The following is a 285,176-nucleotide window of genomic DNA, read 5'->3' as shown; positions in this document are numbered from 1 at the left end:
TGTCAGCTCTCCCAAGATGGATGTGGGTATATGAATTTATCAATATCATCATTATCATCATCATTATTAATATCTCACATATAAGGTATGTTTTATGTGGATGAAAGGTTCTTAATTCCCTTTTTTGTTTTTAAGATTTTATTTTTGAGTCATCTCTACACCCAATATGGGTCTCGAACCCACAACCCCGAGATCAAGAGTCAAACGTTCCACTGTCTGAGCCAACCAGGAGCCCCTGAAATGGTCTTAATTTCAAAAAGGAAATGCAGCTACCACACCTAGGCCCCCGTACTCTGGCAACTGTGAGGATGGTGTGGACTGCGGACTCAAAATGACAGGGGGGAACTGCCGTGAGGCTATTACCTCTCCAGGGTCTCATGAGTATTAAGTGAAATCACGAATGCTACCGTGCTTAACCGAATGCCCCGCCCGTGATCAGCTCTCTGTGGGTATTTGTTCTTATGGCGATGATGAGTGTGTGGCAGGGGTGATGTAGCGAGTACAGAGGGAATATATTTGTGCGATCTTTGAAGTTCAGGGTGACTGCAAAGTGGGGGTCAACAGCGATACTATGATTTCATGGCACTTATGAATGCACTTAGTATTTGCAGAAAACCGAGCAGGGACTGGCAGAAGAGAAGCATTTGGGGGCTGCGGGGGTGATGACTATTCTGGATGTACCTTTGAATCATATGGATGGTTTGGGGTTGGTTTTGGTTTTTTGTTTTTTTTTTTTGAAAGAGAGAGAAAGTGAGAGTGGGGGAGGGGCAGAGGGAGAGAGAATCCCAAGCAGACTCCAGGAGCAGCACGGAGTCCAACACGGGGCTCCATCTTATGACCCTGAGATCATGACCTGAGCCAAAATCAAGAGGAGTTGGACGCTCAACTGACTGAGCCACCCAGGCGCCCCTCAGGTTGTTTTTATTATTATTATTATTATTATTATTATTATTATTATTATTACCATTACTAGTATTATTGAGGTGTAATTGACATACACCACTATATCGGTTTCAGGTGTACAACATAATGATTCGATATTTGTATATACTGCAAAGTGATCTTGTGAATGGTCACTGTTATCAATATGTTGCGTGCACTGGACCAAAGATGGCTCAATGGGGAGCTCGTATGAAGGATGGAGAGTGGAGAATTTGCTGGAGAAGCTGTCCCCAGGCTGGTCCTGCCAGCCATGTGCAGAGTCCACAGCCGCTCCAGCCCTCAGGCAAACTCCAGAGAGTTTACCGCTCACCTCCTGGGCCCAGCACAGAACCCTTCTCTCACACGGCTTTGTCTTTACCTCTAACAACACGCAGCATCCTGTCTGGGGAGGTGAACACACTTTGTGCAGTGGTTACACTTGGAGACACTCTGTCTTTGGGGGCCTCGAGGGAACCTGACTCCTGACCTCCCTCTGAAGGCAGGATCTTCGGAGATCCACCCAGGGGCCACACTCACGGCTAACCCCAACATGGTTTCCATGGTATTCTTCTTGTCACTGGAACCTCAAATCAGTTCTGGGAGAGACTTTGGGGGTCCCTTGGGCAGTTCTCTGAAGACCAACCTGGACAGACTTACATCTCCTCCCTCTCTAAAGGTTTCCTGTGAGGAAGACACCACTGGGAACCTTTTCTCCCTTTGGACAAGAAGCTCCTCTTGAAAAACCTTCGGGCAAAGGGGACTGTCAGGAACATATTGCCCTGTTCAGTCTGCAATGGTTTCCCCTTCATGCAAAGCAACTGGGCATTGCATGCCAAGAGTTTCCAGGGGTGCCTGGCTGGCTCAGTTGGTAGAGCACGCGACTCTTATCTCAGGGTCATGAGTTCAAGCCCCACGTTGGGTGCGGAGCCTACTTAAAAAAAAAAAAAGAGCTTCCAAATCACCTTAACTGATATAATTTCCTAATAAAATTCTCCTAAATAAACAACTGGACAATTGTATAAAGAGGTGCTTAAAAGTTTGTATTTAATAAAGAAAAATTAGAAATGTGCTATGTGTCAACCATAGAGGATTTAAATATGAAATGGTAAAACCAGGAGCATAAGACAATGCATTAAAAAAAAAAAACTTGGCTTGGGAAAATTTTAATGGCATGGAAAGATATGAAGTGTAAAAAAAAGCAGATCATAAAATAGTGTGTTTAATAATAGAGTCATATTTTTAAAGCATGGGAAAATACAGGAAAGATTTGGAAACAAAGACCTTAATAATGGTTACCTTTGGGATGTAATCTTGTGGGTATTTCTCTCCCCTTCATTTTGCTGCATTTTCAGAGGGTTTGCAATGAATACATGTTTTAGTTTGAACTTTTTAATTACACCAGTAATTCACGAAAAGAGACTCATGGTGAAGCCGTCAAACAAAACGCCTAAGGCCAGCATCATCTTTAACCCCCATCGCAGGGCCCATCCCCTCCCATCAGTGACCGCTGTGAACGGTTTAATGTCATTCCTTTGAGTTCTTTTTTCTGTGCATTTTGCATGGATATGTATGTACATTTAGAAAGAGGCAGCAAGCATTCTTTAGGAGATTTTTTTCTTTTTTTACATAATTGGTCTCCTAACGTATGTGCTGTGCTAATATGTAACTTGATTTTTCACTTACCCGGTGGCCTGGGAGAGCTTGTCATAAAGATGGCTACCTCAGTCACTTTAACTGCTACGTCATGTCTACGGTATGGATGACCACAGTTTGTCTACTTGTCCACGACTGGTGACTATTTAGGGTGTTGGTTTACAATTTCTGACTAGTACAAACACCAGTGCTGTGAAGATCCCAGGCCATGCTGACACACGGGCAGGTACGTACATACTCATTCTTTTTTTTTTTTTTTTTTTTTAAAGATTTTATTTATTTATTCGACAGAGATAGAGACAGCCAGCGAGAGAGGGAACACAAGCAGGGGGAGTGGGAGAGGAAGAAGCAGGCTCACAGCGGAGGAGCCCGACGTGGGGCTCGATCCCAGAACGCCGGGATCACGCCCCGAGCCGAAGGCAGACGCTTAACCGCTGTGCCACCCAGGCGCCCCCGTACATACTCATTCTTAAGGAAGATTCTAAGAAGCTGAGTCTATGGTCATGCCTATTTTAAATGTAAATATATGACCCCAAAGTACTCTCCAAAAATAAGATTTGCCTGGTGGTTTTCCCACTGATGGTATTCGAGATACTTCTTTCTCCAAGTCCTTGCCAACAACAAGTGACATCATCAATCTTTTTACTTTTTTGTGTATTACTTCAGTGATAAGGAAGAAAAGAGGGTTATCAAAGGTCACCCCCATTTAACCCCTCCACGTGGTGCTTGACTGGGTCTATAACACCATCCAACGGTCCACCAGCCTTTCGTGCCCACCTCTAATACCCAGGAATACAGTTTTGTACCCAGGGCCCTGGGTGGTTGCTGTCATGCATCATTGCTACGTCTGAAGGCAAGGGCCTGTAGATGAGGGAAGAAGTTCCAGAAATGGAGGAATCAGCTTCCATCACCAAACACGATTCTAGCACAATCCAGTCCTACCTCTGAAAGAAATGTCCAATCTGTCTGCCTCTTCCACCTCTATCATCACCGTTCCCCACCCAGCCATCCTCATCCAGCATGTGAACCCCAAAGTTGTGGGCCATTGTCCCCCACTCCCACTCGTCCTTTCCATCCTCCAGCTTGTTCTCCACCCAACAGCTAGAGAAGTCTTTCTTGAAATGTAATTAGACCATGTGACTCCCATGCTCAGGAGCCTCCTGGAGCTTCCTGCTGGACTGGGAATCACATCCCAGCCCCTGCACCAAGGGACCCCACCTGCTCCTCAACCCCATCTCCTTTGCTGTCCCCCTTGCTCGCTGCAGCCCAGGCACCCTGGCTCCCTTCTACTCTGCATAGACCTCCCCAGCTCCTCCGTGCCTCAGGGACCTTGCCCATGTGTACCCTCTGTTAAGGACCTCCTTCTGTCTCCTTCTTCCCATGCTGGTCCCTGCTCATCTTCCAGGTCTCGGCTTACATGTCACACAATCTAAGAAGGGTCTTCCCCATCTTGCTCTACTTTTCCATTCCTTGCCTTCATAGCGTCTGTCGCAATCAAAACTCAGAAGCCAAGCTGTGTATCTGTGTCAGGCATTTCAGGTCCATCTTCCCACCAGCCTGGGAGCCCATGAAGGCAGAGACTTCAGCCCCATATCTCCAGCACAGTGCCTGGCACATCCTAGATGCTCAGTAAGGAGTGAATAAGTGAGTGAATGAATGAATGAATGAATGAACGGACATCCCTGGAAAGATGGAGGAGATACAGCCTGGGTAGCAGGGAGGAATGGGAGAGAAGTAAGGAGGTATGGAACACGGGAGGTTCCAGGGAAGCCGTGGTCAGGAAGGAGCCCTGGGAGGCAGTGGGGGCCCGGAGATGACTAAGAGGAGAAGCATCTAATGTCACTTGCCCATTGTTTGCTGTTCTGTGATGCAATTCTCTCCACGAGCCCAAATCTCAGAAAGAGCCTGTGCGGCTCAGGTGACCAACACCCTGAGAAAGAGTTAAAGGAAAATGGGCTGCTTCTGAGTCCACATGGGGGTGGAGAGAAGCAGACAAGTGCTGGAGGTGACTCAGATCCGCCCCCGGAGAATCCTTGGTGATTGGGCTGGGTGGGGACACCACAGGTCCTCATGGTGGGGACCCACTGACAGGAAGAGCGACCAACCCCATGTGGCTAGAGGAACCTGGTGACTCCATTTTTCTATCAGATTCACCATCTAAAACTTCAGAGGAAAAGAACATTAGGGAAAAAATCAGAAAGGACACCAAGCAAGGAGGCTTACTCTTCTCAGCAGGAGAGGCGGGCAGGCCGAGGAACGAATCTGAGCTTCGGACTCAGCAAAGTGTGGGGTTCGGGTCCTGGGTCGTTCTCATCATCTCCATGTCCCCATATGTACAGTGGGTATGATCGTCACCGTTCACAGCCGGATGTGGGCAGATTGCAAGAGATAACAAATCCCTAAAACACTTGGCCCTACTTGCTTCGCCTTTCAGAGAGAAGGCACGAGTCCAGCACCACCAGCAGGCACCTTGCGGGGTGCATGTGTGGGCGGTTGCCGTCCCAGACTTGGGACTTGGGACTCAGGACCTGGGCAGTCGTAGAGGACCCCCCGCTAGGGGCCCTGCACTTGGTCAACACGCGGCTTCCATGCCACCATCTTGAAATTCTTCATTTCGGAACCAGGGACCCTTGCATTTTTGTAGTGCACGGGGCTCCACAAATTAAATCATGTAGCAATCACGTGTGCGTACACGTGTGTGTGCGTGCACGTGTGTGTGTGTATGTGTGTGAGAGACAGAGAGAGAGAGAGAGCTCTCGAGCACACAATAGTGAACAGAGAGGAGGATGCTGTGGGTGCTCAGCGAGCGATGTTAACTGGTGGCAGACACTCCAACCTGTACCCACCCCGTGGTCCTGAGCCAACCCCACACACCAACAAGCTGAGGCTTCACCTAACAATAGCCCCTCTCAGTTCCAACCAAAACAACCCCTCCTAGCCTTTGGGCTGTTACCCAAACACCCCCACGCCCACAGGCCAAGGCCCAACACCCAACAGTGCCAGGTGTGGGCTCCCTGTGGATTTTCCCAAGGACTCAACCAGCCCCAGAGGCTGTTTGCTGGTGGTTTCCATTCATGAGGCACGAGATCTGCTTGTTCCCACAAGCACTTGCCCCACACCATCCTGTGCGCCCCCTAAATGATGCATTTACCACCCTGCCCCCACCAGCCAGATGGTGAGCCCGTTAAGTGCAGGAGCTGGGCCAGCCTTACCTCCACGTCCCAAGGCTGGGTGCAGTGCTTAGAACACGAGGTATTCAATAAATGCATACTGTCTGCTGATGCGTTTATGCACTCATTCCAAACACATTTATCATCCAGTAGCAGGGATGGTTATGGACAAGATTAACATAAAATAAAGGAACACTTTTTACAGTCTGAGCAAGAATTTGAGCCTCAGTAAGATTTGGACTCCCACTGCCTTAGTGCTGCTTCCTTGGTCAGTGCTCACTGACCTACTCAGAACAGGGCAGGCGTGAGGTGGAGTGGAAAGCCCCCAACAGAGTCGGAAGGCCAGACCAGGGATCTGCCCCTGGTCAGCTCAGTGACCTTGAAGGGCCACTCCCTTCCCTGGACGTCACTTCCCCCTCCGTCTGACAAACACATTGGATCAGGGCCTGCTGTTCAATATGGTAACCACTTGCTTGAAATTCCTCAAGTGGGACTTGAGGAATTGAATTTGGAATTGTATTCGTTTTTAATTAATCTGAATTTTAAAACAGATATACAAGTCTTAAGTCATGGGGAATTCTCAAGTACATTTGAAACAACGTGGGTATGGGAACCTACTTTTTTCCATTGTGAATTTGATAAAATCTACACACAGATCAAGTATTTCTGGGGAAAATTTAGATTTTGGACTAAGATGTTCTGTGAGTATAAAATACAGACTTTGAAGACTTAATAGGAAAAAGGAATATAAAATATCTCATTAATGCTTTTTATATTGATTACCTTCCAATGATAATATTTTCGATTTTGTTGGTTAATTAAAATGTATTATTAGAATTAATTTCCTCTGTTTTCTTTTCTTATTGTTTTTAATGTGGGTACTACAAGATTTAAAGTTACAGTTGTGGCTCATAGTCCACTTTTGTTGGACAGCACTGAATTAAGGAATCTCTGTAGGAATTCCCTAAGGAATCCCCCGGCCCTGTTTTTTAATATCCTGATATTCTACAAATCTATGTTCTTCTAGTGCTTGGTAATCATTAAATTCTGTGGGTTGACTTGTTTGGCATTACCCCCCACCCCACCCCCCCACACACACACCCTGCTCTCCTGTGGGCATTTTGATTTTCTAATGGGAAATTACCTCTGGTAGACCCACCTTCACATCAGCTCCAGGGATGCTCATAGGACCTAGGCCTGGCCAATCAGAAAAGAGCACCCTCCCTTCACCCACAGTGTTTGGGTCAGGGGTGACACATGACCACCAGGCAGAACCAATGAGACTTCATTTGATGGCAGGATTGGAAATACCATCGGCTTTCCCCCTGAGATTAAGGGAGTAGGATGGAAGCCTAGATTTTTTGCCTCTGAGAGAATGGCCTGCCCAACAAGGAAGCCAACACAGAGAGAAGAACTAAGAACAGTCCAAGTCTTGCACCTAAAGCCAGGATCTATCCCTGGACTTTTCAGTTACGTGAGGAAAAAAGTCAACTAGAATTGGAATTCTGTCCCCTGAATCTTGAATAACACATGGACATTTATTCCCTTAACTCCAGACCAAGAGATCACGAACAAAACCACTGGGCTGCCCTCAGCCTCTCAGCCTGTCTTACCGTTGGCCCCGGTCTCATCTCTCCTGGCTACTCTCTTACCTTCCCCTCAGCTGGAACTACTTGCCGTGACAGGAACCAGCCCCACTTGTCCTCTGGCATTGTCCCATGCTCTTCCACTGCTCAGAACATCCTTTCACTCCCCACCCCACCCTGCCCCCTACCTCACAGGATCTGACAAACTCCACCTCTTTCAAGCCTTAACTATCCTTGTCATGGTTACCAGTGACGTCTGTGTTGCCAAATCCCGTGGTCCGTTCTCTGTCCAGCTCGTACACAACTTCTTCACAACATGTAACACAAGTGACCATGCTTGCCTTCGTGAAACCTTTCTCTTTCTCTTGGCTTCTATGGTACCTGTTCTCCTTCTATTTCATTGGCCACTCCTTCTCAATCTCTTGATTCATTCGTTTATTCTGTCACGTGTTCCTTCAACCAATATTTACTAAGAACCTACTACTTGCTAAGGCCTATGCTAGACACTGGACAGTCAACAGAACAAAACCCTGCTCCGTGGAGTTTACATTCTAGGGCATTCTTTATCGATTCTCCACCTTTGCTCAACCTCTAAATGTTGTCATGTGCTGAGGCTCACCTGGGAGCCTCTTGTCTTTTCCATCTTATCCAGTCTCATGGCTTGAAATTCCATCCGTGTGTTGATGACTCCCAAATGTCTATCCCGAGCCCTGGCTCTTTCCCCTGAACTCACGATTCCAACTGCCTTCTTGATTTAAACGCTTGGATATCCACAGGCTGTCTCAAGCTTCATATGTTGAAAACAGAAGTGTTTATTCCCCCTCTCTCAGCCTAAACCTGTTTCTCCACCTGCCGTTCTCCATCTCAGTCAATGGCACCGCCATCCACCCAATGGCTCAGGCCAAAAACTTAAGAGTCATCCTGATTCCTATCTTTTCTTCTTGCCCCACATCGAATCTATCAGCAGGTTCTATCAACTATACTTCCAAGATGTACTCTGGAACTGTCTACCTTTCTCTATTTCCCCTCCTACCACCCTAGTCAAGGCTACTGTCATTCATCCTGGGACCACAACAATGACCCTCTAACGGGTTTACCCACTTTCATTCATGCCCATCGTTCCCATCTATTCTTCACACAGTAGCTAGAGTGATCTTTAAAAATGTAAATCAGAGCATGTCACTCCTCTCCGTAAAACCCCCCAGTAAACAGCGTGGGAGAAGAGCTTTGCAACATTTATAAAAGACAATGGATTAGTAACCCAAATATATAAACAACTTCCACCAATCAATTAGAAAGAGACATCCTTGTGGGAAAATGACAAGGGATATGAACAGACAATTCTCAAGAGAAGAAACTCCCAAGAGCCAATAAATACGAAATTACACGTTTCACCTCGCTGGTAATCATGGAAATGCAAATTAAAGCGAGTTACCATTTTACACCCAAAACATTGTCAAAACCTTAAAAGGCTGACAATATCAACTGTTGGCAAGGATATAAAGAAATGGAAACTTTCGGACGCTGCTAGTGGGAATCTAAATTAGTACATGAACTTAAGAGAGCCATCTGGCAGCTTCCTGTAAGGTTGAAAATGTGCACACCCTTCAACCCCACTGATCTTCCATTTTGGATTCAGTTGGAATCATGAAACAGGATACAGCCTAAAGGCCCATCAGTGTGAGAATGGATAAGTATATGGGCCACATAATTATATATAACAGATAAAGATAAATTAATTCAACAGCTATCAAGCACTGTTGGATGAAAAAAGGCAGCTGTGAAAAGAAATGTGCATGCTGCTTTCATTTATACAAATTTAAAATTCTGAACTTAAAAGAGAAACAGGGCTCCCCAGCAAAATCCTAATCCCTACCCTGGACCACAAGGCCTGTGTGATTCGGCCCTTGCTCAGCAACCTCACCCATCTCCCACCACTCACTAAGCTCCAACCACACTAGCTTTCTTTCACACATTCTTCCAGCCCTGTATTTTCACAGCCACCCCAGGACCTTTCTATCAACTGTTCCCTCTGCCTGGTACTTGCCCTAAAGCAGGCTCCTCATCACCTCTAGGCATCCCTGTGTCTGTTGATTTGTTTGCTCGTTTGTTTTTTTTGCCTTTCCCCACTAGACCATAAGTTCCAGGAGAGGAGGGACTTTCTCTTCGGTGGCATATCACCAATGGATAGCATTTCATAGGAGCTCAAGAAGTGCTCGTTGCAGTCTTTCCTGAATTCCTAGACTATGGAGCATTCCTAACTGCACTTCTACAGCCTCCTGGCTTGCCTCTCTCAGCAATTTTCCCACCATGATTGAGGAATTCTTGATCTGAAGTTCTTGAAGGGATGGCTGGAGAATCCACAAACATCCTAAAATTGTAGGCAAAATTTCATGTGCCTTCTTACATCTCCTGGGAAGAAGTTTCTTTATTTTTGTCATGTTCTTAAAGGGGTTATGCCCAAACACAAGAGAGTGTCATGGGGCTCCTAGTTGGCTCAGTTGGAAGAGCATGTGACTCGTGATCGCAGGGTCGTGGGTTCGAGCCCTACATTGGGTGTAGAGATTATGTATAATAAAATTTAAAAAAGAATTTTTTTTTAAAGAGTTGTCAAGGGGCGCCTGGGTGGCTCAGTCGTTAAGCATCTGCCTTCGGCTCAGGGCGTGATCCCAGCGTTCTGGGATCAAGCCCCACATCAGGCTCCTCCTAGGAGCCTGCTTCTTCCTCTCCCACTTCCCCTGCTTGTGTTCCCTCTCTCGCTGGCTGTCTCTGTCAAATAAATAAATAAAATCTTTTAAAAAATAAATAAAAATAAAAAGAGTTGTCATAACACTGCTGTTTCAGTTGGGTTATAATTTGACCAGGTCCCTCGGACAGCAGGCTGCTTGAGGGCAAGTCCACCACTGTTCCCCCAAATGCCAGTTCTGGAATGAATAAGTGAATGAAAGCATGGTTTTGGAGCCTGGGTACAAGGCTCATATTCACTCTTGGACTCCTTGGCAGCCCAAGACATCGGGAACTAGAACAGACTAGAACAGACAGGACACAGAACACTGGTGTCAGAGCCAGGGAGGGGCAGGACCCTGGATGGTGCTGTCCTCGTGCTTAACTGCAGCCCAGCAGTGCTGATCCGTTACAGGTTTTTGATTGAGGTCCAGCACTGGCTGCACCCTCCCCCGCCCCCTCCCCCCTCCCACACAGGAAGGTGAGCCAGGTTTGGTCCCAGGGGTGTTGCAGCTGAGATGAATGCAATCTTCAAACTCAGTTTCCCCATGGAAACCCCACAACAAAGCACCAAAACAGAGACCAAACCCTTCCTGGAAACTCAAGGGCCGAGGAGGGGTGCCTCCTTCACCGGTAACTTAGGAATCTAGAAATTCCAGTGGGGCCAACTGGGAGACAGGTGTGGGACACTCATTCCGTATAAAGGAATCCCAAGCTCCAGGACAAATCCCTCTTTGCCATGTGGCCAGAGTCGTTCTCCAAGGCACATGCTTCCCTGTGAAGTTCCTGACTGAAGGCCTCAGGTATCATGAGGAATATTTAATAATGCTACTGGCTACAACTGATTGAGGTCTTCCACGTGCCAGGCCTTGTGGTACATGATCTACCTTCTAAAAAAGTTTAACCTCACAAAGTCCCATTTAACAGAAGAGAAAACCGAGGCAGGAAAGGCCAAGTGGCTTGCCCAAGGCCCCTCAGCCCGCAAGTGGCAGAGCTGAAATTCAAACAGGTCGCCTGATTCCTATGACCTTAACCTCCACCCCATTTATGGAGCCCATCCTTGGTCACTCAGGACTACACCTGATTACATTCAGACCTCACAGCAACCCTGGCAGGGGGATCGCCATTTCTTACCCCCATTTTACAGCTGAGCTGTCAGAGACTCCGAGAGGCTAAGTAACGTGCCCAAGGCCACTCAGCGAGGAGAGTAATGGCAGAGACCCGTAGGAGTCTGACTCCAACATGCTCACTCTTAACCCCTGCCTGGAATGGTTTCCCCCAGGAGGACTGGGCTGCTGTGGCCACTCCCACCTCCCCAGCCTGTGCCGCTCCAAGTCCAGAGTGTAATGAAATCATTCTCAAGGTAGGATTGCCAAGACAAAAACCAGTGGCAAAAACAGGGACTGGCAAAATATGAAGGCATGAACAAATGAACTAAGGAATGTTGAACGAATGCATAAATGACTGAATGAATGAATAGATGGATTTCTCCTGACTACATTCTCCCCTGTCAGGAGGAGAGAGTATTTAATTCCTGCCAGGAGAGGCAGACCCAGGTGCCCACCGGACATTCTCCCCAGGGGCAGGGGACCCCCTTTGTGGTGTAGTATAGGAGACAGGCTCACATGTGTTCCTGGAGAACCAACCTTGTTATCTGCACAGTAATCCCCAACCTTTGTGCCCAGAGCATGCTTGTACACAGGTTCCCACGGATTTTTCCCCACAGCCACCGGGAGGGAGGTCCCACGCTCCCATTTTATAGGTTGAAGAGCCCACAGCTCAGAGAGGGGATGTGAGTTGTCACACAGGAACAAGTGACAGAGTGGGGGGGCGGGTCTCTCCTCTTCTGACTTATCCCTGTGGATCAGGATCTGACTGTAAGCAGGGTCAGGGACAGGATTATGGGATTGCCAGAGGTTTGTCCCAGATCCACAGGCCAAAGTTCAGGGAGGAGCATCTGGGTCCTCATTTACAGGAAAATGAAATAGATAACAAGCCATTCCAGGGGGTGTGTCCAGAGGCTCCAGTCAGACAGCACAATCAGGCCCAGAGGACTCTCAGGTGGGGTCAGGCCGGAAACCAGGCAAACCAGGGCCACCACCCAAGGCTGGCAAACAGGCACAAGAGGTGGCCCCAGGAACCAGGGTCAGAATCAGCAGTGGGCCCTGCCTGCGCTCAGCTCACCCCTCTCCGTAGTGCACAGTGTCATCCTGGATGATGGGCAGGGAGGGCAGAATGTCCCTCTAGCACGGGCACAGCGCAGCATTGCCCTGCGCCCTCACGCCAGCCCAGCCGAGCTTGGCCCAGCCGGGCCCTCACTAGCCAGCCGAGCACAAGGGCTCTCTGAGGCAGGCAAACAATTAAGCCCTTTCAGGCTGAGGGCGACCGGGCTGGCACTCGCAGTCCCTCTGTTTCTCACTGGCTCCTGCAAGTGAATCACGCAAATTAATGACCCTGGGAGCAATGAATGAGGAGGAGGTTTGAGTTCTGGAGCAGATAGGAAGCTGGGTCCCAGGCACACCAGCACCACTGCTGCTGATGGAGATCAATGAGGTGAATGCTTCAGGGTCGCAGAGCCACACAGCAGTGTCACAGAATTGTCACTGACTGCGGCCATCAGTTCTACAGAAGGTTAGGTTCACAGCATCATGGATCACTCAAGAGTTACAGATTGTTCTAATCGCAGAACCACAAAAAGCCAATGTCCCAGTGCCATCAATTATGAGCCTAGACTCAGCAGCTGAGGGAATCACAGACTTCCAGGACCATCAAGCCACCAGTTGTGAGAACCAGCTCTTTAGAGCAGGAAGAGGCATTAGAGACCAACCTGTCTGAGGCTTCATTTGCAGGTGGGGAAACAGAGTCAGCTGATTAAGGTCACATAGCTAAGGCAAGGACCCAGACCTCGTCACTCCCCATCCTTGCTCCATTTCCAGGGAAAGTGGGCAAGAGCAGCAACAGCCTGAGTCCCCGGACACTCCAGGACCTGCCCCTTGGGGAACGGTCTGGCCTCACTCTGGGAGATCATGTGACACTGTCAGGGCACCTGTGGTCAAGCCCTTCCATTATGCCAAGATCTGAGGCTTTGTGAGCTCTAATGTCATGATGATGTATTTGGCAAGTCTGGACAGGCTTGAATTCTTTCAACCAATCACTTCGTCTCCTGCCTAATAAGGGAGAATTGTGCACCCTCATGATTTTACCTGGGAGTATGCCTACCGTTGATCACATAAGGGAGACAGCCGGTCCTCCTGGGTTTCAGCTTGGGATACCCATTACCTCATCCAGGTCACTTCAGTTCACTGCCACTCAAGGAAACTCAGCCTCACTTTCCAAGGGCCTATCATGTACTAGACTCAGAGAAGCTACTAAGATAGACTCTGTGCTCACCTTCATGGCCCCTAGTCCATTGAGTCACATATGTTTGTGATTATAAGTCAAGGCAGAGTGTGATGGCATAAAACACAGAAGAGACAGAAATTAAGAACTTCATGAGAGAGGGGTAGCATTTAAAGAGCCATTAGAGAGCTTTCTTTTTTATCGATTTCTGACTTCTGCTTCTGGCTATGATAGAGTAGCAAGGATTAAATTTATCTAATCACCCCAAACTCTAGAAAATTGATGAAGATATAGGAAACAACTGTTTCCCCACAATTAAAAACAGGCATGGAAGGATGTGATCTCTAAGAGAAAAGAAACAAATGAGGAGAGCCCTTGATTTTCCTGGTTTTCTGCGTGGAGTCATATTCCAGACCACGGTTCCAGGAAAGGGATCCCAAGCAGACTACAGTAATCTTGCTGATTTGAGGATGTGGAAATTGGAGGTCAGGCACCCAGCTAGAAGCTGGGCAGCAAAGTTCTAGAGAGGAGAAAGCTGTGCCCAAAAAGAGTTCCAGAAAGCTGCATCTGGCCTCCTGAAGTTGTTGCTGAGTACTAGGGTGAAGCTCCATGATACTGGGCAAAGAAAAACTAGACAGTTGCAAGCTGAACAATTCTCAGAGCTCACACAGGACAGGAGCATTTGAGTTGCGACCAGCCAGAGTGGTGAGAAGTCACTGAAAACCTAGAACATTCAGTGAAGACTTGGTAGATGTCATGCCTTAGCTGTAAGCTAAGCTATCCCTAGAGTGAGGGCTAGTCCAGACCAGTTATAGCAAAGCTTAAAAACAGGCTTCAAAGAGAGCAAGCTGATTTGTAAGTAACCTGGTTGCCTGTTACAACAAAATCCAGCACTCTTTAAAAGAAGACAACAAAATTGAAATCCTCAACTACATAACATCCATAATGTCCAGCATCCAGTCAGAAATTACTAAATATGCCAAGAATTAGGAAAACGGGACCCATAGCCAGAAGAAAAATCAGTCAATAGAAATGGACCCAAAAGTGACAGAGATGATGAAATTAACATAGAGATGTTAAAATGGTTATTATAATTATGTTGAAGTATTTAAAGAAAAATATAAGCATAATGAGGAGAGAAATGGAAGACATAAAAAAGAATCAAGTGGAATTTCTAAAGATGAAAAATATAATATCTAAAAAAATTCGGGTGACCCTCTCAGGTCCCCTCCCTCTTTGGGAGCTTTGTACTCTCACTCAATGAACTTCACTATCACTCAATAAACTTTGCTGCTCACCAAAAAAGTAAAAATAAAAATAACTAAAATAAACTAAAATTTCATTAGATGAAGCTAACAGCAGATTAGGCACTGCAGAAGAAAAGATCATTGACCCAGGAGATACGGCAATATTATCTATCTAAACTAAAGCACAACAGGGGAAAAGACAGAAAAAATGAACAGAACTTAGTGATCTGTGATATGACATCAAGTAGTCTATCATGAGTAATTTAAAAGGGAGAGGAGGGCGTTGGTTGGAGAGAAACAGAAAATATGTTGGGAGAAAAGATATCTGAACATTTTCTAAATTTGCTGAAATGCTGAAAACTATAAACCCACAGATCCAAGAACTTCAGTAAATCCCAATTAGAATAAACATAAAAACCCTACACCAAGGTACATTGTAATCAAATTACTGAAAACCAGTAATAACAAGAAAATCTTAAAAGCAAAGAGAGAAAAAACCATGTTACTTACAGAGGAACAACGGTAAGAATTAAAAGACTTCTGGGGCAACTGGGTGACTCAGTTGTTTAAGTGTCCGACTCTTGATTTAGGCCCAGGTCATAATCTCAGGGTCATGGGATCAATGCCCATGGGATCATGACCAATATGGGTATTGGGCTCCATGCTGAGCTTGAAGTCTGCTTGAGATTCTCTATCTCCCTCTCCCTCTGCCCCTCTCCACACTTGTGCTCTCTCTAAATAGACAGAGTAGATAGATAGATGATAGATAGATAGATGATAGATAGATAGATGATAGATAGATAGATAGATAGATAGATAATTGATTGATAGATAGATAGAATCTTAAAAAAAAAAAAAGACTTCTCATCAGAAACTATGCAAGCCAAGAGACAATGGAACCTCTCTTAAGCACTGACAGAAAAAGTTCTCAACCTAAAATTTTAGGTTTCTAGCCACAATATCCTTTAAACAATGAAGAAGAAATAAAACCTTTTTCAGAAAAACAAAACCTGAGAGAATGTGTCACCAGCAGACCTTCACTATAAGAAATAGTAAAGGAAATTCTTCAGGTGAAAGGAAAATTATCCTGGATGGAAACTTGAATCTATGCAAAATAATAAACACATGAATAAATATAAAGGTCTTCTTTCACCTCATTTGTCAATTTCTTTAAAAGATAAAAAAAATATTAACAGTGTATGCTGGAGTTTACAATGTATGGAATAGCAAAATGTATGCCAACAATAGCACAAAAAGGACAGAATGGGGAATGGAAATGTACTGCTGGTACAAGTTTCTTATGTGATCTCTTGTAGTGGATTTCTCTTGGGTCAACTCAGCTAAGCTATTCTGGGAACTCTGTTTCCCAGAATTCCTCTCCCTATATAGTTCCAAGTTAGTGTGGGACACAGAAGACATTTTGTGCAACATCTGGAAGGTGGAATAAAGCAATTGCACTTGCTTTTCTTCCCCCCCCCCCACTCGAAATGTTGGTACAGGAACTTCAGGCACAGTTCACACACTCTATCACTTAACTGCTGGGTCACCATGTCATCATGAGGCAGGAGTTGGGCTGACAGCTCCTCTACCTCCTACTGGATTGTTCTTCAAGTTTCTCTGATCCCTAGACTAGGTCTGTTTAGCTAAATAAAGAAAAGCCCCAGTTTCTCCTACAGGTCATTCACATCATTGAAGTTGGTGTCTTAGAAGGGATGAGAGATGATAATATGGGTGCTGGTTTGTTCCTGCTCTCACCCACTCTTTCCCCACATTAAATCCATCTCCCCTTCCCAACTTCCTACCCTTCAGTCAGTGGTATACCAGCACCAGATACAAAGAAAATGGCCTTTTATAAACTGTTTAGCCAGCTCCCTATAATTATATAGGGATAATATAATAATAATAAATAATAAATAATAAATCCCATGTTCTAGATCATTACCAGTGGTTCTGTTTTTCTGATCAGACCCTAATATATATGTGAAGTGGCATAATATTATGCAAATATGATGTGATAAGGTAAGGAGCATTTAATTAACCCTAAGCATACACTAAAAAAAAATAGAACAAAAAGAGCACCTGGGTGGCTCAGTCAGTTAAGCGTCTGCTTCGGCTCAGGTCATGATCTCAGAATCCTGGGATGGAGCCCCGCGTCAGGCTCCCTGCTCAGTGGGGAGTCTGCTTCTCCTTCTCCCTCTGCCCCTCCTCCCCCCGCTCATGCGCTCTCTCTCTCTCTCTCTCTCAAATAAATAAAAATCCTTTTAAAAAATAGAACAAAGAGTGAAAACAAAATGGAATAATAAAAAATAATAATAAAAGAAGCCAGGCAAAGGAAAATTAAGGAATCAAAGAAGAGATGGGACAAATAGAGAGCAAGTAGCAAGGTAGTAGATTTTTTAAATAATTTATTTAATTTTATTTAGATGAGCATCCTTTTCCATCATAATTTTTTATCAGATTTTTTATTTTAATTCCAGTATAATTACTATACTGTGTTATATTAGTCTCAGGTGAACAATATAGTGATTCAACAACTCTGCATTACTCAGTGCTCATCAGGACAAGTGCACTCCTTAATCCCTATCTCTCCCATCCCCCCCACCTCCCCTCTGGCAACCATTAGTTTGTTCTCTATAGTTAAGAGTCTGTTTGCTTCTCTCTCTCTCTTTTTTCCCTTTGCTTGTTTTGTTTCTTAAATTCCACGTATGTGTGAAATCATTTGGCATTTGTCTTCTCTGACTGAACGATTTTGCTTAGCATTATAAGAAAGTAGATTTAAACCCCACCTTATTGATAATTACATTAAATGTAAACTGTCTAAACAGTCCAATTTAAAGACAGAGATGGGCAGACTGGATTTTAAAAGCAAGGCTCAATTACACGCTGCCTATGATAAATCCACTTTTAATAGAAAGAGAAGTTAAAAGTAAGAAGATGAGAAAACATATAGTCAGAAAACACTAATCGTAAGAAAACTGGCTATATTAACATCAAAGTAGACTTCAGAACAAGGGATATGACCAGAGATTAAGATGTATTAATGAGAATGGAGAAATAAATAAACCCACAGGAGAAATAAACAAACCCACAACTAGGGTTGGAAGTTTTAACACTCCCATAATTGACAGGACACGTAGGCAGAAAGTCAGCAAGGATAAAGAAAACTTGAACAACCCTGTCAACTGACTGACTTCCCTAATTGACATTTAGAGACCACCCCACCCCACCATGGAGGAGCCATTATCAAGGGCACACCGAGACACACCAGACGCTGGCCCATGAAACGAGTCTCAGTACATTTCAAAGGACTGAAATCACTACACTGATTCTGGAGGGGAAAAAAATGATAAGGGGGTGCCCAAGTGTTTTGTTTTGTTTTGTTTTGTTTTCAGCAAAAAGGTAGAGAAGAGGAACTTTCTATGTAAAACACGAGTCATCAGCTGTTGCTCACAAGTGACGGCAGTGGATTACTGCCGCGTGTCTTTAAAGGTAACTCCTTTCAAACCAGGCCATGAGTCAGGAGGGACGCCCAGGCCAGCAGAGCATGTTGTTGAACGTCTGGACAACTTTTCAAAGGGAGAGTGCTGGTCATGGTGGCTTGAGCCGAGAAACAGGGCTGTAGATAGCTGGTGGCCTGAGCTCCAGGGATCAATCCGTCTCCTCCGTTTCCTCCTGCCTGTCCCACAGGCATGTCTGTGGGTCCCAAACCAAGCCAACCGCAGATTCCCAGGCCCTCCTCTTTAGCGCTCCTTCTCAACACTGCCACCTCTCCCGAATTACCCATCTCAGTTAACAGCACCACTGAGAAACTCGCAGATAGCCCCAGTTTTGCTTTCTGAGGCTTCAGCTATCAGCAGTCAGTTGTGGTCCAGAAGCAGGTGACGCTCCTTCTGATGTTTTATCAGAAGGTCGGCAGTCGCCTAAAGCTATGTCACATGCCTACAGCGGCGCTCACCTCGTTTCATCTCATCACGCAGGCATTTTCTCATCTCACGTCATCCCAAGAAGGGTGAGGACAGCACGATCAGGTATTTTCCAGGAGACAGACCACATTCCTGTAACTTTCATTTCAGTATCTTGTTATGACTGTTCTATTTTATTATTGGCCTTGCTAATCTCTTACTCTGCCTAATTTATTTATTTTTTTTTTTTTAAAGATTTCACCCATTTATTTGACAGAGACAGCCACCGAGAGAGGGAACACAAGCAGGGGGAGCGGGAGAGGAAGAAGCAGGCCTCCGGTGGAGGAGCCTGATGTGGGGCTCGATCCCAGAACGCCGGGATCACGCCCTGAGCCGAAGGCAGACGCTTAACCAGCTGAGCCACCCAGGCGCCCCTACTCTGCCTAATTTATAAGCTCGACTTTATCATTAGTATGTATGTCTAGGAAAAAAACTTAGTATGTACAGGGTTCGGTTCTATCCCTGGATTCAGGCATCCACTGGAGGTCTTGGGACAGACTCTTTCTCTCGCACTGATCTCTCAAACGTGTTGTTTCTCCCCCTCCCCCCCACCACTGCCAATCCAAGGCCCCTTCTCATCCCTCACCTTTTTCTCCCACACCCTCTAACTTGCCCCACGACCTCTGCCTTATTCTGCTCCCGTCTGCGCTATGCCCTGCACACGAAGGGAGGCTCAACTTTCTTGTTTTGCATGTTTTAAAAATCACACAATAATACATTTCTCACAAGATAATATTTAATTCAGGCAAGCAAACCCAACATAAATCATTTAATAAACAGAAGTAAAATACCATCACCCGGTGATAACCACTGTTAATATTTTGGATAAACACTCTTCCAATGCTTTTCTAAACACTCTTTTGTATTCTTTATAAAATAGGATTGTTCTAGACTACTAGGGTGACCGGGAGCACCAGAACACCCGTTTTTGCACTGAAGGTCCTGCATCACGGGAAAGCACTCAGTCCTGGGCAAACCGAGAGAGTTGTCACCCTGCCGTTTTTTTGTTCCAAAGTTACTAATATACAGCTATTGTTCATTTCAACAACTGTGGGGATACCAGCAGGTATAAATGTCATGATGTCTTTTAAAGGTAAAAATGCACTCACTTCCGCTTACCCTCCTTTGATACACCCCAAGCTCCCAAGTGGAGGAAGGATGTATACCAGGAAATGCATGAGGAGAGCCATTGGTTCAAGGGAGAAATTGTACCAGAATTTCTATTTATATGTATTCTCCTTATCTCATGTTTTATGTTTTCCTGTTGGGAAAACTGGACAGCCACATGCAGAAAAATGAAACTGGACCACTATCTTACAGCACGCACAGAAACAAACTCCAAGTGGATTAAAGACTTGAACGTAAGACCTGAAACCATGAAACTCCTAGAAGAAAAAACAGCCAGTGAGCTCCTTCACATCAGTCTGGGTGATAATTTTGGGGGGAATTTGACACTAAAAGCAAAGGCAACAAAAGCAAAAATAAACAAGTGGGACTACATCAAACTAAAAGGCTTTTACACAGCAAAGGAAACTATCATCAAAATGAAAAGGCAACCTACTGAACGGGAGAATATATTTGCAAACCATATGTCTGATAAGGGATTAATACCCGAAATCTCATACAATTCAAGAGGGAAAAAAAAAAAGCAAAACAATCCAACTAAACGTTTCTCTCTGTGTGTATCTTACAATGTGCATGATGTATTTGCATGGTAGTACGTGTAATTTTTTTTATAAATTAATGTCCATTTAATGGAGATTTTTTTTCTTTCTTTCAAACATGATCCTTGAAGTTGGGGATACTGGCCTAACTGATAAAATATTAGCTCTTTCACAGTCCTGGAATAGTCAGCATAGTGAAGGCTCGGCTTCCTCCCCCTCCCCGCAGCTCCACCTGCCACCTAGTGCACCCCCCAGCGAGCCCTACCAAACCCCGTATGTTCCCCCCTCCAAGCCGATTCACAAGCTCTGCCCTCCGCCAGCGTTTCTAGGCGCCCCACCCCCTGCACCTCCCGGCAGAAACACATGAACCTGCGACTCCACACCCAGAACCAGTGACATCTCTACCAGGAATCCTTCCTGGACGCACACCCCCACCCAGGCCGGGCGCCCCTCCTCCTTGTTCCCATGGCACCCTGAGCTTTCCTGCACAACACTGACCACATGACCGTAATTGCCGGTTTATGCATTTGTGACCTCCTCAAGGTTGGGGATTGCCCTTCAGATCCGAACCCCCAGTCGCTGCCCAGCCCAGGGTCTGCCACAACACCTGTCTCCTCGTCAATGATGAGAAAAAAGGAACAATAGCAGCACACGTGAATATCGCACCTTGTAACCGCCCGGCACTGGTTTAAGAACTTCGTACACGTTAACACACCGAACGCGAAACCCACCCCGCAAGGCAGGTATGTGGTGTCCGTTCCACAGATGAAAAAAGAGAGGCACAGAGAAAGCAAGCAACCTGCTGCAGTCACAGACTAGTCATTGGCAGAGCCAGGGTTTGAACCCAAGCGAATCGGCTTCAGCATCCATGCTAGCGATCACCAGGCGAACCGCTCAGTGAAAGAATGAACAAGCAGAGAGAGGAAGGAAGGAACACACGAGCGAACAGGTACGCAGAGGAACGAGGAAACGAAGGGCATCAGGAGACCGTGCCCAGCCTGCTTTGCAGACACCAACCGGCTGCTCTATCTGTAAGACGCCCTTGTGATTTTTCCAAATGTTGGTTGGTGCTTAAGAAGGCGCGAAATGCTGGGCTCCTCCCTCCTCACTCTTTTCCTGGCCCCGACCAATCTTTCCTGTCCTCCGTATTTCCTCTGTAACAGGGTGAAGAGCGCCTGAACCGTAAGATCATCAAGGGTTAGAGCTATAGGTGCGGTCCAACTTTTCATTGTGTAGATGGAAAAACTGAGACCCAGAGAGGCCAAGCAACTTGACCGAGGTCACACAGCAAGCTAGGGGCAGAGTGGAGAGTGGGCCTAGCCTCCTGGTTTCTATTCTGTGTCTCTTTACTAACCGGCCTCTGTTCATTGCTTTAGACTTGTCAGGCAGCCAAGCCTGCTGGGTGTCAGGCCAGGGAAAGACAAACAGCCTGTTCTAGTCCTTTCTGCATCCCAGGAGGAGTCTGTTTACCATGATAACAGCCTTCTTATCTCAGCCAGGTCTCTGGTTTCTTGTCAGACAGTGCAGGGGCTTAAGGTCTGAGGCTGACAAGACCAGCCTCCCTGGGACCCTGGCATGCTCCCTGGAAGCCTGACTGGGGGAGGGGGGAGGCATGTGGGACGGAGGCTCCCCTGCCAGTGAAGGCCACCGCGAGACCAGGACCCCTATGCTCGACACTGGCTTTCCGTGATGCCAGGGGAGGGACTCCACGGAGGCCGGCCAGCTGCGGGAAGCGCTCAGGATAGGCCGCATCGCCTCCACCTTGCAGAAGAGGAAGCTGAGGCCCAGAGAGGGGCGTCCTTCGCTGAGGTCCCACAGCACGTAGGTGACACGGCATGTCGAGGGCAGAGCCGTGACTTCGCTTCTCCCTGCCTCCCAAGCCTGGGTGCTCTCCTCCGCGGGAGGCTGTAAAATGATGACGGTGAAGACAGACTCTGTCTTTAGTGTGTTCTGCGTGACCGGTCTCCTGTGTGTCTGGACACTTCCCTCGGCTGGTTCCTCCCCATCCTGGACACCAGCTCGTGAGCCCTCACCTGCAGTCAGCTGGCATGAGCCCTAGGCTGGTCCGGGGCTCTGTCCTGGAAGCCACGGCAGCCGGTGCTTCGAGGAGACGGGAGCTGACCCTCCAGCCCCCAAGCACTGACATGTTTGTTGATTGAACAAATAACTGAGTAAAAGTCATTACTTGCCAGATAACCTTTAGCTCTGTCTCACGCAGGTGGCATCCCGAAGGCAACAGCCCACTTTTAAGCCGTTGTCCCTGCTCCACCCACTTCCCCCAACAATCCCACTGACCTTCACCCACCACCTCACTGCTCAGATCAGCGGCATCAGGATCACCAAGAGCTGGTTAAAAATGCAGAGTGCTGGGCGCGCCTGGGTGGCTCAGTCGGTTAAGCGTCTGCCTTCAGCTCAGGTCAGGATCTCAGGGTCCTGGGATCGAGTCCTGTGTCGGGCTCCCTGCTCAGCGAGGAGTCTGCTCCTCCTCCCTGCCTGTGCTTGCTCTCTCTCTGTCTCTCTCTCTCAAACAAATAAAAAACCTTAAAAAAAAAATGCAGACTCCTGGCACTCAGCCAAGAGGCTGATAAACGTTAGGTGTCATCAAGCACTATCGTATTTGAACTTTCTACAAACCCTATTGGCGGCTGTGTCAACATCCCTCTTACTACAGAGGAAGCTGGGGTTCTGGGAGGGGGGATAACTTTCTCCAGGTTGAACAGCCAGGGAATGAGACAGGCAGGCTTCAGATCTAGGGTCTGTCTCTCTCTAGAGCTGATGAAAATGAACACAGGTGCTCTGTGCAGCGGGAGGAGGTGGACAGCCTACATTTATTGAGCACGCTCTGCGTGCGAAACCCTTGATCTGGTTCCTCTCCCGTTACCATCCTGACCCGCTTCTAAAGCAGGGGGTTTTACGTTCTCATTGTACAGGTGAGAACACAAGGCTCAGGGATTGGAGGGGACTTGCCCAAGGTCCACAGCTGGGAAACAGCAGAAATAGGATGGAATTCAGGTCTCTCTGCCTGATGTCAAAGCCACAGTCTCTTCCCGGCCCAGCTAAGAGAAGGCCGTGGACACGGCCTGTCAGGGTTTGCTGAGTCACTGCTCGGGTTCCTGCCCGTCCAATCGGCCACCGGAGAGAGTCTGTGGCCCTGGGTCATAATCCGCACTTCCTTCCCTTTCCTAACCCTCAGCCTTTGGCTTAATCATGATCCAATCCGACCAAGCAAAACAAGCAGAAACACATGCCGATCAATGGGTCACCAACATGTGACATCACTCCCCAATGATTTTTATCGGCTGGCAGGTGCCAAGAATTCCGGAGATGGCCTTGGTGCGTTCCTAACCTTCTCGCTGCAGGTCCTGCTCTCCCTGATCCCAGACACAAAGCTCTGCAGCGGGCTGGGGGCCTAGGGAACCCCTATGCCCTGTCGATGGACACAGGAAAGTGGGACCATTCCCGGGCCACCTCTGTCCCTCCGGCTGTGAGATCTTGGCAGATTTCTACCTCTCTGAGCCTCAGCTTCTCCATCTCTGAAATGGGTGGCTGATAATCCAACCTTCCAGGCTGTGGGGAGTATGAGGGGCTCTTGGAAGTGGCTGGGGTCTCCAAGTTCTCTCTGTCTGGATGCAAACACAGCCAGGGGCTGTCAGATAGGTTGGCCGGGTACGCAGGCATGGATTTGCTTGAGCGGCTGTTGGGGGGAAGAGGTCGTGTGCTGGAAAAGGAGGGACAATGGGGTCGGTGTATGTGCCCTGGGAAAAGAGGTTCCCCGGGCAGGGGCAGACCGTGCTGTTCACAGGGACCAAGGCGTGAAGGTAATAGTAAGAGCAACCCTTCCCCTCCTTCTGCCAAGAACACAGCTCCGTGGGCGCAGGGATGGGGGAGCTTTGGGAAACAGCTCTGGGCATGAATTTCCACATTCCTGCAGACAGCACTGGCCAGGCCCCTTAAGTGACTTCAAGGACAAAAGACATAGAGAGGGAGAGGAGTAGCCAAAAGAAAGGATGAATGGACAGACGGGCTACTGGTGAAGGAAGCGGGGTTGAGCACTCAGGACTCCCGGGCCCCTGGGCAGGGTTCTGCAGGGTCCAGACACCCCAAGGAGCAGCTGGCAGCCAGACCCACTGCGACCTGAGTGGGCGCTATTAACGTGAGCCCGTTTATACACCAGGCAGAAGAGACAGGTTCCAGACAGAGGAGGGAGGGACAGGCCCCTGGAGACACAGCTGGCCAAGCCGGGACTGCAGGCTGTGAGCTCTGCGCCCTGCTCTCACCCCACCTCCCCTCTCCCAGACCTGGACGCAGGGCAAAAGGCACGCCCAGGGGACCCCCAAGAAAGTCCTTATAAAGTGAAAACTTCGTATGAGTCAGCCAGAGCCCAGAAGTCCAGCTCATTCATGGCAAAGGTATTTTCTTTTCGGTTCTATTCTGCAAAGTCTCTCACTGGCCTGCGGTGAAGTCATCGCTGGTAGACACTCTGCCTTGCGGTGGATTTCCTCTGAACTTTTTATTTCTGTTTAACCCGCCAGACCTCGAGGGAAGCTGGCAGCCTACAGCAGTGCAAAGGGCACTGACTGAGTCAGAGGCCTGAGTTCAAGCCCCAGCTCTGCCGCCTTCCAGCCGCAGGACGATGACCAAGGCGAGTCCCATCTCTGGACCTCAGTTTTTCCATTTGTAAAACGAAGACACTACGACCAGGACTGTAAAGAAATTCACAGCACTACACAATCCTTCAACCAACAGATATTTATCAAGGGCTTTCTATGTGTCAAGCACTGTGCTGGGCACAATGGAGATTGTGGTAAGGACACACACATGCAGAGAGACACACATTCTCTCTTACACACACACACACAAATCAAATGATTCCATAAACGAATATTAAAATGCAGCCATGATTAGCTCCGAGCTCTATGGTGCTCCACGAGCCCGTCCTGGGGGATGAACCCAGCCTGGGAAGGGCAGGAGCAGGACAGGAAAGACTCCCCGAAGGAGTGACAACAGAGTGGAAGATGGGAGATATGCCAGGCAGGGAGAAGCTGTGAGCAAGCCCCTTGCAGAGAAGCAGAACCGCAGCCTGTCCCATGGAGAATGGCAGAGTGCCTTGAGCACAGGGGTGAGGGGTGAAGGGAATATGGACATCACGGGGCTGTAGGCGCAGGAAGGTGGGAATCAGGACGAAACTGCAGCCCCTGAGGGCAGTTTCCAGCTCCAATATTCCAGGCCAGCTGCTCCCCGGTGTCTCCGAGTGGCTTTGCAGGGAACAGTATGAAATGTCAATGGATCAAACTTAATTTGGGGCTAAATCATGCACCCGATGATGGTGTGGACAAAAGGCAGTAGGTAGGGAAAGCCTTGTAACTGAAAATACTCTCTCCCTTACTTAAATTATTTTGTGATTTGAAAGAACACTAGCATGATTTGATTTTGTGATAGAAAACCTCGGCCCAGTATATAGAACAGCAGTTTTCCACAGGAGTCCTCTAGGAGCCCAGCTAACTCAGCACCTGCCTTCCCCAGGACACAGCCTGCAAGGGGCCACCAGGAGGTGGCTAAGGAAGGGCAGAAGGATAGCCTTGGGTGGCTGCCCGAAGTAGACCACACTGGTGATGGTTCCCCTGATTTCATTCTGAGAGCATAAGAAAATTCACATCCAGGATCCTGGCAATACTTGTCTTATAAAGAATACGCTGCTTAGAAGGAAACATAAGGGGGTAAGCCCCTTGACATTGGTCTTGACAATGATTTTTTTTTTTTTTGGATTTGACACCAAAAAACAAAGGCAACAGAAAACAAGAATAAACACAGAGGACGACATCAAACTAAAAGAGTTCTGCAGAGCAAAAGAAACCACCAGGGAAATGAAAGGCAAACCCACGGAGCAGGAAAAACTATCTATCTGTAAGTCATACACCTGACAAGGGTTAATATCTAAAATGTACAAAGAACTCACACAACTGAATAGCCAAAAATCCCCAAACCATCCAATGAAAAAATGGGCAGAGGAACTGGCTTGACATTTTCCCAGAGAAGACATCCAGATAGCCAACAGGTCCATGAAAAAGTGCTTGGCGTCACTCATCATCAGGGAAATGCAAATCAAAACCACAATGAGCTACCACCTCGCACCTGTCAGGGATGGCTACTATCAAAAGGACAAGAGATAATAAGTATTGGCCAGGATGTGGAGAAAGGGACCCCTTGCACTGTGTTGGCTGGAATGCGCATTGGAGCAGCCATTATGGAAAACAGAGGGAGATTTTTCAAAACACTAGAAATAGAACTACCCTACAATCCAGCAATTCCACTTCTGGGTATTTACCCAAAGGAAATGAAAACAGGATCTCAAAGAGAGCTCTCCCATGTTCATCGCAGCCTTATTCATAGGAGCCAAGATGTGGAGACAACCCAAGGGGCCATCAACAGTTGTCTGGGGAGGGCAGGAGCAGGACAGGAAAGACTTCCCGAAGGAGTGACAACAGAGTGGAAGATGGGAGATATGCCAGGCAGGGAGAAGCTGTGAGCAAGCCCCTTGCAGAGAAGCAGAACCGCGGCCTGTCCCATGGAGAATGGCAGAGTGCCTTGAGCACAGGGGTGAGGGGTGAAGGGAATATGGACATCACGGGGCTATATACAACGAGAAAGAAGGAAAGCCCACCATTTGCAACACGGATGGACCTTGAGGGCATTATGCTACGTGAAACAAGCCAAACAAGGAAGGACAAACATTGCCTGCTATCCCTTATATGTGAAGTCTAAAAAGAAAACGTCAAGCTCAGAGAAACAGAGAGGAGAAAAGTAGTTGCCAGGTGTTCAGGGGCGAGGGAAATAGAAGGAGGTTGGTAACACGGTAGATACTCTGAGCTCTAAGATGAATGACGTGTGAAAATCTAGTGTGCAACATGGTGAATGTAATTGATGACCCCGGACCGTATAATTGAGATTCGCTAAGAGAGTAGAACTTAAATATTCTCACAACACACACACACACACACACACACACACACACACGCGCACACGCACTTAGCAACACAAGTGTTAATTAACTGGATGGGAGAAATCCTACATATATCAAACCATCACATTACACACTTTAAATATCTTATCACTTTATTTAATAAGGCTGAAAAACAATCTGCCGAATAGTGACCTCGCGTTGGGCAGGCTTTGACACCTAGTGCCTGTCGTCTTGGCCCAGGGAGGATCACCAAGAAAGCCAAGGCCATCTGCTTCCCCCTGGTATTCCCAGTCTGGCATTTAGCACAGGGAGGCCAGGGCTGAAATTACTCGATCCACTTCGTGAATATTAAATACTGAACTCTCTAGAATTTTTATGGCTGTCTTTAAGATCGCGGTGGTTTTACGGGAAGGGTGATGTCGATAACTCAGGTCTCTCTAAAAAGTGTTGAACTACAGGGGTAGAGATGAAGACATTTCTCCCTCCTCAATATATTTTCTTGAAACAAGCATGGTCATCCGATGTCATTCCTTCTAGAGGCAGAGAGATGGAGGAAGGAAAGAAAAGCAAAGCAGATGTACTCAAGCATCCCTGAGCGTCCTCACTGTGCCCAGTCCTGCGCATAGTCTGGGTTACCCAGAGAATAGCAAGTCAGGCATCCAAGTTCTGAGACAATAGTAAGATAGGACAGGTGCACACACGAGGGCTCAAAGCATGATAGAAGCAATCGAGAGTGGAGAAAGACTCTGGGCAGGGCACATGGTCCACAGATGACCATCTGGACTCAGGTGACCTGACTTCCAACCCTTGTTCTCCTGTTCTGTCCTTTGGGCAAGTTCCCACCCTGCTCTGAGCCTTAGTTTTCTTGGCTGTGAAATGGGTCACCAATAGGTGTGGGTACTGAGTGAGAGCAGGTATGCAAAGAATTCCGTCCCCAGTGCAGCCCTCAGGGGTGGAGACGTGAATGTGGGCCGTGGGCATCTGGGGAGGTTTCCACTGTGGGGTTGGCACAAGTCCTTAGAAGCAAGGGCAGGACTGAACAGGTGGAGCCTAGTGCCCACTTCGACATCCACAAGTAAGGCCGGTTCGTTGGTCCTCGGTGATGGTGGCAGAGGTGGCTACTCCCTTTGAAGAGTGATTTATTTTGAATGAGAGCTGATCATAAACTTAGCCACTTCCTGCCTCAGTTTATTCAAACTTCAGCCAAGCCCTGGTTGAAATAAAGGTCACCAGGAAATGATTTCACTCCCATTAGCTTCATGTTTCACTGAAACCCATAAAGCAATTCATGCACCATTAGGGACTGGTAAAAGCAGCTAACTAAGGCCCTCATAGCACAGCGAACATTGGCCCGAGACTGTCCTCGAACCAAGGAAGAAACTGGTGGGCAGATGCTGGGGGGAGATCCGGCCAACGCGCGCACTCAGTTGCAGCAAGAAGCAGTCAAAGGCAAAACTAAACCCGTTGCAGGGACCCCCATCGTCTTCGCCTGGTGCTTAGAATCACGGACAGCTGCTGAAAGGGGCACAGATGTTGCCGTCTGGCAGCTCTTACCAGCAACCCTCCTGTTCCAAGATGGACAGAAATTTGACAATAGTGATCAGAAGACTCCTCAAAGTTCATGCCTCTGGACCCAATCGCTTCCCCATTTGGGGGTCTTTTCCCCTAAAGAAGTCATCTGTGGTTCTAACATAGTTTAGATACAAAGATCTTGACAGGTCCATTCTTTATATTGGTAACAGCTGGAAGAAATGAAACGTCCAACAATAGAATGGTTAAACAGAACTTGGCAGAGACACAGTCTGATGTTTCTGGTTCAGAAGGTTTTCTAATCACAACATGAGGAAAAAAGAGCTGGTGGGGGGGAAAATACACCAAATTACATATTTATTATATGACTCCGAATTTGTGTTTTCAACACTTGTGCAAGGAGTTTATCTCATCCTGCCTCATGTTGCAATTAACTGGTTGTCTATCTGCCCACCCCCCCCCCCCCCAACCGTAAGCTCCCGGAGAATCACAAGAGTTAACTTGTCAGTGGATTGGAAGAAACAACAGATGGGTGCATGGACGACTGGAAAATCTGAGTGGTTCATTTAAAAATAACAGTTAATAGCTTACATTTATTGTGTACTTGCTATATGTCAAATCCTGCACAGAGCTCTTCACACATTTCTCAATTATTCCTTACAGCTTACACGGTGAAGATGATGTGGGTTAGTTAGGTCGGTGTTCCCAAATTGTGCTCCCTTGGAATCCACAGCATCAGCATCACCTAGGAATTTGCTAGAAATCCAACCTCTAGGGTTCCTACCCTGACCTCCTGATGCAGAAACTCTGGGAGGTGGGGGCCACCAATGTGTGCTCTACCAAGCGCAGTGGGTGATTTGGAAGCATGCTCAAGTTTGAGAAGGCTTGGTCCAGGGGTGACGTCCTGCCTGTGTTTCTCAAGGACAGCCTTGGAGTTGAAGCTTAAAAATTGCATCCCACGGGGCGCCTGGGTGGCACAGCGGTTAAGAGTCTGCCTTCGGCTCAGGACGTGATCCAGGCGTTCTGGGATCGAGCCCCATGTCAGGCTCCCCCACTATGAGCCTGCTTCTTCCTCTCCCACTCCCCCTGCTTGTGTTCCCTCTCTCGCTGGCTGTCTCTATCTCTGTCGAATAAATAAATAAATAAATAAAAACCTAAAAAAAAAAATTGCATCCCAGCCCAATCAAGCTAAGACCAAAAACAAGCCTTGGTCTGGCAAAGTCAGATTTATCAATCCATTGCAATGAGGGAGAACAGACACTGAAAGAACCGAACAAAAGAAAAGACAGAGTTACTATAGAACGTTGGAGAAGGGTGGAATTTAAACGAAGCGGTGTTTTTGCCTCAAAGCAAAGCAGGACTGTGTTGAAAGAGATTGGCATCAAGTCTGGACTGCACGTAGACCCAGAATCCCGTCTCCTTGGAAACGACAAGGTTAAGACAGATGTGGGGTGGTGTGTTCAGAAACCCCTTATCTGAAGCCCTATGCTTGGGTTGGAAATGAAGCTGCTCTTCTGTACCAAGTGACTTAGATCTTCAGGGCAAAGGTGGGGCGTTTTATTCTTACCTTCCATTCTCCCCCCCCCCAAATTCCTGCTGATAAAATTTCAAGCAGCAAAGTTCCAGGGAGTCTGTGATCTTAAAGAGCAGTTTCTCAGCGAGTCACGGAAAGACGTGAGTTGTCACGACATTTTACAGCTGCAGAACGTCCTACCGCAGGAGAACATCCTGTCCTGGTTCCTGGCAGCTGGCCTTCTCCCTGTCTGCCATTTCAGACGGACAAATGGCCGCAGATCTGTACTTTCTCGGTCCCAGCTAATTTCACTTTCTCAGCTACAAGGTGTTACATGAATTAACACTCTTAAAGAGCTTGAACAGTGCCTGGCAGATAATTAATATAAACTATCATTTTACATCACATAGAATAGAAGCTAATACAAATAAAATAGAATATATAAAATATGGTATGTAATCAATATGAATAGTAATTACCTAATTAAAGTAGTCAGGGTTTGGGCTAGATAGAAAAAGGAGAAAGGGTTTTTCCCTTTCCTTCAAGTGAGACTATGGAACCAGAAAGCATCTCTGGCCTCTGATTGCAGAAAGAAGAAGACCAGGTTCACAAAGACCCTGGGTTCTAGTTCCCTGCGTGCCAAGGAGAGGGAGAAGTATTTACAGAATGTCTGTTTTGTGCTGGGTTCATTGCTGCCCCCTCTGCCCTACAGACTGGATTCTGTTACGGCCATTTTCCCCGTGAAGGGAGGTTAAGGTAGTTGTGTAAATGCATCTGGCTGGTCAGTGTTGGAGCTAGCATTCAAACCCAGCCTTAGCTAGTGCATGACCATTCACAAATCACTTGCACTGTGGGACCTTTTGGTTTTCCATTTGTAAAATGGAGGAGATACATCAAAACAGTTTTCAAAGCTCCTTCTCATGCCAGCGTTCTCTGTATAATTAAAACGCAGCTCCTGGGTGGCTCAGTCGGTCAAGCGTCTGCTTTCAGCTCAGGTCATGATCTCAGGGTCCTACGATCGAGCCCTGCTTCGGGATCTCTGCTCAGCGAGGAGTCTGCTTTTCCCTCTCCCTCTGTGCTCTCTCTCTCTCTCTGTGCTCTCTCTCTCAAATAAATAAATAAAATCTTCAAAAAATTTTCAAAAAAATAAAACTCAGTGATAACTCCTCACCCCCAGAAAAAGGCCATATGTGAACAGAGAGTGGTACAAGGATAATCATTATGCATTCTTTATAATATCAACAATGGGAAATAACCAAAATGCTGAACAATAGGGTATGATTAAATAAATTATAATATATCCACACAGTGGAGTATTATGCAGCCAGTACAAATGAAATCACTGAAGTATATTATGAGCAAAAAAGATTTCATGATATACTGCTCATATATTCATAATATTTGGGGAGAAAAGATAGTTTAAAAGCAGTGTATATCATCTAAGGTTCAATGGAATCCTTATCAAAATCCCAGTAACATTTTTGCAGAACTAGAAAAATACATCCTATATATTGCATATTTGAAAGTAGCTAAGAAAAATCTAAAAAAAAAAAAAACTCACTAAAACAAAAGGCACGTGGTTGGCTCAGTTGGTTAAGCGTCTGCCTTCAGTTTGGGTCATGGTCTTGGGGTCCTGGGACTGAGTCCCAAGTTCAGCTCTCTGCTCAGCATTGAAAGTTGCTAAGAAAGTAGATCTTAAAAGTCCTCATCACAAGAAAAAAAAGTTTATGTATGGTGACAGATGTTAATTAGACTTACTGTGGTGATCATTTTGCAATATGTACAAATATGGGGTCATGTTGCGTGCCTAAAACTAATACAATGTTTTATGTCATTTATACCTTAATTTTAAAAAAAGAAAAAGAAAAATCCATGTATGCAAAATTTTAAGGGACCTGAATAGCTAAACAATCTTGAAAAAAGAAGTGCAAAGCGGGAAGTCTCACATTTCCTCATTTTAAAATGTACTGCAAAGCAATGGTAACCAAAATAGTACGATACTGGCATAAAGACTGACATATAGACCAAGGGAACAGAAAGGAGAGCCCAGAAATAAACCCTCACTTATACAGTCAAATAATTTTCAACAAAAGACCGTTCAATAGGGAAAGCACAGGCTCTTCAGCAAATGGCTTTGGGAAGTATGAACTCATACTTAACACCATATACAAAAATTAACTGAAAAATGGATCAAAGACCTAAATGGAAGAACCAAAATAATAAGACCATTAGAAGAAAACATAGGGGAAAATTTTCATGACACTGAATTTGGGAATGACTTCTTGGATGTGACACCAAACGTACAAAGCGACAAAATAAAGAATAGATTATTTGCACTTTAGCAAAATTAAAAACTTTACGCATCAAAAGACACCATCAGCAGAATGAAAAGACAATACACACAGTGGGAGAAAATACATGAAAGTTATATATTTGGTAAGGCATTAATATCCAGAATATGTAAAGAACTCCTATAACTCGACAACACAAAAACAAAACACCCGATTTAAAAATGGTCAAAATGAGCAGACATTTCTCCAAGGAAAATATTACACATGGCTAACAAGCACATGAAGAGATATTCAACAACGCTAATCATTAGGGAAATGCAATTAAAACCATATTAGATAGAGCTACATACCTATTAGGATTGCTATTATCAAAGCCCAAAACATAACAAGTGTTGGTGACGGTCGGTAAAATCGGAACCCTTGTGCATTGCTGGTGCAGCTGCTGTGGAAAATAGTGCAGTGATTCCTAAAAAAAATTACACTGAATTACCCTCTGATCCAGAAATTTTATTCTGGGGTATACCCCCAAAAGAATTGAAACAGATATATATAGGCCTGTGTTCATAGCAGCATTGTTCCCAATAGTGAAAAGGTGGGAATAACCTCAATGAGAAATGACCCAAGGTGAATATGCAAAATGTGGGTTATACATGCAATGGAATATTATTCAGACCTAATTGTGAAGTTCCACCGCATGCTACAATACGATGAAACTTGAGGACATTGTGCTCAGTGAAATATGCCAGTCACAAAAAAACAAATAATTGTATAATTCCACTAACATGAGGTACCTAGAGTAGTAAAATTCACAGAGTCAGAAAGTAGGTTGGGGTTGCCAGAGGCTGGGAGAGAGGAAAATGTTTAATGGGTACACAGGTTCATTTGGGGAAGATGGAAAAGTTCTGGAAATAGACAATGGTGATGATTGCACAGCGATGTGAATGTACTTAATGCCACAGAGCTGTATACTTAAAATGGTTAAAATGGTGAATTTTATGCCATGTGTATTTTACCATAGTAATAAAGTATACATCAACTTATCCCATTTTTTATTTTTAATGTATATGCTTAAATATATACAAAAGGATATATCTACAATGTTAACAACAATTATCTCCTGTTAGATTATGCGTGATTTGAGGTATTATCTAATTTTCTAAATATTATTTATGATGAACTTGGTTCAGTTGTATAATAAAATAAAATCCTGAAAAAATGTGATGAGCAAGATTTCTAGTAATAGCAGCGTAAGGTCTTAGCAATTCTCCTCCATAGAAAACAAGTATAAAACTGGACAAAATTATTTTGCTAACAAAGAACTGGAAATGACCCAAGGCAGGTAACAACTTGACTAGTCTTTACTCAGGAAAAACTGCTACTGAGGATAGGAGCAGTGAATCTGTGACCTCTATGCCTGGGGGTGTTCAGGCTTCTCTCATCAAGGACAGCAACAACCCACAGCTTCACTGGCCAAAGGTGGACATGGTTGAAGGGTTGCCTATTGCACAGGGAGATTTTGAAAGTGAAAGAGCCATATGTGATGGCTAATTTCTGTGTCAACTTGACTGGGCTAAGGGATGTCCAGATAACTAGTAAAACATTATTTCCAGGTGTGTCTGTGAGGGTGTTTCCGGAAGAGATTAGCATTTGAATAGGTGGACTGAGTAAAGAAGATTGTTTTCCATCACCCAATCCACTGAGAGCTTGAATAGAACGAAAAGGCAGAGGAAGGATGAATTTGCTCTTTTTGCCTGAATGGGGCATCCGTCTTCTCCTGCCCTCAGACTTCAGCACTCCTGATTCTTGAGCCTTCAGACTCAGATCAGAACTTACACCATCAGCCCCCTGATTCTGAGGCCTTTGGACTTAGATTTATACCATCAGCTCCCCTGGTTTTCAGGACTTCCGATTTGGACTGAATTGCATCACTGGCTTTCCTTGCTCTCCAACTTGCAGATGGCAGACTGTGGGACTTCTCAGCCTCCATAATTTGTTAAGCCAATTCCCATAATAAATCTTCTCTTATTTATCTATATCTTTATATCCTATGTTCTATTTCTCTGGAGAACCCTGACTAATACACCATAGACAGGCAAAGACAGCAAATTCCTCATACATCTTAGGCTGAATGCTAAGCTAAGCATAAATGTGGAGAGCCCAAAGAACTCAGAGGAAATTGAAAACCTGGGGACACTTGAACACTTTCTCCTCCTTCTTCTTAGCTTACCTGAAACTAGAACCTTTGAATGAGCTCCTCAACACACCCAGAGCTCAGATAGCCAGGGTTTAAAAGCTCATTAGCTTTTGGGCTGCCTGGGTGGCTCAGTCATTAAGCATCTGCCTTTGGCTCAGGGCATGATCCCAGAGTCCTGGGATCAAGCCCCACATCAGGCTCCCTACTCCACTGGGAGCCTGCTTCTTCCTCTCCCACTCCCCCTGTTCCCTCTCGCTGGCTGTCTCTCTCTCCATCAAATAAATAAATAAAATCTTTAAAAAATAAAATTAAATACAATTAAAATAAATCCTCATTAGCTTGAGATGGCTGAGCATAACCTTTGCCCAATCATTGGTTGACCTTAAACTATTCAGACGCAGGAGGGAACCAACTGAAAATAGAAAAAATAAAAATGTTTTATTTTACCAGAAGCATTAACAGCTTCACACTGCGGGAGACACAGTTTGCAGTTTGAGTCCAAGTAAGATTTTTTTTCTTTAAGATTTTATTTATTTATTTGACACAGAGAGACACAGCCAGAGAGAGAGGGAACACAAGCAGGGGGAGTGGGAGAGGAAGAAGCAGGCTCCAGTGGAGCAAGGAGCCTGATGCGGGGCTCCATCCCAGGACTCCAAGATCATGCCCTGAGCCGAAGGCAGACTCTTAATGACTGAGCCACCCAGGTGCCCCTGAGTCCAGGTAAGTTTTTGCTTTTGTTTTTAAAGATTTTATTTTTAAGTCATCTCTACACCCAATGTGGGGCTGAAACCTACAACCCCAAGATCAAGAGTCTTACACTCTGTGGACCAAGCCAGCCAGAGTCCAGGTAAGCTAATTGCCTAATGAAAACAAAAAATTAACAACTTCAGGAAAGCCAAATAATCTAGAATTGCACAGTGTATTATCCATAGTGTCCAGTTTTCAACCAAAATTACTGTACACACAAATAAGCAGGAAAGTGTGACCCATATCAGGGCAAAAATAAATAAATGAGTAAAAAAGTGGGGGGGGGGTAGTAGAAACTGACTCTAAGTCCAAGTGTTAAATATAGATGAAAAAACTCCAAAAAAGCTATTATAAATATGTTCAAAGAATTAAAAGAATATATATTCAAAAAATTAAGGGAAAATATACTAGGAAGGAAGTGAACAATGAGGGACTCTCAACAGAGAAATTAAAACTTAAAAAAATCAGATAGAAATTCTAGAGCTAAAAAGTACAGTATCTGAAAAAGAATGTAAATCCACAAGATGAGCTCAACAGTATATATGAGATAATAGAAGAAAGAAACAATGAACTTGAAGATAAATCAGTAGAAATTCTCCAGATCGAAAACCACAAAGATTGAGGAAAAAAATCAACAGAATCTCAGAAATCTGCAAGATAGTATCAAGCATTCCAACATATGTTTAATAGTAGCCCAAGAAGGAAAGAGAAGAAAGAAGTGGGCAAGAAATATTTGATATATAATGGCCAAAATCGTCCCAAATTTGGTGAAAAGCATTGACTCACAGATCCTTGAAACTCAACAAGAAAGCTAAACACAAAGAGAGTCAAACCCAGATGTATCACAGTCAAACTGCTGAAAGACAAAGACAAAATCTTGAAAGCAGCAAGACAAAAATGATGCATCACGTATAGAGGACTAATAATTTAAGTAGCTGGCTTCTCATCAGAAATAATGGAGACTAGAAGACATTGTAATGGCATATTCAAAGTGATGAAAGAAAAAAAACTTGTTGACAAAGAATTCTCTATACGATAAAATTTCCTTCAAAATAAGGGTGAAATGAATTCAGTTGCAGATAAATAAAAACTGAGCAAATGTGTTGTTGTCAGATCTGCATTACAATAAAATATAAAGGAAAAACCGAGTAAAAACTTTAAACAAAAGGCTCTAACCAGAGCCACAGGTTAGAATGAAGAGCACTGAAACTGGTGATTATGTGGCATATTTTTTCTTTTGTTTTCTTAATTTCATTAAAAGATATATGACTGTTGAAAGCAAAAATTATCATACTGTGTTTATAACGGACATAGATGTAATATATGACAACAATAGCTCAAAGGAAAGTGGGTACAACTATGCTAGTGCAAAGTTGGTGGAAGTTAGTTATTATTAACTTGAATTAGATTGCAATAAGGTCAGGATGCATATAGGGCAGTGCCTACAACAATCACCAAAAACCCACAAAAATATTGAAAAGAGAACTAAAATCATACGTTAGAAGAATTATTTAACACAAAAGTAGGAAGTACAGAAGAAACAGAGAAGCAACTAAGAGAGAGACAAGTAGAAAACGAACAGCAAAACTGCACACCAACTCTAGCCAGGTCAGTAATACAATAACTATAAATGGGTTAAACCTGACAGCAAAAGGCAGAGATGCTCTAGATTGGATTGAAAAGCAAGATTCAACTCTATGCTTTGCACAAGAAAGTATGATGATGGGAAAGGATGTCCCATGCACACGGAAGCATGAGAGGACTGGACTGACCATATCAATAACCAACAGAAAAGGCCTTAAGACAAGGAGTACAAGATAGGAGATAACAAAGAGATGAGCAGAAATTAATACAATAGAAAACATGAGAAAATCAATGAAATTAAAAGTTCCTTCTTAGAAAAAATCAATGAAATTGATAAACCTTCAGCTAGACTCATCAATACAAAAGAGAAAGCAGTCACAAATTACCAATGTTAATACCAACTAACGAAATTGATTTGGTAATTTAAAGTCTTCCCCCAAAGGAGAGACCAGGTCCAGATGACTTCACTAGTGAATCCTATCAAATATTTAAGGAAGAAGTACTACCAATTCTCCATAAACAGGAAATACAGGAGGAAGAAACATTTTCCAATTCATTAATGAGGCTACTATTATCCTGATAGCAAAGCCAGTCAAGGAAGTTGCGAGAAGAAAAAACCATACGTCAATATCCCCCATGAATACAGATACAAAAACCTTTAACAACTATCAACAAATCAAATGCAGCAATGTCTACAAAGGATAACACACCATGCCCAAGTGAAGTTCATCCCATCAGTGCAAGGTTGGCCTAATATCCTGAAATCAATTCATATATTACAGCATATTACGCGATAAAGGAGAAAAATCATACAATCATCTCAATAGATGCAGGAAAAGCATTTGACCAAACGTGACATTTACTCTCAATAAAAACCCCTCAGCCAACTCGGAACAGAAGGGGGCTTCCTCAACCTGACAGAGCATCTGGCAAAACCCCACAGCTCGCAGCAGATTCAGTGGCGAGAGACTGAAGCTTGCTACCTAAAATCAGGAGCAGGGCAGGGATGTCTGGTGAAGCATTTGACATCGTACTATTGCACACCCACCAGAATGGCTAAGATTGAAAACCAAACCCTACACCTGACCATACCAAGTGTGGGTGAGGATGTAAAGAAAATGGTATCCCGCGCACTGCTGGCGAGAATGCCAAATGGTATAGCCGCTTTGAAAAACAGCCTGACGGGTTTCTTTTTTTATATATACATATTTTCTTTATTTTTTTAAGTTTTATTTATTTAAGTCATCTCTACACCTAACGTGGGTTTGAACTCACAACTCTGAGATCAAGAGTTGCACGCCCCTTCCAATTCAGCCAGCCGGGTGCCCCTTGTCGGGTTTCTTTAAAAAAAAAAAAAACACTTTATCTCATGATCTAGTAATTCTAGTCCAAGTCTCTACCTCAGCAAATTGAAAACATCTATGTCCACACGGAGATTTGTATGCCAATGAGCATGGCCACATTATTCATAATTCAAAAAAAGCTGATCCACCCCAAATGTCCTTCAACAGGTGAACACTGAACAAAACGGGATCGATCTAGCCATCCGATTGGAATACTCTTTCGCAATGAAAGGGAACAGTCTAGGGATACAAGCTCCAAAACATTATACTAAACAAAGAAACCAGACACCAGGGATCACATACTGTCTGATGTCACTTATATGAAATTCTAGGAAAAGGGAATCAACAGTGACAGGAATTACATCAGCATTGATCAGTATTTGCGGTGTTTATCTGCAAAGGGGTACGAGGGAAACTGGGGTGCTGGAAGCGTTCCAAACCTTGACTATGGACGTGGATGCACGACTGTGCATATTTACCGAAATTCACTGAACCGAAATTCACACATTTTAAACAAGTGAAGTTTATGGAGTGTAAATCATAGCTCGGGAAGGCTGTCAAAGACATGGGACAAGGAGCAGCGCTCCGACCCATTCCCACGTCTGGCTGGACACGGTGCACCACACGCGGCCAACCTCCTGGGCAGGGTGGCTGGGAAGGTGAGGGCCACGAAGACAGTGGCCAGGCCAGCGGCACAGAAAGGCCCGTGACCCAGTCACTGCGAAGCAATGCAATGAGGCTTCACTGGAGTCCCCAGTGCTGTGGGCGTGCCAGGGAGGGAGCTGTCAACCACTTCCGGGCGGGGATAGGCCTCCTTGGAGCCCAGACGGTGGGGAGAGTGGGAACAGTGGGGACATAGGCCTGTTGGCTCCTCTTCCCAGCACCGTGTCCCTCCTCTGCCCACCCACCAAAGCACCAGTGTGCTGTCGTTTCTCTTTTAATTAAAGTGAATTAAAATTAATCTTGCCCGAAGAGTTTCTTGATACCTCTTGGAATAATTAGGGTCTCCCCCAGGGCATCGCAAAGACTGGATTGGGCCCCTCCATCTACTCCCTAAGGACAGCTTTGGAGATGTCTCCTGGATACTGATTTGATCCCAGTGGAGGGAGGGGAGGTAGCAAGAAGGACAGTGTTGCGGGCAGAGAGAACCACCTGTCCAAGGGCCCCGCAGGGGGACTTGGCGTGTTCGAGCAGCTGTCCCCAAGTCCGGTGCGGCCAGAGCAGAGTTAGCAATGACCTAAAGGAACCACCAAGGTCTAGGATGTAAACTGCCAGGGGCATGGGACGTTTCCAGGGGCAGAGCCGAGTCTTGTGATGTTATTCAGCTCCATTAGCATACTTAATGGTCCCGAGGGCGTTGCTCTGTCCTGTGCCACGGGCAACCCCTTGAGGGCAGAGCCTGTGCCTCACATGATTTCCTTATATGTCTGCAAAGGATGGAAGGAATGTTTATTGCAAGCCTACCGCGTACTCTATGGGCATGATAGCAGGGAGTCCTTATATGGTGAGTTATTTCATTATCCCTGCTTTAGAATAAGGAAGTTGGGGTCCAGAAAGGTGAAGTGACTTGCTCAAAGTCACACAGACTTCAGGCAGAGCTGGGATTCAAACCACGGTCTGCCTTCTCCAAGCCCCAGCACCACTTCTAGTCCTACACCGAGAGCTAAGAGCTGTTCAGAAAGCTTGGTGGCCCAAGAGCCTGGCTGGGCCTGGCCTAGGTTCTGGGCTCATTCCCTGAATCCCAGCACCCAGGAGAGGAGGCAGGTCGGCAGCCTGAGGTCAGAACCTCCCTGTCCACATGGCTCCGTGCCTCAGTTCTCCTGGGTACTAAGGAACGGCATGATCATTTCAGGCGTGACTAAGGCTTGGAAGATGTACTGAAAGTAAGATCCAGTGACTAAGAGGAAGGAAGGGGTGTCCTCGGCACCCACCCTTGCGCCACACAGCCGTTTCCCAATTCCCTCTACTGGTTTGACCGAGTTGATGGGAGAGAGGCCGGGAGGGAGGAGTGGGCCTGTAGGAGCCAGTTGCAGGAAGCTGGCTGGGCAGGAGGGGGGCAGGGTAGCTACAGCCTCCCAGCCTCCCTGCTTCCTGCCCTGCCTCGTACCCCTCAGCCCCCCATGAGGCTGCCCCTCGGAGCTCCCCTTCACGCCGGGACGAAGCCCAGCTCCTGAGCCCGGCTTCTGCTGCCCTGCTTTTCAGTTTCAGCTCCCACAGATCCCCACCTCGCAAGTTTCTGCCCTCCCAAAATACATTTCCGAGCCCCATTTCATGGGATCTGAGCTGGGCCACATCTGCTCTTGTTTCCCAGGAGTCCTTGTTCAACTCTTAAAATCCTCAAACAAGCCCCTTTGGTCACCGGACTGATCCGGGGCGCTCTGGGCCAGGCAGCTAGGGAATCACCTTGCAAAGGGCCCGTCCCAGCTCCTGGGTGCCCGTGGCAAACCGCCAGCCAAGTCCTCCTTGGAACACCCTTCGCCATCCCAGGCAAAGCCCACCCTCCCAGCCCATGACCTCCACCAGGAAGGACCCACAGACGCACTGTGGCACTCAGGCCCAGGATTCACGGTGGCTTGTCCCTGGGACTGTCTTCCTATCAGACGGTGAGCCGCTGGTGTGTGGAAGGTGCTGGGGGTCCGTCTGGACATGGAAGGGGGGCGGGGAGAGCAGGGGGAGGGATGAGTCCAGCACAGTGCCCAACCCACACGTGTGTTAGTGAAAAGAAACGGATTCTGGATGCCTCTGTTCGCTAAGGGGGAATTCGGCATTTTACTACATTTTATGAAATTTCAGGAAGGAAACACATGGCAGTTTTTTACAGCCATGAGACATGCTCATGTGTTTTTTGGGTTTTTTTTTCTAGACCCTTCCTCTGAAAAGGGCCTAAATAATTTAGGTTTCGGGGAATCACATATGTTCTCTCTCCTATAACTCTTCTGGGTTTTGTTTGTTTTTTCAACACCTTCAAGATGGAAAAGCCACTCTTAGCTCATGGGCTGTACGCAAACAGGCCACAGACAGCCCGTGGCCTGCAAGCCACGGTTTGCCAAACCCCGTCTACATAGCCGTGCAAGATACAGCCTGTAACCCTTCCTCCAGAAATCACAGCTCCCCGCGGTTTTCATCTGCTTCTCTCTGGACTCTTTCTGGCCATGCCTAGTCTATATATTTGGCAAAATAGGATTCGAGTCTACACCCCATGCAGTACCTGGATCTTTCCTTTTAACAAAATAACGTGGACGTGGCTCCACGCCACCGATGAGGGATCAAGGACACTGTTCTCACGGCCGTGTGGGTCGGCGGCATCTGAGCCCGGCCGTGGCTTTGGTGTATTTACTGAGGGCAGATGAGTTACTGCCTCTGAGTCCTCACTCACCCTATTAAGAGCCAGAAAAAGACAAGTCAAGGAATGGATCTTAGTGCCCTGCGTCCGAGGCTCCCCTCCCACGGCAGACGCGAAGATACGCTTCTGGCAGGTGGTTTTATCGCGTATTTGTTTTCACCCACTTCTTTCCTCCGGCGGCTGGGAGCAGCGGGCGGTGCTGACGAACAGAAGCAGCACAGACGGGCACCGGCTTTGATCCCAAGGCCCGGCCCCGGGAGCAGACGCGGTCAGATGGGAGCCTGGGGCCCGCGACACAGTGGCCCTTGGGCACAAGGCAGTGCAACGGTCTTTTAGGCGAGACAGCACTGGCATTTCTCCTGCACTGGGGTGGCCTCTATTTAGAAGCTCCTGGAGGGGCACCTGGGTGGCTCAGTAGGTTAAGCATCTGCCTTTGGCTAGGGTCATGATCTCAGGGTCTTGGGATCGAGTCCTGCATCGGGCGCCCTGCTCAATGGGGAGTCTGCTTCTCCCTCTCCCTCTCTCTCGGTTTCTCTCAAATAAATAAATACAATTTTTTTAAAAAATAGAAGCTTCTGGAGACGCAGGTCCTCGCTTTCTAGGTGGGCGTTAGGTGCCCTGGCAGACGTGGCCTTGGAGGTCAGGAGACGAGAGTCTTCCATATGTCCTAAAGTACTCTGGTATTTGGAGGTGGGCAAGGGGAGACAGGGGCCTTTGCTCAAGATTATAATGCACAGTCACATGTATCAACCATATCCGGGCTTCATGCCACCTCCACGGACAAGTCTCACACCGGCCCAGGGATCAGCCCACTTTGCAGGTGAGAGACCTTAAAGCACAGAGCAGTCAAGTTATTTGCCCAACATCACACAGTCGGGGACTGGGAGAGCTGGGCCCCAAACCTGGGTCTGACTCGGAAGCTGCTGCTCTCCCGCAGCGCATGAGGCCGGTATCCCATGGTGCAGATGGAAGACAGCCGTGGAAGGGGTGCTGCAGTGAAGTGGGAGGACCCCGGGTTGGGGTGTGGGGACTGGGTCTAGAGCCCACCCACCCCTGAGAAGCAGGAGAACTTAGGACGCTTCTCACCCTCAGTTGGTCTGAACCCTCATCTGTCCAATGGGTGCCTCCCACTCCCCTCCATCCTCAGGGCGACAGGGGGGAGACACAGACCAGAGGGTGGGCCTGAACGCATTGGGTCACGTGGCCTGAGCCAACTTATGCGGAACATCGTGGACAGGTGGCACAGAGGCCAGAAACAATGGAAGGGTGGTGGCCACTAGGAAAAGCACCTGCTGCTTCCAGGGACCAGGTGCCCTGAGCTCGCCAAGCCCATCCCCTCCTTCTGCCCCCTGCACTGCCTGCTCCAGAACCTCTCTCTGCCTCCCCGATGACCATGACCTCGTCTGGTGGCCAGGGTTCCCGCCACCTGTCTCCACCCACCGTCCAACTTCCCCACCCTGCCACCAGCATCGCTGCCCTAAAATCTGAACTGGGCCATGTCTCTCCCCCTCTTCGACTCCCTCTGCTGTCCCCACTGTCCCAACCTGAGCTCCTTGGTGGGACAGAGAGCCGTCCACTGTCCAGGCCCTGCCAGCTCTGGGCTCACCCTGAAAACCGCTCATGCTCCCCTAAACCTGTCTCTCGGCCTTTGTATGCCTTCCCTCTGATTGATGCTGTTCCCTCTGGTTAATATGCTCCCTCCCCTTTTCTGGAAGCCTCTGGTCCATCCTTCAAGACTCATGTCCAGCATCACCTTCCCTGACCTCCGGGCAGTCAGGTGCTGCTCCCCTCCTTCCCCAACGCGGCCAAGCACAAATGGTCCAGTGCATGGAAATCTCTGTGCGCCCACGTCCCCTGGCCCTGCAGGCAAGGGACCTTCCTCATCCTCACACCCCGGTGCCCACATCGGAGCCCAGCTCAGAGTCCACATCAGCCAGCTGACCACCTGCCCAGGGTCCAGGCCCACGCGACAGCTGGGGTGGAGCCTCCGTGCCAGTGGGAACCAGGCAGACCAGGCAAGAAGGTGCTTGTCTGAGCACCAAGCCAAGGGCTGACCTCACTGCTGACTCGGCCTCGCAAACACGAAGGTGGGGGCCGCCCTCCTAGGGAGGGGCGGCGCCCGGGACAGCTTTAACAGGCAAGGTGCATGCTTGGGGGCCAGAAAGCAAGGTGATGAGTCAGGGAAGGGGAGACGCCTTGCCCTAAAAAGGGAGCAGCTTCCCTCCCACAAGTCCCTACTGAGCATATTACACTCATTAAAAGAAAAAGAAAAGAAATAGGAGGGAAAAGGCTCAAGTCCCATAGCTGGCGCTTTTTCTCGGAGGTAATTAATGATCACTCGTAAAGAATGGATGACACCATCCCCGTTTTGAGCCAAAAAACAAGAGCCCCAGGTGTGTGCCAGGTGGCGGGCCCTGAACCCAGCCCAGGCCTCCCGTGCCAAGGACACCACCCCACCCTCTGGACTCATCCCTCGCCCCCCATCCTGTCATTCCCCAAACATCTGCCTCCCGCCCAGCTCCCGGCGGGGAGGGGGGGGTTGGGAGGTCTCTATACCTCTGAGGCAGACCGTGGCTTTCCTACCAAGATACCTGAAAACGGCGTTCACATTGCTGCCTCTCACTGAGCCCCCACAGGGTCACAGGCTCCGTTGGCTGTCTCTGAAACCGCAGGACCACGTGGCGGGCCCTGGTGACCTCATTTTGCAGGTGGAGAAACAGAGACTGGGATCGGGGGAGGGGACTCAAGGTTAGCGGCTGGTCAGTGGCCTCGCAGGAGACAAAGGTCCTCTCTTTCAGCGGCACGACACAGGCCCCATGGCAGCAGCCTTTTGGAAAAAGGGACAGCGTCACTTGCCTTTCCCAGGCAAGGGCTATTTCTGAGAGCCCCTTATAGGACCCGCCGCGAGGAGATGGAGCTGGGTGGGTGAGGGTGGGGGCGTCTAGACCCCGGGTGACAGCAGGTTATGACAGAGCCGGAGGAGGTCAGGCTCTGCATCTCCAACGAAGTCACACCAGGAGCTCTAGCCCTCTAGAGGTCTGCGGGCCACCACATCCAGAGAACCACCCCGCCTCCTTCTGAAGGTTCCAGGGGGACAGGAAATCCCTCCAAGGCAGCTTCACCTGCCCCTGGAGGGAGCTGGACACAGACAAGCGTCTCTTCATGTCCCGCAGCCGAACCAGACCAGAGGGAACCTTCCAGTAGGGCCCATGTTATGGGTTGAACTATGTCCCTCAGAAAGATTTGCTGAAGTCCTAACCCCTAGTCTCTCAGAATATGGTCTTCTCTGGAAATAGGGTCTTTATGGAGGTAATCGAGTAAAATGGGGTTGTTAGGATGGGCCCTAACCCAACATGACTGACGGCCTCCTAGAAAGAGGAAATTTGGACACAGAGGCAGACATGCTCTGAAGAAAGATGATGTGAGGGCCTTAGGGAGGAGACGGCCGGGTGCAGGCAGAGCCAGGGGGGTGGGCGGGGGGGGGGAGGCTTCTACAGGCCAAGGACGCCCAAGGCTATCAGCCACCACCAGCAGCTGGGAGAGAGCTCTGGAGCAGAGTGTCCCTCGGAGGGCTCGGAAGCAGCCCAACCTGCCGACACTTCTAGCCTCCAAAACTGTGGACATGTGTTCCTGTCATTTCAAGCCCCCTGGTTTCTGAGAGCAGCCCCAGGGATGGGCGCGCAGGCCCCACGAGTCAGGGGGAGGACCCTGCACAGGGCCTGTGCTCCAAAGGCCCCTGCTTGATATAGCGTTCTATGTTCTCCACCCTAAATTCTTAATAACGTCTGAACAAGGGGCCCACATTTTCATTTTGCGCTGGGCTCCCGGTAATTGGGCAGCCGGTCATGTTTTCAGATCTCCCTGGCAGGACCCCACCCGGCACAGATATCCACCCCCCACCCCCTCCAGTCAGGGCCCAGCTCGGCGCTGGGCTGTGAACTTGATGGGACCCAGCCAGACATGGTGGGGAGCCTGGGGGTAGGGGCCTCCTGACATCTCGTTTCCCCAAGGACCGCTTCAGGATGAGACACCTCTCTCTGGCCCTTAAATCAGGACTCCTGGGTTCTCTTGCCAAATCATCCCGGTGGGGAGCCCAAAGCAAGCCAAACGTTAGCTTTTGCAGAGCAGGTGGTCACCGGGAGCCAGGCTTGGCCACGCATCACAGCCCCCTTCCTATAGCACTGCGACCTCTTCCTGCTTTGCACTAACTGGGTCCCATCAGCTGGTCATTTCTGGACCCCTCCCCGGAGTTCAGCACAGAAGACTCGATACCTTCTGGGAGCTCGCCATCCGGTGTAAGAGTCAGTTTCTGTTTATTTCTTGTTTTAAAAGCAAACAAACCCTCCTGGGAGGCAAGTCGCCTCATGATGGAGGAGTTTTTATCAGCCACCCCTGCGGAAAGCTGAGGGCTTTGTCCCTCACACCCAGTTGAGCTGGATCCGCCCCTTTGACTGGGTGACCCCGGGGATGCCCCGGGCAGGGAGGAGGGGGGGATCCAGAAGGGAAAAGGGGACTGATTTCTCCGGGATGCCTGGGTCCCGCCTAAAGCAATATCATAGATAATCACATTAACTCCCTGCAATAAAGCCAGGAAGAGATAGACAGATAAACTAAAGCCGGCATAATTGAGGCTCCCAGATAATCCCCATAGCCGACTAGCTTTGAATTTCACCACATGGCAGCCTCCCACCGAGCGGCTGGTGAGAATTCCTTTTCTCACCTTGCCCCCACCTGGTGACCTCATACAGTGGTTCTGGGAGGAGGTGAGGGGCACGGTGGAGAGGAAGGGGAGAGGGTGACCCCAGTGGTGCTGGCAGCCCTGCCATTCCCTGGCCCAGACTGTCTTTCTCCCCTCCCTCCCCAGGTGACTCCTTTGCTGCAAGCATTGCCTCCTCCAGGCAGCCTGCCCTGATAGGGCCATCGCCCACCCCACCCTGTCTGCTTCCTTGCCTCACTCCTTCACGGAACACATTTCACCTGGATTATTCATTTACCTGTCTTTCTTCCTGATTAGATGATGCATTCTTTGAAGCCAGGGTCTTGTGGATTTAATGTTTGGCCTCCGTGCTTTGTGTGGGGCCTGGCGCAGAGGAGAAGGCATGCACTGAAGCTTCCTGGGGGAGAAGAGTCAAAGAGGACAGTAGGGGGAACGGGAAAAGCGGTGAGGAAGGCCAGGCAGGAGAGTGCAGCCAGGCGCTGACTACATGGATGAAGAAAGGAACGAAAGGTTTGGTGAAGTAGAGAAAGACCTCGGGGCCCAGTGACAACAACAGGAAGAGATCCCCACAACCACCACCACCGCCACTACCACTGGAACAGCTCAGACCAACCAGGGCAGCTGGCAGGCAGTGCCTGGAGAACGTTCCAGTGCATCTCGAGAAATTAACCCGAGGGGACAGGCAGGGCCATGGTGGGGGCCCACCAGGGCAGGTTTTGCACAGGAACGTGGACTGATGCAAGTTGGCTTCGTCCTCAAGGCCATGCTGGGAATTTGGGAAATGACAGAACAGGTCGTGGGTCCCCTACTCCCACCAAGACAATTGCCGTTCTATTGGGGTGCGTTTCCTTCCCGCTCCTTCTACGTGTGGTTTTCCGCACAAGAGAGAGCGGAGGCAAGGGATTTCCCCCCAAAGCTAGGAAGGAGGAAGCTGTCCCACCTCCCCCACCCCCACTGTTGAGCCCCACAGGATTCGTGCTGGAAAGTGCTCAGTGTCCCTGTCTGCAGATTCGTGACCCTTCCCCTGTGTGGCCTCGGGGCTCCACCTGGCCTGCCGCACGTTTTTACAAGGCCAGTGAAAGAGTCTACACCTGCACAGACCCTCTTCGGGAACTCAAGGACTCCGAGGAGAGAAGCAGGAGCGTTTTGAGGCCGTCCGGGGCAAAAAAAAAAAAAAAAAAGCAGGGAGCAGTGCCTCTCTGAGGGTCTGCCCGCAACCCGCCACCTTGCCACTCGTTCATTCACTACGTTGGTCCATCAGTCAGTCAGCAAACCTGGGGATCCGGAGAAAACTAATAGGGTCCCTGCCCATTAGGAAGTCTTGTTTGAGGGAGGGGACAAGCAACCAAAGAGACAATTACAACTGGGCGAGCTGAAGGCGCCGTGGAGCGGCCAACCCCGTGGCCAGGAGGTTCCCAGGAACAGGGACTCTGCTTCTGTCCCCTGTCCAGACACCAGAGGGCGGGGACCCGAGAAGGCCTCAGACCAAGGACTCCCTAAGGATGTTGGTCACTGGGTCTCTCCCATCTGCCCAAGGATACCAGGGAGAGGAATTCTACAGAAAGTTCCCCACTGGTGGAAGGACGACCTACTCCAGCTAGTTCCCTGGGAGCTGGGACCACGCGTCCCCCTCACTAGAACCTTCCCTTCATGAGGCTGGTGGATAGAACACAGGATGAAGCTGGGAGCCGAGACGGGCATCCCTCGGCTGAGCAGCCTCCTGAGGGCAGCAGCTGTGCCTCCCCCATCAGACCGGGAACCCCTGAGTCAGGGGCCAGGTCTCTCCCATCAGACTGGAGACTCCTGTTTCAGTTCAGTGGTCCCCGAGGGTTCTGCATCCAGGGTGTGCTTCGTGGACCCCCTCGAACCAGTTACATGGATGCCGATGGACCCCTCACCTTCAGCATTAAGGCTGAGCTGACTCAGCTGAGCACTTGCCGCTCCTTAGAAACAAAACCCAGCTGGCCTCCGCCATCGGAGAGCATTCCGTGAGCCGTGGATCAAACCACGCTCTCCATACCCCAGGAGAAATAACTTTCACTGAAACTTACTCAAAGTGTCAGTGACGCCGTAATAGGGACTCACCGTCTTGGGGTTAGAAGGAAACGGGGTGTTCTGTCCTCAAACGTGGGATCACCCGGAGAGCTGTTGCAAATACGCCTGCTCGGGCAGCCCCGCAAACCAATGAAGGATCCACGGGGGTGAGATCCAAGCATCCAGCCTTTATAAGCTCCCGGGGGATTGCGCTATGGAACCCAGCTGTAGCGGGGTTCCTTCCCAGTACGGGAATCCCGGTTGTTTATTTAGTCCACAGACGGGTACAAAGCACCTACTCTGTGCAGGAAACCAGGGTTATCCTAACCTCTTCTAGAACAACTCTGTTGGTTCTCTGGCTTTTTGGGGGGGTTATTTCTAGTAACGGGGAGCTCACTGCCTCACGTGGCACATCTTTTCCCAAGAGCTGGATTTTAGGGAGTATGGCGGGAAGGGAGATGTGTTGGGAAGGGACGACGAAGATGCCTTGGGTCCCACTATGTGCCAGCACTGGTGTGGGATGCTTCGCAAGCACCCTGTCTTTGAAGCTGGACACCCCCACCCAGTGAGGAGAGGAGTACAAGCCCGGTATCACAGAGGGGGAGCTGGAGCTCAGAGGAACCAGGGACCAATCCAAGAGCACTCAGCTGGTGTGCGGTGAAGCCACACCCACACCCCCAAGGGTCACTTCGGTGGGAGGTCGGGGCTGGCTGGCCCGGCAGTGTGGGGGCCAGGAGGGGAGGCCAGGCATTATGTCTGGGTGTCCAGGAAGAACCTTCCAGGTCTCTCACCCCCACATTCCAGGCACATTCGTGCCCCCAGTTTTCCTTCCCTCTGTCCCTCAGGGCTCGAAGAGTCTGTGCAAAGTCATGGGGACCCGAGAGCTGCTGCTCCCCGACAAGGTCTACCCACACACATAGGACTCAAGCTGGGCAGGGCAATGTTCAAGCCAAAGGAATGACTATCTCATGGTAATACTTGACCACCTCCATCCTAGACATCCAGCCTGGGCTTCCCAAATCATAGCCCGGAGGTGCTGTCCCACCCTGCCCACCCTCCCGAGCGGGCACATCTGTGCAGCAGCAGCTTCTGTCACCTGCCCCTTGGGCTCCTACTGTATGCCAGGCGCACCCCCTGCTTTCTGCCCGGTCCTTCCAAGAGCCCCAAAGGCAGGATGAGCGCGTTCGCTTTACAGACAGAAACCAGGCACAGCCAACTCGGAGTTCTTTCCCACGTAGGCCAGCGTTTTTCAATCTGCAGGTTGTTACCCATTAGCGGGCTGTGAAATCGACGGGGCAGATTACGAGCAACATTTAAACAATAGAAGCAGGTAGAAAAGAGTAAAAAAAAAAATAGTGCACATAGTAAGGGAAGGCTTGCTTCATAAACAAGGCGTGCGTGTGTTGTATGCAAGATCGTGATGAAAAATGTATTTTTTACTGTGAGTTGTGATCCAATAGAAAGCCAATACCCTACACTGTCGTCCACATGACGTTACTATAAAGTGGCTTCCGGGGATGGGGTGACAATGTGCCCTGGGCACCCAGAGGTGAGGGCTCAGGAGGCCACAGCGAGAGATGGCCCCTGTTTCGGACTTAGGGAGAGAGGGGGATCCAGTGGCCACCTTCCGGGACATGAGCAACGGCTCCCTCTGCTAGGAGCTCCCCCGTGCAGATGTTCCATGCTGTTCTTTCGTAACCCCACCCAACCCGTTCTTGAGAAAGCCCTCAGGAGCCAGCCTCAGGCGAAGAGTCCCGCGGCAGCATGAGGGGTGTGGGTTAGACACCGGGAAGCCTTTGATGAGACAGGGCTGGAGTCCGGAATGAGCAAAGTCAGAAGGGTGATAGAGCTTCCATCCGGGGACGTCTCTGGAAGCAGAGATGGGTTTTCTGTCCAGAACAGCACGGCCAGTGTTTCCCTCCAGCAGACGGGGTTGGTCGCAGGCCCTCTCAGAAATTACCGGGGCGGATGATTCTCTGACATGCTGGTCTAGGCCGTGAGCGTGGAAGTGGTACGGGCGGGGAAGGGGCAGCTGGCGAGGGGCAGACAGAGCCCCGGTGGCGTGGAGAAGACAGCTCTATGGCCAGTCTCCTTTTCACGTTGGGCAGCCCCCTCCCACCTCCCGAAGCAGCCCAGGGGCCGGACTCAGAGGGCCAGCCCCACCGAGGGAAGCCCCCAAGTTGAGCAAAGCACACCTCTGAGCGCCCCTTGCCTCATCTGTAAAATGGGATAATGGCCTAGAGGGGCACCGTCCGACGGAAATGTAACGTGAGTCATAGATGTCCTAGTGGCCATATAAAGACGTAAAAACCAACAGGTGGAATTTATTCTGACAATATGTGTCATTTAACCCACTGTATTCAAAATATGATCAGCCCAACACATAGTCGGTATCAAAAAGCAGTAAGGAGAGTTTCCATTCTTTGTTTGTACCACAACTTCCAAATCCAGTATGCATTTCGGACTTCGGGCCCAGCTCCAGGCAGACAAGCCACGTGGCGAGTGGCCACCGTACGGGACAGCGCCGATCTGGAAAACCTCTAGGGCCTCCCCTAAAGTTATATGACGGGATTTGGGGCACCTGAGTGGCTCAGTCGTTAAGCGTCTGCCTTCGGCTCAGGGCGTGATCCCAGCGTTCTGGGATCGAGCCCCACATCAGGCTCCTCCGCGGGGAGCCTGCATCTTCCTCTCCCACTCCCCCTGCTTGTGTTCCCTCTCTCGCTGGCTGTCTCTATCTCTGTCAAATAAATAAATAAAATCTTCTTAATAAGTAAATTAAGTAAGTAAGCTATGGGACAGGATTCAAGGCCAGGCTAGAGTCCCTAGACATTTGCCTCAGGTGGAACCCAGGGCCGTGGCCGGTCCCAGCTGCAGAAAACCATTCAGGTGATGTGCTGAGGTGGCAATAAACACGCACTCACGTGGCAATAAAATGGGTCATTAATTCTGGAATGACACAGACCTGGCTTGCTCAGCGGTGTGCTCTGGGCAAGGAGGTCATCGTCTCTGAACCTCGCTTTTGCCATCTGTGAAACAGGGATCCTAAGCATCGTGAACGTTGTAGAGCACGAACCCCGGGCGGCACTGCTGCTCTGAGCCCCTGGTGTATGTCCGCCCCTCCCTCATCCGCGAGCCTGTCATTGCAGCATCCCAGGGCTGCAGGAGCGCTGAGGCACAGAGAGGTGAGAGAACTTGCCCAAGGCCACACAGCTAGCATGTGGCATTGCTAGGATTCGCGCCGGGGCAGCCTGGCTCAGAGACCCTGTGCTGAACCCCAGGACGCACTGCCGCCCCCCACCCCCCACCCAGGAGATAGTGTACATTAAACCAAGGACCGCCTTGAAAGTCCCTGGCGAGGTGCCTGGCGCCCCATGGGCTGGTTATAAATTGCTGCTGTTACCCTCGATGGGGGCAGAGAGGTTTCGTGGGAAGAGCCCCTGGGGGACCTCCAGGCACCTGCGGCTCGGATGGGTCATGACCCGCTGGGAGGCAGCCCCTTCTGAGCTTTCCTGGTGCCGACTCCAGCCAGGGGCAGAGCGGGGAATTCGGCTGAGAAGGCGTCTTCCTCATAGTTCAGGAGCACAGCCTATGTGGGTGGATGATTCAGGGTCTGCAGTGCCCGGGGTTGTGGCTCTGGGGGTGGTGGGTGGGCTGAAGGGGGTGGCCTCAGTGAGAAAGGCGGCCCCACCGGTTCCAAGGGCTGGGCCAGGAGCCCCGTGTGGGTGCCTGCCCGGGTCCCACGGCATCTTCGGAGGGTGGGGGCTGAAAGCAACCGCAGGAGGCGCTCAGAGGTCAAAGGGCCAAGAGCCTGGAAGCGCCTGTTGGTCTTGGCAACATCCCAGGCCTGGGCAGGAACACGCATCCGCAGGAAGATGCTGTCACTTGAGGCCAAAAGTCTGGCAGCAGGTGAGGCTGGATACAGCTGCTCTAAGTATCACCAAGGGCCCACCTGTTCCCCGTGTTTCCGCTCCGCCCCCCCCCCAGAGCCAGCCCCACTCCTGGGGGGCTCCATCCTGCCCCCGGGGCTCCTCCCCATCACCCCAGCTCAAGTCCTGAGGTTCACTCTGATTGGTCCTGCTTTGGTCACGTGTCCACCCTTGAGCCAACCCCTGTGGCAGGGGAAATGGAGCCCACGGATTGGCTAGTTTGGATGACGCGCTCCAGCCCTGGTGCCCCACCTGTAACGCGGAGCTGGGGAGAGCCGTGCTGGTGGGAGTTTTGAGCTGTTCTCTACTCCGTCCGGCTCTGGTTGCATTTCTGCCACTGCTTGGCTGGTGACGTGGGCAATCCGTTCCCCACTCTAGGCTCAGTGGACTGGAGCAAATCTTTTAAAACCTTGTTTTAGTTTAAAGAAAAAAAAATTTTTTTTTTCAAAGTCTTATGTCAATCAGATCCAAGTGGAGATGCTGGGGTTGAAGCCAGGGACCCTCACCCTCCAGTCCCTTCCCCTCCCCACAAGGGCCCCAGGAGCCCCTACTGTTCCCTCCATCTCTGGAAGCCCAATCCACCTGAGTCAACACAGCACGGCACACGGTCCGGGTCAGTGGACCTGCCCAGGGAAGGTCCAGGGAAGGTGAAGTGGCGGTGCGGGGTCTTGGGGTACAAAGGAGAGATGGGGGATCTGTGCACCCCACTCACAGCATCACCCCCCGCCCCCCTGCACCCTCAGCACCCTTGGTCCTTCAGAAAGCCCCTGCCACCAACCATGACCTCACACTGAGGAGGAAGTGGTGAGCCTGGCAAAGCGTAGTCAGAGCCTCTATGCAGTATGGGACCAGCTTTGTCCTCCCAGTGTCCCCTGAAGGATGGCCCTCGCCCTCTTGGCCACTACTTGTTCCCCAAGAGCAGGTGAGGCCAAAGCTGAGTTGCTTCAGAGTGATCATAGAAGAGCGACAGTGTTGCCCACTGCGGTAATTCAGTTTGTAAAGCATTTCCCTGCCCTTGGTCTCATCGGATTTTCTCCACAGCTGAGAGGCGGCCGGACCCAGGCTCAGCCCTACTGTCCGAGTCAACGTCAAGTCCTTGGCCCGAGCCAGATGCTTCCCCAACACACTCACCCAGGTCACCCTCATGTAATGAGAGGAGGCAGGCACTCCTGTTATCCCTGTTCTCTAGAAGTGGCAGAGCCCGAACCTGAACCCGGGTCTGCAGCCCAACGCCATGCGAGGAGCCTCCACAGGTGCTCATCTTCCAGAAGAGTCGGCCGTGGGGCTCCCGTCGTCACATCCTTGAAGAACAGAATGGGAGACAGGGGTTGCATGGGAATCCTGAGGACAGAACAACGTCTGTCTGACACAGGGACGCTTCAGGGAAGCCGATCTCGATTGGACCCGAGACAGAACACTGTGACGCTCAGGGGGACAGAGGAAAGGGCAGCCTGGGGACGTAGGAGCGTCAGGTGCCCGGGCGTGTGCAGGCAGAGGCTGACCGGTCACTGGGCACAGGGTGACGGGCATTCTCGCACTGCTGGGGGTTGGACAAACGTGGCCTTGGTGCTGACGCTTTGAGGTTCCTCACCTGTCCCCCCCACCCCTGCCCTCTCCAGTCTCAGCCCTGCCAACCCACTCCCCACACCGCAGATCGGGTGAACTTTCCAAAGCATCCCTCCGACCCTGTTGGCTCCCTGCGTGAGTCCTGTGGCATTTTGCCATCTGTGCGGGTTACTAGAGCTGAGCAACAAAGGACCCACAACTTAGTGCCCTAAAACAACCACATGACTACGCTCAGTGTCTGTGGGTCAAGTGCCGACGGGGCACTTGGGGAATGGCTTAATTCTGCTCGGTGATGTTTGGGGCCTCGGCTGGGAAAGCTGGAAGGCTGGGGTGACTCGAGGGATGGGTCTGGGAGGCATCTGGAGGAGGCTTTGCTCACATGTCTGGCTGTTGGTTCGTGCTGGTTGCCAGCGGGACCTCCGCGGTGCTGTGGGCTGGACACCTACACATGGTCTCTCCCAAGGGGACTCGTTTGGGCTTCCTCACAGCGTGACGGCCAGGTTCAAAGGATGAGTGTCCCAAGAGAGCGAGATGGGAAGGCGTTTTTATGACCTCACCTCGGAGATCACAGAGTGCCAGACACAAACCTCCGCATATACAAAGCTCCACCCAGGTTCAAGGGAAGGGGACAGAGACCCAGCACTGGATGGGAGGAATGTCAAGGTCATGTGGAAAGACGAGCAAGAGAGATGGGAAGTAGTGTTACAAGTCACCTCTGAAAAACCAGAATCCACCATACGTCACTCTTCAGTTGGGGTCCAACCCCTCAGCATGGCCAATGAGGCCAGTTTGCATCACCAGCCTCATTGGTCTTTGCACCTGCCATTCCTTCTGACCAGAAAACCCATCTGCCCAGCCTGCTCCCATCCCCTGCACCTGGCCCACCTTCACTCACCCTTCAGGGCTCAATGGAGACATCATCTCCTCCCAGGAAGCCTGCTCTGATCCCAGCCCCACCCCAGCTGCGTTGGGGCCCCTCTTGACGGCTATCTCATTTGCCCCTCTGAGTGCACTGGCTTCTCTGCTTGTCAGCCCCCAACAGACTGAGCCTCAACAAGGGCATGGATGCCGCCCCCGTCTATCTACCATTATATCCCCAGCGTGGGGCCACATTCCAGCTGCTTTCCAGATCCTGCCAGTGGACAGGCAGCAGCCACCTCCCCCAGGAAGACACCCCAGATTGTCCTAGCCAGTGCTGGGCATCTCCCGCAGCCCCCTGAGCAGGTGTTTGGGAATGCCGGGATGAAAGGAGACAGCTCCGCCCCAGTTCCCAAGCACGAGCTTGTTATTGCGGAAAAGCAGCAAATTACCCGGGGCTCAGAGCTGTAATGATTAAAACAGGGGCATTGTTCTCCGGTGACTAATTGTATACCTGAGCAGCCCACGGCTGTTAACCCGGACCTCAGCCACAGCGCCAGACCCAGCCTGGCAGGGAGCCAAACACAGAGGTGATAGGGGCGGGGGGGGGGGGGTCTGGGAGCCAGGTGTCCCCACAGGGGTGACCGCATCCGCCTCACCTGGGGAACCTGTTGAAAATACAGATTCCCAGGCCCCACCTACAAAAATCTGTGTCTGGGGGTCCCAGGGCCCAAGAACTTGCATTCTTGGTAAGATCCAACCGTGGGGTTTCTAACTTGCCCCACCCCAAAGCCAGACAGAGCCCCACCCTCACCTGGCCCAGCTCACTCTGAGAATGTGGCAAGATCCAGAAAGTGACCCGGGGAGAGGGCAGGAGAGGGAAGGTTCCCAGGAATGTGGGTCGAATCTTCCTCGTGAGCTGAGAGACCCAGGCAAGTCCCTGCACCTCTCCGAGCGCGGCGAGACTCACCTGGGGGCCAAGGGGCGCGTGAGCTCCCAGAGCCCCCAAGGCCGGGGAGGAGCCCCCCATAATGGGCTCCCCCACTTGTGTGTTTGTATAATTTGCAAAAGCAAAATATTTTTGTATTCTTTACCTAAGCATCCCCCTCAAGTTGTGGAAGCTTTGGGGGCCCCTAAAAAATGAAGAAAGTAACTTGGGCCTCTCCAGGGTCCTGCCGTGGACCATCCCGTGGGGACGAAGCAAGCACCCGTGTGCAAAGCTGCTGGCCTGGTGCCTGACGAGGCCCTGGGGATAAAGCACAGCCTCCAGGAGCCTCCCTCCCCTCATCTGTCGAGGGGGTGTGTAACCGCAGCGGCCTCATCCCACGCGAGCGTTAAACGAGCTAATGCGGGTAAAGCGCCCGGCTCAGTGCCGGGCACGGAGCAAGGCTTCTGTCAGTGGCGGCCGGTCAGTGGCAGCTCCGTGAAGCGGTGGGTGGGGAACCGGGGGGCCAGGGAATGTGAATTCTGCACTTCGGTGGGGCGGCGAGCCTGCAGGATCACGTGCGTATGTGTGCTTTTGGAAACCCTATTTCCTGGAAATGCAGGAAAAAAAGATAAGGCCCCCTTTTGCCAAACCAATTTAAGAACGCCAGGTACACTGGGACAGGAGTGAAGGGAAGGGCCTTGACCTTGACTCGGTCTGGGAAGACATCTGCTCTGAGGAAAGGGGCAGACACCCAGTTAGAAGATGCTGGAAATTCGGTACAGGAGGAGAGCTTGGGGATGGGGGGGTTCATCCAGTCCAACCCCCTCCTGCACTTCCTGTGCCTTCAGCGATCGTGAATTAAAGCAGGAGGCAGGGCCCACGAGGGGCCAGATGACCACAGTCACTGATACACATGACATTTTCTTAAAGGACTTCCTGGAGGAGGTGACTTTTGAGCAGGGGGGGAAGGGACAGGGATGGGCAGAAAGAGACGATAAGGCCAGGAGATGCAGGAAGCTCAGCAGGCCTCAGCATAACTATGGACATGAGGCGAGCACGTACCATGTCAGGAATGGCCAGAGTGCCGCACTCAGCCCACCTCCGTTTTGGAATTCTTTTGTCGTTTATATATTTGCTTTTATACTAAGCTTCGAAAGCTTTGAAGTGCTTGCAAACCTGTAGAAAATTGGCATGTGTCATAAGAAGATTTTTCTAGAACCACTGGAGAGGAAGTCCCTGAGTAAGAGGGTAAGTTGTTCCTGAGGCCCCATCATCCGAAAGTCTTTAGCGTTTACTTTCTACAAACAAGGACATTTCCCTACACGACCACAGTAAAACCCTCAAACAGGAAGTTGGCATTGACACCTTAACTACCTTCTGCTCCACGGCCTCTTGCAAGTTCTGCCAACCATCCCAGCAGCACCCTTTTTTTTTTTTAAGATTTTATTTATTTATTTGACAGAGAGAGAGAAAGCACAAGTAGGGGGAGCAGCAGAAAGAGAGGAAGAAGAAGGCTCCCCGCTGAGCAGGGAGCCCAATGCCGGGCTCGACCCCAGGACCCTGGGATTGTGACCTGAGTCGAAGGTAGACGCTCAACCAACTGAGCCACCCAGGCGTCCCCTCAGCAACACCCTTCACAGCAAGAGCACCGAGTGCGGAATCCAGACTCATCAGGGCCTCTTGGTCCGAACTACATACTTGCACCTCCTTTTGGAGACATTCAGGTCCCTTCTTTTGTAGAATGTGGGTTCAGCTGGTGTTTCTTCATGGCTACATTATTTTGTGGTGGGACCATCCCAGGGGCCACCCACGTGGCTTTGAATTTGCTCTGTGACTGTGATGTCACGTTGGGTGGCTTGATTAAGGTGGTATCTGCCAGATTTCCTTGTTGTCAAGTTACTCTTTCTTTCCTTGGAATTCGTAAGTATTTTGTGACGACATACTCTGAAACTATGTGAAGATGCCTTTCTGCATCTGACTTTCAGCTGATTCTCTGATTGAGTTACAGCCGTATGGACTCATGGATTCGTACTGTATTCGGCAGCTTATAATCCATTATTACCATTGTTTGTGATAATAAACATAACCAGGGCCTGGGGTTGCCCCTTCAGGTGGTTCCTGCGGCATTAGGGCATGTCTCCATCATTCTCTGAGCATCTCCTTGCTTTCTGCCACAAGATACCCCAGCTGCACCCTGCACTTCCCCTTACAACCAGCCGTGTCTCCAAGGAACCCTGGTTCCTGTAGCGGCGAATGGTACATAGAAGCCAACGTCCGGGTGCTGGATGTGCTCACTGCAAGTGGGAAGTTGCTACTCCCGGGCGCTCTCAGCAGCCAGAGCAGGGGGCGGGGCAGGAAATCCATCTGTACAGCAGACACACGGGTGTGCGTGTGCATGTGTACACACATGTGTCTGCATGATGTCTACCTAATGCTCACATGTCCATCTGTATTTATCTCTCTCTCTCATACTGAAAACCGTGCATACACACAGACACCTCAAATTCCAGCTGGACAGCACAGGGCTCATTTCCCTTCTCTGATGTGAAAGTCTGGCTTCCTTCATCCTTAGTGTATTTACCAATTCGGTCGATCCCCTTATATGTAACCAGTTTCCCCACCTCACTGCCCCCCCCGGCCCCCCACACACATATGGGATGCCCTCCTTACCCTTCTCGTGCTCTGGCTTCCCCTGGGGGTCACTCCCCCACGTGGACAGCCTTTTACCCTTGGGGCTCTGGTACCCCCACCAGGCCAACCCTCCATGGGGTGGCCTTCTGCCCTTGCTGGGGCTCTGACGGTCCTCTGGGCCACTGTCACCCCCGTGGACACTCTCCTTAGCAGAGCCAGCGGATAGCAAAGCACAGATTCAAAAGCGGGTCTCTGGGCTGCAAACCCAAGAGCGCTTGACTGCTGTGTTCCCCTCCAAGTCCTAAGGAGGAGCGCGCTTCGTCTCCAAGTGCAGTCCCCCAGCTGGAAATTGGAATTGGAATTGAGGACGTGCTCAGCCTCAGCCAGGACAGGTTCTCCTGGGGAAGGAGGCCGGGCACCCCCACCTCTAGCCGGGGAGGAACTCGGCAGTTGCGAGTCATCTGCCTGCCCGTGGCAGGTCGTAAAAACAGCTCACCATATTTTCTGTGCTTCACCGCTTACAAAGTCCTCCGTGAACTTGCTGAGTCTTCACACCGGCTCTAGGAGGGCAGGCTCAGCAAACCCGTTGTGTGGTCAGTGAAACCAAGGCTCAGACTGGGAGAGAAATCTGACAGCTAGTGGGTGTGAGCCCGGGAGTCCAGCCGGCCCGACCCTTTGCTCCTCTTCTCCCCCCAGCACTCCACCTTTCCACGTCCCTCTCCGGGGCGGGGGATGGCTTGCCTCAGCCCTGAGCCCCTCCCGAGGACCCCCCAAGTGTGTGGTTCTAGTCCCAGCTGGCGGGGCTGGGCGGCTCTGTCCCTGCCCTTCAGAGCTCACCATCTGGGGCAGGCGTCACCCCATGCCCGTCCTTCCTAGAAGCCCAGCTGCCGAGTTTCTTTAACCAAACCAGCAAACTAAGGGGCGATCCGTGTGTTGTGTGGGGTTAACCCTCGCTTGGCCCATTCTCCTCCGTGAACACCCAGGACAGACATCCTCCTCAAAGAGCGGGCCCAGCCCCAACGCAGGACAAAACCTCCAAGTCAGCAGACCTGGGGCCACGGCCTGTCTGTGAGTGAGGGCAGCACCCCAGCCCAGCACCTGTGACTCTGCTCAGGCCTCGTCACAGGCAGGGGAGCCAGCAGGCGTGTGGCACACTCCAGCCCGCACGTGTCCGGGGCCCCTCGTCCCCAGGCTGCCTCGTGGGAGCCCCGGGGAGGCCACGCTCCAGCAGCCGGGGCGACTCCACGGGGGGCCTGGGAGAGGCACCTGCATGAGTCAGCCCCACGCTGAGCTCAGCACAGAGCCTCTCACCTGGCCTGCCAGGGACACCACTCCCCATGGTGGGAACAGCCTTTGTCCCCCAGATTCCACAGAAGGGGCCCTGAGTCTTGGCACGGCCCCGACTCTGTGATACTGCTAAGCAAGCCATTGAAAGCCACCCCCCACACAATCCTCCAGAAAACTGACCCCCTCCCCTCCCCAGTGCATCTAGGGGGGCCCACCCCTCCCCCCAGGGTGGAGGAGAAGGCTGTAGCCCGCCCCGGGGCCATCGGAGGCAGACTTCGGCCCTGAGGGTCCCCCTGGGGTCCCGGGCAAGGGCAGGCCACACACAAGTGCCCTCCACTGGCGGGCAGGGGGTGCGTGGTCAGCGGGGCACGGCAAGGCCAGGGGGAAGAGGCCTGTGCAGAGGTCCTTGGTGGTGCTGCCAGGGCCCATCACTCCCGCCAGGCCTCAGCTTCCCCATCTGTAAAACAGGACTGTTATTTCTGACCAGGGCTTAGTATTCTGTTCTGCATGCAGCCGTGCCCCCTTGTTGGGGGGGATGGGCATGCCAGGCAGGAAGGACCCCAGCTCCCACTGGGACAGTGTCCCCAGAGCTAGACCTCGGGCTTCTCTTCAGATACGGAGTGAGGGTGAGCTCGGGGAGGGGGGAATGGCTGTATTTAGAGTTTGGCTGGAAAAGAATAAGGGATGAAAACCCCTGACCCGGGGGAAACTCCCACAGGCCACTTCTGGCTACCTTCCCTCCTCCTTCCTACAGTTCCAGAAGATGGGGGCTGGGGACAGAAATGAGTTGAGAGCTGCCTCAGTTTCCCTGAGGTGTTCATCCTTGAAAGGCCGAACTAACCATGAGGCTGCTGATAGAAATATCCCCAGGTGTCCCCAATTCAAGGCCAAGAGTACAGAGACAACAGGCTTGCATTCCTGCCTTGGGGTCTCGGGTACCAGGGAGCTACAGTGACACCCAAGCCAGAGGGAGCTGGGACCAAGAGACAGCCAGACAGGGGCCCGCTGTTAACACACAGCCAAGCGGATCCACCCGGCAACTTCAGAATGGGACAGGTGCCACAAAGACAGTAAAGCAGGGCGTAGAGAGGATGGGGGGGCAGCCCTGGACAAGTGCCTGGGAAAGGCCCCTTTGAGGAGATGCCACGTGAACAAGCCTCGAAGGCCATGAAGGAGCCTATGAGACTCAGGAAGGAGTGTTCATCACAAGCAAAGGCCCTGGGGTTGGAAAGGGTTTGGCTTGTTGGAGGAACAGAAGGTCAGTGTGCATATAGCTGTCTCCTCACAGGCCACTGTCTTCGGGGGGCACCTGCCTGACCCCCCGAACCCCACCTGGCACTGAGGAACACGCACCCAGTGAATTCTTGGCTTCCTCCATCTCCCGACACTCAGCGGCCCTAACTCTAACCTTTGGATGCAGAGTCATAGACAAGAATTCCTGCATGGTGAAGACCAGGGTCCAGGCCATCGGGAGAGGACCATGGCCCGCACTCCCGAGACTCAAGAGACAGGGACCTCAGGATCCCGGCTGCGTGGCTGCCTCCCCGTCCCCCCGGCCTGCCTGGCTCAGGTGCCCAGACACGTGCCAGCCTCTGCCTGGCGGGGACCCCACCCTGGCAGATGAAGCTTGCCCAAGAGGAGGCCATGTCACTGCCTTCGGGCCGGGGACCTGCTCCATTGGGGGGGCCGGGCGGCCTGTCCTGGCGGTGGGGCAGGAAGAACAGGTTGCCCCCGACTCTGGAGGAAGGCAGGCTGAGGTGCGTCAGAGGCTTCTGTCACAGCTCCCAGACCTCCCACCCTTCCCAGGCCCGTCCGCAGACCGAGGGGCCGTTTCGGCGTCCACGGCCGTGTCTGCTAGGAGGCCAGCAGCCAGGAAACCCTCGGGTTTTGCCAGCGCGGCTTTCTGGAGGACGATGTGGAGAGAGGGCTGAGCTGGGGCGGAGGCAGGAGGAGCCCCTCTCTGAGCGGGTCGTTCCATGTCTGGGCTGGGAGGTGCTCTAGATAGAGACGTCACCGTGGAGACGGGGCGGAGGATTGTAGGAGGCGGCCCGTGGTTCCCACCCCGGCAGGTGGCTCCTCCGACAGCCTCTGCCTCGGGACAGGGCGGCCGGGTGTGGTGAGCAGGCACTGAGGTCTCGGGGTGCCCGGCCAGGTGCCTGCAATCCGCCCCCATAACCCCATGCTGCTTCTGACCCTCCCACCTTTGCCTCTGCCGTCGGGCCCAAACTGCCCTTCCCCTATTGCCCCTGCTGCCCGCCTACCTTGGCCTTAGTCCTACTGTTGCTGAAGACTCAGCCCAGGTGTCCCCCCCCCCGCCCCGCGTTCATCGCCCCTTCCCACCCCTCATGTCCCCTCCATCCTGGCCTCCATCCTCCACCACAAACCCTAGCCCCTGTCCACTCCTCGGCTCAGCGGACACGAAGAAGAACGTGCCTGCCTCCCGCCCACGCCCTCCGCTCCCGGCACAGAGGAAGCGCTGAGGACAGCGGGCAGTTGAGGGAGCGCAGCCCTCCAGGACCGTCGGTCAGCTGGGTCGTCCCCCCCTTGCCCGAGTGATCAACGGCATCCCTAGTGGCCGGGTCCTCGGATGTGAGGGGCTGGCAAACACAGTCCCCAGCCTCACGGGGACTTGCCGGGACGTTGAGACAAGACCCCGATGCAGCCGTTAGACCTGCCCTCCCATTTGCAGGGCATAGCGCGGTTAGAAGAACCAGCTAAATGACATTTCACGGATGCGACCAGACAAACCCAGACTGGAACGTCCTCCAAGACCACTGACTGAAAAGCCATTGCTGGAGGGGAAAGCTGCTGGGGTGGAGATCTTCTAGAATAAGTGAATAAAAAAAACAACTGAAGGCTACGTGTGAAGAAAAGAAAAAGGCCCCAGTCTCGGGAAAGCACTCGCTGAGCCCTGACCTAAAGGTCCCTCCATCACCCCAAACTGGGGCCTCAGTTTGCCTGTCTATAAAATGGGAGAATAAGGCTGCACGAGGCCATGGGAGAGCAGGCGGAGTAGCGAGAGTTGGAGGGTTCCCGAAGCAGAGGGCTGGGGCGGGAAGACCCTGGTGGCTGCCCAGGAAGGACTGGGGCATGCAGTAGAGTCGCGCAGCAGCCCCCCCAAGCTCACTCGGGTGCTGGGGACTGGGGGCCACGCCCAGCCTCCCCACAGAACCACGGGAGCCAGGACTCCACCCAAAGCTGTCTGCACCTCGCATCTCGTGGCAGCCAGCAGCTCCCAGGGAGGGTTCCTGTCTGAGCTGCGGGCGGGTGGCCCTGTCCCAGCTCACGAGGTGAGGGATCACTACGGTTTGGGGTTCAGAGGATTTTAATAGGAGGGTCCATCTCCCCCATCACACCTGATAGAGTCAGGGGCAGCCTTGTCCACTTCTGAACCCCAGGATCCGGCACCAGACAAACATTTACAGAAGAAGGGGTTGTCTGATCACTAGTGTGGTGGGACAGTCCCCACACCCCGCCCGGCCCATGACGGGGACAGGGCTGGGGGTGCCCAGGAACCTGCATTTTTTTAAATGATTTTTTATTATATTATGTTAGTCACCATACAGTACATCCCCGGTTTCCGATGTAAAGTTCGATTATTCATTAGTTGTGTATAACACCCAGTGCACCATGCAATACGTGCCCTCCTCACTACCCATCACCAGCCTATCCCATTCCCCCACCCCCTCCCCTCTGAGGCCCTCGGTTTGTTTCCCAGAGTCCAGTCTCTCATGCTTCATTCCCCCTTCTGATTACCCTCCCTTTCTTTATCCCTTTCTTCCCCTACCGATCTTCCTAGTTCTTATGTTCCATAGATGAGAGAAATCATATGATAATTGTCTTTCTCTGCTTGACTTATTTCACTTATTTCTCCTCCAGTGCCGTCCATGTTGCAGCAAATGTTGAGAATTCAGGAACCCGCATCATTGTCCAGCTCCTGTGACAGTCCTTAGGGAAGGAGGCGGAAGCCTCTGGGGGCTCCCAGGAGCAGCCGGAGGAAGGGCTGGGCTCATCCAATCCCCTTGTGCTGGAGACGGACCAGCAGGGTCCAGAGAGGGCCAGGCCCTCGCCTTCCCAGCCTCCCTCAGCCACACAGATGCCCCTGCCCGGACTCAAGCCAGAAGGTGAGGAGAAACAGGACCCTCGGGGGATCAAGTCGGGGGCCGGCGGGGATGGCCGTGGGGCACAGGCACATCCAGTGTGGACTATGGTGGCCCACATGACCGGTTCCGTTAGCAGGCGCGCAGGAGTGAGGCGCGCCGGGAGCCCCAGGACGGACTGGGGCAGGGACGGTCACTGCCCACCCGACAGCATCCTGCCCTCCCCTCGCCCAGGTTCATCTGAGCCAAGTTCCTGACCCCTGAGACCTGAGGGGAAGCCTCTGGAGGCTTCCAGCAGAGGTTTCCTGAGAAGAGGACGCAGGAATCACCACGGGCTGGTGTGATGCCTGGACCCCGCGGGCAGCCAGCCTGGGGGCAGAGCCGACAGACAAGGCCAGCAGTCTACCACCCCCAGCCTCCCGCTCTGGACGTGCTGGTGGGTGAGACAGCAGGTTCCCCCGACTGCTCGGGCCCCCTGGCACTCACGGCTGGAGACTCTCGGCCACTCCGACTCCCACAGCAACACCAACACCCCCTTCCCTGGTCACAGGCTGTGTCCCGTAGCCCCGGGCCGGAACCCGGACACCGTCTCAACGGCGGACCCACGGACAGACTGCGGAGCCAGCCCGCCGGTGTTTCTCAGCAAAACAACGCTCAGCGGTGTGACCTCGGGCACAGGGCAGCTTAGGGCGTTAGGGGCTTCGGATGTGGGGGTCAGTCCCCAGGCCGCCTCACTTCTGTGAGCCACCAGATCCCCCATCCAAACCAGGGCTCAGCCAACACGTTCTGCCAAGGGCAGTATCTGGGGCTCTGCCGGCCACGTTCGCTCTGTTACTTACTCTTGTATTTCTGCCAACCTTGTAAAAATGTGCGAACTCTTCCTACTCCCAGGCCGTACAAACGCAAGCCCGATGTGCCTCGCCCCCCAAAAACCCTTCTTGAACTGATTTGCCACGTTCGGCCTCTGGGACAGTAAGAAGTTCTTCACCACTGCCCCCCACTGTCCCGGCCCCTGGAGTCCAGACGTTTCCAAGACCGAGTCCGGTTGGGACCAGGACGGAGGTGAGGTGGCAAAGGGGGAACTGACTATGGATCGAGGCCTCAGGTGGACTTGGACTCCGATCTCTGCTCTGCCGCTTCTGATCTGATGGGGCGGCCTCAGTCTCCTTACCTGTGGAATGGGGATGACGAGAGTGCCAGCTCACGGGGTGACTGTGGGGACAAAACACCCCGTGAGCACTTCCTCCGGAACGAGGCACACGCTGGCTGGCTGTGTGAGGTGGGGAGGCGTCCCCTGGCCCCGTCCTGGTCTGGGGCCTCCTTGGAGCGGAGCCTCTGCCAGCTTTTTTTTTTTTTAAGACTATTTATTTATTTGACAGAGAGAGACAGCCAGCGAGAGAGGGAACACAAGCAGGGGGAGTGGGAGAGGAAGAAGCAGGCTCACAGCAGAGGAGCCTGATGTGGGGCTCGATCCCAGAACGCCGGGATCACGCCCTGAGCTGAAGGCAGACGCTTAACGACTGAGCCACCCAGGCTCCCCCTCTGCCAGCTTCTTGGTGAAGTCCATGCCCCACGGTGCCGGATACCCGTGAGCCTGTGCCAGTGCCACCCCTCTTGGGCCTTAGTTTCCCCAAAAGTTGCTAATCGGACAGATCTCGGTGCACCCTCCACCCTCCAGGAGTTAATAAAACAAAAGCATCCGTGCACGTGTGCGTCCCACGCCAGCAGCTCTCCCGAGGCCGGAGCGACCCGGGGCAGCACAATGCAGCATTGAGGGTGGCCTGGCCCGGCGCCCAACCTGCCCGTCGGGTTCTTGGCTGCCTCAAACCACAGAGCCCAGACTCGGGCCCTCCAAGCCTCCCGAGGGTGCTGAGGAGACCCTGGGGGTGGGCGGGCTCCCTCCTCCGACCTGCTGCCTCCCCCAGGTCCGCTTTGGACTCTGAGAACACCGTGGGCCACCGTCACCGCAGCCTCGCCCCACCCGCTGGGGGACAGCCAGAGTAACCGGGGAGGGGATGGGTGGCTCCCGGCAGGGCCCATGAAAGGCTCCTCCGAAGCCTCCGTTCCCACATCAGGGAGACGCTTCCTACAACCCATGACTCGCTGGCACCTGCTCTGCGCTGGGCCCTTGGCAAACGTGGTTGCCTTTGTCCTGGGAGGCGGCACTGCCGGCTGCCTTCACAGGGGCCGGAACTTGCCGGCTGCAGGGCGAGGCCAGCGGTTAGCCAAGGTCCCAGCGTAGAGGAGGCGGAATTAGAACCCAGCACTGACTCCAAAGCCCCTGAACTCCTCACCAGCTGCCCAGCCCTTAGAGCTGGAAATGACCTTCGACATCATCATGCCCCACGTGGCGTCTGATGCACGGCAGCTGGGGGATGCCCCCGAGGACAGGAGACTCACTCCCTCCAAACTGCTCTCGGCACTGCAGGAGCCCTGCCGGTGGCTGCGTGTCCCTCCGATGGAACCCAAACCATATCTGTGAAAGCCCCTCCCGGGCCTGAGTCATTCACGACCCCAACAAGTCACGTTTGCAGAGCCTCCCCTCTGCCAGGTACCACGCAAGCACCTTCTTGGTTCACCCGATGAGGTATGTTCATCTTATCCAGGAAGAAACTGAGGCCCAGAGAGGAGAAGGGCTTGGCTGAAGGCTGCACAGCCAGCTGAACTCAAATAAGACCCCAGAGCCAAGCAGCTTCAGGGGCCGGGGAGGGACCCGGGGCCAGCCCGTGGGGTCTCCGCAGAGTCCAGTGAAGAAAGGCCAGAGCTGAGGCTTCTCATCCCTGCCTGCCCCGCTCGCCACACTTCAGGCCCCTCTCAGGAGGAACCCCCTCACCAGCCCCTGTGCCCCCTCCCCTCCCCTCCAGGTGACCCAGGAGCTCCCCAGACACACCAGGCTCTCTCCAGCTTCCAGGCTGGGGCACCTGCCACGCCCTCAACCCCACAGTGGGGATTTGCACCTGGGACTTGTCTCTTCCACCGAAGTGGACGGGGCTCCCCCAAAACAGAGCCTGGGTTTGCTTCAATTTGTGTATTCAACAACCACTTGAGTTGCCAGGCTTAGCAAATAAAAATGCAGGCCGTGCAGTTAAATGTGAATTGCAGAGAAATAAGGACTAATTATTTTAGTGTATGTCCCAACTGTTGCATGGGATATACTTGTATTTTTAAAAAAAATGGTCCTGTGCAGTAGTTAGGAGATATTTATACTCAAAATTTTTCGTCGTTGATTGGACATTCACATTTGGCTTGGCACCCTGCATTTCCTCCGGCAATCCTTATCAGAGTGCCTATTCTGGGTGAGGCACCCCCGCCCCCAGCCTCTATTCCCTCAATTTAACAGAGCTGATACTGCCCACCTCCGTGAGTGTGCTCGTACTAGACGTGAGTGTGGGGTGCTGAGCACAGCCCCGCCCACAGCAGGCAGGAACGCAGAGAAAGGGAAAGGGAAGCCTAGTGGGCCCGGTACCTGCAGCCTGGGACCCCCGCCCGTGAGTTCACTCTTGAGGAAGCCGGAGCCCCTCTGGCTACCCGGAGCCGGGAGGGAGCGAAGGACTGGCGAAGGACTGGTGTCCTGTGCCGTGAAAAAAATCAGCCCACCGGCCACCACTTCCGGAGCCAGGAGGGGAAACAAAGTGTCATTGTCCTGCTGCGTGCAGTCACGTTCCACAGGGCTGTGACCTCGTCCCCAAGAACGAGCAGATTCCTGCCCCACGAAGAGGCCGGGGCTGAGGGCAGCCATGTGACTGGGGACCGGGCCGCGAGGCCGCTCACAGCTCCCAAGCCCGGCACTCAGGCCCCACCAAACAAAAGCTACCTCTAATTGCCCTGTTTGCCCTGGCGTTGGGGCCAATGGGGCCCACGGATCCGCCCTATCATCCCAGCCAGGAGCTCGTTCCCAGGGCCTGGCATCCCGTCTGTCCCGCCCTCTGCATGGTTCCCAGCGCATGGCCGCCCTATCAGCCTGTGGGCACTTGGCTGGGCCCCGGCTCCCGGACCTGTGCCTTGTGTGGGGAGCCAGGCGGACCTGACCAAATCCATGCCCAGACCAGACGGGGAGCAGCACCAGGTGAATGAACAGGGCTCTGGCTGGCTGGACGGCGGCAGCATCCCCCTTATGGGCTGTGCAGCCTTGGGCAAGTGAATTCACCCCTCTGAGAGAAACAGGAAGAATAGTAACCGAGGACGAGATCATGCCTGACACAGTGGTTGGCCCGGAGCAGGTGCCCAGTGAATATGAGTATGGTGGGCTCCCCAAATATCCAAATTTGTGAACAGCCTGATAGAGGAGTCCAGCAGAGTCCCCCTTTGGAGACTGAGAAGGCTGGGGGACAGTTGAGGCAGATGGGGTGACAAAGACATCAGGCAAAGGTGGCAGAGGGACCTATAAAAGTCCGAAGAGCAACCAGTGAGACCCTCGAGTCCCATCTCCTCCAGTCCTGCCCACACCCAGAGTGCCGGGCCCTGGGGTGGGAGTTCTGGGCCCGCTGGCTGAATGCCCTGTGAGCTGGTCACCCTAGGCTAACTTTGGTCCTGCCCCAGCCCCTGGCCTCGCCCAGCTGTTTTCTTGCTTGGGATGTCCCAGGCACTCATCTCTCCTGCTCCTGAGGGGCCAGGCCAAGCCCCCCACCCCACCTCAGGCGGAAGCACGGGACCTGTTTCAGATGCTGAAGTTCATGGGCTCTGTACCCCACTGACCATTTTCTCTTCCCAAAGAGAACGCCCCTTCCTCCGAGCCCATCACCGGTCCCTCTTTCTTCTTGTCAGCCAGTATGTGGAAATCATTCTTCAGGCACTCAGGGTAGTCCCTGAGCCCGAAAGCCCCAGACCCTGTTGGCCTGGGATGTGGGCCTCAGGCAAGCCCCTCTTCCTCTCTGTGCCCCACTGTCGCAGCCTAGAGTGAAGGGCTCAGGGTGTGCCCCCGAAGCCAGCAAAGGGGCACAGGTGAGAGGTCGGAGGATGCCAGCCATGTCCGATGGTGGCCGGGCACAGTCCAGGGTCCTCGGGTGTCACTGCAGGGGCAGGTGCCTCCCCTCACTGGCTGGGCCCCCTTGCTCTGCACCTGGCCAGGCCTTGCCCAGCCGCTCCAGGCTTCAGGGAGGCCACAGTGGGCGAGCTGGCAGCCCGTGACGCTCCAAGATCAGGCAACAGACAAGGACGGGCAAGAAAGGGAGCGGCGCCCGGGGCAGGGACTGCAGAGCAGAAGACGCAGAAATAACTCGGGCAGCAAACAGAGGAGTCACCCAAGCAACGGGCCCCGGTGCCGCAGGGGGACTTGTGGGCACGTGCCCACGTGTGTCTGCGTGTCCAGGCTGAACACCTGCCCTGACAGCCCCCACATGAGGCAGGCAGACTCCCCAGGGCTCCTGACCTCGGATGGTCTGCAATCCCCTATGTGAGAACACGCTAATACTGACAGTCAGCTAAGGGGACCGGTGCCTGGGCCGTGCTCAGTTCCAGGACCTTCCAAGGCATCGCTTCACTTCCCGCTCACTCTGAGAGGACACCACTAAGCGCGCAGCAGAGCTGGGCCCTCTCTGAGCCCCGGCGCTTCCCCGTGACACCACATGGCCCACAGCACAACGATGTCCAAGCTCACACGACAGACTGGTTCGGTCTTGGGAAAGGCTCTCTTTCTAGCTGCCTGTGCCAGCAAAGACCCCTGAGGGTGTCCCCTGGCCTCGGGGACAGGAGGGAGCAAGCCAGGTCCTGCCCCCTGAGCCCCCCTCTACCCCTCATCCTCCTCGGAGCCTCCCCCCAGCATTAGCGCCAGCAGCTCTCTCCAGGCCAGCAACGCTCTTTGACGAGGGATTGACCAAGGCACAGCAGGCGAAGGGCCCGGTTCTCATGGGCACTTGGGAAAGACTGGTCTTCAGACTCTTTCTTGTTCAGAGACTGCCCTGCTCCCTCCGCTGCATCTGAACCTCGATAACCAGGCTTGAGGCAGAAAGAGGGTCGAGGCGGCCTAGAGAAGCTGGAGGAGTCGGTCCTGGCCTCGTCCATCTGCCGTCCCCTCGGCACTACTGGGACGGTGAAGGACACCAAGTGCACAGCGGGGGCCAGGGTGTGCAGGGATGGGATGGGAGGCGGTGAGATAGGAGAGGCGACCACCAGCTGGGGGAGGGAGCCGAGGCTCCCCCCCAGGGGTGAACATGTGAACGGGGAGACTGAGCAAGGCAGCATCAGCCTGAACTTGCAGACTGCATGGGGTGGAAGGGGGTGACAGGGGACAGTCTGTACTTTGAAGCCAGAAAGCAGAGTGAATCTCATCTTCCTATCTGGCTGGTCCCCGGTCCCCGAAAGGGCTTGCCTGGCCAAAGCAGCAGGGACTGCCGGGAGCCAAACACAGACCCCGTGCCCCACTGGGGTCAGCCCGTTACAAGCCGGCGTGAGGATGCAGCATGGGTGGGCTAGACGGGGAAGCATGCTGATCCGATCGCCCCACGAGGGGAATGCAGGGTGGCCGCAGCCCCCACGCCCCGCGCTGCCACCTGCCCGCTCACCTTCACCCGTTCCTACCCAGCACCCCTCACGGGAACCTGGGCTCTACGAAGGACAGACATGACACACCGTCACTCGCCCCAGAAGCAAGGAGCCCAGACGACGGCTCGGGGCGAGAAGGGACGAAATGGCTTTCTGCCTGGGATCCCTCGACGCTGAGGTCAGGAGACAAGGGCTCGGGAGGCAGAATGCTCTCCCTGGACCCATTTCCGCTCCTGCGCAAGCTCTGCCTAAGGCGCCACCCTGGGACCGTCACAGGCTGCTGCGGCCACCACCCCAGCAGTCTGTCTGGGACTGCGGCAATCACCGGGAAGTGGCCCGCGTAGACACCGGGAGAGCTGTGACCCTGAAAGCAAGAGGCTGAGGCGTTTGGGCTGGAGCCAAAATTCCCCAAGGCCTCTGTAAGAAATGCAAAAATGAAGGGCAGAGAAAAATAAACCAACACCTTGCACTGAGCTTTGGTGACTCCGACTCTGCAGGCCAAAGAAACCAGACTGTGGAGAAGCTTCTGCAGGTGCCCTGTCAACACTCCCCATGCCCCGGGGGGTCACTGTGAAGGTGGCTCAGCCTCCAATGGTACCAGAACAGCAGGTCTGACATCTGGTAAGCAGGGGTCATCCCGACCGTCTGCACGGGCCCCTTCCTCCACTCTCCCTTCTGGCTTTGCGGACCCGGACGAAGCCGTTCCAATCTCTCCCCTGCTGGGATGTTACAGAATAGCAAGCCCGCACATGAGCGTGTACCTGAACGGGCCCTCAGGAGACCACCGGCCAGTGGGACACGAGGGGCGAAAGCGGGCGTGAGCTGCTGCGGTCAGGGTGAGAAGCCCATGTCCTTAAGACCAAGGTCCTTCATCCTCCTTCACTAGACACACTTGGACCTCAGCTGAGACATGGAGCTTTGCTAAAGAAAAAGGCAAAATCATGTAGACTGAAAATGAATTCATTAATAAGAGCAGCCATTTCCTTACTACGCGGCAAACAGACAAGCCCACGGACACCGGCACCACCCTCCCCCGCAGTGGCCGACGGTCCCATTTTACAGGTGAGGCTGTGGAGACACGTGAGGCTGTCGAGCTGGCATCTGAGCAGAGGAGGAGGGAGAGCCCTCCCCCCTGGAGCCCATCAGTGCCCCCGAAAGCCCCTCGGCCAGCATCAACACCGACGTGCACTTGTGCACGCGGGCACACACGCTCGCGCCTGCCGGTCCACCAGCTGGGCTCTTGCCACCCATCGCCTTTGTCTCTCTGGCGAAGCCCCAAGCAGGACACTCCCGCCTGCTTGTGGCCGTCCGCTCAGGGGCTCTGAGGGAGGGACACTGAGTGCTCCTGGACGTGCAAGTCTTCTACAGGGGCCCAGAGTGACCTCCTGTCCTGAAAGGTCCGGCCTGAGGAACGACCATGTAAGCGGGGCATCGGGAGCAAGGCAGCGGTCGTCAGAGAAGCAACTGGCAGAGCGGCTCGCAGGGAACCAAAGACGGCTGTGAGCAAGCTCTTCCTCCCCGTGAGGCCACGTCTGGCACGGCCTCGCCCTAGAATCTGGGGAGAGGCCCTTGCGGGTCTTGCTGCCTCGCTAGCCACAGGGCCGCTGCCCATGAACACGGGAAAGCGGCTGTCAAGGCCCCCAGAGGCAGCTACCCCCGTGGTACAGGACACAGCCTCAGGGCCACAGACCTGCCAGTGATGCCCGTTCCCAGGCCCTTTCCTGCAGGGCCACTGGGAAGACTGGAAGCGCACACGCACGCTCACGCACACGCACGAGCCCGGCAGAGAGCAGCTCAGGAGAGGGCGGCTACTCGCCGTTCCAGGGCTGACTGCCCCGGGCCGTCTCCTCACCCGGCAAGCCCAAAGCCCAGTCGCCCCCGGGCGAGGACTGCGCTCCTCGGCTCCACGAGTCTTTGGGTTCCAGCTCTTAAGGCCGAAACACTAAGAGGCCGAGGGCTCTGTTTTAGGAAAGCTTGGGCTCCCAGCTTGCCAGCCGAGAGCAGACAGGCTCCATCGGGTACCGATAAGAACGGCGACCCGGATACGTCAGTCTTCCCGCGCTCGCGCCAGAAAGGGCCGCATGGCCAAGGACGGCCAAGGACAGCATCTGGCCAGGGGCCCTGAGGGTGGGTTTAAGCAGCAGGCAACACCTTCTCTTTCAATATGTACTCAGTCATTCGTTTATTTCTCAAGATGCGCACACTCAAGGTCGAGGTGACCGGGACAGCTCGTGGCTCCTACATACGTACAGGTCCTTCCGTGGCTTGGGTTACGGACCACTTCACAGCTAGCGCACCACACACAAGATAGAACAGGAAGCCTAAAACCCCAAGCCACTCCAAGAAGACACGAGGTGGGGAGTGATGCCGCAGCGCCCCGTTGGGGGGGGAGTCAATGCGCAGGAGGGAAGAACACAGAAGATGGAAGGCAAGCCAGCGTCAGTCTCTGCCAGCGCAGCGTCGCGTGATGTTCAGGGGATTGAGTTCAACAGGTCCTTCAGGAAGCTCTCGGGATCGGTGACTTCTGACAACAGGCCTGGAAAACAGGGGCGGACAGAGGTCGTTAGGAACAGGCACGCACGGCCCCCGGCCCCACTGAGTCACAGCTGCCGCATCCGCGCAGAGCACGCGGTGTGCCCCGACAAGCTCCGACACGGCCGCTCCCTGGGGAGACAGTCACCGAGCAAGCACTCTCGTTCTGTCAGAGGAGTTAGCTGTGTTCCAGAACTGGGCGCCACTGTGTGTTTAAAGGCGTTAATACGGCCGAGGCCGACCCTATGGCCGCCCGGGGCAGAGGTTCCAAGCCGGGTCCGTGGACCACCGCAGGGGGGCCCCCAGCACGCTGACACGAAGTGCGAAGCGGAGGGGTCTTCTGAGGGGAGAGTCCACAGCATTCAGCCTATTCTCGGGGGGGCCAGGGCCAAGGAAAAGTTAATACCCGTGCCCCCAAGGGCTGGGAGGACGAGAGCAGGGTAGTGGGCCCCTGGGCTCAGCTGGGCTTCGTTCCAACCACTAGTCCCAGAGCCCCGAGTGAGCTGCCAACGCTCAGGAGCTCCGTTTCCACAACCATCCAATGGGGACAGTAACAAGTCCTGGTTCGGTCACTGTGAGGATTAAATGAGGCCACATATGTGAACGTGCCAGCGCACAGAAGCATAGAAGGTGCTCAGTGGCCCCTGTGGCCCCCCCACCCCTCCCTAACCAAGCAGGGAGCTCCCATTTCACAGCCGTGAGTGGTTAAGCCCGAGGCCTGGTGCCATGTGCACTGAACTCCTCTCCCCAGCATTGGAACTAGCGGAGGGAAGGCTAGCACCCATAATTCCTTGTTGGCTTCTGGAAGGTGTTTTTGCCCTTGCATTTGAGTAGGGTGTGTCTGATGTTCTGAAATTAGTCATAAAATCATGTCATAAAATCATGCTGTAAAAACCGGACCCCAGAAGTCATAAAATCATGCTGTAAAAACCAGACCCCAGAAGTGAAGCCACGGAGGCTCCCCGCCCGTCGGGTTCCCACTCTCTTCGGCTTCAGGCCAGGGGCGCTGCCACCAGCTGCAGGGTGGCTAGAAAGCCCCGAACTGACATGAACACCTTCCTCCCCCCCTGCCACCTCATCTCTCTTCCTCCGTCTCTTCTGTTCCCACTCGCAGCCTGGGTTCAGAAACCCCCAGAGCCCTGGTGACAGGCAGAGCACGGCACTGAAGACACAGTACACGGGCCACCTGCTCTTAGGCAGTGACCACTCCTGGGGAGAAGTGTCGAGGCTCACAGTTAAGACACGGAGCTGAGCAGTGCCAACGCGTGACCACCAGATCACGGGGGCAGCACCAGGCCAACAAAGGCCCATGACCGTGCTCAGCTTCCACAGAGGCCACCTCAAAGCACGGCCAACCTGGAAGCCCTAGCACACGTGGGGAACTCCGTCAGGTGGTGCAGAACTGGGAGGAAAGTAGAATTCCCAATAGGCATCACTCCGGGCCTCTGAGGGTGCAGTTCCTAGCTGACAACGACAGGGAAAATGCTAGTGGAGGCTTTCTCTTGATAGCAGGATCTAAGAAGAATTTTTTTTCTGGTTTCTTAACACTTCACAAAATTTCCACAATGAACATGAGGGAAAAGCACAACAAGCTGACACAGGAGCAAGGAAGGTCCCGTCCCCTCGGCCTTGGCTCTGGCAGCCATCTCCCAGCAGGGCCAGCGGCCACAGGGCTCTGGTGCACTGGCGCCCGCAGCCCGACAGGGCCCTAACATTTGCATCCTGCATGCGATTTCCAACCACCTCCCCAGGCGTCAGCGGGGCCTGCTGATGAGATGCGAGCAAACTTGAACATGTTTGCGAGAAGGATGACAAGTCTGTTGTACACAGCATCTGTGGCCAAGAGAGACCCAGGAACTTCCTTCTCACCAGCTACGGGATGAGGGACTGTCTAAGGGTGTCTCATAGGACAACAGTTCAAAGCGCTGCCCTGTTCTTCCAAGCAAGATGCTCTTTGCTCTGTTTTGATATTTACCACTCATTTTTAGAATCAGAGTGGAACTCCTCCCCATCTCCCCAGGGTAGCTGTGACATAAGAAGTCTCAGTCCCCAAGAGGCAGGAAAAAGGCAGGTCAGCTCCATGTGAATTCTCTGAACAGTCATAAAAAGCCAGGAATTTTAAAAAGGCTCTACCCGTTTTTCAGGTATGTCCCACAGGAAACATCTAATCTCCACAGCCTTAGTTACCCCATCTGTGAAGTGGGGGTAACCGTAGTATCCGCCTCAAACACGTGAGCAGCACAGGGCCGGGGATGCAGGAAGTCCCCCCATGTCCCAGCTGCTGCTCTTAACGACCAGGGGCCTGCTGTTTACATCTCTCTCCCAGACTCTGCTCGCGTGCCTGCTGCTGTGAAGATGAAAGCTAAGACCGGCCCCACTGAGATACACGTGGTGCTGCTGGAGAAGATCTTTGAAAGATAAAACCTTGACACTGACCAGCCGCATCGAGGAACTCCGAGAAGGTTTCCACTGGCATGAACTCCTCCTGGAAGGTCTTCAGGGCTTTGTCAGCAGCTTCGTAGATGGGCATGTCATTGTGGCGGATGTATTCCGCTAGAGAGCAGGACCAGCCTCCCTCCGTGTTACTGGTAGGCACCTTCTACAAGAAGCAACAGGAGCCAGGCCCGGGGCTGGATTACTTAATGCCTCATGTCAGCCAGGCTTTCTCAATGCCAAAAAAGCAGCCCTCCTCCATCCCCCCACATCAAACCTTCCCTGGAGGACACATTTTGCTTTTAGGAACAACAAAGTCTCATGTCATTCCTCTTGCAGCCCCCTTCTGACGCACTGTGTCATGTGACCTCCAAGCTACAAGTGACCACTCTTCCTTCCTGCACAGGTCACATCAGCATTTTCCCAGGAAAGAGCCACTCTCACCATGCTTCAACTAAGCGGTCCCATACAGACCGTAAAGGAACCACCGCCCACACCCTCGGTTTCTCTCAAGGCAGAGGGCAGTGTCCCTCCTATGAGCTAAGCTGGCGTGAGTCACACTCACACAAGGCAATGCAGGTTACCCAGACAGAGGGGATAAGAGCAAACAAGGGGTGACTTGGAGGGAAGTGGGTTTCCAGGGGGCCTGAGACCGGGTGATGGAGCGGCCCTGGACAGACGTGCATCACACACGGAAGGCTCCGAGCTGGAGTGCAGATCCCTTCCACGGGAGGCGTCTGGTTCTGGAGAGAGGCCCGTGGAAGAGCCACCAGGTCGCGGAGCAGCTCAGCGCCAGCGGCACACAACTTCACACCCTCGCAGAAACCAGGCAAGCTTCCGAGGGCTTCCCTACCTTAAACATGTTGTAAATGAGATCGACGAGGGCCCAGAAGAGAAGGGAAGAGCGGTAGGCAGAATAGTCCTTCACTGCCTTGTCTGTGAGCCTGGAAGAGAAAATCCCATTACATGCCCATGAAGACCCTGGACCGATGTACACGAGGACAGAGCAGAGCATGACGGGAGCAAGGCCAGTCACATTATTCTGTGCGCCATTCCATTCCTGCCACCTGCCTATCTTATCAGAAAAAAGCAGCTGTGGGCAAGAACCTCTGAAGCCTGGACAGTGATCCGTGAAATACTCATCCTTCGTATGGACTCTCTTCCAAATCAGGGCGAATCAGAATCGGGGGGACATAGGTGCAAAGAGCAACCCAAGACCGCTGCCTTGAAGACGTGCCATGGAGTCCTACGCATTCCTGTGTTCAACCCCCACACAAGCCCTTGGACTTAGTGGGACATCCTAAATGAAGTGGGAAACAGGGTTCTCCCTCAGTCCCGACATTCTCCCTGGAAGAACTTTCACAAGTAGTCAGCAGACCCAAGCCAGCCAAACACAAGGATTTGGCAACCACGGTCAGACAGCGAGCTGAGGGGGGGGGGTACTGGTGTTGAGTAAGAGTAATATCTAGGACGGAGGGTGCAACCGACACCTCCTAAACCCTGGGTAATCCCAGAGCTGCCACCACACCCCTCTGCCTCTGCCCAGGACCATCTCCGCTTAACCCGGTGATTCAATACAGGATGAAAGGCCAGCAGGCCCTCGGAACGCCAGGGGCGGCCTGTTGACACCGTCCCCTGCCCTCTCGGCACACACTGCTGGCGTGAGGAGCAATGACGCTAATTCACGGTGGTAAAGACACTGAAATACAGAGAGCCCAGATCCCCCTCCACACAAGCAGTGGAAGATCGGTGCTAGGATTCGGTTTCCACCACCCAAGATCTACAAGAGGTTTTGTTTGCAAACTGCCTTCACATCTGTAGTATGTACCAGATAAACCCTTGTCTCAGAAATCCTGTATCTTACAACACACTGGAACAAAGCCTGTAACTAAAGGGCCTAAAATTTAGCGTTCAAGTGTGCATATGTATGTTAAGAATCAGCAAAGTGAGACAGGCAGAGAGCTTATTTATCACAGAAGCCAAGACTATCCCGTATGGGCCTCAAGCGAAGGGACTGCTGAGCAGGGGATGGGCCATCCATGCATACATCCCCTAAATATAAATTCGTTAACAAAAGTAAAGTTAAACAACAGAGCGAGACAGTTCGGTTTGCTACAATATTCTTCCTGTTCCCTTCCTGCACCCCAATATCCTCCAAAGTACCCACTCTCTCCCTGGCCCTGAATGGGGACTTCGCAGCCCAGAGTGAAGTCTGCTACAAGGCAGGCCTGGGGTGAGGGGGACACCCACTCCTCTGTGTCTCTGCGCACAAGATACCAGATAAGGATCTGATGGATCCTAAGAAAGTCCCAGACCTGACTACTGGCAAGTTCCTGCCAGAGGAACCCTTCTTCAGTGTAAGACACGCAGAAGAGGTCAGCTTCTCTTGTGCAAATTCCTAGACTTTTGTATCGGCTACTGCCTCCATCATGGACTTAGGACAAAGCCTCCTGCCAGGGACACCGCCCAACCGCCAGGATGACGCCCTCTGATTGTCCCTCCAGCACAGTCTCTCCTCGGAGGGTGTCCCAATACGGGGCTCACGCCCAGCACCTCCCCCGCTCGGTCTCAGGGGCGCCCGCTCGGGCCTCCACCCCACGCCAGGTTTGGTGGCTGCTGTGCTGTGGTAAGCAGGAATCGTGAGTGACCTGCCCAACTTAATTATTTCAGGCTAATTAGCAAAGGTGACTAAACCACCACAGAGAAAACGGCAGCTTGGGAGCAAAGCCCACACCAGCGTTCCTGCGTAAGCTGTGGCCACAGGGGCTTCTCCTGAACTGCCTGGGACGGTAACGAATTCTGGTGTCCTCGCTGAAAGCAGAAGAGGTCCCGTGGGTTCTGATTTCACACCTGCCACTGAGAGCCAGTGTCCTGCAAACAGCCACTTTCCGTGCCATGGAGACGGGCTGAGCCTGGCTTATCAATAAACTGGTATCTCCCAGATCAAACTTTTGATTTCTAGAAGCTAGTTCAGCATGAATGCTCTGGACTCTGGGAAACACTGGAAGGTGATATGTCTGGAATGCGGGCAGGGGTGAGGTAGGAAGCTGAGAGAACTCGCCCCCTCCTCCTCTACACAAAGCAGCTGGTACTGGCCAGACTCAACAGCTGAGCCCTGACCTGGTCTTTCTGCGGGGGGAGGTGCCTGGGACTAGCAAGGCGGGCTGAATCAGAGCTGGTAGAGGTGAAAATGCCAGGTGTGCCAATCCAGGCACACGGCTGTTCCCCCTTGCTCTGTGCCCCCTTGGTCTGTCATTGTTGGGGCCTGGAAAGCTCTTCCTCTGCTGCCTTGCTGGCCTGCAAATGTGGAAAAGTTCCCTCAGATCCTAGCAAAAGCAGACCGACAAAGATCTTCCACTCCAGGGAAGCGGCAGAAGCAAGCTGACAAACCCACAGCCCACTCTGGAACGCAGGGCAGGCAGACACTGCGCAGGGCCACTACGAGCCTAGAGTGCCCGTGGAGTCCACGCAACGTGTGGAAATCCACGGTCCTCTCAAAGGGCTTCTTGTTGTTTATAGCTGTTTCTCTCAAGATGCCGCCCATCTGACCCAAATCACACCACAAGGTCATGAAAACAAAAGCACTTCCTTCCTGAAATGTCTTTCCTTCTTTGGGACATGTCCACATGAACAGGAGAAGAACAAAGGCTCGTGGAACATGGGGCACACAGGATAGGAATGTGACCAAAGAGAGATAATGAGCTTTTCGTGAGCAGAAGAGAAAATCCCCAGTGCAGCCATGCGGAAGCCTTCCCAGTTAATGGCCAGCCCAGCAGGACTGGGAAAACCCAGTTACCCGCCCTAGCTCCCTGCTGGCCCCAATTTCCTCATCAGTAGCCTCACCCTGTGCCTGGCTCCACCGCTCTACTGGCTGAATGCGAGACCCAGAGGTGGCCAGGCACCTGCCAGCCGTGGGGCCTAGCCTCTCGGCATGACAGACTGAGACTGAGAAGGGAGAGAAGGGGCTGAGTCGAGTGAGCAAGCCCTCACTTAGCACACATGCGGAATACACAAATCAGACACCAGGCAGCCCGGAAGACAGTACCTCCTGAGGCAGAGACTGACCTGGTAGCTCCCCCTGGAGCCACTGCCCGGGCCTGAGAGGTCACCAGCAGCCTCCGCAGGATTTCCACACGTGTGGCTCTCCACTTCTCGGGGGGCAGGATGTGAAGGGCCAGGACTGTGAAATAATGGGGCCCGTCCACTTCAAAGGCACTCTCCACCCACTTTTCCTTGGGCTGCTCCAGAAAGCCCTGGAGGTTTTTCTCTTCTCGGGAAGTCGCTCGGGTTCTGGAACAAAAGGGACACGATAAAACCAGGGTAGAAGCAAGCCACCAGCAGCAAGAGGGAAGGAGATTTGGTCAATTTCTCGTCTACTTTTAAGCTTCTGGAATACTTGGATCATGGAACACGGCCACCCACTCTTGACTACCCCTCCCACCCCCTCTCCAAGGGCTGCTGTTTCCCGTTCAAGCCCTTCTTGGTGTCATTTTCCTTGCCCCCCCAACCGCCCCCCCCCAATTTAGCTCTGAAACAATTCCAAACAACTTACTGACTCTTGTGCCCCCTGCATATGGCGGGCACATTCACAAACTCTCCACCATCAAAGTGTCCTAACAACTCTGCAAGGTGACAGATGGCACCTTTTTACCACGGTACCTGAAGCCCAGAGAAGTAAACTGACCTTCCCAAAGCCAGCAGGTACGTTTGGTGAGGGAGCCAATGTAAGCCCAGATTCTGACTCTGCGAGCCAGCCCGTGTTCTCACTTGGCCCACGCAGTCCTCACAGCTAGACTGTCTGCACTACGTTTGCACCGGTCCCCACTCCGGGCGCTCCATTTCCGTGTTTTCTTATGTGTCTGCGTCCCCTCCTCCATCACAACAGCTACTTCCGGGCAAGCACTGCTCCCTATTCTCCCTCTTGCCTGAAGTGTGAGGATGGCATCACGAGCCTCACCACCGCGCACCACCATGGATCAGCTCATCTCACCCTGACGATGGCCCTAGGACAGAGGTACTACACAATTCCACAGAAGGGGAAACAAGAAACAAGAGGAATTATAGAGAAGGTAGCTATTTTGCCCCAAGTCACACACTGGGGAGTGGGAGAACTGGGCTTCGAACCACAGCAGTCTGGATGCCGAGCCGAGCCTCTGCGTTCTCAATCCGTGTATGCCCCTTCCCCCCTGCTGCCACCAGCTTCAGCGAGCGGCCACCGCAACAGCACGGGGTCACCACTGAAGACTTCCTGATCACATACTCCTGACCCTATAACCTGGATGGTGCTCTCACAATAAGGGCACTTGATGCCCTATCCTCATCCTGTGGGAGGAGAAGAAAGAAAACACGACCCCAGTAGCCATGGGATGGAAGTCACCAGGCCTGCAGACAGCACTGGCAGACACCAGAGCGTGGGAACACAGGAGGGGATGGTGTAAGGACGCCCTGCCTCCTTCTGCTCCTGAAGAACGGACATGAATGGGCACAGATGGACATTCCCAACTTGACCTTCCAGAACTGGGAGTCGGAAGTTCTCTGTCACTGTCGTACCTGCCCAACTCCGCTCCGGCTCACAGTGTAACCTACCTGCCTGTGGACACAAACGTGGCACCCAGGCCCTGCTGTGACCTAGCTCACACCACAGTGAAGCGACCAGCTAGGGGAGCGGCTGGTGGCTGGGCAACAGAGCCTCTCTGGGAAGCTTCCAGCACAGCTTCTAACTGACCGAGACATCCACGACACAGCTGACTCCCTCCCTGACCAAGGGACTCGAGCACAAGTGACTAGGATCTGGCACCTGAAAAACCCTGTGTCGCTGCAGTCCCTGGCTCTCTTCTGCCGGGCAAATCGCGCCGCCTCCGTGGGGCAGTGCTTCCCCCTGGAGAGAAGCAGGCCGCTCTGCCTCACAGCTGCCAGGAGACAGGTCTCCACAAAGCCAAGGGCTCTGTCAAAGGCCCCACAAACACCGGTAATTAGCACTGCTCAGGCCTGCAGCGGTCTGGAGAGTGGGAACATCTGTGCTGTCAGTGATGTGGGTGTTGCTTCTGACAGTCCCAACAGCTTTGCGGATGATGTCACGCGCCGACAGAGACCTGCCCGTGCATCTCTTTAACAATGAGGGCTGCGGTTTGGAGGTCAGCCTTCTATCTCACCAGGAAATGGGAGGGAAGGGGAAAACAACATTGTTGAAGACAGACGACCAGAAAGGACAAGAGATGGATTGTCCTGCTGCCTCGCCCGGCCTGCAGCTGCCTCGGGCGGACTGCACATGGCCTTTCCACAGCCCAACGCAGGTGTCAGACTCTTGTGGGAACAAGGCCTAAAGCACTAAACTGTTCAAACTAAGAACTCACATATATTATCTCATTCATTTTTAAAATCTGGGCTGAAGTGAATACTGTTCTCTAGCCTAAGTGCTTCTTTACAATTACATTTAATGTCACCAGCCTAACTGCTCCATGCGGGACAGTTAAAACAGGTAAAAATACAAGCCCTCCCTCCTCCTGGCTATCAGCGGACTTTCTCACATAACTGTCAACACTCCCTGCTCCTCAACTTGCCAGAAGCACTGTTCACTGGAGAGGAAACAGGGATGGCAAGTCCAGTCTTCCATTTACGAGAAGGGTTCCTGGTTCTGCCGCAGCCCCTAGTTGTGAAACTTCCTCCTGTTACACCTTATGTGCCCTTTGACAGTGACTGTGTGCGGCTCTGACCCACGACCTCTCCCATCCAAGAGCACTGAGTCCCACGAGGAGTGGCAGCTCCATGGCAGTGGAAGCTAAGGAGGGCTTTTGGTGGTCTGGCCTCAACCAGCTCCTGCTCCGCTCTGGGCTAAGATTCGGTCGAAGGACACAGCCCTCGGCTGCCCACGGGGGGAGATGGAACTGTTCTGGAAAGGAAGTCACCTTTAGCACCTTATTCTGCGTGACTCCAAAAAGTCACAGATGAACATGCGTGCTTCAGCAAAGGCTACCTTAGGTCAGCCGTCTGTTCTGGAACTACCTCAGGCAGACAGGAGAAAGCGGAGCCCTGGTCGGGCAGAGGGGCATGGGGCGGGGGGGCTGCCCGCCGGGCCGAGATACTGACGTGTTCAGGACGTAAAGCACAGTGTGAATGATGTACGGGATCAGGTGGATGTTGCTCTCCCGGCCGCCCCCGCCGGTGTCGGCGCTGAACGACTGCTCCATGGCGAAGCGCAGGAAGAGCAGCTTCATGTCGTGGATGTTGAGCTGGTACGTGGGCTCCCGCTGGCCCGTGCATTCCTGGAGGTAAGTGTTGTGCCTGCGGAGCAGCAGAGCAGATGCCGTGAGCGAAAGCAAGGTCCCCGGGGACAGCCTGGCTTGGAAGGCGGAGCCCCCCGGGCACGGCAACAAGCAGGCACAGGAGTCGAGGGCAGAGGCAAGGGCGTGAACGGGCGCCCGCAGGCGGAGGGGAGCAGAGGACATTTCCATCTCTGCTGGGGTGGAAGGGCATGCTCTCCAAGCTCTGAGGAGAACTCGCCAATTTCGGGGGGCCCACCTTCTGATGGACAAATGTCACAGAACGTATCATGGCCAAATCTGGAAGTATATTTTGGAAGAAGAAATGTGGAAGGTATTCATTCTGACAAGGCGATCTATCCACAAGAATCTTTTCTTCAACCTCCAGATGAAAGGTATTTTCTACATCAATATATGCCACCATCAGCCTGGGCTCCGCCTAACTGTGTGACCTCAGGTGATTCACTCGACCTCTCTGTGCCTCAACTTCTTCACCCGGAGAATGTGTGTAGTAACAGCACATGACAAGCATTTCAATACATTGCCCGTCATTATTTCTCCAGGTTACTTCCTACCCCTCAGCCTTCTAATAGGACTTGGGGGTGGGGGGCTCCACTCCCCAAAGCACCGGCAATAGCAGGTACCTCACCAAAGCCTTAGCAACTCTACTCTGGGCCTGGGGACAAGGGAGGCTTGAAAGGGGCCTCATCTTCCCCATGCTACTGAGCTATCTGCATTATTTAAACCTCAAAGGCACACACTGCAGAAGAGAAATCTGGGAAATGGTGGCTTTGAGGACAAAGTCAGGGTCCCGTGTCTTATGTCTCGAGACCAACAAGGGAGAAGAGGGAGCGGGTAACCAGAAGTTCCACGTGGTGAACCAGACACTGAGGGTGCTGGTTTCTCACAGCTGAGTTCTTCCCTCTTCCAGACGCGGCTTCCCTACCAGCACGCAGAGACCAGGGGTCCCAAGGACAGTGACAGGCCTTCCGTACCGAGCTGATCACTAATCTCCCCCCTTCCCCTGGCAACCCCCTTTTTTCTGCCACGCACACCGCTCAACACTCACCTTGCCAAGCAGGTGGCAAAAGCTGATTCAGGGACGTGGGGCCCCCAGACCGGAAGGAGCCCATTGCACTTAGTGTTGGCGTTCTGAAGGGCAGCACTTTCCCACTCTTCCCGGCCACGAGCCAGCCTGGATTGGGATGAGAGCAGGGACAAGTGACCGCTGGAACTGACTTGGCAACGGGCACCTGGGCGAGTGGGGATGGAGAAGGGTCTGCTAACACTAAGGAAAGAAGTTAGCCCGTGCACCTGACTCCAGAGAGCATCAGCCCTCTGTACCACGATATAGTAAATGCCAGTTTCACTGCATCAGAGAAGTAAGGTTGCTTTCTCCGGCCTTAGGCCAAAAGCCAATGGCTTCTCCTAGTCATGTGGCATTCAGTGGCTCTTGGGCCTGTGTGGTTTAAGGCACGACACCCTACTCCTGAGACAAAACCTCACGGTCAGCACCCGACCCCCTCCTAGTACAGGGCCCTGAGCCAGCTGCCCCCCTGCCACTGAAGCACCACAGGCATGGACGGAAGCACCCGAGGAAGTGGCCTGCTGAGGAGCCCGCGCCCGGGAGCCAGGCCTACCTGACGGCAGCCAGGTGGCAATCGTAGTGCACAATGTTGAAGTGGGACACGGTGCTGTAGCCCTGCTGCTTCCGGGCCTTGTTCTCCATCTCTTCCAAGGCTACCCGCTTGGTGAAGGTATAAATGCCCAGGACTTTTGTGGGCTGCAAAGACACCAGGAAAAGGAGAAGTGAGGCGAACCCCAAGGCAGGCTTTGGGAGGAGGCGAAGCAGAGGACAGGGGACCCGAGGGCCTCCCCGCCTGGGAAGGAAAGCACCCAGAGAGGGGGTGGTGGGACAGCACCTCAGTCTCTTGGTTAAGAACTTGGCTGGGCACAGCCCCAGAGAGCTGAGGAACGTGGGGAGCAACCCAAATAAAGCAGATGCTGTGCAGATGGGAAGGCAGACACGGAAGCCTACACTGTCACTCTTTTTGATGCTTTATTTATCTGAAAAGGAAGAATAAAGTGCCTTCCAGGTAAGTCATTTGCTTTACAAAACTTCCAGGCAGCTCCCAGGAGCCTGTGCCAGAGGACTTACGAGGCTTGCAGTCCTTCAGGGGAACAAATGGGTCATTTGCTGCTCTGCTCCCTTCAGTCATAAATCTAGTTTGGTAGAGGTCCTGATCTGGTTAGAAGCAGCATGGTGTATTTTTTCTAAAGCCCCAGGTCTGGAGTCAGAGAAGCGTGGGCTAGAATCTGGCTCTACCACTGACCCCTATGTTCCCATCCATAATGTGGGGTTTCGTAGTTTTAAAGACAAAATTATCCAGAAAGCTCTGGGTACCGGGACTAGCATAGAGAGGGAATCCAGTGAGTGGTGATGTCAAGAATGGTGCTGGTGGTGGGGGTGGCAGTGGTGGTTCTGGGGGTGGTGATGATGGCGATGATGATGGTGGTGCTGGTGGTGGGTGATGGTGGTGAAGACTAATGTTCAGAGCAGTCTGCCTTCCTCCCTTTAGACAGGACAGCTGGCCCTGAGACACGCCTCGACACAGGCCCGCGTAAGAATGAGAAAGCCCGCAGGAGAAGGATGCCACCGGAGCAAGCGGCCAGGCTGCGTGTCGGGCCGAGGCCAAGCACTCTACCTGGAACTTGTACCCTTCCCTGCAGATGCAGCACGTGAGGCCTGGCTCCTCAATCAGCTCCTCCATCTGCTTCAGGAGTGCCGTCTTGGTCACGACCTGGCCCTTCTCGTTTGTCTGCAGGGGAAACCCAAGTGGCATGGCAGAAGGGGATTTCCACCCACCCCGGAACCTAGCCTGGGGATGCTCGGGAACAGGGCTGCCCTTCCACAGACACTAGAGTGAGGATGCATGGAAAGGAAACCTCTTTAGGTGGCTTCCAATGAGGGTCAAGACCCAGATTCTCCTGCTACTCTCTTACCACAGGCTGCCACGCACCACCAGAAGAGCCCCCTTTCTTTGTGCCAGCACACCCAGTCTCAGCTGCCAAGGGCTCTTGCATTAGGATTCACTTTACGGTTCCCGTGGGAGTTCTAAAGCCACTGACACCCAAGCCTACTGCTCTGGAGAAGGCACTCATAAGACTACCGCTTCTTCCAATGTGGGGCAACAAGAGCAGACCATCACGTCCACCAGATGCAGGTTCAAACTCTTGTCCAGCCCTGGTTAATCATGCACCTTGGCCTATTTCCCCTGCTTCTCAGCCTCTACTACTTCAACCAGAAAATGAGCATAGTACTATCACCTGCACAGAATCACCTGAGGGCTTAAATAAAATCCTACAAAGTGCCCAAGCAAGCGCTCACAAGTGGTAAATCCTCCGGGTGGCAAGGATTATCATCCCCATTTTTACTGTTTCCATGAACCTGTTAAGTCATTTAGCCTCGGAGTCCCATCTGTGCGGTGGGACCACAGTCACACCTATGAGGGTTGTCGGGAAGGTCACAGAAGGTAAGGCACCTGGCACACCTAGTTCCCTCCTTCTACTCACCAGCCTTCACCTCCACCGTCCCCAACCCAGCTCTGTCCCGAAGCCCAGCTATCTCCTCCTCAACAGCGTAGACAAGAGAGTGGGGACTCCCGGAGAGTGGCTTTACCGTCATGCCCAGGGTGCCCAGAGCCTTCTGCCTCATTGCCATGGCCATGCGCTTCTTTTCAGCACGGGTCTCCCTGCGGGCGGCATCGATCTTCTTGTTTACATCAGGGTGCTCCCTCAGTGCCTCCAGCAGGTTCTCTGCCAGGGTCCCAATGCCCTCATCGCTGGACACCTGCTCCAGTTTATGTAGGTTTGTGATGGAGTCTGTTCCGATCAGAACCTACCAAATAGAGACCAGAGAGATACATGCTTCAGGTCAGGTGAACAAGCATTCTATCCAGGACCTTGTAGGTTTAGAAAACTCAAAAGACTGTCCTCAATCTCATGTCATCTGTTCAGTTTCAATCAGATCCTCTGAATGTGTGCTTCAAAAGTTTCAACAAATGGAGGGTTTGGCTCTGCCACTGACCTTTGACCAGTCACTCTGCTCTTTGGCTCAAGTGCCCCATCTATAAAATGGGGATAATGTCAGGGTTGTGGTGAGGATTAAAAATTAGCCACAAATAATTAGATGTAAAACATCCAGCACAGTGAAAGAGAAAGGGGCTCGGGTAAGATTCCCTAGAGCAGCCGTACCCGATGAGGCCTAAGTGGTGGGCTCAGTGACCACACAGAGCAGCACAGACCCTGACATTCATAGGGACTATGCTAAGTTCTTCCTCCAGGAGCCCTGTCTCCACCAAACCCAGGAACACAGGATTTTCTCAACCTAGGGATATTAGAGATACGACAACAAGTGGGAGTGGGAATCAAAAAGACACTTCTTAAAATACAGATATCACCCGGGACACCTGGGTAGCTCAACTGGTTAAGTGTTGGCCTTCGGCTCAGGTCATGATCCCAGGGTCCTGGGATCGAGTCCCGCATTGGGCTCCTTGCTCAGCAGGGAGTCTGCTTCTCCCTCTCTCTGGGCCGCTCCCCCTGCTTGTGCTCTCTCTCTCTGACAAAATAAATAAAATCTTAAAAAAAAAAAAAAACAGATATCACCCAGAAACCCCTGTGCTTGAGAAGGCTGGTAGTCACTGCATGACAGCGCCACATGGGTGGGAGAACAGAACACGGAAGGCAGGGCAGGTCCGACCAAGCTCTCCAGGTGAGTGGAGAAGGAGCACAGTACCACCAAAATCCCCCCGCCCCAAGCACAAGTTTATTAAAGCTGATTACTACGGTACGGATTTGACAATAAATGGCAAACAAGAGAACCAACTTGCAATGTGAAAGTTCAGCACTCAACTAAGATCACTCACTGGCTCATAAACCTACCCTCATAGCAGGTACGCTTCCAACCTGCACCTCAGCAAAACCACAGGTCATCTCCCGTCTCCTGCTCCTAAATGCCGAGCCCCCGGTGCGACTGTCCACGGAACTACTGCACAGGTACCCCGACCTCCTCACGCTGGGCGGTAGCTGCGTGCGTGTGCATGCACACATCGGCAGGAGCTGTGCTTTGGGTGCCAGGGGGACAAAGACCCGCCCTCCTGAAGCTTGCACTCTCACTGGGTGAGCAGATGCGTGTCCGCAGTCTCCTGACTTGCTTCAAACTTCCTAGGTTCTCAAGGGCACCACCACTCCCCGGTCACCCACCCCAAAACTCAGCAGAGTTCTTGACTCTTCCAGCTTCTTTAACCCCCCTCCGTGCCATCAATCTCTAAATGCCATTCATTCTGCCTCCCAGACTGCTGCTGAACCCACCCACTGTCCACCTCACACGCTAGCTCAGCTGCCTTCACCTCTTACCTAGGTTATGATAAAAGGCAACCAACCGTCTCTCCTATCTGTCATCTCCCCTCCTTCTAGTTCATGGCCCAGGTCACAGCCCTCGGGAGAAAATGCATACTCCTCTCCTTGGAGAATGTGCCCTGGACCCATGTTGCATCGGGGTCAGCTCTCGCCACACCTCCCCCACCCCCCTGCCAACCCCCAAGTGCTTCCAACACCTTTGGCTCCTGAGCCTCAGCAGGTGCCATACTTTCTTCTAAAGTATCCTCCTTCCTTTGTCCCCTTTCACACTGCACTTATCACCGGGTACATGGCGTTATCTTCCGCCAGTGAGCTCCCACAGGAGGCTACAGGCTGTGACCACCTTGGTTGCCAATGTTGCCTCAGCCTAGCACAGCACAGGTCCACAACAAGCACTAAACAAAAATGTGTTGCTAGGAAGTGAATGGTCACAAGTGTGAATGCCGAGTTCCTCACTAAATGAAGCCTTAGTCTCAAGAAAGTAATTTGACCCAGTAACTACAAAGAAGCCTGGGAATCAGCTGACCCGAGCTCGGTCACATCACAGCCCCACTCCTGGATTCACCCGCATGTAAAACAGGTGTTACAAGAACACAGAAACTAATATATGCGAAGACTCCCATGTAAGAAAAATTACCTCCACAGAGGTGTGCTAATTATGACTATCCCCACTGAACTGAACAAAAGTATAAAACAACAGAGACTGGGTGAGACACAAGAATCCTACAGCCAAGCTACCCTACCCTACTTTTGGAATGAGCTACCAGAACCGATCACCAAATGAGAACGTGGGATTACATTCAATGCAGAACACCACAGGCAGAAAAAAACCAGCCCCGAGGACTCTCAAAACTCAACATTAAAAAAAATCCAATTAGAAAACTGGCAAAAGATATGCACAGGCAGGTCACTGAAGAAGACACGCAGAACAAGCACACGGAAAGATGTACAGCACCATTAGGGAAATACAAATTAAAATTACACTGAGACACCACCATTCACCTATCGTGGCTAGGTGCCACCAGAAGCCGGTGAGGATGTAGGGGCAGCAGCTCACTCACGCGCTGGCAGCCACTCACTCTAGAAACCAGCTTGGCAGTTTCTAATAAAACTAAACCCGCCACTGCTGTACAACCCAGCAACTCCATGCCTGGGCATTTATCCCGGAGAAGTGAAGATTTCTGCACGTACACAAAACAACGGCATGTGAATGTTTATGGCAGTTTCATTTGTAATATCCAAAAACTGGAAACAATCTAGGTGTTCCTTAACGGGTGAAAGCCGAGGCAGCCTGTGGAACCCACACCACGGAACACTACTGAGCAATAAAAAGGAAAATACTATCGATACGCATCACCGGGATGAATCCAGAGAAAACGATGCTGAGGGAAAAAAGCCAACCCCAAAAGGCTACGAGCTGTCTGGTGCCATACAGACCATTCCTGAAGTGACAAGATTATAGCCACGGAGAGCAGACCGGGAGTTGCCAGGAGTTCACGGCAGGGTGGATGAGGGTATAAAAGGGAACAAGGGGGATCTCTGTGACGACAAACTCGTGAGTCCGGACTACATCAGGGTCAATATCCCGACTATATACTGGATATGGTTTTGTACTATGTTACCATCGAGAAATGGGTACATGGGATTTCTCCCTAACAACTGCAGGTAAACCTACAATTATCTCAAAATGAAAAGTTTAATTTAGAAAAACTCCAGCCTGGCCACCTGTCTGAGCCAGTCAGGGTTTGTGAGGGGGTCCCAGATAGTCCAGCTCAGTGGAGACAGATCAGGGATAAGCGGCAGAATGAAATGGTGGGTCTCCCTGAGAACAAAGTTTCCAGCTGCCTGAAGCAGAGCAGAAAATGGTGGTGATGGTACTATATATGTCCCAAATGACTCCAATGACTACAACCAGAAATCAAAATTGTCTTACACTCTGGCCAGCTATACCTGCTCAGCTGACACATATAGCAATGAGTCGACGGAGGAAGTCACAAGTACAGCTTACTCTTCTCCACACAGAGCTGAACCAGATGACCTGAGAGTCCTCTCTACTCTAGGGGTCTTACATGCTAGGGGCAGTCACATCCTGAGGCTAACTGAGGTGGTTCTCTTTATTCAGCCACGGCAGATGAGACGAGAGTGTGTGGTTCCTTCACCAGAATCCTGCCTCCAGAGTAAGGTCCATAGGCATGCTGGCTACTCACTCACCTGGGTGGCAGGGTGCTGGACGGCCAGCCCCCGAAGAAGCCTCAAGATAAATGGCAGGGCTGGGCGAGATAAGAACTTTTTCCAGATGTCAGCATCCAGACTGCAAAGGAAAAGCAGCTGATTAGCAGGCCGGAGGAGCAAAGCCTATCTAGAAACCAGCTGTTGATTCTATTCTGGCTTGCTGAAACGTGACCCTTCAAGGGGACCACCAAGAATCACAAAGCATCACCTAGCTCAGCTGGCAGCTGGAGACAAGTGAGTACTCTGAACAGAAACCAACAAGCTGCCACCTGTTCCCGGCCCCAGAGGGCTCTGCGGTGGCTGAGTGGTCACCGTGATAGTTTCCGGAAGGGCAGAGAGACCCTAAGGAGGGCCAAAGGGGACTACGTGAAGCTTTAGGCCACAGCGATGAAGGAGAAAAGGAACCAGAAGAGGGAAGGAAAGCAGCCCCCCTGACAGAGCTGTTTCTTACTTCTTGGCGCTGGGAATATGCTTTTTCATATAGTCCAGCGCACTCTGGGTGATTCCCTTCTGGAGAATCAGATCCTTTAGCTGATGCCCATTGCTGCTGTTCTTGATGCCAGCTGCGATCTTACAGAAGCAGTCCAGGAAGACTTTATCGTCGCCACTGTGGTCTTCATCATACCTGGAGTACAGAGCAGAGCCCCAGGGTGTGAAGGAGATGACAAACGTGCATCATGTTGTTCTCTTAACGATCTTCAACAGTCTACAGGATCAAGTCTAGACTTCTTGGCATGACACGAGGAGCCTGCTGATCTTTTCCTGCCACTCCTCCTTACCTGCTACGTCCCCCAGACTCCCAACGTTCTCTCACACATGACTCTCTTCATCTTGTCATGCCTCTGTCCCATCTCCCCAGCCCCTTCACCCCCTCTGCCGACCCAATGTAACACAACATACTGACTCCCCACTTACAATGAACCCCTTAAAGGCCAGACAGGCATGTGAAAATCTAACAGAAATTGTGATTCTTCTAAGTCTCACAGAACTAGCTCAGGATATACTGGTGAGGACCCTCACGTAGCCACCTGAAACCCAAGCACATACTTGTCAAAGCTACAGTATGGCTTGAACCGCTCCACCAAGATCTGCATTTTCTCCAGCTCGCCAAAGGAAAGGTAGGGAATGATGCGAAGCAGACCCTGGAGCACGCTAGGGTTGGAGCGAACGAAGGTGCTGTTGATCTGGTCCAAGAGCATCACGAGCTGATCTTTATCACCCGTCAGGAGGAGGTTGCCCTGCAGCAGAAAGAGGACAGAAGGCTCAGTAATGGGGTAGGGACTTTGGTCAGCCGGTATCTAAACCCCAGATGTCACCCACCTCCATCAGAAGCAGCCCTAGAAAAACTGTCTCAGCACTTCCTGCAGAATAACGAACAGTGTGAGTTCCACTTGCTACTAGTTTCTAAGTCTCTGTGTGGCTCTGGTTCATAGTCTCAGGTCAGGCAGTCAAAAATGTTTACACAATCTCCCATCCCCCATGGGAATGCAGGCTGCCCGATACTCACTTGGTCACACCTGAGTACCAACAGGGACAGGAGAAGGCAAGAATGCAATCGGTGGAGAGAAACTGAACCGGGGAGTTGGAAACCCACGTTCTCGGGCTGATTCTGCAGTAGCCAACTACGGAACACTGAACAGCTCCCTTTACTTCTCTGGGCTTGGAGTTCCCTCAAGTGGACAATGAGGGGCTGGGCTAAGGCCCTGTCTATCAATTGGAACATGCCAGCATTCTATTAGTGAGCAGCTTGTGAGTGAAAGAATATCCTTAGCGGCTTTGTTTTCTCCAAATCCACAGACTTCAGGCTTCAATGCCATCATGTCACCATTAGCTGAGCTCTGTCATTTCTATGACCAGAGCACATGCGTTCAATCATTCTTGGTGGACACAGCTGGACACATAAACAAGCCTGCTGCTGGCAACGAGATACAGTATGTACTCCCCGTGTCTGCAGAGAGACTGGCCCCACGCACCTTGTCCTCGTTCAGGGGCTCAGCGTTGGATTCATCCAGAATGATCTCCATGATGCTAAGCACCTGTTCAGCCACAGCTGCACCACCACTGTCCTTGCTTTCTTGCTCAGCTACCAGGGCCTGTAGGAGGAGACCCAGTTACTGTGGGAATAAAACTACAACCACTCATTGCTGATGGGATCTGTTCCTCACCAATGTCCTTCATGGCCTTCCTGCCAGAGACACGTACGTGTGTGTGTGTGTGTGTGTGTGTGTGTGTGTGTGTGTGTGTGTTGAGAGAGAGAGAGAAGTGTGTAGACTTTTGCAGACAATGAAATCGTGATGTTCCAGATCTCTATCTTGGTTGCCCTGAGGACACTGGCATTACTTCTCCAACGCTGTGCAGTCTGGACTGTTTCATAGACTAACTTCCTCTTATCTCTGATCTGAATTCAGGAAAGGGACCGGGAAAGCTCTTGCATGTCCTGGCAGCAGCACAAAGGTGAGCCAGCAGGAAAAGAGACAATTTAAATGATCCATGCCTTGAGGCCAGTCAGTCAGAGAGAGATAAAAGGTTTTAAAAGGGCCATAAACCCATTTCATCTGAGCCCAGAGGTGACATGCCCCTCCCCACCCCAGGACTTCTGAGGTTCACTCTTTTGTCTGCGGCCCATATTCCTTACCAGGTTTAGGGTCCCCAGCATGACATTCAAGGTGTTCATTTCCAGCTTCACCAGCTGCTGTCGGTTGACTTTCACCTTCACGCAGTAACTGAACAACTTCAGGAGCACCTGCCAAGAAAAGTCAGTCAAAATCCAAGAGGCCATCAGACAGTATAAAACGCAGGGATAAGCAAGAAAGAAATGTCTGAGAGGGCTCATGTACAATCAGTAGGTACTCCTCCTGAAGTGCAGGGAACAGTAAGGAAAAGTGTTTCTTGAGGAGACATGGTAAGGTGGGGAGGATCTCTGGCCAGACCGGCATTTTAAATAGCAATGTTCTCGGGCAACAGCCCACGTGGGCTTGGCATCTCTCGACCATCTCTAAAAGTATGGCAATGGCACCAATTCCTAGTGGAACGGGTGACACTCTGTTGTCTCAGGGAAATTCCAGTACTAACTCAGACTCGAACAGTAAACAGAAAGATCCCAAAATTCATGGCCTGTGGGAGCTCAGAACCATGTAAGTTAGTTAGTTAGTTAGTTTTCAAGTAACACTTTTCCTTTATTGATATATGGGTTTTTTTTTTACATTTTTCAGATTTTAATTCTTTTAATGCTTTTTCTTTTAAATTCTTCACATAGTTCATTTAAAACATGGTTACAATAATACACGTTCTCACATCCTCTGGAGCTAAAAATAAGAGTAATACTTATAGTGCCTTGGGGATCCTCTACTCCTTAGGAGACAGATGGATGAAAACCCAAACAAGATCCTACCAAAAAAATGAAAGACCTACCTAGAAAATCAATTTAAAAAGCAACAGTAATAATAATGGACTCGAGTAAGTTTTGCAGGGAAAGACGGGCAGGCACTGGCTCCACACGCGACTGAAGAGATGTGGCCGACAGTTGCCAGTGCACTGGCTCTAGTGGGGAGAGGAGGGCCAAGAAGTGGCGGGGGGGGGGGGGTGTGCGAGGCGTTGACACACTGGACACCCTAGGGGACAGAGGGCTCGGGGAGGCTGCCAGGCCCTAGGCTGTGGCACTATGCCGCCCTCAAGGGTTCCATCGCACAGTGGCCACAAGCTTCTCTCCACAGGGGCCGCTCTCAAAGCAGAGGACTGATCCCACCTTGTTGCCCCCAACTCACAGTGAGAAGGTGGCGTCCCTGCTTGAAATCTTTGATCCCAGCCAGTCTGTTGAGCATGCACTCCAGGCCCCCACATTGCGCCATCACACCAGCCATCTTATACACTTCCTCTTCGTCTTCTTCTTCATCTGAGGGAGGAGGGAAGCCAAACAGAAATGGAAGGGAAGGGAAGGATGGAAAGAAAACAGATAATCCTCTTCCAGACTGACAGCTAGTTCCCTCTTTTGTATCTCCAAGAAAAGCACAGCAATAGAAGGGAATCAATACTGGATACTGAACTATGAGACTGAAGCCAATTACAATTATTTACTCGAATATGTGAAAATACAAGCCCCACAACCACTACCACCAAAAAAAACCCCAAATAAACAAACAAAAAAACTCAAATAAACCTAAGCTAAAAATAAATCTGAACTCAAGCTTGTTGCTAATGGCACTTTATTCCCCAAGTCTGTTGTTGTTGTTTTACTCCCAAGGGGTCTGAATCAGGCCATAGATGCCTCCACTCTTCCTCAGCTGGAGAAGTCATCTCCCGTCAATTCCGATCAGAGCTCCAGGAGAGTGTGTGTCCAGAATACTCCTACATCCCAGGACATGAACCACTCCCAACGCGCAGCAGTGTCTGTGGGAAGGGCCTACCTGTGGTGGAATCCAGGGACTCGATAAACTCCTCGGTGGCGTCGCCCAACAGCCCGCGCATGCGGTAAACAATCCTCATGGGCTCTCCCTGAGCAGAGGCAGGTGGACAAAGGTGCTTGTAAACAGGCCCAGGAAATGCAAAGGACTCAACACCTGGCCTCATTCTTCTATTTCTCTCAAGATCTTAACCACAACATCTAGAGTCCAAGTGTGCTGCAACTCACATAGGGGAAAGGAAGCTAACCTTACGTAGTGTCTCCTACATTACAGGCCAGGAGTTGTATGAAGCATTTTATAAACACAATCTCCTTTAGCTTCATTGAAAGTGTACGTTAACAACGATGATCACTACTATGTATTGAGTGTTTCACTCTGTGCTAAGTTCTATGCTAACAGAGCACTTCACATCATCCTCTTACACCAGGTTAAGCAGCTTTTCAGAGTTATCCAGTGATAAGCACTGGACAATTCCAAGCCTGTGCCTCCTTCAGGAGCACAAATTCTAACCAATGGGGACTACTTCCCAAAGAATCAGGACAAGCAAGATCAATCGGATCAAAGAGCTTTGATTTAAGACTCAGGAATCAAAAGCAAGAGCATAATCCAATCCTGAGGTCTTCGTATAACCATATAACAAGTTCTTCCAAAGTTACTGAAGTTAAAACCTCTAACTTGATGGAATGATTAGAAAGAAGTCTTTTGTAAACTTTACTAGATCGGAGGATTGTGACAGGTCATCATTATACACCAGGTACTAAGTTAGACACTCTCCCATCTACATTATTCTCACTTTGGAGGTAAGAAGCAGGGGTCTGAAGTCACCCTGTATGAAATGAAGTTGAACAGCAGGTACCACATTAATTCAAGATGCCTGCCTCTAAGCCCATGCTTAGCTTCAGGAGAGGAAACACTCGTGGGAGAGAACCTGTCAGAAAGGCCACTTGCAGAAGTATTCCCAGCTATGGGAACCCAATGGGAACTTAGAGACAGAACAGCCAGAGAACAAGGGCAGAAACAGAGACACAAAGAACAGAATGCGCTTGGGGCGTGTAATCCGACTCTTCATTTCGACTCAGGTCATGATCTCAGGGTCGTGAGATCAAGCCCCGTGTCAGGCTCCGTGCTCTCCATGGAGTATGGCTGAGATTCTGTCTCCCTCTGCCCCTCCCCCACTCACCCACTTGCTCTCCCTTGCTCTCTCTCTCTCAAATAAATAAATAAAATCTTAAAAAACAAGAAGAAAACACAACAGGCTCTACTCAGCAGCTAAGGAGACAGGCTGTTTATCAGGGAAACAGAAGGGTAGAGTAAAAAGGCAAGTCAATGAAGGCCCTGATAAAAAGGTACCATAATCTCTGGACTTTGCCAGAAGAACCCCTAGGTGGACTGAGTGCTAATGTGAAAGGCAGTGACCATCCACTTCTACCTTGCCTCGTGGTTCCAAAGGGGAGCAGCCTATGGATGCTCTTTGGGCTCCATACCACCATTTCTAAGGGTAGCCATATAAGCTCTTTGTTTTCTGTACCAGGGATCAAATCTGTACCATTCTGTTTTGATGTCAAGTGCCAAGGACAAGATCACTGGATGGGGCAATCTTCTGTGTGGACTTCTGCCACTGACAGTACCCACTGACCAGGACTCCCAGCATAGCAGGAGAACAGAAAGGAGACAAGCAAAAATATGTGACAGACTGAAGGCCAAAACATACTAGTAGACACTACCAATGCAGTGTCTTAAACTCTCCAGAATTATGTGGGACTCAATACAGAAAGTTGACTGTGCTTCAACGGCACACTGGCTCGCCATACTTCAATTACTTGTTTGACTCACTGACTAAAAATTCCCCCTAACAAAGGGATGGGAAGAAAAGGGAAGGAAGGAAAGGGAGGAAGGGGAAAGGAAGGAACGGGGCGGGGGGGGGGGGGTGGAGGCAGGGAAAGAGGAGGGAGAGGAGAAGCAGAATACCTGAGACCCTTAGGAGAGGTCAAATAGTATTGAGGGGGCCAAACGATCACAGTGCCATGTTTCCTTCACTTCCTTTTCCCCTCAAGAACTGCCTGTTTGCATCTCAATTCCCCAGCTAATAACACAGGGACCATGCTCGCTCCTTGATGCCGCCACTGGAAAATGTTCCAAGTGAGCAGGCCCCTCAAAGCAGAGAGTTCATCTCGGTCCAGAGGTGCCCGTGTATAAAGGGTACAAGACAGCAAGAACCCCCCATCACACGCTTCCTCCGACACTACCCAGCCCGGCTGCACACAGCCAGAGCACTCATTCTCCCTTGAAGCTCTTCTACCTCTGGTCAGATGCCTCAAAAGGAGGACAAGACAACTGGTTTTCTCCACGACCACGAACAGGGAAGGCCGGCTGCAGAAGCGCGGTTACCAGCTCGGTGGTGATGATGAACAACGGCTCCCTCCAGTTCAAGTATGCTAAGTCAGAAAAGTAAAACCCCACCTCCAAGCAAGAAAACAAGCACATACCTCATTCGTGGTACACCAGACCTTCTTGTAAACCTCGGCCACGGGAAGGTCCAAACTAATGATTTTATTGTTCACTAGAAGCTGAACAGCAGAGGAGATGAGGCTGTTATTCCAAATAATTATAAGACAAGTACATTTCAAGATCAAAGGGCCCTTCATGGCAGTGGTTCGTAACTCAACATTTTTGTGTTCTGGACCCATCAACTTCCCGACTCTAAAAACTGCACGTGTGTGCACAACACGCAGAATCTGGGACACAATTTCAGAAGCTACAAACACACCTTAACCCAAACCACGACTCCAGGTTAGAAACCGCTGCTGAGGACCACCTCCTACCCAAAGTCCCTCTCAGGCTCTGCCAGAAAACCATTTTCTCTATTTGCCCCAACATGCTTTCCACCCCTAGATGACAAGGCCAGACCCTGGAGGTCATCTGCTACAAGGTACCAGATACAGGGCCAGAAATCTGCACAAGGGCCGCTGTGCCAGTTTTAGGAAGCTCAATTAACTTGGAATCCCTGGGGAGTCTCTGTCGGAGCAACAAGAACAATAAACTCCTACTCCGAGGCAAGCAATAGCCACTAACCATTTGCTTACTGCATGCCAAGCATTGGGCAGAGCCCTTACAAGTAATTAACCTTAACATCAGGTAAGATACATAGGTGGGGAGCCACTGGCCCCATTTATAGAGGAGGAAGCTGAAGCAAGCTACCTGCCCAAGGTTAACCAGCTACTAAGTAGGGAGAAGCCTGGATGTGACCCCAGTCCCAGTTCTTAACCATGGCGGAAACATCCTATGCTTGTTACCTCCATCCCGCTGTCGTCCTCCAGGAGAGCCACCAAGTCACAGTCCTGGCAAATCTTGTTCTTTATATCCCTCATAAGTGGCCCAATGCCTGGCTCATTGCTGCTATATGGGTTTCCGGGCATCCTGCCCTGTAAGAAGTCTTCTTGTTGGGGGTCCTTCTCCAGGGTCACAAAAAATTCAGTGACTTCATTCTCCTCCTAAAGGACAGAGAGAAGGATGCATCGGCAGGAATGGCATAAAAACATCATAGAGGGATGGCAGAGGCCTTTCAGATTTAGACCATCTTCCTTTGTTCCATGGACACTAAGGGAAACACAAACTCATCCAGCTCCTTACACATTTTAAGATATAAACGATAGGAAACTAAGAGCTGATTCCAAATACACTTCAAATAGTGTTCAATATCAAGCATCTCCTCTGACACTCAAGGGTGGAGGAGAAGAGAGAGCCTACCACAATCAGCGCATGGGCAATGTACCAAAGCCGTGTTACTGAACCAAGGGGAGGGGGGCCTTCCTCCTGCTCGCTCAAGCAATGCTAACCCATCTGCGGCTGGACGACTCTGCCACTGATGACCCCCATGTCCAGGAGAGAGTCTTTCTATTATGTAATGCTCAGGTGTGCCTAACCCTAAAGAGCTCTCATCATTAACTGATGATGCTGGTGTTTTTCAGCCTTCATCTTTGGGCCAGACCATGCTTTCGCATAGCTAGGCAAGGGAAACACACACACACACACACACACACACACACACACACACAAACACACACACACACGTGTGTGTGCGCACACCAAATACAAGAAGGAAGAGAGTGAGCACTTCTTCTCACTCTAGCTCCATACTGCTTCTTTCATAGCATACTGAATGGCTAAGGCAACAGGATCTTAGCAATGGGAGGTCAGACCCCATTTTTAAGAAGACCGATCTAGACCTGAAATCTATAGGAAATAAGACCAAGGAAGGTCATCGGATTTCCCATCATCAGAAGCAGGAAAATTAGGAGACTGCCTCTGTGTTGTCAGGGCAGCTTTCTAAAATGTAGACTAAATGGCCCACAGCTGGTCAGACCACCCGTGACTGAGAGGCTCCCTGGCAGAACAGTGCACACAGACACCCCGGAGGCGCAGGCAGAAGCACCGCTTACGGGATAAATGATGCTGCAGAGCCTCTCGAAGATGAAGACAGGCGTGCGGTAGTCGTCCAGGCTGTAGCGCTTGGCTGTCTCAATGCACACAGCCATGAAGGCCTTGGTTTCCGATTCTGTACCTGCCAGAAATCAGTGGCCACGTCAGTTAGGAGAGAGCTTCACACACACAAACCCCGATAAGACTTTATGTGAAGCGCAGTCACCAACAGGTTCTTTCCTCCTCGCAAATTTTCAAAGGCCCTACCTGGCAGTATCAGTATTTCAGTTGGAAACTGGAAGCTGACTGATCTGATGCTCAGACCACATTCCATTTGAAAGGCCCAGCACCCAAGTCAACACGGTGCACCACGGTTAGCTGGCACACCTCCTGCTTCCTCTCGGGAGTGATCACCTCCTTAAGACAGGAACTATGCTTTATTCAAGCTAGGATGCTCCTGTCCAAGGCAAGTACTCCAGAATGTCAAATAATAATCCTAACTGTATTCCAGGCAAATCAAAGGGAACTTATAGCTTTAAGCTTCAGTCTTAAAATGATTAGCTGGACTGCCCTCTACAAGCCAAAGAGACAACTTCAAGTCACAGGAGAAGGCAGACATATGCTTCAAAAGGGTCCAACTGTGGGGCGCCTGGGTGGCTCAGTCAGTTAAGTGACTTGGTTTCAGCTCAGGTCATGATCTCAGGGTCTTGAGATCAAACCCCATGTCAGGCTCTGGCACTCAGCAGGGAGTCTGCCTCTCTCACTCTTCTCTCTGCCCCTCCCCCCTCACTCTCTCTCTCTAAAATAAAAGTAATTTTTAAAAAATCTTAAAAAAAAAAAAATAAAGCCTTGAAACATGAGTTCAGAGCTCAGAGTCAAAAATCACAAAATACGGGGCGCCTGGGTGGCGCAGTCATTAAGCGTCTGCCTTTGGCTCAGGGCGTGATCCCAGCGTTCTGGGATCGAGCCGCACATCAGGCTCCTCTGCTAGGAGCCTGCTTCTTCCTCTCCCACTCTGTCTGCTTGTGTTCCCTCTCTCGCTGGCTGTCTCTGTCAAATAAATAAATAAAATCTTTAAAAAAAAAATCACAAAATACAAAAAAATTTAAGGCACCAGAAGCAAGAGGTGGAATAACAGCAAAATCAAATGGATAAGTATTTCCAGCCTTAGAATTACCAGACACAGAAATGTTTGCTATGTTTGCAAACTATAAGAGAAATGGGAACTGTGAGTGAAAAACAAGAGACTATAAAACCTATAGAGAACCACGAAGACTCAACAGTTAGACTAAAGAGCTAACACAGTGAAGAAAAAACTAATGAACTAAATGAAAGAACTGAAGAAACCCCCAAGAGTCAGCATAAAGAGATGGTGAGATGGGCCCCATGACAGAGCAGTAAAGAGAGACAGAGGAGAGAGCGGGTTCCACAAGGATGACAGACAACTGGGGCAAAGGCAACTGACGAAATGACAGTGGAGAATTTTCCAGAACCAGCGAAAGACACCGATCTGAAGACATATACTTCCTTCTGTTTTATGAGCTTAATATAAAATGTCTAAACAGGGGGCGCCTGGGTGGCTCAGTCGGTTAAGCACCTGCCTCTTGCTCAGGTCAAGATCCCAGGGCACTGAGATAGAGCCCTGCCTCAGGCTCCCTGCTCAGTGGACAGCCTACTTCTCCCTCTCCCTCTGCCTGCCACTCTGCCTGCTTGTGCACGCGCCCCCACCCCCATCAACAAACTAATAAATAAAATGTCTAAATGGACTGAGCTCAACTCTGGAATTTTATAGTTCCAAGAACCAGAGCTTCTTGCACTCTCCCCTTGAATGTGGAAAGATGCCTGCCACCGTGCCCCAGCAGGAAGGGCGCCCCCGGCTCGGGCCGCTGGGCAGTGCTACCTGTGGTCATGTCCTCCAGCATCTCCAGCAGCATGTCCTGGGTCTCGTCGATGAGCTTAGTCCTCTGCACCACCAGCTTTCGCAAGCACAGGTACCCATTCAGCACAGTACCTACCAAGCGACTCTTAAAGTGTCTTTTGATGGACTCCACCTCGACAAAGGAGGAAAGAAGGCCTGTAGGGACAGGAAAAAGCTACTGCGAGGGCTGTGAATGAGAACGAAGGCGAGGAAGGTCCATGTCTTCCAAAGGTTATGAGCAACTCCAAAGCAACTTCCGAGCACAGAGCAGGGGCTCAAGGAAGTGAACTGGTCAACGGTGAACAGCAGCTCAAAACGATAAACCCACCCGAGAGGCACATGCAGAGCTTACATGTGTTCTGAGTCAACACAAGAGGGAACAGAGTCAACCTCCACACCCCAGGAACTAAGGTCAGCCCACAAACTAGACCCAGGGTACCTAAAGGGCCTGGCGGCTACATCTACCTGTGAGACTTTTGAGGGCGTAGCCCTGCTGCAGGTCAGTGCTCAGGGTGGCCTCCTCCAGGGCCAGCAAGCGGGCGATTTCCTACACGGGACGACAGGCACAGTTAGTGACAGCACTGCTGATGACATTGGCCCCTTCTAGGTGTGATCCAGCAGCCCGTAACAGCAAGCACTCTGCAGTCAGCATTTTATTCCATTGACCCCTTGATGCAGTCACCCCTGCATCACCCCAATTCCCATGAACCTCTGCAGAACTTCTAAGAGCCAAGGGCAGTGGCAATGACGTTAAGGAATGGCTTAAAGACTCAGAACGGCCGAAATGCCCCCAGCAGCTTGCTACCTCCTTATGATACACAGGGCCACAAAGATCAATTTTGTCAACAAATATTTCTTCTCTACAAAGAAGAGTGGCACAAGCTACATCAAGGGACTGTGGTGAGAGCAGAATGGGGGAAGGACTCTCCCGGGCAGGGGGCGGCTACCTTGGTGATGAGGTTGCCCACATAGGGCAGAACTCCCCGAGCCGCCAGATAGACTTTCCAGTGGGCTGAAGTGATGAGCTTCTGGTAGAGAGCCAAGTACTCGGCGGCACACTCGCCAGCTACGCTCAGCTCGTCCAGGTAGCTGCCCCGAGAGAGACAGGGCACCGTGAGAACGCAACTCCAGGGGCTCCAGCAGTCCCCCTCTGCTCCCCCCACCTCATGTCCTCTGCTGTCCTGGGCTCCTCCTTCCTTCTGGGCAACGTCTCCCTTGGAAACTTCCCACACGTGGGGACAACCGGCGCACCCAACAAGAGCACGGTGCAGTGAACCATACCCGTTTGGACCAACCGGCACCGAGATGCAATGGTGCTTATCTGGGCAGCGAGACGGTGGTTTTGAGCAGCTCGAGGAGAAGGCAAGTGTACCACAGAGCTCAGTAGCTGATGGCGTGGTACTGAAGGCAATGCTGCCTTCAGCGGACCAGCCCCCCAGCCGCGGCCCGTCCAGGCTGCCGTGAGGGTGAAATGAGATGGTGCGGGCCATGCGTCTACATGCTTGTCAAACCTCCATCGCGAGCTGCCGGCGCCGCTGCTCCGCTACCGCCACCAGCACGACCGCTCAGCTTCTCGGCTTCTCCTGTTTCTGTGCTCTTCTACGCGGCATGGCGTGCGTACAGAGCCCAGGTGTGCCCTCCATCACCCTGACCTACTGATTCCCCGAGGAACACGCGGAAGGCCGGTCCCAGATGAAGCCTGAGCGGTACCTGGTGAGGAGGTCAAGGACCTGCTGCTTGCGGCTGGGAATGGTGGCGAGAGCTTCCACGATGGTGCAGGCTGCCTGCCGCGCTGCCTGCGTCGCCGGGGTGAAGAGCACCTGTGGGACACAGGAGAGAAGCCCCGGCTCAGGTGACGGCAGGTCTCGCCAGGCCCCCAGCAGGGCAGTCCTCTCCCACCCTTCCAGAAGGCCTCTGGGCACCTCTCCAGGGAAAGGTTAAAGGTGAAAACCACCAGCTAATGCCAGATGCAACCGTGGCTGCTCTATTTCATGGAAAGTTTCTCCCCCAGGCAATCTGGAGAACACGCCTAAGATGACTGAGCTAGGAAACCAAGCCAGCAAGTATTTTCCTCAGCACAAATTTCTATTAACTCGAGTCTGGGGAGAGCTATAGGCTAATGCTTATACCAAACAGTGTCTTTCTCATGGACCAATGGATGCCCTTAATTACTTTAATCCTTCACAATGTTCGCTAGAATGAAGAGGGGGAGGACAGCAGGAGGTAGGGATGACAGGAGGAGAAAAAGGGAAGGTGGCACTGAGGCTTAGTTCTGGTAAGTGGCCAGGGAGAGTGGCAAGCCCACCAGCTTGATGAGGAAAGCACAGAAAAATCCTGTCTTGACCAGTTTACCGCACTGGGGGCTGCACCAACAACCTCCATCTGCTTCCCACCTGGAAGGAGGCAAAAGCAGAGCAGACACGTGGGGAGGAGCAGAAACGCAGTGCTTGGCACCTGGGGCCAGGGCAGTGGAGAGAGGGCCGAGGAGGGGGTCACTCACTTGCCGCAGCCAGTTGTTATGACCCAGTTTGAGATCCAAGGGGGGGGTCCTCTTCCCACGACGACTCAGGAACTGCTTCCACCTCCACACGTACTTCTCGGTCAAATAGAGGTGGCGGAGCTCTGACTTGCTGGGGGACTTCCCGTTGCCATCTATCCCTAGCAGGCACAGGGGTCCAGCAAGCCGTAAGGAAAAGGAAGTGACAGAAAGGGGGGACGGCAGGGCTGTCAGGACAGGGTAAGAGGGCCTGACTTCCCCAGGCTTGAAGAGACAGACACACCTCTGATCGGAAGACACTTCTTCCAGGCTTCGTAGGATGCTTTGGGGTCCCTCTTGAGCCACAGCTGAGCCTGGGCATGGATCTCATTGCAGTATGGCTTAACTGTGGTGAGGGCCTCGACAGGGACATCCTGCAGGGGGAAAGCCAAACAGGGTGGGGAGCTTCAGAGCACACCTGAGCTGGGCTCCAATACAATGGCACGGAGGCCCCAGAGGAACATACGCAAAAGCAAGATTAGAAGGATCAACATTCGTAGCAGTTAGGCCCCAATATGTGTTCCTGTTAAAACATTTTGGCCCAATTTTGCTAGCAGCAGCATCTGCACATTGGGCTTATGGTCACTGCTTTGACTCTGCAGGGTAAGATGCAGCTGGCTTCCTACAGACCATCCCATGGCCTCAAATGCCAGTTCCTATCCCAAGCCTGACTCAGTTTCCTAAATGTAAATCTTCAAGGAGTCCCTGGGCACTCTCCGGAATTTTAAGAGCCATTACTGAGCAGAACTAATGTGCACAGCAGGGAGACCCACAGAGCAGTCTAAGCCAGCCATTCTCAAGCTTTTTGGCCTCAGGACTCCTCCTCCTTTACACTCTTTAAAAAAATTACTGAGGACCCTAAATAGCTTTTGTATGTGTGGTTCTATCTATCGATATTTACCATGTTTAAAATTAAGCATGAGAAATTCTTAAAATATTTACTGATTTCATCTTAAAATAAGAATAAATCCACTATTTACCTAAATGACATTTATTAGGTTTCCAAAATAAAAATCATCTAAAGGAGTGGCACATTGGGGCGCCTGGGTGGCTCAGTCGTTAAGCGTCTGCCTTCAGCTCAGGTCATGATCCCAGGGTCCTGGGACCGAGCCCCACATAGGGCTCCCTGCTCAGCAGGGAACCTGCTTCTCCCTCTCCCACTCCCCCTGCTGGTGTTCCCTCTCTCGCTGTGTCTCTCTGTCCAATAAATAAATACAATCTTTAAAAAAATTAAAAAATAAAGGAGTGGCACTACTTCATGTTTTTGAAAATCTGCTTAATGACTGTCTTAATAAGACAGCTGGACTCCCCGACCTGCTTCTGTGTTCAAATGTTGGGAGATGTTGTTTGGGTTAAGGTCGTGAAAAACACCCAGCTGCACACAGATACATAGTTGGAAAAGAAAACAATGTTTTAACAGTCTTCTCACTTAATTGCAGGTTTCTTTCTTTGATACTTTCAGCAAGTTACTGGTGAAATCAATGGATAAACTTCTCATAGTCCATTACACTAAAACGCATCTGTTACCCATGTATGATTCTGTAGCATGTGCTGGTCACTCGGAAAATACTGGCTCACTGAGTTATGTTCATTCCTCTGGATGTGACAGGCCCGCTTCATTCATTTCTCAAGAAAATGTCTGCCAAACACCCGATTCTGCATAACCACAAGTGGCCTGGCGCGCATTCTCCCAAGCACGCAGGGGCTCTGTACGGAGAGCGTCGGGCTCAGCCTACACCTGAAACCATCACTCACGAGCTCCTCAAGACGAGCGCCACACTTTGGCATGCGACAGGAGTGCTTCTGTGTTCTTCCACACTGTCGCGCTGAGTATTCAAAATACGAGTACCCCAGAGTCAAGATTTACTAACATTCACTTTTGCTACTTCACCAAGGATGCCCTTGAGTCACAGTGCACGGCAGTGGGGAGCCCAGCTAGGAGGGTAGCTGGGAGCCACTGCCTTTCCCACTGGGGCCCTGGCAGCCTCACCCATTGGTGACCTCACCCACCGGTGACGGTGCACCATCAGCACCAAGGGCGCCAGACCGCAAGGGGCAAACAGGGTCGTAGGAGGATTATGAACCAGACCTTGACCTCACAGATTCCCCAGGAGTCTGGAAAATACCCAGGCATCTGGGAGCCCAAATCTTGAGAACTGCTGCTTTCTCTGGGCTAAAACTAAGCACAGTGCGAACACTGACCTGGGGCTCCAGTGCTCAGAAGGTAAGCAACTCTGCAAACTCTGCTGCCTCACTCAGGAAAAAGTGATGGTTATGTGCAGAGGGGGTTTCTCTTCAATCAAGGACTGATTTTACCTGCTAAGAACGAGCTCTGAGGGGAAATAAACCTCATCAAAGGGAAGGAAGAGGGGCACCCCTCAGCCCTGCCTTTGTCTAAGAAGGTGGGAGTCAAAGGAAATGTGGTCAACCCTTAGGATCCAGCTTCCTCCCTAGTGCTTACCACTCAGAAAAGCAGCCTTCCTACAATGATGGAAGACTCTGTTTCTATCAAAGGATTCCATCAGGAAATGGAGCAGGAGTCAAATGGCCCAAGGACCACAGAGGGATAAGGGACAGAGAGCCTCAGTCATGGCCGAGAGGAAGAATTATGGCTGGTGTTTTCCACAAGCCAGTAAGCAAATCAATCTGGGGCTCAGCTATGCTTATTTTAGAAAGAAAACTTGGCTTTCCTCATTCACTTAAGGGGCTCAGCTATGCTTATTTTAGAAAGAAAACTTGGCTTTCCTCATTCACTTAATGATTCACTGAGTGGCTATTACACTCTGCTCTGGACATAAAAAAATATTTCTAAACTGAGGTCCCTGGGTTCAAGGAGCTCACAGCCAGCCTAGCAGAGAACTGGATCTTCTAAGCAGCAGCTCAGAGAGGGCACACCCTACGCAGAGAAGATCGCACGCAGCCACAGTCAGCATTCATTAAGGACTAACATGAGCCAGTGTTCGGTGCATGTGATCTGGTCAATTACTGATTCTTCACAACGCTTCACTGTGGTATGGTCTCGTCTCAGAGACGGGCAAACTGAGAAGCCTGAGTTAAGAACTTGCCCAAAGTCACAAGGCAAGTAATGTGATGTGGGATGTGAAATCAAGAAGCCCACTTCAGAGCCTCGGATCTTCACCACTGCGCAATGCTACACAGGCAACAGCAAGGGGGCAGAAAAGAACACTGTGCTTTCTGGGAGCTGCGAGTCGTCTGATGTGACTGGAGAGACAACCCTCCAGTAAACCACCTTGCTCTAAGCTCTTAAATTTTCACGTTTATTTTACGCCTGACTTTCCTCTGAAAAACCTTCCTTCTCAAAAATCCCAACTCCTGTCTGCTGAACCATGGCAAAGGAGGCGCTGGTGCCCCACCATGGGCATGCGAAGTGCAGGGTACGGCAGAGACCTTTACGAGGCAGGACACTGTGCTGGCCGGGGCGGGAGGTGGCCGCCACCCTGCCTTGCCCTCTGACTCGCCGCGTACCTTGTTCTTCTTGCTGGTTGGAGCAGGTGGTTTAATTAGCTTCTGCAAGATCCGCAGGCACATGAGGGTAATGTTCTCCACAACCACAGGAGTCTTTATGTTCACAGCCATGAGGAAAAGGCTGAGAGCTAGGGATAGGAAGGACAGGCCGAGCTGTGGTCACAGAGCACCTTGCACCTGGCTCCAGAAAGGCTGCCCATGACGATTGCCCTACCCCACTAACTCTGTGGCTAGGATTGCACCCGAAGCCCCTATCCCCTCTCTGAAAAGCCCCTAACTAGATGTGGCCCAAGCTCACCACAGCGTAACCGGAGTTCCCAGCAGCTGTCCTCCTTTGAGATGGAATCTGTCAGCAACAGCATTTCATACTGAAGGCTGCTTGCCTAGAAGGCCAACAGGAGGAGACATGAGAAGAAGAGGGTCTGCAGGTGAGACCGAGGACTGGGGCTTATCCAAGCTCTGCTCAGGGAACTCGGATCGAAGATGTCTGGTACCCGGTGGCACCACCAGAAAGAGAAAGAAGTTGGGCACCTGGGTGGCTCAGTTAAGCAGACCTGACCTTCAGTTCGGGTCATGATCCCAGAGTCCTGGGATCAAGTCCTGCATCAGCCTCCCTGCTCAGTGGGGAGTCTGCGTCTCTCTTTACCCACCCTCCCCTGCTTGTGATCTCTCTCTCACTCTCTCTCAAATAAATAAAATCTCGAAAGAAAGAAAGAAAAAAAGAAAGAAAGAAAGAAAGAAAGAAAGAAAGAAAGAAAGAAAGAGGAAAGAAAGAAAGAAAGAGAGAGAGAGAGAAAGAAAGAAAGAAAGAAAGAAAGAAAGAAAGAAAGAAAGAAAGAAAGAAAGAAAGAAAAAAGGGAAAGGAAAGGGAAAAGGAAAAGGGGAAGAGGAAGAGGAAGAGAAAGGAAGGAAGGAAGGAAGGAAGGAAGGAAGGAAGGAAGGAAGGAAGGAAGGAAGGAAGAGGAAAGAAGGAAAGAGAGAAAGGACGAGTGGAGACCCCTGTCCTTCATCCGGCCAACCACACGTTTCTCTCCTCCCTCTGAGGCCAGCTCTACCTGGGACAGTCATTCCGGGTGAGAGCTCTGCAGGCTGCTGCTCCCTACCCCCAACCACCCCAGAGGCACTGGTGGAAAGAAAGTGAGGGAATGCAGAAAGAGAAAGAGAAAGGAGTCAAAGGGCGGTTGTCCTGCTCACCAGATCGGGATTGGCCCAGTGGCCCTTCAAGGCAGTGGAGACTTTGCCAATAATCAAGTCATTCATTTGCTGGGTGGCTTCTGGATTGTCTCTGGAGAAGCAAAGAAATAGGAGTCCTGTTATCCACCACTGGCTGTGTCCCTCCTTCCCACCTGAAGGAGCACAGAGAAAAGGCACTCAATGCCCAGGGCCTCCCCAGGGGCCTGACCACAAGACTGGCCCCACAAGACCCGGGTCTGTAACAGAGTGCTCATCGCAGCCGCCTTTCCCACAGCAATCACTGAGGGGAGAGCAGGACCAGCAGCCAGGAGATCTCCTGGCCCTCAGGCACTGTCCAGGACACTGAATCCTCCAACCTCTGAATCCGACGGTCCCCTGCCAGAATGGGTCACAAGACTTTCCTCATCTTCTCCATCTGCCTCCAATTTACCTCCCACAAGGTACCCACATTTCCTACTGACACCCCACTGTAATAACGTGTGTATTAATCAACTGTACCAGGTCACTTTCTCACTTTCTACCCCATTTTGAATAAAACCCCAAGTCCTTACAATGGCCTAGAAGACCGCCCGAGATCTGGCCCCCAGCAGCCCCGGTTCTCCTGCCCGTTTCCCATGTGGCCTCCTTCGCTCCACTACACAGGCCTCTGGTAGCTCCCGCACCATCCCCGGCACAGCCCTGCCTCTCGATCTTGCAGATGACGCATCCTACGCGCACAGCCACAGCTGAGACATCTGCATGGCTCGTCCCCTTACGGCACACATGCCTCCTCCAACATCACCCCTCAGACGTCTTCCCTGACCATCTTCTCCAGCAGCAATCCCTGCCGCGGTCAGGGCACCACCCCAGCTGTACCTCTCTTCACAATCGAATCTGCTGACAGACACCAGACTGTGCAAGTCTGCATGCTCCCCACCTGGACCGCAGGCCCCAGGAAGCAGCGACTCTGCTCCACTTACTACTGCACACTCAGAGTCCAAAGAGCGCCTGGCATTCAGCAGACATTCAACAAACACCCGCTGAGGAAGTGAATAATATAGCAAGGAACGGGTACCAATCACCTAACGTGTTCTGGAACTTCGGCCACACACTCAGTAAACCCAGCTCTGGTGACTCCATCAGCACATACTAAGTACTCAACAAATACGAGTTATCGCCCACAGGAATTATTCCATTTCACCCTCGCCACAAGTCTTCAAGGCATTTACTATTATCAGTGTTTTTCAGACGAGGAAAACCTCAGCTCAGAAAAGTTAACTACGCTCAAGGCACAGAACATCACACACCGATCATCTCTAGGCTCCACTGTTCCACTGGCCTCTTCCATGTGAGTCTGGAGCCCAAGTGCCGGGTCACTCCCTTCTCCTCTCTCACCAGAACCCAGACTCTGTTCAGGGAACCTCACTGGAACCAACGAAGTACAAGCCAAATATTCTATTTACAATGAAACCTGGTCTCAAATGCTCACGGAGTTCGCTTACCCAGGCCCTGGGCATCTCTCCCTCTTCCTCCCTCATAATAAGTCAGCCAGCCTGTCCAGCAGCGACAAATGCCACGTTCTACACCCCTAAGCTCCTAGTACCACTGCTACCACCAAGCCCCGAGCTAGCAGGAGTTACTGGGCCCACGGTCCCGATGCAGGCTCTGACCGAGTCAGCAGGCACATGAGCAGGCGGACCTCCTCCCGCATGGCCGCAGAGCCCCGGCGAAGATTGTAATCAAAGAGCTCCCGGATGAGCCCCTGGGAGACCAGGATGTGCCTCAGGGCCGGATTGGTGGCCAGGGCCCGGAGCAGCGTGATACAATGTTCTGTGACGGCGGAGGCGCAGCCGTAGCACTTGGTGGAGGATGTGTGGCCACAGCCCAGGACGGATAAGGCCCGGTACTGGCTGGCGGTGAAGGTGGGCTGCACGGAGGTTCGGGACGATTTGGTGGCCGCTTCCCTCTGCTGCAGGTCGTATTCCAACAACTCTTTGCGTGAAGCAAAGACTTTCTAAGAAAAAAAAAAGGATAAGAGAAAAACAAATTAGCTATTAAAATAAGAAAAAAGAGAAAGTTAACTGGAAACCAGCTTTGGTCTGAAAAACCACTTTACATGCATTATTTAAATTTAACCTTTCTGATGACCCCACCTATTAGATACTTCACTGTCATTTTACAGAAGCAGAAAGCTGAGGCTTAGGAAGGCTGGTTTGCCCAAGGCATGTGGCACAGGCAGAACTCAGCCCCTGATCACAGGCACATGTCCTGAACTCCCACGTAATGCTGTCTCATAAAGAACAAACACAACGATCAGAGATGTAAGCCCATGTAGCAAAGGCAATTCTGGGGGGCAAGGACCCAGCTTGTCTGTGGCCACCCTCCCACATCCCATGGAGATTAGGTCGGTAACACTCCACTGGCTGCCCGGCCCACCCTGGTTGACTGGCACTGGTGTGCCCTGCCCTTACCAGCCTACAAACATGGCATATCAGAAAAAAAGGGAACAGACCCGACACCCGGTTTTTTAAAACAAGCAACCCCTCAACTAAAAGATGGGTTGTGAATGGGCCAAGGAAAACAGATCTATAATCATCTGCTACCCTCGGTCTTCTGGAACAAATTCAGGTCTCTGCCAAGCACCAGAAACCACAGTGGGAGAGAAGTTATATGGTGCAGCCACCTAGACCCTGCCTTTTCAGCCAAACGGACAAGGGAAACCCAAGACTCCAACTGCTGGAGGTGGGGGGCAACAGAACTGCTCTGAAAACAGCTTGGGGAACACTCGACAGAACACTCTACAGTGGCTCCCGTTTCTCTACCTGGATGATTTTGGAGAGCTCATCGAAAGAGTTCTTGCAATCCCCACAGTACTCCTGAGCCAGCTGCAGAATGTATCGATTCACGCTGGCTGAAGTGGAGCTGATGCCCCCGGCCGTCCCCGAGTCGTCCTGCAACCCAAGAAGCATGCTGTGAGTCTCCTGCTTCTGACCCAGAGCCCCCTCCACACGCCCCTCTAGCTTGGGGTTACCTGCGGCTTTTCGGGGGCTGCCTCGTTCACTTTACAGAGCAGGTTCTCCAGCTGTGGCCGGTGTCCCATCAGCTGGTGATACACTCGGTCGGCTTTGTCCAGAAGCGTATTGATGTTGGATACAGCCTGGCAGGAAAAGACAGGGGCACGTGTGAAGGCTCTTCCTTGAGTGATCCCAACTCCCAACCATTTCCTGAAACATTTCCTACAGGTCAGGGGCTGTGTTTCATACATTCATTATTTCTATCCCTCACAATAATCCAGGTGTCGGGGTGTTATTTGTAGTAACATACAACGTACTATGTAACACAGCACACACATTAGTATACAACGCTGAGAGAAATCATTGACACTAGGTCACAGGGCACTAAAAGGCACAGCCAGAACTGGAACTTTCATCCTTCTGACTCCACAGCTAAATGTTGTCCTGCTTCCTAAGCCGCTTCTAGCAGCAATCCCAAAAGCTCCCCACTTTTGACGGTCACCTAATCCCCAGTCCCACCACACCACACAGAATGAGAACCAGCCCCTGGATAAGTGGACACTGAAGAAAGGCCAACAGCTGTAATACGAGGCATCTGTGGAACAAATGCAAGGCACTCATTTGACTTATTTCTGCCTTTCCAAATCTGAAGTCACCTAACCCCGGAGACATTTTGGTTCATTGCCAACCAACACTTCTCCGAAGTCCTATGTAAATCACAAGTTCCAAAATAGCCAATGCCATTATTTGCTCCCACCTGAGAAAGCTGGGCCCTGAAGAGTGCTGACTTGAGGAAGACTCAGGACAGAAGGAAGAGCATACTGCCCTCTACCAGCCCTGCTGCCCAAAGCTCAGAGCAAAGCCAGTGCCCTGAGTCTAGGACGGATCCAGCCTCACCTTCTTCCGGTCTTCTTCATTCTCAATGGGATCCACGGCACAGCAAGGCTTGGCATAGAGCATAAAGTCAAAGCGAGCGTATTTACAGAAACCACAGGCGTTGCAGAGGAAGGGATCCTTTTCATCATAGTTGATAGACCTGAAGAACCAGAGTGTTTGGGTCGGGGTGGGGGGCAGCAGAGGCTGGGGTGGGGGAGGGTGACCTTGAGTGCCACATGCATTCTCTGGAACTGTATCGGGATGACAAGAGGCAAGGGTGACTAACACAACCAGGTAACTAGAAAGGAAGACCTGGAACTAAACCGAGGGACGCCCCCCTACCTCCAGACAGACACCATGGGACAGGCGTGTGCGCCATTCTTTCTGTCCCCACCTTCTAGCCTTGGACTCCACAGACCCATAACCCTCCAATTATGATGAAGGCAGCAAACACTGAAACTGCCCACACTGAGAGCCCTGCAGGGGATACAAGGACATACGTGGCCCTGGCCGGGGCGCCATTCCCTCCCTCACCTGCACTTGTGACACTGGTAGACATTCTCCCCGCAGTTGCCGCAGACCCCCGGGTTGGCGGGGACGGAGGCGCTGCAGCGCGGGCACTGCAGCGTCTCTGTGGAGGCCTGGTAGTTCTCATAGAAGTCCGCGAACTCGATCATCAGGTTGGAGGCCACGATGGGCAGGGGCAGGTCGATCTTCACCTCTGTCTGCCCAGGGGTCAGCTGAACCTTCTTGGCCTTGTGCCAGCGGGCCGGCCTAGAAGAGATGGTGGCAGCTCAGAGGGGGGGACGGCCTGAGAGCCACCCACATAGCCCTCGGTGAGGGCGGTCTGAGGAAACGAAGAGCAAGACTGTCCCCGTGTGTTCTAAGGCAGTGAAGTGGTTTCTCTAAGAAAAGGAGATCTGACCAGTAACAGTAACCTAATTTTAAAAATACTCTCTATAAAAAAGGATATAACACACAGGTGCTTTAAGATGTTATATAAAATAATTTTTTCAGAGGCGCCTGGGTGGCTCAGTTGGTTAAGCAACTGCCTTTGGCTCAGTCATGATCACAGAGTCCCAGGATCCAGTCCCACACCAAGCTCTGTGCTCACCAGGGAGTGTGCTTCTCCCTCTGACTCTCCCCGCTTTCATGCTCTCTCTCTCATTCTAAGAAATAAATAAAATCTTAAAAAAAAAAATTCTTTCAGATTCTAGAAAAACAATGAAGTAGGTATCAAGGGAAGTTATTACTCTAAAAGTATGCCACCCTGAAGCCTGTAATCCCAAGAGGTGCCATGTAACATGTGACAAGCAGAGACAGAAAAAGAAAAGGCATGTAATAATTTAGAATAATTACGTTAATTACAGGTAATATTTATTGGGCACTCACTATGTGCTAAGCTCTGTTCTCAGCACTTTACATAACTAAACTCATTCTAATCCTTTAAAAACACTCTGAGAGAGGATTCATCTCCATTGTACAGTTAAAGAAAGCAAGGCTGCACAACTTCTCCCATGTCGAGAGAGAAGTGGTAGAGCCGGGGTGTGAACCCACGGTCTTGTAGCAGAGTCAGAGTTTCACCAGCTGCTGCACTGACTACACAACAGAAGATTCAATCCCCTTCCTCCTCCAGAAGGGAGTGGGATATCCCAGTGAGCAGCTTCTACTTGCAGATCACCAGTGTGAACTGCTCCTCAAGAAAACTTCCTGCAGGTGGAGCTCCGTTTGCTGTGGTAAACTCTAGCTGTACTCTGCCTCTCGGAATAATACCAGTACTTCCATTCTGTGCAGAACAGCATCTTACTATTTAAACCTCACCTCCCCACGTCCTCTGCCCAACAGCAACGCTGAGATTTCGACAAGAGCGCTGTCTCCGGAAGTCAACACTCTACCCCATGCCACTGCCTTCTCTGGCCCACATACGACCTACCCCCATTCAGACACTGGGATACACGAGCTAGAAAGCTCCAACACTGGCAGATAGAGAGGGAAGGGGCAGAAATGGAAGGACTGTGTACCAGAGAAGCTTCTTGATACTGTCTGTGCCGTGAGCAAAGAGCATCTTAACCCAAGAAATAACAACTACTTCCCAACACAGGTGTTCTATAAAACTAGAACTGCCCTCATTAACATGGGCAGGAGAAGCCTGAAGTCCCCTCACTCAGCTTCCCCTCCTGAGGCAGGCTGTTGAATTGCTTCCTTAGACCCCACAGGCTCCATCGGACAGGATTTTAGAAGAACCTTTGTCAATACCCTTAGGAACAGCGTTTCACTCTTGTCCTCAGTCATGACTCCAAGTGGGTAAGAGGACATACCAGACCTCTAGGGACGTGCTGCTTCACCCCATTCCAGCCATCAAAGCCAACAACTGGTGTTAAGCCTGATAAGCTGCCCCTCCCCAAGTCTGGAAGAGACCATACTTGTTTTTCAACTCCACGATGGCCTGCACGGTTCGGTTGTTGTAATAGAGGTTGATGGTCCGCACCATCTTTGTCCGTTTCAGATCTCCAATTTTCACGGTCACTTTGCTGATGGTGTGGCTGCCGATGAGCTTCACAACCTGCTGGGTGGTGGTGTACCGCGTGTCCACTTTAATGGAAGACAGCTTGATATACTAAACACAGGAGTACACACAAAACATTGTATCAGTTCAAGGCCACTGGCTCATCCTTTCTTCTTCAAAACTGAGCACTGTAACCCACTCTTCATCCATGGATGAAGTTTCTATTTAAGGTGGTAAGTGTGGCAGGTAAGCATTCATACCACTGGTGACCGAACACCTATGTGGCCACACTCAATCTCTGGAAACAAGAAACCCACTGGCCCTGCCAGCCTCACGATCACCCACGTTAAAGACGGCACTTACACAAAATGGCACCTCCGGATTATTACACACCAGGCAGGGATCGCTCTCCAGGTAATAGCCATCAAATTCCACTAAGCCAGACAAGGTGCTAAGGAAGAAACCAGTCTCAGCATAAGGAAGTCTTCATCTCAGAAAGCACTGAGCTTCACAAAGAAGCCACGAATGAGTGACAGCTCAACATTCCCTAAAGCGAGCCCCACCCTAGTAAGAACACAGAAGAAAGTGAGAAATCCCAACAGGGCTTAGAAGTCACAGGAAGTGAATGTCAACCAATCCACCCCAGATGCTTCCTATTTCTGAGCTAGCTGTTCTGAGATCAGAAGAATCTTAAAAAGTGACATTAAAATTTGACTCCGAGGAAAGTCACAATTAAATTTACTAAAAATCATTAAGTTGTAACTTAACATAGGTGAATTTTGTAGTATATAAATTATACCTCAATGAACTTAAGAAAAAAAAAAAAAAGAACAGTCACTATTAAACCAGGGAAATAACAACTGCTTGTTTAATAAATACTCTTGCTCAAAAGTTTTTTCTTAATATAGCCATTTCCTGTAAATTTATCTTACCTGATTTAGACTTTGACACTCAAAAATTAGAGACGTTCTCAAATGACTGCTTACTAAAAGCTAATTCAGCAGTTTATTTTGAGTACCCTATGTGTGCAAGGCCCCAGCTATGAGGGAGGGATTCAAAGACCAACTAGACAGAGGTGTATCGATTCCTATGTAAGAGCCAACCGATGCGGAGAGAGCAACTGGGACTGCTGCTGGAGCTTCAAGCAGGGAGCAAGCAGAGCAAGCTCACTTGTAAATGTTGGAGTTGGGATGGTTGGTAAGAATATGGTTTTGGGTCCGCAGAATCTCCACAGCCTTCTGTGAATATTCCTTCAACTGAAACAGAAGTCAATAAAAGACCACAGTTAAAACCCAAGGGAAAGTCTTACTGGAAAAGGCTTTTGTCTTCTGCTGTCTAGCTGATACTGCCCGAGAAGTACCAAGCTTCTCAGCCCCTAGGCAGAGTCATGCAAAGCTGGGCCTAACTCCTACAAGTTTCCAGTCTTTGTGACAGCCATCTTTTCAGACCCTGTGGATGAAGGTAATTTTTATTCCCATGGAGAAATCATAAAATAGTTATCCAACTGCAGAGACACTTCTAGGAATGTCATCAGGGCTGCCAGGAAAACCAGGGGGACACCTTCTCTCCTAAAGCAACTTTAATGGGCTGCATTGCCCTCCCCACCTGATCTCCTGCTGGCTAAGGCAAATTCAGCCTGTACTTATTTGTTAGTGTATGTTATCTGTGTGTTACACATGGTGCCTGTGCTTAACATACATCTAAAGAGATTTCACATATGCACCCCTTACGCGGGCTGGTCATACCATTCTTAACGCAAGAGGGAAAAAGGCCAAATATGGCAAGTTAGCCCCTCTGACCATACATCATTGTTACCTTCTTCTCTGTTTGTGGGGTTTTCAAGGAGAAATATCCTAGAAGGTCCACAAACTGGGCAGCCTTACGACCATAGGCTGGGAGTTCTGGCCATATGGACCACATCAGATCTAGCAGGAGTTCCTGTTGAGATTTGCTAGAGTTTCTGTAGATAAAGAACAATTCATGTTACCAAGCAGTAGAAAACCCTGAGGTTCCTTTTATTTATAAACAAGGCCCAGGTACTATTTCTGTAGATATGTCTATCCCACAAACTAGAATCATTCTGCACTTTCGACAGTAGATCCTAACAGGTGCAGCTCAGCCCTTTCCTATCTTCAGAAAGTGGCCTAAAGAGTCAAGCCCAGTCACTTTACAAACTTCTAAACATAGCCCCCTCAGAGGAAAAGCGATCATCTCTTGCTTATGACATCAGATTAATGGCTAAAGGCAGATAATCAGACATCTGTAAATCAAGAGGATCCAGGCTGATGTAAATACTGACACTGTGACCGTGAGTGTGTAACAACACAAAAGCAAGACGGAACTACATCAACCACTCGTCTCCTGGACCCATGCAGACCACTGAAACTTAGCCCGGGACCCTACCTGTAGATATGCAGGGTCAGACAGTGGGCCTGCCAGCGCACCGAGGAAGAATTGGACTCTAACAGGAAGCAACGCAGGAACTGAACCAAGGTCTCCTTATCTGCGAATTTGTTCAGCTGGTTCACCAGAGCTGTGCACAGCTGGTCTTCCTGGCTGCCTGAGCTCTCACCTGCAAGATCAGGGAAGAACTGAGGACTGGAGAACAGGACGCGTGCTCTAGGGTCTTACAGCCAGTGCCACCAGATGGAGAGGGAGGGGATTCTGTCCATTTCTAAGAGTTTCTTCAACTAAATGGTTCTAATTTGAAAACAACTGTCACTGGTTTATTGGAGAACAAAGGCCAGCCCCATACGAGACACGCGATAATAATGCTACGAAAAAAGCACAGGCTAAAGTGCCGACACAGGCCTTACACTGAGGCACTTCCCTTCAGAGGTTTGCTACCCAAAACAGCTCGCTGAATAATTAATTGGGAGAAGGTAAACCACCTCCACTGCTCCCCACCCCCGATCACCCGTCCCAGGCCTGCAAGGACCATGAAAAGCAGTGAAGTAGAAAGGCTTTTGCCTTTCTGATAGTAAGGAGTCAGCTAAAATAGCTTCCATACGGAGAGCATTTAACAGTTTACGACGCACGTTTATAAGCATCATTTGACGCTGACAACCTCCCCACATGGCAACTGTCATTTATTATTCCACAGAAATACAAACTCGGCTTACTAAAACCGTTTAGTGCACTTTGACCTTTCCTTGGTACGGGAAGCCACACATTCAAGGTGTAACTGACAATGAAACCAAAACAAGACACTGGAGGGCATCAGAGTTGTAGGTCCTAGTAAATCAGAATAAAAGCCCTTTCCAAAGAGGAGCATAAGCCATGCGATCCAAAAGAAATGAGAACACCTCGACTTGGTCACCAAGACAAGAAAGCGACACTCACCCTCTTTCTCCTTTTCCTTTTCTTCCTTCTTGCTCTTCTTCGTGGACGACTTGGACTGCGTCGGGGCCTGTCCGGAGCTGGCAGCCACAGGCGCTGTGGAGGAGGAGGTACTCGAGGAGCCGGCCGAGGCGGCCAGGGCGGCAAGGACTTTGCTGCCGCACAGGGCGCAGGAGAGCAGCTGCAGCAGCACCGGGGACACCCCCTCGTCCACCAGGAAGCTGACTTGGAGAAGGAAGTACAGGACGGCTGCAGGCAGAGGAGACGGGGCTCAGCTCAGAGACCAATGCACTAGACGGACGCGTCGCGGGAGCCGTGTCTGCACGAGGCCAGCACCGCCCCCTCCCCACCAGCCTGCATTCCGAGTCCTCTCTGCCAGATGTTGCCCAGAACTCCCGCCCTCTGCAGGAATGAACTGGCAAACGTCCTAACAATTACCTAAAGATCAGCTCACAGCCCCCACTTCTTCAACTAAGATGATTCTCTAGACGCCCCAGGCTCCTCTTCAGCTTTCCCTCCACAATCTGGAGGTCAGCGACTCCTGCTCTGTGCCCTCACAGCACCCCAAATTCTATCTATGACCCTTATCACTCTGAAGTTTTGACTTCTCTTCTCAGCTAGACCGAGTTCTATCTAGGTGTCTTGCTCAGAGCCTCATCTCTGGCATCCAGTTCATTGCTTGGCCTCAATAAACAGTCCTCAATACACAGTTCTCAAAGAGATGAATGAATGAACAACAGCCACAGAAAGTCGCTGCACTGCTTACAGTCATCTTTGATACAGAACTTCTGCCAGTTGATGGTTCGCTGGGCAGCAATCTCGGCACAAGCCTTCAGGTGCTCCATCTGAAATGGAAACCAATCACCAGAGCTGAGTACCACCACCAAGTAGCCCGCACCGTACCACACCTGCTGCCTTGAAGGGTCTGTGCAAGGCTGCTGATCCAGTGCCCTGGTGAACCTGGGACCAAGGCCCACACACTGTAGGTCTACTGAGCCTCCTCCGCTCAGCCCCTACCACACAAACGCCCTTTGTTTGCAGAGGCCCTTCACACTACTCAGTAATGCAGCCAGAAAGATAGGCCATGACGGGAAACTACAATGCAGTTTACTTTTTTCTTTTCTTTTCTTCCTCCCCTCCCAGTTTACGTTTTTTTGCTGAAAGCACAATAATAAGGACATTAGTTTAAGAGTATATAATACTAAAAAAGTTCTCATCTAGAGGCTCCCACGCATTATATTGTTTGCTCCCCCAAAGTCCAAACAATTTATCTTCAGACACATCATTTCTTTAGTATTCAAGGACAAAAATCAGAGGTTGGCAAATTCCAGGTCGATCCTATCCGTATGAGCCAATGACACAGGTTAAGAAGCCCAAGCCACTCCTCCTCATAATGGAGGAACCACTACCAGGTGGGAGAGGGAATGGTGAAGGGGAAATCACAGATCCTGAAGCCAACTACACTTAACATAGAGCATATGGATCCACCCTGAGCTCAACTGTGGCTGTGACGTTTTCTGAATATATAAAAGCCTGTACTACTCCAACCTATTGCCTACCCGGCTGAGCCTCATCACGTGCCCTCTCCCGGCCCCATCGGCCCCCTGGCCTTCGTACCAGGCTGATGAGCGTGTCATACTGCAAGGCAGAACCTGAGCTGGCTGTAACCACACTTGCCCGGAGGAATATCCCCTGTTCCTCCAGCAGCTTCTTGATCCCACGCACATGGGAGTCCAGGGTGTGCAAATCCCGGAGCTGGCGGTACTTCTCCTTTGACCCACAGATGAAGAGCAGAAGTTTGCGGACTTGACGGCGCACAAATGGAGTTTGCTGGATCATCAGGTACTTGAGAGGAAAGGCAACACAAAGCGTCAATGACTCAGGAACTGTGCCAGCAGTGGGTCCCCAGGTCTTCACGAACTATTATTAAAAACTGGTAAGAAACACAAACCAAGCTATTTCCTCCTGGCCAAGCTAGACTCTGGAGAATTCAGTACTCCTTAAGGGGCCAGGAGACAGCAAGCTGTCAAAGAGGGGAAAACAGCAATATTCCCGCTCCCCTCCTAGGAGTGCTCTGGAATCTACAGAGAAGCTGGCCTCCACTCTAGCCCGCCCAGAATGAAACGGTCAGGAAAACCTATTCAGGATCTTTCAGGTCAGAGAAGTGGGGAAGAGGCTGGGCTGTTCCATCTATACAACCTGAAATGGTCATCTGGGATTTGCTAACAGGTCATTCTTCCCACCTGAATCTCAAGCTTGCTGCGATGGCATGACGGCAGCTGATCGTAAAGCTACCGTCCCTTGGCTGCCTCCAAACCCACCCTGCCACACACTGTTCTGTAATGGCCGGCCCAGAAGTGCACTAACTTCTGCTTCTCTGCCAGCTGGCTCCCCCTCAGGTCCTGCCAGTAAGGAACAAAAAGGGACACTAGAGGGCGCGAGGAAAAAACACTGGCTCCTTCTTGTCTGCCTGCTATTCTGGCAGCAGGCCTTCACTCAGGCAGCCTCCATCAGCTCTTCAGTGTTCAAGAACAAACCAGCTACGGTTGGTTCTAATCATCAGCTTCTTTCCGTACTTCCAGAATCAACTGCATCGCATCCCCTCAGAGCTCCTGGGGTAGCAGAAGCAGCACCCTGCCTCAGGCCCACAAGGTTGACTCCTCTTCAGACACAGGGCTGCTGGCGGCTGCTGCCTGCATCTACGGTCTGTGTTACCTCAACATTCCTATTTTTCTTTTTGGTTCTTCGATGGCTGTTCAACCAATTCCTTATATTAAAATTTCTCTGTAATTTAACTAGTGTGTTTTCTGTTTTCCAGACAGAGCTCAAATTATTAAACTTGTCCCTTACCATGATATGCAGAAAGAGTCAAATGTACAGAATCAGAAACTAAAGCCACGGCTTGTGTTGACAGCCATCTTCTACAGCTTCATCATACAGTACACCCAGGGCAAGACCTCCACGGCGTGAGTGGCGCTGCTGGGGGGTGGGGAACACCTCCTGAGGGTGAAGACCGAAGGGGGCCATAAAGGCCATCAAAGCCAGGGCGCCTGGCTGGCTCAGTCAGTTAAGCATCTGCCTTTGGCTCAAGTCATGTTCCTGGGGTCCTGGGATCCAGCCCCGCATTGGGCTCCCTGCTCAGCAGAGAGTCTGCTTCTCCCTCTCCCTCTGCTCCTCACCCCCTCACTCGTGCTTGCACACGCACTCTCTCTCTCTCTCAAATAAATAAAATCTAAAAAAGAAAAAAAAAAGGAAAAAGCTGTCACAGCTGATGTGTCCTCTCCTTGAATGGCACATTGCCTGAGGCCTTCACTTACCTCTGAGAGAAAGTAAAACCACGAATGATCAAAGACAGGAGGTGGGATTCGAGAGTTGGTGTCAGCAATCTTCTTGATTTGGTAAGGAAGCCTCAGGACCATCTCTGTCAAAAGCTGGGTATAGGCCTCAAACACATCAGCAGCATGACCCTGGGGGGAGAAAATCACGTAAGAACCTGTGACGGACAGTTGTCCACAGCCACAATTAGGAAAAGGGCTGGTTTACTGCTCATTAGGCATAGCTTATATTGGAGCTGGTAAATGGTACCTTTCAAAGCTGGAGCCATCACTGCCTGACAGCTTGGTTTAAACCCAGCAAGGCCCCAGGCTCCAGTGGACACAGATCTCACTTGTCTTAAAAGTTCCAACATTTCACTCTGTGGGTTTTGCCCCTGGACTGACTGTACTCTGCTTACACAAAAATTAAACTTCTAATGGGAAAAAATGGGAAAAACAGTGGTGATGAAGGATTTCTGACTTCCTGTGAGAGATGCAGGTCTATTCCCTAGAACCAAAACCTTCTAGGATAACAAGAAACATTTAAATAAACCAAGGCAGGGCTCCTGGTTGGCTCAGTCAGTTGAGCAGCTGACTCTTGGTTTCAGCTCGGGTGATGATCTCAGGGTCTTGGGATGGAGGCCCGCCTCAGGCTCTACACTCAGTGGGGAGTCTGCTTGAAGATTCTCCCTCTCCCTCTGCCCCTCCCCTCACCCATATGCGTGCATGTGTACGTTAAGCATGTGTCTGCGCTCTCTCTCTCTCTCTCCGAAATAAATAAATCTTTTAAAAAGACAGAAACTAGGGTGGCTAGGATCACTTAACACATATCCCACAGAGGACGGGGAGCTGAGGGGTGTGAAGACAGTGGAAGCAGCAGCTATCCTACAGGCCGCATGGTCCCCCGGGAAGAGCCCGCAAGAATTTGAGGCACAACGTGTCTCACCTATCCAATCACCAGTTACTCATCAGGTCTTTCCTAGGCAACTGGGGATACAAACAAGGAGAAGACTCCACATGTGTGCACAGGGGGCTCTGGGGACCCAGGGAAAGGCCATCTCAATCTGACCTGCTAGCAGGAAGTGCATGGTGAGGAGGGTTTTCCCAGGACCCAGTGTGTGAGCTGGGTCTTGAAGGACTAGGAATTAGCTTAGAGGGGAAGGAAGCGATGCAGAGGGAGAGAAGTTCAGCAGGACAAGTAGGAAGGCAGCGTGCCACATCTGGGGCAAGGCATGGGACACAAGGCATGTGTGCTGGGGGGCAGTAGTGACACAGCTAGAGAGTTAAGTAGATAGCTGGGTCCTCAACTTTTTGGCCTAGAAGTTACAGAAAACCAGCAAAGGGTTAAGAAAAGAGAAAGACATGATGCGATTCACATTTTATGCCTGTTCTAACCCTGTCTCGGTCAAAGCAGTTGGGAGTGTGCAACGAGGAGCACGCTGGTGCCGTCGCTCAGACACAAACACACAGGAACAATAGCGATGACTGACGTGGACAGGCCCCGGCGTGCTCGGCACTGGGCTTTACCGCGTCAGGTCATTCAGTGCTCACCACGACCTCACACAGCAGACCCCATGTGGAGCCTCAGTTCCCAGGTGCGCAAACCGAAGCGCACAAAAGCCGCATGGAACTTGTCCAAGCTTCACGGCTGGTAAGTGGGAATGCTTGTTCCTGGCCAACCTGATCAGAAAGCCCATTTTCTAAACTAGCTCCCTCAAGGGCCTCTGACGACAGTAGCGGGAGTCTCTGATGCACACACGAGGACATGATCCACTTCTGATGTCAGCCTGTGCCTGCTCACCTTTTTCTAAGGAGCTTAACATGAAAGGACAGGCCTGTCTGATTTCATTCAGTTCCTCTGCTTTACACGCTGTCCGGAGTCTGAACCCGGACAGAAGAAGGATGGAAGAAGTGGTTATTCGCTAAACTGCACCGAGACCAAAGCCCCCCAGGGCACTTGGTCTGCCTCCTGCAGCTCCTGGCCCTTGGCTCCTTCAGCCCTACTCCCGGACGGCAAAGAGGAGAGTGCTCTGGAGGAGGGCAGGAGCGGTCCTTCGTCCAGGGAAAGGCCTCACCTTCACATACTGGCGGAGGAAAAATGGGCTCATGTCCGGCGGGGATGAAGTCGTGTGTGGTTTCAGCAACTGGCTGGTAGCCACGGGCTCCTCGTCGTTCTGCTGGCTCTTCCAGTACTCCAGCAGGGATTTGAGCACGTGCAGGCAGTAGTCCACAGCGCCGGAGCTCAGAAGAGCCGCTGCTGTGGCGCTGGAGATGAGGGAAGACGACTGCGGGAAACAGGGAGAGCAGAAGAGCTTGTAAGACCGCTGGGGGCAGGGTCGGAAGCCCACTGGCGGTAGTCTCAAAGTGGGCCGCTGGGGGAGGGAGCTCGACCCTTGAGTTAGAAGACCCCCAACTAAGTCATGGTAAGAACCAACCAACCCCAGGTCCCAGCTCTACTCGCCCACACACATGTGCTAGAGGCTTCTGCTAGGAGGGGCGGGTTTTCTTCTTTCCTGGGCAACTAGAAAAGCAGCCCATTTCAAGAAGGAGAGAGAAAACTTTCCTCTCTAAGCACTTTTCAGCAACGCCATGCTCCTGCCAGGCACTCCCCCCACCAAACCAGCTTCTAAAGGAGATGGGGTAAGTGATCACATGAATAAAAAAGCGGGAGAAAAGCCACGGTAAATAAAACCATTAGGAGAGCCTTGCAAATCCCAGCAAACCCCACAGCTCATAAGCTCATTAAGATTGGATGCAGTTCAGCCTCCACTTCTACCTTCTCTGCTTTGTGTTAATCTCCTTTCCACCACGCACACACTGCTTTCTCTCTGCTTTATTACCATACCTTATAGCAACGCACAGTAGGGGAATCCTCTTAGCCACCCTGCGCCTTGCAGAACGGTCCCCTCCTTTCAATAATGAAACTTCCAAACCCTGTAACCCCTCCAATGGAGGGACTGCTGGCAAAGATCAGGGCTTGGAAGGGATACTGAAAAAGGTGGTGGCTCTGCTCTTAAAGAGGTGACAGCTTAGAATCTTTCTCCTCTAGCACGACAATAGCCTATTCTAACTATCACCTCTGCCCTCGGCCCTGGCGCCAACCAGACAATCCTCTTACCTTTCCCACACCCCTGTGCTCAAAGCGACAGTACCTCACAGATGGAAGACTTGGATCCGGATTTGGTCCGGGACATGAAGACACTCAGGAGTCTCATAACTACCAGATGGACTTCATTCAGGGCGCTGCGCTCATTCTTCCTGGAGACGTCCTGACGGCAGAAGCAGAGCCCAGAAGCCCACACTTACTTTAAGCTTAAGGCATCCTCTCAACAAGGTTCCCCCCAGCCTATCAGCACTAACTGTTCCTCACATGGAATCAGAGTCAAAACAGGCACCAACGCCCCCAAGGACTACACCCGGATTACCTAGAGCCCAATACGCATAAGAGGCTGTACTAAGATACAAACAACTAATTTACTGTTTTCAGCTTAGGGAGCTACAAAAGGTCCGTGAGGGCAGAGACTTGGTCTATTCCTCATTTATGTCCAGATCCAACAGGAGGCCTGGGCCAAAGCAGGCACTGCCAACATTTTTGTTGACTCAACAGAACTGGAGCCCTCAGTGAGTGGTTGCCACAAAACTAAGTGAAGTTCCTCTAGAAGAAAGATGACAAGATGTGAACGGAACTCAGCTCCCTGTCTCTCACACGGCAGGACTCTCCAGTCTTACCTTTTTGTCCATGCCCAGTTCAGCAATTAGCTGGGAGAGCAGGTTGTCCAGGGCCCCCTTGTCTTTCTCATCTTCTCCATCCAGATCTGTAGTGAGCATCAGGATGACCTGGAAGTCAAGAGAGAGGTAAAACATGAGTGCCAGTACCCTAAAGACGACTCTAAACACAGGGGGTTCAGAAGAAATCCCAATCTTCCTGACTGCCCTGTCAATCGTAACTGTAATCCACGAAAAGGTCCTATATCCCAAGGTATCTGAAGTTTAAGTGTCCAGAGTCAGAAGAGTCAATTTTTGGTATATACCACACATTTGGCATCACAAAAAATGTTTTGCAAAGTGTTTGCAAAACGAACTGACTAAACTACATTATAAGCAACCGAAGTGGCTTAACAGAGGGCAGTGTGCTCAAGAGCAAAGAACTTTCTGCCTCAGAGGAAGGCAGCTAGCAGGAGAACAGCTACCAGACCACATTTCAACGTGGTGTTAATAAAGACTCGCTACACACTGAGAATCTCTGGGGCACACACGTGCTCCGGGCTGTCAGCAACTAGCTGGATGACTGCGGACATCTTAAATTCTCTGACCCTTGGCCTTTTCATCTAGAGGATTAAGGGCTATAACTTGCCGTTCAAAACTGCATGCCATTATTCTATGACCTAACACCAAACAAAGCCTTACAGAGCCTCTACAAGAGAGATGTGAGCATGCTGAAGGATGGTCCAACCATAATGTGACAGACCCAGGTGAACTGAGGGATACCTGCATGTACGGGATGGCCCGGACACCTCCAACATTTCGTAACTGGGGCAAGGTTTGCAGGAGTCTCTCCAACAGCATCAGACGGACCATGTGCAGCCTAAAAGGCCAAGGAAAACACATGAGATGTGAGCTAGTTCATATCTAGTTCACAAGAATATAGTTCTTTCCTCCTGCCACCAAGGTAAACAAGGAGCCTACTGCTTAGGAACAATCCTACCATTAGCAAAATATTCAGAAATGCCTAAATAGTAACACTACCAACACAGAAGGAGAAATCTCACTCTGTTAAAAGGAACAATCTAGTCCAAAATACAACTGATGGCCCTGAAAACCTGCTACAGGGTAAGCTAATATTTCTCAAGCAATCAGCCCTAGCTATTCTCCGTAGCAAAATCAAATCTTTAGTAGTGCACTCTACGGCCTTCTCCAACATGTGGTCCCATTCTGCCTCCAGCCATTATCTTCTGGGATTCCTCCATCTACAAAGTCTGCATCATCCAGTTGCACAGTGACCCAGTCCTTTCTTTTTCTTGCTTCCCAGAAGGCCTGGCACTGCTTTACCCTCTCAACTCGGCTACCATTTTTCCTAGTGGAAAATTCAATCTCAACTCTACCCTTTTCACATTGGACCCATGAGTTCTCCCATATATTCAGCTGGGTGCTAACTAAGCCTTCTCCATCAGAGGCACAGATACATGGCTGGGCTTCCCTACTAAATGTGTGCCTCTGGATCTGCAGTGAACATGTTGATTCAAGAGAGGACCAAAATGAAAAGGAATTAATTAGGGTCCTGCTGACAATCTGGTTGGCAATCTCACCTAACACACAATCTTACACAGATGAAGAGCGCACTTGCTGAATCAATTAATGGCTTCACTCTCATAGTTCATAAACTGTTCTTGCTTCATTTTACTTTACAGACTGTGTATAATAAACCACAAGTATACATATGCATAAAAAAGTGATTTTCACGTATTACATATCCTAGGAGATATGCAGAGTATTCTCAAAATATTAAAGTTTGAATCAAAGTATATGGGACCTTACTTGATTGATAAATGACCATGATTCCAAAAATAACTCAAAGGAATGCGCTAGTAACAGTCCTTCAGAATACAGTCACACGTAAAAGCTCACGCATACATCCAAAGAATAAGGCCAGCTATATGGGGACCACAAATGAGTAAGAATTGCTCAGGAATGTACAAGATACAGCAAAGAAAAATAATAGGACAGTAGAAGTTCAAATTTAGCAGTTCAGTTTACACTTGCAGGATAAAACATAGCAAGCTTTGAGATGGATGAAAATCTTCAGATTGGCAGAACATACTTGTGAATACACACGTATGAAAGAAAAAGTCAACAAAATGAGCAGCGTATGGACCCGGACCAAGATGTTGCCAGACTTCTGGCTTTTCCAACTCTTAGAATCTAACAGAAAAAGTAAACCATATACCAAAAATTACAATTTCCTTTTCTTTAGTGACTTAATGTAAAAACAAGTTAGTTATTATATTATTTAAAACAAATCATTTAACAATTGCTCAATTAACTTATCCCTGAAAAAAAAAGTTTACTTAAAACCACTTTAGGGGTGCCTGTGTGGGTCGCTTGGTTGAGCGCCTGCCTTTGGCTTGTGTCATGATTCCAAAGTCCTGGAATCAAGCCCCCCCGCCCCCGGAAGGCTCCCTGCTCCTCAGAGAGCATGCTTCTCCCCTCTCCTCCCCACTCCTACTCTCTCTCACTAGCTCTGTTGCTGTCTCTCTCTCTCTCTCAAATAAATAAACAAAATCTTTAAAAAACAAACAACACTTTAGACTTCTGTTACTAACACGCCTAGGTTACCTAAAATCGCCCTTCTAAAAACACTAAAAATCCTAAAAAGACAGAACATCATTTTAGTTGCATCTCAAGAAACTTGAAAGGATTGAAATTACACAGTACATTCCCCATAGTAAATTAAACTGTAAATTAGTAACAAAAATAATTAGAAAATCCCCAAAGGTATGGAAATTTAGCAACACACTTCTCAACAGCCTACAGGAAAGATGAAAATTACAATAGAATTTAGAAAACATTCTGAACTGAACAGGAATAAAAATATAACACATCAAAATATACGGGCCCCAGCCAAAGTAGACTTCAACGGGAATGCAGAGAGAAATTTAGCTTCAAATATATACTTAAAATGAAAGATTTAAAAATCAGTGATTTAAGCTTCCATCTTCTTAAGCTAAAAAAAGAACAAAAAATTAAACCACAAAAGATAAGGTACAATAAAAGCTTATTAGGCAGAGAAAGAAAATATTAAGAGTGGAAATAAAACAGAAAGCAGACATAAAACAGAAAAATCAAAGCCAAAAGTCAATTCCTCGTAAATAAAGTTGGTAACTCCAAGCAAAACTGACCTTTGAAAAAAGAACACACATATTAAGTTACCAACATTAAAAATGAAAAAAAGGTACATCACCACAGACCCTAAAGACATTGAAAGGATTAAAAAAAAAAAAAAAAGGTTATGGGGGCTCCTGGGTGGCTCAGTTGATTAAGCATCTGACTTTTTTTTTTTATTTTTTATATTTTTTAAAGATTTTATTTATTTATTTGACAGAGAGATAGCCAGCGAGAGAGGGAACACAAGCAGGGGGAGTCGGAGAGGAAGAAGCAGGCTCATAGTGGAAGAGCCTGATGTGGGGCTTGATCCCAGAACGCCAGGATCACGCCCTGAGCCGAAGGCAGACGCCCAACCGCTGTGCCACCCAGGCGCCCCAGCATCTGACTCTTGATTTCAGTTCAGGTCACGCTCTCAGGGTCATGAGATCGAGCCTCGCACTGGGCTCTGTGCTCAGCATTCAGTGGAGAGTCGGCTTGAGATTCTCTCTCCCACTCTCCCTCTGCCCCTCTCTCCCACCCGTGCATGCACACGTGCTCTCTCTCTAAAGTAAATAAATAATAAATCTTAAAAAAGAAAGATTATGAACTTTATGCCAATAAAGTCAACAACTTAAATAAATTCCTCGAAAAGCACAACATACCAAAACTGACACAGAAGAAACAAATAATTCCATATCATTTAAAGAATGAATCTATAATTTTAAATCTTCCCTTAAATAAAGTCTAGACCCAACTGAGTCTGCTGCTGAATTTTTACAAGAATTTATAGATGAAATAATATCAATCTCACACGAACTTTTCTATTTTCGTCTTGCTTCCAAGAGTCAGACACTTAACTGACTAAGATACCCAGGCACTCCTGTATTTGATGTTTTTTGATGCCTGCCACTCAAATAGACCTTAAGAAGCCATAAATAACTAAGCACATTTTTTTAAGAAAAAAAGATATTATGAGACATGAAAAACAGAACGTGATGCTAAAACATCTACATGAGTCCCAGGAAGAAAAATGACAGAAAATGAGGCAGAAGCAATATCTGAGAAGATTGATAAGCATTTTCTAGAATAAAAAACACTAACCCAAACATTCAAGATTCCCAAAGACCACTAAGCAAAACAGGTGGTTCTGGGTGGCTCAGTCCGTTAAGTCTCTGCCTTCAGCTCAGGTCATGATCTTGGGGTCCTGGGATCAAGACCCACGTCTGGGTCTCTGCTCAGCGTGGAGTCTCCTTCTCCCTCTCCCACTGTCCCCCCACCCCAATCGTGCGTGTGCGTGTGCTTGCTCTCTCTCCCCCTCTCTCTCAAATAAGTAAAATCTTAAAAAGAAAAAAAAGAAATCCATCCTAACTATAGCCTAAAAACAATGACAAAATAGATCTTATAAGCAGCAGTAAGGACACTATTTTCAAAGAAGCACTATTTTAGGACAGCAGGTGACGTCTCACTGGCAGTAACAGTGGATATCATTTTCAATTTGGGGGGAGAAAAACTAACAGCACAAAACTGTATACCCATCAAAAACATGTCCACAAAATGTGAACTGAATAAAGACATTTTCAGAATAAGAAAATCTGCGATTTTATAAGCGGTGGCCCTCCCCTGATGGAAAATCTAAACAACGCACTTCAAGAAGAAATGATCCCAGACAGAAGGTCTGACACACATAAGCAAATGTTGAGCACAGAAAGTGGTAAACATGTGAGTAAATCTGAACACACACTGACCACGTAAACTAAATGAAACAGCAACAACACCTTGAAAGCTTCAAAAGCCTTTTTTGAAAAAGAATTAAAACACAAAAATACAGCTTAACTTGATAAGAAGGGGCCAAGTCTTCTTAGTCTCTATATTATGCAGGAAGATGCAGCTGTGAGTTAAATTGAGTTTTGGGTAAGTTAAATGCACACGTTGAAATGATCAGGATAACCATCAAAAGACTGGAAACAGTGAACAACCTCCAAACGTGGGAGAGAGGGGCAGAAAAAAGAAAAGAAAAAGGGATGAAAACATAGCATATTGACCCAGAAGAGGACTGCAAAGACAGAAAGAAACACAGAAGCAGGCAAAACAAGTAAGCAGCAGGAAATAAATGGTAGGCATAAATTCCAATTCATCAGTAATTAATACTAATCACAAATGAACTGAACTGTTTCAATTAACAAGCAATGGCAGACTGGATTAAAAATGTTTTAAATAAATTTCAAAAAACAAAAAATCACAAACACCACATTCTCCAAACACATGGAATTAACCTAGAAATCCTGTTAAGAGAGAGAAAAAAAGATTAAGCAAAAACCCCTTTATGGCAGGATGTTAAAAAACAGACTCCATCAGAGTATCATCACTTATTGGAGCCAGAAGTCACCCTCATCGAAGAGATGTTCCAAGAACGGACGGTGAAGCACTAGGAGACTCTATGGAAGATGCTCCCTGATGTCTTCAGAAAATGCTTAGTGCCTGACAGCTTCAGGGACCTTCTATTTGGATAGAAACCATTGAGTCCAAAATGCTAGCTGATTATTTTCGCACGGCGCTAATGTGATAATCTTGGACCTCAACGAGTTTAACAAACATTAGATCACAAATGCATTTCTCCAGTCTCCCCTCACAGTTAAGACTACATTCACTCGACCAATCCAGTAGCAAACACCACCAGAACTTCTTGACAGGGATGGATTAGGATTTTATAGATTACTTTCAATTTGCCAAATGCCCTACCACTGGTATTTCTAGACATAAATCTGTATTTGCTCTGTCTTATTTCTCTGTTACCTCGTAAACACACTGAACAAGGAGCCATTTCTAGCATATATGTAATAGCTATCATTGTTGAGCCTAGAATAGTGCCACTTGTAAACAGAATGCTACAAAGTGGGTGTATGGGTAATGATGAAACAAGAAAGATCTAAGCAGGAGGATACACATTTTCATGACAATCACTTTACGGTGACTAAGGGATATCAGGGGGCCTTAAGAGAAAAACGACGTTCTATTCTCTCTGAAATTCATTTCACATAATTCTAATTAGGACAAAGAAGACAGACCTAGAATGCTTCCTAAGATCTTGAACCATTTGCTGAGTTTATTACCTGTATATTTCTAAATATATATACGTGTATGTGTGTGTAGACACACACACACACACACTATATGATCACTCCACCTCCTGCAACTGATCCATCACCTTATTCCTGAAATATTCTCCCATAGCCTCTTGACTGCAAATGACCAAGTCCTAACCTGTTGCTAGTGTGGACATCTCCTTCCCCTTCTCCTTCTCCTTCTCCCTCGGAGCCATCTCCCTCCTGGTGTCCGGTGGTGGTGCTGATGGCACCAGTGCTTGAGCTGACACTTCCTGGTCCAGCTGGGTGCCCCTCCACTGTGGCATCACCATAAGCACTGCTCCGGCCAGATACTAGAGGGAAATGGTTAAAAAAAGTGTAAATCAAATCCCCAAGCATGACAGAACCCAATGCACTCTGAAGTTAGCAATAGTTCAGAGACGACTGTTAGCTTCAGAGAATTTTTTCTTCTTTGTGAAGAAGTGAATAAATAAGGACTGAATTCAAGATTTTGGCCCCAGAGCACTATGCTACCAGACTCTCAAGGCAGCCACTTGTCTTTCTACGGTATATAAGATCCACCTACAAGAACAATCTCTACTGCTGATAAATTTCCATCTCCTAACCCAGGGGAAACGTACACTGACTTGGGAATCTAGGAATTATCAGCTACTCTTAATGCCTTCCGTAAAATATTTTCCTATCTAATTTTTAATCACAGGCTCATTTACAAGGTCAAGCCAAAATGGCATGCTTCCTCATTCCAGAGCCCCACCGTATCAGCCGGCAGACTGTGAGGGTGGCCCGCTATATTAGGAGGATTGCCAGACACAGCTTCCCCCAAAAGAGGGGACAAAAACCACAATATGATGGACTTCAAAGTCATACCATACTCCTGATTTGGGATAATGCACATCCTTGCTTTCTTCCAATAAGACACAATTAAAAGCTGCCTGTAAAATGTCCCAACATTAACCACATTGTATCTAAGCTCTTATCACTAAACATTTGAGACTCCATTGTTGAGGTCAAATGAATTCCACCAGATGTTCAGTGAGCCCTCAAAACTTCCTTTTGCTGACACCAACCCCAGGACCCAGGCAGAGATTCCTAGTGCGTTCCTGCCCCTGCCCAAAGAGATCAGGCCTGCCCAGCCACATTACCACTGTGCTCGCCGGCCACCGAGTCCACGGCGCTTCCCCCGCTCTCCGAGCCCACGCTACCACCATGGTCAGCAGGGGAGGTCCGAAGGGTAGAGCCGTCAGTTGCTGCCGTGCTGCCCTCGTCGTCCGAGGCTGGAGCTAAGAGAGTAACGAGAGCTGTTACAGGAAAAAACCCCTCCTGGGGGCGACAGCATCAAACCACATAGCGCAGAGGACACAATGCAGTTTACATATCCTGTCATCGAAGGAAAAAGGGAAAGATTTGCTTTGCTGGCTCATCACCAACAGGAACAAACACTATACACGGTGCGCTGCAAACGGTACTGAGACAGTGGGAAACCCCAGTTTGCTGGGCATTTCCTTCACTGTTTCGCTATAGTGCAAGTAGACAGTAAAGAGATCCAATGAGAATCTGTGATGTGGACGCTCAGTTTTCTAGCTAGAATGCCTCACGGCCACCATCGTCTAGGTGTTACTGACACCTGCTGAGATCAGAAACTACCCATTACCATTCAAAGCACAGGACTCTGAATTTTAATGAGATTCGTTTTGCAATCAGTTAATTTGTGCTTATGTTAGGAAATCACTCATCATGAGCTCTTGAATCAAACCTGTTGGTTTGTCTGTTTGTTTGGTCAGGTGGTCCAGAGGGGAGTACAAGGGGAAATTTCACCCCTCCTCATCATCCTCCTCAGACGCTAAGAATGAAGCAAGGAAATCCCCCAGAGACAGCCACAGCATCCAGGATCAGGGCTGAGCTGAGACAGGAGGAAAATGCTGGATGAGATACATAGGGGAGGAAAGCCAAGACAGCCACAGAGCACATGAGGAACACAATCGGCACAGCACGACAGCCACCTCCAAGCCTGAGGGGACAGCAGCTAACGAGAACTGAGAAAAACGACACACATGGCAGCAGGTTGAGAGGGGACAGCCAATGTCTCCCTTTCTCTTCTACCCAGGGTAACACTCCCAAGAGAAGAGAAAGAAAGGGAAGAAAGGAAGAAAGAAATACAGGGAAGCAGCACTCTGGAAAACTCTAAATCAACCCTTCCATTCCTCAGGAGTTATTTCCAGGGCATTATTCACGTGTTCCCTCCTCCTCTACTCGGTCCAACTCTCTACTCAGGACATTTTTTTTCCCTTTATCAGATCAGCAAAGAAACTGAGTGTAAAGACAAAATGAGGTCTGTAAGAGTTTCTACGCATTTTAACTGTCCACACACCCCTACCTCCCAAGCTCAGAGCCCCGACGGCGAGCCACGCTGACCTGAAGCAGGACTCGGCTTCTTGCAGCTTCGCTTTGATTTGTAAATAAAGAGAAAACAGTGCATGGCATGAGTTCTCTCTACTTCTCGTCTCCCTGCTTCTTTTGTCTAAAACATTCGGACTCTGGTGAAGAGCCCTGAAAGCTGTCACTGCAGCTCTACAGCCGAGCACCCTGCAAGCCGCTCTCTCAGCCTCTCCCTGGGGAACCAGCAGGAGCCAGGCAGCATGCAAAGTGTAAGGAAGCGGAGCCATGAGCGCCTTTGCCGAGCTGCAGCACTGTGCCCTCCACGCCCATATTTCTAAAGCAAAGGCAGAAGCAGGAAGTCCAGAATGGCCTGTCAAAGCAGCTGCCCGTTCCACTCTCACAGCACTGGAAACAAGGCCAGAGGGTCCTAGGGCCCTGAGCCACGTTCCTTGCTGTGGACAGTTACCTGATGCTGTGGTGTCAGAGAGGGTTCCTGCGTCCAGAGAGGAAGAGCTGGGTGCCTGGCCGGACAGCCCCAGGCTCTGCAGGCCCAGGGCACTGCTGCTGCTGCCTGGGAAACAAGTGGAGAGTGAGCACAGCATTCCCTCCAGACCCCGTCCACAGCGCTGCTTTGGTCACCTGCTGCCTTCGGGAGTCTCAACTCACCAGCATGTGACCCCCTCTGGCCTAGAGGAAGTTAATCAACAGCAACCGCTGTCTACCCAAGTTTGGTTACAGACATGGTGGGAAGCTACCTTCAGCTCAGGCACGACACGGGCCAGAGGACTCTAACGGTTTTGGGAGGAAATAATTCCAAAGACCAAACTAACGGAAATAAGGAGATGGGACTCCCAGATGGCAAATCCCACCACATCCCTCTCACTCTCCACCTGTATCTCTGAACAGCTCTCACCCAGATCAACCTCTCCCCAAATCTGGGGACAAGCTAAGTCAGCTGGATATCAGTAACTGCCAAACCCTCTCTGCTGCGCAAGGCCACCGGCGGCTCTGTTCCTGGCATTGCCGTCTACCTTGCTGGTCCTGCTGCAGGCTCAGGGCAATGGCTAGTTCAACCATGGTCTCGTCATCTGCATCAGGCGGGATGTCCAGCATGGGGGGGAAGCCCTCTGCGCCTGCCAGCAGGGCCTCCAGGGGAGAGGGGTTGCCATTGTTGACATTTTCGGCTGTCTCCAGCACCATCGACTCAGACTGCAGAGAGAAAGCTCTGTCAGTGTCCCATGGGAAATGGCAGCTTTTGCAAGTCCACAGAATGAGAGCCGGAGGAGAGTTGTGAGACTCTGCCTCCCCTCTACTGCTGCCAGAGACTCACCACCATCTCAAAATCTCCATGGTCCACCTCACTCTGTTCCTGGCTTTCCTGACGGATGTGACCACCATTCGGAATCCCTGAGGACTGCATTTTCTCGTCTGCGTCATCATCGTCATCATCATCCTTGTCTCCTGAGTCAGAGAAACCCCAGTCACCTGAAGGTGCCTATTCTTGCCTCCCTCGGCATGTGGTTCGGTAAGTCACAAAGCAACGTAAACCCAAGACAAGCTAGCAGTGAGTGCCCTGTGCTTTAGAGGGAAGCTGCAAGGTCATCCCAGGCTTGTCCTCCCGCTTCCTGGATCCAGCGGGATCTGGGAAGATGGGGTTGGCAGTGACAGCTTGCCCCCTTAGGAAAACACTTTCCTAGCTAATGACGTGACAAAAACAAAAACAACAAATAAAAAACAAAAAACAAAAACAAAAAAACAACCTTGGATTCCCAAGAGATTTCCAAAGGCAGAGAAATATAAGACCAGTAGGCCCCATGAGCTCCCACCAACTCCCAGGAGACCTTGAGCAAGACCAGGAAAATAGTACACTGGAGATGTTTATCTGTGATGTCACGGCAGCTTGGAGTATCATTTCGCTCCTGTCCAAAATAACTGGGTCAGTTTAGTTGTTTTCACACCACATAATCCTCACAAGAAGAACCAGAACTGAAATGTAAAACCATCAAATGGAAGCTGAAGGACACCACTACAGGTCCTGCCCAGGCTGGCTTCTGTGGGAAGTCAGGGTTAAACTCCTAATTGTCAGAGAGGGTGGAGCCCTCATCTTCCACTCACTGGGCTGTGCGGGTTGTGAAAGAATGCAACCGTGGCCTAAACTGGAAACATCAACTCCCCGTACTCTAGCTTCTCTCCAGAGAAAAGAGGCACACGCTGTTGTCTAACTCAAGCTTACGTCAATAAATGATATTCAGGGAAGATTATCGGAAGATCACCAAGTTGCACACATTCCTCTAGACTGGCAACTGTACCGTAAGGAAGCCCCCAGCCACATGTGGCTAGTCCAAGCGGAGATGTGGTTTCAGTGTAAACTACCCACTAGACTATGAAAACAGTGCAAAAAAAATTTGCGGAAAGGAAGATTTCTCGGGGCGCCTGAGTGACTCAGTTGGCTAAGCGTCTGCCTTTGGCTCAGGTCATGATCCTAGGGTCCTGGGATTGGGCTCCTTGCTCGGCAAAGGAGCCTGCTTCTCCCTCTCCCTCTGTCCCTGCTCATGTGCTCGCTCTCTCTCTCTCTCAAATAAACAAAATCTTTAAAAAAAAAAAAAAAAAAGGGAAGATTTCTCATTAATACTTTTTCATACTGACTACACTTAAAATTTTATTTGTTATATACCAGACGTATTTCTCTTTACTCTTTATAACGTGGCTAATGGAAAATTAAAAATTATGTATGTTACTTGTGTTGGAATTTTTGTCAAACTAAGTAACCAGAGAGTTACATAATAATGCTAACATTCAGGGGCGCCTGGGTGGCACAGCAGTTAAGCGTCTGCCTTCGGCTCAGGGCGTAATCCCGGTGCTCTGGGATCAAGCCCCACATCAGGCTCCTCCGCTATGAGCCTGCTTCTTCCTCTCCCACTCCCCCTGCTTGTGTTCCCTCTCTCGCTGGCTGTCTCTATCTCTGTCGAACAAATAAATAAAACCTTTAAAAAATAAAAAAAAAAAATGCTAACATTCAGATACTTTGTAAAACTGCTTTTACTAAAATGTTCAATGTTATGCCCTCGACTTGTGCACAAGTATATCAGGAGGGAAATCTCTTGTGATATTTGCTATCAAACTGGATTGTAGGTTAAGTCCACTGGGGCTACTACTCCTTAGGCAGCAAAGTGGACCCTTAATGAAGTTTTTTTATGCCAGGAAAAATATAGTTTTCCTCAAAAATAGCTGTTTTTTTGTCTGTGGTCATGTGATTTTTGTGACTGTTCTTATTTTTGCTATAAGCTCTTAGGACACTTTCAGCCGAACAGAAGATCCTCGCTTAGCAATAATACAAGACACACTAAAAATCTCATGAAAGAAATTTTCTGCACCCGGGGCGCCTGGGTGGCTCAGTCGGTTAAGCGTCCAACTTTTTTGATTTTGGCTTAGGTCATGATCCCAGGGTCATGAGATGGAGTCCCGCATCGGGCTCTGTGCTCAGCCGGGCAGTCTGCTTGAGATTCTCTCTCTCCCTCTTCTTCTGCCCCTCTCCCTACTCACGTGCATGCACGTACATGCTCTCTTTAAAATAAATCTTAAAAAAAAAAAAAAAGATATTTTCTGCATCCTTGGCTTGCTTTTACTGTTATATTTTATTTTCCTATGGCCTCAATTTTATTTTTTTTATTCTACTTACCATATACATTTTTAAGTGCCACCTTAAATTCTTTATGGAATAAGATAGCGTAAAACAACGGATACATAAACAAAAGCTTCCAGGACCTTGGTCCACATGAGCAATACCTCCTAAGGCTACACCTCCCTCTCCCTGGCCCCACCACGTGCACACACAAGCCTAAACCCAGACCTCACATTACCCATTGGAGTGTTGCTTCGAGGGGAGGAGGGCAAGGTCACATGTCTCCGCTTGTTCCTGGGCCTTAGGACTCGAATTAGAGCTTGTTTACAAGAGAAGCTCACAGCAGGATCCTGCGGTTGGGGAAAAACAAAAAATAACCAGCATGCTTAGGTTTTATATTATTCATGAAACTGTCTATAACGGACTCTCTTTTTTGGTCAATCACTGACACACATGTGAAGGACCTATCTATCTACTCTCACACTTGAAAGCTCGCTAACCAAGTTCAGTGTTAATCCCGTTTCCTGACGTGGCACAGGTAAGACCCATTCCCCACATCCCTGAATCTCCGTTCCTGGTAACAGACTGGCAGGTCATTTGCTCCTGAAGTCACACTGGCGCTCTACAAATGGATTTTGGCTTTTCGTCAGAAAGCAGGCTCATCCTAGCTCTGTGCTAAAATCAGTACTTCTAACGCTAAGCTTCTATGACACAGCCACTGGAAATAGATCCTGATGATGTTCATTCAGACTCATTTCAGTAACACTAACTACGTAGCAACCACCAGTATATTCCCTGGGGATTTAGTGTTGAACAAGAAAAACAAAATCCACCTCCACTTCAGACCTTTTCCTCGCATGGAATGAGTGAGATCATAAAGCTTTCATTGACATTTAAGACTCTTACTTCCCACACCTTTCTTTAAAAGTTTATTGTGTTTCATTAATTTAACAAACTTATTTAAAACAAATTTTCTAGACACTCCCAGACCAATACAAGATTATCTGGGGCTGGAGTGATACATACAGGACACAGCAGCATCTGCATGTAGATCTTGGATGCTGTATTAATACAGTCCAGCTCACACGTACAGTAGCCGTGAATGATGTCTACCAGGGCATTGACGGTAGCTTCGATATGAGTCAAGCCTACAGGAGAGGAAAACATGGTAGGAAAACTTCTAGCTACTTGAGAATCTAAAACAAAAGTGCAAATTCTTATCCCCACATGAAGGTCAAACGAAAAGATGACAAGCACACACAGCGTTTTTTAAACAGACGAACAAAACACACACAGAGAACGTAGGTTGTCAGCATTTTTTGTGATTTGCTTTATTAACAGTCTCCTCCTCTCCCAAACGGTCCTCAAAAGCCTTTCCAGATACCCTGCATCACAGAAGTAAGGAGTTGTCTGCTCTTGGATATCAAAAGACAGGGCAGAAAAGTGCAAGGAGGTGAGCAGACTACTCGTTAACCACAATCCCCAAACCTTAGGTGACGATAAACTTGGCCTCTGACCTGCCTTCTAGGCTGACCGCCCAAGCAACCTGCAAACACAAATAAGCACCAGGGCTCACTCTACTTTCCTAGACTGCTATTCGGATCATTATCTTTCCACTTAAACTTTGGAGAGTGAGAAGTCAGATGCCAAACACAGGAGTAACTTGGAAATAAAACAATTCTCAAGGTGATGCTTCGCTTTTACCTTCTGAAGTGGCTTTGCCCAAGCTTTCAAAATACTTTTAAAACAATTATTAACTACCACTGAGGATACACAGAAACACAAAAATGCCTCTTTATATGAAATATTCAACCGCACGGGAGGAGCTACAGTACAAGAAAATCCCACTTCTCAGCGACACTGCTAAACTCCTGTACCCGAAGAATGCACTGATCTTCCATTAATTCAGGAAGAGATGGATAATGAAACTAAAGGCTAAGGGTTTGACCTGTTCAAAGACAGAACTTAGATTGGGCTTCAAGTATCCCTTTAAATATGATACCTGGCAGGCAGGCAGGTGCCAAGAAGGCATTCTTGGGTTTGGATGCATGGAGTTTCCAGAAGTGGTTCACCAGCTGGGTGATGAAACTACAGCAGTCTCCTTCCAGCTGTTTCTGAGGTTCTCTCCCCTCATCCACTCCTTCTAATAGAACAGGAGAAAAAAAATGATTAACGATGGTAAATCTGACATGGAATTTAATTTGTTTTAAGGTTAACTCAGGTCAAGGAAGCTTGCCTGGGGAGGGAGTTTCAAGTGGGGCCCCAATCAATATGCCAACTATCCCTAGACTCCAGCAGGCACATCTAGGAAAAAAACAGTCTGGGAAAGGAATATCACAGAAAACATTGTATGTTAGAATTAAGTAGAAAGGGGAGCATTCAGGATCTTTACGGCAGACTCAAGGATTTCAGGTCCAACTACTCAACTTATAAAAACTAGGGGAACATCTGAGATTTTCTGGCATGATTCCCGGATAAGAATACTAGGAGGAGGAACTGGACGATGACAGCAAATGGGAGCACAGAGGTAACAGAACTGTAAGCTGTATTTGATAAAGCAAAACAAGTTAGGTACCCAGCCAACGTGCGGAGAGGAGGAAACAGAATCAAGCACTGAGAAAGCCCACTGCAAATGTTAATAAAACACTGGCAAAGACTAGCACGAAAGCAAGATTTGACCCTATTACTTTAAAGCAACCGGGACCCAAGCTTATTAGCTTTGCCCTGAAGATCCTAAAGAGGTAATTATTTCAGAGACAGATTATATCTGACATTCAGAACACTAAACAAACTCAACATTTTCCAAGGCGTAAGCACTGGAAAGAGTATTTGCTTAAATGGTACAATCTAAACATCAAAAGCCCTACAAGGTACAAAGACAAGAGTAAATCCCGTCTCAGAGCATGCAGTCAGGCGGAGGCCAGAGACAAGAAGAAGAGGGTGAGAGGGTACAGAAGATGTACCAAGCAGATTTCAGGACCACGACCACATAGGCCAAGTTCACCTGTTTCCATCGGGGGCAGCTTGGACTCCGTAAAGTGGACGAGGTTGTTAGGGCGCATGATGGCAATGGAGCGAGCTGTGATCACCAGCCTCTGGAAGACCTCAGGGTCCAAATCCTTGCCTTCTTTGCTGGATGTGTTGAGACACTGCACAGCTTTGCTCAGCAAGGCCTGATCCTATAACAAAAGGATCACAGAGGATGAAAACCAAAAGCAAGGGCTGGGTAGGGTACTAAAGCAAAGAGGAGAGGACAGCTGGCAAGTAGGTCATCAGGATGGCTACCTCCTCTTAGGTGAACAGGTTAATTACCGCCAACTACCTGGAACAAGTCTTCAAAGCAGTCCAGTACAGGTAAACTTCTTAAATCATGAAATACCAAAGGCACAAAATTCAAAAGTCATTAAGTATCGAAGCACAATAGGAAAATTTAGAACCGCTGGATTCTCTAGAAGTGCAACATCCCAGACGACTTTGCTCCAGCAGAAGAGCCCAAAGAGTCTGTTTCTAAACCTGCCATTCCTCGAGAGGTTCAGCAGGTTAGACTTACATTTCTCAAGCCTCCGGGCCGGAGGCACAAAAGCTAACCGAGGCATCTGGGCTGCTGGCTTCTTCCTAGTGGAACTGAACAGCCACCTTTCCCATCTACAGCAACTGGCGTAACTTATTACCTTCGACCGCCACACTCAGTTATAGGTGAGACCCCACCCCCCACCCCTTGTGCCCCTTTCCCTGGCCCGAGAGTCCCTCCTCAGAATCTCTCCAACAACCATTTGGCAATTTCCTCACAAGCGAGTACACCGAAGCGAGGGTTGTGCCAAGCTGGAGGAGGGATCTCAGTGATTCCCCTGCCCTCACTGTTTTCCAGAGAAGCCACACAGTCTCTCTTAGATCCTGCTGAGCCTACTAGTGACAAAAAAGTCAATGCAAACCAGGGGCCCATTAGTCGGCTTGCCCCCCGTTTTGAGGGGGAGTTGTTCATTTCTCAGGAGAGACTTTAGACAGTGTGGGTCTCATCTCAGTGACTTCACTGTGTCCTCCTCGCTTTCCGTACGAAAAGCCAACTGGCCTGATGCCCTGTCAGTACCAAAAGTTGCACTTCTACAGAATGCATCCAGGGAGGGAACGATTACCTTATGGCTGTGATAGGCCGAGCGGCTGGTGTGCAAGCTGGCCAGAAGGCTCTTGGATTGCTGCTGAACGCTGGCAGGTGCTGGCAGGGACAGCAGCAGAGTGGCCAGCTCCTGAGCTGCGTTCTTGTTTCTCTCCTGATGCGGAAGACAGCAGGGTTATCGCTGACCCCACCAAACCCACACAGAACCAACTGCGTACACTCTGCCCTTCCCCCTTGCTCTTTTCTAGACCACCAGGGCTAGGTTATGCAATGTGGACTGCTAAGAACAAAATGAAGAGTTTCAGATATTACAATCCTCCCACAATACAAGAGAGCAGGAATCAAGTCCAAGCCTACGACTCCTGGAAACACTGTTCTTTCTGCCAGCACTCATCCTAGCCTATGAAACACTCTCACAATGGATCCCCCAAAAGTAGGACAGAAGGCCTTAAGCTAGAGACTTCTCTGGAGCTTTTTTGCAAATCAAGATTATGCTATAAATATTCTTTAGTTGCAAGGCCTCAGGCCTCTGACAACTCCACTGACTTCCTGCCTCTTCAGAAAGCTCCCAAGCACTTTTAAAAAAGTCACTTGCCTTCTCGATGATTGGGCCAACAGCAAAGCAGCTTTCCAGGGCTTCTAAAGAACTCACAACCAGCCTAGGGAGACAGAAAAGCTGGCTTGAGTACAACTACCACCCTTCTCTCTGGTTGTGCTTTAGCCTGTGCGAACTATAGTCAGGGGGACCTTGGGGACAGCTAATGAATGCCAAATACAAAATCAAAGCACAATAAGACCTGCCACAGGCACCATGCATATCGTTTCCCTGTGTCACAGGCCAGAAGAAACCTGGCTCCCGCTTGGAGATCAACCTGAGGCCATGTTCATAATCCGTAACTGAAAGACGGGGCTTTTCTTCCTCAAAGCGGATAAGTGTACTTCCTTCTGCTGCCTGTGGCAGGGATCACTGAGAGGGGCTTAAGAGTCTTGATGCAATGGGACCCGAGCTCAGGTGCCCACAGATCAGGAGGCAAAAGGATACACAAAGGGAAAGGTTAAAGCCATCTTCTTATAGTGGGAAGAACGCTGTATACACATATTTTACTTACATCTCCAAGAAAATGCACAAAGGCACTTCCTGTGAGTCCCTAAGTATGAGGAGAGAACAAACTGTGTTTTCAGGAGCATGCCAATTGCCAACATTCACAGGATACAACAAAGCACCTTTAGAAAACCGAGCCACTTTCTCGTGGGAAAGGAACCGGAAACCCAGCTGTTGAAGGGCACCTAGCAACATGCTCCCCAGGGCTCACTCCTGTGAGTTTACTGGGGCATGGTAAAAAGACCAACATCCTGATGCCGAGGCTCCAGGCACAAAGGGAAAGGTATGGAGAAGGTAGCTGGAGAGAAAATGGTCAAGGGGCAGCAGAAGGCAACAAAGAGTGAGGGAAGAGGGGCCTGAGAGGTAAAATGAAGTTGGACGGAACAAGCTCTCCGCTGGCTACTCTCCCGTCATCCCACTGCCCACACCCGCCCCCGTCTCACCCACTGTGGACAGGAAACGGAGAGGGACAGGGTACAGAAAGAGTAGAGAGCTAGGAGGTTCTGGAGCGGCCAGCACCAAGTGTGCACGTACAACCGTCCACATATTCCACTCTTACACAGGATAGCTCTGCAGCCATGCAAGGACCAGAACAGAAAGAAGCAGGAGGACTCTTCCACAGAAGCAGAATCAACGCGAAGCCACACCATTGGTTACACTGCTCTCTGACACACACTCACCCGTGCAGAGAAAAGAAAGAGGGCATACTAACCGGTCCAGCTTGGTTAGGGACTCAGTTTCAGAACTTGGGGAAGAAGCAAAGGAAAAAAAAAAAGGAAAAAAATGTGAAGCTCAGAGAAACCTGGAAATACATCCTAAGCAAACAATATAAGAATAGGGGAGGGGGAAAAAAAAGAAACAGAGAGAGAGAGAGAGAGAAGGGAGGGGGCAGGCTGCTGGTGGGAGGCAGTGATTTCAAGCCAGGCTATTCTTCCGACTGACGATGTAAGAAACTCTGTCTTACATCATGAGTCGCCTCATCTACCGCGGCAAACCAGCAGCCGCCTAGCACAAAGAAGCCAAGCGCAACGCTTCAGACGGCCACTGGGGGGAGCCTGGGAGGCTCTGAACTCTGCCGCACGTGCAGCAGCCAGCCTCTGGCCCGCAGCACCACTACCACCTAAGTGGCCGCTGCAGAGAAAGAGATGATGACATCAGAATGAATGGGAAGATTCTCCCCTCTGATCTCAGCAAGACTGGACCCAAATCTCTAACGCTGGCTTAAGCATCTACTTCACAGCCTCCGGCTCCTCCAAAGGGCTCCTGAGCATTAAGAGAAGGCACAGAAGCCCCCAGGCAGACCGGAATCCCATGGCTCTGAGCACGCTGCCAGGCTCCATCTGCGCACTAAGGAGACACAGGGTGTCGGGCAGCTGGGGGACAACCTGAAACTCACAGGGTACACTTGGGGCAGTTCTGAGAGGCTCTCTCAGACAGGTTGTGCCAGGAGAGGGGGAAAATGGCAAGGACGGGAGCCGAACCCCGCCGGTGCTGGTACCTCTCCAGGACAGTTCCACTGGTGGTGGCAGGGGCCGCAGAGTCGCTGTCTCCAGTGCCATTGCTCTGGTTCAGGTTGGAAGGGCAAATGTTGCTGACAGAGGCAGAAGGGAACTCTTCCGGGGGCTCGTCAGGCCAGCCAAACTGCTCCTTCGTCTTGCCGTAAATTTTTACAGCATCGATCATGGTGACGCCAGCTGGATCCACGGAGGCCCCAACTGCAACAAGTGCGAAAAGCATCTAGGAAGCACGTTCTCTACAGGGCGAATGTGACCACCTCCAAACCGAAGACCGGACTAATAAGGGTAAAGGAGCAAATGCCACTGATTTTCGTCATGAAGGAACTTTGTCTCCTGAGACTCAAACAGCACTTGAACCCTGAGGAGACACTGACTGCATGTGAAGCAGTCCCACTGACCAAATGCCTAGGAAACCCAGCTCTCAGAAGAGCCCTAGAGCACCACGGCAGGACTCCTCTGGTGCTATCGGGGTACCGCATCCCCCAGCCTCCACCCCCCCAGGGAGCTCTAAGCACCCCCTTTGTTCAAAACACAGATCACTGTTCATCCTAACAGCAGCTATTTCTAGGAACAAGAGCATCAGACAGGCGGCCAGTAAATGGTAGAGAAAGACGCCAGGCTCGTGAAAGGCTCAGGAAGTTGTCCTCTGAGGGTCTGAAGTATTCGACGGCAAGGCCAGGCGCTGCTACACATCCCTCTCTCGGCAGCGTGTGGCTGAGGCCCTCATCTGTGCTTCACGCGCTAAGCTTGCCTCCTCTCTGCCCACCCACGTAGGCAGCCATGCCAGCAAGGCTGAGCCAGCCCCACGGAAGCGGACGCGAAGGCAGGGTGTGCCCTGTCTTCAACCCTCCCATGCTTCAGCACAGCCCTCTCCTGCCCATGCCCATCTCCAATGAAGCTCAGAGGTTCAAGATGGCAGAGACCACTGAGCAGCAGAGGGTTCTCAGAATACGGGAGAGCCACAGAGAAATGCAAAGGGCAGGCCATGCTAGGGGCTGGTGACTCACTGAAGAGGTTCAGTTTCTTGTCCGCCTGCAGGGCTTCCTCTCTGGTGAAGGGGAAGTCAAACCAGCGGGAGCGACTCAAGTTAAGTTGCATGGTCCTGCCGAAAATCTCAATGTATGACGGGGCCCGTTCAATGGCCTGCGTCCCGATCTGGATCCGCATGCCTGTCATCACCATAGTGCTGTTGTTGTTGCTGATCTCGATGGTGAAGCCGCCAGGCTAGAGGGAGGCAAAGCGCAAGTCAGACAACGAACACAAATTCTTCAGGGCAAACTTGTAACCCTTCGTCTGCTGGCGCCCAAGTGTGTGACCCCAGATAAGGCCTTTACCCTCCTAACTCCTTGGTAATGGTTTGCTTATTACTTCCAAGGACAGGAAAAGAGAGGCAGGGAGTGGGACAGTCTCCAATTCCAAGCTACTTTCCCCCCATCGCTAACCACCTCCTGCTGCTAACATTGGAACAGGAACCCTTCTGTGTGGAAGCTGAGAATAGCCATTTATTCCAGGGACCACTTAACTAGAATCCAAGGCTTAAAACAATAAGTATATATTTCAAGCTTGCATTCTAAGAGGAGTTTAGGAGTCCTTCTACGCAGGCACGGTACCCAGCCCAGCACAGTCCTCACCTTAGTATTGGCCACGTACATGCCGGTGGAGTTCAGCCGGTGCTTTATCTGCTGCGCGTTGTAGACCTGCAGGAGATCGTTACCGCCAAACTCCACATCCGTCAGCTGCTGGTTGTGTTCAAAGAAGTCGATGGGGAAGGTCACCTGGCTAGACGTGCGGGTTGCTGTGGAGAACAGGACCAGGGGACACAGAGCATCAGTAAGCGTGTCACTCCCACCTCTGCACCCATTCCATGGGGAAAGCCCCTCCCAGACTGATCCCGCACTCCGCCGCTCTAACCTCTTCCAGACAATCAGGATGTGAACATTTGTGTGATGCCTGCATGTGGCCCGTGGTCCAACAGTCAGCATTCCTAACCACACCTCGACCCAGCGGGACGAAGAACTCAGGTGTGGTACTGAGTACACTTAGTAACAACAGGTTCCCTCATGGCTGATTTATTTAAAGTAAACACCAGAGGGCCACCTGGGTGGCTTAAGTGTCTGCCTTTGGCTGAAGTCCTGGGATCGGCCCACGTCGGGCTCCCTGTTCAGCGGGGAGACTGCTCTTCCCTCTCCTGCTCGTGCTCTCTCCCTCTCTCAAATAAATAAATAAAATCTTTTAAATAAGTAGGTAAATAAAGCAAACAACAGAAACTATTTCTTTACAGGAGAATGAGCTGCATTGTTATGTCAAACATGGACTCTAAAACAAATCTCAGTCATGGGATGACCCCTGGAAAGGTCTCTGCTTAGCCAGAGCCACTCATTCCTGCATTCAAGCCTCCACACCCTGAAGAGTCCCAGGAGCAAGACTCCCAGCTCAGAGAGCCACAGTGGCTTCTTCACTACTCGGTGGGAAACTGACCAGTGGAGCAATCTATCCTCCGCTGGCTCCATCTTACACTTCACGTCAGGCAAGCCGTGTTCCCCAAACCCAGAGAAAAATCTCCCAACGTGAGATCATTCTTTCCTGGGCACCTAAGAACTGCTGACCTAAAGTGGAGAGCCAATGAGTGCTTGCCATTTGTATGACAGGTCTCTAAAGGCCACAAGAACACTGCTGGCCTCAGGAAATGTGACACCTCTACCTTTACGGAACAGGCAAGTGGGAGAGTCACCATTTCTTCACAGACACTTATCACCATCTGTTCCGAATCTCGTCTAGTTCCGAATCTCGTCTAGAAGACTCTCACTCCCGTTCCCCCACCAGTCTTTTGAGGAAGGGCCTTACTGATGGTAGCCGTCTTGCGCTTCCGAACAGGCTTCATTATGCTGATGACACTGCTGGGCTGCAGGGACGGCTGGAGCCAGTAGGAGGTGTTCTCCACGTTGGCCATGTAAATGCGCAGGCTGCCATCCTCACACAGCAGGATCATTGTGGTCCGCTGCTGCTCATTGCAGGCCGTATGCCGAATGGCAACCATGTCCTGGATCTGGCAGGAGACAAAGGAGGGTGTTACTTCTCACAACTAGAGATCAGAACCAACAGAAAGAGGCAGAGAAGCAACCAGTTCCACAGTCAGGAGGTGGAGAAGAGCGACAGGGAAAAGGCATCTAGGAGAGAACAAGTGAAGATTCTTTGACAAACCTCTTCTACTGAAAGAGGCGGGGAAGGGAGGCCATATACAAATACAGAAATATAAAATTAGGCCAGGTTCACAGCCAAGCGATGGGAGCATCTGGCACTGACCTTTGCTTTCGCAGGCAGGGTCTTAATCTCTTGGATAAGGAAAGTGTCTGGTTTCACCATCACTACCAGAGGCACACCTGTAGTTTGCTGGACACAACACACCAAGCCCGGGTGGTTCATCACCTCAGACCACTGGCAAAGGGCAGGAGACGTTTTACTGCCACCATTGGAACTGCAGACAACAAAAATGGCCACAGTCAGGGTGTCAATCACCACCTAGTCGTCCTTTTCTTGACTTAAAGGCCAAAACGACCAAACACCTGACTCCCAGAGAGACGTATGTGCCCAGGGACTTGAATTACCCACAAGTCTCAGCTTTATTCTGAGCCACGCGTATACTCTCACATTCCCACACTGTGCCCCTGGCAGAAGTCCTGGTTCAGGAATCTCCTCTGCGAGCTCCCGCTGTCTGAGGGAAGAGGTGGCCTAACGTGCCGAGAGGTCGTCCACTGCACGGAGCTGCCTAAGGCTCACGATCCCTGGTCCTATCAAGCATCTCCAAGCACATCAAGTTCCGTGTGAATGGTACCCCATTTGATTTCACCTCCAACCAGGTAACGTTTCACAACACAGAGGCCAGAGAAACAGCGCCTACAGCACTTTTATGGCTCTTCAATGGCAGACAGAAAAGACAGGAAAGAAGCCTAAGCCTCTTCTCCCTAGCTCCCTAAACAAACACTCACCTCACACACACCTCTACTATCCAGACACCCAATGCCAGTCTCTACCGCCCCCCACATTGCCCTCCCGACCATGTCCCCACTGCTGACACCACGTTCTGTGTTCTGATCAACTACCCCAGCGGGAAACTGAAAGGGCATTTCGGCCACATGAGTGTCCAGGAGCAACTTAGGTTGCCTTCTCAAACCCAGTTATCGCACTAAAGTCAGGTGTGCTGCCTTGACTAGAGCTTCCTCCTTCTGGGGAACAGTGGTCCCGAGACCTCTTAAGGTTAGGGTCTGCACGGTGGAGGACAAACCATGCAGACAGCCAACCTGCCAACACTGGGTGCCTCCTGCCTGTAAAAGGGAGAGGCCCGCTGGAGCAAAGTTAGTTTCACCAGATTCCTAACAGACGCCCGTACTGGGCCAGGGGAGTCTCCTGCTGAACTCGGGCACCGCAGAAGCTCAACGTGAAGTGCTTCTTCCCACCTTTTGATGTTGATGGAGAAGAGCTGCAACACTTCCAGAGTTGTCCTGCTCACTGTGGCTGCAAACGATTTCCCCTGACAATAGCTGAAGAACAACATCTGCAGCACATGGGAGTAGTAGACGGACACACCGCCCCCGGCCACCTGGCTGTTACTGTCCTGCCGGGGCAAAAGACACAACGCTTGCATTAATCTCGAGTATTGCCTTCGGGACCAGCATCCAGTTTCGCAGGTTATTAGTTTTAAATCATGACTGTGGGTTCTCAAAATCTAAGTCGTGTGGGTAAATCTTAGAGATACCATGAAGAGTCAAGGAACTTGACAGTGAATCAGTTTGGTCCTAAAGGACAAGAGTTTCTGCTAATAGGGGAAAAGTCAGAGACCGAAGAAAAAAGAAAAACAATGGAGGAGATACTGGAAGAGGAGGAGAAATCAACATCTGCCCGAACCTTCAGGTCCTCGTGGTTGATTTCCAGCACATTAGTGACGTAGAAGGGTCCCTGCTGGGCACTGCTGGCCTCTTCCATGAGCTGGGTATAGATGTAACCAGCTGAAGACATTATAACAATGATGTTCTTTCCCTCTTCGTTGAAGAGGAAGGTAACATCTCTTATCTTCGAGCTTGGCAGGAGAAAGTAGAAGGTCGGGCTCAAGGCATCAACAGACAGGTCATAAATCTGCAGGACAGAAGAAAAGGAGATGTAGTTCAGTCCCACCCCCAAATCATCCTGGCGAATCCAAAGACCTGCCAATGGTGAGTAATAGGTATCCATTCTCCCTCCAACAAGCATCTGCAAGTATCAGGCACAGAGCGCACAAAGATGAGTATCTTTTCACTCTCCCTCAAGGAATGACCATGGGAGAGAGACACAACTACATATTCTGTGACAAGTACAGGAAGACCCGTGCGCTTGAAAAAGCAAGGGGAAAACGAGAAACAATGTCATATTGCCTACACACAGAAAGCTCTAGCTCGGCACCATTAACAAAAGCTGACAAAATGAGGATTGCTTATTTTTAATTTCTGGGAGAAGCTGGCACATAATGGAGATCAGAGATTCTGGATTTAAAAACAAAACATTCTAAGGCCACATCATCCAAGAGCAGTAACTGTACCTTGACAAAGTCCGCAGTGACAATCGCTAATTCGGTCTGTGAACCAGGTAACCACACCGCTTTGATGATGAAGTTGCCCGTTGCCAACTGTGGGTGCAGCACCAAGTGATCCGAAACAGAGCCTGAGCTACTGAAGGTCAACACATGGCAGTCCTGGACAGGGTTTAAGAACAGACTGGTTAAAAGATGGCGGGAAGCAGATTAACTCATTTCGGCTCTCTCAAGCCTTCCCTGACATTCCCTGCCTTCGGGTAGTATGCACACTGTCTGGTAATATACTCACGTTCCAAGAACATACAAAAATCATTTCCAATACAAGAAAGATCTGCAAGAGGTGGGAGAAATTCAGAGAGAGATTTCTTTTATATTCCAAAGGCCTTTAGGTTTTAACCTTAACAATGAGTAAGAGAAAGAGGCGCTGAGAACAGGGGAGAAAAGAGCAGGATCCGCAGCACGAAGTAACCAAACCTGGATCAGATTATTACCTTCAGCCCACACACAGCCAGGTAGTCCTCTTTGCAGGGATTCCCAGTGAGGCTCAACACAGTAAAGGGGACAGGGGCAGAAGCCAGGCGGGTCAGCGTCAACTTCCTTTTGCTGGAATCTGCTTGCTTTAAGAGTGCAGAGAGCTGCAGAACGGTGATCTGCAACGGGACAGTCGCCAATTTATTCTTGTCCCTGTCCTCGCAGAGGACACAGAGCCGACAAAAGCTCCTTCAACGGGGGTACTAGTCCACAGTTAAGACTCTCAGGAAAACCCTCTCTTTCTCCCGCTGGAGAGAGATGGAAAGCCTTTCATCTCCTCCTTCCAGTGACGACAAAAGAGAGAAATAATGAAACCAGTTGCTCTTTATATACAGTTCAAGGAAATAACTGCCCACTCCCTATGTACTATCGTCCTTTCTAGCTTTCTCTACAAGCTTTTGTTTTGTTTTGAAGTATTTTACAGGAATCTTACAGACTTAGCAGATTTCTAGCTTGTTTTTCACTTAAGATAAAATTAAAACAACCTCACTAGTGATAAGCCAGAATAAAGAAAAATGTTGAGATACCTGCCACCCTTCCAACTCTTACTGGTTCTCTAAAATGACATAAGCTTCCCTGTGTCCACAGCGGACCAGGAGGGCAGGAAAGAACTAAATAAGGAACACTATGTCTTCCTATGAAGACTGTTATCTCTTGGCTTATGCCCTCCCTCCAGCATAACCAAACCACGCCAAGTCTGGGAGCCATGATGTCCTACGTAATCGCTAGTCATCACCTTTCTCTGAGGGCTTGAAGGATAGGTTTTGAGTAAGAAACTACTCATCAGAAATAGCAACTGTGTTCTAGTCACATTGCTTCTAAGTCTAATCAACAAACCCAGGGTTGGAGTAGAAAAGCTCGTTGAGCTCTGTCCCATAAAGCATTCTTGGAACCCAAAAGACTTTTTCTCAGAGGGCCAATCTGAGCATAGCCACCTGTTTTGTTTAGCACTTAAGACAAACACGACCTAAAATGAGTAGGAAAGAACTGGAAACCCACCTTCCCTTTTTCATGGCTGACAGCCAAATGTTGGCGGCGCCCATGCGGGGAAGAGAGCACACACATAGCCACCCGCCGGAGCACATGGGCGCTGATTAGCTGTCGAATAGTCTGGCCCTGGTCGCCACTGTAATTCATCCGAACATTCTCAAAGGCGCCTTCCTGGGAGCCTAAGGTGGGAACCTGGCAAAGAAGGAAGCAAAGAATAGGCAGCAATAAGCCAAAGAGATCAAGTGGATTCATCCACTATTCATACGACCAAGACACTGCACAATGCAGTCACTCAAAAGCAACAAATTCCAGTCTCTAATCCATGGACAGTTACATAAGCCTCTCAAAGTTCTTCTGTCAATCCGATAAGAACACCATAGTGAATGTTTCACAAAGCTAAATTTAATTAATACAAAGTACTGGCTTCTTGAAATGTTAAAACGCCCTTTTTTTAAGTCAAATGATGGTGATAACAGATGGAATGTTTTTCATTGATCTGACCTGGCAAAACTGAGTTGGCAACTTTATGGATCGCCAACACCACCCCCATACTTACTCGTTTCGTCTTTAATAGCTCGAAGTCTAAAAGCCACTACTGTAAAACTATGACTCATTTTTACTAAAATACCAGAATATCTGTGTGTATGTACGTGTGTGTATTTCCAAGGGAATATTTTTCCCTTAAAAACAGACTCCTTGTGAGTCTAGTCCTACACCTCGCTCACTTGTACGCTTCCCTTTCAGAAGCACAGACACTTTACGCTGGTTCCCACTATTTCACGCTGTTGCTGAACAGGACAGGCAGAACACACCAGAACTCCCTTTTCGGGGCTGAGCAGGTTTTAAAGTGGAAATGACTTACAACTTCTAAGCTATTTCTTATGAAGAACTAAAAAGAGTTGCCTGAAGGGCTATAAGCAGAGACGGCAAACATGATTTCTGCAAGCCACTGGAACCTGAGATCTTCTACTTTATATACAGAAGAAACATCTAACTAGTGTAATTGCCCCCAGATGTTGTGCCTCACATCTTGGGAGTTCATATGCTCTCCTGGACTGAAAAGGAGACTTACTGAGTTGGCCCAAATGACCTTTTTGTCTTCTTTTGAAGACACACCTCGCACGCGGATCTCCATGCCGCCTAGCTAGGGACTGGCTAGCCTAAGGAGACTCCTCAGAGCATCCAGCACACCTTGGCAGCTCAGTCAATGTGCTGCTCCTGCCACACTCACCATCAGCTGGTCTGTCATCTCAACCACCTTGTCCACTGTATGCAGCTCCCGGAGGGCTTGCTGAGCCCGGCTGCTGCTCCCCACAGCTGAAGCCTGCTGAAAGTTGGTCTGAATGGCATCCATGAGGAAATTGAGCATGTCTAACACGAGAGGAGCGAAGGAGAAATTGGCCTGAGAAAAATCCAAATACACAAGTGAAAAAAAAAAGACAAAAATAATGGGTCATACTCATCATAATCAATCTTGCCAAGAACTACCTTCACAATCTAGAATCCAGGCTCTGCACTTCCCATTTGATATTCTAGCCATAATTCTTCCTCTCAATAATACTGGATTCGTGCTACAAACTCTAGAGCAATCTTTCTAAACCAGGAGTCCCATGGAGACACCCTAATGCTAGAACACACCCATCACACAGGATTAGCTGAATTCTCTCCTGTGCATCTAGAATTGTTCTAATTACGTGCCATCCTTGAGAAAACAATCATGTAAATCACTTTCTCCATTCTGTGCTTCAGATGAGGATCCCTGGCCAAGAACAGTGTTCTAGAGTATTACGCAACTAAAATACACCCTCCCGCAAACGCCCACAGTGCTCCTCAGTCCCAAATCCCTCCCTGTGAGGCAGGGCTGACGACACATCCTATTCAGATCTATCCCGTGAAAATGAGTAAACTCAGAGAAAGGCGAAAGCAACCCTCAGCCCCACCAGGCGTGTTGCGAGGAGAGCCCCGTGCATGGCTTGCTCGGGAACCAATCGGTCCGGCTCCGCACTCCACCCAGCGTCCCGGGCACCACCGGAACCCCCACCTGGTTCTGCAGCTCCTCTCGGCAGCCCTCCACTGTGCGGCACAGGCTGCTCTTCTTGGGCTTCTCTTCATCAGCAACCTTTCCATCGCTGATGGTGACTTTGGCCTTGTCCGCTGGAGAGGTGCTGGTGTGGCGCACCAGACTCTCGGAAACCCTGGGTTCACTCTGAAAGGCTGACTCCTTCATGGTGGAGCTCATGCCACTGCTGGGAGTTCGCTTCACGAGCGCCTAGGGACAGAAAATGTCAGAAGCCCAAAGCTCGAACCACAAACACAGATGACACACTGCCTGCGATACTGGCAGGAAATCCCGACCTGAGGAGAAATTGACCAACCATTTAAATGATATCCAAACACTTGAATTCTGATATTCACAGCACCCACCTAATAGCTAATACTTCAGCACTCACAGCCACAGGTCTCAATTACAACATCTGAAACTGTGTTAGTTCTTAGAAAAACACTGCAAGATTTTTAAGGACCCTGAAAGTTCTAACATTTTAAGTGAAGTGCTCAGGCCATGATCGGTGACAGACCCAGAACTTACTCCTAGACCCGGGCCACCATGAAAGTGACATGACAATTTCCCAGTTTGGCTTCAGTATTCCCATGTCACAAACAAGTCACCCTTCCTAGCCCAGCAAATGTTCCAAACTCTCACCAAACAGCTGCCATCTTCCTTGGCTCCACAGTCACAGAAGAAGGACCCATATTTGGCATAGGAAATCTCATGATCCTTGTGGCACACCTTGGCACAAACTGTGCACACACCGACCCCATCTACCATTTTGCAGGTGTGACAGTGGTACCTACAAAGAACAAGAAGGAGTAAATGAGTCCAGCAGCGCCAACAGTTCAAGGCCCAACAAATCCTCACATGAAAGAACGAACTACTCTTACCAATGCTGATTCATGAATTCTTTCTGAGTGATTGTGAAAGTGCAGAGTTTATTGCAAAGAGAATCTTCATCCTTCAAAGATAATAGATCTTTTTAATCAGAAATATACCCTTCTACAAAGCACCCCCCAAAATACACCCTTCTACACAGGCACCCCCAAAAATATACCCTACAGAGAATAAACAGTCAATTCATTAAATAACCAGTAAAACTTACTCCTGGAAATAATCTGCAGGCTATAAACATGCTACAATTCCAGGTGAGGGCTTAAGGTTTTATGGTTAGAAAAAAAATAAATCTACGGGCGCCAGGGTGGCTCAGTCGGTTGAAAGTCTGACTCTTAGTTTTGGCTTAGGCCATGATCTCAGAGGCGTGGGGTCAAGTCCTACATCGGGCTCTGTGTTCAGCAGGGAGTCTGCCTGGAATTCTCTCTCTCTCTCTCTCTCTCTCTGCCCCTCCCCCTGCTCACATATGCTCGCCCTCCTTCTCCCTCTCTCAAATAAATAAATTTTTTAAATAAATAAATGAAAGAAATCTTATGCTTTCTCTGTAAGGGAGCTCACACCATCCCCATGATTCATCCCTAAGACTCCATTTAGGATACAAAAACTGAAGAACGGCAGAGTAAGTGACTCTGGATGGAGAAGTCATGTGTTTATTACAGTCCCTTCCCTAAGAGATCAGATCCCTACAGCTTGCTCTGAGGACCTGGAAAATCAGTCTGGTATTGGTCATGTAAGCTGGGAGAAAGCAGACAGGAGTGGGAGAATTTTGAAGCTCGCAGGAGCTAGAAAAGAGGGCCAAAGGCTTGTTAGCATGAGCTCTGAAAGTGCCAGTCGGCCGTTAATAACCTGGCATGGCTGCCTGGATGGTGACGTGGTACTTACTGAATCCTCCGCCTGGGAGTCTTCCTCTTCCACTGCCAACTCCTCCACCCAGTCTGAGTCCACCTCAATGGCCCGCTCCTCCCCATCCACCGAGAGGTGACTTGGGCCTTGACCATTACTCTGGCTCAGGGCATTGGTGACATCAGCCAAGTAAGACATGATGTGGCACGTACACTCCAGGACTATCACATGCTGGAAGAGAAGTCCACCGTCACAACACAGAAACTTCAGTTCTCTGTATTTGATTACTGGGTACTATGTTTTCTCAAGGTTTTCCCAATAAAGCTCAAGATCAGAGACAGGGTATAAAAGCAGACAAAAAACATGTTTTAATTATCTATTTCCTCAGCTCTGAGCACCGTGACCGCATATAGCCAGTGAATACACTGAACTGAATTAATGCGATTCATTCATTCTTAAGCACGAAGACAACCCTCTATAGGAGGTTGTTAAATGAGATAAAACTGAAGTCAGGAAAATAGAGTAAAACTGGAGGCAAAAACCATTCAAGAAAAGACAACTGGTACAGAGAACAGAATGGTGGTTGCCAGAGGCAGGAGTATGGGGTGCGTGGAGAATGGATGAAGGGGGTTCAAAAGATACAACCTTCCAGTTGTAAAATAAGTCACAGGGATATAATGCACAGCACGGGGACTAGAGATGGCTATATGCTGTATCGCATATTTAAAAGTCACTAAAAGAGTAGATCTTAAAAGTCCTCAGTACAAGAAAAAAACATTTGGGAACTACACATGAAGACAGATGTTGACTAGCCTTAGTGGGGTGATCACTTCACAACCTACACAAACATCGAATCATTATGCTGTACACCCGAAAATAATATAGCATTACATGTCACAGATACCCCAATTTAATAAAAAGACTAGATTAAAAGTATGAATGGGCTCTCATTGACTTTTTTCCTACCAACAGCATTTTTTTTTTAACCATTAGTTAAAGACATTTACATTACTGGGTTTTAAATTAATGCAGTAAGGGAGGAACAGCTTCAGAAATCAAGCGAAAAGTTTTCCAGCAAACCACTGCCAGTAGCTCATGTTTGCCTAAAATCCCAGGAGCCTGGCATCAAGGCCTCAGATTTCTAAGTTCCTTCCCTCTGCACTCTGACAGTTCAGAGCTGAGAGGAGAAAGACTAGCAAGAAAAGAAGGAGACATGAATAGTGCAGTGCTGGGTCTCAGAGGCCAGTTACCTACTCTTAGCCACCAATGTCAGGTTCATGGGGGGGCAAGGATGGGGGAGAAGAATGCCCGGATGCAAGATTTCTGTCAGTTTAAAACCCTTCTTCGCAGCAGCGACCTAAACCTTCAGGTACGTTAAACAATTCTAGTAAGTAAACTAGAGCCAAGAAGGCAGTCAGTGACCCCATATACCACCTACTCAGAGCACACAGTTCCAATGCAGGAGCAAGAAACAATTTTCTACAGCATACCAATGTCTAAAAAATAGCAAAAATTCACTAGGTTTTAAGAAGGATTCAGCTGGATGTTTTGTTTACCCTGTTATTTCCCCCCATCACTCCTCATGACCCAGCAGAGGCCCGCAGGCATGTAGTTCAACTTACACACTCCCAGGGCTTTGAAACTGTAGGCAGGCTGGCCAGGGCCAGAAGCCAGTCAAAAGGAAGCCTTCTATATGACCACAAAGAAAAATCATCACTCCCCCTGACTGCTGTCACGCCGCACTTTGCTTACCTTTCCATGCATTACGTTGGCATTCAGTTTTTCAACCACATTCTTCTGTGATAGGTATTTCTTGCTGTCCCAAAGGAAAAAAAAGGGGGGGGAGGGAAACAAAAATCATCTAAGGAACCAAAGAAAAGGAACAAGTTTCATGAATCCTGCATCATTCTGTGACACTGGGAAGCAAAGGCATTCTTAGAAAACACAGAGGTGTGGGGTGCTCTGCTCTTATCACTGACACTTGATATACTTTCCCTAAGACTTCTCCTAGGGATAATGAACAGGAAACCCTACTAAGAATGTGACAAAGACTGAGTCTCAAGTGAAGAGTTAGAGACTACTCCCTCAATCCCCAATAAAAAGGTAGAGACTCAAGCTCTTTTATGTGCCACGCTACAATGAAAACTCGCAATTCGTTATCTATCCCCCTTTTCTCTAAGAGCAACGCTGCACTTATAGATGGGCCCCTCCAATTTCATCATCTTACCATCTACTCAGCCAGTCTACAGCAGCATTGTGAAGCTGAAGATGGCCAGCACCTTGACCTGCACTGGCCAGGGTGGCCATCACAACCATGAGTTCGGGGAAACCAGTCCCATCACCATTGGCCAACATCTCTGTTGCCATGGGGATCAGGGTGCCCAGAAGCACAGCACACACACCTTCCCCAACTTGGCTGGTAAAAAAGAAACAGCAAATTAGCAAGTAAACACCAGGAATCTGTCTGTACTTCTAAATTTGTAAGAGTAAGGGACGTTGAAAATTAAACATTAAATACTTGACTCTCCCCCCGCCCCTTTCCTCCCCACTCCGTATATATGCACCCAGTTTTGGACTTCAGCTATTAGAGCACGAAACAGTCACCCATGTGACAACTGACAGGCCCAGTCACTGCAAAAGTTTCTCCACAGGAGAAATTAAGGAGCTCTACTACATTCCTTAAGTCTAGTGAGGGGAGCTCCAGAATCACTCCCAATGCTAAGGACCAATGCCTGAAGGAAAGAACGCAGCAAATGCCCCCAACATTCATCCGGGGCTCTTAGGGACACGTGACCCAAATGCATTTGTTCTACCTGTTTTCCCGAACAATGTACGTAGTCAACAGCTGCAACAGCTGCCGGTTCTCCTGAATCACATCCAGCTGGTCAGAGTCTTTGGGGGGCGACGCAGTCATGCGGGTGAGCCAGGCCTGGAGGCGCACGGGCTCCACACAAGCCAGCTGTGCCAGAGAGCCACAGAGATGCAGAAGGCTCGGGTTAGGGCTCTTCTCAGCTAGGGACAGACCGAGAGGCTGCGGTCAGTGAAGGAGGGGGAGGGACAGGAGGGAAGATGCTGACTAGGAGCCAGGAAAGGGGGAAGGAAAGGCTTTGAGCAAGTTTTCAACTTCCTTCCCAACTTCCTTGCAGGGATTGTCTGCACTTGTTACTCGGTAGTTATACTCGGGCAGAAGATATACACAGTATTAGCTGGACATCAAAGTTCCCATAAGAGGATTACTAAAAGCTGTCACTCACTCAGCTGGAAGAGTTTGGTGAAGAATTTCAGAACTCGGTTACAGAATTTAGCAGACAGGTTCTCATTGGCTGTTGCCATCATGATCTGCACGAGTTCTCCACTGGGAGGCAGAAGGGGGAAAAAAGGGAAAATCACATTAAACCTCACATAAAAAGGCATCCGCTTCTATTTCTTCTCAATGTCATCTCCCCTAGGGGAACTGATCACTCGTCAGTCAACGACACTAGGTGTTCACAAAGTCGACCCCTCATCAATAACCTGAAGGAGTCAGCAATTAATCTAAGTCCTCCCCATAGTACAAACACCTAAGCAGGCTGTAAGTGTTCCCTGAGAAAAAAACACCTAACGCTTTCAGGAGACATTCAAAACATGTTCACTGAGTAAAACAAAATACGGCTCACCTGTCAGAGAAAAATTCCTCCATAGCTTTACGAGCCTGGCTGCTTTCCAGTTGCTTTTCCAAATACTGGAGACATTCCTCCAAGATGGATTCATCCAGTCCACTGAGGATCAAAAAGAAAAATTAACTACCAGAAATAACGTCTTTTTCAATGTCTTCCTAATATTGATTTTTAAAAATCCTAAGTTATGACTGAACCCTAAGGGCAATATTCAATTTTTTTTTCAAAGCTTAGCATAAGGGGTGCCTAGGTGGCTCAATCGATTAAGCGCCTGCCTTCAGCTCAGGTCATGATCCCAGGGTCCTGGGATTGAGCCACGCATTGGGTTCCCTGCTCAGCGGGGAGCCTGCTTCTCCCTCTCCCTCTGCCTGCTGCTCCCCTTGCTTATGTTCTCTGTCAAATAAATAAATTTTTTTTAATTTTTTTTTTTAAGATTTTATTTATTTGCCAGAGAGACAGTGAGAGAGGGAACACAGCAGGGGGAGTGTGAGAGGAAGAAGCAGGCTCCCAGCGGAGGAGCCTGATGTGGGGCTCGATCCCAGAATGCCAGGATCACGCCCTGAGCCAAAGGCAGACACTTAATGACTGCGCCGCCCAGGTGCCCCTATAATTTTTTTTTTTTTTTTAATTTCAAAGCTTAACATAAAGCTTGGCTACACAGGAGCTCAGTACATGTTTAATACATTAAACTGTAACAGAACAAAAATGTTCCTAAAATCTTAGATAAAGGATGTAGTCAAAGGCTAAGAGTTCAAAGAATCATTGCTGCTGTTTCGAAAGAAAGAAAGAAAGAAAGAAAGAAAGAAAGAAAGAAAGAAAGAAAGAAAGAAAGAGAGAGGGAGGGAGGGAGGGGAAGGGAAGGGAGAAGGAAGGGAAGGGAAGGGAAGGGAAGGGAAGGGAAGGGAAGGGAAGGGAAGGGAAGGGAAGGGAAGGGAAGGAAGGGAAGGGGAGGGGAGAGGGGGAAGGAGGGAGGGAGGGAGGGAGGGAAAGAGAGAGGGGGAGGCAAAGAGGAAGGGAAGGGAAGAAGAAAAAAAAAAAGGAGCACCTGATGAAACACTGAAGCCAACAACAAAAAGCCAGGAATGTCTATACTGGAACCCTTTATTAGTACAGTTCTCAGCGGGACAAAGCTGTAACTTACTCTGCTGCTCTTGAGGACTCACCCACATCACTATGGCCTAGAGTACTAAAGTCAAACGATGGTGAAAGACTGTCTAATTCCCCACCACCCATGTCAGCGGCATGATTCCAAAAATATTAGAAATCCTATGAAGCTCCTTTGTACAGTTCATTACATCAAGTACGGCGCTTGATAAGCATCTGTTCAATTACTTGAAGTTTCCAAATCTGAACCATTTAAGCCTTCCACTTTCTCAACATTGATTCCTAACAATTAATCATAAAAGTGGATTCCAAATAACTTTTCGTGCATGTCCACAAGAACATAAAATGCACACAAGTACAGAACTTTCTGTTAAAAAGCACAGTAAGCCATTTATTAATGACATAAAGAAGCCAGCGCTGGTACATTCCACTACAAGCAGCAGGAGATCCTGGGCGCCTGCCGCCCCCTCAATCAGGCTCACCTATTGGGATCTGCATGGTTGGCCAGAATGTTGTAACAACCAGTGATCAGCTTCTCATACACTCGAGCCAAGAACTCCTCAGACTCTGCAGGGCCCAGGATGCGCTCCAGGGAGTTGCTACTGATCTCAGCGACGCTCTCAGTGCTCGACTCCAAAAGAAGGGGAAGAAGAGTTCGAATTACCTGCGGCGGGTTCATCTCATCGGACCAACTTCAGCAAAGAAAATGGAACCACGTTAGTGAATGTACTCCCCCAACAAAGCTGCGAAGGCGAGGATAGGGCAACTCAATCATTTACTGAGGGAGGAGGGCTTTTATTCCAGTCTTTTGTCCCTTGATAGTTATTTTTTATATAGGTGTAATCATACAACTTCATAATTTCATTTTTCATTATTACATCAGAAACAAAAATCAATTCCAGGTGAAAGGCCCATTTTAACAACTTAACATGTATTTTATAATATTCAGAAAAGAAAATTAACTAAAACCTAAGCTAGAAACCCATCGCAGACAACTCTGTAGAACTGCCAGGAATCTGGATCACTGTGAAGGCGATGTGATAGAGGACTTCACCCGGGCCCTCTGCACAGGAAGACAAAGCAGTGCCCCCGCCGGCCTACCCCGGGCCCCACAAGACAGAGGCTAACTCCCGCGAGAATTCTGGAGATGCATGATTTGAAATGTATCAGTGCCACCTTAAAACTCCAACCCAAAGCACCCCAAAATCACAACATGATTTAAAGCCTGGATGGCCTTTTCTGCAAGAGGGGAGGAGGTATTCTGCTACCTTTCACATCACATTCTAGCTCAATGCTCACACTCCACTCTGAAACAACACACTCTCCTTGCTAGAGAAGCATCCAAGAAAAGCATTATTATACGATTATAAACTTCATCTTCCTTTAGCTACGAAGGAACACAGGAACAGAGAGCACACAGGGCTCCACAGTAGGTACTCACACAATAAGATCTCCAGTCAGCCTGACCAGTGAGAGGAGGGTATGCTTCAGGGAAGCAGCCAGGGGCAGACTTTGGCCACAAAGAGTCCCCAAGTGAGCAGCCTGCACAGCACTGATGTAACTCTCAGAAGGGATGGTGTCATTAGCAAAGGCATTGCGCTGAAAGGAAGCAAAACATACACGAATGGACAGACCATCTATCTAGCCGGGATAAAATTCTCATGTGGGGGGAAAAGAACCCACTGGCACAAACTAAGACCCCACTGAGGTTTCTAGACTAATGGCTCTACTCAGTATACACTATTATTTATCCTGGGAAGGAAAGTGAGGTGGAGCGAAGGAAGCCGTTTACAAATTTTAGTTAGTACAAAAGTAACTCAAAATTTAAAAAGTTAAGGGGCGCCTGGGTGGCTCAGTTTTAAGCGCCCGACTCTTGATTTCGGCTCAGGTAATAATCTTAGGGTCATGGGCTCGAGACCCGCATCAGGTCCTTGTTCAGTGGGGAGTCAGCTTGAGATTCTTTCTCCCTCTCCCTCTGCCCCTACCCCCTTTAAAAAAAAAAAAAGCTAAAAATTTAAAATGTTAGTACTAAGTTAAGATATCCAACACCAGTTTTCAAACAATTAGAATAATTCTTTCAAACAATTAGAATATGTTCTATTTAACACTAAAACTACTATCTCTAATAATTAAGAAGGGGAGTATTTTGCAAAGCATCAGAGTCTCCATTAAAATATCTTCATTATCCTTCTGCTACAGCTCCGTGTGATTTAAACAGAGGTCACGGTTATAAAGCAGGGATAACAAGATTATAATACGTGACTTCCCCAAAGAACTGTGACAAGGGAATAATCTGTTAATAGAGGTAATCTGAGCAGAGCAGACACAAAGGTCAAGTAAACTGACAAGAGACTCCACAGTCTTCTAACAGCCTCTAGAACCTGAAAGCTACCCTACCTAGAAAACTATGACAAAAGGAGCAGGTTCCTGACATTTTTCCTAAAAGGAAAATGAAAACAGTTCACATTTACTGAGAATTCAGGGGCACCTAACATTTAATACAATTAATCTTCACATCCCGGTATGAAAAAGACAAGGAAATGGAGACTCCGAGCAATAAAACGGTTGCCCTATAACACAGTAACACAGATTTCTTAACGAAACAACCACCTGGGTACCATTTGGGTCATTCAAGCCTTTGATTATTGATTCAGCCATAGCAAATATATTGCAGCATACCAAGACCTCTTGGCAGTTAATTTCAGCCAAGGAATAAGAACAGAACACAGAATGCCTAGCGCTCCCCATCTCTATTCTGAGAACAGACACTCACCCATGATCCGATGTTGGGAAACTCATTGGTGTTGATGTTGTTCCAGGATTCACACACAGCCTGCACCCAGGATGGTAAATTCTGAACCAGAGTGGGACCTGGAGGCGACAGGAAGGAACACATCATCACAAGAGAGAAAGAATGACAAATACTATTTTAAAGCCAAGCCCAAATGCAGGAAGATACACCATTGCCCAAGCTGTCAACATAATTACTAGGATCGGTTAGATAAGTCTTTCAATAGCAGTACTACATCCAAGAACTAGCTAATTGCTTAATAGCTAACAATGTCAATTATAAGGTTTTCATTTCCCATCATATTCACTTTCTAATCTCACAAGTAAAGACGACAGCTGAGAACAGGATGCAAAGCGCGAGCGTGTCACTACAAGTCAGGCTACAATTGCTACTCAGCATCTGCTACACCTTCCACGAACAGGTAGCATGTTGATCTCTTCTCCTCCTCTCAAGACAGATCTGAGGGCAGGGATTCTTTTTCTGTTTTTGAAGATTTATTTATACATTTTAAAGAAAGAGGGAATGAGAGACAGAGATTTGGGGGGGGGGCAAAGGAGAGGGAGAAATCTCAAGCAGACTCCCCGTTGACCACGGCGCTGAGATCAGGACCTGAGCCAAAATCAAGAGTCCGACGCATAACTGATGGTGCCACCCAGGTGCCCCTGAGGACAGGGATTCTTAATGCACATCAAGAACAGCATTCCATGAAGTAGGAGAATTTAATTTCCAAAAGTGTGACTATGTGAACAACTGAAAGGGCATTTAAAGCTTGCAATTCAGGAAAATACAAATAGCTATAAATTGAGAGGGTAACTACTGCTCTTAACTCCAGTCCTGCTCAGGCCCTTTTGCTCCCCCACCCTCCATTTCTACCAGATCATTCCTAGCACAGGGAAGAGGTTTGCCCAGCACAAAGCAGCAGCTCACTAGTCTTCCTGATCTCCGTAAATGAAAAGGAGAACAACACAGGCTAATGATTTAGAAACAAATGACTTTGGTATGGAACCCAGCCTCCACATCTTGCAAGACGTAGGATTTTGGGCAAATTAACATCTCTAAGACTTAGTCTCCTACTGAGTAAAAGAGCAAAATAACACTTCATAAGGCTCCCAAGAGGACTGACAAGAGATAAACCTGTGTCAGCGTTCGATACATAGAAAGGTTCCAGCAAGTGGTAAATGTCAGGAGACAGAGGAGTGGTAAGACTAGTCCTACTAGCGGTAACAGCATTTCAAAAGCACATTCACTTACCCAGAGTGTTCGCCTTGCACCTACTAGAGCCAATAGCCAAAACAGCAGCAAAGCCATGCAATTTCTCCTGGGAAGGTTTTTCAGTGGATCCTTCTTCATTAAAGTTCTGTAGCAAATAGGCTCTGAAGAAAAAAATAAGAGATATGTGAAAGCTGAAGAATCTACTCCCATCATAATTAGAAGAAACTGCCCTAGACAAACTGGAACACCTGTACCTCGGTTTCCCAATCTATTAAATGTAGTTGACAGTACCTGCCCCTTTGTGATCTCGTAAGATTTCCAATGGGTAGCTGCTTCCCAAAGAATATCCCATCCTCTGAAATGTTCCCAAAATGCAATTCCAGGACAAATGAGCTTGGCAAACACTGAACACTATCTACCCACCTCCCCTAGCTTTGAAAGATTGGCAGTGTATATACTGAAGGCTCTGAGAAGTACAGTTCACCTCTGAACGATAGGAGTTTTAATTGCACAGGTCTACTTACACACGGATTTTTGCCAATAAGTACAATACAGTACTGTAAACATTCTGTCTTCCTTATGATTTTCCCAATAACATTTTCTTTTTCACTAGCTTAATTGTAAGAACACAGTATATGACACACATATACACAAAGCACGTGCTAATAGATCTTTATGTTATCAGTACAGCAATTCACTGCAATTCAGGAAAATACAAACAGCTATAAATTTAGAGGGTAACTACCGCCCTTAACTCATTCCTATTCAAATCCTTTACTTCCCCATCCGGTCAACAGTAGGCTATCAGTAGTTATGTTTTGGGGGGATCAAAAGTTCTAAGCACATTTTCAACTACACAGGGGGATCGGTGTTCAAAGGTCAACTTACTATACTTTTTCAAAAGCAGTTCAACCATATTTACTCAGGACTTCCCAAACTTACTTGCCAAAAACATTTATTAACAGCTTAGTGTACAAAGAGTTGGCCTAATGGGCCAGATTGGAGCCTAGAAGCTCTCAGGGGGCAGGGACTTTGTCAGCTTTGCTACTGTGATCCCCCAGCACCTAGAAAAGTACTTGACATATAGCAAGCACCCCCATTTGCTATTCATGCCTCCTGTTCATGTATCGTCAAGAACTGTGCCTCCAGCAAGAATCCCTGCTCTACTTACTGCAAGACATCCAAACTTAGGCATTAGTTAAACTTTACAACAATCTAAAGTACCTTTTAGCATAAAAGCTCCACAGAACAGGAGCTGAACGGTGAAATCCTACAGGGACCAGAGAAAGTAAACGAGCATAAAGGCACCCGGTGTGAACAGCTACACGGGGTAGCCACTCCTCAACTCCAACGTGCTAATGTCACGTGGCAAGTCAGACCCAGTTCTGCTAGTTCTTCCCATGTAAGAAAAGTCAGAAATCTTGTTATGTGAATAAACTCACCATCTTTATACACTGAAAGTAGATTCCACAGTATTTAAACATCATGCAGAACTAGTCTATAGGGCGTGCAATTTCCAACGTGTATTATTTTAGAAAGGACTGGATTTCAAAATACTCCCTGATTCATTACAAAATTTGTTTCTCTAACTTCCTACCATGAAATTTGAAGAGCATTTAAAGCTTCGTCTTAGTGAATAACAGAAATGACATGTTTGAGGAAATTTCATTATCTTTCCTAGTATCCTGTAAGTTCAATGCAATAAAATATTTAAAGATTTATAGACATCAAACTTGCTCTTGACTCTTTCTGAACTATTTGAAAATTCTCTCACAGACATTCCTTTCTTTATATTAGCGAAAAAACATTTTACCAAGAGAAAAAAAAACCCTAAGCTGACAAAAAGAAAAAAATGTAAGATTATGAGTCCATAAGGATCTGCACAGTGAACAGTACTTAGAACCACTAAGTTCAATTTGAAGAATTTTCAGGCTTCTAAAGAAAGTAAACCCAAGGATCTAAACTCCCCACTTCCGACATCTGCGGTCAGGCAGCCCATCACACCTAGTGAATGACGCATAGGTGTCAATGAGCTGTAGCGTGGCTGGAAGCAGGTTCTTGGTGATCTCAGACGACTTATGAGGATCGGTCTCGGCGGCCATCTTGGAAAAATGCTCATCCAGGGAGACCTGGACCTTCGAGATGGCAGCATCAAGGGTGTAGATGGACTGCAGACTTGGAATTTCATGGAGTTGCAAGATGGTGGTACAGTCGATGCTACAGAATGATGATATCTTTAAAAGTACCCAAGATATTAGTTAGTTGAGGCAAAAAGCTGCAGCAAAAGCTAAATCCTGGCATTATGGACCCAAAATAAACATACCTGTCGAGCAAAGTATTCCTCTACAATTTCAACGTCATATTTCACTGAGCTGCACTTGGTAGATGCCAGTTCTAGGAGAGAACCAGCATGTTCCGCCTTCATTCCTTGTTTGATAAGGTGATCCTGTTTGGACAGCAAGAAAAGGTATTCAGGAGATTAATACAGATAGAGTCTAAAGCTTTCATTACCCTTAAATTGACAAGTTCCCACAAGTACAGAGCATGGTGGCTTTGACAGCAAGCCCTGTGTGACACCGTGGTACCTTTATCCAGCTGACATAAGAGCTAATGCGGAGGCGGGAAGACCAGCGCAAGGTGTGTAAGATGTCACATTCACTCATCTCAGGTGAGTTCATGGCCAGCTGGTTCATGTAGGTCTTTGATGGTGGCAAAATCCCCAGGATCCTCCACAGTATCAAGAAGTAACACTGAAGGGCACAGGCCTCCTGGAGGAAGCAAAAAGAGCGGTCGCAGCAGTGGCACTTGGTATCATGTCACAAGCCCCCAGACAGTAAGAACTGTTCCAAATACAATGTTTAAAGCAGACTGTATGCAGTCCTGCTCTTCAGCTAAGATCTGGCTCGCAAGTCTGCTCGGCAGGTCTTTGATAGAGAATGTATCTAATAACAAAACAGAAAATAGTAAAACACACGTCGAAATAACTTGCTCCACCTGTGCACATCTCACAGGCCAAAGCCATTGCTATAAGACAACTCTGGCTTCCCAAGAATTTATCAAGTAACCAAAAGAGACCGAGCCATTCTGCCGGCAACCCCATCATCAGGTGCCCCTTTCTGTGGCCTGAACTGCTGTTACAGGTTCCAGAGGTAGAGATGCATTCATGGGACCAGAGAAAAAATGCCAGTGGGAGACTGTCACTGTCACACATCAACCACCATTCACTGAAGCGCTGATATTTAGGTGGCCATTAACTCTCAAAGTCACATAGTTCCCTCAATGTAACAAAAAGAAAGGCAAAATGGTTAAACTATCTCTAAGTGAACACAGCCACCCAAACTACATAGAAACACTGAGGTATCAGGGGCGCCTGGGTGGCTCAATCAGTTAAGCGGCTGCCTTCGGCTCAGGTCATGATCTCAGGATCCTGCGATCGAGCCTGAGCCACTCAGTGGGGAGCCTGCTTCTCATTCTACCTGTCCCGCCCCCCTCCCCGCTCGTGCTCATTCTCAACCTCTTTCTCACTCTCTAATAAATAAAATCTTTAAAAAAAAAAAAAAAGAAAGGAAGGAAGGCAGGCAGGCAGGCAGACAGACTGAAATATCAGTCAGTTCTGGAAACAGATAATTCAGTAACTGATTAGATCTCAGAAAGAAATTTCTGGTAGAACTGCTACCCAATCATCAAACACATTCCAAACTCTTTATACTCAGCCGGCGCTTCAGTGGTCTTACCAGGGCTGTTACGTTCTTGTTTTCCTTTCTCCTGACTGTATCAAGCTGGGATCCAGCCGCAAGCAGGGATGTCAGTGCAGCGTAAAGCTCATCATACTTGACAAGCTTAGAGAAAAGAACATCACATGCCTAATATTGAGGGGGGAAAAAAATTTTTTTTCTTATTTTTTTAAATATTTTGTGTGCTACCCCTACACTATCATTTAACCTCATGACTGGCAAATAGCTCATTCAAATAATAGGTAAGAATTTCTCATTGCAGCAAGATTCCCACTCAGGGACCTCTCTCGGTTTATGGGCTATGTGAGAACACAAGTGCAGGCATTAGAATGAGACAACTATTTTTGTCCATTAAAAATATCTGCACGTGAAGATACTAACAAAGACGGGAAGAAGATGCCCCTATGGCAAAAGTGAAGCCCGGCAAATAACATTTTCCTTCTAGAATAAGCTCAAATCCTAAAACAGGCCAAATTCCCTCATTACAAAAAGCAAGTCATTCCCTTTTCCCCTGATAGACTGATTTTGGTGGAAACCATCTGACCCATATGTAAGATGGGGTTTTAAAATTCCTGGTACCACAGAATCGAGTCGGTTCAAATCATCCTCTGAGGCTTCTGGGGACAGGACACAGTAGAATCTGGGTTGTGGGACAGCATCTGAAAAACAATGAGCTCGTTAAAAGAATGGTTTCATTCTCAACTCTGTTCAGCAAGCATAAAATGTAAAAACTAAGAAAACACTTCAGACACTTGAAGACACAAACAACCCTGGCACTACTGACACTCAGGGCCAGTCCTGTGCTGCAGTCCTGTGCACGACAGGATGTTTAGCACCCTTCCCCACTGTGACAACCAAACAGGTCTCCAGACATTGCCAAATGTCTCCTCTGGGGAGGGGCCCAATCATCCCTAGTTAAGAACCACTGCTCTAGAAGATAACAGAGGTGGCTCTACAATCACCAAGTTAATCATCAAAATTGGGTCCTTAGACTAACTGCATTAAACTTAAATGCTGTCTCCCCACTATCAAAGGGACTAAGTAATAAGAGATCCCAGTGATACTAAATTCATACACAGCCTTGATGAGAGTTTCCACAAAATACATTTAACAGCTAACAATCCTAAGGATGAGCAAACACACACTAAAAATAAACATAAGAGGCACTTCATCAAAAGAATGGACAACTGCTCCTAAGAATCACCATAGAGAAGGTCATGGCTCCCATTATTTTCTGAACAGTACCCCACCATGACCATAAGGAAATTCAGCCTTGTGGGCTAGTACCACTTTCCTGTGGAAAATTAAATGTAATCACTCAGAGTGGCAGGAATCCATGTACTACACTCCATGAGCAGCAGACACAAGAATTCCTAATTCTTATGTCTCAATGTTGTTTTGCTTTTTGTTTTTAAATCAATGTGGGATATGTGACAGTCTATTTCCAAAAATGTTTTGAATCCCTTGGTATTTGCCACCTATAGGAAATAGACTAAGTCTTGAGGAGTCTCTAAGCACCAAATTCAATCCCCACAATGAGAACCAGTGAGTCAGCTTCTTACGGACAATCTTCTTTCTGACCTGATGAAAAATGCTTAGACCAGTTTTCTTCTACTTCTTTGAACCCATGATAGAGAGGGGTGGTCGCCCGGCGGCTGCTGCTGTCCTGGGATCCATTTGCCCACCCAAAAGGAGGACTCAGCAAGTTATGCTGCACCTTTTAAAACACAAATACTCAAATTAAGAAAGATACATAGCGACATTCTGCATCTCACTGCAGGTGTGATAACTGATCAACGCATTTAAAGCTTGGGAAACTCACAAACCAAACTAAAGTTTTGATTTTTCTGTAACTTCTTTGGGGAGCAACTTCTTGCCAAAGTACAAGGGGAACAGGGCTCAAGCAAACATTTTAGGAAATGCTGAAAAATCCTTAACTGGCCCTCCCGTCCTGATGTTGGATCCCTACAACAAAAGAGTTTACTAATCCATAAAAGTTACTGCTCAACCATCATTCAACCACTAACAAATACTCATGGAGGGCAGATGCTCAGGGCACTGAGCTGGACACCAGGTAAAGTCAGCTAATTCAAAGGACACCTGTGAACAGAACCTATAATCCAATGTTCACAAAACCATCAAATCAAATAACCTACATTTACTGCTCCTGGCTAAATACAAAGTGTGAATGCGCACACGCAAGTCCGGTGGTCTTCCTAAAGTTAATCATAAACCTACCACAACAAATGTTTAAAACCTAAAACGAACAAGTCACTTTGCTTTGGATCATGGCAACTCGAGAAGAAAAACACTCTCAATAACAGCTGGTAAAGCAAAAACAATGTGTTCGTCTGTACCTGCTCGAACAGATACACAGGGGCTTTGGAGTACTGATGAAGCAGATAATCAAAGATCAGAAGCAGGCGAGCTAGGATGAGAGGCACGGACCGCGCCTGCGCATCCATGTTGGCGCTCAGCTCCTGGATGATCTGCACAAAAAGGGTCAGGATGGCCCGTCGGCCTTTCTCAGTGAAGTTGTGGAAAATGAGAAGGAGCAGCTGCAGGTGTTCCACATTCAAATCTTCTGTCTCGTTGGGCACCACCCCTTGCAGGGCATTCTGCTTCATTGTCGACAAAAACCTACCGCAGAGAAAAGGAGAACATGTCTGGTGGAAGAAGTCAGAATGTCCCCCAAGGGTTACAATGTCAAGTGCTGGAAGAGTTAAGCTTTTTAAACCCAGGCATCAAGATAACAAATCAAGGAAGACAAAAATATACAAAATGTAGACAAAATGAAGACTAAAACATAAAGAGAAGATTAAAAATCCAATCTTGGCTACAAAAAAGGTAAATTCGGCCACAGAATATTCCTTGTCGACTGTGGCAGTAGTGTAAACACCCACTCTGCCATTTCTGACCATGAAAAACTGTAAGCTCCCCCAAAAGGTGGCTCATGTTCTTTTTTAATTAGTAAACTTGGACAGTTTGATAAACTAGAAACAGTTCAATTACTTTTCCCTATAATTTGACTCTACAGCTTAATTCTTATTTTGAGAGTTTACACTACAGGTTAAAATCACTGCATGATAGCACTCAAAAATAACTCAATGCACTAAAAAGCAATAAAAAATAAATTATACTATTCAAAGAACTGGTCAAAAGAGCTTTTATGCAAAAGAGGAATGAATGTAGCCAACTGTTTCCATTGCCTTTGGCTATTAGGAAAGAGATTTGTGTTTTAATAAGGGTTTCCCTCACCCCATCTCCCTATACTTCCCCCTCCCCCCCTTCCCCACCTCCTGGTCTTTTTGCAAGATTCCAAAAGAAAAATACAGTGGGTCTTTGGCATTCAAGGAGGTTTATGATTTCTGAAATCCAGATTAGAGCTATTTAATCATAGTATGGGAAAGAGAAAAGCAAAGCCTTTTAGGAAAACAAACTGCTTTGAAGACTCCTAACCATGTAAACAAAAATGGCAAATATAGGTCCATCTAAAGAGGATTTAGATGATTAATCTGAGCTTCCCCCAAGTAAAAAAATTCTTTAAAAGTTGTCCAAAAAAAGACTGCAAGTCACGCTGAGTGGTTTTCATGTTGAAAGCAAAATAACCAAAGACAGAGTTGGCTTCCCTGTTCCATCTCTCAAAAAATCAGGTCAAGGTAAAATTGGTTACGTTCAGGATTCAGGTTCTGTCTCATAATCTTCCCCCAATGCCATCAGAAACAGACTCCTCCGCCCTCACCACCCTCCACCCTATCATCAGATACCACCTCAGAGCCCAAGCTAACTACAAAGAAGTCAAACAAATTTAAAAAGCACATAACCCTCTCTGCGGGGCTTCTGGAGTTCTCTTACCTGTCCCAAACTTTAAGGCATTCAGGGACATCGGGATCACCTTGAGCACCAGCTTTATGTTGCCAGATGAGTAAAAGGCGTGAAAGCACAGAGAGGCTTTGAGGGTGAATGTACAAGGGCCAAGGGCCCTCAGAGAAAGGAGCTACTCCCAGCTGCTGCAACAGCGTGTTCTGCCAGGAAAGACATACAAGAAACCATTAGGAAAAAGATGGAGAATGAGGCCAAAGGTTACCCATGAGCCCTAAATGTTACTCTTTAATGCTGGAAGAGTACTGTAAAGAGCACGCGGAAATTCAGATCTAGACGTGGTTTGGAGAAAGGTCATTTCACTCAACAAATAGCAAAACTATAAAGGGGAAATTACTAATCTAACCCCATTCACAATTCTAGTTAATTGGTGTCATAAATGGGGTCCTGAAAAAGGAGAGATGCACTGAGACAGCAGAATCTAGATGACTGTCCAAACGGGCTGACAGTTTTTCTTTCACAATCAGTTATATACTATAAGTAACACTCAAAGTGGGGAGGTCCTGCAACTCGTAGGTCCAGCCACTTGTAGTCTACAGCAGTATTAGCAGAGAAAGTCTGCCCGCTAAGATGTCAAGGCACCCCCAGTTAGTCAGGGCTGTCTTTGCCTCCAGTTGTAGCGCGTCTTTCAAATAAGCTTGACTTGCAGCTCAGTTATCTAAGCTGCAACTTATCTTCTCAAACACACACACAAACCGAGCAGGATGCCAATGAAAACCAGACAAAGGCCTGCCTTCTCACTTGGCTTCAGAAGACACAGATCATAGTTACCTCGGGATATAGGATAAATTTCTAAGTCTGTCAAATTAAATTATATTCTCATAAAACATCCCAGAGGACCCCACTCCTTGGAAATAATTATTCCGAATGTCACAGATATCAAGAGTAGTTCACACGTACTGGGCAGTTATCCCGGGCTAAGCACAGCACATACACTGTCACAGGAAATGCTCAGAGCTACAGCACCACGTGGGTACGTGCTCAGCTTGACTGATGGAGGACACAGAGCTCAGGGTGGTTTAAGAACACGACCTAAGCCACATGATTCCCAAACGCCCAAGCCAGGTTTATCTCTAAAATTTGCATTCTTAATCATTATGCTCCACACAGCCTTAAAGACTTTTCTCAATTCCTGACTCAAGGAAACAATTCAAAACAATTAACATGCCTGAGCTATACCAAAAACTTTACCTGTAGCACTCCCGGAATGAAAAACAAAAAATTTAGAAAAAAACCTAAGTGTTCAAATCAAGGAACATGAAGACATAATAGTGGCAACTATCAAGACCAAGGTAAACAATATTTGAAATAGCAAAATTTGAAAAAGCAGATAAAAGAGATGTATTGATCTTCTGATTTTAACTGCAAAACTGTGCAACTATACAGACAGGGACTAGAAAGATAACATGGAAAAATGTAAATCATGAATTTGGTGGAAGGATATAATGTTATATAACGTTATGGAAGTCATATTTTTCTAAGAGAGGGTTTTTTGTTTTGTGTCAAGTTGTTTCAGACCTCAGAGCCCTTAGAAGTGAGCGAACATTCCTAAGAACCTGGTTTTCCCCTATCCACTCCAACTCTCATTAGCCCTGAGTAAACGGAACTGACTTTCTAAGTAAAACTGAGCCACAGCCCACCCACGGAGGCCTGGCCTGAAGCATTCCCTCCAGCCCTCCAGGCACCCTGCACCCACCCTTGCTTCATGATGGCTCTCCTGGGCTTTCCGGCTCCAGCCTCCCCGTTCAGGCCATTTTTCAACGTTCTAACTGTTCTCGTTACTTCAACAACTGCCTTTTAGTGGATGATTTCTCCAACTCCATTATCAATCTTAATTTTTTTTAGCATTTTTTATTTATTTGAGAGAGACAGCAAGCACGAATAGGAGGCAGAGACAGAGGGAGAGGGAGAAGCAAACTCCTTGATGAGCAGGGAGCCCAACATGGGGCTCGATCCCAGGACCCCAAGACCATGACCTGAGCTGAAGGCAGATGCTTAACCAACTGAGCCACCCAGGCATCCCTCAATCTTAATTTTTTAAGAACTGAATTTCCGACTCACATTTCCAACTACTTTCTAGATGTCTTCATCCCACTGGCATCTCAAAATGTCATCCTATTTTAAATGATTTTTTTAATAGTAGTAGTGGTAACTATTTTAACTAAAAACACTGATAAAATGTATAATTCTTATACACAAAATTCATATATAATTCTCATATACAAAAACATACAAACAGCTTTTCTCACTGGATTGAAATCTATAAAATTCCCCATTCTGACAGGAAGCAACACAATCCCATGGTAACACCACAGCTGACTGCCTGTAGCTCACGCCCTCATGAAAAGAAAGCCTCGCACTCAAGCTCTATCACACAGCGGCTTCCAGGCTGGCTGACCACAGGGACTCCAAGTTGTGTGGGTAAGCAGGCATGGCTTGTTTTTCAGAACAAAGAGAAAATGGCACAACGAGCCTCATGTAGCTCAAGAACCCAGAGAATCATTCTGAGCAAACGTGCAATAAATAAGCCTTCATGAGTAAAAAGAACCCCCGAGCGGACTCAAACCTAGAATGAGCTCCCTGCACACTCAAGACAGCTCCATCTACCACCAAACCAACTCTCCTTGCTGACGTCCCCCTTCTGGTCTCATTTGGGTTGAAAAGGCAGGCAGTCTCTCAGACTCCTTCCTATCCATGTCCTTTATCCTTTACCCCATTCAAGTAATTTCCCATGATCTCTACCATGGGCCCTTTATCTACACTGTATCGCCCCCTTTCCTCACGATCCCACACTAATTCAAGTCCTCTGGATTTCTTCAGTGTTTACAACACTACTTGGCACATAGTAGGTGCTCAATGAATACTCAGTGAATGAATGCATGAACCTAGACCACTATGTAATATTAAGTTATTATATTCCTACACGTAGTAGTAATAAATAAGACAATAAATGCTAATAATAAATATAACATTAAATAATGATAGTAATAGTAACAAACTAATAAAATAGCAGCTAATCTTTAGTAGGCACTAGTACTATGTGCCAGGTATGTTTCTTATTTTACTTGTGATAAAATAATGTAACATAAAATTTACCACTTAAATCATTTTTAAGTGTACAGTTCCGTGGCATTAAGTACATATACACTACGCAAACATCACTACCATCCATCTCCAGTACTTTATTTTTCCCAACTGAAACTCTACTAACTCGATACTGTGATAAAAGAAGAAATACATATTTGGTCTTTGATCCATTCCTGGCACAGAGCTCCTAAAAATCTTGTCATTTCCTGACAGGGGTGAGAAGAACGTGCTTTGCTCTTCATAATAAGCCCCTTTCAACATACCTGTGTTTATGATAATGAGGCCCCTAGACAGCTTCAGGATGGGGGCTGGTTGCCAGAGGAATCAACCACATGATTAGAGGGCTGGAACTTTCAGCTCCATCCCCAACCGGGCCTAGAGTTGAGTTAATCACCAGTGGTCAATAGAGCAGAATGCCAACGGATAGCCAGACAAAGCCTGCTTTCTCATTTGGCTTCAGAAGACACAAATCATCTTAGCAGACTGCTCTATTAAACAAATTTGAAAGAAAGAACTGAGAGGCCATGCCAACCAAGCACATGGCCTTTTAGCAGAAAGTCCTCTTCCCAAGATAGTCATAAGTCACCTTCAATAAACAGGTTTTGATTTCTTCTGTAAGTAGAGAAGCCTAGTGGTCTTACTAACTCAAAATGAGTCTTTTATTACTCTAACAGGTGAGGAAAATTTTTATGAGGTAACTTACATTTGTTTTCTTTCACAGACTGAGCTCTATTTCATTAACCTCCCATAAAGGACACTGTGTATGTCTTGCACTGCAAGTCAGACACCCTGGGTAAGTAACTTTGTATGTGGGTGGCTCAGTTAAGCATCCAACTCTTGGTTTCAGCTTAGGTCATGATCTCGGGGTCATGAAATGGAGCCACGTGTTGGGCTCCACACTTTGTGTGGAGCCTGCTTAAGATTCTCTCTCTACCCCTCCCTTTGCCCCCACCCCACCCCATGCACACACACACTCTCTCAAAAAAAAAAAAAAAAAAAAAAAAGAACTTTGTACATGATTCCAGAGAATATCAATAGTAGATAGTTAAATTACGCGAACCATCCTTCACTTTCTCCCATCACAGCAATGAAATTTAAGGGAAAAATTTAAAGTCCCATGTTTGGAAATGGAATGAAGAGGGAGGTTTGATAATTTGTTCTCCATAAAGTCAGTGGTTATGGGCAGCCAAGCTGCATGTCCACACAAGGTCTGGAATTATTTTTTAAATGCTAAGAGAGCAACATCATTACAGGAATCTTAAGAACTCCTATTCTCTACAGGAAAATATTTCTTCCCCCACTATTTGGACAAGTTTAGGCAGAAAAAGGCCAAGTCTATGATCTTTGAAACTTCCCTAAATAAACTTAGATCTCAGCAAGGAGCTGATAACTTTGGCAGGACATCCTGACCCTATACAGTGTGAGAAGGTGCTGCAGGCCATATACTAGCTGAAGCACTTTCTTCTCTTCATCTTAGATAGGTCAACAACTTTACCACTCAACTTATATTCCCTTCCCTGCCAAAAAAAAATTTAAGATTTGCACGTGCGTGTGCACACACACATGCACATCAGGGAGGGGTGGAGGGAGAGGGAGAGAATTTCAAGCAAACTCCGCGCTGAGCGTGGATCCTGATGCGGCCTCAATCTCACGACCCTAAGATCATGACCTGAGCCGAAAGCAAGAGTCAGATGCTCAACTGACTGTGCCACCCAGGCGCCCCCAAAACAATTTTTTCATCTAACACTAGGTACATAAAAACAGGTTTTATGAATCATCTTTTTAAACAATGAAATAAATTTTTAAGAATTTCTCAAATAACCTGGGATGGTAAGAATCAAGTTTAACCTTTTGAAATAGCTCCTAGATTTTGTCCCTTTGGGAGCAAGTGCAAACCCCTGAATTGTGTCCTGATTCTCAGAATCCACTGAAATAACCTGAAGAATAACAAAAATTTTCTCAACAATCTTAGGGCAAACTATTGGAGAGATCTACCAAATTTAATTCTACTAGGGGAAGTGAAGGGTAGCTGCAACTAGGAATCTACATTTATTAAACAAATTCCCCAGGGATCTTTATGTACACTAAAAGAATCACTAACGCTGACCATGTTAAAAAAATTATTATCAAAACATGACACTGTCAGGGCACCTGGGTGGCTCACTCGGTTAAGTGTCCAACTCTTAATCTCAGCTCTGGTCCTGATCTCAGGGTCATGAGTTCAAGCCCCGAGCTGGGCTTGGAAAAGAAACACGCCATTGTCAAATGTTGGGAGAGAAAGTGAAGCCACAAATCTGACACACTGCTGGTAACAGTAAAACTTGGTGCAGCTACTTTTTTTTTAAGTAATCTCTACACCCAATATGGGGCTCAAACTCACAACCCCGAGATCAAGAGTCACGTGCTCTATCGACTGAGCCAGCTAGGTGCCCCACTGGTGCAGCTACTTTAGAGCGCAGTCTGGCATTACCTGCTTACAGTCGCGCACTCCATATCCTACCAATTCTACTCCCAGTTATCTACCTTGTTATCCCAGGGGACACGTACAAGATCACAGCAATACCTGGAGTAGCAACAGACTCTGACACAACCAATGGTCCATCAGTGGGAGCAGAGGGGAGATGAATAAACTGGTATAGTCACAAACACAATGGGACAGCATATAATAGTCAAAATAAGAACTACAGAATTAGCAATAGTATAGGTGAATCTTGGCAATATAATGGAAAAAAGAAAGCCTAACAAGATTATATAGAACATGGTATCATTTACTACAAAGCTAAAAGAAAATGAATAATTTGAAAATTTAAGGAATATAAATGTAAAAATAAATATATATATGAAACTAATGAAAGGGGGAATTTGAGATACAGGATTTAAGACATCACCTACTAGTGGGGAGAGAAAACCCTAATATTTTTAAAGGCCACAATCAAGATTCTAGGCTTTATTTTGGTGGTGAGTTTGCAAGTAGACGTGTATCTGAAAGCATCTACCTCCTACAATTTGAATGACTCTTTTAAAACACATATTTCCAACACAGATTTCTTAGATTACCAATGAAGTTAAGCATTTCCTAGAATTGTCAGCCATTGATATTTACCTTTTTTATAAACTGCCCTCTTGTCTATTTTGTCCACCTGTCTACTAGGACAGTCATTAGGAGCTGGTTTTGTAGTTTTTCCTTTGCTTTAAGCTTACTGAATGACTTGGGGATAAAGAACACATTTTCTCTTTCTTGAAATGATCCTGATGGGGCAGTAGGACATACTAGAATAATCTCTCCAACTCTTTCCAGGGAAGGGTTTTCCACAACAAACCATGTTCCTTTACAGTTGCAACACTACAGCCTACTGGGAGCGGGCGCAGACAGTACTTGGCCAAAGGTCCCAGTGCACACAAACCTGCAGGTTGGGTGACTGAAGGTCAGAAGTTACCAGAGAGTGGTTGAAGTGATAGAGAGCAGCAGCGAACTCTTCATCTGATGAACCTGGAAGGCAAATAAGGACACTGATTATTCAAGCAGCCCCTTGATGCATCATACCGCCCTGCCAACAGCCAAACGCCACTGGGGGAAAAAATCCACCGGGCCCCTATCCTTTCTACTGACCCTTGAGTCCATCTTTGTCCACCTCCTTAATGATGCTGGCCAGGGTGGCCATGTGGTGTTCTGAAAGAGACACACTCAGGTAGTTTCGGATAAAATTGTTCCGCGAGTTCAGCATGGAAGAAGTGATGAAGTTCAAAATGTTGGAAGCCAGACCTAAGAACTGAAAAGAACATAAAGAACCTTATGTTGGGGTCAAAAGGCCAGAATACCTCCAAATCCTGAATACAGAGAGAAATAAAACATGCCCACAGATCTGATGCAACAAATGCAATGAATAAAAGAGTCAGATTTTAAATCCCCTACAGTAGGACAAAATTTAATGATGACAATCTTTCCCACATAATTCTACCAGTTATACAAAATGGCACCCGTTGAACACAACAGACTTCAGAGAACATTGTGTGAAGGCAGAGGCTTCTAGACAGACAGACTTGTTTCTGTCATTCATTCCTCTAAGGTCCTGCATTTCTTCAGCTCAAGGACATTATTGAAATAAGGAATTCTGGAGCCTATATGTGATCATTATACACACAGAATTCCCAGCTCTTTACTTCTCTCTCAAAATAAAATTGAATTATTGTGTAAATGTTTTATGTCCACAACCTTGAGTAGACTAAGCTATATCAAAGTGTGTTCCTTATCTAACTTACCAATATAGCTTTAGAACAGTGTTGATAGATAGTACGGCATCTAGAAATGCTGCTTGAACAAATAATTAACAAGCACTTACGATGGACCACACTTATGCTAAGGGCTCGTTAATTCTTCACAACACCCCTAAAGGCAGGTACAATCACTCCCGTATGACAGAAGACAAAACCAAGGCCTGGAGAAGTTTAGATTCGCCCAAAGTCTCGGAGCCGTAGTGGTAGCAGGATTCAAACTCACTTCTAACTCCAAAGGCTATGTTATTACTAAACCTCACTCCAAGAAACAATACCAAGAGTACAAGTCATTTAATCAAACACCATCAGTACACTTAAGTCTTAAGTAAAAATATCTAAATATTACAGTTAACCCAACCTACAAAATGTTTTAGTTCAAACGCTCTGCTTTTCACACCCCTTCTCCCCATCTCTCCTTCCCCTAAACCTCAGAAATCCACTCTTACCAACTCAGGATCTTTGCGACTAGCCAAAATGTTGCCCTTCTCACCAGGGGCTTGTTTACTGGGGCTTTTAACTCGAGGAGAGCTCTCCAGCGGAGGGGGCGGGGGAGGAGGCGGAGGTGCCACTTTCTCTTTACTGGGGGAGATGGTCTCTTCAAACCATTGCCCCAAAATAGGCTCACTGTCATCATCTGAACAGAGAAAGAAAAAAGGAATAAAAATAACACATTTTTACAAAATTTTTAGTACATCTGCTTTGTGGAAGTGTCTATGTGAAAAGGAACACAGGATGTCTTGATTTCAGGTAGTAGTTACATGGTTGCATAAATTTGTCAATACTCGGGGCGCCTGGGTGGCACAGCACTTAAAGCGTCTGCCTTCGGCTCAGGGCGTGATCCCGGCATTCCGGGATCGAGCCCCACATCAGGCTCCTCCTCTATGAGCCTGCTTCTTCCTCTCCCACTCCCCCTGCTTGTGTTCCCTCTCTCACTGGCTGTCTCTATCTCTGTCAAATAAATAAATAAAATCTTTAAAAAAAAAAAAATTTGTCAATACTCATCTAAATGTACACATAAAATAGGAGCATTTTATTGCGTCTAAATTATACCTCAACAATACCGGTATTTCTTAAAGGGGCCCAATGAAGAAAAAAGAAACAACCTCACTTTATTGGCAATAAACCAAACATTCTGGAAAACAAATTTTTACTTGTCTATTTGTTGAAAAGCCTAAATTAAGAGCTGCACCTTTCACAATACCATACATTACTCCCACAAACCTAATTATAAACAACCTGAGACATTTTTCTTATTCAATCTCTCCCCAAAGTAAGACAGGAGAGAATGTTCATTTTGCCCTGTTTTCACTGCAACAGAATCTGGAATTCCTCTCCCTACACCTCCCCAAGCCACACATTGATGGCAAAGGCCAAACCAAACCCCTCTCACACAACCTCCGGAGCTTCACTGGGAAAGCTCAGAAAAGAATTTGCCAAATGGGTCCACACAAAAAGAAAGAGGAACTGAGATGTATTCTGATCTTGGAAGAGACAGGCTGAAAAGCAATCTGGGCTTTGCTGAAAGTAGTACCTGTCCTTCAGTCTCCACGGCTCAAATTACTCATAAATAACAATGTCACCTATGAGGGCACAGAAAATCAAGATCCACACTAGGCAGGTGAAGATGGCAAACAGAACACTAAAGGAAGCCACAGGGAATACTTCCGGTTGCACTCCGCCGTCTGTCTCCTGGGAGACCGAAAGAGGCCTCTCTACCTTGGCTGCTGTCCTCCTCCGTGCTGCTGAAATCATCCTCATAGTAGGTGTTTGAGTCGGTCGAGGCACTGGCGTCGCTGCTCATGGAACCCTTCCTCTGACGCTGCAGGACACAGGCCTAGGAAAGCAGCAAGCTTTTGTAACTGCTGGTCACAAAAACAGAGCCGCCCTACTTCACCTCGTTCACCACATGAGACACTCTCTCTGTATCCTTTCCTTTCCTCTAAATCCAAGAAGTCCGCCTAATAGCACCCTTCCTTCAGGGCTCTAATCACTTTATCCCACCAAGGCACGCCAAAGCCAAAGCTACGGACAAGAATTGAAACAGGAGTGTTTCCAGAGTGCCCTCTAAGTTTCTGCATCAGCATGACAACTGTCACAAAGCATCAAGCAGCCTTATGTATCACAACACTGCAATCAACAACAGATTGAAATGTGTGCCATCATTCAAGAATTCCGCTCATCTTCAAAACCATTACCACAACTTTTGAGTTTATAAAGGTCACAGTATGTAACCTTATTCATTTCGAAAGGGTTATATAAGATCTTCCCAATTCTCAGTAGTGTGACGCCACCCACCTTTCTGTAGGAGGTTGAGAGCAATGTCAACAGCAGGTTTGTCAGTGGGACAGAATCTATCAGCCTCTGGATCCTCTGGATGGAGGTGCTCTGGGCCATAATGCTCAGGACCGCAGGGGGACCATCTGACTCCCAGCCCTGAAGGGAACCGTAGCAAAAGAGAATTCATGTCCTCCAACTGAGCAGGAAGTAACAACAGGATCGGATGGCTCAAGGAAGCTTCCCCAGAAGTGAGGCCAGCAATGAAGATGCTGACCCCGAGCATGAGCCCTCACCTTGTGCAGAGCTTCCACTTGCAGGTCTTGAAAGAGAGAGCTTAACAGCTTGACAGCATGGTTTGCCAGTATTACTGACAGCACCCCAAATCCCTGGTGCCTACACAAAGAAAACGGTAAACACCATGAATTACCACCTCAAAAGCAGGGGATCTTGCCATCTGGAGCCTAGAACCCTTTCAGAATCTATGACCTTTCCCCAGAAGGAAAAAAAATGCACACACAATATCTGCATGTAATTTCAAAAGCTTCGTCTCCCGAAGCCCACCCACAGCCTGCCTCAGGATCCACAGGCTTCAGGTTAAGAACTCCAGAACCACAAGAAAGTCTCCCAAACACATGGCATTTTGGAATTCAAACTCTCAGTTCGAATCTACTGGGTGATGTGAAAGATGCTGATATTCAAAGATTGGTTGAATTTTTTCAAAGTCATTCTTTTGGGGCACGTGGGTGGCTCAGTGGGTTAATCGTTGCCTTCAGCTCAGGTCATGATCCCAGGGTCCTGAGACAGAGCCCCACATCAGGCTCCCTGCTCGGCGGGGAGCTTGCTTCTCCCTCTGCCTCTGCCTGCCACACCCCCTGCTTGCCCTCTCACTCTCTCAAATAAATAAAATCTTTTTTAAAAAATTAAAATTAAAAAAAATAACAAAAGTCATTCTTTTGCGAGAGCTTCTGGGCTGATGAACACCAGGACATGAGAGAACGGTGCGTGTCGGGAGTGCAGGGATGCGCCACGATCTTTCCCCACACCTTGCCCTAGGCCTCTCTTCCATCTGGCTGTTCAGAGTTGCAGTCTTTTGTAAGAAACTGCTCGTCAATTAAGAAAAAAAAAAAGTCATTCTTTCGAGAAGAAAAAGGGTAAAAATCGCCAACTTCTATAAAATATCTGGTTACAAACCAAAGAGAATGAAAGCAAAGTTTTACACATTAAACGTGAGTAAAACTTTTTCTTTCTGTCCAAATGACCAAATGACAAAGAATCAGTATACCTAATATACAAAGAACTCATGTCCATCAGTAAGAAAAAAGGACAAATACCAAAGAGAAAACTGCGGCAAAAGACACAGGCAGTTACAGTCGTACTAACAAAGAAATACGGGTAGGAGCAATGTAATATCATCCTTCTCCTTCAAGATTAGAAAAACATGAGGATTAATGACAGCCACTGTCAAAAAGGACCTGGAGAAATGGGCATATATGCACACAGAGCTAGTGAGAATGCAATCAGAACAGTCTAGCAAAACAGTGCAAATTTTCACGTAAGTGTGCCTTTTGTCCTAACAATCATACTTCTGGGAATCTACCCCAAGGAGATAATTAAACAAGTTCACAAAGATTTACATTTAGGAAGATTTATCAAAGCGTAGTTTATCAAAACAAGAAATTTAATATAGCCTAAATAAGTGTTTCAATAGGGTAGTTAACGGCATGTTTATATGGTGGAAAACCGCCAGCCATTAAGCACTCACAGTGAATCCGAAACAGCGCCGCTGAAAAGTTATCTACAATATTTCCTAACAGGGATCCTGTTCTGTAAATATACACGTCTTATATATCTGCACTGAAAAATGTCTGGAAGAATGTTTACCAATTTGGAAGGTAGAATTTAGGATGACTTATTTCCCCCTTTTTCATGGTTTGTAACTTACACAAGGTACAGGTTTCCTTTTTCAGTGTCAAGAAACAAACCATTTTTTAAACATAACTGCTACTCTGAAGGATAGACCTTTTGGCATCCTCCCATTTCCTGCTACAGTGCCAAGCGTGAAGACAGAAACTCATAAAATCACAAACTACTGTTCTCTCTGGAACATGCTTACTTCCCTGCTTTGCCTGATCCTACTATCTACCATTCCAATGTCTATTTCAAATTTCAGCTCACTTAACACTTCCTCAAGGAAGCCAGCCTTGATTTCTCTGACCAGGCCAAATGCCCTTATTAGAATACTCTCTAGATACAATTTGACATATCTCTTCATGTATCTTGGAAATGTGTCTTTTTTTTGTCCATCACAGCATTCCAGAACTGACACAGAGCCTGGGACAGAGAAGACACTCAGTGAATAATCTGCTGAATGAGATCCAGAATTTGACCTTCTCCTTGAACTCCAAATGCCCATACCAACTGCCGACTCAACATCTCACATAAAGAGGTTTGACAGTCATCTCGAACTCAGTATGGTGAAGACAAAATTCTGTACTTCTTCCCTTCCTGCCACCCAAGCCCTAACCCAGTGTTCTCTGTCTCCATAAATTATACGACCCAGTTGCTAATGCCAAAAAATTTTGATGTCGTATATTTCACACTCAATATCCAAGCCATCAGCAAATCCTGTCAGCTGTACCTTCCACACATGCTGCTCTGACCTCTTCTCTCTGCCTTTCCCACCAGCACCCTACTCCAAGTCCCTTCATGTCTTGTTTGGAATAATGCACTAGCCTCCCAACTATTCCCCCTCCTTCCTGCCTTATACCCTACCGTCTATTCTCCTCACAGCAGCTGGGTTCTCCGGTCACTGATAACGAATAAATCAGATCAGATCACTCCCCTGGGGAAAACCTTCCACCACTTACAGATTACACTTGGCCCTGGGAGATGTGGCCCCTGGCTACCTCTCTGACCTAACTTTCTACCACTCTTCCCTCCCCAAGGGCTCCACTCCAGCCACACTGACCTTGCTGATCCTTAAAAATGCCAATCATACCTCCACCTCCAAATCTGAACAATTCTACTCCCAAAATTTGCATGGCTCACTCTGTCACTTCACATATGTTCTCTCCATCTTGTCTTTAGAGCCCATTCCTCACCATCCTAACTAAAATAACACCCCCGTCACTATCTAGCCCCTCTCTCTGGCTTATTTTTCTTCACAACACTTATATGAGAATCTATCATGAACTTATCGGTGTATTTGTTCACTGTTGCTCCAGTTAGAAAATAAGCTCCATAAAAGCACAGACATTGCTTTGAATACCGCTACATCCTCAATGCCTGGAGAGAGCCCAGCACATGGTTGGGACCGAATGAATAAACAAAATCCAGAAATGCCTGGGCTTAGAAAATAAAACCTCGAACCACATGGAAGTCCTTTCTCGAACTCCTCTACGAGCAAGCAGAGCTTATTGTCCAGACTTCATCAGAACAGCAGCAAATGTTGTAGGAAGCAAGCCAATAGGACCTGACAGAATCTTCCTTACAGGTTAAACACTCAAGTGAGTCATTAACTGCAAGTCACACCAGCCCGTTTTACAAAACGGAAGCATTTTTTTCTGACCTGAACCTCATAAAAACCCTGAAAGATGTATTACATAGACATTTTCCCCCTCTTAGAGATAAGCAAACAAGCTCAGAAAAAATGAGTGATTTGTCCAAAATCACACGGCTATGATGTAGAGGTAGGAGACTATGATCATCACCTTAGCTGTTAAATTTCACCAGGTATAGAGACAAATTATTCTACTGATGTGAAGATGAGAGGGGTTACCCTAGCCCCCATCGATATAAAATGGCAGGGACACAAAACAAAACACGAGTAGCAATCGAACAGACACGTACCCTTTCCCAGGCCCCAGTTTAGGAGATCCCACTCCCTCTTTTGTACGAGAAAGGATGTCTCTGACTCGGAGTGCAGCCAGTGGGTCTTTCTCTTTCCCCTTATCAGCCAAGGCAGTAGGACTGAGGTTCAATATGAGGAAAAGGCTGTTTAACAAACACCAGGCACCCAGCAATTGGAAGTTCTGATAGTGCTGTTGAAAAAGCACAAAAGAAAAGTATGAACGCAGAGATCTTACGAGCTATGAGACAGGAATGCAGCAGAGACAGCCTTCTTACCTCTCCACCGGCCCGCCGGGAATTGCTGATCGCTTGTCCAATCATGTCATAGATTTCAAGCTGTCCAACATCAAACACACACAAAAATCTGAGCAAGCTGACCTACTTCACTACAAACGTTAATCCCACCCAAATTAATTTCACTTGAAGAAGTAAATATCCTCAAGGCACTTTCTAAGTGTAATTCCATCACACTTCAGCTCACGGGTCACCTTCTCAGAGATGTATCCCCCCCACACACAATCTAAAGCAACACAGCCAGGCCCCCATCGGATTGTGGTACATCACAGGGACTCGTCCTACACGCTCACCATTCTCGGAGACTATCTCAGGTACTATACAGGTCTCTGCTCAAAGTGCACTGACGCACAGCAAGCCCTCAAGTATGCATGCTGACTGAGCGACTCATCTTTCACAAGGTCCACTGCCACCACGAACACGCGGGGTCTTCCGCAGAGCCAACCATGTGAATGCCCACCTCTTAGACCTGCTACCGAGGGGAAGGGTATGGAAAGGACACTACATCCTTTCCTCTCCCGGGGAAGAGAGTGGACCTCGCACTATCTCCTCACTGAACGACAGAGGCCCCTGGGGCCAGGGGACCCGGCTTACACATTTCTGGACAATCGTAGCCGCGTCGCTCTCGTAGTCCTCTTCTTTGGAGCTCGTGGACCCCGTCCGCACCTGCTGGGCACTACCCACATGGAGGATGGCCATGCAAGTTGCCACACTCACACCTGGGGCGGGGCGGGGGAGATGCACAGATTCCAATCATGGCACAGTCCTAGGAGTCCACCAAAAACAGAAAGAGAAAACAAAACCCACCCCCAAGCCATTCCATGATTTGACAACTGAGAGTAACGTCCACAAGAGCAAGACTAGATAGTGTTATCATCCGGTCCGGCAATCACACGCTGAAGTATTTACCTGAATGAGCGGAACACTTGCATCCACATCCATAAACCTGCACACGAGCCCTTACTGTAACTTTTTCATAACTGCCAACAACTAGAAGCAACTGAGATGCTCTTCAACAGACGGATATACCACAAACTACGGCACACCGTACAAAGACTATTATTCAGCAATAAAAAAAAGGCGAGCGATCAATTCATAAAAAACCAGGGAGGAAACTGAAATGCGCACTCCAAGCAGAAGAAGCCAGTCTGAAAAGGCGACATACTATATAATTGATTTGAACTTTAGGACACTCTGGAAAAGTTAAAACCATGGAGACAGTAAAAATATCAGTGGTTTCTGGGGGTGGGGGTAGGAGAGCAGGATTATTAGGTGGAGCACAGGGGACTTCAGAGCAGTGAAACTATCTTGTGTCATAGTGATGATGAATATAGGGCATTACACATTTACCAAACCCACAGAATGTCTACACAGAGGAAACCCTGATGTAAACAATGGACTTCAGACAATAGTGTATCAAATACTGGGTTCATCAGTTGTAACAAACATACCGTAGTACTGCAATACGTGAATAATAAGGGAAACAGGGTACTGGGGAGAGAGGGTAGATGGGAACTCTGTATAACCTGCTCAACTTCTCTGTAAACCTAAACTGCTTTAAAAATAAAATCTATTAACTTTAAAACATCACAAGACGTCTTCCCATTTTTCCAAGATTATGGGGGAAAACATTCCATGTTTGGTGTTTCTCAAAGACACAAAGGCCAAATCCATGTCTTTACATCAAATCCCAGGCCATCAAATTTCAACAACCCAAATCTGGGATCTTAAATCCAACTAAAAAATTATAAGGACTCTTTACCCAATATTAACTAAGTACACACTGAGAACCATGTGATATTCAAGAAGTTCCCTAAAAATTAAATAACCCCAACTTCAAAACTGCAAAAATCAAAGGCAGAGGATAAGGAAATAAGCTCTGGAGATGAGCTGGGGGAGACCACATTTTCCCATGTATCTTCAGCTTTCTCCTCCCACTGCTGCTGCCCTAGCTCAGGCTCTCACAGTGTCTCACCTGAAGACCACAAAATCCTAACGGAGCTTCCTGCCTCCCAACTTCCCCACGCCAAAATACCTGCACGCTGCTGCCTGAATATAGCTCAGAATTCTCAGGTTTCTACTGTCTGTAGGACATGGTCCAAATGACCGAGACTGCATTTCCCAGACCTCTGTGACGGTGTCCTCCTTTCTCTCCAGCTGTACAATACCCACTAATCACATATCCTCTCCCCTCACACCCCTTCCCTCCACACACACTTATACAGTGTGTTCCCCCAAACTCTAACATATTTTGAGTCCTGCTTCTGCCTCTACCTCGGTATAGACAAGTTGCAATCCTACCTGCCCTACAGGTACGTCAACAGAACTCCTTCATCACTACTACTTTACCCAACTGAAAGTGCCTTCCTCTTTATATTCCTATTTGCATCCGGATGTTCAAAATAAAGCTACTGAAAGAATGGAGGGAGATGATCAACCTCAGTAATTTCTTGGTGCTCCCAAGGTCAGGCTGCCAAAGCTGTTCAAATCCTCACTTAAGAGAACCAAGTAAACATCAGAAATTGTTATACCTTCCAAGACATACCAGGACTACAGTATTTAAAACCAAGGATCAGTGAATTGGGTTAAAAAGTCACTGTCATAATAACTTAAAAGAGAGTAAACACCAGCTGTCAGTCCCCACTCTCAAGGCAGCATGAGCAACAGGAAGAAAGGGGATTTTGTGGGAGCATGAAGAATAACATCTGTTGTGTTTATCAATATAAACAGATACCACCTGTTCCGTGAAGGCTTCCTCAGACTTGCTCCCACAGCAACACTCCATCTCTCCCTTCTTTGTACACCCAACTACTCTACACTTCCCTTTGCCTTTATCATCTCCTATTGTATATTATTCCATGTGGTCCTAACTGTTCTCGGTGTAGGCTCCTCGACAGCACAGATTACATATTGTTTATCTCGATATCACAACAGCGCTTGGCGTTTTGCTTTTCATACAGTAGATATTTACTCTTTGCACATACTATGAAAGCAAATATGTACATACTGTGCCACCAGCTGTGGAACAATAGGGTAATTCACAAGACTCCTATGGAGGCCTCATTTCACCGAGATGAGACATCAGACGATCCCCAGGGGTAAGGACCCAAGTAAGAGGGAGAGAGCAGAGCACTCAGGAGGATCTCATGGCTTCCAGAAAGTATACCTGTGCTTCACTGAGAAAATGAGATCAGACATCATAACCTCTCACCTGCATACAGACAACTTAGGCTGAGGACTGTCACATCTTGCAGACGAGAGGGATTGAGAGGTTCCAACACGGGTAGAGAGAGGGTATCCAATGCCATGGTTACATCAATCACCAATGAATGAAAACTAGAACATGATGGAGGAGGAGGTTAACCAAAGCGTCTCTTTGAATCCCTTGCTTCTATAATCCGATAATTAAAGAAAGTTGGCATGCCATAAAAAACTACCCAGTTTCTCTCTTTTTGAGAGCAGCATTAGAAGGTAAAGCACACACTGTGGAGCACCTTACCCATTGCGAACAGCAGTGGCATCTGCTACTGTGGCCGGCATGATGAAGAAAGAATTGGCCAACACTGCATCTTGAAACCGATTGATGTAGCGCAGGAAATAGGGCAGGTTCAGACACACACGCAGTAGCTTCTCCGAGCCGCCTGCATTAATGACAAGGCTCAACCTTACGAACGGGCCTCTGACTGCTGCCTGATTCTTTTCCACTTACGGAACTTTTGAAAGCAGAGAAACCAGCTTTATGACCACAATTAAGAGTCTTACCAAGCTCTTGAAGACTAGCCACATTCTGAGCTATAAACACATTCTTGGTTTTGATAGCAGAGGCTTGATCTGTGGATGACTGCTCATCACTTTCTCCTTCAACCTAAAGAGAAACGAAGGATGTGAAAGGCCTATGATGATACTGTCACCTGCCAACTACTGCCCTGCAATTCAGAACCTAAGCGCCCAAACTAGCAGAGTTCTATAGATACTCTTCAGACTTCCCAGTTAATGAGGGGGGAATCCCTCTCTAAAGTTAGGGAAAATACAAGTTATTTTCCCAAGAGGAGGAGAAAAACATATATCTTGAACATACATATATTCTACAACTAATGGAGAGTGTGATGCTTTTTACAGAAAACTGTATGTGTTCTTTATAACTGTTTATTTGCATTGAGTAATTTTAGAAGAATGATCATCAGAACAGTATCAACAGTGGACAGAAAATTAGGAGAGGTTTTGCTTTTTTTTGTTTGTTTAAATTCTTCTCTTTCTTTCTTTCTTTTTTTTTTTTTAAGATTTTATTTGTTTATTTGACAGAGAGAGACAGCCAGCGAGAGAGAGAACACAAGCAGCGGGAGTGGAGAGGAAGAAGCAGGCCCTAGCGGAGAAGCCTGATGTGGGGCTCGATCCCAGAACGCAGGGATCACGCCCTGAGCCGAAGGCAGACGCTTAACAACTGCGCCACCCAGGCTCCCCCTCTTCTATTTCTTTCTACCCTAAGCACATACATCACTTTATATCACAAATGTTAAGATACAGTTGTTACTTTTTTCTAGTATTATCTTAAAACCCCCAAGGGATGAGGACATTTGGCTGTAGTTACTCACCGGAGTCTGTGGACCTACGGGTGGTGATGCTACAGTTCTAGGGTTGAATACCGACGTCAGCTGGTTCAAAAAATTCATCTGTACCTCCTTCTGCCTCAGCTCTGGGCTTACTGGTGAGGCCAGCTCTTTCTGATCTTCCACTGTAAATACAAAACCAAAAACAGGGATGAGCAAGCAGAATGCCACCAGAAGCCAAAGCAGGAAAAAGCTGGCCAGAGAAGCAGCCAAAGAACTAGGTCTGGCGAACAAACGCTCACCATCTGAGAGTGTCTTCACCGTTTGCGGCAGCTTGGCCGATTTCATCATTGCTGTAAACGTGATAATTTCAGTCCTGTCTAGTCGGCTACAGCCAGTGCACAGGCCCTTGATGAGGAGAATCAAGTGTTTCTGAAAAGAAAACGAATTCGAATATGTCCTTCAGAAGATACTACTCTTTTGGGACTTCTCACTAGCACAGGGCCAAATTTAGGTTCGTATCAAGAATTAAAATTAGGAAAAACACTAAAGCAGAGATCATAAGCTGATGGTCCTCGGACAATATCTGGCTTACAAATTGGTCTTATTATGCTCAAAGTGTTGTTGCTGGATTTTTTTTTTTTTTGAAGTTATAGCTAACTTTTTAAAACATGGAAGGTTCAACATACAAATCCAGATTTTTCATCTTTCTCAGTAATTCACAAGACACAGCAACGGAGTCTCCACCCCTGCGTGGCAACAATTAGCTGGAGCTACACAGTGATTGGCCCTTTATAGCTGGGTCAGGCACCCTTTTCAACTGGCACACTTCACCCATTTTATGTTACCTGCATGACTCCTGGAAACGTGGAAGTTTGCAATCCTTGCAAAAGCCTCTGCAGGCCTCTACACCAGAGGCTGGCGGACCACAGCTCCAATTCAGCCCACTGCCTGCTTTTGTAAATAAAGTTTACTGGACCACAGCTATGCTTGTTCATTTATGTATTGTCTGTGGCTGCTTTCATACTGCAAAGGCAGTGTTTAAAAGATAGAGACTAGTTGCAGCAGGGACCAAATGGTCAGCAAATTGTTCACTATCTGGTCTGTTACAGGAAAAGTTCATCAATCCCTGCTCTATGCCACCCTTCTCCGTCATTCCACTAGTCTGTCACAGTCCTACCTCAAAATAAGGGCCACAAATGAGCCCATCACTCTCACCTGGGAAACGGCACAAGCCTCATCTGGATTCTCCAGACGCAGGAGAGAAAACTCGATCAGAACTTTACAGGCTGCTGCCACCGACTGAAGCTGGTTCCGGGGAACTGAGAAAGGAATGGGCTTCACTTAACCTCAGACCGCCACAGTTCGGTCAGCCTCACGGTCAGTACATCAAACCAGACAACTCCCAAGCTCCGTGTGTCCAGCATTCCCAGCGCCACTCCATGACAACAATCATTCAGAACCAACAATCCAAGGGCCCAACACAGGCATCCTGGACCTGAAAGCCATCCACTGCTTCTAGATCAATCTATCTTACATTTACTGGAAATTCATTATAATAGGAAATACATCACAGTAAGTACCAAGCGCTTCAAATATATTAACCCACTTAATCCTTAAACCAACACTTTGAGGTAGGTATTATTGTTACCCCCTCCCCCTCCTTTTCATAACAGATAGGGAAATTACACCATAGAGAGGTTAAATGACTTGCCCAAAGTCCCAGGACTAGAATCAAATCCAGGAAGTCTGGCTCCAGAGTTCACCCTTAACTACCTCTCCTTTCCCATAGGTTCTAAATGCCTTTTACAAGAGGCTTCCTACACAAAATTTCCTTAAGCTAAAAGTGATTCCTCCACCAGTAGCCAGTGCCTATAATAAACAGCACTGCCCAAGATGGCTATCCAGCAACCTGATAGCTTCCTTTCATTTTACTTGCTTAGCAAACTATTTAAGTAAACAAATAATTAGAATTCTTCAGAACTCTGAGTCAGGATTTTTTTTAACAAGTAATAATGCAAAAATTCAAAAATAGTGGAAAATAAGGGTCAAAAAAAGTTTAAAAGATGGGGAACTGAAACTGAAATCCTTTGACATACCAGAGAATACAAAAGGAGAATTTACTTTCTCACCAAAACCAAATAAGGAATAGAGTTTTCATCTGAACCTCAGGTCAGAATCCGCCCATCCCCCTTAACCCTCAGATACTAACACACTAGTAATTACATATGCATGTATGAAACCAATAAAGTGCTTTTGATTAAGAAGGTACAGGTTCACTTAATGGGTTACAAAGCAGACGTCCAAACCAAGTACTTTTTAAATCCCTCCTGGTTGGCCTAGGTAAAGGAACTTCCAGAGCCTTATCAGACTGATAAGACTTAGCAGTCTCCACTGTTGGGTGCACAGGTTAGGAGTGTTAAAATATAGACTTCATCAACAACCTGTTCAGACACCCTACAAAGAGGAGACACAGCCACCCCCATCCCCAAACCCGCAGAAGGGAGTGAAATACTCACTGAGGCTGCAAACTGTTGTAATGTAATGTGTGGAAAGTGCAACGAAAGAGGAGTAGAAGGGCTCGTACTGCTTCTCGTGGTGCAGGATTTCGGATTCACTGCAAAAAAAGTAATTCAGCTGGCATTTATTTAGTGTTTCCTATCTGTCAAATACCCTACCCTTTTACAGACATTACCGTACTTAATCCTTATAGCAGCCCCACTTGGGAGGCACTGTTACCATCCCTATGTTCAAGAAAGTGAAGCTTAGCCAATTGAAAGTAAGCACCTTGCTCAAGGTGTCAAGCTTAGGGAGTAGCAAAAGCTAACAGGCAGGAAACATTTTCACATTCACTTAGAATTTTAAAAGTTCAAGTTAAAACATAGTAGGATGCCATTCTGTCCATATTACTGGTTGGCAAAGACCGAAAGCTAATAATGTCATGTGCTGGCCAAAAGGGAGTAGACCAGAGCACTCACAATACTGTTAGAAGGAATACAGGTCATAGTAACCCATTTTGAAGACCAAACAAGACCAGTCCATAACGCAAGAATCAACAACTCGGGGAGAAATCGCCTGATCAATGCTAAAACCCAAAATTCACCAGGTACCGGAGTTCTCCTGTCTCCTCACGCCCTCCTACCCCCAACCAGGACACAGCTAGATCACAACAAATTTGGGGATTTTAGCCATATCCCTTATCTTCAACTGAGGAAATCCTCTCTTCTGTGAAAATCTAGAGCCCAACTAAGTCTTAAAGCTATACATTTATGTCATTCTATCAAATCAGATGCTAAACCACAACCCATGAAACATGAAGACAATGAAAACAAAATAAAATAAAACAAAATGTATCATATTAAATGGAAAGAACAGAAGGCTGTGGCTAAACAGCTTCCTCAGTGAGTTAATTCTCCAACCAGAAGTATCAGCCCTGGAAGGGAAATGTACACAGTCAGGACTCTATCCACTTGCCAAATCAACACAAGAGCCAAAAAGACAAGTTCAACACTGGGGAGGTGCCAGTGTGAGTGATGAATCACCTCAAATAGCACTTAAGAGTCTGGCATTGTGAACACTCTGCTAAGTGGGGATTTATCTAGGATAAATGGGGATTTATCAAAGATCAGTTCCTTATCTCGGAATAACTGCTTCACCAAGAAAAAATATTTATGGAGCATCTATGATGTGCAAGGGTCTTCCTGCCCACCAAGGATCATTTCTATTTGTCAGATGGACAAAAAAGAAGAAACAAAAACCTTTAAACACCAAGTAACAGTTTCTGGTGGCAATCATACTGGTATAGGTCATATCCTACCCAGCAGAAAACTCCCTACTAAATCCCTGCTTCTACCTCATATACTTAGTTGTTCCTTCACTTCCATCCTCATATTTTCTTAGTCATTGTTCTAAGATTTTCCCACCCTGTAATTTGATGTATTTTACTAAGTCATTTACCTTCTCTGTTTTATTTCAAAAGTTCATATCTGCTTATCCTCATGTTTTTCAGCTGAATAGGCTTACTAGAACTAAGAGAAAAACTGCCGACCCAAAGGATGAGCTTATTCTATTGTTTTCATTTCCATTCAGATAATGAAATAAATCCAAAATACAAGAATAAACTCATTTAATTGCCTGGTTCAATGTTGCCCCTTTGTGATTCTCCTGCCCTAGAAATGCACAACTGCCTTATTCCAATAAAAAAAACAAGAATGTACTTTGAGGAAAGATGGACATTGGCATACAAAAAAATGGAGCACTCTCAAGCTCCACTTACAGTTTACTTAGGGCAACTAAGGATAAACCTGGGGAAATTAATCTGAAAAGACTTGAAGGAGGGAGGAAACGTGGACATGTGGCCCAAAGGACAATATCATATCTCTTGATTTTAAAGAAACAAGTGTGTATGAGTCACCTTCATTCCCCAAGAACTGAAAAACACCAAGATACCAGAAGACGCCAAGAAATGGAAAAAGTGGGACAAAACGCAAGAAGTTAGGTAGGAATGGGGAACAATGAAGAACTGCAGGCAAATATAACAAGAAAAAGGAAAATAAGACTTATAGGTAAAAACATAGCTCTCCTCTGGGTGGTCAAGCTATCTTCCTCAAACATCTGCTTCTTCTAACAAACATTCCAACCACAACACCACTGGGGCTGAAACACTGCTGAAAGACAGGGAATCTGAAACATTTATATCCCATACAAAATAAATGTGAGGCACAGTACAAAGGGAAACAGCAACTACGCAGCCCAGTCACAGAAATCCAATTTGACATGTAAGTAAAAAATAACTGGCTCAGTCTGGAAATATCTAGCTTTTTTTAGGAAGAGGTGGAACTCCAAGAGGACAAAATAAAAGACCACAGATTCACCTTCCTTCTCCCGCCTAGATACCATACTATTTATATCTTTTTTCTAAACTATGGAAACTCCACACACCCCTTTCCCTTCATCAGAGTCAAAACCCCCAAGAACAGAATCCACTATGCCTGTTTCATGATACAATCAGGAAACAAGTAAGCATAATCAATACAATTAAAAAATAACAGCATTAAAAAATATGTGCTTACTGAACATCTGCTGTGTGTCACAGAGTAACACACATTAAACCAAAGAACTAAAAGCTTTCAGATACCTCCTTCACTCTCGATAACCTTGAGGTGAATGTGACACTAAGACATTAACCAGCCATGAGGACTTATCTCACAATTACACTCTATCACTTGGTGGCCGGCTTTTTTTTTCCTGTAGGTCAATCATGAACTTCTCTCCTACAGCATGTAAGTTCAGAAGATTAACATTAGTGTATCCCTTTCTCCCTTTCAAGATATTTAGGAAATGACCGAACACAATCTAATAAGGATTTTGTAACAGATTCCACCTTCCGAAGTAGGTCTCTCTGGCCTAAATTTTACCAAACACCTGGGAGGCAGAGACTGAAAGAGACTTATCATTAAGGAGGCCAGAAACAGCCTAGGACTGGCTCATGGGAAAAGAGCTTATTTATTTATTTATTTATTTATTTATTTATTTATTTATTTAGGGTAATCTACAAAGAGTCAGTCAAAATATTCAATGACAATCATGGTCACCAACATATCTTACCCAGAGTTAAGAAAGGAATTCTGTATTTGACAGTACCTTAAAACATAAGGTTACATTCAGCAATTATACTAATTAATCCCAAATATGGCATGTGCTCCACTGATCTAATTCTAGCTCCATTTCTGGTCTGGAAAAGTAAGGGGAATGTAAAGATGTTCAAACCTTACTACTAAAAGACATGCTAGCAACAGGCAGTAGAAATGAAAATGAACTTCTTGTTAAGTAGACTCAGGTAGGTTTTTCTTTTAAAAATCAAGACACCTTTGAAAGTATCCTTCCCAGTTTACCCATGCTAATCTATTCCTCCTTTGTTTCTCAGTTTGGTTACAAAGTCAAACTTAATAAATAGGATCTAGACCTAGAAATTGTTATCTACCTTTTCTTCAAACCCAAAGTTCAATTCCAACTATAAAGGTATGAAAGATTAGAGATGGCCAAGCGAGGGGCGCCTGGGTGGCACAGCGGTTAAGCGTCTGCCTTCGGCTCAGGGCGTGATCCCGGCGTTATGGGATCGAGCCCCACATCAGGCTCTTCTGCTGTGAGCCTGCTTCTTCCTCTCCCACTCCCCCTGCTTGTGTTCCCTCTCTCGCTGGCTGTCTCTATCTCCGTCGAATAAATAAATAAAATCTTAAAAAAAAAAAAAATAGAGATGGCCAAGTGGAATGCTGGAGCACGGAGAAGTCTCAGGGCAAGGCATCATCCCCAATGGTCAAATAGGGAGGAATTCAATGGATGAGCAGGCTGTCAGATAGGAAGGAAGAGCTGGCAATGATGTAGCCAGGACATCTAAAAGGGATGCAGAGAGTAGTAGATTGCAACAGAAAAACAGAAGGTCTCCGGAGGCAAGAGAGAAAAACAGGCAGTCATGATAATAGAAAGGGAACCCCAGGTGGGAGCACCAACCTCAGAAGTAAAGTAGTCTAGGCACCTAAACCTCTGCTTACCTACAAAACAAAGACCACCACAGCATCCCTACAGCGCTGACTCTGATCTGATCCTGTACTCAATGGCCGTAACTCTATATTCAAGAAATACTTCCACAATTCTGGCATCCTCATTTCATTTTTTTTAAAGATTTTATTTATTGGGGCGCCTGGGTGGCTCAGTCGGTTAAGCGTCTGCCTTTGGCTCAGGTCATGGTCCCAGAGTCATGGGATCTAACCGGCCTTGGGCTCCCTGCTCAGCGGGGAGCCTGCTTTTCCCTCTCCCTCTGCTGCTCCCCCTCCTTGTGCTCTCTCACTCTCTCTGTCAAATAAATAAAATCTTTAAAAAAAAATTTTTTTTAGCAAAGACTTTATTTGTGAGTGCAAGCAGCGGGGGGGAGGGGGTAGAAGAAGAGAGATCTCAAGCAGACTCCACGCTGAGCTTGATCTTACCACCCTGAGATCATGACCTGAGTAGAAATCAAGAGTCGGACATTTAACCAACTGAGACACCAAGGCGCCCCTCATTTCTTTTTTTGAAAGGCAAAAAATTTATGAGAAACAGATTAGCAGGGTACTAATTTTTGTGATCTAAACCAGGGTCTGGCACTGTTTTTGTAATAGCCCATGTTTAAGATGGGTTTTTGCAATTTTTATATGGTTGAAAAATAATTGTTAAGACTATTTTGTGACACGTAAATATATGAAATTCACACTTTAGTACCCATAAATAAGATTTTGGAACACAGCCACACCCATTCATTTATGCATTGTGTAAGGCTGCTTTTGCTATATAATGATTGAGTTGACTAATCCACACAGAGAATGTACAGCCTGCAAATATTTACTCTCTGGCTCTTTACAAAGAAAAAGCATGCTGACCTCTGCTCTACACCACACTAAACACTAGATGATTGGTTGTTTTTTACTGTAAAGAACTTGCAAGCCAGGTATCCTGAAAACTTTTTTGGGGTCATATTCCTCTCATAGAGCCTAAAGAGGACATATAACCAGCTTCCTAAGTGAATTGGGGAACAAAACCAGAACCAAGGCTTCAGGGATCTTGCCTTACAATAAAAGTTTTTGTTACTAAACATCCATTAGTTTGGAGATCTTTTCTAAACCGTGAAGAGAGTTCTTACCAGTGTCTACAAACACAGGCAACTCTTGATCACCTTAGGGTGCAGGAGAGGGCACAGCACTGTCACTTATTCGGCAAAATTCAAACCTAGTTTGATATATTTGGTTTTGGCTCCTTCTACAAGCTGGACAGAGTTGCTAAACCATTAGTTTTAAAAAGATGGATCTGGAATACCAGATGAATGGGAGGGTGTCAACAAATGACTTTATAACCTACTCAGCTCATGTCCACAAAAACATAGAAGCAGGGGCGCCTGGCTGGCTCAGTGGGGTATGCGACTCTTGATCTTGGGTTTGAGAATTCAAGTCCCACATTGCGTGTGGAGATTACTTAAAAATAAAATCTTTGGAATAAATAAATAATGCAAATATTCTAGAGTGGAACATTGTCCATTACAAGTCACATGATGAGTATAACGCAGGAAAAATACCTCCGAACCAAATGTTTATAAAACAGTTAAAAAAAGAGGCCACATAACTTGAGAGCAGTATCTTGATACTTGCTTACATCTTTAAAACATTCCTGGCTTAATAATTAGATAGGAAAATCCATCTGTAAACTTAACAGTGAAATTACCAAACCCAGCCGTTATCTTAGTATAACTTAAAAAAAAAACAACAAAAAAAAAACTTCATCCAAAGCATCAAAAACCTAACAACAGGCACTACAATAAACAATTTGTCAAGTCATGGGCCTCCCTTGAGTAATAAACAGCAATCTCTAACCTTCTGGATAACATTAAGATATACCCTTGTTGGCAAGAAGCTAAAATGACCCAGTCAGCAACTGCAGATTGTTGAAGCAAGGTCTGACTAGTAAAATATAAGTGAGACTGCCTTCAAAAGCACGTCTACCATTAAACCAATGAAAGACTCCTCTGAGCAAGGTTAAGTCAGGAAAAGAGAGGCATTCTGATATCATGGCCTTGAATGAACACAACTGTCACGATCTAATAACTCTGGACAAAATGACAAAGCGATTTAATACCAAACCAATAAATGACCCCGTTTGTAAGAGAGTCTGAAAATATTTTATTGCGAGAGCGCGCGCGAGCGAGGGCACTGTTTCTGTGGGGAAATGACCTCAGACTAACACTGAAATGGTTTCATCAAAGACCGTTACAGTAGCAATATACATTAAGTGCGACCTGAAAAGAAAGTCCTCAGTGGTCACTAGTGGCTTCAGTCACAGAAAGAGCACGTGCCCCCACTGATTACAGCACCACAGAAAGACCGTTATTAAATTATCTGGCACATTTCCAATTTAAACCCCAGGCTCCGCTCTGGCCCAGGCTAGGGGGATGAGTGCGGGCAAGAAATGCAAACTCATCAGTGCTTTGACCTTAACACAGGGGGCAGCCCCGGGGACGTTCCCCTGTGAGCGCGAAGCTTCCCAAAGTCACTCCCAAACGGGTCCGACCACGCCCTCTCAAGAGGGCGTCCTCAAAAGTTTTCCTCGGGAGGGAAATCGAGGCACAGATAATTTACATGGACCGGCGGAAGGAACCCCGGACAAGTCCTAGTCTGCCTGGATCGGGGAGCCCTGAAGCCGCGGCTGAGGCGGGGGTGACCAAGCAGCAGAAGGCGACCTGGGAAGCGGGTCCAGACGATCCGGCACGACCTCCCCTCCCCCTCCCTGCGCCCGCCTCGCCGGGGCCGCCGCCCGGTACCTCTCGATGACTGAGGCCACCAGCTGCGGCAACTCCTTCATCTCAAAGGCGGAATAGGACGCGGACAGCAGGGGCCGCACCGCCACCTCCCAGCCCGGGGTTGTGTCCGCCCCCGTCGCCGGGGCCCCGGGCGCCGGCGTCGGCGCCGCCGCCTCTTCGCCGCCGCTAGTCGCCATCTTCCGTCGTACTACTGCGGCTCCCTTCGGGGGCTTGCCACCGGCCCAGCGCCGCCTCCCGGGAGGGGGAGGAAGTGACGCAAACTTCGCGTCAGACTGCGCGACGTAGTCGCCGGGCAAAACACGCGACACGCAGGGCGGCCTCCCTCAGCTCTCTGGAGCAGCGCGGCGCGGCGCGAAGGCGGGCCGGAGGAGCTGCGCCTGCGCACGATTTACGCCTTCGGAGGAGGGCGGGGGGGGGGTGGTAATCTCCGCGCCTGCGCGCAGGGAGTCGTGCCTGAAGGTGGTAGCTATGTGGCTTCGGGGCCTCGGGGAAAGGTGAGTTGGGGATTTGGTTGAAGTTGGCAAGGCCAGGACAGCGGAACAGGCTATGCGTCTGCAGATATGATGGCCCCGGGCCGAGACAGCTAAGGACCAGAGTCTGATCACTCACCCGCTTGCTCCCCTCCCGAGTGCCCCCCACAAGAGTGATACTACAGCGCTACGTAGTCTACAAAACTTTTTACTGCTCACCACCTCTCGCTATGATAATCACTAGTCTTACTTAATTCGGTTCAAATCCCTGTTGTGTTTTGATTACCCTCACTAGTAATGTTACCGGCGTACGTTTTACAGCACTCTCTGCAGTTTGTCCCGGCAGGTTGGGTTTTCCCCCATTTTTCTACCAGCAAAGAAGGATTGTAAGCTTTAATGACGGGCTTTTTGCCGAAATAGCGATCTAGCTTCCAGATCTAAGAGGGGAAAAGCAGTTTGACTTGACAGTTGACTTAAGGAAAGGTATGCGTGCTTCGAGGACATTCTTGGGGGGTGGAGGATGGCAAGCCCTGTGGCCCACAGTCCGCCTAAATAAAGACATCTTCGCAAGAATTGTGGACGGTTTGATAACCCTGAAGCCCTGAAATTCTTCCCCAAGTGTTGGAGGACCTCTTTTACCCGTGTAACTCAGATAAATAAATTGGTACCTGGTGATCAATTTGCACTTGTAGTAAGAAATGAGCTTATTTTACAGTAGGGATAAAATGCAGTTAAGGCTACTCTTGGAGGAAAACGTGGCTTTAATGATAACCGTAGAGATTTTCCTTTATTTTCTTAGAGAATAATAATGACAATGGCAGGTTTCTTAAACATGAAAATACAAAAAGTTGAAGACAGAGAAAGACGCCTTTCCATAACACAGTATATATTGCACTATTTCAAGATACTGAACAGAAGCCTGAAAGAGAAGGCTTAAAATTTTAGAGTGGCTCTTGGGACATTAGTTTTATTTCACCCAAAGGACAAAATTAATCTGCAGAGGTTCTCTTGGAAAGGTTTCAGGAAATAATAGAAGATCAAATGTTCCGGCTCCCCTCCTTCCCCCTTTACCTACTGCTGGAAGAGAGAGAGTAAAAAGGCAAATGCAGCCGATCACAGGGAAATTTGCTCCTGTACATAAATTCACATTACTTTTTAGTATTTCTGGCTCATAGGTTTGGAGAAAGTACTCCAGGTTAAGATCTTTCTTTATAGGGGCGCTTGGGTGGTTCAGTCGATTAAGTGTCTGCCTTCTGCTCAGGTCATGATCCCAGGGTCCTGGGATCTAGCCCCACGTCCAGCTCCCTACTCGGTGGGGAGTCTGTTTCTGTAGCCCCCCCCCCCCGATTATGCTCTCTCTCAAATAAATAAATAAAATCTTTAAAAAAAATTTTTTTTCTTTATAAATACCACATCAACTCCAATATTGGAGATTTGTTCTTGTGTTGCTACAAAGATTTGGAATGGCATCCGCATTCTAAAAAAAATTTTTTTTAAGTAAGCTGTGCACCCAGCGTGGGGCTTGAACTCAGGACCGTGGAATCAAGAGTCACATGCCCTACCAACTGAGCCAGCTGGGTGCCTCTCCACATTCTAAATTTAGATAAGAAAGGAACACAATAAATAGGGGACTAAAAAAGACTAGACAAAACACAAGTTTCTATACTCTAGTCCAGAAAATAAGATACAAACCAAAGAATAGTAATTTTTATGAATTATTAACAGAAGAATTTAAAATATTTGTTTCTGGGATGCCTGGGTGGCTCAGTTGGTTAAGCCTCTGCCTTTGGCTCAGGTCAAGATCCCAGGGTCCTGGGATTGAGTCCCACTTCGGGCTTCCTGCTCAGCGGGGAGCCTGCTTCTCCCTCTGCCTGCTCCCCCCCTTTGCTCGTATTCTCTCTCGCTATTGCTCAAATAAATAAAATCTTTTGGGGCGCCTGGGTGGCTCAGTAGTTAAGTGTCTGCCTTCGGCTCAGGGCGTGATCCCAGGGTTCTGGGATCGAGCCCCACATCGGGCTCCTCTGCTAGGAGCCTGCTTCTTCCTCTCCCCCTCCCCCTGCTTGTGTTCCCTCTCTCGATGGCTTTCTCTGTCAAATAAATAAAATCTTTAAAAAAATCTTTAAAAAATAATAATAAATAAATAAAATATTCATTTCCTTCTAATCCCAGGTGGCTGGGTAAGGAACTAAAATTTTAAAACTTATAAAAAAGAGATATGGTATGGTCATATTACAAGAAATGCAGTGAAAGAAAAAAATTAAGCAGCCATGACTGAATAGTATCAATGTGGGGATTCAGACTAGGAGGACATGTGAAGAAACCCACAGGGAAGTGAAAACATTCCGTATCTTGACAGGAGTCGTGGTTACATGGATATACACACAATATTCATTCAACTATATGCTTAGGATGTATACACCTTAGCTGTTAAAAATTATACCTCAGTCTAAAAACAAGGGGGACCTGGGTGGCTCAGTCACTTAAGCGTCCATCCAACTCTTGATTTCGGCTCAGACCATGATTCAAGCCCCTGCATCAGGCTCTGCATTCAGCGTGGAGCCTGCTTAAGATTCTCTCTGTCACTCTTCTTCCACCCCACCCCCCGTTAATAAATAAATAAAATGTTTAAAAGATCTCTTTTAAAAAAATAAAATGAAAATAACAAGAGGTCACTGTCACTCCAGGAACCTCAAAGCAGAAATATTGGCAGTTTTTATTTCAAAAACAATCCCATCTGATAGAAGAGTTGCTTGAAATAAATCCTAGTAGGTATCATGTGTTTTTCATTACATGAATAAACCACCAGTATTAACTCCCCAGGGGCCAATAGAGATCAGTCTGTTCTCGATCTTTCACAAAGTTACAAGAACCAATAGTGCATATTTTGTGAAAACTCCTAATGCAAAACAGCTACAAATGGAGAGCAGCTCCTTTTTGGTAATTCACGATGAAGGGAGTTTTGTTTTGTTCTGTTTTTTAACATCAAGACTATAAGGAAATAGGGACCCCTCGGTGGCTCAGTCGGTTGGGTGTCTGCCTTCAGCTTGGGTCATGATCCCAGGGTCCTGGGATCGAGTCTCACATCAGGCTTCTTGCTTAGCTGGGAACCTGCTTCTCCCTCTGCCTGCTGCTCCCCCTGCTTGTGTGCGCTCTCTTTCTCTCTCTCTCTGACAAATAAATAAAATCTTTTAAAACAAATAATATAAGGAAATAGATTAGAAGCCTAATTCAATTTAGTAATATGATAGTCATTTGTAATCCACAAGTATTGATTATTTTGTCATAATACTGCATTTTATATGGTATGAATTTAAAACAAAGAAGAAAATGTGCCTTGCAGCCTTCTTGCTTTAAGAAAGAAGCAATTTTGGCAATTGTGCAGGGACTAGAATAGAATGTCAGTTTTACAGAATAGCAAGAAGCAAGACTTACAGGAAACTGAGGAAGAAAAGAGTGCAATTGAAATGATTAAAATTATAATAAGGTGAAGATCCAAATTTGCAATGCTGTTCAGTAACAGCCAATGTGAATTAATTAATAAAAGCTTGACCGGCAAACTTCTACAAAATGAAACTTAGATACACTAATTCAGCTTAACCCAAATAATTTACATAAGATCACAAATATATCAGAAGAGTTTTGTTTTAGGGGCACCTGGGTGGCTCAGTTGGTTAAGCTGCCAACTCTTGATTTCAGCTCAGCTTATGATCTCAGGGTCCTGGGATTGAGCTCTGCGCTCAGCACGGAATTTGCTTGTCTTCTCTCCCTCTGCTCTTCCCTTGCTCACTCTCTTTTTTTTAAGATTGTATTTATTTGAGAGAGAGAGCAGGAGTAGAGGGAAAGGCAGAGGGAGAGGGAGAAGTAGACTCCCCACTGAGCAGGGAGCCCGATGTGGGGCTCGATCCCAGGAACCTGAGATCATGACCTGAGCCGAAGGCAGATGCTTAACCAACTGAGCCACTCAGGCACCCCAGTAAATACAATCAAGAACAAGAGTTTTATAAAATGATTTTTGTATTCTCCGACCTACCATTGCCATTGTTTAGGATTTACACTCAGCAAAATTTTGGACCATCAGATTTAGAGACAGGAGGGAGAAAGATAAAGCAAATGTGGAAAAATGTTAACATTTGGGGAATCTGAGTGAAGGGTATCTGAGAATTCTTTGTACTACTCTTAATAACACTTCTCTAGTATGAAATTTCATCAAAATAGAAAGTTTAAAAAACCAGTTTGTAAATACTTTGTGATTAGGAAAACATGATTTGAGGGGCTCCTGGGTGGCTCAGTCATTAAGCATCTGCCTTCGGCTCAGGGCGTGATCCCGGTGTTCTGGGATCGAGCCCCACGTAAGTCTCCTCTGCTGGGAGCCTGCTTCTTCCTCTCCCACTCCCCCTGCTCGTGATCCCTCTCTTGCTGGCTGTCTGTCTGTCTGTCAAATAAATAAATAAAATCTTAAAAAAAAAAAAAAAAAGGAAAACATGATTTGAGTATAATGACATAGGTGGCAGGCACTCAGCAGAAGGAAAGTAGTGTACTTAAAAGTCTAGAAAAAGTGGAGTCAAACAATTGTACTGTTAGGGGACAGGGGAAGGGAGCTGTCCTGGTCAGCAGAGGTGAACATTCTGGTCTCTTAGCAGAAGTATGTCTATCATAAAAACCATGTGTATGATATCACATCCTCTATTCTAACTAACTCCAGAATAACCAAACAAGCTTATAATAGCATTTTAACTTATTATACAGGCTTTTTTTTTTTATAGGATATGCATTCCAACTAGCAGACATAAGTATTCTCCTTTTCACAGTTACCGTCTTCATTGTCATCTATAAACCGGCATTCTGCCTTGTCAGTCTTGTAATCTAGATTATTGTATGACAGCACACAGAATATACAACATCACCAAAACTGTAAAGAATAATGGCACTTATATGAGTAAACGTGCTCATTTTAGTTTGCTTTATTGACTTTCACTCATTCCGATTGCAGGTGAGGTGATAGTAGACAAAGAGTGTGCTTCTGTATAAATCTGTGACTATTTTATAAAGACACCCTCCTAAATGTCATCAGTCTGTATACTGGGAAAGGCACCTTCTCAGTATCATGGATCAGAAATTTACATAAGCCTCAGTGCTAGTGGGAAAATGGCTTCTTGGTTGGAGGTCAGTCTCAAGGTCAGTAGTGCCTTAAGAGGAGGCAGGTGTGCACACGTCCTTTACGTTATTATAAATCCTTACTGGAATGATGGTCTAAATAATACAAGATAGACTTGCCTGAAAGAAGAGCATTCGATTGATCTCATAAAAATCTCTAATGGAATAACACTTAAGAATTTCAACCTTGTGACCATAAAAAAAAAAGTGGTTGGGAGATCCATATTGCTAATATGGAAAGCTCTCCATGATACATTAAGTGATAAAATCAAGTTGCAGACTATTATGGGATCTGGAGAGATACATGCCAAATTGCTCAGTGGTAACCTCTGGGAAATAGAGAATGGGGGAAGGTTTTGAAGGAGAGATTGATTTACTGTTTGGGGCATTTTTTTTTTCTCTTTTTAAATAAAGCACTTGGAGACCAAATTTCGATAAGGGAACAGAAGGCTAGCTGAGGACAGAGCACAGGCTGACACCCTGCAACCCTCCCCAATGCCCCCTCCACCCCCTGCCGCCCTCACTCCTGGGTGGAATTTGTGTGACATTCCTCCAGGAAAATTCCAATTGTCTTAATGTTTTGCTGGAGGGAAAAACAAACTTAGCTTGATAATAGCAAGGCCTCCAGTATGCTGAGGGTCTTCTTTCGGATATGAAAGTCCTTCTGGACACCTGCCTTTTTCCTTACCTCCCTGAACCCCATCAACCCCATAGTATATAATCAGTCGCTCCTTACAACCCCAGTGCAGCTCTTTCTACCCACAGGTCCTGTTCCCGTGCTTTAATAAAATCCCCTTTTTGCACCAAAGACATCTCAAGAATTTTTTCTTAGTGGTTGGCTGTGGACCTCACCCCATCAACCTCACCTATATTCCAAAACTACATCAGTTTGAAGCAGTTCATACAAATACCAGCATCTCCTTCATTATTAAAAGGTAAACGGTACCTCTCAGTTTACATTTTACGAACAATAAAAGTGCACAAAATGTTGCCTACTTTTGGTTTTGGAATAAGTGAAAATATTTTGAATATTAAGGTAGTCGTTACAAAGAATAGTGTTTTCCAAAGCCTATCTGGACTCTGAGCCTGTGTAATCAGTTTTTTATTTTGTTTCTATAAGTATATACCAGTATAATAACAAAAAGATACTTTTCCCTTTAAAAAAATTTTTTTAAATATATTTGAGAGAGAGTGAGCAGGGGGAGGAGCAGAGGGAGAGGGACAAGCAGACTCTGTGCTGAGTGGAGAGCCCAATGCAGGGCTTGATCCCAGGACCCCGAGATCATGACCTGAGCTGAAACCAAGAGTCAGATGCTTCATCGACCAAGCCACCCAGGCACCCCCGATACTTTTCCCTTTAAAATAGAAGTTATGGTATCGTAAAGCTCATTCCCATGTTGATCTTGTGAGCATTTATTTTAGGTATTAGATAGGGTTTGTTGGACTTGTGTTCCAGGGCCCTCCAGAAAAAGACGAGTAGGTCTGTCTCTTGGCATTTCAGTAAATACAATTCCTAAGTCACCAAAAGCACTATAGAAATTTTAAAAACTAGGGACAAATGTCTTAAGGCAGGAAGGAGGTGTTGTAACCACCTAGGGAAATATTTGTAGGGGAGCAGCTTCATGCTTAAGATCGTGGAGAGTAGGGGGGCGCCTGGGTGGCACAGCGGTTAAGCGTCTGCCTTCGGCTCAGGGCGTGATCCTGGCGTTATGGGATCGAGCCCCACGTCAGGCTCCTCCGCTGTGAGCCTGCTTCTTCCTCTCCCACTCCCCCTGCTTGTGTTCCCTCTCTCGCTGGCTGTCTCTATCTCTTTCAAATAAATAAATAAAATCTTTTAAAAAAAAAAAAGATTGTGGAGAGTAGAGAAGACAGTTTAACGATCTCTGGGAGACACAGAATGAGACAGTAAAATGCTAGGGCACATCAGTGGAGGCAGTCTTGTGGTTAGCAGCCAGGCAATTCAGGTGTCCTGGGTAGCCGAGACCCACAGAGGAGGCTTTCTTGAGTTTAGCTGTGAGACACGCCAGATCTGGAGAAGAGAAGAAAGCATCGAAGAAAGCATATAGGTAAAGAAGAGTTTGGGGACTTAAAATGTTAAATGAGCAGAAATCACTCAGTCCGTCTTGGGATGATTCTGATCATTGTAGCTTCTGTGCTGGGCTCTGACAAAGAATAGCAATTTATAAGGACAGTGAAATTACAAATCTGAAATTTTTGAGTTACAGACACCATATAGACTGTGAACCTGTCCCCCTACACGAGTAATGAAATGCATTCAGAGAGTTGGAGTGCCTTGCGTTAAAGTCTCAAACATGGGATACCTGGGTGGCTCAGTTGGTTCAAGTGCCTGCCTTTGGCTCGGGGCAGGGTCCCAGTCCCGCATTGGGCTCCTTGCTCAGCGAGGAGTCTGCTTCTCCCTCTGCCTGCTGCTCCCCCTGCTTGTGCTCTCTCTCTCTCTCACTCTCTCTCTTTGACCAATAAATAAAATCTTTAAAAAAATAAAGTCTCAAACACATACTTCAGGAAGTGAGTATTTTTTTCTGTCATACTTTGTTCCAGAAAGGATTTAGGGCATCTTTTTAAATACATGATGTTCAAAATGCATTTGTTGAAAAAAACCAATTAAATAGCATGATCCCATTAAAGAGTCTGTATACAAGAACACTAAACTCAGGCCATCAGTGCCCGTATGAGTAATATCAGTAGTAGTCCACAGTAATTTTTGTATTTTAACTCTTTCTATAATAAGCATTTTCCTTTTTTTTTTTTTTTTTTTTAAGATTTTATTTATTTATTTGACAGAGAGAGACAACCAGCCAGAGAGGGAACACAGGCAGGGGGAGTGGGAGAGGAAGAAGCAGGCTTCCAGTGGAGGAGCCCGATGTGGGGCTCGATCCCAGGACTCTGGGATCACGCCCTGAGCCGAAGGCAGATGCCTAACGACTAAGCCACCCAGGCACCCCAGCATTTTCTATTTAAAATCAAGGAAAAGAGGGGCGCCTGGGTGGCTCAGTCGTTAAGCGTCTGCCTTTGGCTCAGGGCGTGATCCCAAGGTCCTGGGATCGAGCCCTGCATTGGGCTCCCTGTTCTGCTGGGAGCCTGCTTCTTCCTCTCCCACTCCCCCTGCTTATGTTCCCTCTCTCACTGGCTGTCTCTCTCTCCATCAAATAAATAAATAAAATCTTTAAAAAAAAAATCAAGGAAAAGAGACTTTTTTAAGTGACTTAGGATCCTGACTATTCCTGATGCTGTGACCAGAGGGGAATTTCTCATTGGCCTTGTAAGTAATATGATCAACAGTGCCCTTAACAACATCTCTAGACTCAGTACAAGTTGTAAAATCCATTTCTGAGGATGGGCTATGACGAAATATAACCCCCAAACCCAGCCTAGATGCATAGCTAGTTCTCTGCCGGCCTGGCTTAATCTGGGGATGGAGTTCAGAGTAGCTGGAAGAAAAGATGATTATATATATGGGGGGTGCCCACCACATATCTGCCTCCACCCATCTCCTGAGTTTTTGGTTATTCTCATTGCTATCTCTTCACCCCGTTAGTTTTCTTTGTATCTTATCGTCTATCATTTGCTGGTGTCAGCTGTGCCCAGTGCTTTTTGGGGCTGGGTGAGCTGCTGACCGCACAGATCCACAGTAAACTTCCTGGAGCACAGCTATTCTGCGATGCCAGATAAGCAAGGGGCTACCTAGTTGAGCAATCATTAAAGCTGCTGAGAGAAGGAACATCCTCAGTAAAATGAGAGAGTCTGACCAGAATTTATGGCTAAACAGATGGCCACAGGGATGGCCATCAGTTTTACAGGTGTTCCAGCACTCCTAGAATTAGGTCTTGTACTCCCCAGAAAAAGGGCAAAGGGGTGAACTCACAATGCAGAATTGTGGACTGCAAGCAAAATAAATTTTAGAGGACTAGTAACAAACATTATGTGGGTTTCAGAAAAGTTTACCTCTAAACTTGTTCTGCTCTTAAATTGTAGGGTCCGTTGTCTCTTAGAGCCACCCACAGTTTATGACAGTAAAACCATGTTATCTGCATGTTAGGTTACTCACCTTTTTTTGCTGGGGGGTGGAAGGGAGGGAGGGGAACAGGTGGCAATCTCTTCCCAAAGTGGTATTAAATCAGCAAGTCACAATTTTAAGAGGAAGGAGGGTGGGGCATAATACATTACTATTTAACCCCCTTCCAAAAGAGTAACATCATCAAAAAAAAATTTTTTTTAAGTTTTATTTAAGTAATCTCTACACCCATCATGGGGCTTGAACTCACAACCCTGAAATCAAGAGTCACATGCTCTTCCAACTGAGCCAGCCAGGTGCCCCTCATCTATCAAAAATTTTTAAAAACGTTCTTATTGACCATGAATATTCTAACTAATTCTGTATTTAATACATACACGTTCCCCAATAATTAACTGCAGAGTCAAAGGTTAGGGGAAAATTATAATAAAAGCCACAAACCATTTTACATTCCCAGTCCCCACAGGGACTGAGAATCACTAAATACTATTTAGCTGCAAAATTTTACACCAAAAAATCTTGAATATTGACCAACCAATTTTTTAAAAAATGACCTAAAAAATACCAAAGGGGCACCTGGGTGGCTCAGTCGGTTAAGCATCTGTCCTCAGCTCCAGTCATGGTCCTAGGGTTCTGGGATCCAGCCCTGCATCCAGCCCTGAGCAGGGAGTCTGCTTCTCCCTCTCCCTCTGGCCCTGCTTGTGTTCTCTTTCTCACTCACTCTCTCTCTCAAATAAATAAATAAAATCTTTAAAAAAAAATACTGAAGAACTTAATTTTTTAAGTGAAACATTGCAGGGGGCTCCAGATGAACCTAATTAATGAAGGTGGGGAAACAGATGGCCCGAGGGAGATGCACAGAAATGGAGGAAATCAAGAAAACAGATCAGAGCACAGGCAGGCAACAGGGGCAAAGCCACAGGCGGAGGCTGAGAAAAGCTCGTCAGAACCAAGCATGGCTTTAAGACGAGGAGAGGGGGAGAAATGACAAGATGGACACAGGCCCACGCCGTTAGCATGGGCTCTTTCTAGCACTTGCTTTGAGAGATCTTTCAGTAAAATGGTAATGATTAAAGCCGAAATACGGGGACTTTTATGAAAAGGCAAGTAGCTTCCCTCTACCGAGCTTGTTCTTTTGGATTCTGGCACATACGTAGGTAAATAAAAACTAGCATCTAGCAGACTGGGGGGCTGTGCAAACAGAGCCCACAGTGAGGCAGGTGCTAAAGATACTTCCATAGGACATACTTGCTTGCACATACTTCCATAGGACGGCCGAGATTCCAGCCGGGCTTCCTCACAACTAGGGCAGAATCTTTTTAAACCTGTACATATTCCCTTCTCCCAGGACACTTTAAACAAACTATGCTTTGAGTTAGGATGAATCGATGCCTGTTTTTTCTGGAGATACTTAGATGCTCATTTACTCATTAAGATCATCTTCACAATTTTATTAGTCAAGTAAAAGGACTCTCATTTTTTTCCTTTCACTAGCATCATCTACCAGCAGCATACGAGCACAGAAGATTTCAAGTTTTGTTTTTAAATAACTCAACTCTTGGGGCACCTGAGTGGCTCAGTCGATTAAGCGTCTGCCTTCGGCTCGCGTCATGATCCCACGGTCCTAGGATCAAGTCCCGCGTCAGGCTCCCAGCTCAACAGGAAGTCTGCTTGTCCCTCTCCCTCTGCCCCTTCCCCGCCTCAAATAAATAAAATCTTAAAAATAATAATAAATAACACAACTCTGTGTGATTAAATTGGCATGTTTCCCTATGAAAATAACACTGTGTCTGCACAGCTTGCAGCCCCCTCTAATTCAGAAGTCGCCTCCAAGTCCCACGCCACAAAAAAGGACTGCCATTCGTGCCACTCATCATCCACTTTATTCAGACACCTGAGCGAAGCGCACTCCCCACAAGGCTAGAGATGGTCTCCTCTGCACATTTCATCCTTCACAGGAAAGAAAAACGCCATCATTCCCCAGATCTGGGTGCAAAGGAAACTTTTAGGACTTTTTCCATTTGTCACAGAGACGATGGCCCAGCCGATCGGCATTGCTTCATCCACAACACGCCAGTTTCCTACCCCCATCCAGCCCTCCCCTCTTTTAAAGCTGCAAAGGTTACAGCGGTAACATTTAAAATCTACTCACTTGAGGAGAAATGTGGTGATGCACTCATGAATTTATATCTAAAAAGTAAAAAATAAATAATGAAGTTCTTAAACAGGATGGCTGGCTCCAACTAGGTCAGAAGAGGACTAGCCCAGCCTGGGGGTGAACTGAGAGGTCAGGAGGTACCGCAAAACGGGGAGAGTCTCTCCTCCCTCGAAATCTCCTGCAGGTTCAGGCAATTCAGGAGTATTAAGGCGGCCTTGGCTCGGACACACCTTAGGTGCAAAGCACAGGCAACGAGTGACAAACCGGGCACCGTGACACGCCTGTGTGATAGACTGCACCAAGGACCGGGCGGCCCCACCTGTTGAATGACAGCCTCCAAACGAGGGGCCTAAAGTAAACTTTGACACCACATAGATTCTGCAACTCTTTGGAGAGAAGGCATGAGAGGCTGGATCCGTCTCTGAGCCTCGACTAAGCATGGATCTTCTTTCTCCCCGACGTGAAAGAGCAAAAGCACCTCTGAGGTGGAGTTATCAATAAGAGTTCCCTCCTGACTTTGAAGCATGAGGCAGAGAAACAGAAGGATTTCTAGATAAGCCTGGGAAACACAAAGGGCGAACCGAAATTAACTGAAGCAGGCCTCACAAAAGAGAAAAGTCTGTCGGGGGATTTAGTAAAGAAACAACATTCACGGACGGGGCAACGGAAGGAAATAGGCTGACGGCCTTCAGATGCTGAGGGCAAGTCCGGTGAGATGCTGAGATGCCCGGGTAGAGAGAGCTCAGGCTCCATCCGCCACCGACGCGGAGCACACGCAACCCGAAAGGAGTCCCCACGAGAGTGCAGCTTCCTCCCCACGACTCAGCTGAGATGAGCACCCGACACACGTCCCCGCCCGACCCGTCGGCCCACAGCTGCAGCTTCCCATTTGACCCTCGCTGCCCTCCGCTCTCCGGCAGTGGGGTCCTGCGTCTTTACCGCCAGGCCCGGTTCAGGAGCTTCACCTGTGCCAGTCTCTTGGTGATCATGGTGGCAAACACCAGGCCGAAGAGGACGCTGCTGATCAGCACGTAGTCGTAGTCGTCCTTCAGGACGTCAAACTGCTTGGACGGGTACACTCGAGTCTGGTAAATGTCCAAACCATAGGCCACAACCTGGAAGGCAGAGGGAACGAGAAATACGTAAGGCCAGTGGTCCACCACGACCTCACACTCTGGTCGGAAAGGAAACGGAATCCTCCGCTGTTTCCCGAGCCTGAACCAAAGAGCAGCTGCCGCGCATGGTGGCTGGGGGCTCTACTCACCAAACAAGTGGACTCCAGGCCTGAGGGAGCTGTGTAGATACCTCGCATTCGAGAAACCGTCTGGTTGTAGTTAATGAACCGCTCGGCATGTATCTGCACGTCTGGGGAATATGGGATCAGGTTCTCCTCCCTGCAAAACATCAGCCAGGACCGGCATTCAAAACTGCAGCAAGGGGGTCGCTTGGCTGCCCTGAGTCCCGGGAGCTTTCCAGGCCACATACCCAGCCTCACATCTTCCTTCAAGGTCTACTTGCATCAGGTAGTTAAAAATGTAGCCGCTGAATGTTAGCAAGGGCTACTAGAAAGAAACCTGTGTAGAGGGTAGATCTGGATTCCAGCCCTGTTCTAAATCTAATGACAGCCAGCCAGTAATTCACACTACAGGAGGAAGTCAGCGACGTTCTAAAACCCGCACGTGGAACCACTAGGCCAATTCCTGCTCTTGGCTTGAGTGCCTCGGTCCACGCTCCTCGGAAAACTCTAGACTCATCCCCCATGCTTCCCAGCTCCAGCCGCCCCACTCCTCAAACTACACTCCCCCTTTCCTCCTGTACAAACACAGATCTGCTCTCTCCCCACACTGCTCAGTTCCCTGCACCCCTAAGTGAACAGAATTCGGAACAGGGGCAAGAAAATGTGCAGAGATGATGACAGGCAATACAAAACTGAATGCTAACGGGGACAAGCTATTGGTTTCCCCATATGACTCAGCCCCATGAGCGCCCCGAGCTCATTCCCTCATGTCCCCCAACCCCACCAGCTGCTGTAGCCAGCGTGACCTCCTCCCTGCCTCTGGCTCGCCAACCACGGTCTCAGCGCACGGGCACGGCTCTCCCCGGCCTGGGAGGTCCTCCCCCAGACAGCCACAGGCAGGCTTCTGACCACCTCCAAGTCTTCACTCCACAGTCACCTTCCCAGAGGCACATTCCCAGGCCACCCTCTCAAGTTACACCCCCTCGTGCCCCCCTCACCCCTCCATAGGCCCCAGTTCCTTCTTAATTTTTTCTCCCTTGCTTATTATTATTTCCCTTACTTATCTTATGTAGTGTCCACTCATCCCCCCACCAGCATGTTAAGCTCCACAAAGGGAGAGGTTTTCGTCAGACTTGTTCCCGCTCTGGCCCCAGCCCGCAGCACAGCAAGATAGCACACAGCAGGCCGAAGACCAAACTTCCAACAGGTCACGTTCCTTAGGGTCAGAGCCTTCGGTACCACCTGTAAGCATCTCACCTGCTTTGTTCTGTCGGGATCTCGGGACGGCGGGGATCCAGCAAGGCCTTAGGAAGGGAAAGAATTGCTCCGGAAGGCAGCCCAACTGCGGAGAAATAAGTGGGGTCATGGGATCGAGCCCATGGACTCCATGGGCTCGACAGGATCAGCGGGGAGGCTGCTTAACATTCTCTCTCCCTCTCCCTTGGCCCCTCTCCCCACCGTCCCCTGTCTTGCACACATGCGCCCTCTCTCCCAAACAAACAAATAAACAAAAAGGAAAGAAATGAGAGCCGAGTCAATCTCTCACAGGTGGCAAAGCTGGACTAACTTTATCTGCTGAAATAAAGCCCTCCTCGCTAGCCTCCTAGTGGTCAAAGAGTGTTGTGCCCGTGATGGGCCTCCAACTCTGTCCTTCAGTATGGCACCCTACGGAGCGGAGCCCCTCCCCTGGTCACTCACTAAGCAAGTGTCGGCTGGTGATGCCCCGCTCTGTGATGGTGGCTTCCATGGCGCTGATGGAGGATGGGAAGATGTAGGACTGCTGGAGGACCTGAGGCAGCTGGGGGCGGTCCAGGGAGCTGAAGGCAGTGGCATTGTATTGCTCGGTGCCCTCGTAGAGCTCCAGCACCGTAAACTCATTGCGCCGGGCCTTGGTGTTCCAGTATTGGTACTACAGAGAGGAGGGGAAGCAGCTGGGGACTTAACTGCTGCTTGGGCTGGAAAGGAGTATGACGCAGGAAGGTACCTTTCCACACACGAGCTACACGTCTAAGAAGGAAAGAAACCACCCAGCACCCCAGTCTTCTTCCCCGCTACCAAGTTTACTAACTTTCAGGGTAGTTTTATCTAGCCTTACCCGAAGTTCACCGTTAAGACAAAGGAGTTCTCAAGATACTTAGAAGTCAGAGTAACAATAGCTAGGGTCTCAGTGCTTATCCCGTGGCAGGCAGGCGTCATTCCAACCCAGACCAGAGGGACACGCTCGTAGCCCTCCTTCACAAGCGGTGCAACACAGAGAGCTCAAGAACCACTTCAAGGTCGCACAGTCGGGAAAGGGAAGGGCTGCCATGAGCCCGAGGCGGTCTAATGCCTGAGCAGAGCCCCCTAACCAGCACCTCAACTGCCATCTGGCCATTTGGATCCTACAGAAACACAAAGCAGCCACCGGTCTCTGGAACAAGAGCCAAGGAAAGGATTGGAGACACAGGTCTTGGCTGGGCTGCGTCCCTGGGACTGACAGCTGTACGTCTGCCGCTCTTACCACCACCCAGTTCTCTGAGTGCACGATGTGGACGGGGCCCTTGGCCTTCCTCTGCAAGGAGGAGTGGATGATGCGCCCGGTGACGCCATCGACGAGGAAGATGCCAATGAAGGTGCGCTCATGGTGGACGTCTGTGCTCTCCGTCACCACGGCCAGCAGGTTGGGGTTCAGGCTCTGGGGAGCAGGACAGAAGAGTTCCTTCAGAGCCACGACAGCCCATCACGAGCTCCAGGAGGCGGACAGGCAGGCCTGGAGCCCGCCGGCTCGGCGGAGGAATCGGGCGTTCTGGCCCGAAGAGCTTGCTATTGGAGCTCATCACCACTGCCCTTGGTTAGAATCCTTGGGTGCCACGTGCCACAGCCGGTGCTCTGCTCACATCACCTCACGGGATCCCACAAACAACCTCGCAATGGAGCTACTGTCATCCACACGCGGTAGGTGAGGAAAGGCTGCAGGTCATAAAGCAACTTGCTCACATCAGAGACACAGTAAGTGGTTAAGTCAAGATATGATTCAATCTGCCCACTCACTGACCTCAGCCCCCGCTCCAGCAGTGCTGTTTCTCCACACTGGGACCCTCCCTACGCCTAAACCGACAGAAAAGTCTCAGTCCTCGTCTCACCTGACCTGCTAGTACACTGCGACACAGGTGATCGCCCCTTCTCAAAACTCTCTCAGGGCGCCTGGGTGGCTCACTGGGTGAAGCGTCTGCCTTCGGCTCAGGTCATGATCCCAGGGTCCTGGGACTGAATCCCACATCGGACTCCCTGCGCAGCGGGGAGTCTGCTTCCCCCTCTGCCTCTGCCTGCCATTCCCCCTGCTTGTGCTCTCTCTCTAATAAGTAAATAAAACCTTTTATAAAAAAAAAAAACACTTTCTCTACCTGGTGTCCAGGACACGTGGCCCCCTGTTTTCCTCTACCCCACTGGCCACTCCTTCTCTGTCTACTCTGCAGGCTCATCTCCCCAGTCTCCTGGACATTGTCTATACTCGCTATGGTCACACCACCCAGGGGTGCTGGCAACAGCCAAGGTTACGTACCCACGCGACACTCTCCCTGAACTCCAGACGCTAACAGGCTGCCATCTCAGCATCTCTTCTTAAAAGTCCCACCTCAAACCTGACACACCCCAAAGGGAATCCTGTCCTGCCCCTGCCTAAAGCCTGTTCCACGCAGGCCTCCCCATGCGTCAGGGTCTTAGACCCAGGACCTCCAACTCCTTCTCTCTCTCCAGCACAGACAAAACATCTCACCCATTAGCATATCCTCCTGGCTCCTGGAATCTGGTCCCTCCTCACCGCCCCCCAAAAAACCCAGGTCAAGCAGCCACCATGTCACCAGGCTTACTGTAACAGCAGGTCTGCCTCCTGTCTCCCTCGATCCTCTGGTCTCCACAGCAGGCTGAGTGAGCCCTTAACCTCAATCGCTTAGGTCACATCCGTGCTCCAAACTTCCCACAGCACTCCAGTTCACCCAGCATCAAGGCCAGAGTGGTGGCCGTGATACGTCCTGCCACCCTCCAACCTCAGCAGCCTCGACCCTCCCTGCTCACCCCATTCCAGTCATACTGTCCCCCTGCCTGCTGTTTCTGGAACACCCCAGGTCCACTCCGGCCTTCCTGTCCAGAAGGTTCTTCCCCTGATACCACGCACTACCCTTCCTCCTTCCTGAGGTGTCACTATCTCAGTGAGACTCTCCTTAACCTCCCTATTTTAAATTGCACCCCCTTCCAATCCCAACTCCCCCCTCCCCGCTTCTCGGCTTTGTTCTTCTATAGAACCAGTCTCCCCTGATACACTGTACATTTATCTATTTATTTTCTTTCTGGCCTCTCCTGAATACAATAACAGCCTCAATTTTGTCTATTTTGTTCACTGATGTATCCCAGAGTCTAAAAGAGTGCCTGACATCCCAACAGCAACACTCCCCCTCAAAAAAAAGTACAGCTTCCCCTCTGTGGTATTCCTTCTAAAACCCCAACCACAGTCTAACCATGAGAAAAACATCAAACAAACCAAAACTGTCTACAAAACACCTGCCTGGTACTCTACGAATCTGTCAAGGTCACAAAAGACTAAACAGGCCAGAGGAGACTTAGAGAAACGTGGCAAGCCCATGGAGCGTGGAGCCCGGGGCTGGGCCTGCGACAGAAAGAGACCTTAGCAGGAAAACTGGTGAAACCCTGAGAAAGTCTGCAGTTTAGTTAACAGTCTTGTACCGATGCTGGTTTCTTAGTTTGCACAGACGCACCACAGTGCTCCAGGGGAACCAGGTAAGGTGCACATGCGAACTCGATGCACCATCTTTGCCGCTTTCCTGTAAATCTAAAATTAGGCCAAAATGAAAAGAAGCTTATTGAAAAAAATCTAAACTGAAAAGTGTGTGTGATGAATACAAATCCAAAAAGCCCTACTCTAACCACTACTTTTTTCAACATAGAAAAGCACAAGTACTCTTAGTAAATTTTAACTCGTAAAGGTAAAATTACATAAGGGATATACTTTTTCTAGTACGAGTCAGGTGTACTTTTGAATTTGTATCACCTTGGCTGTTCTGAATAAGTCAAACTGACTGCAGCCACAGGGAAGGGATCCATCACTAAGGATTTCAAATCAAGAGCGCTAATAATGTTACCTACGCGGCTGGCACTGTTCTAACCGCATTATGTGTTATCATTAATCTTCAAAACAATCGTACGACGAAGGTGCTCTTATCCCCATTATATTCTTAAACACAGATATTCGGGAAGCGTCCGCAAATTACCCGTGATGAGCAGCTAGTGTGGGGCGGAGCCAAGTCTGTACCTGGCTGACCTGGCTGTTCCAGCCGGGCCAGGCTGGCAGCCTGCGGCACTGCCCCACGCCCGTCAGCTGCCTTGGCCGTGCTACCCGGCTCTATCACATCTCCTCCAACTCAGCAAAGGGTGTCACTAATGACCAGGTGTCACTACGAGGACTGCCTTCTCTCCCAACAGTTTTGCAGCCCACTAGCCACCCCTCTGTCTCCCTCCTTCACCACTAACTAGTGTCGGATCACAGAGATGGAGTTTCCAATGGATCAACGAAGGCATAACCCCAGAAAGTTCTATCAGCACTATCACTAACAGTAAGAGCTAACAGCTCCTGGGCAGCAGCTGTATGCCAGGTACTATGCTACGCACGAGTGTCATGTGATCACCACGACAACCCTACGAGAAGGACACATTATACTCTTTTGACAGACAATAAATTAAGGCTCAAAGGAATGAAATGACTCACTCAAATGAGATGACTCACCAAATGAAATGACTCACCAAATCCTAGAGCCAGAATGCAAACCCCTGCCCTTCTGCTTGGCATCCGACTGCAGAGCCATACCTTATAGAGCACGCTGCGGTCCCCCATCACGCGGCCCTGGGAATGAACGTGCTCACTGCTGCGCTTCCCCTTCACCGTGACGATGCGCTGCACTTCCGGGGGAATCGTCAGCTCCCAACTGAGCTCAGTGGTAAGATCCTAGGGCAAGGCCAAGAGAGCCAGCACTTATAATCTGGAAGGTACACTTAGACCTGTGATAGCTGTAGCCGGATACACCCCACACTCCTTGATTTGGGGCCTTCGTGCCCAAAGAAACAGAGATCAGAGCTCCGAGGAAAACAGCAATGAGGATCTGGTTCGTGCAGATGTTCTGGAACTCTGTTGGATTAGGCAAGATACTAAAGCTAGTAAGAAAAGAGAGGAACGTTCAGCGGTATCTCATTGTTTATCTGAGTAGGAAATACCCAAGGAAAGTTTACTTACTACTAATAGCTACGATTCCTGTATCCGAGGCCAGCAGTAAATTACTAGTAAGGACTTTGAAACGTTATGGGAAATGTTCTTTGTAGTCAGAGAAAACCAATTCACAAAGTTTTACGATTAAATACGTATTTATTTGTTTGAGAGAGCGCGAGCACGCAAGCACACGAGCTGGAGGGGCAGAGGGAGAGGGAGAAAGAATCCCAAGCAGACACTACGCACGGAGCACGGAGGCCGATGCGGGGCTCAACCTCACAGCCCTGAGATCATGACCCGAGCCCAAACCACGAATCGGACATTTAACGAACGGACAGAGCCACCCAGGCGCCCCATGGTTAAATACGGTATTATCCATCCGTATCCTGCGTGTACGTGGAGCTTTGTGTCTTTTGTCTCCCCTTGGCCACTGTTTCTTCCCGTGTCCTCAGGACTCCAGCGATCATGACACCCACGAGCTTGCTCCCCTCTATCCACAAAGAGCCATCTCTTTCAAGGTCCCCTTTTAACAACTTGAGGGGACAATTTTTTTTTTTTTTACCCACAAGGGTAAAGAACATGTTTTCTGAGGAGACCACTTCCCATGCTGTTTCTGTAAAGATCAACTGTTACAAAATGTCAAGAAAAGACACTGCATTTTAAAGACAACAACACCTAAAACTTAGATGGCCTTTGCCATGTGCCAGGCATTGCTTCGTGTGAGTTACACGTATGAACTCCCTGACTCCTCATGACAACCTTACGGAGTAGGTCCTCTATCACCTTATTTTATAGGCAAGACAACAGAGGGCCAGAGAAGTCATGGGCCCAAGGTCCCAAAGTTAATAAGTGAAGGGTTTGGCTTCACACTCAGGCAGCTGGGTCCACGCTCCCAAGCTCTAGGCCGCACTGCCTCTCAACAGGCCCTGTGGGACAGGATGCAGGGCCTCTGGTGAGCACACGCCACAGATCCCTCCTGTCCGCACGCCTGCTAACGACACCAAGGCCAGCTCCCGGTGAAGCTCAGAGCTGGCCCTTAGGGCCCGTGCCTACCACTGTCTGCTAGTGCTGGACTCAAGTACATCAGCATTAGAGCAAATCAATCCCATTTCTAAAAACAAGATTCAAAGCACACATTCTATCAAGAGTGGATCGATAACGTCATCTTCATACAGAAAGTACAACTCATTACTCATCCTCCATTCCCACCTCCCACCCTCTCATGAACAGACAACATCCCTTCTCTCTGCTATAGAAAAGGAACATGGAACAAAAACTCCGAGGGGGCGGGGCCGGGGAGGGGGGCGGCGCCTGGGTGGCTCAGTTGGTTAAGCAGCTGGCTCTTGATTTCAGCTCAGGTCATGATCTCAGGGTCCTGGGATCGAGCCCCACATCGGGCTCCATGCTTAGCAAGGAGTCTGCTTAAGGATTCTCTCCTTCTCCTTCTCCCTCTCCCTCTGCCCCTCCCACCACTCATGCACTCTCTCTTTCCCTCTCTCCGAAATAAATAAACCTTAAAAAAAAAAAAAAAAACCTCCATGGGGGCCGAAACTTCATCTATTGGGCACTGCTCTTTTCATAGCACCTAGCACCTTGCCTGCCACGTAGTAGCTGCTCAATATGAAAAGGACTATGAATCAGACATTAGGACTAACGCTGATCCACGTTTACAACAGAATGAATAGTATAATCCACTTCTTAGCCAAACAGCCAAGCAACACGTATACCCCTCCCATGGAAGGTCCTGCCAGGAGGGGCCTTCCCTACCTTTCGAAGTCGATATCCACATAGCCGTCCCTGTTCTGCATCCACCAAATAGAAGAAGATGGAAGGGGCGAGCTCATGTAGCTGTCGCAAGACATTCCGAGTGGCTGGGAACGCCGTGACCTTGAAAACCCCAGGGAGCCCGAGGAAAGAGTTAAAGGAAAAGGATGCTCTGTGCACAGTTTCTCAAGATTTATTACTGTTCGCCATCAAAACGCCTTAAGGATAAAAGTCAATCTTAAAAGAATTAAAGTCCACTGAACCCAAATGGCCTTAAATCTACTTTTGCTAAGAGCCTCAGTTTCCGCAGGCGCAGCAAGAGCCATCGGGTGCTCAGAGATGCCCTCCAAGCCCACACACGTGCTGACTGCACAGAGCTCCAGCTCTGGCCGCAAGCTGCCGTGGGACCACCATCCCCGCACCCGACCCCCCCAGGTGCTCTCCAGCCACTCTCAAGTCTCGTACCTTATACTCATCATCGATCAACAGCAGCACCTTGGCATAGTCTTGATCCATGATGGGGAGAAGCAAAGACTGCAAGATGGGGCGCTTCAGCACTGGGGGAGCCACCTGACTCCACTTCCCGAAGATGGGATTGAAGACATACAAAGAACTCATTCCCGTCTCCTGAGAGGGACAAGCAAACTGTCAGACTCCAGCAGCAGGAAAAGGACGCAAGTGCTAAGGGTCAATCTGGAAGCTGGGACTTCAGCTCAACTCGGACACATTCCCTGGACCCCTCTGTGCCGATTCCCTATTTGTGCACAAAGTTTTGCCTGAAGGTGAACCGAGGCTAACGTGTCAGAAGGGAAACAGCTGAACTGCCCCTGTGGCTCCAAAGCTACCCGAGTACTGGACACGCTGAGGAACAAACAAAACGGTCACGTACCGACTCAGTAACCCCGGGCAGCCATTCCAGCAGTGCCTACCAAGCCCAGAAAGTACCCTTTCTCTTGTTTAAAGATTTTATTTTTATTATTTATTTAATAGAGAGAGAAAGAGAGAAAACATGAGCAGGGGGGAGGGGTAGAGGGAGAAGCAGACTCTCCACTGAGCAGAGAGCCTGATGTGGGGCTCGATCCCAGGCGCTCCCCACCCTTTTTTTTTATTAAAGATTTTATTTTTATTATTTGAGAGAGAGTGAGCAAGTAAGAGAGCACAAGCAGAGGGAGGGGCAAAGGGAGAGGGAGAGAAAGTGTCCCTTTCTAATAACACTAGAGTGAATCCACAAAAATCCAGCTAATTCTGGGAGGCAGAAATAAATAGCTTTGTGTCCTGCTCTCCCTTGCCTAAAGAGAAAGCAGCCGCTCAGCTGCTAAGAGCAGCCTGTGTTTGGAAGGAGGAGGGCTGTCTCATTCCAGGTCTGGTGACATCACACCCCCTCCAGAGACAACCCCCAGCGGTCCCAGATGCTTCCTCCACTCAGACAAACAGCTGGAACAAACAGAGCTCTAACCCCTGAACACCTGTCCCTAGCTCTCCCAGAATTCCAAAGGCCCAGGAGAAATTCAACTGACAAAAATACTGAAAAGCCACACCCACTCTGGCTCAAATCCGAGGAGGACAGCCTCACCTTGTCCTTTACCAGGAGGGTGCACTGTGGGGGGTGGGGGAAATGTGCAGTCGTCCTCTGGACCATCAGTTTGAAGGAGGAGTCTGGCTTGACATTGGGGAGATACTGTTTCCACAGGATGGTGCCAGAGCTGCTCTCAATGCCAAAAAGCTGCAAGATAAACAAATAACTGACTCACTACTAGAAAGACAAACCGAAGAACTGATTCTGTCCTTGGAAATTAGAACCAGCGCTATCCCCTACCAAAGGCTTTTTGCTTCCCACTCACGGAACCTCCGAAGGTTCAGTACCCGGGGCTTAAAACCCTCTCACCTTGCCCGAGGCTGTCACCATCACCATCATCTTCTGGAGGTTAAATTCATCTCTGGCTAGGGTGTCAATGTTGATCTCATTCTTAATCTGACTTCGGGGCTTCCGAGCGTCATAAAACATCTTCCAGAGGTGGGAAGTCCACGCCTGCAGCAGGATGAGCTGGGACGAGAGGCGCTTCAGGAACATCCCCAGCAAGCCATCTGGTGTCAAGGAGAAGGTAACACCACTGAGGCTCACCCCTCATCAGACTAGGTGTTTCCAGCAAGGGGCTTTTCTAATGAGGGGTCTTTCCCCCTCCTGTGGAGCACTCAAGCCATCCACACGCCAGGCTGCAAGCCCAAAGGGCAGCCCTTTATCTGAAGCTACCACTCTCACACTCGGGTATAGCCATGCAGGAACTTCCAAAACCTATTTTCCTGCCTCACAGGACTCCCATTTGCTGGCATCTTGGAAGAGGAGACCAGGTCAGGGATCAGCTATGCAGGACGTGGCCATGCTAAGCATGTCTCCACCACAGCCCACATCCAGAATGGCCAGAGGAAGGTTTCTGGGTGCCACGACAAAACCAGAAGAGGGGAGTGTGGGGGTGAAGGATGCAGAGCTAAGTGTGCCATGGACAGGCATTTCCCTTACTGACTGCTCTCCTCCCACGCTGTCTGCTATTAAACCTACACCCGACAGACTTACTTGCCACCAACCCCCATGGCTATCGTTCACCCTTGACCCTGTCAATGAGGACACCACCCTCCAGTCTCCCCCACAGGGTCAACGTGGCCACCAGAGCAGGGCGGCATGAGTAAAGAGCATGGTGTCTGCAGTCCGATACTAGCTGGGTGACCCAGAAATGTACATAACCTCTGGCCTCTGGTTCCTCATGTGTAAAGTCGCATATAGTCTGAAGACCACGTGACCGACACACAGGACCTCACACCACACGGGGTCCATGGTGAGTGCTCACTAAAAAGTCGTGCCTTTGCGTATCCTACTTCCCAGCAACGTCAGCTCAAGGAAGAGAAGTGAGGGGCAAACAGGCCAGGTCACAGGCACAGCGGTCCATGCACACACGGTATGTACCGCATTGATGCAGCGCAGGAAAAACAAAGAGTTAACCCAAAGCTAGCCACGTGGGCAGGCAACAAGCAACAAGGCAACAGGAAGCAGATTTTACCTTGAATTGCTGGATCCGGGCAGCAGAAATAAACGGTAAAGTCAAATTAATCCTCGGCTCAAGAAAACCCGCAATGCCTTACCAGGGTGCCTGGCCCAGAGGAGGCCCTCAGCAAATATGGCTGCAGAGCGAGGTGAAGGGATGGGAGGAAGAGGCGGGAGGCAGGACCGACCAGCGTGGAGGGAACCGAGTCCATCCTGGGGCCTGGGACTGGCAAGCGCCAGAGGGCACCGCCGGTTACCACAACAACCCCGTCAACCCAGTCACAGCTCTCCACAAAGACACGGCTGGTGCCTGGGGGACAAGGTGTGACACGGTGCCTGGCAGATCTGAGGAACTGAGGCAATGGTAGCTATGACTCTACTAAGTTAAGACTCTTTTTCCTCAGGATCTTTCCACAGAGGGGTTCCCAAGTGGCTCCTTTCAGAGAAGAGAATGGTTACCTAAACCACATGGCCACGAAGGCACTGGAAACTGGCCGCAGAGCGAGCTGCACACGCACAGGCAAAATGACTGCGCCCAGGAAGCCGGGGCAATTCCGTGAGCCAGCACCTCTTGCAGTCTAAGTACCAGACCCATTCCCAGAGCAGCACCCCCTAGCCGCGGCGCCGTCCCAGCGTCCTCCGCGCATACCTGCCTTCTTGCCGAATTCTCCTTCCAGCTCGGCCTGCGCGCCTGTCAGGGGCAGATCCACCATCTCCAGGCACACCACCTCCGCCAGCGACTCCTCCCGGCCCCACAGCACCACCTTCCCTGCTACAGAAACCCTGGTTACGAAAGCCACGCCTGCCTCCCCCAGCGCCTAAAGGCTCTTCTCCATGGCTCAGGGATTCCAGACGCTCTCATGTCAGGCAGAAAAGCAGCAGAGCAGGGGGCGGCACTTAACACGTCAAGTAAGAGAAGTTCCAGATCCCACCCTAGAACGCTAAGGCATTATTCAAAAGTACATGACATACGGCTCTAAAAAACATTCAGGCTACACTCCATTGGGCTCTTTCCCAAAAGCCAATCCACGGCCCCCAAAATATAGTCTGATGAGAAATCTGGGCCGGCTTTTAAAAAAAACACAACGGGCTGAATGAGATCTGCTCACCCAGCTGCTGCAGGAAAAGTAGCAGGTGATCCTCCGTCTGTACCAAGGCCCGGTAGCCCACCGAGTCGTCCTTCTTCAAGAACACCTGGATGTAGAGCTGTAAGCAGAGCCCGAACCAGCGCAGTCAGCCCGAATCCAAAGGCCTCTGAGCACCGGACCCCCAGATTCAAGGCATCAGGAGTTGTTAAAGGCCCAGGACATGGGGTGTTCGCTAAGCAACACACCTTCCTACCTAGACCCTGAGAAGGTAATGTGAATGCGTGAGAGCCAGCTCAGTGGCTCGAGGCTGCAGCTCAGACCCCTCCAAGGGGGAACCTGAGTGCTTCCTGGGCACCGCGTCATTCCTCGTGCTCCAGTCACTCCCCCCAGAGAGAGAAGAACGCCAAGGTGAGAGCTTCCACCTTGGAGATGAAGAAGCCACAGCCCAGAGAGGCCGAAGAATGCCCTAAACGTGCATAGTGGCCAAACAGGCGATGACCGGAAGTGCAGGCTGGGGCAAAGGTGACGTCTTAGGGGCTCTGTGACTCTGGACAGGGTCCTGGATCTCACAAGGCCCAGGAGATTTGTAGAACGAGAGCAGTAATAAGCACTTCACAAGGCTGGTGAGAGAGCTAAATCGATTAGGGCGTAAAGAAAAGCCTCAGCACAGTGCCCAGCAGGCTCCCCACTCAGCATAAAGAATACCTGCTTCGACTGCTATTCACAGGGACTGAGAACACGTCAGCTACTCAGGAAGACCTAGATCCCATGTCCGGAGAGCCCTAACCCAGGACCCAAGGCTCTGACCTGGCCCGGAGGAAAGGGAGGCCTGTGCTGAGAAGCCCCCGGGACGGAGCCTGAAGACAAAGGCTCTGACTCACCCGCTCTGGCTGAGTGCCATTCTGTTCCAGACTGAAGGTGATGGTGGTGTCAAGCAGCCGCCGACCAGTCTCCACTAAGTACAGATTAATGGTGTAGGTCTGGTTGAAGCAAGTCAGTGAGTCCTACGGGTATGGACGGCAGGGGTCAATAGAGAGATCCCCCAAAGCCAAGCCCCCCCAGAGGAAATCCAACAATTGGGGTTAACTACCCTAGAGAAGAACGAGGCCAAGAGAGGAAATGTACACAAAGGAAAATAAAAGAAAAAAAGAAAGCTAAATCCCAAGGCAGACACGATGTATCTGAGTAAGTAACCAGGATAAGAGCCACGATAGTTGTTTCAGAAGGAAGTCGATTCGGTGCAGCAGACTGCCCCAAGAGAGGCAAGACCCCACAAGGAAATCACGAAGCTCTTCAGAGAGCTCAGGAGATGGAAGACACGGCAGAAGCACGCCACCCCGGGGCCACGCTCTGCTCCAGCGCCACCACACAGGTCACCACTCGGCAATACCAGCCAGGGGCCCGGAAGACACAGGCAAACAGAGCCAGAGGAAAACGTGGTTAAGAACAGATTGTAGGGATTCTACTTCAAGTTTCCCAACTACAAGGGATCCAGACGAGCATGATTTACAGAATGCAGCAAACCCCGTGTGAGGCGGAGGGCCCCGGGAGACGCACTCCCAGCCTCCCTGGAGGCCTAGGTCTGGCACACTGCCCAATGCCACACCGCACCTGAGCACTGGGCTTCTCTGGAAAGCTTCCTAGTGACCCGTCTTCAGAGCTGCTAGGTTTCTGCTAGAGAAAAGAGAAGGACAGAAGAGAACATTGAACCCACAGGGTCACTCCTCAGTCACCGAAACGAAGCTCTGTGTCATCTTAGCACCTGGGAGAAGACAAACGTCACTGCTCAATCCTGCTCACAGAGCCTGTGTAGCTCTTAACAGCCGCAGGTGTAAGTGGGGTTGTGCTATTAGGGTTCCACTCACGGGGACAAGGGGGGTGCTGAAAGTTCTATAGAACAAGGGAGAACTTGGGGTGCCTGGGTGGCTCAGTCGTTAAGCGTCTGCCTTCGGCTCAGGGCGTGACCCCGGAGTCCTGGGATCGAGCCCCACATCAGGCTCCTCCGCTGGGAGCCTGCTTCTTCCTCTCCCACTCCCCCTGCCTGTGTTCCCTCTCTCGCTAGCTGTCAAATAAATAAATAAAATCTTTACAAAAAAAAAAAAAAAAAGAACAAAGGAGAACTTACTTCTCAATAGCTTCCTGCCCCCTGGGTTCAAACTGCCCCGACTTTTGGTTCTCAGGGCTCCTGGGAGACATAAGGAAGGAGAACCCCCAAGTGCTGGTACTCTCGATACTCACCATTTCACTGCGACAGGTCACGACTGCAGCCACCGTCTTCTCCCCAGTGGTGGCAAAGCTCACTAGGGCAGCCTGGGAATAAAGCAAAGTGTCAGTCCCTAAATGGGGGCTATACCACCCAGCGGCCTTACAGAGGAGCATCTCTACAGGGAGGTCCCTGGCCTTGGAGCTGAAAGTGCTCCTGACTTTAAAGCACTGCAGCCAGGGCACCCGAGAACAGAGGGAGGCCCCAGCTGCATCTACAGCTGAAAACAGGCCTTTCCCCTACCTCCAACACAGACCCATGCCAGCCCTAGATCTCACACTGTTCGTAGTATCTACAGGGAAGCTCGAATTAACATTCCCCACTCTCCGGACTCAGAAGGCGGTGCCAGTTTTACTCTAAAGATCCTCTGTAACTCTCAGAAGAAAAAGTATTCCGTTTCTGCTCTAAAGCGAACCCATCTCAAACCACACTCTGCCCGGATCCGGAGCAAACATCTACAGATCAGAGGCAGGGCTTTCTAGTAGCACGTCCCGACTAGATCCTCCCGAAGCCTAGCACCACACTGCCCGCGGCTACCTGCGGGAAGTTTTTGAGGAGACTCAGGACTCCGTGATGGTAGTGTAGCAGAGCATAGTGGCTTGGGGACAGCTGCAGGAAGAACTGGGCCCGAGAAGGATCCACTGGGTTGGGCTGCGTGGGCAGGACCCGGGGCTGGAAACCACTTGCAAATTCTAAATCAAGCGACTGAAGAGTAAGAAGAAAGAGGATTAGGGCTACAAGCAGGCAAGTCACTGATTCCCTGATCCATCCCAGGCCTCCTCCCTCGGTCCCACTTTGCCAATGAAAGTAACTAGGCCACGGCATGTGGCTCCAGAAGCTCGCACTCAGGCTCCCTAAAGAGGGGACCACTTCCCCTTACACCAGTTCAGCCAGAAGCCTAACCTTCTCCCATCAACTGCCAAGGCTCAGGCAGGAAGCAGTGTCACTGGGAGAAAGACATTAAGCAGCAAAGGCAAAGCCTCGGGCCAGGGAGCAGCAGCACTACCTCTCACCTGCAGTGGGATCTGTCTCAACTCCCACTCTGTCTCCAGGGCCAACGTCTGGAGGGACCGTGAGCTCGGGTCAGGGCACACCAGGACGGCCTCATCCACCACACCACAGGCTCCGGTGAGGCTCTGAAGCCAGGGGGTTGACACCCTGACCTACAGGAAAGACATCATAGCAGGAAGTTTGTGAGAATTTTTACGTTTTCCTCTCTGTTCATCAGCAAGGTCACCACCAATCTCACAGGGGCTAAGCTCAAAAGTTCTTCATGGCTGATTCCAAAGGACTTCTTCCCATCCCTCCCAACTTCTCGAGAGCTCCAAAACTGGAGAAAATCAGGATTTTCTTTCTGGTCACTGGAAAAATATACCAGGTCATCTTTAAGACCTGATATTTCAGATAAGCATTTCTCTACCTTATTTGTCGTCCGTGGTTTCCTACCACTATTTTACAGTATTACCTCCTAAGAAATTCATAGGCAATGAAAAAAATCTACATAATGTCCTAGCCAATTCAGGAGAGCACCGTGAGGGAATGTGAGGACTTTAAACAAACGCTCGATGAGGAGAAAGCAGCTCCAAGTGACCAGAATCAGGGACCATGAATGGCTTTTGCATCTGCCCAGCCATGTTCCCTGGTCCCCGATGCAAAGAAGGGCTCCATCTATCTCCCTCCACAATCCGCAAGGTTCCGCAAGGTTCCGCAAGCCAGGCACCTGGCCATACCTGCTGAACAATCTCTCCGTCTTCCACGTTAAACCTGACGATATTCACGTGGCTGAAGGGAACAACTCCAAGGGCCCACACCACCCCAGACCCGTAGGAGTACATCATCTGGTAATGGATGCTGTCACTAAGAGAGAGAAGAAAAATCAAGGAGCAACAGCTTCAGCCGCAGGACAGGCCCACCCTCAGGGGTCCTCTACCATCAGCCAGGTCCTTGGCCAGAGGTCACAACCTAGCAGTCCCCAAGTAGGATTTGTTTGACTCCCAGTTTTGTTTTTTTTAAATAGTCATCAACATTTTTTTTTAAAAATTTTATTTATTTATTGGACAGAGATAGAGACAGCCAGCGAGAGAGGGAACACAAGCAGGGAGAGTGGGAGAGGAAGAAGCAGACTCATAGTGGAGGAGCCTGATGTGGGGCTCGATCCCAGATCGCCGGGATCACGCCCTGAGCTGAAGGCAGGCGCCCAACCGCTGTGCCACCCAGGCACCCCTAGTCATCAACATTTAAAACTGAGACTTCAACATGTACAAATCGATTTCTTGGGGAACCTGGGTAGCTCAGTGGTTAAGTGTCTTTGGCTCAGGTCATGATCCGAGGGTCCTGGGAGGAAACCCTGCATCGGACTCCCTCTCAGTGCAGTCTGCTTCTCCCTCTCTCCCTGCTCATGCTCTCTCTCACTTGCTCACTCTCTCTGTCTCAAATAAATAAATAAAAATCTTTAAAAATCAGATTTCTAACTTTTCTTTAAAAGTAGGAGTGGCACCGCTAGGCACACCTACAGGGCGCCAATAGGCTAAGTAAGGCTGCCCCCTGGAGGTAAGCCAGGTACACTGCAGCTGCCAGCAATCCCCACTGGGCCTGCTTCGCTCTATGCCACGCACTTGGCCACATTCAAATTTGAGTTTTACACCCTGAAAATGGTCACAGGTCTGAGCAAATCTTTTCCTTTCCTCCCTCCCTCCTGATCCTTCCCAGCTTCAATGCTTTCCATGACTAGGACCTCTGGAAACCATCTCAAACCTCACTCAGTCCCTACCCTTGGCTCTTGAGTTCTTCTGATTCATAACATGAACGAAAGGCTCAGTCTGACTTGAATGAGAAGTCAAAAAGCCCAGAGTGCTAGGACTGTGAGCAAGGAGCCTCTCCCCCTGCTGGACTGTCTCTAGTGCCCAGTTTGAGAATTTTCTCCTCACTACAAAGGAAATGCTGGAAGAAGCACCGCCTTTGAGTGCAAGCCTACATCTAGGGAGCCCAATACACGATGCCAACATAAGTGCAGCCTGAGTCAGAACGAACACTTCAACCCTCAGCGAGAAACAGGAGCTTGCGGAGAGCAGGACGAGGCAGCCATCACCCAGTGGGAAGGTGGCCTTACCTTTCGGGGAGATGTTCCACCCACTTCAGGTGCCCACTGGAGAGATGATGCAGGGCAAGAGTGGTCTTCTTCAGGACCGCGATGTACCTCACTGACCCCTGCAGGCCTACCAGCCCAAGTGCCTGGAAACTGAGCACAGGTACACGGGTGAGCGCTGCCCAGCGCCTCCAGGGTCTCAGACTAGAGCAGACAATCTGGAACACCACCACTGTAGCTTGCTAGGTAAGAAAATAGGCCTTGGGGTCAAACACATCAGGATCCTAATACCGGCTCTGCTTCTGGTGAGCTGACTTGGAGGCTGTGCTTTCAACCGCTCGGCTCTACTGCCTCCCTAAAGCCCCATGAACCTCCTCAGGGTTGTTCCCTCCTTCCCCGAGGATTTCCAAGCAAGCCGGCCATCCCTCTACCATGGCATCCTCCACCCCGTACTGTCATTACAGGCTACGTGCCTGCCTCACCCAGCTGACCGTGTGTTTCTTGACAATAGAAACCTTCTCACAGTCGCACAGGCGTTCCCACTGCCTGGGGGCACACCAAGTGTTAACCATGCAGATTACTATCAGAAGAGATGTACGCCACTGCAAACGACCCCGTCATTGAAACAACCCCACCAAAGATGTAGCAGCAACCCGGGCTGTTCTCTCAACATATAATTAAAACACTGAAAGGTTTACATTACAATTCCTATAGCTAGGACATTACAGAGTTCTCACGTCACGGTAAGACTAGCAGCAGCATTCAAGTGCAAGGATAAATGCTGCACCTAGCAGAGCTCTGCTCCTAACAGGTGCTCAATAAACACTGGCAGAGTAACCATGTGTTCTGTGACCTCAACTCATCAAAACGCAGGATGTTTGATGTTCTTTGGCTCTTCAGTGGCCCGTGAGGAAAAATGTCAAAAGACCCTGAATTGCTGTCCATGCAGACCTGTGTTCCAGCAAAGCCTCGAGCCAAAAGCCTAGAAGAAATACAGCTTCTTGCCCTTTACCTGCCACTGTCCAAGGTAATCTCCCAGTTCAGGCCCCCAATGTTAGTCTCCCAGGAACGCATGATCCGGCCTCCATTGGACACAGTGATTGCATCTGGAAAAGAAAAGACCGTGGTGAAGTCATCTCCCCAGCTGGGGCTCTGTGGCCTCCTCTGATGGTCTGAGAGCAACGGCTGCACTTCTGAGGTATGGGTACAAATAGAAGTGAATTGGGATACCTGGTCTTTCCTTTTGGGAACACCCCTTCTCCTTTTCCTAACAGACCCCGTACGGAGGAAGGAACAGAGGAATGGGGAGATGGAGCCAACACCACGATAGAGACCAAGCAGGACTCTGCTTACCCTGTCCGTAGAGCAGCATGGCATCCACAGCCCCTTCTGCCGTGCCCTTGTCAACATGGCGCCACACTGAAAGGAGAGTCAGACGCTACTATAAACTGGAGAGAGGCATCCAAGAAGACAGATAGGAGAGAATGGAAGAGGTCTTTGTTTGCACAGTTGTATCTAATTTTATTTCAAGGGAGAGAAGGATTATAGCTAACTGGCAATGATCCCCTCACACTCACTGGGTAATGAGGGGAGGAAGGTTTGAGAGGAGCCTCTCCTGTCCCAATCTGAAGTCTCACTTCCCATACCCTCTACCGCCCTAAACATATAAATGAATGACAAAACTAACTGAATCTCTACGATTCACAAGAAAAATCATGATCGTAAATTATATTTCCATAATGTTAGTGCCTAAAAACATCCATAAAAGCAGCATAAGTAATTTAAGGGGGGCATCCAAACCTTTACTGCAGAGGAGAAATAGAAATAGAAAAATATTTTGAAATAACATCTTAACCTAAGAACTCTCAGGACTCAGGCTGACGGGATAAACTAAAAAGGCCAGTTATAGGAAAACAGTTAATATTCAAAGACAACACAACCGAAAAACAAGAATCAGAATCCAGTAAGAGATGCATCTTTCGGCCAACCTGTCCCTAACATGGCAAGCAGCCAGAAAGACTACACAAGCCACAGGCCATTCTGGATTCACTATGGTCAGCCATTCCATCCCAAGCTAACTGGCCTACATAGGTCACTCACAGATCTCCCCGGTCCGAGAATTTAATGCTGCAATCACATTCTTCTCAGTGGCCACAACCAACTTCTTGGATCCAGGGGAAAATTCCAAGGAAGCAAACTTGAGCTTCCCAACATACTGCTGTCTCCTGAGGAAGAGAGGACGGGGAAATGTGAGGGGTGAAAACCATCACTGCACAAAATGTTGTGGGAAAAGACCATTGCGCCAACACGTAAGGTTGTCACCATCACACCTATCTTAGGACATGTGAGGAATGGCCGTTAATAAGGAGATCTGACCAAAAGCAAGATTTCTATGCAAAGTCATCAGAAGCCAAGGGAACAAGAAGAGAGAATACACTCTAAGAGATAAGCAGCACAAGTCTTACTTCTTTTTTTTAAGATTTTATTATTTATTATTAAGAGAGAGAGAGAGAGCTAGCAGGGGAGGGGGAGAGGGACAAGCAGACTCCACGCTGAGCAGGGAGCACGTCACAGGGCTCGATCCCAGGACCCGGAGATCATGACCTGAGCCAAAGGCAGACGCTTAACCGACGGAGCCACCCAGGTGCCCCCCATAAGGCTTACTTCTAAATGCAAGCACATACTATCTCAAGTGCCACCCATGAACACCTGGACTAAATCTGGAACAAACATTAGTCCTCTCTGTATTCATTAATAACGGGACTAGATACTCCTATTACACGAGGGATGAGACACAAAGCCTGTTGTCCACAAGCATCCACTTCGACTTGCCCTTCGATTTTCACTGACCCCTGGAGAAAAAAATCATGCAAACTTTCCAACAAAACTGGGTTGGGGGACGCCTGGGTGGCGCAGTCGTTGGGCGGCTGCCTTCGGCTCAGGGCATGATCCTGGCGTTCCGGGATCGAGTCCCACATCGGGCTCCTCCGCTGGGAGCCTGCTTCTTCCTCTCCCACTCCCCCTGCTTGTGTTCCCTCTCTCGCTGGCTGTCTCTCTGTCACATAAATAAATAAAATCTTTAAAAAAAAAAAAAACTGGGTTGGGCTTCTGTTTCTACAGAAACAGACTGGATCAGGCTTCTGTTTTTTACAGCCTTTTCGAGCCCACTCCCATGTTCAGGATCCATTTGACTCATTACTCATACTTTCCTTGGAATGTATCCCATCACTTTCAACACCTTTCTCTAAGCATAAAGGGAATATAACTAGCTTTGCATGGCACACTACCAAGTACACAGGAGGTATCTGCACACTATTAAGGAAAAAGTATGTGCATCTCTGGCACACTGAACACACGTGGTATTTACACGAAATTTCTCTTGCGATGTTGTCTGGTTTGTTTAAAAAAAAAAGGAAAGAAACTAAGCAGAGAGTAGAAAGACAGGCTTATATGACATTTGACAGTTTCTATCTGTATTTTCACATACTTAATTCTCACTATATCCATTTAACATTCTGTGAGCTGCACAGAACAAACATTACTACTTTATTTTATAAGTAAAATTTATTACTCTCATTTTACAGATAAGTAAACTAAGGTCTGTTGGGGTCAAGTAATTATGGTCAGAAATAAAACACAAGACTGAGACCCTCTCATTCTAATTCCCATGCTCCCTTTTAAAATATCATTATCTTTTATCTGGACTGTAAAAGTAATGCCTGCTCAGGGCGCTTAGGTGGCTCAGTCAATTAAGCGCCCAACTCTTGATTTCGGCTCAGGTCATGACCCCAGGGTCGTGAGATCAAGCCCTGTGTCATTGAGCATGGAGCCTGCTTAGGATTCTTTCTCTCTCTCCATCTCCCTTTGCCCCTTCCCCGCTCGTGCTCTTTCTCTCAAAAAAAAAAAAAAAAAAAAAAAAGAGGAAGAATTAAAGTAACGCCTGCTCATTGTAGAAAATATGAAAAATACATAAAGGTATTTTTTAAAATTTAAAATGCCTAAATACCACCACCATAAACTTTTTAATGTTTCAAGATATTTCCTTCTGTTTACTTTTCTATTTGTAAATTATATATGCCCAGTATCTGCTAAGTTGGAATCATACCACATATGCATATAGGCTGTATGTGTATAATATACACCTTACATTGTGAGCATTTGCCCACATCACTGAAAATGACTTATGTTGCATTTACCACACTGTCTTATATCACAGACATATACATCTGCCCCACTAGACTGAGCTCCTTCTTATCTATCCATAGCACCTAGAACAATTGTTGGCCTATTACAGGCAAGCAACAAATACATGAATCAATGTATCTGATACAGAAAAGACTTCACAGAGGAGGAGGTATCTGAGCTAGGCTCTGAACAATAAACTATTCCCTGCAGAGTAATAACAATGGGTAACACTTACTAATTGCACTCAATGAGCCAGGCATTGTGCTAACTTAAAAGAACGATCTCATTCATCCTTACCACTATTGCAGGTAATAATGAACTATTAATAAACCCATTTTACAGATTAAAAAAAAAAACCTTGGCTCGGAGCAGTTAAGTCACTTTCCCAAGTCACACATCCCTTAAGTGCTAAAATTTACTCTCTAACAAAAGTACACCTTAATTGCAGGGCCTTAAGGAAGGGGAGGGGAGGGAGAGAAGACTGAGTGAGTGAATGATTAAATGGCATCTCTATGAATGGCACCTCCAGCTGATGTGAGACTTGCTGGCCGTGTTCTGAGCCCAGGGCCCAGTTGGGCTGAAAGGAGAAAGGGCACTCAGTTTAGGACTCGGAGGCAGACCCAAGCCCCTGTACACATACCCAAGAGATGCCAATTCGAGGAAGAATGAGAGTTCACCAAGGGGCTGTTGACCCCCGACACCCAGTCGATCAGAAACCTGACAGTCACAGAAACAGGGCCTGACGGGGAGGAAGGAAAAGTGACCTCTGACCAGAACCCCAAAGCATGCTGGAATGTCAGGGCCCGCTGCACGAACCTGCAACCTGTCACACAGAGACTGGCTTGGAAGCGCCCCTGACGCTCCGTTTAATGCTCTCTTGTGGCCATCTCAAAACTCTTTAACTTTTGAACGCGGGGTCCCACATTTTCATTTTGCACTGGGCCCCACAAGTTCTGCAGCCAGTCCTGCTGCCTCTAACCCCGTCCTCCCTTTAGCAGACACAAGGCTGGTGCTGAAAAAATAGCCATACGTTTCCCGAACAGGACCCACACGCACGCACCAATCAAACTTGCCCACTTGGTCTTCGTAGACTGCGGCCACAAGGACAAGCAGGGCAGCCCGGAGCCAGAAGCAGAGAGCCGCCTCCGCCGTCGCCATGATGGGAGCCTGGGACAGCCCGCCGCTGGCCCGTCATGCATCCGGCCGCAGGCTCCGCCTCCGCCTCCGCAGACCATAGAGTTGGGCCCTCACGCGAAGTCCTCGCCCGGGCCCTCGGGGTTCGGAGGCCCCCGGGCGCGCGGGAAGTCGTCCTGGAGACGGCCGGGCAGGGAGAGGCGGGCTGCGTTGCGGATTGGGTCAGGCACGCGCGAGGGCAGCCCCCGACGGCCGTCCCAGAGGCCCCCGCGTCGCCGGGGTCCTAGCAGGCAGCACCGCCTTCCGCCGCATGTGCCTCCAGCACGATGCCCAAATCTAAGCGCGACAAGAAAGGTGAGCGAGGGGGTTTCGAGACCCGGTGGGCAGCTCCGCCGGAAGGCTGCCAGTTTCGGTGGGGGCTTGGGGGCACCGAGTGGGACGCCGGGGCGTCCGCGAGGAACTCCGCGGGCTCTCAGCGAACTGCGACAGGGCTTCGCGGCCGCTGGCGCACGGAAGGGGGCTGGAGCGCTGTTGGGTTAGGGGAGCGGAGAGTATCGGGGCTCCAGTGTCCTTCCAAGGCGTACTGGGCCGGAAGACAGCTTCTGAGCACCCGGGTTGCGCCCGATCTCGCCTTGGCCCACCTTTCGCACCTCATCCCTTCTTCCTTAGCTCTCTGCGCTCCCGCCCCCCGGCCGCCTTTCCTTTAGGACAGGCTTAGTCCCGACTCTGGCCCTTTTGCTTGCAGTTGCTTCTGCCTGGCATGCTTGTAATTAGATCTTCATGTGGTTGGGTCTGGCTCAGTTGTCAGTTCATAAAGCACCTCTTGAGAGACCATTCCTGACTACTTTTACTATGTGGTAGTGTCTCTTTTATCCAGGCTCTCTCCAGCACAGTCACTGAGCGGATACTTAGGGGCCTGGCACTCTAGGCGTTTGGCGGATACAACAGTCACAGCAAGGAAGGCCTAGAACCCTCATTGAGCTTAACATTTTAGTCATAGGAAACATACCCCTCCACACAACACCAGAAGTCAAATTAAGTTAGATCGCGATGAGTCTTGCGGACTAAAAGTGAGATAAAAAAAAAAAAGTGATGTTATTTCGTTTAGTGCAACCAGAGTGGGTCTCCGATAAGCTAACAAATAAGCAGAAACTTAAAGGAAGTGAGCCATCCATGGAGTTACCCCAGAGCATTGTGCTCCACGGAGAGGGAAGATAAAGTGCAACGGGGCTGTATTGAGAGCACGTTTGTTGTAGTCTGGGACAAGAGGCCAGTGTGGCTGGAGCAGAGTATGCAAAGAAGGGGGAGTGGGCTGGAGTTTATAAACCTTCCCAAGGAGTTGGCTTTCACACCCAGGTGCAATGGGTAACCACCCGAGAGCTTCAGCAGAGGGATGACATGGTTTAACTTTTTTTTTTTTTTAAGATTTTATTTATTTGAGAGACAGAGCATGAGCTGGGGGGGAGGGACAAGTGGACTCCATGCTGAGCAGGGAGCCCAACGCAGGGCTGAGATCATGACCTGAGCCAAAGTCAGACACTTAACTGACTGAGCCCCCCAGGAATCCCGACATGATTTAACTTTTAAAAGATCACCCTAGGGACACCTGGACAGTCAGTTGGTTGAGCGTCAGACTCTTGGTTTTGGCTCAGGTCATGATCTCAGGGTCGTGAGATCAAGCCCCACTTCAGGTTCTGTGCTAGGGATGGAGCCTGCTTAAGATTCTCTCTCCCTTTCCATCTGCTCCTCCCCCCCACCTCTCCCTCTCTAAAAAAAGTCTAAAAAAATCACCCTAGTTGCCTTGTTGATAATAGACTGGGGAAGGTGGGGAGAGAAGGGAAAGTTGGAAGGAGTGAGGCCAGCAGTAATCCAAGAGAGGGTAATGCTGGTTCGGTCCACAGTTGTAGCAGTGGAAGTGGTGGGAAATGGACAAAGTCATTTTGTTTCCCTTCCTGTGCTGCCCTTGCCCTGACCAGTGAGATTACCGTTCCACATATATGCCTTGTGAGGGCCAGGCAGGATGAATAAGAATTGGCCCGTTACTGGGGGCACCCGCGGCTTTGCATTTGATGCTCTGTTAAGTGTTTGTGGAATGATTGGGTTCTGTAGAGGGAGCCTTGGTGAGAGCTGGCAAATGTCATACTCTTCTGGATAAGAGGAAATTGAGCCCCAGCTCTTGGGTAGAGGTGCTTGGCCCCCCCAGAGAGGCACTGCTTTATCCATGAGTCCAAACTGCAGAACAAGATGTAGCAGAGGACATAGAGTCCCCAGATGCATCATTCCACAGCTGAGGCCACCAAAGTTTTTCTCTGTGCACCGTGGAGGAGAGCAGAAAGGGACCTGCTTGACCCAGCCACTGAAAGCACTCCAAGAGCAGGAACAAGCCCCGCCCCCACACCTCAGTACAGATTCTTAGTTTAGCCTAAGAGGGGAGCAAGGAATCCCTGGTTTGTCTTAAGTAATGGGAAATAGGTCGGGATCTCCAGGCTCAGGAACACTAGAGTCGGCACTCTGAGGACCCTGGGAATATACAGCCTCGCCTTGCCTCACGCTGGCTTGGTCCAGCTGAGCTACCAGACGGGAGGTGGAAATGGGTCTGCAGGGCCTCTGGATTCGTCTCTCATCACCTCTCTTTTTCTTCTTTGTATTAGTTTCCTTAACCAAAACTGCCAAGAAGGGCTTAGAACTGAAACAGAACCTGATAGAAGAGGTAAGAGTTTATTCTTTTTATTGTTCAGACCTTGTATTGGGTTCATAAAGGTGGCTAGAGGGCTGGCGGTGAAACATTGTTTTAAAAAAAAGAAAGAAGAAAATAAAAATACCACCATGAGGTACCGTTTCTGTCCTTTACCTCCAGCAGCAGAACCAATAAAAACACCCATAGTAACGATTTCCTGTGTTGACCAAGCTCTTACTCTGCACTTTGTACCCCACTAAGTACTCTGTGTGCTGTTCCACTCCATTTTTACCGCATGCTTGGGAGGACTTAGCGATGTTTTGCAGCTGGGTAACGGAAGCTTAGAGAGATTTGGTAGCCTGCCCAATGTCAAAAAGCTGTTGAGTTACACGGGGCACCTGGCTGGCTCAATTGGTAGAGCGTGCAACTCTTGGTCTCGGAGTCATGAGTTCAAGTCCCACGTGAAGTAGAGCTTACTTTAAAAAAAAAAAAAAAAAGATGGGGCGCCTGGGTGGCACAGCGGTTAAGCGTCTGCCTTCGGCTCAGGGCGTGCTCCCGGCATTGTGGGATCGAGCCCCACATCAGGCTCCTCCGCTATGAGCCTGCTTCTTCCTCTCCCACTCCCCCTGCTTGTGTTCCCTCACTCGCTGGCTGTTTCTGTCTCTGCCAAATAAATAAATAAAATCTTAAAAAAAAAAAAAAAAGAGAGTCTGTGGGGTTATCAAATGTGAGTAAATGCGCCAGGCCACTGTCTACACTGCTGCAGGCCGCAAGCTGGGTGAGAGGAGAGTCTCCTCCAGCACAATGATTCCTTTTTCTTGAGACCCCGTCATCATGGCTGCAGCCAGCAATGTGGGCAGAGTGGGGCCAACGAGCCCCCCCCCCCCGTGAGTAAAGAATGAGGCTTCATGTGTTTCCATTTAGCAGGAGCCTTTCCTGCATAGCTAAGTGTTTCTGGGTTGTCAGTTAATGGGCAAAGGAAAGCGGTCCGTTCAGCTCTTAGCCACAGGTAAGTCAGAAACCTGGCAAACCGTGGGATTTCAGCTTCTCTGCACTTTGAGATCATGCCTGCTTTGCCTCAGGGAAGCCCCTGTAGTCCGTGATCTCTGCTTCAGTAATGGAAGTAAGGAAGAAACCTCCAGATTAGATGCCTCCAGCTGTAAACTTCCACAGTAGTTGGAGACCTAGAGCAGATTCTTCCCCTTCTGAGGCCCAACCCTTGCTGCCCGTTGAGCTCTAGAACCCCGTTGAATTGTCTCACAGCTTCGGAAATGTGTGGACACGTACAAGTACCTTTTCATCTTCTCCGTGGCCAACATGAGGAACAGCAAGCTGAAGGACATCCGGAACGCCTGGAAGCACAGCCGGTAAGCAGGCCTTCCCCCGTAGAGAGGAAGCCAGGATGCCCTCAGAGCCAGGGGCGGTTACTGACCCTGGGATGCCTGGGTCACACAGATACCACCTGAATGAGGACAAAGTGTCACACCCTCCAGAGGCGCTTTTTAACTGTTAAAACTGGTCTTGCTTTGAGCTCCTTGGGGGCAGGACTGGGTAGTTGCTCCGGGAATGTTTGATCAGTGATCCCTCAGGAGGAGGGGCTCCCTTACCCCTGGGGTCTGGTCCTCTTAGGAACCTCCCATCAGTTTTAGGATGTTGCCATGTACTCCAAGGGCACACAGTGACGCGAGGGCAGGCCACGTGAGCCACCTGTCCTTGGGCTGGGTCTGTGAGGGTATGAGTGATGACTCTGGCCCGCCTCAGACCAGTGTATGTGCCTCTTCCATGCATCCAGATCGGGGGTTTAGGGGGGTCACATAACACCCACAGTGGGCCGGTAGACGAAATACTGTGAATGTTGAGGTCTGTGGGCAGGGAAAAATGAAAGGAGTCCTTAGCTGTGGACGGAGAGTCGGCAGAGCTGCATGGAAGATGTAGGAGCCTTTGGCCATACCTCCCATTGCAGAACAGCCTGGGCCGGAGTTCGGGCTCCTGGGGACTGGAGTCGGTTTGCACCTAACTGTGGGAGGGTGGGTAGAGCACTTCCTTCACAGAACCCCTTTTTTTCTGTAGGATGTTCTTTGGCAAAAACAAGGTGATGATGGTGGCCTTGGGTCGAAGCCCAGCTGACGAGTACAAAGACAACCTGCATCAGGTGAGTTTCTGGCCATCTGACCGGTGGAGGGACCGGGGAGAGCAAGGCCTGGCTTAAAGCTCGTTCTTCTTGAACCCCCAGACCCAGAGTAGTGCCCCCCCCAGCTGTGTCAACCAGAAACATCTGCAGATACTGCCAGATGTCTAATGGGACTGGGCCGACCCCACTTCTGTTCTGTAGGTCAGCAAGAAGTTGAGGGGTGAGGTCGGTCTCCTTTTCACCAACCGCACAAAGGAGGAAGTGAATGAGTAAGTGCGTTTGAGGACTAGCAGGGAAGGAATAATCCGGGTACTTTGTACGGTACGGAGGTATCGGGTGAAAACTGGTTCCTGGAACACTGCTCCTGAGTCCTCGTTCTCTACAGCACCGTGCTCCAAGCTGACTGCCGGCCAGCAGCAGACATGGGCAGGGAGGGCCAGCCAGGCCGGGGGAGGCTAACTTCATGCAGGGCTGGTGGGCCAGCCAGGAACCTCCCCTCCTACCGCTTGTCTTTTCCTGAGGTGGTTTACGAAGTACACGGAAATGGACTTCGCTCGAGCCGGAAACAAAGCCACTTTCACTGTGACCCTGGACCCAGGGCCCCTGGAGCAGTTCCCCCACTCCATGGAGCCACAGCTGAGGCAGCTGGGCCTGCCCACTGCCCTCAAGAGAGGTATGGGGAAGCTCCTGGAGCTGAAACATCCCCGCTTAGCTGCCGGGAACACGAGCTCCTGAACGCGACAGACCCCCCTGGCCCCTGTGGCTGAGTAGCTTATTTCTGCCAGCCTCCGTTTCCTCGGGTGAAGATGGGGCGCAAGTGGACAGTAACTCGCAGTCAGAACACAGCAGCTAAGGGACGTGAGGGAGGCAGTCATCCCCCGCAGGCCCTCTGGGGCAGCTGAGCACTTGCGGGTTTAGCCTCAGTGTACTGGGGAGGCCGGGGGGGCAGCCAGCTCCCTTCCAGCTCTGGGCAGCGGGCAGAGAGCTGTGCACGGGCCTCTGTGCAGATGTCACCACGTGGGGTCCCTTTTCTCTGTAGGTGTGGTGACCCTGCTGTCCGACCACGAGGTGTGCAAGGAGGGCGATGTGCTGACCCCAGAGCAGGCCCGTGTGCTGGTGAGTCCGCATGTCCGTCCCCCCACCCCCACCGCAGTCTTTGGGCTGTAGTAGCACCAGGGACCCCCAGCCGCTTCACGTCACCCTTGCTCCTCCTGACCATTGGTTCCTTTTACGCATCCCTTGCAGAAGCTTTTCGGGTATGAGATGGCTGAATTCAAGGTCACCATCAAATACATGTGGGATGCGCAGTCTGGAAGGTTCCAGCAGATAGGAGATGACTTGCCCGAGAGCGCATCCGAGTCGGCAGAAGAATCAGAGGGGGAAGATGACGGCTGACATCTTGGACACTTGGGGCCAGAACTGTGGGACCACCATCCCAATGGCCAAACAGCAGGGAGGGCGAGATGCACGGACTGCTTTTCTATGAGGAATAAAACTGTCTGCAGGGTGACTCCTGTGGACAGCTAAGAGGACTTTTCCTAGAGAAAAGGCCTTGGCTTTGGGCTTTTGTTTGGATTCCCTGGGTCCCTTTTGTCTGCCTTGAGCCAGCTTCCAGCACGGGCTCCCACATGACGGCTGGGGACATGAGAGCTACCACCAGAGCCGGGGCTTCTCTTCTCTGGCCCTTGTGCCCCTGCTGGAAAACGGGGATTTGCCAAGGAATAGAGGAACCCTGGCCACCCTTCCTACCCCTTTCTTTCTCTCCTTCCTCCCCCCCATCCCCCACCCAAGCCAGGGCCGGGGAATCTTACAGACAACAAGTCAGGACACTTTCACTAAGATAAGAGTAAAGCCACGGCCGAACCCCAAAGCAGATATGGAAACCGTTCCATAGCATCCTGGGAACTTTTATTCTTGGAAGTGAGTCTAGTGGTAGGTTTTGCCTAAGTTGTTCTTTGTGTGAGGAACTCAGAATGTGAGGAAATCTTCAGGGCATTCGGCTCTCCTCTTGTGTGTAGCAGAGTGAGGGCCACCTCCAGCCGCCCTATCCAGAGGTTGGGCTGGATTCCGGACAGAGGCTGGGAAGCCTGTGCTCCTGCCCCCTCCCCTCAAGCCCTTAGGAAGGACAGACACCAGGCTGCAGGCAGCAGAGGGGCTGGGCAGCCAGGTCTAGCGCCTGCTCTGTCCCAGCAAGACATGCCCGAGTGGGTCACAGCCCAGCCTTCTCGTGAAGGCAGCTGGGAGCGTTGCAGGAATGGAGGAAATAAACGGCTCATGAACGGGGACTGTGGAGAAAGAACAGGGAAGGGGGTGACCCAGGAGAGATGGAGGACACGGCCCAGCCTCTCTTCAAACCCCTCCCTGCTAACCAGGTCCCAGGCCGGCCCTCTATCTGGTCAGGAAGAGGCAGAGCTGGGGCCAGGAATGGCCTCCCACCCCAGGGGACCCGCCCCCAGAGCAGCCCCTACCAGCCAAAGGGTGGTAAGCATAGAACCATAGTCCGAAGTGCCTGAGGCAGGGGAAGAGCTCCATCTCCACCTGCCGCGTGGTAGCGTTGTACATGCCCTGCGGGTAGAAGGCCAGCTGCAGGTGTGCCCGTATCAAAGGAAGGGACCCCACAGCTTCCCTGGCACAGCCCGCAGTTCACACCCTAACAATCCTTAGGACCTTCACAACCGGGGCATCTACTTGATGCAAAGGAAAATTCATTCATGCAGCCCACATTTCTGAGCACCAGCCAGGTGCTGGACATGGAATTTCCATCCACACACCAACAGGACAAGGCCCCTGCCCTGAGAGATCGAATAGCAAGGTAGGGCGGCCACAGGTACAATCAAGGAAAGCAGCAGTTGGACTCCACGAGTAAGTTCTGCGAGCGGTGTCCGGCACCAAGCAGGGGTCCAAACATTTGCTGAATGAACGAGGAGAGAAGTAGGGCCTGAGATTGCAGATTCCTCTGGGGCATCGGGAAAGGCTTCCAGGGAACAAGCCATCTAAGCGAGGCCTGAGCACTTTGGGCTAGCCGGGAGCCGGGGAAGAATGGTCCAGGCTCACGCACACAGGCAGGCAGCAGGAAGGAAGGGCCCCAGGAGCACACGATGAGGGAAGGGGAGCCAAGCCAGAGCTTCAGGTACACTGGGAGGCATCCCTGGCTGTCAGTAGGGGAGGGGCTGCGCTGGAGAGGAGGCAGGCAGAGGGGCCAGGAGAACCAGGGATCCGCAGCAGCCCTGCAGACAGGCCCTGCAGCCCCGGCCTCACCTGGTACACGGTGGGCACGATCCAGCCGTTGCTCCTGCAGAGGGTACAGATCTCGGCCACCTCCCAGGAGGCATAGTTGGAGAGGCCAAGCTCCAGGAACTTGCCCTGCAGGGGAGAGGCCTGGGTCAGAACCCACCTCGGCCCAGGACACTGGAAAAGGGAGTCGGGGGTGGGGCCCCTGGGGGTGTGGTCTGTCCCTGGCTTGGCTCTGGGACTACCCCGCTGCCTCCTCTCTCCAGGAGCTCCGGGGCAGCCTCACCTCCTGGTGCAGCTGGTGGCAGGCACAGAGCGTCTCCTCCACAGGGGTGTCGTGGTCTGGTACATGCAGGTAGAAGAGGTCCACTCAGGGGCACTGCAGCCGCCTCAGGGATGTCTCCACCTGGGCCCGCAGACACTCAGGCTTCAATGAATTCTCACCCAGTGGATTGGCCTTGGTGGCGATTTTCACTTTGGGGGGGCGGGGAGTGAAATGAGAGTTCAGGGCAGTTTACCAAACACTGGAGAGAGTAAGTAATGACTAAGAGAAAGACCTGGGTTCCTATCCCAGCTCTGCCATTACTAGCTCTGTGACCTTGACCAAGTTACTCAACCTCTCTGAGCCTCAATCCTCTCAACTATAAATTGGTTGTGACCATGGTTCTATTTTGTGTGCTGTTCCCAAGGCTTGATCAGAACTTAAATGGACGTGTTCATTGTCATCATTGCTCATGTCATCACTACAACGCATTATTTACTAGGCCCTAAGGGTGGGAGACCCAACAGGCGATCCCTGCCCTTGAGGACTCACTGTCTAAGGGGCTGCATGACAGTAAGTGAGGCAGGGATGCAGCAGGTGCTGGGGGAGCCCAGGACATAGAGGTGAGAGACCCCCTGTGAGCTCAGGGAAGACTTTCTTTTTAATCTGAATTTTGGTCTCCAGGGGAAGTCACAGGCTGCCAGTTGAGGAAGGGTGGGAAGTTCATTCCAGAGGGTAAGACAAGGGCAAAAGTCCGGAGGAAAAGAACATGGCGTGAGAGGAGCCATGCCTGCAATTCCAGGGATCTAGAGCACCAGGGGCAGGGGGTACCCGAGGGAGAGTGGGCCACAGACCCGATGAAAAGGGCCTTGAGCATCCCGTGGAATGTGTCCCTCCCTGCACACTCAGCACTTGGCAAGTCACCTGACTGCTTGAGACTTAGTTTTCCCCAAGTACTATCTTGCAGAGGCATATACAATAGCATAACCTGGATACTGACATTGATACAGTGAAGCTATTGCAGTTGTTGGGTAGACTGGCCCATAAGTGTTGAGCAGATCCTGCTGGTTGATGGCCCCTCTGAGTTCTGTATCCTTGCTGATTCTCTGGGCAGGAGTTCTATCAATTGTGGAGAGAGGAATGTTGAAGTCTCTAACTGTCATGGCGGATTTATCTGTTTCTACTTTCTGGTCTACCATGTTTTGTTTTGTTTTTAAGGTGTTTTTATTTATTTGGTGGGGGAAGGGCAGAGGGAGAGAATTTTCAAGCAGACTCCCAACTGAGAGATATGTCCTAATTACAAGGAATCACTGGCAAGTGGGAGAAAACTTGTCAAGAGGTAAGGGCATCCCCCGTACATTCTCCAAGGCAATCATAAGGAAAGTGGGGTCATCCATTTTCTCCATAAGTTCACAGTTAGCCCTGTGGAGTGGGGTGCGCTCCGGCTTTTAGGGAATGATTTTGTCATCCCAGTGACCCAGAACTGGTCAGTTGTTAGCTGAGTTATATAATTGTTGGGGGATCAATCCTAAATAATCATATGCCCATGGGGTCCTGTTATTATTCCCACAGAATAACAAGCAGAAAGATTGTTTATACATGAGCTCTTGTGGCAATTTCTCTGAAGTTTATCTCAAGAAGTCTAGCTTAGGCAAACAACATTCTTTTAAAGACAATCAGAGCTAGAATTTAACATCCGCAAAATATGTTATTTTTTTTTTAAAGATTTTATTTATTTATTTGACAGAGATAGAGACAGCCAGCGAGAGAGGGAACACAAGCAGGGGGAGTGGGAGAGGAAGAAGCAGGCTCCTAGCGGAGAAGCCTGATGTGGGGCTCGATCCCATAACGCCGGGATCACGCCCTGAGCTGAACGCAGACGCCCAACCGCTGTGCCACCCAGGCGCCCCCGCAAAATGTGTTATTGAAACATAATTTCTCCCTGTAATCACCCTCATTTTTAATCAGAGGCAGCCAAATCAGGATTGTTTGTTTGAAAAACAAGTTCAGTTTTAACAAACGTGGCCTAATTATTTACATAAGCTCAGCAAGAAGAGTAATTGATCACATAGCTCTTTTAGAATCTGCTTTGCTGGAACTTCTTTTCTTGAGATTTTATTTATTTATTTATTTGAGAGAGAGAGAGAGAGAGCGAGAGAGCGCGCCTGCACATGAGAGGAGGGAGGGTCAGAGGGAGAATCAGACTCCCTGCTGAGTATGGAGCTTGATGGGGGACTCGATCTAGGATCATGACCTGAGCTGAAGGCAGTCACCCAACCAACTGAGCCACCCAGGCACCCCTGCTGGAACTTTTTATAAGGAATCTCTAGGTTGAACTCTTAGTAGCCTCTCCAGGCCAGAAGCCAAGGCAGGTACTTGCCATCAGACATGCCTGCAATACTTGTAGATTTGGGTGGATTCTTCTTCACGGAGTCCCCAGTATATCCCGAGCTTCCTGCACCTGCCAGGAAGCGACACACTCTACTCACCTGGCGCAGCTGCTGGGAGCTCTGAAGCAAGATCTCAGGCCAACATTTCCAAGGGGCTTTATGGCTCCAGGTTTCATAAGGTCAACCTTCCTGAAAGCTGTTTGGTCATATCTGAGGTCTCTCTCAAATATGACATTCCAGTCAAAGCCTTGGTAAAATGACCAATGTTTCCAACGGCATCCTGTTACAAGGAGAACAGATTCTTACTGAACTTATGCAAATGACTATGGTTGTCAGGGGAGAAAGAATACTTACTGAGATCTTTTGCATTTCAGGGGGTTCAGGTAGAGAGAAAAGTGCTTCAATTTGTTTACAAATGAATATATATTTTTAAAGATTTCATTTATTTTTGAGAGAGAGACAGAGACAGAATAAGTGGAGGGAGGGGCAGAGGCAGAGGGAGAAGCAGGCTCCCCACTGAGCAAGAAGCCCAGTGTGGGCTCCTTGCCACGACCCTGGGATCATGACCCAAGCAGAAAGCAGATGCCCAATCGACTGAGCCATCCAGGCTTCCCACAAATGAATATTTTATCACATTTCTGTAAGTCATGGATATCTTAAGACAAAGTTTCCTTAATCTGGAAGAGCAAACATTAGAGAATCAGCACTGTTTCAACCAAGACTTACCAAAAGCCTGTCATTTCTCTCAATTCACTTACTTCCATATTACTATTCTCGTTTTGTTTCAATGCAGCCTTAGTGAGTTCTTAGTGAGAAAATTCTTACCTGTTTTAGGATTTTAAAGATATCAAAAACCTGTATTTGTTCTAAGTCCCTTAGAGGAACCTCCTTGAAGACGAACTATTTTACCAGAGAATAAGAACAGTAACTATAAATGACAAAAGCTCAAAAACGGACAGGGTTAAACATCTGATGAGAGGTGACACTATGACTGGCAAGGACATCCGGTTGTTTCTGTGACACGTAACACTTCCATCATGAGAATATTAAGTAATGGCCTTACACCAGAGCACATTAAAACGTTAGGAACTTCATATCCTCTCTAGAATAGTTACAGCATTTACTGAAATGTAACCTAAAGCTTATCATTTGTTTAACAGTACTTCCGGAGGAACTTACAAGACCAAATAAAAAAGCCTAATGAGTCAAGGAGACTTCATTTACAATTTAAATCTTGGGACATTTGTTATAAACATCTCCTAAAAATTTGTTAAGCACACGCCTAAAGAGGATTACATATCATTACAAAATCCAAAATGTATTTTTCTGCAACCAAGGTGACAATAAGAGATTCCAAAGGCAAATATGTAGCGTGATACCTGGTAGCAAAACGTGGCTCCTTTAACACTGAGAAGTTTTAGCTAAGTAATCGAAGTCCTGATAAGGACATAGCATTGAAACTGGTTTTCTGGGCAGGCAAAAGAGAAAAACCTTTGTTCACATTTTCTTATCAAGAGAAGGGCACTGATTCAATGCCCCAACACTGCCCACGGAGCCGCGGCGTGATTCGGGAGAATGACAAGGCACAGACGGTTAGCTTTGAAGGAAAGCGTGGGTGCAGGGGTGGGTGCGGGGACACCGCAAAGCGTGCGATCGCCCCGAACAGCTGCAAGCTCGTGTATTTATTGGCAGTAAACATTCAAAGACAATCAAGGGGAGTCTCCTGAGCCTAGTGACTAGTAGTACATCCCGGGGAAGGTCACAGGATTAGATCATGTAATGTTCAGCAAGTGGAGCCTGTTCTTAAACATGTTTCTATGCACCCCGAGGGCTATTATCAAGAGCAACCAGGTTTCTTTGGGGCCGCGTTCCGCCCTTAGTGGACCAGGCGTTCCTGGCCGCTGTTATCTGAGGGGGTTTTGAGAAGGGCAGCGTTCCACCCTGAGCAAGCCCGGCGTTCCCAACTGATGGAGCTCTGACATTTACGCTAAAGCACGCAGGGTCACAAACACGTTTTCCTATTACATCTTCAGTATAAGCTCTCAGCCAGGGGCTGCTCCAATTCAAGAAAACGTTGTCTGTTGAACAGAGTGAGAATTTCAGTCTTACACCACTGTACTTTTAAATTCCCTTTATTTTAATCTCAGTCCCTTCTGAGCACACCTAGAATTCCTTTCCAAAGACTTCCCTTCACAAACCTTCTACAGCTTTCTTCTGCATTCAGATTTTATCCCAAGCCATTTCTCTCCAAACAACCATCTTATTTAGGACAAAATTACCTTCTTCCACCTTCAACAAAAATGCATTCCCATTCCTCACATCTTCCGTAACATGTCTCTTAGTTTCCTGCACAGAGTTGCTTCCCTTATTTCCATCAGTCTTAATTACACTTAGCAGAATTTTGCACTCCTGGAACCTGGGTCTCCAGTGAAAACGAAGTAGTAACCAGCTGTGAACTGTGACACCAAAGTGTTTAGACGGCAAATCTGTGACTCAGTTAAGCACAAAGCATGCTGATCTACAGACTCAAATATCCTTAGTGTTCTGCAATAAGTAGTCGAAAGCACAAACCTACGTCCAGTACTCAATGCTTTAGCCTTTTATCCTCTTTGGAAAAGACCTTCATGTCCAAAGAATTTCATCCCACTTACCATCTAAGGAAAACTTTAAAGTTTCAGGTTAGCAAAGACTTTAAGAGCTATTTTTTAAAAAGATTTTATTTATTTATTTATTTATTTATTTGAGAGAGAGAGAGAGAGAGACCACGAGCAGAAGGGCAGAGGCAGGGAGGGTTTGGAGGAGAGGGAGAAGTTGATTCCCCTCTGAGCAGGGAGCCGGAAATGGGGCTTGATCCCAGGACCCTAAGATCATGACCCAAGTCAAAGCAACTGCTTAACTGACTGAGCCCCTCAGGCACCCTTTGAAAGCTGTCTTAACAATTACCCATGAAAACGTAGAGACAGACAAGATTAACCATCATTTTAGATCATCTTTTTGCTAACAAATTGCAACAGAGATAACGGAGCTTACTTGACCCTCAGTAAATCTTGGTAGAATCAAAGCTTCACATTTAATGATGATAACCTTAAAGACATGTCTATCTTAAACCAATAAACTTACATCAGTTTAAATACTGACATGCTCCACCTGGATCCTACCCAAGGTCTATTTTTACCTGAGACACTGGTGGGGAAATCTGGAGTGGGCGGTGTGGGGTCCACGGGGTGCTCTTCTTCGCTCCCTGAGAGCGAGGGGAGAAGGAGCCATGGTGCCTGAGGCACCGAGGATGGTCTAGAAGCCAGTTCTGCAGGCCGCACCCAAGGTGGTGCAGAAACGGGACGGGGGAGCAGAGGAGGCAGAAGAGGTGAAGTGCGGCCAGAAGGCAGAGAAGGTTCCTGGTTCTAGAGATCATGAGCTCCAACAGAGGAGCGGACGCCATGTTTCCCTGCCAACAAGTGGAATTAGGCAGGCCATGTCAGGCTGGAGACGACCGAATTTCCCTGAAACCAAGGGAGTTTCGGCAGCTGCTTGGGAATATTCCTTGTAGTGCCCGTCCTGAGGGAGACTAACCACAGATGGCTCCAGTTATAGCCATTAACCCAGGAAATGAGTGAGGGAGAAGCCCCTACATCGATTAGGAAAAGCAGTGAGAGAGAGAGAGTCAAGAGTCCCCTTCCTCTGGGATGGCCTGTGTTTCCTGCAGCAACCTGGGTTTACTCGGAGGAGGCCTGTTTAGACAATTATCATCCAATATGTCAGCAGGGAGTTTTACTAGCCAAACGCACTCTGCAAGAGGCCCTTAGGTCTGGGTCCTGAGTTAGAGCCCTGAAAGCCTGGATGGACCTAGGGCACTTCTATTTGCCCTCTTCCCTGCAGAAGAGATCTAACTGATAGATCCCACCGAGGCCATACAGTGTTACAGGAGACCAGTCCTTTCCTAAATTTTGCAATTTGAATTGTTTCCAGTGGGGTAAAAAGCAACCCCAAGGAAGAGTCCTTGGGAACCAAAGACGAACCCCCCGATGCAGGGCTCCATCCCAGGACCCCAGGATCATGACCTGAGCAGAAGGCAGACTATTAACCAACTGAGCCACACAGGCACCCCCAATTTTGTAATTTAAGTAGTTAGTAGAGGGCATTGATGGAAAACAGTCAAGATAGAAATCCATCATGGTTCTAACAGACATTACAACACAGGTAGTCTTTATAGTCAACTTCCCTAGGAAATGGTCCCCGGTTGGGTTGTAATTCCATCAGGTACTGGTTTCGGCTGCTCCTAGCGGAGGTCCTGCAGCCACAAGTGGCTAGAGCAGGGATGTGAAGGGGATCCCGTGAGATCAATCAGGAAGAAACCTCACATGGGAGTCTTAAGATTGGCAGCCGTCCTGGTGACATAGGTGGCTGACCCATGCCCAAGACAAATGACTTTGTAGAAGGACAGGAGTAAAGAGAGGGCATCAAGTTTCTGGGTCTTATTACCATCCCAGCCATGTTACTAATTTCCAGCCAATAGGCAGGCTTTCTCTTCCCCGTAGAGTACCACAGGCTAGAGGATGGCAGCCTGACCTATCACAATGAAAGTGTTGCAGGAAGACCGGACTCCTTGAAGAGCCCCTAAAAGCAGAGTAAAGGAAGAGAAGAGAAAGTAATCACCAAGTTTCCCCGAAGCTCAGAGTCCAGATGAAAAAACCCCAAGTCCCACATGTGGGCGCCATATGATGTGGTTTTAGAATATAGGTGAGGTTCAGTGGGGTGAGGTCCAGGGCGGACGACCAAGAAAGAATTCTTGAGACATCCTTGGTGCAAAATGGTGGTTTTATGAAAGCACGGTGGGCAGCAAGAGCGGCAGTGGGCTTGTGAGGAGCAATTGATTATATACTATGGGGTTGGGGGAGGTAAGCAAAAAGGAAGGTTTTCAAAAGAAGTCCATAGGCTAAAGAGGACCTACAAGATCCTGGAGGCCTTGCCATGTCAAGTTAAGGTTGCTTTTCCCTCTAGTAAAGCAATACAATTAAGGCAGTTGGGAGCTTCGGGGCACCTGGGTGGCTCAGTCGGTGAAGCATCTACCTTCAGCACAGGTCATAATCCCAGGGTCCTGGGATCGAGACCTGCATCAGGCTTCCTGCTCAGCAGGGAGATGCCCCTGCCCCCCCCTGCTTGTGTTCTCTTCCGCCCTCTCTTAAATAAATAAATAAAAATCTTAAAAAAAAAAAAAAGAAGAAGACAGTTGGGAGCTTCCTGGAAGAATGTCACACATATCCCACCCTGGAGTGGGGGGGTGGTTTGCAGGTGTCACCTTGTGCTTTGTCCTCAGGTAGCCTTCTTCTCCCTCACCAAAGTGATAAGCATAGAGCCCACTGATGTGACTGATGTCCTAATAAGAAGAGCAAGAGACTAGAGTTCTTTCTCCACCATGTGAGGGTAGCCAGCAAAAAGGCAGCTGTCTGCAAAACACAAAGAGAGCCCTCACAGAGACTGAATACGCTGGCCCCTTGATCTTGCACATTTCAGCCTCCAAATACTGTGAGAAAGAAATAGTCGTTGTTTTCAGCCACCCCGTCCGTGGTCTTTTGTTACAGCAGCCTGAACAGACTAAGACAACTGGCACGACCATCTTGAAAGAATTGCTATTTCTTTCCGTAGAATACTGTCTGGAGAGTACAATGTCACTTGTGCCTGTAGAAGGTCCAGTTTATTTTTTAAGATTTATTTATTTATGACAGAGAGAGAGAGAGAGAACAGGAGTTAGAGGAGGGGTCCCAGGGTCCTGGGATGCAGCCCTGCATAGGGCTCCTCACTCAGCGGGGAGTCTGTTTCTCCTTCTGCCCCTCCTCCCATTCATCCTCTCTCTCAAGTAAATGAAAAATAATATCATTTTAAAAGTAGTGCTGTTAAATTAAAGATCTATGGAGTGGAAAAGTACTCTCTCATCAGTAGTGTGGTTCCTCCCATTGCCCTTCCTTATGAGCTTCTGAAAGGTATTCAGAATGCAGATTTGAGGCACTGATAATGTTCACCCCCACATTCGACACGGGTGATGCTAACAAGCAGAACAGATGGAAAGTAAGCGAGGATATCAGCCCAGATGCCCTCCCACCAGCCTCTAGCTTCAGGAGCCATCTTTCTGCCAGAACTCGAGTATACAACATCTATTCCACGTCATTCTCCAGTCTTTTTTCTTTCCTTTTCTTCTTTTTCTTTTTCTTTCTCTCTTTCCTATCTTATTCGTTTCTTTCTTTCTTTCTTCTTTCTTTCTTTCTTTCTTTCTTTCTTTCTTTCTTTCTTTCAGATATTACTTATTTATTTATTTGTCAGAGAGAGAGAGCACAAGCAGAGGGAACAAAGAGGCAGAGGAAGAAGCAGGATTCCCACTGAGCAGGGACCCTGATGTGGGATTTGATCCCAGATCTGGGACCATGAATCGAGCCAAAGGCAGATGCCCAACCAACGGAGCCACCTCAGAGCGTCCCTCTCCAGTCTTTTATACACCACAAGCCAATTGCTTTACTTTGAAGTTAAGTATGTTTTCCAGATCTAACTCTGGTCCTCTGTCATTTGAAAAAGCTCATCAGGTATCAAATGGCTGAATTCAAGCAACCGTGAAACATGTGTGAGATGTGCTACCGGAAAGTTCTAGTAGATGGAACATGACCTAGAGAATGCATCCCTAATGGGGTTACTCGGGACTGAAGGTCTCCGGGCCAGTTCAAAGGCACATCCTCTTGACTTGACCACTCAGAACCATTGCTCCCCGTGGCAGAGGTTGTCCTCCAAAGATGACCGTCTATTCTCTCATAATTCTCTTGTACAACACAACGTTGACACTCACCCCATGAGGCAAGAGTGATGCTATGGATTTCCAAAGATGGGACATACAGGGCATTATGAGGTCTGCCTGGTTTTCTTGGGATGCTTGCCCTCAGAAGGCAGCTGCCACGCTTTGAGGAAGCCCAGGCTACATGGCGGAGTCACGTGTAAGTGTACCGCTTGGAAGCAGCTGGCATTGCAGCTGACGATCAGCATCAACGACCAGAGTGTGGGTGCTTTGGCCTCGGGGGACTGCACCACCAGCTCTAAGGTCACTTCTCAGACAGAGGGAGCAGGTGAGCATTCCCCACTGAGACACGATTCGCACATTACACATACACTGTCTACTTCAATGGTTTTTAGAGTATTTGGAGTTGTACAACCGTCACAGTTCTAGAGCGTGCCAGCACCCCCCAGGAGAACCCTGACCTCATTAGCAGCCACTCTCCATTTCCTGCAACACCCCTTCCAGCCCTCAGCACGCACTAAGTGACTTTCTGTCTCTAGTCGATTTGCTTGTTCCAGACATTTCATGTAAACCAAATAATCCGCTAGGAGGTCTGCTGTGACTGGCTTCTTCCACTTAGCATGTTTTCAACGTTCGTCCACATGGTACATGCTTCTTTACTTCGTTCCTTTTTATTGCTACTCCATCGTATGAACAGACCGCCTTGTATTTATCCATTCATCAGCTGACGGACATTGGGCTGCTGCCACTTTAAGGCTATAGTTCTTATGAACATCCGGATACACATTTTTGGGTGATATTTTCACTTCTCTTGGGTGTATACCAAAGGGATGGAATTGCCGGGTCATACGGGAACTCTAGGACTTATCTTTTCCTGAACTGCCAGACTGTTTCCAGAGTGCCTTCACTGGTTTACATTCCCACCGGCAGTGCAGGAGATTCCAAATTCTCCACACCCTTGTCAACACTTGCTATTGTCTGTCTTTTACTTTAGCCATCCTGGTGGGTGTAAAGTGGTATCGCTGTGGTTTTCATTTCCTTTCTCTGATGGGTAACGATGTTGAACAGCTTTTCACATGTTTATTGGCCCTGTGTCTACCTTCTTCAGAGAAAGGTATATTCAGGGACTTTGCCTGTTTCTAAAATTGGGTTTTCTATCTTTTATCATTGAATCGTAGGGATTCTTTATATATTGTAGATACAAGTTCCTTATGATATGTTTTTGCAAATATTTTTTGCCATTCTGCAGATTGCTTTTTCACTTTCTTTTCTTTTTTTTTTTTAAAGATTTTATTTATTTGACAGAGAGAGACAGAGACTGAATGCTCAAGCAGGGGGAGCAGTGGGTAGAGGCTCCCCACTGAGCAGGGAGCCCAATGTGGGACTTGATCACAGGGCCCTGGCATCATAACCTGAGCAGAAGGCAGACGCTGAACTGACTGAGACACCCAGGCGTCCCAACTTTTTCACTTTCTTGATGGTATCTTTTAAAGCACACACATTTTAAATTCTGATAATGTCTAATTCTTTTTTTTTCTTCTGTTTTTGGTGCTTTTGGTGTCATCTAAGAAATCATAGCCTAACCCAAGGTCATGAATATTTACTACTATACTCTAAGAGCTTTATACTTTTAGCCTGACACTTAGGGCTACAATCCTAGAGATCATTGTGTGAGTGTGGATGGTGTGAGGAAGGGGATCCACTTCATTCTTTTGCATGTGGATATCCAGTTGCCCCAGATTACTTTGTTGAAAACTATTATTTTGCTATTGAATTTTCTTGACCCACTTCTCTAAAATCAATTGAAAGTACATGTAAAGGTTTATTTCTGGACTCGGGTCTATTTCATTGATCTGTATGTCTACCCTTATGCCACTACCATGCTGTCTTTATTAATGTAGCTTTTGGTAAGTGTTGAAATCAAGAATCAGAGAACTTAGTCTTCATATTTACTGTTATAGCTATTCTGTGTCCCTTGAATTTCCACATGAATTTTAGAATTTGTTTATGAATTTGTTTTAAAAAAAAGACAAAACAAAAAACCAGTTGGACTTCATAGGGATTGCATTGAATGTTTAATCTGAATTCGGTGGATTTTATCGTTTGAAGCGACTTGATTTTAGGATAGCTAACTGTGAATGGGAACTGATACTCCATCCTGCTTAGGGAAGAACACATTTTATTGTGAAGACAAGAGAGGGCAACTGCTTCTGTACAGAATAAGATTCTGTCTGCAAGGTGTCTCCCTCTAGACGGCAAAGGGGACATTTCGTAGAACAGAGAGTGTTTCTGACTGGGGTCCGGTCTGACATTTCCAAATTGAGCCCCCTTCCTCACTTCAAGATAAGCAAGCGGACTTCTGCTGCTTGGCCCACACCCCACAGCCCTGCCCAGGACTAGACTGATTTTTCTGCACTGGGAATGGTCAAGAAGCAACAATGAGACCTGGGATTTTTCTTCCCCAGGGTTGGGTACACCCTGCTTGGAGTAGGGGTTTGCAACGGGAAATAAGTACCCTGGCTGCCCATGCCACCTTTCCACCTCCAGCAGCAGGAGACCCAGGGCAAGGCTGAGAGTCCTACAGATGACAAGGAGACAGGAGGCTTTCACCAGGACAGGAGTAAAGCTGCCGCCGAAATACAGAGTCTGTTAAAAATGTCACACAGCATCTCAGGAGGAGCCCAGGAGCATCCTTATTCTTCTTGGTGGGGACGCTAACGGTAGGTTTTGGCCCCAAGGATTCTACTTCTAAGTGCCTCTATTTCCAGGTGATTCTGGCTAAGAGAAGTATATTCAGGGTGCACGGCCTGCATTTCTTCTCCTGTGCGCAGCACAGCGACGGCCACCTCAGCCCTGCCGTTGAAAGTCAGGCTCTGCCCCTGCCCTCTGGGGACTGCAGCTCGTGGTTCTGCCCCGTTGGCAGTAAGCCCCGGGCAGATGAGAACAGGCTGCAGACAGTAAAGGAGACAGGTTCGTGGGGCTTACTCAGGGCCCAGGCCGGTCAAGTGCCTGCTTTATTCAGACAGGAACAGCCCCAGTGGACCACAGTCCCAGCCTTTACACACTGCGAAGGCAACTGGGAGCCAGGACGGAATCTAGAAAAATATTGCATCGATTCAGACAATCAAAAAAGACCATGTGAAATCGACTTATGGAACACTGGTCAGGATTTGAGACTAGAAGAGGTGACAGGAGAGAAAGAAACCTTTGTCAGCCCCAGCCAGAACTGGCCCTAGCGGAAGTAATTGGGACATTCGTGGGCGACCAGCTGCCAGGCCCGATCGAAGGCCTGCACCACGGCCGGCTCCAGTGGCCCTTCCTCGGTCGCTGCCAAGTTCTGTGTCAGCTGCTGCACGCTGGACATGCCCAGGATGACCGCGTCCCCGAGGGCACCCTGCAAGGGGACACAGCCAGGTGTGACTCCAGCCACACATCCTCCCTCCCAGCCCTGCCCCTGCCGAGACCCGGGCTCTGATGTTTATGCCGAATACAGTTCTGTAAGGAAACTGAGATGCCTTCAGTGATTTTAACCATGTGACTCAAACCCTGTCGTCTTTCCCTCTGCCGTCACTCTGCTCATCCTCAGACAGACCTGTGCTCAGAGCGCAGCCCGGCCGCTCAGCTGGGTGACTCTTGGCTTACTTACGGGAATCAGAAACTATGTCAGGCACTTAGCCCCGGTTGTTTGAGAAACTACTCCCTGTGCGTCCTACACTGGGAACTGCGTCAGGCTGATGCAGGCTGGACGTTGTAGCTAGGGAGACCGGGGACACCAGAGCGAGAGGGACCCCAACTCCCACTGTGAGTGAGGCTAATGGGTTTTGTGCGATTTTCTACCCCCTGCACAGCTGTGCGAAGCCATGTCCTCATCTGTAAATCCGGGGGACTGGCACTTCATAGGGCTGGAGAACTAAGTACATGTGAGCGAAGCCCTCATCCGGGGCCTGGCGCTGAGACAGGAGCTTAGGACAACGGAAGGGCTCTCCTTAGCTCTGTCAGCAGGAGAGACTTCGGAGGGGAGAACTGCTTCGGTGGGGCGCCTGGCCGGCTCAGTGGGGAGCACACGACTCTGGGTCTGGGGTTGAGAGTTGGAGCCCTACACTGGGTGTATAGAGTACTTACAAATAAAACCTTTTTCTTTCTTTCTTTCTTTTTTTATTTAATATAGGCTCCATGCCCCACATGGGGCTTGACCTCACAACCCTGAGATCAAGAGTCACATGTTCCACTAACCAAAACAGCCAGCTGCCCACAAACAAAATCTTCAGGGGCGAAAACAAAAACAAAAACAAAAATTAACCAATGAAACGTGGCTTAGAAATCACGTCAAGGTAAGTGATTCAGACTCTGCTACGAGGGGGGGCGGTGGTGCCCCCGGACGGCTGGCTCACCTGCAGCTGGGAGTGGTGGTACATCCAGCGGAGGGCGGCCGAGGTCATGCTGGGGGCGCTGCCGCCATACGCAGCCTGCAGGGCCTTCTCCACCAGGGCAATGGCCTTGAAGTGGTTCTCTTTCCAGAAGCTGGGCAGGTGAAGGGAGTGGCACAAGGGTCAATAACCCGGGATCACGCTGGGCTAGAGCCACAAAGCCAAGCACGGCAGCTGTGCCCACCCAACTCTGCGGAGTGGGGAACCCAGCGCCCTTCCTGCAGCGGCTGGCTTGATCGGGCAGCAGAACCACTGGGCACAGGAGGCAGGTGGGGGGACCCTCACCAAACACCTCAAAGTCATCTTTCATCTCTTTATGATTCTTAAGAACTGCCTGCCCTCCCTTTACCGAGTGAAGCAAAGGTAAGTAGTCCGGGGGTGGGCAGGACTCGGCCCCAGGCATCCTGAGCCTGCATCCAGGGCTCGCTCCTTCCTTCCTGGCCAGTGGTAAACACTTCTCAGGGAACCGCTAGGCCTCGGAAGACCCGGTATGAGACCCGGGGGTCACCATTTGCTCACAGAGCTCCCAAGAAAACAAGAAACGCCGTGGAGTTTGGTCATTTCTGCAGGTGTCAAGAGACATGGGTCCGGACAGCAGGGGAGACCCGGAACCACCAGGAAAGGCACCTAGAATTTCTCCAGCTCAGATAAAGGGGAGCCCGCACCCCTCCCATCCTGACGCAGCCCATCCCCTGTTCACCGATTTCTGTAGATCTCAGACCACTTATCCCCAAAGAAGCGGCAGACGGGCTGTTTCCTGTCCTTGTCCTCGTACTTGTACCTGCCGGTCAGCAGGCCCCCTGCAAGAGGATACCCATCAGAGCCGCGGCCCACCCTGCTCCCAGACGCTGTTCTGGACAGGGGAGAGGGGGATGGGGGCGACCCAGGAGGGATGGAGGACACTGCCCAGCCTCTCTTCAAACCCCTCACTGCTTCCCAGGTCCTGGCCAGCCCTCTACCGCGTCAGGAAGTGGCAGAGCTGGGGCCAAGAATGGCCTCCCACCCCAGGGGACCCGCCCCCAGAGCAGCGCCTACCAGCCAAAGGGTTGTAGGCATAGAACCGCAGTCCGAAGTGCCTGAGGCAGGGGAAGAGCTCCGTCTCCACCTGCCGCGTGGTAGCGTTGTACATGCCCTGCGGATAGAAGGCCAGCTGCAGGTGTGCCCGAATCAAAGGAAGGGTCCCCACAGCTTCCCTGGCACAGCCCGCAGTTCACACCCTAACAATCCTTAGGACCTTCACAATCGGGGCATCTACTTGGTGGAAAGGAAAATTCATTCATGCAGCCCACATTTCTGAGCACCAGCCAGGTGCTGGACATGGAATTTCCATCCACACACCAACAGGACAAGGCCCCTGCCCTGAGAGATCGAATAGCAAGGTAGGGCAGCCATGGTACAATCAAGGAAAGCAGCACTCAGACTCCACGAGTAAGTTCTGCAAGCGGAGTCCGGCACCAAGCAGGGGTCCAAACGTTTGCTGAATGAGGAGAGAAGTAGGGCCTGAGATCGCAGATTCCTCTGGGGCATCGGGAAAGGCTTCCAGGGGACGAGCCATCTAAGCGAGGACTGATCGCTTCCAGTAGGAGCAGGGGAAGAATGGTCCAGGCTTGTGCACCGCCAGGAAGCAGGAAGGAAGGGCCCCAGGAGCACACGTGGGCAGGAAGGGGAGCCAGGCCAGAGCTGCAGGTGCACTGGGAGGCATCCCAGGCTGTCAGCAGGGGAGGGGCTGCGCTGGAGAGGAGGCAGGCAGAGGGGCCTGGAGAACCGGGGATCAGCAGCAGCCCTGCAGACAGGCCCTGCAGCCCAGGCCTCACCTGGTACACGGTGGGCAGGATCCAGCCGTTCCTCCTGCAGAGGGTACACATCTCGGCCACCTCCCAGGAGGCGTAGTTGGAGAGGCCAAGCTCCACGAACAAGCCCTGCAGGGGAGAGGCCTGGGTCAGAACCCATCGCCGCCCAGGACACTGGAAAAGGGAGACGGGCGTGGGGCACCTGGGGGTGTGGTCTGTCCCTGGCTTGGCTCTGGGACTACCCTGCTGCCTGCTCTCTCCTGGAGCTCGGATGTGGCCTCACCTCCTGGTGCAGCTGGTGGCAGGCACGAAGCGTCTCCTCCACGGGGGTGTCGTGGTCTGGTAGATGCAGGTAGAAGATGTCCACTCTGCGGCACTGCAGCCGCCTCAGGGATGTCTCCAGCTGGGCCCGCAGACTGTCAGGCTTCAGTGAATTCTCATCCAATGGATTGGCCTTCGTGGCGATTTTCACTTTGGGGAGTGAAATGAGAGTTCAGGGCAGTTTACCAAACACTGGAGAGAGTAAGTAAGGAGTAAGAGAAAGACCTGAGTTCCCATCCCAGATCTGCCATTACTAGCTCTGTGACTTTGACCAAGTTACTCAACCTCTCTGAGCCTCAATCCTCTCAACTATAAATTGGTTGTGACCATGGTTCTATTTTGTGTGCTGTTCCCAAGGCTTGATCAGAACGTGAATGGACGTGTTCATTGTCATCATCGCTCATGCCATCACTACGACGCATTATTTACTAGGCCCTAAGGGTGGGAGACCCAACAGGCGATCCCTGCCCTTGGGGACTCACTGTCTAAGGGGCTGCATGACAGCAAGTGAGGCAGGGATGCAGCAGGTGCTGGGGGAGCCCAGGACATAGAGGCGGGAGACCCGCTGTAAGCTCAGGGAAGGCTTTCTTTACAATCTGAATTTTGGTCTCCAGGGGAAGTCACAGGCTGCCAGTTGAGGAAGGGTGGGAAGGTCATTCCAGAGGGTGAAGACGAGGAGCCATGCCTGCAATTCCAGGGATCTAGAGCTTCAGGGTCAGGGGGTACCCGAGGGAGAGAAGGGCCACAGACCCATGGAAACGGTCTTGAGAGCACCCCGTGGAATGTGGCCCTCCCTGCACACCAGGCAAGTCATCTGACTGCTTGAGACTTAGGAGCAGGCAGGAGGACTGCTCACTTGGAATTGTTCCGTTTGTCCACCTCTTCTTCATGTGAATGAAACTTCGCAGCTGAGGTTAAGGACTTTGGCCCCACTAGCTCTGACCATAAGGAGGGAAGGGAAGGAGAGCTTGGAGAAAAAAAGACATTGAGAAAGAAGACCCAGAGTGGTCAGAGAAGGAGCCCGGTGATCTAGAAAGGGCGAGCACTGAGACGCAGGCATTCTCTTACTGTTCCAGATCTAGCATGCTGTGAATCACAGGAGAAACCAAGCCAGGCTCTAGCAGAGGACAGAAAAGAGCTGGAGGGAGAGACGGTGCCGTGTGGTAACATGACTATTAATACTAGTAATCCTAACAGTAACAGCCGACATTGCTGAACTCGAGGGACCTGCCCAGCACTGCCGAACCTTTTCAAATGGCATCAGACTGGTGATGGACGTACCCCTGCCCTTATACAAACCCTCCATTTAGCTCTATCTGCCTGTTCCAACACCCCTGGCACTACCAAATCTCACACCCACTGCCTACGCCCACAGCACTAATGCCTGTCGTCCTCTTCCTCCTCCTGGCAAACCAATCAGTTCTTCAATGTCTAATGTTCCCTCTTCGGAGCTTTCTTCAGTGCCCCCCCCCCCAGAAGTGCTCCCTCTTCCCGGCTTCCCCAGCCTTCTCTAGAACCCAAGCTCCGCAGAGTGGGTTCCTGTCCATTTCCCTTCTAGGACCTCAGAGGCTAGCCCAGAGGGTAGTTAGATCCCCTACCACCCCCACTCCCCCATGCCAGCCCACCGTGCTCCTGCGGCTCCCTGGCGCTGCCACCCGCAGGAAGCGGGAGGCCGTGCCTACTGAGCATAGCACCCGAAACCCCAACGGAGCAAAGTCTAGGGCCAGAGCAAGGAGGAAGCAGATGCCCCACAGGTTCCCAAGTCGGATCCGGGTGGCGCTCTGCCAAGGAATGCCAGGACAGTAAGGGCAGGGTTCCAGCAGATCAGGCCCGCACGGGGCCCCTGAGGGGGGCGGGGAAGGAGGCAGGGGCTGCACAGCGCCAGATTCCAGCGCTTTCAGTGCCCCCTAGAAGATTAACCAAGTCCTTCCAGACTGTACCTGGAGGGGGATGTCCCTGAGGGAAGGCCGTGGGAGACCTCCTCGGAAGGGAAGGGGAGAGGAAAGGCTGGTCAGGGCAAAGCACTGTCCGGCTGTCCGGGACGACACGTGCATGGGGCCTAAGGAGCAGGCGGTCCACGCGGCTGTGAGGAGGTCAACGCACGAGAGGGCCCGAAGCCGTGGGTTCTGACTGTGGCCGGGCCAAGGCTGGGGCCGGGTGGGCGCCGCACGGTGCAGGGGAAGGTAGAGGTTACCTTTGCAGTCGCTGCCGCCCAGCCCGAGCCCCATTTCGCCCAGGATGATCTCGGACTGGCCGTCGGCGTATATGAAGGCCGTGTCCAGCTCGGTGTAGCCGCGGTCCAGGAAGGCGCGCACGGCCGCGACACTGGAGGGCTTGTCCATGCGGCGCCCCATCTCCATGGCGCCCAGCACGGTAGCGGGCCGCCGCGGGGACAGCGGCCGGGACATGGTGGCGGCGGCGGCAGCGGAATCGGTGCCCCACAGGTGGAACTCTATGGTTGGCGCGAGGCACTAGGCTGCAGGAGCCAAAGCCGCTTTAAAGCAGGGCCCGGCCCCGCCCACCGACATTGGGGGCGGAGCGCGGGTGGGCCGAGGGGGCGGGGCAGTGTGACCCCGCCCCCTCCCTCCTCCGGGCTGCACGCGCCTCCCTGGCAGGTAGCCTGGGCTGAGCCACAGGAGGCGGAGCTGCGCTAGTGGGAGCGTTCCCGAACGCTGAGGGCGGGGACTCCAGGGGCCTCGCCGTCTTGGGGCCCCGGGGTCGTTGGAGAGGGGCTTCCCTACGTGCTAAAGGTCCTGAGAGGACGACTTGGCTGGGGCTGTCCAGACACCCTGCGCTCCCACAGGCTACTCTGCTTCTCCAGTGGGGACCTGCCAGAGGCACCAGCCCTCGTCCTTGTGGCATGAAAATGAAACGGATGAAAACAAGGAACTGAGAGCCTCGGAATACGCGTACCCAAGCGAAAACCGGGTTCCAACCAGAAGGCAAAATAAAGACTCCGTTTAGACAAGCAGGGGTAGTAGCAAACGCTCACTCTCCCAGAAGTATTTTAGACGGAAGGGAATCTGAATTTACACGCTCACAAAATGAAGTGCTGGGGGTGGTCAAGGTGGAGAAATCTAAAGCTTTCATTTTTAATCATTGCTTCTTGTTTGTTTATTTACGTAATCTCTACACCCAAGATGGGGCTGAATTCACAGTCAGACATCCGGGGTCACATGCTCTTCGACCTAGCCAGCCAGGTTCCCCTCATCTTTGACCCTTTAAAAAGATCATTGCGTTGCTATAAAGTTAAACATAAACTTGCCATATGACTCAGCAAAACCTGTGTTCACACGAAAACCTATACACCAGTGTTTTTTGGAGGCTTTGCTTGTAATAGACAAAAACTGAAAAGCACCGAAATGTCCCTCCACGGCAGGATGGATAAAGACATTGGGGTATGTTCATAGGATGGAATGAACTGATCAGCAGAGTCACAGGAAGGAATCGGAACTGCTGCTCAGCAGAGTGTATGGTTCTATTTCCATGCCATTCCTGGAAAGACCATACTAGAGAGACCGAAATCTAATCAGTCCTTAGCAGGGGCTGCTGGTAGGAGCACAGAAGGATCACTTAAAGTTTCGGGAGTGATGGGCTCTCCTACATCTTGATTGTGGTGGTGATGACATGACTCTATACCTTAGTCAAAACGTTCAGACCTGTACCCTTGGGGTACCTGGCTCCGTCCCTCTGGAGAGCATGCGACTCCATCAGGGCCCTGAGTTCGGGTCCCATGTTGGGTGTAGAGATTACTTACATAAATAACACTTAAAAAAGAAACAAGAACTGTAACCTTAAAAGGGTGAACTAGGATGTAAATTCCATATTAATACAAACATCAAAAAAGATACTGTTTCAAGGAAAAACTAACGATGTATTATTTATTATGCAAAGGTAGAAGTTTACAACAAAGGTAGAAATAAAATATATGAACACAATAGCACACCAGGAACCTGGGTGGTTCAGCAGAAGGGTCTGCCTTCCACTCAGGTCATGATCCCAGCGTCCTGGGATGGAGTCCCGAATTGGCCTCACATCAGGCTCCTTGCTCAGAGGGGAGCCTGCTTCTCCCATTGCCCACTGCTCCCCCTGCTTGTGCATTCACACTCTCTCTCTGTCTGACAGATAAATAAATAAAATCTTAGAAGGAAGGAAGGAAAGGAAGAAAGGAAGGAAGGAAGGAAGGAAGGAAGGAAGGAAGGAAGGAAGGAAAGGAAAAACAATAGTACACAGGAAATGACAAGGCAGTATTCTGTTTTTTTTTTTTTAAAGATTTTATTTATTTATGTGACAGAGAGATAGCCAGTGAGAGAGGGAACACAGCAGGGGAGTGGGAGAGGAAGAAGCAGGCTCCCAGCGGAGGAGCCTGATGTGGGACTCGATCCCATAACGCCGGGACCACGCCCTGAGCTGAAGGCAGCCGCCTAACGACTGTGCTGCCCAGGTGCCCCGGCAGTATTCTGTTTTAAGTGTCCGTGAACTGTTGTGCTATGATTGGTAGGTACATTGTGATAAGTTAAAAATGTAAATGATAAACCTTAAAACAATCACCGAAACAATAAAACAAAGAGGTGTGGCTAAGAAGGCAATAGTAGAGATAAAGTCAATCATAAGAAAATACTGAATTAAGCCAAAAAAAAGGCAGATAAATATGAAAAAAAGGATGAAACAATAGAAAAGAAATAGCAAGATAGGTTTAAGCCCAATCATCTCAATTACATTAATTGCATTAATCTCTACATTAATTACAAATGATACAAATATCGCCGTGAAATACGCCAGGGGTGGTCAGATTGGCTCAAAAAGCAAAACCCAACTATATAGTAAGTAATTAAAAACTGACTGAAGTATATGAACAGAGACGGGTTAAAAGTAAAAGGATGGAAAACGACATACCTTGACCAAACTAAGAGAAAGCAGGAATGTCTATATGAATACAAAGTAGGTCTCAGAACACGACCAAAGCCAAACAGGAACATTCCATAAGGACAAACAGGGGCACCTGGGTGGCTCAGTCGGTTAAGGTCATGACCTCAGGGTCCTGGCGTTAAGGCCTGGGTTGGTCTCCTGGCTCAGCAGGGAATCTGCTTCTCCCTCTCCCTCTTCCCCTGCTTATGCTCTCTCTCTCTCTCAAATAAATAAATAAAATCTTAAATAATAAAATAAAAAATAAACTTCAATAGCCTTGGGACACCTGGGTGGCTCAGTTATTTAGGCATCTGCCTTCAGCTCAGGTCATGGTCCCGGGGTCCTGGGATAGATCCCTGCACAGGCTTCCCTGCTCAGTGGGGAGTCTGCTTCTGTGTCTCCCTCTGCTGCTCCCCCTGCTTATGCTCTCTCTTTTCCTCAAATAAATAAAAAAACTCTTAAAGAAAAAAAAAAACTTCAGTAGTCTCAGCCTTCTCTACACCCCTCACAAGCCCTCCCCGCCCCATCCTGTATTTGCTTGGTGTAGAGACCCATCCATTGGCTGCAGTATGTCCCACATACGGTTTGCATAGTCATAGTTTCATTCAACTTGCTCCTCTAATCCCCTCAAAATTCTTATCAAACGGAAGTTCATGCTAATCGCTAGATCACATTCAAGTTTTGTGTCTTTTTCTTTTTTTTTCTTTCTTAAGAATAACCCATCAGTGACATACTGTATGTTGGCTAATTGAATTTAATTAAAGAAAGAAAAGAATACTTCATCAGTGTGCTGAGTACTTCCTGATGCATCCCACCAGGAAGGACAAACGCCATGGCTGACTCACTCCTAGGAATGCTGGGATCCAGCAGTGGGTTCACGGGATGTCAGCCCGCTCCCTCCACATAACGTTCCATGTCAATGTTTCTTCTTACGGTTTCATCTACTAATGATCTTTGCCTAATCAATGAAGATAGGGTTTTTAAGTCTGAGATTATGTTGTGTGCATTCTAAACACAGGTTTTAGGACTACAACATCGACATGTATAACCTTTCTGAGTACTTCTAAATGAGAAGTAAGTTTTAATTAATTTTTAATCTTTTAGGTAATTTTAGATTCATATGCAGTTGTAAGAAATAACACAGAACGATTCCTCGTACCCTTTCTGTGGTTCCCCTCGTTTCCCCCAAGTACTATCTTGCAGAGCCATATACAATAGCATAACCTGGATACTGACATTGGTACGGTGAAGCTATTGCAGTTGTTGGGTAGACTGGCCCATAAGTGTTGAGGAGATCCTGCTGGTTGATGGCCCCTCTGAGTTCTGTATCCTTGCTGATTCTCTGGGCACGAGTTCTATCAGTTGTTGAGAGAGGAATGTTGAAGTCTCTAACTGTCATGGCGGGTTATCTATTTCTTCTTTCTGGTCTAACATGGTCTTTTGTTTTTTGTTTTTTGTTTTTTGTTATTAAAGATGTTTTTATTTATTTGGTCGGGGGGGTCAGAGGGAGAGAACTGTCAGGCAGACTCCCCACTGAGAGATATGTCCTAATTACAAGGAATCACTGGCAAGTGGGAGAAAACTTGTCAAGAGGTAAGGGCATCCCCCGTACATTATCCAAGACAATCATAAGGAAAGTGGGGTCATCCATTATCTCCATAAGTTCACAGTTAACCCTGTGGAGTGGGGTATGCTCTGGCTTTTAGGGAATGATTTTGTCATCCCAGCCACCCAGAACTGGTCAGTTGCTAGCTGAGTTATATAACTGTTGGGAGATTAATCCTAAATAATCATATGCCCATGGGGTCCTGTTATTATCCCCACAGAATAACAAGCAGGAAGATTGTTTATACATGAGCTCTTGTGGCTATTTCTCTGAAGTTTATCTAAGAAGTCTAGCTTAGGCAAACGACATTCTTTTAAAGACAATCGGAGCTAGAATTTAACATCCGCAAAGATGTGTTATTGAAACATAATTTCTCCCTGTAATCACCCTCATTTTTAATCAGAGGCAGCCAAATCGGGACTAATATGTTTGACAAACAAAATCAGTTGTAACAAACGTGGCCTAATTATTTGCATAAGCTCAGCAAGAAGAGTAATTGATCACATAGGTCTTTTAGAATCTGCTTTGCTGGAACTTTTTTTCTTAAGATTTTATTTATTTATTTGAAAGAGCAAACGAGAGAGAGAGAGAACGAGTGGGGGGAGGGGCAGAGGCAGAGGGAGAAGCAGGCTCCCCACTGAGCAGGAAGCCCAATGTCGGCTCCATGCCAGGACCCTGGGATCATGACCCAAGCAAAAGGCAGATGCCCAACTGACTGAGCCATCCAGGCTTCCCACTAATGAATACTTTATCACATTTCTGTAAGTCATAGATATCTTAAGACAAAGTTTCCTTAATCTGGAAGAGCAAACATTAGAGAATCAGCAAGTTTCAACCAAGACTTACCAAAAAACTGTCATTTCTCTCAATTCAGTTAGTTCCATATTACTATTCTTGTTTTGTTTCAATGCAGCCTTAGTGAGTTCTGGAAATTTTTACCTGCTTTAGGATATTAAAGATATCAAAAACCTGTATTTGTTCTAAGTCCCTTAGAGGAACCTCCTTGAAGACGAACTATTTTACCAGAGAATAAGAACAGTAACTATAAATGACAAAAGCTCAAAAACGGACAGGGTTAAACATCTGATGAGAGGTGACACTATGACTGGCAAGGACATCCGGTTGTTTCTGTGACACGTAACACTTCCATCATGAGAATATCAAGTAATGGCCTTACACCAGAGCACATTGAAACGTTAGGAACTTCATATCCTCTCTAGAATAGTTACAGCATTTACTGAAATGTAACCTAAAGCTTATCAGTTGTTTAACAGTACTTCCGGAGGAACTTAACAGACCACATAAAAAGGCCTAATGTGGGGCGCCTGGGTGGCGCAGTCCTTAAGCGTCTGCCTTTGGCTCAGGGCGTGATTCCGGCGTTCTGGGATCGAGTCCCACATCAGGCTCCTGTGCTGGGAGCCTGCTTCTTCCTCTCCCACTCCCCCTGCTTGTGTTGCCTCTCTCGCTGGCTGTCTCTCTCTCTGTCAAATCAATAAATAAAATCTTAAAAAAAAAAAAAAAGGCCTAATGAGTCAAGGAGACTTCATTTACAATTTAAATCTTGGGAGTTTGTTAAAAAAGCACCTCAGAAAAATTTGTTAAGCACATGCCTAAAGAGGATTACAGATCATTACAAAACCCAACATGTATTTTTCTGTAACCAAGGTGACAGTAAGAGATTCCAAAGGCAAATATGTAGCGTGATACCTGGTAGCAAACTTGGCCTCTTTTTTTTTTTTTAAAGATTTTATTTGTTTATTTGACAGAGATAGAGACAGCCAGCGAGAGAGGCAACACAAGCAGGGGGAGTGGGAGAGGAAGAAGCAGGCTCCCAGTAGAGGAGCCTGATGTGGGGCTTGATCCCATAACACCGGGATCACGCCCTGAGCCGAAGGCAGACGCTTAACGACTGCGCCACCCAAGCGCCCCAAACTTGGCCTCTTTAACACTGAGAAGTTTTAGCTAAGTAATCGAAGTGCTGATAAGGACATAGCATTAAAACTGGTTTTCTGGGCAGACAAAAGAGAAAAACCTTTGTTCACATTTTCTTATCAAGAGAAGGGCACTGATTCAATGCCCCGACACTGCCCACGGAGCCGCGGCGTGATTCGGGAGAATGACAAGGCACAGACGGTTAGCTTTGAAGGAAATCGTGGGTGCAGGGGTGGGTGCTGAGGACACCGCAAAGCGTGCGATCGCCCCGAACAGCTGCAAGCTCGCGTATTTATTGGCGGTAAACATTCAAAGACAATCAAGGGGAGTCTCCTGAGCCTAGTGACGAGTAGTACATCCCAGGGAAGGTCACAGGATTAGATCATGTAACGTTCAGTAAGTGAGGCCTGTTCTCAAACATGTTTCTATGGACCCCGTGGGCTATTATCAAGAGCAACCAGGTTTCTGTTGCAGCCGCTTTCTTCCTTAGCGGGCCAGGAGTTGCTGGCCGCTTTTATCAGAGCGGGTTTTGGGAAGGGCAGCGTTCCACCTTGAGCAATCCGGGCGTTCCCAACTGCTCGAGCTCTGACACTTACGCTAAAGCCCGCAGGGTCACAAACACGTTTTCCTACTACATCTTCAGTATAAGCTCTCGGCCAGGGGCTGCTGCATTTCCCCCTTTTTCTTTTTGTAGAAGCAGGAAGGCGGACTTGGCCACTCCGCGTTCCATCACTCATCAGAAGGCTTTTCTTTCGCATCTCAGGACTAAGCATATGACAAACAGATAAAAAGTAATAGTAGAGCTCCTAGACGTCTAGTACCATTATTGTTCAACCACTGAAAAGGATGTGGGGGACTGTGCCCCATCAATATTATCCGCCAAGCATAAGCCTGGTACATTTTATAAGTCGGCATGAGTAATGCCCTGAACGGTAGCTGGTAGCTGTTTCAAATTAAGAGTTAAATTGTTACCATAATGATTAGATAGATGTCTTCGAAATTTCTCCCAATGAATTTCGGTTGCATTGTAAAGAAGGCGAGGAACACAAAACGTTGTGACGTTCCAGTCACAAAGAAGGCGCATGTGCAATGTAATATTTCGTGTTCCATTTCCCTGATATGTCATAGTACATTCTAGATCTGAGAGTCGTTCACTTGTCTTTTGATCAGTCATAGTTTGTTGACTCCATGCTGGCATTGTGATGTCAATCTTGCATGAACTTGTCGTTTGTACTGTTTGGGGCAATGCTGTTCCTGCTACCGCAGCTGTGGCGGTGATGGCAAGAATGCCGAGAATGGCCATAATAAGGAGTCCTAGAAACCTTTTTGAGCGTCGGACCCACTTATGTAGGACTGCTAGCAAGGCATGCATGTCCGGAGAACTCTCCCGTGGACAGGGATGTTCAACGGGTACCCATATTCCGACCCTCCTTCGTGCTACTACGATAATTGATTGGTCAGTATTTATACTACGATTTAGGCAGGCATATAACCTGCAATTTGTGCAAAAAAGCTCTTTTTGAGACATATCCAATTTAACAGGTCCTACCACCAACACATATGGGTCTCTCACACAAGCTTGAATATCGTCCTTATCAACCATTTGAAAGCTGAAAATAGAGTTTTCATCTTTAAGATAGGTATCATTCCACATCTTAATAGGGGGCTGAGCCCCAGCACGTTTCCATACATGTTTTTGTCTTTTGCAGTAGTTCACAAAAGGAGAGGGGGCAGCTGGGGCGCCTGGGTGGCACAGCAGTTAAGCGTCTGCCTTCGGCTCAGGGCGTGATCCCGGCGTTATGGGATCGAGCCCCACATCACGCTCCTCCGCTATGAGCCTGCTTCTTCCTCTCCCACTCCCCCTGCTTGTGTTCCCTCTCTCACTGGCTGTCTCTATCTCTGTCAAATAAATAAATAAAAACTTTAAAAAAAAAAAAAGAAGAGGGGGCAGCTACCCCGTCCCCATGCCATCCTGTGGGACCACTGGAGATAGTATAAATAGAGGTAAGCTTAAGTGCATACCATTGTAAGATTTGATGTGGAGGGCATTGTCTCCCGGTGCAATTAGAGACTGCGGACCCCTTAGGGGACCAGTCCCATACTATTCCATAGGAATCATTAATCAATGCACTGGGATGATTTGCTCTACATTCCTCCCAATTGGGTTGAATCCCTCCATCCAACCACACTCTGGCTGATTTACATTTAGGAATCGTTGGGATTTCAATGTTTTCCTCGGTCAGATTGTAGGCAAAGCCCACAGGAGATATCCAAGGAAGTTGTATTCTGGAGGAATTAACGTCTCCAGGAGAGGTCACCAGCCGTCCTCGGTTTAATGGTCTTAAGCAATTTTTGTAACGGCCGATGCACATAGGTCTCGTATTAAAGCCCAATGTGATATTTCTTGTCCTTCTCCTTTAGGGAAAATCGGGAGCCTAGAGTCTGCTATCCCTGGGATCCGTTTAGATCCATTAAAGTATACAGGGGCAGCATCATCATCCCGTTCATTTGGCCTCATAAGAGGGGGATTGGGTACATAGGCCCAATACGTAAAATTGGTGGCTGGTGCCGTGGGGCAGCGTGGGATACTTACGGCTACCGTCAATAAGTCCATCGTGGTAGCAGCCATAGTGCCAGGGGTAAAGGGGCCTTGTGCATTAGGCAGCACTTCTGCTTTCTGGGTCAGCTTCTTGATCTGACCCCTGTGGGCATCTTCGTCTCGGTTCCTGGCAGTGGGATCTTGGTGGTCTGTAGGTAACACCCTTGAAACTGAGTATTGGGGGGCAAAGACTGGAAGAATTATTATTTCGATTGTTTTTTCCCATCGTTATTTCTATTCTTAAGACGGCATTGGGCACGAGTATGCCCGCTTCTCCCACCATTGAAGCGCTGTCCCTTGAAAGTACTTGTTGTTAAGGCTGCCATGGCCTGAGCCAGCAAGTCAGCTTTGTAGGTCTCGGTGCCCACACCTTGGCACGATTTGATGTAATCAGTGAGAGTGCCTTTTCCTTTAAAAGGAGCGAGAACGTTCTTACAATCCCCGCTTGCACGTTCATAGGCCGAAAATTGTAATGAAGTGTCAGCAGCTTCTACGTGATTAATCTGTCTTTTGACAGCTTCCTGTCATCTCCCTATGAATTCTGTGCAAGGCTCCCTAGCTCCTTGAATAATCTTTTGAACAGAGGCATTAGCAGGAGATCTAGACTCCATTTTTTCCCAAGCACATAGGCAACATCTGCGAAGCTCTTCTGTAGCCTGATTGGTCATCCGCACTTGTTCCTGCACTTGACTCCGAGGTCCCACCCCTATCTGTTGTTCTAGAGAGAGAGGAATGTTATGAGTTTGATTATAATTTGCAGCACTTTCTGCATGGTCTGGCCACCACGTACGAAACTGTAAGAATTCCCCAGGGGACAGGACCGTCTTCACTACCAAGGACCAGTCCCTGGAAATTAATCGGATGCCTTCCGCAACGCCCTGAATAAGGCCCATAGTGAAGGGCGAATTAGTGCCATAATTTGGAACGGCCTGTCTTCACTCTTTGAGAACCTTAAAGGGAAACGGTTCGTGCGTGGCTTCATATATTCCTTCCGGGTGGTTAGGATCTACCCCGGGAGGCAGAGGCTCCCTTAAGGTTGCTGGCAATGAGAGTTGTAGAGCATGGGACTCTCCTTGCTGTTTGGCCACGAGCAAGGCTGTTTGAACCGCCGAAAGCGAGGTCGGATATGGCTCCCTATATGATGCAGCTGTTGCCTGTTCTCATGAGAGGAAACCACCGTTCCTCTTTGTAAGTAACGGTGGCCGTGGAAAGCCATCCATTTCTATGGGAGGAAGACGAGGGGGAACACGTTTGACTTTTCCTCCTTCTGGGACAGCACGATCAGGTCCCATTGGGGACTCATCTTTGGCGTTAAGACTCTCAAGTTCAGTGTCACTCTCTGAGTCCCGAGTTTGAAGTGGTTCCAGGATACAACGGATCAGGGACCACGTCCGCCAAATAGTGGTGGGAATAGACTTTCCTTGAGCACGCTGTTGCTCACGTTCATGCCCTACTTTTCCCCATGCTTGCAGATCTAATGTCCCTAGCGTGGGAAACCATGAACAGTATTCTTCTATGCCTTTCAGGAAGTCCAGAAGTTTGCCCTCGCTAACCTTAACTCCTCCCGCTCTCAGGAGATACTTCAAAAGCCAGACATAAGGGCGATAATTACTTGTGCTCTAGGAATTACCCAAACCTGCTGAAAGTTCCCTGACGCACCAGCAGGAAACATCCAAGGCCTTGCTTCATCCATGGAGCTCCGTCTCCGCTGTAGTTTCAGGTCCCTCTTTGCGTCCCTGTTCGGGCGCCACTTTCTGTGACACCGCCCACAGAGACGCGGCGTGATTCGGGAGAAGGACGAGGCACAGACAGCTGAGCTCCGAAGGAAAGCATGGGGCAGGGGTGGGTGCAGGGGACACGACTAAGCGTGCGATCGCCCCGAACAGCAGCAACCTGGCATATTTATTGGCGGTAAACATTCAAAGACAATCAAGGGGAGTCTCCTGAGCCTAGTGACTAGTAGTACATCCCGGGGAAGGTCACAGGATTAGTTCATGTAACATTCAGCAAGTGAGGCCTATTCTTAAACATATTTCTATGGACCCCAAGGGCTATTGTCAAGAGCAACCAGGTTTCTTTGGAGCCTCATTCTGCCCTTAGCGGACCAGGCGTTCCTGACCGCTGTTATCTGAAGGGTTTGGGAAGGGCAGCGTTCCACCCTGAGCAAGCCGTGCATTCCCAACTGATGGAGCTCTGACATTTACGCTAAAGCACGCAGGGTCACAAACGTGTTTTCCTATTACATCCTTAGTATAAGCTCTCGGCCAGGAGCTGCTGGAATTCAAGAAAACGTTGTCTGTTGAACAGAGTGAGAATTTCAGTCTTACACCACTGCATTTTTAAATTCCCTTTATTTTAATCTCAGTCCCTTCTGAGCACACCTAGAATTCCTTTCCAAAGACTTCCCTTCACAAACCTTCTACAGCCTTCTTCTGCATTCAGATTTTATCCCAAGCCATTTCTCTCCAAACAACCATCTTATTTAGGACAAAATTACCTTCTTCCACCTTCAACAAAAATGCATTCCCATTCCTCACATCTTCCGTAACATGTCTCTTAGTTTCCTGCACAGAGTTGCTTCCCTTATTTCCATCAGTCTTAATTACACTTAGCAGAATTTTGCACTCCTGGAACCTGGGTCTCCAGTGAAAACGAAGTAGTAACCAGCTGTGAACTGTGACACCAAAGTGTTTAGACGGCAAATCTGTGACTCAGTTAAGCACAAAGCATGCTGATCTACAGACTCAAATATCCTTAGTGTTCTGCAATAAGTAGTCGAAAGGACAAACCTACGTCCAGTACTCAATGCTTTAGCCTTTTATCCTCTTTGGAAAAGACCTTCATGTCCAAAGAATTTCATCCCACTTACCATCTAAGGAAAACTTTAAAGTTTCAGGTTAGCAAAGACTTTGAAAGCGATCTCTCTCTCTCGCTCTCTCTTTTTTAAGATTTTATTTATTTATTTGACAGAGAGAGAGAGCACGAGCAGGAGCAGGAGGCTAGGAGGGCTTGGAGGAGAGGGAGAAGTAGATTCCCCGCTGAGCAGGGAGCCGGAAATGGGGCTTGATCCCAGGACCCAAAGATCATGACCCGAGTCAAAGGCAACTGCTTAACTGACTGAGACACCCAGGCGCCCCTTTGAAAGCTATCTTAACAAATGCCCATGAAAACTTAGAGACAGACAAGATTAACCATCATTTTAGCCATCTTATTACTAACAAATTGCAACAGAGATAACAGAGCTTACTTGACCCTCAGAAAATCTTGGTACAATCAAAGCTTCACATTTCATGCTGATAACCTTAAAGACATGTCTATCTTAAACCAACAAACTTACATCAGTTTAATTACTGACATGTTCTACCTGGATCCTCCCCAATGTCAGTTTTTACCTGAGACACTGGCGGGTAATCTAGAGTGGGCGGTGTGAGGTCCAGGGAGTGCTCTTCTTCGCTTCCTGACAGCGAGGGGAGAAGGAGCCGTGGTGACTGAGGCACCGAGGATGGTCTAGAAGCCAGTTCTGCAGGCCGCACCCACGGTGGTGCTGAAATGGGAGCAGGGAGTGGGAGAGGCAGAAGAGGTAAAGTCCTGCCAGAAGGCAGAGAAGGTTCCTGGTTCTAGAGTTCATGAGCTCAAATAGAGGAGCGGACGCCATGTCTTCCTGCCAACAATTGGAATTAGGCAGGCCATGTCAGGTCAGAGACGACCGAATTTCTCTGAAACAAGGGATTTCGGTGGCTCCTTGGGCCTATTCCTTGTAGTGCCCGTCCTGAGGTAGACTAACCACAGATGGCTCCAATTATAGCCATTAACCTGGGAAATGAGTGAGGGAGAAGCCCCCACATCCATTTAGGAAGAACAGTGAGAGAGAGAGAGAGAGAGAATCAAGAGTCCCCTCTGCCTGGGATGGCCTGTGTTTCCTGCAGCAACCTGGGTTTACTCGGAGGAGGCCTGTTCAGATAATTATCATCCAATATGTCAGGAGGGAGTTTTACTAGCCAAATATGGTCTGCAAGAGGCCCTCACGTCTGAGCCCCGAAAGCCTGGATGGACCTCGGGTACTTCTATTTGTCCCTTTCTAACTGATAGATCCCACTGAGGCCATGCAGTGTTACAGCAGAGCAGTCCTTTCCTAAATTTTGCAGTCTGAATTGTTTCCAGTGGGTTAAAAAGCAACCCCGAGGAAGAGACCTTGGGAACCAAAGACGAAGCCTACTGAGGCCATGTTCCGAGAAAAGTAAAGAAGGTCCATTACCAAATCCCCCGACTCCCAGATGGCGTCCCACGCAGCCTATGGCAGAGGGTTTGTGTGTCAAAGGCGAACAGAGGCGTCCCTCAAACAGAAACCACTATTGATCACCATCCTCCCTCACCGCGAAGACATTCCTGCCGTAAAACCCCCCATAGGACGGTGCGGGCATCCCTCCCCTTCCCGATCGCATCCTAGGCTATGGATGGATGCCTGGAGAATGGACTGAGATACCGTGCCATGCCGTCTTAGGCTCTGAAAACTGCGTTATCGCCTTGCCTATTTAAACCCATGGAGAACACTAGAAAGTTTTAAATGGAAATTACCCAATTGTCTCATTTATTACTATTTTTAACCTTATTTTTTAAAAGGTTATTTCTTTATTTATTTGACAGAGAATGAACGTGAGCAAGAGAGGGAGAAGCAGGCTCCCCGCTGAGCAGGGAACCCGATGCAGGGCTCCAACCCAGGACCCCGGGATCGTGAACTGAGCAGAAGGAAGACGATTAACCAACTGAGCCACCCAGGCACCCCCAATTTTGTAATTTAAGTAGTTAGTAGAGGACATTGACGGAAAACAGTCAAGATAGAAATCCATCGTGGTTCTAAGTGACATTACAACACAGGTAGTCTTTCCAGTCAACTTCCCTAGGAAACATCCCCAGTTGGGTTGTAATTCCATCGGGCACTGGTTTCGGCTGCTCCTAGCGGAAGTCCTGTGGCCACAAGTGGCTAGAGCAGGGATGTGAAGGGGATCCCGTGAGATCAATCAGGAAGAAACCTCACATTGGAGTCTTAAGATTGGCAGCCGTCCTGGTGACATAGGTGTCTGCCCCGTGACAAAGACAGACGACTTTATAGAAGGACAGGAGTAAAGAGAGGGCGTCAAGTTTCTGGGTCTTATTACCATCCCGACTATGTTACTAATTTCTAGCCAATAGGCAGGCTTTCTCCTCCCCGTAGAGTAGCCACAGCCTAGAGGATGGCAGCCTGACCTATCGCAATGAAAGTGTTGCAGGAAGACCGGACTCCTTGAAGAGCCCCTAACAGCAGAGGAAAGGAAGAGAAGAGAAAGTAATCACCAAGTTTCCCCGAAGCTCAGAGTCCAGATGAAAAAACCCCAAGTGCCACATGTGGGTGCCATATGATGTGGTTTTAGAATACAGGTGAGGTTCAGTGGGGTGAGGTCTGGGGTGGACGACCAAGAAAGAATTCTTGAGACGTCATTGGTGCAAAATGGTGGCTTTATGAAAGCACGGTGGGCAACAAGAGTGGCAGTGGGCTTGTGAGGAGCAATTGATTATATACTATGGGGCTGGGGGAGGTAAGCAAAAAGGGAGGTTTTCAAAAGAAGGCCATAGGCTAAAGAGGACCTACAAGATCCTGGAGGCCTTGCCATGTCAAGTGATGGTTGCTTTTCCCTCTAGTAAAGCAATAATATTAAGGCAGTTGGGAGCTTTGGGGCTCCTAGGTGGCTGAGTCGGTGAAGCATCTGCCATCAGCTCAGGTCAAATTCCCATGGTCTGGGGATCCAGACCGACAACAAGCTTCCTGCTCAGTGGTCAGTCTGCAATTCCCTCTCCCTCTTTCACTCCCCTTGCTTGTGTTCTCTTACTCTCTCTCAAATAAATATTTAAAAATCTTAAAAAAACAAAAAGACAGTTGGGAGCTTCCTGGAAGAATGTCACACATATCCCACCCTGGGGGGGGGGTTGCAGGTGTCACCTTGTGCTTTGTCCTCAGCTAGCCTCTGCTCCCTCACCAACGTGGTGAGCGTACAGTCCATAGATGTGACGGATGTCCTAATAAGAAGAGCAAGAGACTAGAGTTCTTTCTCCACCATGGGAGGATAGCCAGTCAAAAGGCAGCTGTCTGCAAAACACAAAGAGAGCCCTCACAGACACTGAATACACTGGCCCCTTGATCTTGGACATTTCAGCCTCCAAATACTGTGAGAAAAAAATATTTGTAGTTTTCAGCCACCCCGTCCGTGGTCTTTTGTCACAGCAGCCTGAACAGACTAAGACAACTGGCACGAGCATCTTGAAAGAATTGCTATTTTTTGCTGTAGAATACTGTCTGGAGATTACGATGTGACTTGTGCCATGTAGAAGGTCCAGTTTATTTTTTTTAAAGATTGTTTTATTTATGAGAGAGAGAGAACAGGAGTGAGAGGAGGGGCAGAGGGAGAGAAACTTCAAGTAGATTCCCCACTGGATATGGGCTCGATCCCAGGACTCATTAGCTCATGACTGAAGCCGAAACCAAGAGTCGGACACTTCACCGACTGAGCCACCCTGGCGCCCCCAAAGTCACACGTTTAACGACTGAGCTACCCAGGTGCCCTGTGAAGGCTATTTTAAATTCAGTTACAAAGTTCAACATCAAAGATGGAAGTGGTTTTGCAACGAGCACACACAAATTTTGACGCACCACGGTGTCGTGTTAAAAATAGTCCTGGGCACCTGGGAGGCTCAGTCAGTTAAGCATCGGACTTGGCTCAATTCCTGATCCCAGGGTCCTGGGATGGAGCCCCGCATAGGGCTCCTCACTCAGTGGGGAGTCTCTTTGTCCCTCTGGCCCTCCTCCCACTCATCCTCTCTCTCAAGTAAATGAAAAATAATATCATTTTAAAAGTAGTGCTGTTAAATTAAAGATCTATGGAGTGGAAAAGTACTCTCTCCTCAGTAGTGTGGTTCCTCCCATTGCCCTTCCTTATGAGCTTCTGAAAGGTATTCAGAATGCAGATTTGAGGCACTGATAATGTTCACCCCCACATTCAACACGGGTGATGCTAACAAGCAGACCAGATGGGAATTTTGTGAGGATATCAGCCCAGATGCCCTCCCACCAGCCTCTAGCTTCAGTAGCCATCTTTCTGCCACATTAATTCGACTATACAACATCTATTCCACGTCATTCTCCAGTCTTTCTTTCTTTTTCTTTCTTTCTTTCTTTCTTTCTTTCTTTCTTTCTTTCTTTCTTTCTTTCTTTCTTTCTTTCTTTCTTCTTTCTTTCTTTCTTTCTTTCTTTCTTTCTTTCTTCTTTCTTTTTCCTTCTTTCTTTTGTTATTATTTATTTGTTTGTTAGAGAGGGAGAGAGAGAGCACAAGCAGGGGAACAGAAGAGGCAATGGAAGAAGCAGGCTTCCCACTGAACAAGGAGCCCAATGTGGGATCATGACCCGAGCCGAAGGCAGATGCCCAACCAACGGAGCCACCTCAGAGCGCCCCTCTCCAGTCTTTTATACACCACGGGCCAGTTTCTTTAGTTTGAAATTACGTACGTCCCGTTTTCCAGATCTAACTCTCGTCCTCTGTCATTTGAAAAAGCTCATCAAGTATCAAATGGCTGAATTCAAGCAACCATGGAACATGTGTGAGATGCGCTAGCCGAAAGTTCTAGTAGATGGAACATGACCTGGAGAATGCATCCCTAATGGGGTGACTCGGGACTGAAGGTCTCCAGGCCAGTTCAAAGGCTCATCCTCTTGACTTGACCACTCAGAAACATTGCTCCCCATGGTAGATGTGGTCTTCCAAAGATGACCGTCTATTCTCTCATAATTCTCTTGTACGACACAACGTTGACACTCACCGCATGAGGCAAGAGTGATGCTATGGATTTCCAAAGATGGGACATACATGGCATTATGACGTCTGCCTGGTTTTCTTGGGATGCTTGCCCTCAGAAGGCAGCTGCCACGCTTTGAGGAAGCCCAGGCTACATGGCGGGGTCACGTGTAAGTGTACCGCTTGGAAGCAGCTGGCATTGCAGCTGGCGATCAGCATCAACGACCAGAGTGTGGGTGCTTTGGCCTCGGGGGACTGCACCGCCAGCTTTCAGGTCACTTCTCAGACTGTGGGAGCAGGTGAGCATTCCCCACTGAGACACGATTCTCACATTACACATACACTGTCTACTTCAATGGTTTTTAGAGTATTTGGAGTTGTACAACTGTCACAGTTCTAGAGCATGCCAGCACCCCCCAGGAGAACCCTGACCTCATTAGCAGCCACTCTCCATTTCCTGCAACACCCCTTCCAGCCCTCGGCACCCACTAAGTGACTTTCTGTCTAGTCAACTTGCCTGTTCCAGACATTTCATGTAAACCAAATCTTCCACTAGCAGGTCCGCTGTGACTGGCTTCTTCCACTTAGCATGTTTTCAACGTTCGTCCACATGGTACATGCTTCTTTACTTTGTTCCTTTTTATTGCTATTCCATCATATGAACAGACCGCCTTGTATTTATCCATTCATCAGCTGACGGACATTGGGCTGCTGCCACTTTTTGGCTATCGTTGCTACGAACATCTGCATACAGATTTTTGGGTGAAGTTTTCACTTCTCTTGGGTGTATACCGAAGGGATATAATTTCCGGGTCATACGGGAACTCTAGGACTTATCTTTTCAGGAATGCCAGACTGTTTCCAGAGTGCCTTCACCGGTTTACATTCCCACCGGCAGTGTAGGAGATTCCAAATTCTCCACACCCTGTCAACACTTGCTATTGTCTGTCTTTTACTTTAGCCATCCTGGTGGGTGTAAAGTGGTATCGCTGTGGTTTTCATTTCCTTTCTCTGATGGGTAACGATGTTGAACAGCTTTTCACATGTTTATTGGCCCTGTCTATCTTCTTCAGAGAAAGGTCTATTCAGGGACTTTGCCTGTTTCTTCCATTGGTTTTCTATCTTTTATCATTGAATTGTAGGGATTCTTTATATATTGTAGATACAAGTTCCTTATGAGATAGGTGATTTGCAAGTATTTTTTTCCCATTGTGTAGGTTGCTTTTTCACATTCTGTAATTTTTTAAAAGATTTTACTTATTTGACAGAGAGACAGAGAGTGAGCACCCAAGCAGGGGGAGCAGCAGGCAGATGGAGAAGCAGGCTCCCCAGTGAGCAGGGAACCCAGTGTGAGACTTGATCCCAGGACCCGAAGACAGACGCTGAACTGACTGAGACATCGAGGCTTCCCAGCTTTTTCACTTTCTTAATGGTATCCTTTAAAGCACACATATTTTACATTCTGATAATGTCTAATTCTTTTTTGTCTTCTGTTGTTGGTGCTTTTGGTGTCATCTACGAAAGCATTGCCTAGCCCAAGGTCATGAAGATTTACTCCTATACTCTAAGAGCTTTATACTTTTAGCCTGACACTTAGGGCTACAATCCTAGAGTTCATTGTGTGAGTGTGGATGGTGTGAGGAAGGGGATCCACTTCATTCTTTTGCATGTGGATATCCAGTTGCCCCAGCTTCCTTTGTTGAGGACTATTCTCTTGCTATTGAATTTTCTTGACCCACTTCTCTAAAATCAATTGAAAGTTCATGTAAAGGTTTATTTCTCGACTCTCGGTTCTATTTCATTGATCTGTACGTCTACCCTTACGCCACTACCACACTGTCTTTATTACTGTAGCTTTTGGTAAGTGTTGAAATCAAGAATCAGAGAACAGAGTCTTCTTATTTAAGCTTAGAGCTATTGGGCGTCCCTTGAATTTCCACATGAATTTTAGGATTTGTTAATGAATTTCTGTTTTTAAAAAAGACAAAACAAAAAACCAGTTGGACTTGAATCTTTAATCTCAGGGGGAGTTTGTCATTTGAAGCAACTTGATTTTAGGATAGCTAATTGTGAATGGGAACTGCTACACCTTCATGCTTAAGGGAAGAACGCATTCTATGGTGGATGAAGAGAAGAGAGGGCGACTGCTCCTGTACAGAATAAGATTTTGTCTGCAAGGTGTCTCCCTCTAGATGGCAAAGGGGAGATTTCCTAGAACAGAGCGTGTTTCTGATTGGTGGTCCGGTCTGACATTTCCAAGGTGAGCCCCCTTCCTCACTTCAAGATAAGCAAGCGGACTTCTGCTGCTTGGCCCACACCCCACAGCCCTGCCCAGGGCTAGACTGATTTTTCTGCACTAGGAATGGTCAAGAAGCAACGATGAGACCTGGGATTTATCTTCCCCAGCGTTGGGTGCCCCCTGATTGGAGTCGGGAGTTGCCAAGGAAAATGGGGACCTTGGCTGCCATGCCACCTTTCCACCTCCAGCAGCAGGAGACCCAGGGCAAGGCTGAGAGTCCTACAGATGACAAGGAGACAGGAGGCTTTCACCAGGACAGGAGTAAAGCCACCGCCGAAATTTAGAGGCTTCTAAAAATGTCACACAGCATCTCAGGAGGAGCCCTGGAGCATCCTTATTCTTCTTGGTGGGGACGCTAACGGTAGGTTTTGGCCCCAAGGATTCTACTTCTAAGTGCCTCTATTTCCAGGTGATTCTGGCTAAGAGAAGTATATTCAGGGTGCACGGCCTGCATTTCTTCTCCTGTGCGCAGCACAGCGACGGCCACCTCAGCCCTGCCGTTGAAAGTCAGGCTCTGCCCCTGCCCTCTGGGGACTGCAGCTCGTGGTTCTGCCCCATTGGCAGTAAGCCTCGGGTAGATGAGAATAGGCGGCAGACAGTAAAGGAGACACGTTCGTGGGATTTACTCAGGGCCCAGGCCGGTCAAGTGCCTGCTTTATTCAGACAGGAACGGCCCAAGAGGACCACAGCCTCAGCCTTTACACATTGCGAAGGCAACTGGGAGCCAGGACGGAATCTAGAAAAATATCGCATCGGTCCAGACAATCAAAAAAGAGCATTTTCTTGGTTAGTTAAATCGAGTTAAGGCAGACTCATCAGGATTTGAGACTAGAAGAGGTGACGAAAGAGAGAGAAGTCTTTGGCAGCCCCAGCCAGGACTCGTCGCCGTAGAAGTACTTGGGAGATTCGTGGGAGATCAGCTCCCAGGCCTGATCGAAGGCTTGCACCACGGCCGGCTCTAGCGGCCCTTCCTCAGTCGCTGCCAAGTTCTGTGCCAGCTGCTCCATGCTGGACATGCCCAGGATGACCCCGTCCCCGAGGGCACCCTGCAAGGGGAGACAGCCAGGTGTGACTCCAGCCACACATCCTCCCTCCCAGCCCTGCCCTTGCTGAGACGTGGGGTCTTATATTTATTTATGCTGAATACAGTTGTATAAGGAACCTGAGATGCCTTCAGTGATTTTAACCATGTGACTCAAACCCTGTCGTCTTTCCCTCTGCCGTCACTCTGCTCGTCCTCAGACAGACCTGCGTTCAGAGCGCAGCCCAACCGCTCAGCTGGGTGACTCTTGGCTTACTTACGGGAATCAGAAACTATCTCAGGAACTTAACCCTGGTTTTTTGAGAAACTACTCCCTGTGCGTCCAACACTGGGAACTGCGTCAGGCTGATGCAGGCAGGACGTTGTAGCTAGGGAGACCGGGGACGCCAGAGCGAGAGGGACCCCAACTCCCACTGCAGTGTGAGTGACGCTAATGGGTTTTGGGCAATTTTCTACCCCCCTGCACAGCTATGCGAAGCCATGTCCTCATCTGTAAATCTGGGGGACTGGCCCTTCTAGGGCTAGAGTACTAAGTACATGTGAGCGAAGCCCTCATCCGGGGCCTGGCACTCAGACAGGAGCTTAGGATGACAGAAGGTCTCTCATCAGCTCTGTCAGCAGGAGAGACTTTGGAGGGGAGAACTGCTTCGGTGGGGCGCCTGGCCGGCTCAGTGGGGAGCACACGACTCTGGGTCTGGGGTTGGGAGTTGGAGCCCTACACTGGGTGTGGAGGGTACTTACGAATAAAACTTTTTTCTCTTTTTTTGACATAGGCTCCATGCCCCACATGGGGCTTGACCTCACAACCCTGAGATCAAGAGCCGCATGCTCCACTAACCGAACCAGCCAGACGCCCCCAAATAAAATGGTTTGGGTAAAAACAAAAACAAACACAAGAAAAAAACAATGAAATCCGACTTAGAAATCACGTCAAGGTAAATGATTCCGGCTCTGCTACGAGGGGCGGCGGCGGCGCCCGGACGGCCGGCTCACCTGCAGCTGGGAGTGGTGGTACATCCAGCGGAGGGCGGCCGAGGTCATGCTGGGGGCGCTGCCGCCATACGCAGCCTGCAGGGCCTTCTCCACCAGGGCAATGGCCTTGAAGTGGTTCTCTTTCCAGAAGCTGGGCAGGTGAAGGGAATGGCACAAGGGTCAATAACCCGGGGTCACGCTGGGCTAGAGCCACAAAGCCAAGCACGGCAGCTGTGCCCACCCAACTCTGCGGAGTGGGGAACCCAGCGCCCTTCCTGCAGCGGCCGGCTTGATTGGGCAGCAGAACCACTGGGCACAGGAGGCAGGTGGGGGGACCCTCACCAAACACCTCAAAGTCATCTTTCATCTCTTTATGATTCTTAAGAACTGCCTGCCCTCCCTTTACCGAGTGAAGCAAAGGTTACTAGTGTGGGGTGGGGTGGGGTGGGCATGACTCAACCCCAGCCATCCTGAGCCTGCATCCAGGGCTCACTCCTTCCTTCCTGGTAAACACTGCTCAGGGAACCGCTAGGCCTAGGAAGACCCAGTATGAGACCCGGGGGTCACCCTTTGCTCACAGAGCTCCCCAAAAAACAAGAAACGCTGCCCAGTTTAGTCATTTCTGTAGGAATCAAGAGACATGGCTCTGGACAGCAGGGGAGACCCAGAATCCCTAGGAAAGCTGCCCAGAATTTCTGCACGTCAGATAAAGGGAACCCCGCACCCCACCCATCCTGACCCAGCCCATCCCCCGCTCACCGATTTCTGTCGATCTCAGACCACTTATCCCCGAAAAAGCGGCAGACGGGCTGTTTCTTGTCCTTGTCCTCATACTTGTACCTTCCGGTCAGCAGGCCCCCTGCGGGTGGACGCACATCAGAGCCGTGGCCCACCCTGCTCCCAGAGGCTGTTCTGGACTGGGGAGGGGGGAAGAAGGCGACCCAGGAGGGATGGAGGACACGGTCCAGCCTCTCTTCAAACCCCTCCCTGCTATCCAGGTCCCGGGCCGGCCCTCTACCGGGTCAGGAAGAGGCAGAGCTGGGGCCAGGAATGGGCTCCCACCCCAGGGGACCCGCCCCCAGAGCAGCCCGTACCAGCCAAAGGGTGGTAGGCATAGAACCGCAGTCCGAAGTGCCTGAGGCAGGGGAAGAGCTCCGTCTCCACGTGCCTCGTGGTAGCGTTGTACATGCCCTGCGGGTAGAAGGCCAGCTGCAGGTGTGCCCGTATCAAAGGAAGGGACCCCACAGCTTCCCTGGCACAGCCCGCAGTTCACACCATAACAATCCTAGGACCTTCACAAACACGGCATCTACTTGGTGGAAAGGAAAATTCATTCATTCAGCCCACATTTCTGAGCACCAGCCAGGCGCTGCACATGGAATTTCCATCCACACACCAACAGGACAAGGCCCCTGCCCTGAGAGATCGAATAGCAAGGTAGGGCGGCCACAGGTACAATCAAGGAAAGCAGCAGTTGGACTCCACGAGTAAGTTCTGCAAGCGGTGTCAGGCACCAAGCAGGGGTCCAAACGTTTGCTGAATGAACTAGGAGAGAAGTAGGGCCTGAGATCGCAGATTCCTCTGGGGTATTGGGAAAGGCTTCCAGGGGACGAGCCATCTAAGCGTGGCCTGAGCACTTCGGACTAGCTAGGAGCAGGGGAAGAATGGTCCAGGCTCACGCACACAGGCAGGAAGCAGGAAGGAAGGGCCCCAGGAGAACACGATGAGGGAAGGGGAGCCAGGCCAGAGCCTAAGGTGCACTGGGAGGCATCCCTGGCTGTCAGCAGGGGAGGGGCTGCGCTGGAGAGGAGGCAGGCAGAGGGGCCAGGAGAACCGGGGATCAGCAGCAGCCCTGCAGACGGGCCCTGCAGCCCCGGCCTCACCTGGTACACGGTGGGCACGATCCAGCCGTTGCTCCTGCAGAGGGTACAGATCTCGGCCACCTCCCAGGAGGCGTAGTTGGAGAGGCCAAGCTCCACGAACTTGCCCTGCACGGGAGAGGCCTGGGTCAGAACCCACCGCCGCCCAGGACACTGGTAAGAGGAGAGGCGGGTGGGGACCCCTGGAGTGGGGTCTGTCCCTGGCTCAGCTCTGGGACTACCCTGCTGCCTTCTCTCTCTCGGAACTCGGGGGCGGCCTCACCTCCTGGTGCAGCTGGTGGCAGGCACGGAGCGTCTCCTCCACGGGGGTGTCGTGGTCTGGTACATGCAGGTAGAAGATGTCCACTCGGGGGCACTGCAGCCGCCTCAGGGATGTCTCCAGCTGGGCCCGCAGACTGTCAGGCTTCAGTGAATTCTCACCCAGTGGATTGGCCTTGGTGGCGATTTTCACTTTGGGGGGGCGGGGAGTGAAATGAGAGTTCAGGGCAGTTTACCAAACACTGGAGAGAGTAAGTAATGACTAAGAGAAAGCCCTGGGTTCCTGTCCCAGCTCTGCCATTACTAGCTCTGTGACCTTGACCAAGTTACTCAACCTCTCTGAGCCTCAACCCTCTCAACTATAAATTGGTTGTGACCATGGTACTATTTTGTGTGCTGGTCCCAAGGCTTGATCAGAACGTGAATGGACGTGTTCATTGTCATCATCGCTCATGCCATCACTACGACGCATTATTTACTAGGCCCTAAGGGTGGGAGACCCAACAGGCGATCCCTGCCCTTGGGGACTCACTGTCTAAGGGGCTGCATGACAGCAAGTGAGGCAGGGATGCACCAGGTGCTGGGGGAGCCCAGGACATAGAGGCGGGAGACCCGCTGTAAGCTCAGGGAAGGCTTTCTTTACGATCTGAATCTTGGTCTCCAGGGGGAAGTCACAGGCTGCCAGTTGAGGAAGGGTGGGAAGGTCATTCCAGAGGGTGAAGACGAGGAGCCATGCCTGCAATTCCAGGGATCTAGAGCTTCAGGGTCAGGGGGTACCCGAGGGAGAGAAGGGCCACAGACCCATGGAAACGGTCTTGAGAGCACCCCGTGGAATGTGGCCCTCCCTGCACACCAGGCAAGTCATCTGACTGCTTGAGACTTAGGAGCAGGCGGCAGGACCGCTCACTTGGAATTGTTCCGTTCGTCCACCTCTTCTTCATGTGAATGAAACTTCGCAGCTGAGGTCAAGGACTTTGGCCCCACTAGCTCTGACCATAAGGAGGGAAGGGATGGAGGGCTTGGAGAAAAAAAGACATTGAGAAAGAAGACCCAGAGTGGTCAGAGAAGGAGCCCGGTGATCTAGAACGGGCGAGCACTGAGACGCAGGCATTCTGTCTTACTGTTCCAGATCTAGCATGCTGTGAATCACAGGAGAAACCAAGCCAGGCTCTAGCAGAGGACAGAAAAGAGCCGGAGGGAGAGACGGTGCCGTGTGCTAACACTAT

General features: G+C 49.0%; 5 protein-coding genes, 2 long non-coding RNA genes and 1 other non-coding gene across 21 annotated transcripts in view; 3 read left to right on the top strand and 5 right to left on the bottom strand.

Annotated features, from left to right (window-relative positions):
* Positions 1-9,816: 9,816 nt before the first annotated feature.
* On the top strand, positions 9,817-9,889 carry TRNAT-CGU (transfer RNA threonine (anticodon CGU)). Its single transcript has one exon. It is a non-coding gene; the product is annotated as a tRNA-Thr (tRNA).
* A 34,480-nt stretch (positions 9,890-44,369) lies between these two features.
* LOC148107236 (uncharacterized) lies at positions 44,370-48,669 on the bottom strand. Its single transcript, XR_015722692.1, has 3 exons — positions 48,575-48,669; positions 46,767-46,886; positions 44,370-44,599 (listed from the first exon to the last, which is right to left on the bottom strand). It is a non-coding gene; the product is annotated as an uncharacterized LOC148107236 (long non-coding RNA).
* A 23,782-nt stretch (positions 48,670-72,451) lies between these two features.
* Positions 72,452-199,004, bottom strand: UBR4 (ubiquitin protein ligase E3 component n-recognin 4). 10 transcript variants are annotated; one of them, XM_087858526.1, is made up of 109 exons: positions 198,770-199,004; positions 191,949-192,046; positions 190,648-190,751; positions 189,732-189,861; positions 189,475-189,614; positions 188,645-188,747; positions 188,382-188,523; positions 188,094-188,218; positions 185,477-185,601; positions 184,865-184,924; positions 184,589-184,779; positions 181,033-181,132; positions 180,758-180,895; positions 180,179-180,296; positions 178,909-179,096; positions 177,798-177,957; positions 177,592-177,677; positions 171,074-171,243; positions 169,576-169,858; positions 168,800-168,935; positions 167,798-167,877; positions 167,219-167,347; positions 166,070-166,252; positions 165,808-165,930; positions 165,489-165,718; positions 163,524-163,645; positions 162,255-162,352; positions 160,923-161,080; positions 159,964-160,173; positions 158,378-158,479; positions 157,976-158,076; positions 157,535-157,733; positions 156,949-157,137; positions 156,474-156,537; positions 154,761-154,952; positions 153,875-153,945; positions 153,636-153,783; positions 152,976-153,203; positions 152,166-152,336; positions 150,944-151,126; positions 149,905-150,063; positions 149,420-149,572; positions 148,753-148,980; positions 148,305-148,462; positions 147,154-147,325; positions 146,695-146,896; positions 145,482-145,645; positions 144,858-145,074; positions 143,832-144,048; positions 143,046-143,078; positions 141,827-141,890; positions 141,251-141,385; positions 140,122-140,296; positions 139,354-139,437; positions 139,120-139,260; positions 138,144-138,265; positions 137,356-137,467; positions 134,826-134,956; positions 134,527-134,704; positions 133,962-134,066; positions 133,494-133,562; positions 132,262-132,399; positions 131,277-131,451; positions 125,643-125,739; positions 124,884-124,991; positions 124,307-124,423; positions 123,230-123,439; positions 121,158-121,307; positions 119,458-119,685; positions 118,607-118,685; positions 117,844-118,089; positions 116,905-117,073; positions 116,317-116,461; positions 115,672-115,757; positions 114,865-114,952; positions 114,419-114,612; positions 112,530-112,769; positions 112,017-112,155; positions 111,137-111,262; positions 110,928-111,056; positions 109,776-110,119; positions 108,127-108,217; positions 107,231-107,315; positions 106,933-107,060; positions 103,691-103,820; positions 103,411-103,568; positions 102,621-102,730; positions 101,858-101,999; positions 101,376-101,457; positions 100,893-101,066; positions 99,013-99,134; positions 97,867-98,064; positions 97,060-97,140; positions 94,577-94,664; positions 93,938-94,065; positions 92,809-92,916; positions 92,147-92,266; positions 91,221-91,411; positions 90,625-90,798; positions 90,153-90,252; positions 86,203-86,421; positions 85,229-85,342; positions 84,164-84,306; positions 83,593-83,718; positions 82,351-82,545; positions 79,330-79,554; positions 76,118-76,208; positions 75,268-75,430; positions 72,452-72,835 (listed from the first exon to the last, which is right to left on the bottom strand). In XM_087858526.1, exons 1-109 carry the CDS (start codon positions 198,943-198,945, stop codon positions 72,771-72,773), a joined length of 15,732 nt encoding a protein of 5,243 aa, XP_087714652.1. In that variant the 5' UTR covers positions 198,946-199,004; the 3' UTR covers positions 72,452-72,770. The 10 variants fall into 10 exon arrangements, with proteins under 10 accessions (XP_087714652.1, XP_045637935.1, XP_045637936.1 ...); XM_045781979.2 differs by lacking the exon at positions 133,494-133,562; XM_045781980.2 differs by lacking the exon at positions 133,494-133,562 and having other exon boundaries at positions 132,262-132,393.
* An 11-nt stretch (positions 199,005-199,015) lies between these two features.
* Positions 199,016-211,700, top strand: LOC148107235 (uncharacterized). The gene is made up of 2 exons (XR_015722766.1): positions 199,016-199,263; positions 209,921-211,700. It is a non-coding gene; the product is annotated as an uncharacterized LOC148107235 (long non-coding RNA).
* EMC1 (ER membrane protein complex subunit 1) lies at positions 210,291-234,713 on the bottom strand. Of its 3 annotated transcripts, none has more exons than XM_045781989.2 (23): positions 234,557-234,713; positions 231,412-231,536; positions 230,665-230,730; positions 230,324-230,417; positions 229,336-229,464; positions 227,957-228,083; positions 227,240-227,389; positions 226,764-226,931; positions 226,202-226,273; positions 225,575-225,637; positions 224,845-224,967; positions 223,985-224,081; positions 223,525-223,647; positions 221,724-221,923; positions 221,412-221,561; positions 220,304-220,465; positions 219,842-219,961; positions 217,679-217,816; positions 214,322-214,495; positions 213,520-213,730; positions 213,079-213,163; positions 211,849-211,978; positions 210,291-211,699 (listed from the first exon to the last, which is right to left on the bottom strand). In XM_045781989.2, exons 1-23 carry the CDS (start codon positions 234,652-234,654, stop codon positions 211,520-211,522), a joined length of 2,985 nt encoding a protein of 994 aa, XP_045637945.1. In that variant the 5' UTR covers positions 234,655-234,713; the 3' UTR covers positions 210,291-211,519. The 3 variants fall into 3 exon arrangements, with proteins under 3 accessions (XP_045637945.1, XP_045637947.1, XP_045637946.1); XM_045781991.2 differs by having other exon boundaries at positions 223,525-223,644; XM_045781990.2 differs by having other exon boundaries at positions 225,575-225,634.
* A 14-nt stretch (positions 234,714-234,727) lies between these two features.
* Positions 234,728-241,002, top strand: MRTO4 (MRT4 homolog, ribosome maturation factor). The gene is made up of 8 exons (XM_045781998.2): positions 234,728-234,984; positions 237,282-237,340; positions 238,571-238,674; positions 239,378-239,459; positions 239,640-239,707; positions 239,960-240,111; positions 240,478-240,554; positions 240,684-241,002. Exons 1-8 carry the CDS (start codon positions 234,957-234,959, stop codon positions 240,831-240,833), a joined length of 720 nt encoding a protein of 239 aa, XP_045637954.2. The 5' UTR covers positions 234,728-234,956; the 3' UTR covers positions 240,834-241,002.
* A 13,156-nt stretch (positions 241,003-254,158) lies between these two features.
* LOC123782119 (aflatoxin B1 aldehyde reductase member 2-like) lies at positions 254,159-261,120 on the bottom strand. 2 transcript variants are annotated; one of them, XM_045781996.2, is made up of 7 exons: positions 260,829-261,120; positions 258,597-258,784; positions 258,338-258,442; positions 257,559-257,655; positions 257,224-257,323; positions 256,488-256,617; positions 254,159-255,490 (listed from the first exon to the last, which is right to left on the bottom strand). In XM_045781996.2, exons 1-7 carry the CDS (start codon positions 261,040-261,042, stop codon positions 255,329-255,331), a joined length of 996 nt encoding a protein of 331 aa, XP_045637952.2. In that variant the 5' UTR covers positions 261,043-261,120; the 3' UTR covers positions 254,159-255,328. The 2 variants fall into 2 exon arrangements, with proteins under 2 accessions (XP_045637952.2, XP_045637953.2); XM_045781997.2 differs by lacking the exon at positions 260,829-261,120 and adding an exon at positions 260,260-260,338.
* A 19,294-nt stretch (positions 261,121-280,414) lies between these two features.
* Positions 280,415-285,176, bottom strand: part of LOC123779604 (aflatoxin B1 aldehyde reductase member 4-like) — a 6,077-nt gene continuing 1,315 nt past the window's right edge. The window contains exons 1-7 of one of the 2 annotated variants that reach the window (XM_087858532.1): positions 284,858-285,176; positions 283,955-284,142; positions 283,696-283,800; positions 282,907-283,003; positions 282,572-282,671; positions 281,834-281,963; positions 280,415-280,844 (exon numbers count right to left, since the gene is read on the bottom strand). The exon at positions 284,858-285,176 is cut by the window's right edge and continues 375 nt beyond it. In XM_087858532.1, coding sequence (XP_087714658.1) covers positions 280,614-280,844; positions 281,834-281,963; positions 282,572-282,671; positions 282,907-283,003; positions 283,696-283,800; positions 283,955-284,142; positions 284,858-284,891 — 885 coding nt within the window. In that variant the 5' untranslated portion in view covers positions 284,892-285,176 and the 3' untranslated portion in view covers positions 280,415-280,613. The remainder of the gene's footprint in view (positions 280,845-281,833; positions 281,964-282,571; positions 282,672-282,906; positions 283,004-283,695; positions 283,801-283,954; positions 284,143-284,857) is intronic. The other variant, XM_045777901.2, reaches the window with a different exon arrangement.

The sequence above is a fragment of the Ursus americanus genome, chromosome 33 (assembly GCF_024610735.1).
Source record: "Ursus americanus isolate L20-20 chromosome 33, mUrsAme1.1.p, whole genome shotgun sequence".
In the NCBI taxonomy this organism is placed as follows: Eukaryota; Metazoa; Chordata; class Mammalia; order Carnivora; family Ursidae; genus Ursus; species Ursus americanus.
The sequence above is the reverse complement of the archived record's forward strand: the minus strand, read 5'-3'. Positions and strand labels throughout refer to the sequence as shown.

Bases quoted from the DNA above. Each gene is read 5' to 3' on its own strand.
- LOC123782119 (XM_045781996.2), bottom strand. From the start codon at position 261,042: ATGTCCCGGCCGCTGTCCCCGCGGCGGCCCGCTACCGTGCTGGGCGCC. The intron at 258,785-260,828 runs GTAACCTCTACC...CACTCCCCAAAG, and splicing joins GGGCGGCAGCGACTGCAAAG to TGAAAATCGCCACGAAGGCC. The intron at 257,324-257,558 runs GTAGGCGCTGCT...ATCCTCTTGCAG, and splicing joins TGCCTACAACCCTTTGGCTG to GGGGCCTGCTGACCGGCAGG.
- UBR4 (XM_087858526.1), bottom strand. From the start codon at position 198,945: ATGGCGACTAGCGGCGGCGAAGAGGCGGCGGCGCCGACGCCGGCGCCC. The intron at 184,780-184,864 runs GTAAGAAGGCTG...CTTTTTCAACAG, and splicing joins CCCGGCGGGCCGGTGGAGAG to CACTATCAGAACTTCCAATT. The intron at 157,138-157,534 runs GTAGAACAAATG...CTTTTTTACCAG, and splicing joins TACATTGTTCGGGAAAACAG to CCAAGTTGGGGAAGGTGTGT.
- MRTO4 (XM_045781998.2), top strand. From the start codon at position 234,957: ATGCCCAAATCTAAGCGCGACAAGAAAG. The intron at 240,112-240,477 runs GTATGGGGAAGC...TTTTCTCTGTAG, and splicing joins GCCCACTGCCCTCAAGAGAG to GTGTGGTGACCCTGCTGTCC. The intron at 240,555-240,683 runs GTGAGTCCGCAT...CATCCCTTGCAG, and splicing joins CAGAGCAGGCCCGTGTGCTG to AAGCTTTTCGGGTATGAGAT.
- EMC1 (XM_045781989.2), bottom strand. From the start codon at position 234,654: ATGGCGACGGCGGAGGCGGCTCTCTGCTTCTGGCTCCGGGCTGCCCTG. The intron at 230,418-230,664 runs GTAAGCAGAGTC...TTTCTTTTCCAG, and splicing joins CATGCTGCTCTACGGACAGG to ATGCAATCACTGTGTCCAAT. The intron at 229,465-230,323 runs GTAAAGGGCAAG...ACCTGTGCTCAG, and splicing joins ATTACCTTGGACAGTGGCAG to TTTCCAGGCACTTGGGCTGG.